This window comes from Anas platyrhynchos, chromosome 26 (genome assembly GCF_047663525.1).
Source record: "Anas platyrhynchos isolate ZD024472 breed Pekin duck chromosome 26, IASCAAS_PekinDuck_T2T, whole genome shotgun sequence".
Taxonomy (NCBI): Eukaryota; Metazoa; Chordata; class Aves; order Anseriformes; family Anatidae; genus Anas; species Anas platyrhynchos.
In genome coordinates, this window is record NC_092612.1 from 1,441,259 (window position 1) to 1,685,447 (window position 244,189).

The window sequence follows — 244,189 nt, forward strand, 5'->3', positions numbered from 1 at the left end:
GGGAGCCCGGGCTGGGGCGAGTGCCCTCCGCGGTCAGCCTGCAGCGGCAGGAGCTTAGCAGGATTCGGCGAGGATCAGACACTTATCTGGATAATGAGGATGTCTAGACTGATAAGAAGAAGGGTTAAATTGGCTCAGGGCCTGATTCTGCCTCACCGTGCAGCCTGCGGGGTGCCTGAGAGTCAACTGGGGGGCGAAACGTGGACGGGTCCTGCGTGCCCTGTCCTGTTCCTTGGCACCTGGGCTGGACTCAGCCCTTTTTCCTCCCCTTTTTTAAGCCCAGGAGGCAGGGGCAATGCCAGGAGCCTGAACCCTGGCAGGCAGAGGCAGGACAAAGACTCTGACACCTTGAACGTGCTCTAAATTGCTTTTCTGCACTCTCATTTTTCTGTCTCAGGCATCCCCTCACTCTCCGTGGAGCAAACCCACGGGCACGGACTTGCATGAAACTCAACAGATTTGGTATCTCCAGCCCTCTGCCAAACTTGGCTAAGGCCAGTCCGGAGGTTCAGAGGGGGAGGACAGACGGACAAAGCAGGGATCTGGTGGCCTCCCCAGGAGACCACCCCAAAACCCGCTGTGAGGTGCTGCGGGAAGGACCTGGGGCTGCTGAGAGCAAATAAAAGCAAAGAATGGATGGGGTCACCTCTTGGTTAGCGCCAGGAACACCAAACCAAAGCTGCAGCCCCGAGGGCAGTGGACCTGCCTGGCTCATCCCCACAACAGCGTGCGGTGAATCTCACCGCGAGACTAAAATTAATAGTGAGGGGCAGAGCTCCCTAGCACAGCATCCCTGGCAAGGAGGCATCATGAGGCGACACCCGCCTTGTCTCTGGCATGACGTGGAGAACAGTTTGGGTAAAGATTGGAGGGGAGAAAGAGAACGGTGCCCCTAGATGAAACCGGAGTGACACCGCTTGGCTAGGGGAGTCCGGAAAATCTGGGAGCGTGGGCTCGATTGCTCAAAGAACTCCAGGATCAGGCACGCTGCTGCCCGAGGTTCATAAACTGCTTCGGTTACAGGTAAGGAACAAGATTAAAGGGATTTTTTTTTTTTTTACATCTCTTTAACTTTGTGTGTTTGAGAGTTTTGTGAATAATTAGTGTCGTTGCTTTCGAGCACAGGCAGTGGGGATGAGACACCGATCTCTTGCTGCGTGCCAGGATATCCAAATCCAACCTTCTGAGCTCTCTGTTGGCCTTGTTTAGGCCAAAAAAGTGACTGCAGCCAGCCCCATCACCCTCACGCATGCTCCTGAAGGGCAAAGGGACTTCACTGCACCTTACCCTTTAGCAAAAACCTTCCCCATTTCCATTGTCCTCGAGGCTGGAACCACGGCACGTTGCCCCCCCGTGGGCACACTCGCCGCAGAGTGTCACATTTGCCACGGTGACGGGAGACGGGTGAACCCCCTCGGCCAGGGCTGATGTCCTTCTGCAGCAGATTTCCTGGCCAGAAATCCCTCTGCATGCACCACGCAGCTTGACGAGCCAGATTTGCTGGGCACACGCAGACCATCTGTCCGGCACGCGGTTTTTGGGACCAACACGGCCAGGACGCATCCGACCACGGCGGCACCGGGTGCCTGGTAGGAGCGCCCGCGTTGGACCTGCCCCACTACCCCTTCTTGCAGAAGGTGGGGGTCCAACGGGAAGAAAAACTACTCCTTGACAAACACAAACCACATTTCTAAGCAGCAGGAATATGACAGAACGTGACCCTGACACTGAAAGACCCCCTAGGTCCCAAATCTAAGAGCACCGAGATCTCCACTTGAAAGCGTTGCAACAAACTTAGGGCGTTTTTTTCCAAAAACCTCGTGTCCAGAAGTCCAAAACCTCAACTCTTACAAGCACAAGCAGTCCTGCAAATCACTCAGCACCAGCAGTGCCACCACCAGATTGTGCCCCTAGCTTAGCGCTCCATCTGCAGCCAATATGCTGAGCTCTTAACCAAATTGAGGGTTTTTTTTCAATCCGGTCTCCCGAGCCTGATCCCATGGCCGTGGACTCAACAAAACCAATGGACTTCAAGGAGCTTTGGAGCAGAGCTTTACAGTAATTTACTTATCTCACAGAAGAGCTTAATTAACAAATGTTTGCAAAGCACTTTAGGATCCCTGCACGGAGGGAGAAGAGAGCTTTTGCTATGGGGCCGGTCTAGAAAGCAAAAGGGTTTGCGATGGGTACGCGGCGCCCCGCAACCACCGCAGCTCCGGCACACGGGGAGGTCTCGCGGTGAAGGTTACCAGCGCCAAATCTTTTCCAGCAGCTGCCATCCCACAAACACCTCTTTCCCCCAAAACGCGGGTATATTTGAGGAGAAAAGGGATGCAGGGCTGGGAAGGGGAAAAACTTGGTTTCTTTGCCGCGCTTGCTCTTGGCGATGAACGTCAGTCGCCGTTTTGCCTGTTTGCAGCCAACGGCAGCTTTATTCCTGCCTGCCACGAGGCTTTCTGTGACACGCTGTAATGCCCACACTCCCCCCTGGCATTTCTGGCATCAGCAGCAGCTGCACTTTGCAGTTTCTGCCTTTTTTTTGGGTATTGTTTTGCAACCCATCGCTTAGGAAAGGCGCGAGGCGCACGACACCGCCGCCGATCCCCACCCCTCCGCGCGGCACAGCCTTCCTGGTTGTGGCTCATCCTCTCTTCCCTGCCAGTCATTGAGGGATGAGGAGTTTAAACCGCTCGGACGTACCCACTTTTGAACTAGAAACACCGTGCGGCTGCCAAGGGGAAGTTTGCAGAGTGCCGTAACCGTGCACGGTCCACACCCGCAGCAAAACGCCCCAAGTGTGCAACCCGGAGCAGGAAAATTCCTTCTTACGACGACGCCAACATCCCCGTCCTGGGATAGGAGCTCTTCCAGCTCATCGAGGCAGCTCTAGAGCCCAAACTTGAACCCGAATCGCTATCAAAACCCAGCCGCCCCAGAGGGCAGCAGCGCCAGACGGGAGGTAAGATCATTCCTAAGCAGCTGATATCACCGGGAGGAGGATCAAAGCCTTGGTCGGAGCCCAGCTACGCCCCCAAAATATTGTACGAACCCAGCAGCGCGGCTATCAGGGACCCATCAGAATTAGTCATGGCCCACGGTGCCAATTCTCGCAATTTTGCTGCGAGCGTTCGTGTTTGTCTGAAATTCCCAGCTCCGTGAGTCATGTGGATATGTGCGAGTCGGAATTTTTCATTTTTTAAAGCAAGTTTCTAGACCCTGTGGCTGTGCAGAGAAGCGAGGTGATGTAATTCAAGTGAAATCTGGAAGCCCTGGGAGAAGGTGAGCGAAAAGCGGCCCATATTCTCCATTTTTACGCAGTCACACAACTTTTGAGCTAGTTTTATTATTTCTGGGCCTGTCGGCGAGCTCGGAGCTGGAGCTCTGCAGTTCTACCTTTGTGTTTGTTTTTCTTTTTTTTTTCTCTTTTCACTTTCTGACTTCACTTTCTGACCTCAAAGCTACAGGACAGAACCTAAAATGGAGGTTGGAAGCACACCGGTGTCCCTCAAACGATGCGGCGCCCCCAGGCCAGGCACCGCCACCGCCTTCATGAACGGGACCAAACTTTGACGAAAATCCAGACAAAATGTAAATTACAGGACAAAATACACATTCCCAACCAGGCAATGCAACGTACGGGTGTTTGTGCATGTGGACGCACGCGTGAACCCACACCTGTGTGCGCACAAAGCACTTTGTATCAAATCCCATTCCCACTTTATGGACTTTTTTGGGGTAAATGCTCACCCCTCGCACACTCGCTTCCCATATCTGCACCTTGCACGCACGTGTGCTTAGGCAGTCTCACGCCCAACCTCACCGTGGGTTGTTAGGTGTGTGAGTGAGCCATACCTGGGGGCGGGTACGGGGACACCCACGGCCACCAAACGCCCACCTCGACCCTCTCCAGGCCACGCGACGTGCACGGGGCTGAGCCAAACGCTGCCGTGCGTGCGCAGGATGAGCCCCCCGTCCAGCACCCATGTGGGACATTGCCCACCAGCAAACGCTGCCTCTCGGACGAAGGAACCCCTCCCCGAGCTGCCAGACCTCAACAAATCCCAGCACCGTGCAAAGGTTAAAATAAAACACGAGCGACTCAGGACGCTGCTCCACACTCGTGACTGAAAGGAGACGCGCGAAATGCAGCAGCACGAGGTGGGGTTTTTCTCTTCTTAGCTCTACTTTTTTGCTCTTTTTTTTTTTCTTTTTTTCAGAAGCTCGCAGCACGGATGCCAACACCTCCAGCCCCAAAGCTGCTTTGTCGCATGTCCTGCAACGAAGGGAACCTGCCCCAGCCCCTCCTGCGCTGTCCCAGCATCTGCCCGACTTCGCGCTGCGGTTTTTGGGGTTGAAAAGGGAACAAAAGCAAATCACCCATTCCCAAAGTGCCTGGGCAAAGTTGCCGGGAGAGCTCTAGCAACACCTTACCGTCTGAGTCACTGGATGAGACATTTCCTTGTGCTGTGTGCCCCATCTGCTTAGTTCATCTGCAAGCTGAGCTCTTCTGCTGGAGACCCAGAAAGAGAGACGGGGAGGGGGGGGGGGGGAAGAGAGAAACCTCGCGGCGAGGATCGGAGAGCCGGGGAGAGGAAAGCAATGCAGAGTGGGATACGGGGAGAGGGAAGGGGGAAGAAAATTCCTGCCTCGGTGACAAGGCACCAGTGCCACCATCCATATCCATCCATCCATCCATCCATCCATCCATCCATCCATCCATCCATCCGTCGCGCCGCAGCCGTCGTCGCCTCTCGCCAGGGCTGCGGAGCGCGGTGTTGGCGGGGCTTGGGGTGGGGGGGGGGTTGAGCATTGTCTCTCCCCAGCGTAAGCTCGTGGCAATCCCATTTCATGGGAGAGAGACATCTGGTTTGATTCAAGAAGAAAAGGGGAAGAGGGGAGAAAGGCGCACACACAACACACACAGAGACGCAGGGCCCAGCCCCAGCCTGGCTGGCGGGGAGCTGAAAAGCTATTTTCAATGCTTCCCGGCGCTGAACCGCTCCTCATTTCAATGAGAAAAGGGAGAGGAGGAAGAAGGGCTGGCCCCTGGCTCGCCCCCAGCAGCCCCACTTGCCGGGGGGGGGCTTTGCTGGGGCTGGGGAGGGGGATTTGCTGGGGGTTGGGGGGCTTTGTTGGGGTCTAGGCAGGTTTTTGGGGGCTGGGGGGCTTTGTTGGGGTCTAGGGGGCTTTGCTGGGGTCTATGGGGAGGGGGGTTGCTGGGGTCGGAGGGGGCTTTATTGGGGTCTGGGGGTTGGAGGCTAAGAGTGGAGGCTCCGGAGGCTGAGCCCCAGCGCTCCCCGATGTGCTCGTGCGGCACCAAAGCCTCGGGGGTCCGGAACCCCGCGCCCCCCCACCCCCCACCCCCGCCCCCTTTTTCCGTGCCCCGTCCCCCCCCAAAAAAAAAAAAAAAAAATTAAAAAATCCCTCCAGGCTCCCAGCCCCACGCCGTGCCCCCCAGCACCCCCGTGGGTTCCGCTGGGTCGCCAAATCCCCCCCAAAAATTCCCCCCCATAAGGATGCGGCTCCCCACGCCCCCCCCATGAATTCCCACGCCCCCCCCTTTCCCCTCGGGACCCCCCCCCCGCCCCTTCCACGCGTGCCCGGGGGACTCCCCACGCCGTGTGCGCGTCCCCCGGGGGGGGCCAGCGAGAAACACCCCCCTCCTTTAACCCCCCCACCTTATCCCTTTCCCACCCCTGCTATCCCCACGCACCCCCCCCGTGCTTTTTCCCACCCGCTCCCCATCCACGGAGCTCCTTTGGGGGGGGGCGTGCGAGCAGGGCTCGGGGACTACATCCCCCAGCAGGCCGTGGGCCGGGGCAGGCTCCCGCTGCGCCCAGCCGCCTTCAAACAAAAGAGTTTTTCCCCCCCCCATCCCTCCATCCCCCCCCCAACTCCCCCCCTCCGGCGGGGCTCGGCGCCCCCCGGCCCCTCCGAGCACCGGCGGCGGCTGCGAGCCGGGGGCGGAGGCGGCGGCGGGGGGACCCCGGCGGGCTTGGAAGTGCCTGGGCTCGGGTTACAGAGAGAAAAGGGGCTTGGCCAGGCGGAGGGGAGGTGGGCGGAGGGTCCTTTTCTCTCTCTCTGCCTTTTTTTTTTTTTTTTTCCTTTTTTTTTTTTTTTTTTTTTTTTCCCCTCCCGAGCTCTTTGTGTGTCCCCCCCCCCCCCACTCCCCTCCTCTCTCTCTCTCTCTCTCCCTCTCCCTCCTCTCCCTCTCTCTCTCTCTCTCTCTCACACCCCCCCCCACCCTCCCCAACCAACCACCACCACCCAACCCCCCTCTCAAGTCTTTGTTAGCCATGCCTAGCCTGGTAGTACCAGGGATAATGGAAAGGAACGGGGGTTTCGGCGATTTAGGCTGTTTCGGTGGGAGCGGCAAAGACAGAGCGCTGCTGGAGGATGACCGGGCGCTGCAGCTCGCTTTGGACCAGCTCTGCCTGCTGGGGCTAGGCGAGCCTTCCTCCTCCTCCTCCTCGGCCGCCGTGGTGCTGGTGGAGGACAGCAACAACAACAACAATAACCCGCAGCAGCAGCAGCAGCAGCAGCAGCAGCAGCCCCCGCCGCCGCCACCGCCGCCGCCGCCGCAGCAGCCGCCGCCGCCGCCTCCTCCTCCGCCGCCCCCGGCCCCGAAGGGTCCCCCGGTTCCCAGCGCCGGGGCGGCGGAGCCCAAGTTGTGCGCCCTCTACAAGGAGGCCGAGCTGAGGCTCAAAAGCAGCTCCAACACCACCGAGTGCGTGCCGGTGCCCAGCTCCGAACACGTGGCTGAGATCGTGGGGAGGCAAGGTGAGAGGAGCCGGGGGGGGGGGGGGAGCCGGGACAGGACCCCCCCCCGGATGGCCACGATCCCCCCTTGGTGGCCAGGACGACCCCCACTGATAGCCAGGATCCCCCCCTTGATAGCCAGGATCCCCCCTTTATGGCTAGGACCCCCCCTTTATAACCAGGACCCCCACCCCTTTATAGCTAGGATCCCCCCCTTTATGGCTAGGATCCCCCCTTTATAGCTAGGATCCCCCCCTTTATGGCTAGGATCCCCCCTTTATAACCAGGACCCCCACCCCTTTATGACCAGGACCCCCCTTTTAGCCAAGGCCCACCCCCCTTTACAGCCGGGACTCCCCGACTTTTCGGCCAGGACCCCCCCACTTTTTGGCCAAGCCCCCCTTTTCTAGCCAGGACCCCCCTTTATCACCAGCACCCCACTTTATGGCCAGGACCCCCCTTTAGGACCAGCACCCCCGTTTCTGGCCAGGACCCCCCCTTTTCGGCCAGCACCCCCCTTTTCGGCCAGCACCCCCCTTTTTATCCAGGACTCCCCTTTTGTCGGGAGGCACCGTGCAGCACCCCCCCCACCCCCTTTTCCCCCTTTTTAGCACCGGGACCGCCCCGCTTAAAAAGGGGGGGGGGGACCGCGAACTTCCCCCCCACCCCCCCACAAAGCTTTTCCCCCTGCCATTGTCCGAGCCGAGCCGGGCCAGCCCCGAAGGGGGGGGGGGACAAAGGGGAAGGGGCGACCCGGGAGCACCCGGGCACGGCGGGGAGCCGGGGCTGAGCCCCCCCCCCAAGTCGGTGGAGGGGTGATGGGGATGCCCACGCGTGTCCGTGTCCCTGCGCCCCTGAACCCCAAAAAGGAAAAAGCGGGGCTAAAAGCAGCCGGGGGGGAGGCAGGGGGTCGTGGCTGGAGCGGGGAGAAAAAAATCCCCTTTGTTGGGCTCGGCGTGGAAGCGAGGGGGTGTGGTTGGGGAGGGTTTTGCCGGGCCGGGCGGCAGCCCCCGGGCCTAACGAGGCCCCCAGGAGAGGATTAAGGAAAGTTGAAGTCGTCCTGGCACCGGGGGGGGACAAGCGGGGACCCCGCCATGGGACGCGACCCCCCGTCCCGAGTGGGGTGTCCCCGTCCCCCCCTTGGCATCAGCCGCCGAGCGCCCGGCCCCGCTCGGTGACAGTGATGCTTTTGTTCTCCTCGCGGCTCTGTTCGGAGCGAGGTGGAATGGAGGAGGGCTTTAAAAATTATATATATATTTATTTTTATATATATATATATATACACACACACCACACCACACCCACTCTTAAGTCACCCCTCGCCCACCGCTCCGGCTCCGCGAGTGGGGGGCGCAGGGGGCTCGGCGTGGGGCTGGCGAGAGAAGTTTGTGTTGCTTGCAGAAAGGGGGGGGGGGAAAGAAATAATAATAGTGTGGCTAAGTGGGATTTTTTTTTTTCTCTCTCTCTCTCTAAGCAAGTAACTTGACGCTCTGGAAGTGTGACGGGCAGAGACTGCGGCTCCACATCCAGATGCTTCCTCTTGGGTTGGGGATTGAAATTGCTTGAGCTGGGAGGTTTTTTTTTTTTTTGTTTGGTTTTTGGAGCCCTGCTGCTGCTGGGGTGGCAGAGGGGAGCTTGTGGGGGGGTGGGGGGACACCCGTATGGGTGAGGCCGCTGCCACCAGCCGGGGACCCGAGGGGCGCGAACGGGCTGATGGCCGCGCGTCGCTGGGCTGGAACGCGAGCCGGGAACAATGGGGCCTCCGGTGGCTCGGCTCGCCCGGGGACGAAGCCGGGGACGGAGGGGGCGTGGGGGCCACCGTGCGCTCCCCGAGCCCCCTGAGTTGGTGGCGAGGTGTCCTGCTTTGGTTTCCGTCCCCCCCCACCTCGTGCCAAGGGCTGGGGTAGGGGCGAGGGCACGGCCGCCCACCCGGGCAGGGGGTTTGGCAGCAGCCCCGCGCGGCGGGGGCACGGCCGTGGAGAATCAGGCCCCCTTTGTTCCCTAAAGTTGGGAGACAGACGGGCGGCGTGGGGGGGGGGGAGACGCTGGGCGATGCAGGAGGTGCCCCTGCTGTACCCCCCCCTCGGCCTCGCTGCTGCCCTGACTTCAGGTGCGAGGGTATTTTTTTGGGGGGGGGGTTTGCTTGGCGGGCAGCGGTGTGCGCGGACATGGAAAACCTGGGTTTCTTCCACCATTTTTCGTGTGCGTGAGGCTTTTCCCACATCTGGGAAGCGTTAGCGGCCGGAGCCCTGGCTGGGTCAGGCTGCGCCCCCCCAACAGGGCTCAACGGGGCCGGATCCCGTGCGTGCTGGGACCCAAGGGTGCTTCGGCACAGCCCGGGCATCCACAGCTCTGCGCCCCAGCAGCCATCCTGAACCCCGCCGGTTATTTTCGGAGGCCTTCAGCCGTGTCTCCCGGGTCTGGTTTTGTCGGGAGGCTGGGCTGTGCCGGCCGCCTCGCCGACGTAGCTGGGTGCGGACGCTGCAGGGACCTGGCGCCATCCCTGGGGGCCAAATCCTGGCCCACGCTGGGGGGCTCAGCACCCCCCCTGGGGGATGCTGCAGATGGGGAGGGGGGAGCTGGCTCTCGAGGGAAGTGAGTGGTGTGAGGGTACTGGTGAATGGGGCGAGGAACGTCTCGGAAAAGAGGAGGGTAACAAAAAAAAAGTGTTATTAAAATAAAAATCGTATCGGGGCTTTGATGGGTAACAGGGTTGAGCGTTTTCTTTAACTTGGTCTTTTTTGATCCGACGAGCCGCGCCATTCGTGTTATCGCAAAATGTTTTCCACCTCTGGAAGTGTAACTTGCTGGCATGAGCGCACGCGAGCGGCCTGGACCTGGGCACGGGGGGGCCCTTGGTGTGCCTCTGGCCTTGAGATTTCCACCTGCTCCAAAACCGCCCTGTGCGTTGCTGGAGCTGTGTGCAGGCACCTGGGTGTAAATGGGGCTCAGCCCCGGGTGTTTTACTTGGGATGGACGCAGGTGTGACTGGCGAAGAGGTTTTGGTTTGGGGGGGACCCTGCTTTGGCTGGGGGATGCTGCAGGAGTTTGGGCCGAGCTTGCCAGCTCCGGCTTGCCCCAGGAGCGGAGCCAATCACCGGCTGGAGACCTCGTCTGGGTCCGTGACAGCTCTGGGTTTGGCACCAAATTCAAGCAGCGCTTCCTCGGTGGCACGAGAGCCTGCCGGGAAGCGTGGGGGCTCTCATCGGGACAGCGTGGAGCCCCACAATTGGCACTTTGGGTGAATTGGCCCACCGGGAGCCACTCCTCCCGGGGAGGCCGGTGCCAGGGAGCAGGAGCAAAGGGGAGGACACCAGAAAGGGAAAGATGAGGGGACAGGGATAAAAAAGGTCCCTTGAGTAGTGTGGGACCACGCTGCCCTGCCCGTGGTTGGCAGTAGGTCCCCTTCCCTGGCTGGTGGCGGAGCCGTGGCCTCCAGGTGTGCCCACATTTTATTCACTAGGGTGAGGAGCGGGGACACATCGTGCACGTGTGATGCAGGTTCTGGAGCCGTCGGGGTCTGCAGGGTGCTCCGGGGTGCTTGGTGGCACCCACGTTTCACTTGTCACCTCCTGCTGTGGGCACCTTCCCTACAACCCCCTCCCCGGGACCCCGCCTGTGATGGGAGCTGTGCAGGTCGATTTGTCAGGGTGTAAGGACAAAGCACCACCGTGCCTCGGAGGTGATGGGGCAGGGGGGTTGCAAGAACCTCGTCCTTTGCAACCCGAGGGTGTGGTTGTAGCGGAGAGGGGAGCGATGCTGGGAAGGGCGGAGGATGTGCAGAGGTGTCATGCTTTGGCCGTTCAGACCGAGAACTTCAAAAGAGGCAGAAATCCCCAGCCCCCAAGACATCCAGGTTCTTCCTAGAAATCAGCGGAGGTGTGGATGAGCGAAGGCACAGCTCTCGCTTCGCTGCCAGGGTAAAAAATCTGCTCCCTCTGGCAAACTGGACCGCTGTCAACAGAGCCAGGGAGGAGGCTGCAGGACTCGGAGGGAAGCGCGTTTGAGGTTTTGTCCCATTTCTTTGTGCGCTTGGGGTGTGCAGGCGTGGGGAGAGGAGGTGCTGGGTCGGTTTGGCTTTCCGCTGCTCGGAGCACAGCGGGGCAAAGCTCCTGGTGGATACGTTCCCTCGGAGAACGGTGCTCTTGGTGTTGGTGGCAGCACCCATTGTCACCTGCACCCAGAGCCACCCTTCGGTGAAGCATCTCCCAGCCTGCTCTAACCGGCCCCGCTGTCAACAGGAATGAGATTACGCGAGAGAGGAGCTTAGCATAAATTGCTCTTTCTTGGCAAGGTGAAGTCAAATAACAAGAGGCCCCACTAACCCCAGGTGATTGGGCTCTTTGTGTAGCTCCAAACATGCTCCAACGCTTCCAGCATTTAAAAATAGTCCAAGGAAGCCTTTCCCATTGAGGAAGTCTGATGACTGCAGCTCCCCCACCCACCATGTGGAGGTGGATGTACAGCATCCGCGAGGCAGCGAGGGGGTCAGATCCTGGCGGCTGCTGGCTGCGTAAAGCTGGGAGCCAACGCCATCCACCCGGCCTGGGGGGGCCCCCGGCAGCCCCCCGTTAACGCCGCTCCAGCAACCGGAGCCGGGCCTCGCCGGGAGAGCGGGACCGCAGGCGGTGGCAGCCCCGTTTCGCCGAGTGTTAACGAGAATCCGTCCGAATTTACACCATTTGGGGGGGGAAAAAAGTGCCGAGCGGGATCGACTTGGCGCGGTTTGAACTGGAGGTGGGAGGAGAAAATGGGTCTGGGAGAGAGACAAAGGGAATTTTCCAGGGAGACGTGCGCGCTCCGCGCCCGAGATCCGGCTGCTGGATGCCCGCGCGAGCCCGGCCGCGGCACAGCCGGCCCCGAATCTAGGGCAGTGGGAGCACGCTACCCCCCCCCCATACTGCCCCCACCATGCTGCCCCCCCCTTGCCCTGCCTTTGTCTGGCAGCCCCCGACCCGCCGTGCCCCCCAGGAGCCGTCCGGCGCCACGCGTGCCGCGGTGGGATCGGGATCGTGGCGTGCGGGGGCCACGGACACACCCACCCCGGTGCGGCGAGGCGATGCCGAGACCTGGGGGGGCTTCGGCACCGTTCCCCCCCCCCTCCACCACCACCACACAACAAGGCGGTGATTGTCTGCGGCGGGCGGGCTGGTGGGGTCTGCCGCTGCGGGGTCGCGTTGTTTTTTCCATGGTGTGTTTCACGTTTTGCTTTTTTTTTTTCTTTTTAACACAACTTTCATCGCGATGTAAAATCACCGCACCAAAATGAGGCGGTTGCTTTTTTTCCTGCCGTATTGGTTTCTCTCTTTCTCTTTTTTTTCTCCCCCCCCCTCCTTGTAAACACAACTTGCATCATCAGTGCAATAAAACCTCGATGCGAAGGGATTTAGTTGTTTGTTTGTGGTCCTTTTGTGCGCGCCTGTGTTTTTTGACACCACTTTCATCAGATTTCCAATGCAGCAAAATCTTACCCCACAGATATTCAGGAGGGTGTATTTGTGATGTTCTTTGTGTGCTTGTCTTTTAACGTGGCTTTCATCTTAAATGGGAAAGGAATGCCCCACCTTACCAGAGATATTGGATGGTTGCTGATTTTATGGTCCTTTAATTTGATGATGGTGATAACAGGAAAAAAAGACAAAGTCCTAATTTGCCCTTAGGCTCTTTAATACCACACCATGTCAAAATGTGCGAAGTGGGGTATTTACAGGTGTAACTTACACCCGAGCAGCGTGACGGAGCCTCGGTGTAAATGAGAAGAGGACTAAAAATCTTTTGTCTGGAGAGCTGGTCTCGTGTCTGACAAAACCACGAAATTCAGGGACCCGGAGTGATTTTTGTGGTGTGTTTAAGAGCTGTGAGGATGACCTCGGGGCTGTCTGCTGTAGGTGAAGCCCGTGCAGGGGCTGCAGGAGGTGTGCCAGCTGATGCCAGGTCAGATCCTTCCAGGCTGCATCAGTGGCACCGTGCACCCCTTCAGGATCCGGCCTTCCAGCAGCGGCAATGGGAAGGGTGTCTGTGGGTTTCACCCTGAATTTACACTGGGGTAAAATTCCCGATGGTGGCCACGCCTGGGTTTTTTGTCACGCCATCCTCCTGCTGGCATTTGCCCCGTGCAGGGGGCACGTGCAAGGTTTGGAGCTGTTTTAAGGCCTTTTGGCACCGCCAGAGCAGCGCACGGGAGCCTCGGTGTAAACCAGGAGGTCCCACAGAACCACACTGGTTTCAGGCCTCTCCGAGTGAGGAAAGGTTTGGGATGAGCCCCTGCAAAGTAGACGGCAGTCAGGTTGGACATATCCTACACCCTCGTCGCCTTGGCAAGGTGGCTCAAGCTCCTTAAGCCTTCCCCGTTAGTTTTGATGGATTTGCTTACCCCTAATTCAGAGGAGAATTTGGCTCTGCGTCTGAATCACCCCCTGACTTGCCCCCGTCTCCAGTTTGGCAACGTCTAGGCCAGATTTATTTATTTATTTGTAGCCAGAGCTCGTGCTCTGTGGGCTCCTTCCAGTTAGGTGACTGGTCTGGGTGCCGGAGGCTCGGCAGCCCTCAAGGGTTCGCTCCTGGTTTGTGGCTTACTGGGGTAATTTGCAAACACATTTACTTGGAGTCAATTGGCAATCAGTTAACCGAAGTTAGAAAGGAAAAAGGGGTGGGGGGAGGAAATGATCCTACGAGCCTCCTTCGCAAAATGCTTTGGGATCTGTGTTACTGGCAAAAAAAAAAGAAAATCAGAATAATAGAAGCTAGGTAGTGGAAACACAACAAGAAAGAGCTTAATTCTCTAATATAAAAATCCAACTGGCAGGAGTCTGCCAGGGATCAATTAGCTGATGTCTGCACACTGCCTTAAAGAGTAGAATGCTACCGCAAAGTTACACATTATTATAGTTCCTACAGGTCCTTTTCTCTTAGTTTTACATTTTTAACACCACCTACTAAGCAGTTCTCTCCCCTTTTTTAACAATCTACCAAGCAAAGCAGTTTGTTGCATGTTGTTTCCAAATTTCGGTTACGCACAAAGAAAGCCTCTCACTAAAAAAAACACACAGGGCAAATTTCATATTTTTTTTTTAAAAAAAGCACTCCAGACTGTGCTGCTAATCTGGCCAGGACATGAAGGGCCATATTCTGATCTTGGCATGCTCTGTCAGAAGCAGAGCGGTGTCAGGGAGCTCGGCCCCTATTTTGTGGTGTGCGGCAAGGTCGAGGTTGGGGCTGGGGTAGGCAGGGAGCTGCGGCTACATCAGGGTGCAGCGCAGCCTGGTTTTAGCCGATGTAAATCAGTGCAGCCCTCCTGGAAGTTGGTGGAGTTATCTGGATTTGCGCTGCTTACGGCTTGGCCCGTTGTCTGCACCGATTTAGGGCTGCAGGAGATCTGGGCCACTGAACCTGCTGGTCCTGATGGAGTTGGTCTCATTTCCTGTGGGGTTATTTTCTCCAGTTTTTAAGCGCAGGATCCCCCATCTGTCTGCCTCCGCAAAGCTGGCTTTCCTGTCTGCAGGCCTGCACAGAGACCCTCCCTCCCTCCTCCCCCTGCTTCTCACACCATCGACTGCACCATGCGTCCTTTTGTCCGTTTCTCCATCTTCCCTCCCCTTCCCTTGCCGTTCTCTCTCCTCGCCCGTCTCCCGTTTGCGTCTTTGGGGTGTCTTCCCTTGGCCTCCACACCCCTCATTCTCCTCCTCGCCCTGCGGGATCACAGCCTGCCTCTCCCCTCCATTTCCATCACCTTTCCTCCATCCCTGGCTCCCTCCCACCCTCTCCAGCTCATGTAACTCGCTGACGCTTGCCCTCATTCATGTGTATTCCTTGCCACTGCTCCCTTCCATCTGGCCCCAGCGTGGAGCCCCTGTCCTTTGTCACTGCTCTGCTTGCCTGACCCTCCGTGTCACCTCCTCGATTGTTCCCTGTGATGCGGGGCTCGGATCCCTCTCCCCCCACACACGGGCATTGTCCCGTGCCTTAAAAAACGCCGACCCCGCGCCCAGCCCTAATGAATCCCTACCTACGGACCCTGTTCAAGGTCCTAGGAGGCAGGACGTGGGGCGTGGGGGAAATTCAGCAAACCCTGCCTCAGTCCCCAGCAGTGCACGGGACTCATCTCCAGCGTGGATGCTTGTTGCTAACACCCCCGTTTCTTGCCGTGTGACGCTTTGGTGATATCCCTGGGGAAATGGTGGCATCTTGGTTAATCTTCCTAAGATGGAATCTCCATCTTCGGAGCCAGAGTCACAGATGTGGAGCAGGCGTACGTCTGCCCAGGACAGGCCAGGAGCAGCCTCGGGGTTGTGGAGGGTGCAGGTAACCCCATACAATTTTATCCTGCCCTCCGTAGGCACCCTGGGGGAGCCTTTATTCTCTTACTTTGTGTGCATGTTTTTATTCTGCTTTTATTCTACAGTTGTCCTGTTCTTTGACCGAGTTTCCCAAGTACTAATAATACACCGCTGTAGGTTGCCATTGGTCCACATCAACTGTTTAAAAACTTTGCTAAGCAAAGCATTGCAGATATAATTCAGGGTGCAAGCTCCGTGGGGAGCAACGTGTTGGCTGCACAGGACTGGTAGGGGCTGGATTTGCTTTGGACTTTCAGGATTTGCCTGGCTCTTTCTGTGTCAGATCTTGCGTTTCCATTCCCCGGGAGCGTGAAATCAGTGGCTGAGAGATGCGTTTAATGCAGCAGCATCACCACACTAATTGTTACAGGAAGTTTTGTGGTAACGCAGAGCCAGAGACAGCAATTCTCACCATTTTACAAACCGGGGACCGAGGCTCGGCGAGCCGAAGTAACTCTGAGGAGTTAAAAGTTGCAGTGGGAGTCTGCAGCAAAGTCAGGATTTGCCTGCACACGCCCTGCGTTTCTACACCCATGGCAAAACCCTCTGACAAATGAGGGGAAGGGGGGTTCAAAGCTGTGCCGGGAGGTTTCCTTGGTGGATGAGGCTGCACTCCAGTGCCCGCGTGGTGTTGCGAGAGGGAGTGCGACCCGTCGGGCTGGCTGCCTCTGCTTCGTGCAGCTGGAGCTATTGCTTGAGCCGCGCGTGGCGCATGGCACTGCTGCGAGCTTGGAGAAACATTCCTGCCATCTGCAGCGGCACCAGGTTCTGCTTTTATCGCTGAAGGTGCAGGGTTCAATTCTCCCTAATGATAAGGGGTGGTGGGATCGTTACGTTCCTGCAAGTACCCCAATGTCACAAGTCCGCGTCTCGTGAGACGAGCTGCAGAGAAGTGGCGGCGCTAAGCGAGTGGCAGCCCCCAACTCCCAGCTGGGAGAGATGTTGTTATTTATTAGGGTGTGTATAAATAATAATGTTCCAGCCTACCAGCTGCGGAATCTTAATTTCCTGGTCACAGAAGCATCGTTGGCGGGTCATTTTGTGTTAGAAGTGTGATGTTGGCATAGTGTGCTGTGGAAAGCTAGGGTGGTGTCAAACAGTCGCAGGAGAGAAGAGGTGGGCTCATTTTGGGGAGAGGAGGTTGCAGGGACAGGTGATTTTATGCAGTATCCTGATCTTTTTGCTCCATGAGCACTGAGCCTGATGTGTCCAGACACCTGCATGCCTGGGAAGCCAGGGCAGAATGCTCCCCTAACTCCATTTTCACTAGGAGGAATGCAGTACCCTGGAGAAGCACATTTTTTAGTTTTTCTTAGAGACCCAAGCTTGGAGCAAACCTCCTCCCACAGAGGAAGCCCCAGTCTGAATGGGAACTCGGTGCCAAGGCTTTGAAAATGCCTTCAGGCACTGAGCGAGGCTTTTGGAGAGCAGGGTCAGAGGGGCAGCCGCGGGGAGGGCTTCCAGAAGTAGTTTAGAAAACTGTGCCACATCTGTAAAAATATTTAGTGGCTCGATGGCATCCTAGTGTCATCGAGGAACCTGGAGTCGCATTGCTGCCTCTAAACCCTTCTGAAAAAAAAAGACTTGGAAGCCAAAGCACAGTGAAAAGTCTCTTGCCTTTTTTGGAAAAGCAGAAAGACATTTTCTGAGCTGTCGGGAGCAGAGGGAATAGGCTTGGTGGGCTCCAGGGGGTGGGTGTTGGCATCACAAGTGGGTGGCATGGGAAGTGATCTTGGGAAAGGGTCCGAGTGCCTGGGCCGCTGTGGTGGGGAGCCATGTGGCACCGGTGTTCGATGCCCCAAAGCAGGGGCCAAGAGCAGAAGGCAGCCCTGGGTGGGGAGCAGGGCTGCACACACCGTGGCAGGGCTCTGCCTCAGTGCAGGAGGTCAGCCCTGCCCTGTTCTGTGCTTTTTTAGCCCCAAAGTAAATGGTAGCATCCCGCCAGCCCCCAGCAGTGCTGACAGCGGGGGTCCCACAATGTCTGAGGTGGGAGCCTGAAGTGCTGCATCTCTACCGCTTTCCCCAGGCTTGTCCTGCAAGAACAGAGTCTGGCTCGCACCACAGATTCACACCAAAAGCCCCATACTAGGACAAAAGTCTCCATGCAGAGAGGAATCCTGCCGCTGTACCGAGAAACACGCTGACTAGTGGCAAGGGGCAACTGGGGCGGCCATCTTCGCTGAGGGGCAACATGGCAGGGCCCAGGTCTTGGCCAGGATGGGCTTCCCCACAGAGCCCGCTGGCCCATTGGGAGGGCTCAAGCTCTCCCTGGTTCCTGGGGGTGGGAAATTTCTGAGGGGTGGTTTCTGAAGGATGGCTGCTTTCTGAGGGGAAGCATCCGAGGGGGATTGCGTAGTGAGGGGCAGCGCACAAAATGGCGGCGCCCTCCTGGGCATGGCAGAAGAGGGGGCTCCTGGAGGGGGCGACGCTCCTGCTATGCTATGAGTGAGGGGGAACCTTTGGCATTTTGTCTGTCCCCGTTAAGGGAGTAAAGGTCTTTCCCTCGTGTTTTGCCCCTGGGCAGTGGCACGGTGCACACAGCCTGCTGGAAACGAGGTGGCTTGTCCTGGTTTCCTGAGAAGAAGGGAGGGTGGTGAGAGAGGCGTCCTTTCTAACCTCCCTGCCTTGTTTTCCTTCTCTTCCCCAAGGCTGCAAGATCAAAGCCCTGCGGGCAAAGACCAACACCTACATCAAGACGCCGGTGAGAGGCGAGGAACCGGTCTTCATGGTGACAGGGCGGCGGGAGGATGTGGCCATGGCTCGGCGGGAGATCATCTCCGCAGCCGAGCACTTCTCCATGATCAGGGCCTCCCGCAACAAAGCCGGGACCACCTTCGGCAGCGCTCCCACCTTGCCGGGGCAAGTCACCATCCGGGTACGCGTGCCCTACCGCGTGGTGGGCTTGGTGGTGGGCCCCAAGGGCGCCACCATTAAGCGGATCCAGCAGCAGACCAACACCTACATCATCACGCCCAGTCGGGACCGGGACCCCGTCTTCGAAATCACAGGTGCACCGGGCAACGTGGAGCGTGCTCGGGAGGAGATCGAGACCCACATCGCGGTGAGGACGGGCAAGATCCTGGAGTACAACAATGAGAATGACTTCCTCTCCAGCAGCCCCGATTCCGGCATGGAGAACCGCTACTCGGAGGCCTGGCGGGTCCATACGCCGGCGCCGGGCTGCAAACCCCTCTCCACCTTTCGGCAGAACAGCCTGGGTTGCATTGGCGACTGCTCCGTTGACCCCGTCTACGAGACACCCCGGCTGAATGACCAAAACGACTTCAATTATGGTTACCTCTTCCCCAACTACGGCGTGAACAAGCAAGATCTGTATTACGGGGTGCCGGAATCGGGCGCCCCGATGTGGGCTGGGCAGGAGAACACCAACCCTGTCTCGGTGCTCTTCTCGAAACAGCAGCGTTCCAGCAGCACTGGTGCCATCCACCCGAATTCACATCGCTCCCCATCCTCCTCCATCCAAGAGCCCAATCTCTCTGGTCTCCCCAGGCGGTCCCAAGGAGAGCCGCTCCAAGGGTTTTCCAAGCTGGGGACGACTGCCGCTGCCCGGACGTCTGTCTCCAGCAGCCGCGAGTGCATGGTGTGTTTCGAAAGCGAAGTTACGGCAGCGCTGGTGCCGTGCGGCCACAACCTCTTCTGCATGGAGTGTGCCGTGAGGATCTGCGAGAGGACTGATCCGGAGTGCCCGGTTTGCCACGCTGCAGCCACTCAGGCCATTAGAATATTTTCCTAAAGAGACAGAGCAGGGCATTGGGGTGGGGTGGGGGGTAGGAAGGGAGCATGGGGGGGTCCAGGAAAGAAAAGTGATGATAATAATAATAATAATAATAATAATGACATCTGAAGAACAAACGAATGAAAGAATAAATTAATTTAAAGAAGAAGAAGAAGAAAAAAAAAAGAAATTATTTTACAAGCAATGTATGTTATTTTTTAAAAAAAAGTGAATAATAAAATTAAAATGAATAGCAAAGCCAGAAATTTTGAAGGGCGAACGATGCTCCAGCCTGCGATGTCTTTTTTAAAACAAGTACTCTGAACGCACACTCGGATCTCGCAAGCAAAGCGGTTTAGTTCAGTTTTTTTTGGTGGTGAGATTGGGACTTCTCTGCATTGACCAAGCCAGGCCATCTCGATCGGACGGGGAAGGGAGCAGGGATGCGGGGAGGGCCCTGCCAGCCTTTCTTCTCCAGCCATGTTCAATCTTCATCTTGGTCTGAAGCCCCTACTCTCCTCCCCCCCAGGGATGTCAGCCCAACTGGGAGCTCAGAAAGAAACAAATAGAAAGAAAGGAAAACGGATGTCGGGGATTTAAAAAAAAATAAAAAAAAGAAACCATCAACCTCTGGGAACCTGTTAGAACGAGGGCACAACTGTATTACCTCAAAGATTTAAACAAAAAAACCACAGCAGCTAAAGAACTTTTATTGTTTTCCTTTTTTTCTAAAAAAAAAACAAAAACAAAAAAGCCACAAAAAAAAAAAAGAAAAGAAAAAAAAAAAGACGAAGAAGAAATAAAACTGACGCCGGTGAAGCTGAAGAAGGTTTGGAAGAACCTATTGGAATCACACTGGGCGATTAGCATTTATTTTATTATTCTGAGCCACCATGGAGTTTGGAACTTTGTTCTTTTTTCCTTATCCGAGCAGGGATTTGTTCATCAGACGAATCAGGAGTCACTAACAGGGTATTTCAAAAGCAGTCCTGAGTTCCCATCCGTGGGGGGAGTGTATCAACTTCCGCGTTTCTGTAGTTCACTCTTCATCCTTTTTTCCAAGTGATGCCAGCTGCAGCTACATGCAACACGCAAGCGCACGTGCACACACACACACACACACACACTTGTAACATTGTGCTTTTCTTTTCTTAAAAAGTATATATATCACACCAAAACCTAAGAAAGACGATCATGCAATACAGGCAATGAGCCCATATGAAACCAACATGCATCCCAACAGAAAGCAAAAAAGAACCCCGAGTTTATATATATAATTTTGTTGTCGTCGTTTTTAAACTGGACCAAAACTTTTGTTACCCAAAACCGAGTGGGGGGAAAAAAAAAAAAAAGAAGAAAAAGTATTTCTTTATGGACCAAAACCTCTTCAGCTGTCCTTTACCTGGATCTTCCTGAGGTTGGCCGCTTTTATATATTATATTTTTTTCAGAACGATACAAAAAAAAAAAAAAAAGAATTGCCTTGTTGAACATCCTTTAATCATTTCAAGACTCCTGGTTTTGTTAAATCAGATACTTTCTAAACCATTGGGAACTGGGAGAGGACGGGCTTCGAATCTGGCTTCTGTGCCAATGCACACAAGATGCAAGCCAGCATCTTAACATCATCAGGTTTGTTCAACCAGTCTGTGGATGCCAAAATGCCGTGATGGTAAAGATGTGTGTTGGATTAACCTATCAAGTACCAGTATACCTATCTATAAATATATGTGTGTATATATATATATATATATAGGCACTTAACTCATCGAGCACCTATATATATATATGTATATAGAAATTATATATAGAGTTTTTCTCCCACCACCACCGCTTCCCCATTTCCTGCCCCTCGACTTCTGCTCACAGATCCTGGACCCTGATTTAGAACTGAACCAGCAAGTTTCACAACTTGGCAGAGACAGTTCTACAGCAAAAAAGAAAAATAATAATAATAATAATGATAATACCAATAAAAATCGCCTGAGATTTTTTTTCCCTTCAGTTACAGGAGACTTTATTTTCATCGTAATAATGTTCCTGGGAACATCCCCTCTTCTGCTCGGTTTGCTGCCGCTTGCTGCCGGTGCCGGGGCAGGCTGCTCCGGTGCTCTGCATCGATAAAGGTCTGCTTTCAATCTCCAGATGCTGGGTGGAGGAGGGGGCGTGAAATGATGTACCTCCACCGTTCGTGCATCGACGGTAAAATATGACGTAGGGGGCGAGATGGAGGGGTGGACGCTGTTCCTAGGTTCTGTAATGGATGCTGATGTTTCGGAAAAAAGAGATAAAAAAAAAAGAAAAAAAAAAGAAAAAAATATTAATGCTGTGCTAAAGGGACACTGTCAGGTCGAATGTGTACTCGCCTCCTCCCCAAAGCTTTAAGAAACCTTCGGCTGCCTGGTTCTCCGTGCCCTGCGGCGCGCGTAGCCGCTGGCGCCCGGAGAGGGTCGGGACGCGAGCGTGTGCCCGGGGGAGGCTCAGCCTCGGCCCTGTGGCCAGCCACGTCCTTCCTAAACCAGCCTGGTTCTTGTTCAAAGTCTGGCTTTGGTCTGGTCCCAGTAGAAGAAGGGTAAGGGAGAGAGGGGGGGGAGCATTTCTGCGCGCCGGGCAGTAACCTCTCCGCGCCCCGCGCGCCACCGCCTCCGCTCGTCCGTGCCCCGGGGTTGCGTCGGAGCCGTTCTCCCCCCCAAAAAATCCTCCCGATGGTGGCAAGAGAGTGGTTGGGGGAAAAAGGGGGGGGGGGCTCCAACCGCCATTCTGGGAGGTAGGGGGGGGGGCGTTCGGAGATGTTCGTGTCGGTACCGGAGGGGCTTGAGCTGGAAACGCAATGGCAAAAGTGCTTCCCCGGCTGAGCCCCCCCCCCCGGGGCCGATGTGTTAGTTGAGTGACTTTAGTCGTTCTTGGCTGAGTGAAGTCTGTTCGTGGTAATGTGAGCAAGTTTTTGGTCAATGTCTTTCTTTGATGCCAGGTTGTGAAGAGGTTGGGGGGGAGCGGGGAGGGGGGAAGGAGACACCCGTGTGGGGGCCTGGGGCGGGGGGGACCTGTGCTAGCACTGACCCTAAGGGATTTGGAGGGGGTTAAGGGGTAAAGGGATAAAGGGGGGCCCCTCGTCGGCTCCTTTTATCCCTTTCCCCTTCCCCTGGCAAGCGAAAAGCGATGTAAAAGCCTCCTGCATGCTGAAAAATGTTAGAGAAAAAAAAAAAAAAAAAAAAAAACTTTCTTTTTAGAAAACAAAAAAACAAAAAACGGAAAAAAAAAAAGTTGAAAAAAAAAATACAAACAAACAAAAAAAAAAGGAATGAATTAATGACCCAAACAAACATCCATGCTTGCTGATCGGAACCGGGGGCCGGCTGCTGTCCGTCTGTCCAGGCAGTCTGCCCCTCTCTGCAGACGAGGTTCCTACTCAAGTCTCCAAGTTGGCCTTTAATAAAATCTTCAGTTCCAATAACCTTTATATATATATATATATATACATATATATATACATATACATATATATTAAAAGAAAGCTTGATGTAGCAGTTCTAGTTTAAAATGAATAGAAGTATTTCGGCCCCCCCCTTTTATTTTGATTTCGCCTTTTCCCCTGCTTTTCCACCCTATCCCCCCCTATACCCCCCCCCCCCCCAAACCAACTCCGTATTTTGATGTAGCAACTTTGGAAGAAAAAAACCAGGCGCTGTAAACGCACCGAGAGCTACCTCTGGCCCACCAGGGGCTGCAGGGGGCTCGGGTGGGGGGGGAACCACGGCCCCGCCGCCCCCCCAGCCCCTCGGGGGCACCCGGAGAGGCTCAGACCCGGGCCCTTTCCTAGGGGGAAGCCCGGTTGTGCGGGGCTTAAAACAACAAATTTGCGTAACTTTTTTTTTTTTTTTTTTTTCTCTCTTTTTAAATATATGTATATATATAAAAAAAAATCTTTAAAAAAAAAAAAATAAAAACAAAAAACGAGAAAAATGCCCATGACCTTAACTATTTGCTCTGACTTGTATCTTCCTTGATAGGTGACTAAAAATAATAATAATAATAATAATAATTAAAAAAAAAAAAAAGGCTTGTTGGTCCAATTCACCAGCAATAACATCCGCTAAAAGCAGAGCCCTCCAGATGGGGGGGGTCACGGTCCTGGCTTTGGGGGGCTCCCTCGTCCCCGCCGTGTCCCATCCCGCCAGGGGGGGCCCAGCCACCCCCGGCTGTGTTTTTGGGGTGCAGGGCAGGGGGACGGAGAGCAGGGCGCCGAGCACCTGGGGGGCTCAGCAGGATCAGGCCCGGGGGAGGCTGGTGGGCGCTTGCTGAAATTAGGGGCTGTGCTGAATACAGGGTTCGTCCGGCTTAAATTTTCGGGCTTCCCGGGGTTGGGGACGCAGCCAGGGAGGGGACGGAGGCGTCCCAGCCGGGCTCTGCGAGGGGACGCCCCGAGGAGAGGCGATGAGGCGGAGCTGGGGGGGGGTTGGAAGGTGAGAAAGGGAAGCGGAGGGATGAGATAATAACCGTGCCGTGATGTCATCCTCATCGACGTAAATTATGTAGAGAATAGTGTGTATTATAATGCATAACAGAAAACGAAACAAAAAAATAAAAATAAAAAAAAAAAAAGAGAGAGAGAGAGAACCAAAATTGGATTTATATTTAATGAGGAGATACTATAAAAATATCTTGTCCTAGCTCCCATTTGCAAAAGTATTTTTCAGCTGGAGGGATATCTATTATTTTTTTCTCTTTTCTTTCTTTCTTAAAAAAAAAAAAAAATCTCCATACATACAAAGGCTCAGACTGTTACTATTGTGAACCTCTTAAATCAAAATGCTCCAACCTGTTTATTTGGTATTTGAAGGGTTTATTTTGATGCATTTACTGGTGTTTTTTAAAGAGAGAGAGAGGAGGGAAAAAAAGATTAAGATTTTAAAATTAGAACATTTCTTTATAATTTAATATTCTATTTTAATAAATGCATTTATTACATGTAAATGTAGCAAGGAACTGGGCTAATAAAAATACTTTTTATTAGGTAATTTATTATAAGAAAAAAGGATATTTTATTTTATGATAAAGTGATCCTTAAAAGTTTAGAAGGTTTAGAATATATGTAGGTTAAAAAATACATTTGTATCCAGAGTATTGCTTAAAAAGTGTTTTTAATATATGTTTCCTTTTTCGTGTGTGCGTGTGTGTATGTAAAAGGTGATAGTTATGGTGCAGATAGCCCTTTCCAGGAATAAGAAAATTAACACAGTTGGATGTATTTAAAAACGAAAAAAAAAATGAAAAAAAATGAAAAAAAAAAATGAAAAGAAATTACAAACCGGAGAAGTGAAATAGACAAAACCACTACGACTCGGAGCCGCGTGGTCGGTTCCCAGGCCCTGTCCTGAGGTCGCTCGGTGCCGTCCGTCCCCGCGCCCGCCGCCGGGTGACCTCGCTTTGCTCTGCCGGTGGCAGCTTTGGGGAGAAAAAGGGCTTTTTTTGGCGCAGGCTGGGCACGCTCAGAAAGCCAAACTCACCTTTCTCGCCCCTTCCGCCCTCCTTTCTCGCTCGTTTTCCTGCAGACCCCGGCCTGCCCCGGATTGCCAACGGGGAAATGTTGCCGTTGAGGCGTTTGGAAGCAGGATTTGGGGCGATCCCGGCGGAAAAAACGCTTCTCCCCCAGCACCGGGAGGCTCCGCGGGGCCCTTTGGGTGCTCGGGGCCGCTCGGTGCTGGGGCAGCTCCGGCCCCTGCCTCCCCTGGGCCAAATTTGGCTCCGTCTCCGCAGCCCTGGGTGCACCAAACTCGAACCCGTCCCCAAACCAGGAGGGCACCGGGACACGTAGCGAGCTGTGCCCGTCCCCACCGGGCTGGCAGGGCCCAGGCCCCGTGGCCACCCCATGGATGGGAACCCACCGGGGGTCTCGTCCCGCATCCCACAGTCGCGAGGCGGCGGGGGGGGGGGGGATGCTTCTGCTCTGTTGCCTTTCAAAGAAGCATGTTAAAAATAAGATTTTTTTTTTTTTTCTGTTTGTTTGTTTTTAACCAAAAAGGAGAAGAAGAAAAAAATAAAATAAAAAGTTTGCGTTGATGGGTATTAAAAAAAAAAAAAAAGTTAAAATAATAATAATAAACGCTCAAATTTATTTCATATAATCCTAGAGTAAAGATTAAAATAAAATTAACTAGTTCAAATAGTAGATGCTATCCATATTGTTTAATCTATAGTAGATCCAAGTGATCCCAGACAGAGCAGAATGTAAAGTAAACTTGTAAACAAGATCAGTTATCATTTTTAACTTCCCCAGAAATTCCATCTTTTTTTGGTACTATTTTTCTGAAGCAAACACATCGACGAACGAAAAGCCTAACAAAATAACAGACCACCGACTGGTACCTTCTGTCAAAGTCCTGAAGTTATTTTTATAGAGGGGAAAAAAAAAAAAATGGGATCTAATAATATGTATTTTTTTAAAAAGATGCGTTTGGGTTTTTATGTTGCTTTTTTAATAAAAAGTATAAGGATTTGGCTAGTCACTGAGCAAAATAAGAAAGTTTTAGGCCATTATTTTTGCCTTATTCTGACCTCCAGCCTCGGGCCTGGAGCACGGAAATGGAAATTCCAGAAAAAAAACAAACGCTAAAAGTCAGAATCTCGTTGCTGTTAACGTTTCTCGCGCCGGTTGTGCTTTTGGAGCTCCTCCAGGCACTCGAGGTGTCGGGGGGGGGTCCCTGTGACGGCGGCGGGACCGTCCCTGGGTTGGGTGGAAAGGAAAATTGGGCGCGGGTGAAGTCCCCTCTGTAAGGTGACGGCCGGAGCTGGCGGCAGCGAGGTGCCGGTGCCGAGCGCGGAGCCGTGCCGAGCGCGCCCTGCTCCGCGTTCGGAGCACGGGCCGTTAGGGTTTGGTTCGTTCCCTTTGGTTTTCGGGCTTTTTTTGCTTGCTTTCTTGGTTCTATCTCAACCCAGCAAGGGGAAGGGGTTGTGCCGGGAGCGGGCGGCGTACGGCTTTGGGTCGAGGGTGCTTCGTGAGCGGCAGCTGGCAGCTTGCAGGATGCCAGCTCCGGCTCGGTGGCTTTTTTTTCGGTGCTGGAGGCTGCGGTGAGGGAGCCAAGGCTCAGCCCTTGAACGCTGGGACTGCGGCGAGATATTCGCCCTCTCCTTAGCTTGTGCCAGGAAAGACGAGCCCTGGCTGGTTGGCCCCTGCTCCGTGCGCGCCCAGCCAAGCGCTCGGGCCCCTCGGAGGCTGCTTTGCGCTGCACTGACCCCCTGTTTACACGCGATGATGCTAAAATAAAAGACCTAGTGCAAGCTCCGTTGTTCGCGGAGGGAGCGGAGCATTGCCAAGCAAACACCCTCGCAAGGTGGCCGGTTACCTCCGGGTTTAGCTCTTGCTCCTCTCCTCGGTGTCGTGGCTCAGCCGGAGCGAGCCCTGGCTGTGCCGCGGTTCGGGAGCATCCGCCAGGATCCCAAAGCCTTCGACAACCACAGCGGCCACCCCGGCACCCGCACCCGGGGCGGGACGAGGCGGTCGCTTACCAGCATTCAAGCAAAGCCATGCAATAGGTTAGGACAGGAAGCGAAGACAGTTCTCATTCGGTTTCTGCGTATAGCACTGTGAATCCGAGATCGCTCGCTGCGCCCGCCCCGTCAGCCCAGCGCCGGTTCGGGAACGCGGAGGCGCGACCCCTCCACCCGGTCCTTCCCCGCGGGGCAGCGAGCGGCCTGTTTGCTCTTTCATTTTCATTTTACCTCATTTATTTTTATTTTTATTTTTTTTTGGTTTTGATACTTGAAGAAGAGTCAGTGCTTGACATTGCGCAGCGGCGCCCTGGAGCGGAGAGCGGATGCACTTTATGGTCGCTTGTCCACGGCTCGGGGGGTCCCATCCTGCCTCTGCCGCGTCCCCGCAAAGGTTTCCCTCGGTGTCAGCACCGCGGAGCCAGGATGGGCAGGTTCTTCCAAAAAAAAACCTTTTTAGGATGTTCATGAGCAGTCTGTGGTGCGTTGCGGGTCGAAACTCGGAGCCGTGTTCTGCTGTCAGTCAGCCTGGCCAAGGTTGGGCAGCCTCAGCCTTGGTCCCTGCGCCGCTCGCCCGCTTCGGTGGGGTTCCTCCCCAGGAAACCAAAATCCCTTCGGCCCTGGCAGGCTGCGGTGTCCCTGCTGGACCCCAGCCAGCATCGTTCCAGGGCCGCTAATGGAGCAAATTGAAAGTCACCCCCGGTAAAGTGACACTAATGTGAAATCTGGAGTTGTTCCACCGCTGTCTGCGCAGCTACGCAGGGATAAAAAAAATAAAAATAAAAAAGGAAATCATGTCCCCACCCTGCCTGGCGGTGGCGGTGCCAGTTCGCTGGGTGGCTGATGGCAGAACACGTCCTGGTCTCGTGGCGATGCTTGGGGACAGCTCGCTGAGGACCGGGGACGGGGCAGAGCAGCGCCGCGTGGCCGCGGGGTCTTCCCTCGCCTCCCAGCAGCTGCTTTGCTCAGCTGTGAGACCATCGGCCCTTTTGGGTTTATTTATTTTTTTCCTTGTTCTTTATGAATTCCCTTCAAGAGAATTGTAAAGAAAAGGGAAAAAATAAAAAAGCCAGGGCCAGATCCTGTCTTGCAATTGAGGGTTTGCTCCTGGGTGAAGCAGGCGTGAAAGGCAGTGGGATTTGACGGCCGGGCGCGTGGTGCTGGCTGATCCCGGCATCGGCTGCGATTTCCTCCAGCTCTTCCCAGTATTGGAGGTCCCAGCTCCAGCTTTCTGCCACTGGGGCTCCAGCAAAGCATTTTTTGGGGCCATTTCCCCATTTCTCGAGCAAAGCCTCAAGCCCCAGGGAGCTTCCAGGGGAGCTCAGCCCCGCGCAGCCCTCGCTCGCCAAGTGCCACTGAACTTTCTCTCGCCCGAAATGCCCAACGAGCCCACGTGCATCCGCTTTTATCCACGGAGCTGCCGGTGTCGGCCTCGGCATCCCGACCGTGGCCCCTCCGCTTAAAGTCCATTCCCTGTTACGTTGTGTTTTCCCTTTTTTTTTTTTTTTTTTTTTTTTTCCTTTTCTTTTAACGTCATAGGAAACCTGTAGTCGGGATTGTTACTATTGGAAACCGATCACATGTTCCATCCAGGTATTTTCATCTCTCCGGCATTACGCAAAAATAAAGGCCTGAGAGAGAGATATAACCGAACATAGAAGTAGAGTTAGGCTCGTTGTCTGAGTTTTGAGGCATATAGTATAAGGGGAGAAGGAAAAAAAAAATTAAAATAAAAAAATTAAAATAATGATGTTGCACAACTTGTAGAAAAAAACAAAGAAGGGAAAGGGTTAATGTATTAAATGTGCTAAATTACATTAAGAACTTAATTTTATTAAAGTATTATTACTTAAGAAACTTGGTATCTGCTCTTGTTTTCTGTCTGTTCACGCTCTGGGAAGGGCTCCAGCAGTGGGGGGGGTGGGAGCGGGGCCCTGCTCAGAGCAAAGGGATTTCACTTCCACGGCGATCCCATGCCCTGAACCCGCAGCCACCCTCAGCCCCGTCTCCGTGAGCTTTGGGGTCACCCCCTCTGCCACATTCTAGCAGGAATTGTGTAAAAACGGGGGAATCGGAGCAAAATGGAGCTAAAAGCTGTGACACTTTGGGGACGTGGCGGTGCCCGGGGGCACGCTGCGCCAGGGGGGTCCAGCCAAGGGTCAGGTGCTGCTACGGTGGCTGCTCAAAAAGGGGTAAAATCAAGCCAAAATGGGGCTGGCCCCACATTTCCTTTGTACCCTGCTCCTCTTTGTGCCCTTCCTCGCCTGGGGATGCCACCGAGCTGCCGTGTGCCAAGGTGGGGGGAAAAATGGGCCCGGAGCTGGCGCGGGTCCTGGGCTCAAGCAACGACCCCAACAGGCAGAAAAATCCTCCAGCAGCAACTTTATTTTAGGATCCTGTCCAAATTCCCGTTTTGTCAATAAACCGTGCCCCGAGGCAAAATCCTGCCAAGTGGGACGGGGTGACCGTGGGCAGATGTGGAAAGAGAGAACCCCCCCCATACACCAGGGGATGCGCTCCTGGGGCGAAGGGATGGGATGGGATGGGATGGGATGGGATGGGATGGGATGGGATGGGATGGGATGGGATGGGATGGGATGGGATGACCCCTGCATTGCCCCCTGCCCATCACGCCAGTGGCACCGGCTCTGTCCCAGCCCTGGGGGGCCCGGCTCTGTCCCCTGGGCAGTGGGATCGGGGCTGGCAGCCCCCCATGAGCGCAGCACACGCTCCATCTAGCGGCAGCCTCGTCCCCAGGCTGCGCCCTGCTGTCACCAAATCCCTCGTCCTCATCCCACAGCCCCAAAAGTGGCAAAATCTTCCCAAATCCCCCCACCCTGGGAGCCCCCTTTCCCCTCCTCGTGCGTCCCAGCACCCGGCTGAAGGACAGGGCAGATTTTTCCTCTGTGCTGGCTGCGCTGCAGGGGCTCAGGGCACAAAAATGGGGTCCAAGGTGGGAATCGCCCCCTGCACCCCCCCAGCAGGGCGCCCCATCCGCACCCAGAGCCGTGCCCAGGGCTGGGTGCACCCAGTCTCTCGCCTGGCAGAAAGAAGGGCGCACCCTGGCCCCTCACCATCCCAAAAAACCTTCCCCAAAGGGCTGCACCCACGGGTGCCACAAAAACCTGGGTACCAGGCAAGGGGTGGGCTGCCTTAGGGTGTCACCCTAAGGTGACTTCGGGGCCGGAGAAAGCAAGGAGGTGAAGGGTGGCACGTCCCGAGCCCTGGGGAAGAGAGGCACTGGTGGGGACACGCGGCTCAGGGAGAGCTTTTCCTCTCCATTCCTGTAGGTCCTACATAAACACGGGGAGAGCAGCACAAGGCGGCACGGAGCGGCCATGCAGGAGAAGAGACCCCCAGCCCCATCCCGTTCCCGGGGGGCTGCAGCGAGCAGAGGTAGAGGGTGAGAAAGGCGACGGCTCCGTGCGCGGGGCAGGGGGGGGGCTCAGATATTTTGGCAGCAGGGAGCCTGGCGGCCCTCCTGCTGCGTGGGCAGCACCCGAACGGGCTCGATGGTGGTGCTGGGGCCGAACTCGGACTCGGGCTGCCCGGCGATCTGCCGCTGAGACACGAGGCGGTAGATCTCTGCCGAGAAAAGGGGAGAAGGAGGGAAAGCTTTTTAAAAAAAATGTGGATTTCAGCGGTTTTCAGATTTTCCCAAAAGCTCAAGAGGCTGGGAGCACCCAGGGGAGAAGGATCCCACCCCCAGAGCTTAAAGAGGTCCCAAAGCCCCTCCTGGCCACCCCTTACCCGTCAGGATGCTGTGGAAAGCCGTCTCCACGTTGGTGGAGTCCAGAGCCGACGTCTCAAGGAAGGAGAGCCCGTTCTTCTCTGCGAGGACAGCCTGAGCTCAGGCAGGAGTCATAGGGGATGGGATGGGGTGGGATGGGGTGGGATGGGGTTTAGGGGATACCTGCAAAGCTCCTGGCCTCGTCGGTGGGCACGGCCCGCAGGTGCCGCAGGTCGCTCTTGTTGCCCACCAGCATGATGACGATGTTGGCATCGGCGTGGTCCTGCAGCTCCTTCAGCCAGCGCTCGGCGTTTTCGTACGTCAGGTACTTGGCGATGTCGTAGACCAGCAGAGCTCCCACGGCCCCCCGGTAATACCTGGGGGACAGCGAGGGGACGGGCTCACGGCGGATTCCCAGGGAAGAGACGTGGGATTTGGGGGGGCACGGGGGGGACACTCACGCCGAGGTGATGGCCCGGTACCGCTCCTGCCCGGCCGTGTCCCAAATCTGAGCTTTCACGGTCTTGTTGTCCACCTGGATGCTCCTCGTGGCGAACTCCACCCCGATGGTGCTCTTGCTCTCCAGGTTGAACTCATTGCGGGTGAAGCGGGACAGGAGGTTGCTCTTCCCCACGCCGGAGTCCCCGATGAGCACAACTGGATTGGGGAGGGGGGGGGACGACAAGCACAGCATCAGCCCCCGGCCCCCCAGCACCACGCAGCACCAATTATCCCCAAATTATCCCCAGCCCTGCATGGACTTGGACGTCCCCATCAGCCCCCATCTCCTTTTCATCCCGAGGGAATCGGGGCATAACCAGGGATTTAAAGAGCTGGTCCCAAAGCGAGCACCAGCCGAGGAGGAGGAGAAGGAGGAGGAGGTGAGGAGGAAGAGGAGGAGGAGGAGGAAAGTCCCTGGGTGTGGGCCAGGTGATGCATTTTCTACCTATTTCCTGCCAAACCTGGCGCAACAACAGGCTGCGGGGAGGCTCCGTCACGGCTCCCCTGTCGAGTTTGTTGGGTTTGTGACTCAACAGCTTTGGATTTCTTTCATTTTTCATGGCTGCTGGCTCGGTCCGTTCCCCGGGGCAATGAGGACTCCGGGGGGGGCTTCTCCTTGCCCTCCCCAGCTGGGACAAAACCCTTCGAGGGACCAGCAGCAGAGGGAGGGAGGCTCCCGATGCTGCGTGGATGCCTGGGGAGACCACGCTGGGCTGGGCTGCCCTCAATGAACAGAGGAGACGCAGCGGCCAGCAATGTGCCAGGTTCGTTAACGAGCCTCAGCGCTTTGATCCAGGCTCGGTGTTTAATTAACGGCAGGTTGCCACTTCCCTTGGCTCCAGCACAAGGTCTCCGATGCCGGCAGTGCTGCTGCAATTTGGCTTCCACTGGTCCCGTGCACGCCCCCGGCAGCGCCGAATCCGGATGGGGAAACTGAGGCACGCGTGTGCCGTGTCCCTGGAAGCCTTAGGAGCAGGACGCTCCCTTATAAAGAAAGTCAAAGAATGCTGCTTCAAACCGAAACCAGCACCCGTTTGGGGGAAAAAAAGCCCCAGCAAAGCCCTGGGGACCCAGCGAGCGCTGTCCCAGCTCCGCGCCCCGAAACACCGCGTCTCCCTTGGACTTTGCCCCTGGTTTGGGTGGAACCACCGGGTTCTGGACTCAAAGCCAGGTTCTCTTATTTTTAAGAAGAAAAGAACGGGGAAGGAAAAGCAGAGCCCGACCTCCAGCTGCCCTCAGCCCCAGCTCCTTTAGGAACCCGGCACCGCAGGGGGACACCACTGGGGCCCCCCCAGAGCCGTGCCTCCGGTGTAGCAGGGGGCGAGACGCCGGGGACGCCCCTCGCTGGGTCCTGGGAGAGCTCCGGGGAGGATTTTGGAGCCACCTGCTCGGCAGGAGGGGTCCCTGCCCATGGCAGGGGGTCGGAGCGAGGAGATTTTTAAGGTCCCTTCCGACCCAAAGCAACTCCGAGATTGATTTCCTGGGCGGGGGCCGGGGGAGGTGCTGGCGGCTGACTCACAGCAAGGACATCCCTGGCTCCTATCACGATTTTTGGCCGTCCTGTCGCGACTTGGCAACGTCCTGTCGCGACTGGGACCCCATGCTGGTGGCTGGGGAGAAGATCCCGGGGTTCCCGGCTCCCTTCCCGGGGGGGGCAGGGGGGCTTTTCCCCGCTCCTCCCGCTGCCCACGACTCCCCCCCAGCCTCCTGGGGCTGCCCAGGGGCCAAGCACCCCCCACCCATGGGTGCGGGGGCACCCAGCACCTGCCCAGCACCGGGAGCTGGGCCCAGGCCCCAGTTCAGGTCCTGGGCCCCAGTCCTGGGTTCAGGTCCCACATCCCAGGTCCCGACCCCGGTCTCTGTCCCCGGTCCCGGTTCCTGGTTCGGGTCCCAGTCTCCATCCCTGGTCCCCGGTCCCGGTCCTTGGTTTCCAGCCCGGTTCCCAGTTCAGGTCCCGGGTCCTGGTTCCCAGTCTCTGTCCCCTGTCCCAGTTCAGACTCAGGTCCCGGTCCCCAGTCCCGGGCCTGGGTTCAGGTCCCCAGTTCAGGTCCCAATCCCGATCCCTGGTTCCCGACCCCTGTCCCAGTCCCGATTCCTGGTTCCCGGTCCTGGGTTCAGGACCCCGATCCTGACCCCGATACCGATCCCGGGTTCAGGTCCCGGTTCCCGGTTCCCGGCCCTGGTCCCCGATTCCCAGTTCCGATCCCAATCCCGATTCCGGGTTCAAATCTCGGTCCCCGGTTCCCGGTCCCCGGTTCCTGGTCCCGATCCCGATCCCAGTCCCGGTCCCAATCCGGGTTCAGGTCCCGGTTCCCGATCCCAATCCCGGTCCCGATCCAATCCCGATCCAATCCCGGTCCCAATCCGGGTTCAGGTCCCGGTTCCCGTTCCCAATCCCGATCCCATTCCCGTTCCCGGTGCCGTACCCTTGAAGAGGCAGTCGTACTCCTCGTCCCGGCCCCGCATCGTGCCCCTGCCCCTGCCCCTGCCCCTGCCCCGAGTTCCGGACCGGGGCGTGGGGGGGTGGGGGGGGGGGGAGGCGGGACGGGGCCACCCCCCGCGATCCCATTGGTCCCCCCCCCGCCCTCCCCCGCTGCCATTGGCGGGCGGGGCTGTCCGTCACCGCCCGGCGGCTCACCTGGGCCAGGTGCATGGGGGCGGCGGGGCCCCGGGACCCCAAACCCCGTCCCCAGCCCCCTTCTTCCCACCTTCCCCTTCCCCCCCTTCCCCTATTTCCCTTTTTCCCCTTCCCCCCCTTTTCCCCATTCCCCTTTTTCCCCTATTTCCCATTTCCCCTATTCCCCCTTCCCCCTTTTCATCCCTCCTTCCCCTATTCCCCTTCTCCCATTCCCCTGTTCCCCTTTACCCCCTTCCCCTATTCCCCTTTTCCCATATTTCCCTTCTTCCTCCCCTTCCCTATTCCCCTTTTCCCCCTATTTCCCCTTTCCCCCACTCCTCCTTTCCCTCTAACTCCCCCTTTTCCCCTATGCCCCCTTTCCCTCTCTCCCCCCTTTTTCCCTATTCCCCCTTTTCCCCTATTTTCCCTTTCCCCCTTCCCCCCACCTTCCTCTATTTCCCTTCTCCCACCCCTTCCCCCCTTCCCCTATTCCCCTTTTTCCCTATTCCCCCCTTCCCCTATTTCCCTTTTCCCTTATTCCCCTTTTCCCCCTTCCCCTGGCACAGCACAACCCCACTCCCCATGCGGAGCCTCCAGCCCTGGTCCCACACCCAGGAGAAGACCCTGGGAACCCAGAAACATCCCCCCATTTCCCAGGGGGGTCGGGAAAGACCCCTTTTTGGGGCCGATCAGCTGCCGGGCATCCCCCTGGGGGCCATCGGGGCAACGGGACAAGGGAAGGGGCGCAGGGACCCCCATGGGGACGCACCCCATGGGTATGGGGTGGGGGGCGCAGGGCTGAGGCCAGGAGGGTTGAGGGATTCCAGCAGAGCGGAGCCGCCTTTCGCAAGTCCTTTAATGGTGGCAGCACCACATTTTGGGATGCGGTGACCCCGAAGCTGTCCCCACTGGGGACGCGGAGCTGTGGGGACAGGCAGGTCCCCAGCGCGCGGTGCAGACCCCACAGCAGGATCGCGGCAGCTCCCGTGGGTGGCACGGCCCCGGCGAGAAGCAGCAGCAGCACCCTTGGGTGTCTCAGTCCTCTGCACGGCGGGGCTGGAGGGATTGGGATCGGGATCGGGATCCGGGGCAGCTCGGGTGCTGGTGTGAATTGCTCAGGACCCCATAAAAACGAGGCGGATGGCGCGGAGCTGCCGGCACTGAGGCTTTTCACCATTTCTGGCAGAATTTACCCGCTTTCCAGGCTCCCCACCACGCCGCAGCAGGGGGTTGGTGGCCCAAAGGGACCAGCCCCAGCCCCAGCCCCTTGGCACGTCCCGGACCCCCCCGAGCTGCCCGGGGGGGGGGGGCTCAGATGGCCACGCAGCACGGGCGCTTCTCCCCCTGCGCCGGGGCCGAGCTCTCCGGGTTCTCGCTGCCGAGCGACACCGTGCTGCTTTGGCTGCTCCTCTGCTTCTGCTTCTGCACCTTCTGGAAGATCTCTGCAAAACACAAAAGGGTCCGGGGAGGGGGGGGGAAAAAAGGGGGCAGATTGGTGTCCTGGAGGGGGGGGGGGCGCAGACACCTCTGAAGGATCCCCTCAAAGGGAGGATGCTTTGAGGGGTAGGGGAGCAGCGCGCTGCGGTTGCGTCCCCGTGGGTGGTGGGGAACACCTTGTGGTTTCCTCTTGCCCAATTTGGGTTAGGGCTTTGAGTGTCGGGGGTGGCACGGCACAAAGGGCACCACGGCACAAAGGACATGGCACAAATGGCACCACGGCACCCATGGCACCGTGGCACCCATGGCACCAATGACACCAATGGCACCACGGCACCCATGGCACCATGGCACCCATGGCACACCTCGCTCTCCTTCCTGGAGAGCTGCTCCAGGTCCCGCATCGCCCCTCTCCGTCCCCCCAGGCCCCTGCGGGTGGTTCAGCAGGATGCCGGAGACGTTGAGTCAGGAGCCCCCGAGGGGTTTTTGCCCCCCAGGGGACCGCAGATTACAAGGGGAGAAGGAGCCCCCGGGGCCCTGAGAACAAAGCCGGCGGGTGGCAGGGAGCGAAACGCCCAGCGCAAAAGGGCCGGAAACCAAACCAGCCAGAAAGACGGCACCGAAACCAGCCCCAAAAACTGCTGGGGTGGAGCAGGGCGGAGGAGAGACGCGCTGGGAATCCTCCGCCCAGCCCCGGGTCCCCACGAGGGACAGGACCCCATGAGGGACAGGACCCCACGAGGGACCCCGTGAGGGACCCCGCGCCCCCTCCTTCCCCATCACCCCGCGGTGCCGGAGCGCGCACCCTTCAGGATGGTCTCGAAAGCCTGCTCGACGTTGGTGGAGTCCAGCGCCGAGGTCTCCAAGAAGAGCAGCCCGTTGTTCTCTGCAAGGACAGCGGGACCCCCGTGACGATGGGGACCCCAGCGAGGGCACGGCTCATTTTGGGGCCCCTACTGGGATTTTTGGGATCCCTTTTTGGTGCGAGCTTGGAGGTTCCCCGCTCGTTTTTGGGGTGTCAGGAGCAGCGAGCGGCCATACCTGCGAACATTTTCGCCTCCTCCGTGGGCACCTCCCGAGCCTGCGCCAGGTCGGTTTTGTTCCCCACCAGCATCACCACGATGCTGGGCTCGGCGTGGTCGTACAGCTCCTTCAGCCAGCGGTCCACCACGTCGTACGTCTGGTGCTTGGTGATGTCGAAGACCACCAGGGCCCCCACGGCGCCCCGATAATACCTGGGGAAGAGCCCCCACCGTCACCCCAAGCTGTGATACCCCACAACAGCATCGTTTATGGGGTTAGGGGGGGCGCGGGGTGATGTCCTTACGCGGAGGTGATGGCTCGGTACCGCTCCAGCCCGGCCGTGTCCCAAATCTGCGCCTTGACCGTGGCGTCGCCCACCACGATGGTGCGGGTGGAGAACTCCACGCCGATGGTGGTGCGGCTGTCGTGGTTGAACTCGTTGCGGGTGAAGCGGGACAGGAGGTTGGTTTTGCCCACCCCGGATTCCCCGATCAGGACCACTGGGGAGGGAAGCGAAAAGATCCCCGCTGGGGCCCGGCGAGGAGGGTGGCGAGGCCGCAGCGGGCACCCGAAAGGCTTCGGGAGGGTTCGGAGAACCTTTCCTGGCCTTATTCAGCCCCGTCAGTGGTCTGTTGCCTTGCTGGACTGTCCCAGAGGGTGGCACAGGGGTGACCCTGACACGGCGTGAGCCCAGGAGGGTGAAGACGAAAAGGAAAAAGGAAAAAGAGAAAAAGGAAAAAGAGAAAAAGAGAAAAAGGAAAAAGAGAAAAAGGAAAAAGAGAAAAAGGAAAGAGAAAAAGGAAAGAGAAAAAGGAAAGAGAAAAAGGAAAGAGAAAAAGGAAAGAGAAAAAGGAAAAGAAAGGAGAAAAAGAGAAAAAGAGAAAAAGAGAAAAAGAAAAGAGAAAAAGAAATATAAAAGGGAGAAAGGAAGAAAAAAGAAGAAAGCAGCCCCTGGACCATCCTGGCCCTATTTACAACGGCCCCAAACATGGGTCGAGAATGGGTTTAACCCCCCGGCACAGCAAACGGAGCCCCAACCCCACTGTGGGAGCTCGCAGCCCCTCTCCAAAGCCACTCAGGGGCTCGTAGAGCCCCCCCTGCACCCCCTTATCACCGCTGAGGCCCCAGCACCGCTCAGGGAGGGGGAATCCAGGCAGCAGGAGCAGGACGAGGACGCTGCCGAGCCCAGGGGACGTCCCCGGTGGGTACGTGGGGGCTGGTGGCACCCGTCCTACCCGGTGACACCGTGGGGGGGACACCAGCACCCGCGTCCTCTGCGCGTGCCACCGCCGGGCACCGCGGCAGGATGACTTTGAAGCGCCCGCCGCCCTCGGCTGGCACCTTTACACCTCGTGGGGACGGCCCCAACCGCGTCACCCCCTCCATTTACCCCGTGCCCCGGGGTGGCAGAGGGTCCCCAGGACCTCCACGGGCAGCGAGGCAGCCCCCCGACCCCACCGCCAGCCCCCCAGTCCCAAAACCCCTCTGCAGCTCGCTCGAGGGGCACAGGGGTAGCCCCCAGCCCCATCCCAATTTGGGAAACACCAAACTGGGGGCGCACCCCCGGCCTCCTCCCACCCCGTCCTCCGGGTGAAGGCAAGGGGGCGAAGTTTCCTCCTCACCCTTGAAGACGAAGTTGTAATCCTCCTCGGCGCTGCTCATGTCGCCCGCCCCAGCTGGGTTTTTGTTTTTTTTTTTCCTCCTTCCCACTGCAAAGCCTCGAGCGGGGGAGGCCTCCAAGGGAGGGGGATGAGGAGGGCAAAGTCTCCTCGGTGCCGGGGAGCCCGAGAGCAGGGGGGCTCGGGAACGGGGCCGGGGGAGCGGAGGGCGCCGCGGGTGGCGTTGGCGGAGCAGCGGGGCCCGGGCCGGGTTGACTCAAGGGGTGGGACGGGTGGTGGCAGCGCAGGTTGGGCAGGTAAAGTCACCCTTGGGACCGTCACGGGGCAGCCGGAGGAGGAGCTGGGCCCGATCCCGAGGCCGGCGCAGCGCGGGGCAGGCTGGGGCAGCGGGGCCAGGAGCAGGGCCCTGGGTTCAGCCGGGATCTGGCCGGACACCGGCGCTTTTCCTCCCCTCTGCTGCCATCATGTGAAATCCAAGAGCAGCAGGGAGGGGAAAAGAACCCCCCCAGACCCTCCCCGCAGGAAGGCAGAAGGGTTTTGGGCACCTTTTTGTGCTTGGCGCAGCCCCCAGGACCCCAAGCTGAGGGGTAGCTGCCCTCGTTTCACCTTTTCGCCCTCCTTTTATCCGAGCAGCACAGAAGGACACGAGCACCAGACACGTTTTTATTCCTCTTTCCTTGGTCCCCCCCCTGCAGCAAGCGGACGTCCAGGCTCCGGGGCTCCCCTCCACGGTGTCGGAGCTCTCGGCCGTGTCCCGGTGTCCCCCGTGAGCCCCTCAGCTCCCTGCTCCCGGGGTCAGGATGCGGCCACCTGTGTCAGAGGCTCCTCCAGGTACTGGACCAGTGCCTGCGCCTGCAGGTGGGGACTGGTGTGAGGGGTGCTGAGCGCGCCGGGACCGCAGCCCCCAGGGGACCCGGTCACCGCGGGCAAACCCACATCCTGCCCCAGCACCCGGGGGGGATTTGGGATCGGCACAGACGCTGTTTGTGCTCTTATTTTGGCTTAAATTTCCCCCCGGAGCCTTAAGAACGGGTGGTTTCCTGCCTGAGCTGTCAAAACTCTGCCTGGGGGAAAGAAGCAGCAGCCCTGGCGTGGCTGCTTCCTCCACCCCTGCCATCCTCTTCCTCCTGGAATCACCCCAACGCCCCCTTTTCGCCCCTCCCCGCCGCGTTACCTTGGCTTTCAGCATCCCAAACCCGACCGTCTCCTTGGCGTACATGCACAGCAGGAGGTTGGCCACGCGCGTGATGGCCACTCGGCCCTCCTGCCCGGAGAAAAACGGGACCTGTCGGACCCCCGGCTGGGCAGGGACCCCTGGGGGGGGTGCGGTGGGGTGTCTGTGGGGTGTCTGTGGGGTTGGGGGGCAGCCCCCACGTACCATGCAGTCCATCAGGATGAACTTGAGGTTGTCCTCGTTGAAGGCCTGGTGCCCGTTCTTGTCGTAGGCCACCCAGATGTTGCTGGCGATGGCGGCGGTCACCCTGGCGTCGGTGTCGCCGTAGCCCGAGTAGGCCAGCAGGGACCCCTCATTGTTCAGCAACCTGAAAAAGAGGCAAAACGAAGAAAATTTTGGCAATTTGGCATAGGGGGAAGGGGGGGTCACCAGCACCCAAGGGTGGGGCTGCCACCCCCACACCCCCCCCTCCAAACCCCCCAAGACGATGAGGGAGCTGGGGGCGACCCCAACAACCCCCAAACAAGCTTTAGGGTCAGGAAGGGGGGGGGATTCCACCCCCCCTCCCCCCAAGCAGCCCCCTCACGACCCCCCAACCCCACTGCTCGCCCCGGGGGGGGGCTGAGGGACGCCCCCAGCCCGGTTTCGCCCCGCTCACAGCGTGCTCTGGACGCCGCCGGTGTTGGCCTGGCTCAGCACCTGCGTCAGGGCCTTGGGCCGCAGCATGGCGGCGCCCACCCCCCCCCCTCTCCTTCCTCCCCCTTCCTCCTCCTCCTCCTCAGCCGCTGCCAGGCGCGGGGCACGCTGGGACTTGTAGTCCTTCCCCCCCCTCCGCGCGGGGCATGCTGGGAGTTGTAGTCCACCCCCCCATAGACACACACACAGACCCGGCCCGCTCAGCGCGGGGCACGCTGGGAGTTGTAGTTCCCCCCTCATTGAGGCCTACTCGATCCCAAACAAAAAATCCCAAAACCTTTCCCCGGCTCCCAGCCCTTCCCCTCCCGGCAGCTTTGCAGAGGCTCCGCCGGGCCGGCAGGGGGCGGAGGAGGCAGCTGGGAAGCGGGGAGGGTTCGGGAGGGGAGCGCCGCCTTTCTCTGTCGGCGGCGGCCCGGGCGGGCGGCGAAGATGGCGGAGCCGAGCGGCGGCGGCGGCGGTGGCGGAGGAGGAGGAGGAGGAGGAGGAGGAGGAGGAGGAGGGGGTGGAGGAGGGCCGGGCCCCGGCGGGGTGGAGCTGGGGGGGCCCGGGGGGGCCCTGATCCGAGTGACGGTGAAGACCCCCAAGGATAAGGAGGAGATCGTCATCGCGGACGGGGCCTCCGTGAGAGAGGTGGGGGGCTGGGAATGGGGGGGGTGGGGGGGTGTAAGGGGGTTTTGGGGGGTGTGGGGGGGGTTTGGGGGATGGGGAGGGTTGGGGGGTGTAGGGGGGGTTGAGGGGATTTGGGGGTGTGGGGGGATTTGGAAGGGTTGGGGGGGTTTGGAGGTGTGGGGGGGATATGGGGGATTTGGGGAGTGTAGGGAGGTGTAAGGGGATTTGGGGGGTGTAGGGGGATTTAGGGAGTTCGGGGGATTTAGGGGGTGTGGGGATGTAGGGGGATTTGGGGGTGTGGAGGGGTTTGGGGGATTCAGGGGGATTTGGGGGTATGGGGGGGATATAGGGGATTTAGGGGGTATGGGGGGGTTTGGGGGATTTGGGGGGTGTAGGGGGATTTAGGGGGTGTGGAGGGGTTTGGGGGATTTGGGAGGTGTAGGGGGATTTAGGGGGATTTGGGGGGTCGGGGGGTGTTGGCTTGAGGTGAGGATTCGGGGAGGGGGAAGTTTGAGAGGGGATTAAATGGTTTTTAGGGGGCGGGGGGGGTGCTGTAAGGCCCCCTTGGGTTATATGGGGGGAGTAGGGGGAGGTGGGGGGGGTTGAGAGGGGGTCGGAGGTGGGGGGTGGGGGAGAATGGTTTTGGGGGGGAGAATGTTTGTGGAGAGAGAGGATGGTTTGGGGAGGGGGAGAACGGTCTTAGGGGGGCAGAATGGTGTCAGGGGGGGACGTGGCATCGTTGGGGCTGTGGGGAGGGCTTGGTTTTGGGGAGGGGGCTGCGAGGGCTCGGGGAACCCCCCCGGGTAAGGGGGAACGGGGGGCACGGCGCTGGGGCTGGGCTGGGAAGGGCAGCGGGGAGCGGTGCTTTGGGGTGGGGGGTGCCCAGCCTGCGGGGTGCTGGGTTTGGGGCCAGATCCTTTCCCTAGGGGGGGGCAGAACGGGGGCTGTGAACGTTTTTGGGGCAGAGCTCGGGGCCCGCCTGGCACCCATGGGTGCGAGGGCTGCTCCTGCCAGGGAGCCCAGCGGGAGGGGATGACAAAAACGGCTCCGGTGCTGGCAAAGCGGTGTCACCACCATGGCTCTCGGCCCCACAGCATGGTTTGGGGCTTTTAGGGTCCTTCTGCTCCTTCCCAAGAAGCTCCCCAAAACCCCACGGCGCTCGGGGGCGGAGGCAGGGGGCGAGGAGAGCCTCAGGTTTAGGGCTTTGCCCTCCTGGGTGCTGGGTTTGTGGGGTTTTGGTGCAAAGGCTGCGAGCTGAGCTCCTGTGCTTCTCCTCTCAGCCTTTCCCTGTGAATTTCCTCTGGTCTGGGGCTTCTAAATGCAAAGGTTTTGTGTTTTTTGGTTTTTTTTCCTTTTTTTTTTTTTTCCCCTCTCCAATCAACATGGGAATGCCCCAGCTGAGCTTATTGGCAGGTGTTAATCCCTCCCCATCGCACAGAGGAGATGCCAGCGGTGAAAGGACGGTGCCCTTTTCCCCTGTGCAGTCAGAGCAGGGCTTTCCTTCCAAAAAAATAAACCAAAATAAAATAAAATAAATCTCAGTCGCTGAGGATGAGCGGCGTGTTGGATTAGCCCTAAGAGGCACTCTTGATTTTAACTTTGGAAGCCTCCAGCTCGCCTCGAGGTAATTGTTCGACGCCTTCTGAGCTTTGCTCCTCGTCCTGCAAGCGGTGCAGGGCTCGTCTTTACCTTTTTTGTTGTTTTTTTTTGTTTTCCTGAACGCCTCAGCCCTCCTCAGCAGCTGGCGACTGAACTGCTGCCTGCACGGGCTCCTTTTTTTGGTGAGGTGCTGCAGGGCTCTCGGTTCCTTACCCCATTTGCGTGGCCCACTGATGATACCCGGAGCGTTATCTTCCCATTCCTGGCCCCCGCCGTTTGCCTGACGAGTGCTCTGTTTGTTTTTTTTTATTTTTATTTTTTTCAGTTCAAAGAAGAGATTTCCAGGCGGTTTAAAGCCAAACAGGATCAGCTGGTTCTGATCTTTGCCGGGAAGATCCTGAAGGATGGAGACACTTTGAATCAACACGGGATCAAGGATGGGCTGACGGTGCACTTGGTCATTAAGACTCCACAGAAGTAAGAAACTGCTCCACGTGGGGAGGGGGGGGGCGCTGGGATTACGCTGTGGTGGAGCAGCTCTGCTGCACCAGTGACCGAAGCAGAGCACTTTTCCCTGGGTTATGGGGCTGTGTGAGCTCGTGGCGGGTTCCTGAAGGGGCCAAGCTGCCCCCCAGCACCATTCTCAGGCGAGGCTTTGCGTAGTTTGAGCCTCTCTTAACGTGGTCGTTGTGCGAGATCCCATCTGAGCTCGACGCTGTCCCAGTTCTAACCCAGAGGACTCGCTGCTAACAGAAATCACCTTCCCGGTGAGTTTGGGTTAGAGCTGAAAGCGATGCCCTGCTTTGTGCTTTTCCCTTCCTGCTCCGTGCTCAGCCTTTCTCGGGTGCCCTGGAGGACCCGCAGCGCGCACCGAGGGCTCCCTGTGGGGCAAAAGGGCTTCCAAGTGGCACCTGCAGGCAGTTCTGCGTGGCCACGTGTGGACAGCTGGCAATTTGGGGAGTCTTGGGCCTTTTTTCTGCTTGCAGTGAGGTCAGCAGCTCGAGAACACGCTGTGGGCACACCCCTTGGTGGCTTCCAGCCCGAGCCCGGCTCCCTCGCATCCGCGGGGTGAGCGCGAGGTCCTGCGGGGCTGGGCCTCTCCCAGCGCTGCCCAGTGAAGCAGAAGGCACACGAGAGGCTCCTGGGAGCTGTTTTTGTGCCTCAGCCGCGTCTTGTTGATCTCGAAATGCCCTCTGCGACAGTTTCTTGGGCTCCCTGCTGCAGGCTGATCGGCCGCCCGGGGAGCAAACGGGGCCGCGGCTCTTTGTGCAGTTCTGCTGTCCCCCGGGAGAGCTGCTGGAGTGGAGATTAGTACTTTTTTTTTTTTATTATTTACAAAGAATGAGAGTGTGCATTGTCAGCTTCTGCAGGAGGTCTCGCTCTGAATCCCGCATTTCCAGGTAGCTGAGGCTGTTTACGGCTGTCCCCGCAGCAAGCTGCGCTAGTTGGGAACCTTTTCAAAGGGTAAATGAGAGAGCTGTCCTGGGCTGCTCGTTTTATTCTCTACGAGTCCCAGATAAGCGCTTACTGAAGTCATTACAGCCTCTTCCTGTGCTGAGAGAAACCAAGTGACCTTTCTCCAGCTTCCTTCTTCCTTTTTTGTTAAGCTTCCTATTTGCTTTGTTCCCCACACGCTCTGCCTCCCCATCAGCGGCTGGTGGTTTTCAGCGCCGGTCGGATGGGGCTGGAAAACAGGGTGAGACCTTCAGGGCAGGTTCTGAAGGTCCCAGAGGACACGTGGAGAAGGAAAGGGGCTTAGAGAAGGGATTTGGGACAGGAGAGAGAAGAGAAAAGGGTGGGAAAAACAAAAAAACAAGAGATTGCCGTTCGTTATACGTTAGTGACATAAATGGCATTTCTTTTTTTTTTTTTTTGAGGGGAGTAAAGTGAATTTTGCTATCTAATTTCATTTGAAAGCTCTTCAGCGCCAGTCCAGGGCTCTTGCTGTCACGGCTGCAGATGCCTCAGAGAATCTTTGCAATGTTCTTTTTTTTTAAAGGCCAATAAAAATCCCAAGGAAAGACCCTTTGAGTACGAGGTACTGGTTTGGGTCAGTTTAGTCAGGAAAGCTGGCGCCCCGTATCTGCTGCTGCGCTGTGGCTTGTGGTCCTGTGGGTGTTAAAAGAAGCCACGGAAAGCTTGTGTTGGAAGGAGAAACCTCACGTGGAAGGTAAAACCAAGAGCAGAGGTGTGAATTCATAACCCTGCTGGCCAGAAGTGTTGTCTGGGGCGGATGCTCGCTGCTCCATGCCTCGTTTCTCCATCTGTAGGGTAAGGCAGACACTTACTGTGTCCCCAGGAGCACCAACAGAAATGCTCAGAGCAGGAGAGGAGTTGCAGCAAAGCCAACTCTTGTTTACCCCATCCACTAGCCCTGCTGTAACCTCCTGTGGTTTCTGCGGGAGCAGCAGGAGGATTTTCCTGTTTGGAGCAAACTCATTGCTCAAGGATATGGCTGAGGGAAATAGTTCAGCGCGATTCAGGCGAGAGCTAGATGCAGCTCGGAGGAAGACCAGTCGAGCCACTTGGTGTGGGCCAGGATGAAATGTCAGAGGCTGTTATGCATCAGGAGGGTGGGAGGCAGATTCCAACAGATGGAAGGCATCTGGGAGCCACAGCTGTGCAGCCGGGAATGAAAGCAGAAGGGGCTGGCTGCTGCTGGGCCAGCAGGCTTGAAGGGAGGCTGCCTTGCTCCCGTGTCCCAGGCAGAGGATTCTGCTCCCATCTCCCTCTTTTCAAGAGTTCAACGCCTCGTTTTGTTTCTTTGCAGGGTCCAGGATCCAACAGCTGCTGCTTCTGCCCCCAACGCTGCTTCTGCCCCCACCTCCACCTCCCCTTCTCCTGCTGCCCCGTCTCAGCCTTCCACATCCAGCAGCGCCGCTTCGGACGCCGGCAGCAGGCGGAGCAGTGGGTCAGGGACTGGGGGAGGTCCTGGAGATGGAGGCCCCAACAGTGCCACGTCCATCCTTTGTAAGTGCTGGCCGGGAGAAAGCCGAACGGGAAGGAGCCGGGAGCCCCTGTAATTGTCTCTGCTGTTTGCATGAGTCGTTTCCCTCAGCACAGCTCGGTTTGCCTGCTCAGGAGAACAGCAAAAACCCTTTTGTGAAGCATGTGCAGGGGGTGTCCTCCCTCAGAGCTGGCTGCTGTAGGAATAGGATACCCCCAGATGAGTGTGGGTGCAGTTCAGCTGCTGCACTTGTCCTCTTCTTGCAGCTGCCGGCAGTTTCTGACTCCCTCCTCTCTCCCCGTGTGTTGTTCCCTCTCCAGCTGGCTTCGGCGGCATCACCGGGCTGGGCAACCTTGGGATGGGCTCGGCCAACTTCATGGAGCTCCAGCAGCAGATGCAGAGGCAGCTGATGTCCAACCCCGAGATGCTCTCGCAGATCATGGAGAACCCCTTGGTGCAGAACATGATGTCGAACCCGGACCTCATGAGGCAGATGATCATGGCCAACCCCCAAATGCAGCAGCTCATGGAGCGAAACCCGGAGATTAGCCACATGCTGAACAACCCAGAGCTCATGAGGCAGGTGGGTCAGCACACCGGGGGCTGCTCCGAGCAGGGCCAGCTTTGTTTGTGGACCAGCTTCGGTGTCTGCTCACGAAAGGGGGCGTGTGAATGCCAGCCTGATGAATTTAGAGATCTCCTCCCTTTCCTTCCCTCTGTAAGCTCCTCACAAACAGATGGTGGTCCCGAGTTAAGTGAATAGCGATTACACAACCCACATGCCTGCAACTCTTATCTCCCTTGCAGGGCTGTTGTATCTATTCTGTGGTGGGCAAAAAAAAATAAAAAAAAAAAACGATGCTTGGATCGTTCTGGTGTGCCACACACAAGGCTGCTGTGTTCCGTGTAATGGGAGCAAAAGCAGTCAGGGAGAAATGAAGCTGCTGTGAATGGGTTTTGTTCTTCTCTTTTTCTGGCGCTGGATTAAGTACAGACCACAGAACTGTAGGGTTGATGTTTTACTAATAAAATACTACGCTAGGCATAGGCTGGGATCCTAGAGGTCTCTTTTTTTCTGTACTGTCCCAAAACAGAGAGGGCCCCTGCCCCGGAGAGCTAGCTGTCTGTCTGAAGGTTTGTCAGAAGGGAAGCTTGAGGGGAAAAGTGAGAGTGTGAGTGTTAAATAGTTGGCAGGGCGCTGCTGTTTCTCCAGGAAGACTTTTCAGGGGGTGTTTCCCAGTATGAGCATAGTTTTCCTGCGCTTCCAGTTGTCTTTCCTTTCAACTGTGTTGGGCCTACATGAAATATTCCAGCGTTGCAGGACTAAATGGTGAAGGATCCATATTTAAGCATCTCCTCAAAGGACGTCCGGGTGTTCCTTGAGCAGGGCAGACCCACGAGAAGTCTGGAGATGGTGAATTACTCGGTTTTCCTGCAACAGGAAGGATCCAGCCTCTTCCACCTTCTCAGTTTTTGAACGTGGTCCACCTGCTTTGAGTGGGAACATCTGGGTGTTAAATGTTTGGATGTCCTGATAGTGCTTAGAAACGAAACAAGGCGGAATCGAGGTTATGAAGGAAGAGAGCTGAGCAAGGGTGGGAGGAGCCAGGATCCCTGGGCTCTCTTTGCTTGGATAAATGATCTCTCTGCTCTCCGGCTGTGAAACGGGTTTAATTATACTCTTTCTTCTGGGAGCTGAGCTTTAACTCTTGCAGTGCTTGGTTGGTAAATCAGTAGAATACCGCCGGGCTGCTCCCCAGGCTCTCAGTCTGCTCCAGTCTTTGGTGGTGCACGTGGACCTGAACTTCCCACCTTTCTCTCCTTCTCGCAGACAATGGAGCTGGCTCGTAACCCTGCCATGATGCAGGAGATGATGCGGAACCAGGACCGTGCTTTGAGCAACCTCGAGAGCATTCCAGGAGGCTACAACGCCCTGCGCCGCATGTACACGGACATCCAGGAGCCCATGTTCAGCGCAGCCAGGGAGCAGGTACAGGCTGCACGCGGGGCACAGCGTGCCAAGCAGGGGGATCTGGCCTCTCCCTAACCCTCGTGGTGACGGGCAGCCTCCTCAAACCACAGCTGTCCACCCCCTCCCCTTCCAATTACGAGCGCAGCCGTTAGCAGAACGTCGTGCGGTGCCAGTCAGCTGCCTTTTACTGCATGGTTCGGGTGTAGCTGAGCAGAGACCTGCCCTTGCTCCTCTGGTCTCCTCGCAGGCTGGGTGCCAGCCGGTGCTGATCCGAAAGCCCCACAGCTTCGTTAGCACGGCCCTCGGCTCCCAGCAGGGCTTAGTGTATTAGCTCAAGCCTGACGCCTTCGGATTGGAGCTGGCTGGGATCCAGCTGGCTCGGAGCACGGGAGGAGCGAGCGCAGGTCTGGCTGCAGAAGGCTGCGCAGACATACTCCAGTCTAGCATTACCTACTGGTATGTCCGGGTGCTGGTTTTACATGGATGTTTGGAAGGCCTGCGCTGGGGAGCCAAACCTAGGGCTGCGGCCGTTTCTCGAGCCTGGAGTTTTTTGGAACGTGGCGTGTTGTGGATTACAAAGTTCTCGGGAGGTGAATGATGGTGTGTGTTTAGCAAATCCTGGACCCAGATGGATACGACGGGCTGTTCCCTAGCCACGCAGCGGTGGGGTTAGTCCAACGTTCCCTGTTAGGGCTGACTGATTAAGGCTCTTTCTTCGTTCTCCCCTTCTTCCCTAGTTTGGCAACAATCCTTTCTCTTCCTTGACGGGGAACTCTGATAGCTCAAGCTCTCAGCCTTTGCGGACGGAGAACAGAGAGCCGTTACCGAACCCCTGGAGCCCCACGCCCCCTGCTTCCCAGAGCCAGGCGCCCAACAGCGAAGGCAGCACTGGCCCAGCAACCACCCAAAGCACACCGACCGTATCCAACCCCTTCGGGCTGAATGCTGCTAGCATTGGGGCTGGTACGTAAGCGAGAGAGGGACCAGAAAGAGGGTGGCAAGCAGCTGTGGCTGTTCACAGCCATATTCCCTGTTGCCTAGTGGCTAGGCGGTGTTGTACTTCAGGTGCTGCAGCAGTGCTCAGGCTTGTAACGGGTTTTCCTTTGTCTTCTCTTCCTTTTACCCTTATAGGTATGTTTAACAGCCCAGAGATGCAAGGCCTCCTGCAGCAGATTTCTGAAAACCCTCAGCTGATGCAGAACATGATCTCTGCCCCTTATATGCGGAGCATGATGCAAACTCTTGCCCAGAACCCGGACTTCGCAGCACAGGTAAAAACATTGCGTTTGTAGTTGCTATGATCAGGGCATGACACATAGGAGACCAGTCTGCTTCTGTAGTTGGAGAGGTTTTTTTCTTGCTGAGAACTGAATGAATGTGTACAACTTTTGTTTTATTTCTCAGTAGCTTGAAGGTAGTCACAGTAAGCAGTGAACTCTGTGTCTTTGGTGAGCCCCTAACGAAAGAAAGTGGCTTTCAGAGGCACGTGGCGTTGGCCCTTCTCTTTGCCCTTGGGTTCTGCGTTCAACACTGCTGCCAGCAATTGAGCTGCCTTATTTCAGTTCCCGCTAGCAGGGGAACGTGCTGAAAGCCCAGGGAGGAAGTCAGGGACACGACTGACTTGTTCTTCGTGGCTTAGTTAACGTAGGGTCTAACAGCCAGCGGCAGCAAGCCTCTGACCCTACCTACGTGTGCTGTCTCTTGCTAGATCATGGTAAATGTCCCCCTCTTTGCTGGGAATCCACAGCTTCAAGAACAGCTCCGCCTTCAGCTCCCTGTCTTCCTGCAGCAGGTAAAGGCCCCTGTCTGGCCCTGTGCTGCTCTCAGCCCCCGGGCTCCAGAGCTTTTGCATCCTCTGTAGGCAAGGGAGCATCTCGGCTGTGTCAAGTGGAGTAGGAAGCATGTGGGCGTGGGTGGTTTGGGCTGTGAAAGAAAGGGGTTTGCGCAAAGGAGAGGGGAAAGTGAGAGCGTGTTTGGCCACCTAAATTAGGTAATCTAAGCTGCCTAAAGCTGGCCTTGAAATTGGACTAGTTACCATGCATGCAACCCCTTTGTGGACAGTCTCTCGCAGTAATGAGCTTACAAAACGGAAAACAGCTAACTGTGCTAGAGCAGCTGGGTCACTCAGGTAAATCAAATAGAATCACTTTAATTCCGAAGGCATAAGTCCCCCTTTCTAAGCTGATTCACCGAGCCTCTTTAGGAAATTTGATCTGAACCCTCCCAGCGTCTCTGTGTAGATGAGCCCTGCAGTCTAGAGACTCGAAGGAGAAACCAGACTCGCAGGTCGGCCCTGGCTGCAGGGCTCAAGGCGCAGCTCTGTGCAGAGGCTGGTTCAGATTTAAAGCTGGTGGCTCTCTGGCTGCAGAAGCTCTCTCTGTTTGGTACTGCTGAGCGTTGTTTTTTTTTTTTCCCCCTTTGTTCCCAGATGCAGAACCCAGACTCCCTCTCCATTCTCACCAACCCCCGCGCCATGCAGGCGCTCCTCCAGATCCAGCAGGGACTCCAGACGCTGCAAACGGAGGCCCCAGGACTAGTGCCAAGGTAATGAGTGCTGGGTTTCTGCAGGCAGAGCTGACGTGCTCGATACCAGCAGGCAGACGAGCGGTCGATTCATCAAGGAGAGGCATGGGGACCTGTGTGTGTGTGCGCCTGCAGGCTGTAGTGAGCTCCAGCTAATTAGCACGTTCTGCTTATTTGCACTCAGTGCGGGGGAAGTCCTTGACCCTTTCTTTTCTCCAAAAAGATTTGGGAGCTGCTGGGTCCCTCCCCTGTCTTTTGGTAGCGGTTGGACTCGAGGATTTTGTCTCTGAGGAGGAACGAGATGCGCAGCCAGGAGGTTGGGTGGGGAAGTGAGGTCAGACTGATCTGCCAGCAGCCCTCGGGCCCTCTGCTCTCTGACAGCGTGGGTCTCCTTCAGCTTTTGCAGTTCCTTTCAGCCTGCACCTCTTTTGGGATTGCCTGTGCCCCGTGGTGTGCATGACCGGGGTACAAACGAGGCTAATTAGGTTAACGAAGCTGTCCCGAAGCACGGGTTGTGGCGGGGGCTTCCCCCCTGCTGCCCAACTCCCACGAGATGGGCAGGGGACGCCCAGAAGCGCCAGCTTGCCTCTGAGCACACCCTGCCTTTTTCTGCAGCCTCGGCTCCTTTGGCATGCCTCGAATGCCCCCGTCCTCCACAGGAGGAAGCACAATCCCGGAGAACCCCGTTCCCTCTGCTTCGACGCCGGCCAGTGCCTCTCCAGCTGGGGGTGGTAACCCCCAACAGCAGCTCATGCAGCAGATGATCCAGCTGCTGGCCGGAGGAAGCTCTCAAGTATGTAACTCTCAGCTCCACGCTGCTGGGCTTTTGGGGGACACCTGCAGGGTTGAGCTAGAGCTTGTCCTGATCCCACCCCACTCCAGGGACGCAGCAGGTTTCTCTTGGGTGCGGTGCTTGCTGCTAAATTTGCGGGATTTGGTGTCCCAGAGTGGTAACTTTGGGACACCAAAAAGTGGTAAATGCTTTGAAACTAAGAGCACTGTGCACAGTGCTGCTGTCACTGTAGGTACAGGACTGGGACCAACTGGGTGCTGACTGGGGGCTCTGCCAGAGCCCGAGGGAGGTTGGGGGAGGCTGGTAACGTCGCCAAATGAGCCTGGAGAGTTTCAGTGCTTGGCACAGGGTCTCCGCACAGCCTTTTCTGTCCACGTTGGATGTCATCTCCTCTCCCTTCCTCTAAGGTCTTTGTCCTCTTCCTCTGTAGGCGCAGAGTCCTGAAGTGCGATTCCAACAGCAGCTGGAGCAGCTGAATGCCATGGGCTTCATTAATCGTGAGGCCAACCTCCAGGCACTCATTGCCACTGGTGGAGACATCAATGCAGCTATTGAGAGACTGCTGGGCTCCCAGCCTTCCTAAACTCTTGTCATGCTGCCCCACAGATGTCAGCACACGCATCCATACACATGCGCAGGGGGATCTTTCAGGAAAGCCCACCATCATTTTCATATCTGACAGCTGTCCATGTATTTAAAACAAAAAGATACAGCTTAACCCCTGACCTTCCTACTAAGTTAAGATTTCATGTTGAAATGCTCTTTAACTGGCTTGTATGTGGATTCCAGTTCTCATCGTGGCCACAAAGACTTCAGATGTGTATTTTTTCCTAAATATGCCCTCTGTCTCAGACACTCTTCTCTCTTTCTCTAGATGGTAGAGGCGATACTTCTAGTTATTTACCTGAATGATTGTGTTTTGAGTAGCTTGATTTTAACTGTACATGATTCCCTCCCTTAGCCTTCCTTTCAGGCAAATATTTAAAACTTGAGCCAAGTTTGGTTTCTGGTTCTTTCTCCCAGCATCTTATTGGGGATGGATCAAAAGAAAAAAAATTGAAGTGACTTGGAAATTCCTGATGTCATTTGTCTTAATGCTTCATGGGATGAACCGAGCTTGTGTCCCTCGCACGCAGGTGTCACAAATCTCCTGGTAAAGGGTTGATGTGCATGAAAACGACGTCTGCACTATGGTTCCTGAGGCTGTTGGGATAGTGTAGAGTAGCCTGGATGCCTTCAGGGATCAGGCTTGGAGTTGAAGCGGCGTGCAGAAGGTGTTTGAAAGGTGGGTTTCTGCCCAAACAGTTCTTGTGCAGCGATGCCGGGGGTTTGTTGGCTCAGCAGGTTCATTTCTGAAAGCGTAAAAACAAGAAGAGGTTGAAAAATGAGTTAAAGACCTCTTCTTTCCACTGGAAAATGTTGACATTCATGTTCTTCCCAGTTTAGACCACCCTCCCCTCCCCATTTTGGTGTGTTTGAATGTTACCGACTCTCCAAGAAAACTCTCCCCCAGGACCAGCAGGGTGATATTTTCCCAAGAGCCTCCATGGCTGTGTAATTTGCATACCATTTTTATCAAAGAAAAAAAAAAAAAAACAAAATAAATGCGCACAACCATCCGTCTCCCTGCGCTCCATGTATCTTCCTTGATTGCCACACCGCAGCTGATTGAGTTCCCCTAATTATTGGTGATTAATCCGTCTCATCCCCCTCGCAGCTAGGGCGGGGTGCCGGGCTTCCTTCGCTCCTGTGGCAGGAAACCTTTTGGCCGCTTCGGTGCTTAAGAAGTGCTGCTGAAAGCTTGCCCCAAACCTGGCCCTAAACGTGCCCGTGGAGATGCTGCCTTTTTATCAGGGCCTTTTGCATTTAGGGCAATCCAGATGTCCTGATGCAAAGCGTATCAGACCAGCAGGTTCTTCGCTGACCCCATAAATGTTGACAATGCTGATGCCCTGGGGAATCTGGGCAGCTCTGTGCCTGGTGGATTTTACCCCTGCTTTTCAACACCAAGCAGGGCACTCACTTTTAGCTCAGCACTCGTGTTCTGCATTTCTTTAATTTTATTTTTATTTATTTTTTTTTTTTTTGGTAGGGGAAGATTGGGCAGTGAGAGGGAAGGGGATTGCAGGAGGCGTGGGATTGCTCCTCCCTTTGTGCGATGTGCATCACAACAAGGCTGGGATTTTAGGGATTCCAATCACCTAGGTTGAATCTCTTGAAGGCTCTGCCTGTATACGTGGATTTTTTTTTCCTGCAGCCTCTCCTCAAATGTAAAAAACCAAAACCCCACAAACATTTGCAACAAGCGCATACGGACGGGCGCTGAAGTTCTTGAAGCACTGGTGGAGGCAGAGCAATTCCTTGAGCTGCTGCTCAGCCCCTTTGCAGCTGAAAGTTGCTTTCTGGAAAGGCCTGCGTGATCCTAAATGATTTCTTAGGTTTGGACACCCCGTGCCTGCGCTTAGGATGGGGTAAGCAGGTGAGTGCAAGGGGGAGGAGACGGCAGCTGGCAACGGCGTCACTTCGAGGTCATTCCTCACCTGCTGCCAGCCAAGGTGCCAAAAACCAAATTGGGCAGCCTCTTCCCACCCAATGCTCACCCACCAGCTCGCCAGTTCCCCCTGGGGAATTTGGCAAAGCTGCTGCCCCCCTCTCCCCTTGCTGCTCAGAGGGCTTTGCTGAGCACCCCACGGATTTGGGGCTCTGATTCCGTATCTGGAGCCACGTGGAGGGGCTTGGGGCTGGTGGGATCCTGGGGAGGGGGCTTTGGCTGCAGCCACTTGGCCCCGGGGACCCCCCCAGTGGGGTTGGGACCCGCTGGTGCTCACCAGCAGCCCCTTGGCTCAGCCCAGGCTTGGGAGGAGAAGGCGGCTTTGAACGCTGGTGGAGGGGGAGGATTTTAGTGAAACCTTAATCCCCTCCGGAGAGCTCTCCCTAATCCTCAGAGCTGCTCAGGAGCCCCCTTTTAGGGGAACAATTTCGCTCGCTCGCTGTTGTCTCTCTCCTTCCCCAAGGAATTGCCCCGCGGTGTTTCTCGCCGACTGTTTCCTCTCATTTTTTTTCTGATAAATAAAAGTCATTCATTTAAAATGTAATAGAAGGAGCAATTTCCTTAGCAGGTAGCGGCAAATCTGGCTGATTGACTGGGGGACGTTGCTGCTGCAAAGGGCTTAATTTCGCTTCGTTCCTCCCCTCTCCCTGGAGGGGAAAGGCAGCGTTTTCCCCCAGTAACTGAAGGTAACACTTTCAACTTTGAAGTCAAACCTCTTAAATGTGGAGGAGGGAGATATTGCAGGAAATGAACAACTAAATTCCCTTCAATAAGTCTTTTTTTTCCTTTTTTTTCCTTTTTTTTTTCCTTTTTTTTCCTTTTTTTCCTTTTTTTTCCTTTTTTTTTTCCTTTTTTTTCCTTTTTTTTTCCTTTTTTTTTTTTTCCTTTTTTTTTTTCCTTTTTTTTTCCTTTTTTTTTTTTTTCCTTTTTTTTTTTTTTTTCATTTTTTTTCCTTTTAATTTTTTTTTTTCTTTTTCTATTTTTTTTCCCTTTTTATTACTAAACCTCCCTGGCTGTGCCCTGCTCAGCACCCAGCATCTGTGGCCCTGATTCAGAGGGTGGGGACATGGAGGAGCTGTGGGGACCTCGGACACCCACAGGGACCCTTGGAAACCTTGGGGACCCTTGGGACCCTCCTGGACCCCCAGAAGCCGTGGGGACCCCCGTGCCCCCCCCAGCAGCTATGGGGACCCTGTGGACCCCCAGGACCCAAGGGGATCCCCAGAAGCCTTGGGGACCCTCAGGATGCAGGGGGACCCCTACAAGCCTTGGGGACCCTCATGACCCCCCTGGACCCCCTGCAGTTGTGGGGACCCCCAAGACCCCCAGCACCCGGGGGGACCCCCAGAAGCTTTGGGGACCCTCGGGACCCCCAGAAGCCTTGGGGACCCCCGTGGACCCCCAGCAGCTGTGGGGACCCCCAGACCCCATAGGGACCCCCAGAAGCCTTGGGGACCTCCGGAACCCCCGTGGCCCCCCCCGGGACCCCCGTTTGCGTCTCCTTCCTTCCACAGCGGTCATTTTTTGGGGGGGGTCTTTGCGCCCTCCCCCCCACACCGCGCACGCGCGGGGCCCGCCCCGGGGGTGGTGCCTTTGCCCCCCCCCGCCCCCCCCCCCAGCCCCATCCCGTCCCGTGCCCGTCGCCATGAGCGTCCCGGGGCCGGGGGGCCGGGGGCTGAGCTTCGCCGAGGGGCTCCTGCGGCGGCACGGCTGGAGCCAGGGTGCGGCCGGGGGCTGCTGGGGGGTCCCGGGGGGGTCCCGGAGTTGTTGGGGGTCCCCGAAACCCCCCCGGGTATCTGGGGTCTGCGGGGATGCTGAGGGTCCCCGCTTGGGGTTCTCACCGGTTCTGGGGGTCCCCGTGGGTGCTGGGGGGGCACGGGGGTCCTGAGGGTCCCCACGGGTCTTGGGGGGCCCTGGAGGACCTGAGGGGGCTCGTGGATGCTGGGGGGCCACAGGGGTGCCAAGGGTCCTCGGGGGTCCCCACTCCTGGTGGGGGTCCGGAGGGTCCCCACGGCTCCCGGGGGTCCCCAGGGGTCCCCAAAGGTTCTGGGGGTCCCCATGGCTCCCGAGAATCCCCACGGCTCCTGGGGGTCCCCAGGGCTCCTGGGGGTCTCTGTGGCTGCTCAGGGCTCTCAGGGGTCCCCATGTGTCTCAAGGGTCCCCTTGGGTGCCAGCGGTCCCCACAGCTTCTGGGGGTCCCCATGGGTGTCAGGGTCCCCACGGGTCTCAGGGGTCCCCATGGGTGCCAGGGGTCCCCATGGCTTCTGGGGGTCCCCATGGGTGTCAGGGGTCCCCACGGGTCTCGGGGGGTCCCCTTGGGTGCCAGGGGTCCCCGTGGCTCCTGGATGCCCCTGTGGGTGCTGGGGCACACCACCACCCTCCACGCACAAGCTGTGCCCCTCATCCTTCGTGCAGTGGCACAGCTGGGGGCACGCTGCAGCCAGGCCTGGGGCTCCCTTTGGGTCATTTCCCTTGAGCCCCCCCCCCGGGACATCCCCCAATTCGGGGTGTGGAGCCCCCGTGAGCGCCGCTCCCTCTGTTCACAGGCAAGGGGCTGGGCAAGAAGGAGGACGGCATCAGCCAGGCCCTCAGGGTGAAGGTGAAATGCGACAGCGCGGGGGTGAGTAGGGTGACGGGAGGGGGCCAGACCCCAAAACGCACCGCGGGGGTGTGCCGGGGGTCCTGGTGGCTGTCCCCTTTTTGAGGGGTCCCCCTGCCTGTCCCCTTTTTTGCCCCGCAGGTGGGTCACAACGCGGCCGAGCAGTTCTCCTTCCACTGGTGGGATCACGTCTTCAACGAGTCCGCCGCCAACATCGCTGTGGAGGACGGGCAGGTAGGGGGGGGCAGCGGGGAATTCCACCGGGATTTGGGGTCACCTTGGGGTTTTTTTTGCACCCCCTGAGGCTCGCAGTGCCCGGCGCTGCTGCGGGGGGGGGGGACGGAGGCACACACACAGATGAAAAGTGCCCGATTGTGGTCTGCTCCCGCAGGACGGCGTCTGCCTGAAGACCCTCGGTGAGCAGCGCTCTGGGATCAGCACCAAGAAGCCCCGCAAGGCCGTCGGTGCTGGCAGCAAACTGTACGGCCGCTTCGTGAAGGTGCCACCTCGGGACACGGCTCTGTGAAATCTGCTGGCTCTGTGCACCCCCTCCCTGGCAGCTTTTTGCTCTTGTGGCCCCTTTTCAGCCCCTTTTTTTTCCACGTCCCCCATTCCCTCGGCAGGCAGCCACGCTCACGGCACGCGGCGAGGAACCGGCCAAGCTGCCCGCAGGCTCGGAGAGCAGCGAGGAGGAGGAGGAGGAGGAGAAATTGGACCGCTCTTCGGCCCGGAGGCAAGGAGGGAGGGATGGGGGTGGCAGGGGAACCCTGCTGTGGCTCACACCGGTGTCACCGTGCTGGGGGTGACACCTCCTGTTTGTGTCCCCAGGCTGACGGATGAGGAGCTGGTGAGAGCATGCGGGGGCCGCACCGCACACAAGTGAGTGGCTGGGGGGGTTGGGGCTGCGTTTTTGGGATCCCTGTTCCTGGCAGGCTGGGCTAAGGGGGGTGTGGGACCCTGCTGCGAGCACCCTAAACCTGGGGTTGTTGCAGGGGGGCCCGTCACGGCCTGACCATGAGCGCCAAGCTGGCGCGCCTGGAGGAGCAGGAGCGAGCCTTCCTCGCCACGTACCAGCAAAAGAGGGAGCAGCCCCAGCCCGCAGAGCTGCAGGAGAAGAAGAAGAAGAAAAAGAAGAAAAAGAAACGGGCTGGAGATGGAGCAGAGGCTGAGGCGCCGCAGAGCTGTGAGCCAAGTGGAGAAGAGGAGGTGGAAGGAGAGGAAGAGAAGGTTGCGAAGAGAAAGAAGAAGAAAAAGAAGGAGAAAGAAGAACTGGCTGAGGCAGAATTCCCTCTAGAAGAGGCAGAAGGGGCAGAGCAGGCTGCGCACAGCCCCAAGAAGAAGAAGAAGAGGAAGAAGAAGCGGAGGGAGGAGGAGTGAATGGTGCCGGTACCGCCTGGCTGGGAGGGCACCGATCCTGCCTGCGGCACCGGTGGGCACCCAGAGCTGTGGCTGAGCCCCGCATGAGCTGGGCTTGTTGGGCTGGGGCTGGCTGGAGTTTTGTTTCACCCACGGAGCCTTCCTCCAGCCTGGGGTGCGCCCAGATCCCCCCAGGCCCTACGGCTGGGACGTGTTTGTTACAGGTCCAACATCAAGGGATGCAAGGGCAGAGCCCACCGCGCACTGGTTCGTTTCCCAAGGGCATCAATAAAACTTTATTGCAGTGAAATGCTCCTGAAGTGCATCGTGTGACAGATCCTGGGTTGTGTCTACACCTAGAAACACCCAAATTAGCTTCTAACCCCAAACCCCAGCCCTGGCAACCTGCAGCAAACCTCCATCCCGCTGCCGGAGCTGGGTAGCACTGACCCAACACGCGGTGCCGAGCCTCCTCTGGGCGCAGAGCTGCATCTTTGGCAAAATTGGGCCCTGCGTGGCCGTGCCAATCCCCAACCCTAGGAGAGCTGCAGGACGCAGTCCGTCCCCGGGTACGGGGGCAGATTCAGGGAATATTTCTTCTGCAGCGCCACGGGCACGAAGCGGCCGCCCAGGAAGTGGTAGCGGCCGGTGAAATGCTGCGCCGCCTTCTTGGGCGCCGTCAGCGAGATGAGCATGTCGGGCTGCAGCCCGTCCGCCTTCCCCTTCTCCACGTCCCAGCCTGCAACGAACCCCAAAACCTGGCTGGAGCAGGGGAAAACCCCCCCCAACCAGGTGCTTTCTGCCCCAAAGGGTCCGGCCGCTACTCACCCGAGGGGATGTCGATGCTGGCCACCGGCACCGTGACGCGCTCGAGGGTGTTGAGGATGCTCCCGAAGGGCTCCCGCACCGCCCCCGTGAAGCTGAACCCAAAAATCGCGTCCACCACCAGCCCGTAGAGCTCGTCGATGAGCGCAGCCTGCGGTGGAAGGGGGGGAACCAGCCTCAGGGTGGGGGTACGGCCCCGAGGAGGGGGGGCGCGTGCAATTTTGGGGTGCTGTTTGCTCACCTCTGCCGGGAATTCGGAGAGGAAGGGGATGTCCATCTTCTGGCACTGGGTGGTCAGCCCTTCAAACAGCGGCTTGTTGGGGCGCTTGGGGTAATACACGGTGGGCTCGTAGCCCTGCGAGGACAAGGATGGAGCCGTTTGGGGGGGCAGAAACCCCAAATTTTGCGGGTCCTGGGACCCTGGGGGCAGGGGGCGAGGCTCGGCCCCGTGCAGGACACTCACAAACATTTTCAGGTGGCGGGCGCACACCAAGCCGTCGCCCCCGTTGTTCCCCGGCCCGCACACGACCAGCACGGCGGGGAGGCTCTTGGTGAAGGAGCCGGGGGGGTACGCCTGGGGTAAGAGGGAGGGCAGGGTTACAGCGGGCTGGGTGGGCACCCAAGGGTGGCCGCTCGCCGCTTCCGCGCCCACCTTGGCGATGGCGGTGGCGCAGCTCAGCCCCGCCAGCTCCATCAGCTGGTCCACGCTGAACTTGTACTCGGTGAAGAGCTCCTGGTCGATGGCCTGGGCTTCCTCCTGCCTGGGGGAGCAGCGGGCACCCGTGGGACCCCTGCAGGGCACCCCTGGGACCTCTACGGGCACCCTTGGGGCCCCAGCGGGCACCCCTGGGACCCCAGTGCTATGGGACCAGGGCCAGCACAGGGGTGCCGCTGCACGAACCCACCCCCACCCCCCTTTGGCATTGCAAAACACCCAGGGACAGGGGGGCAGCCCCCCCCTTGTACTTCTACCACCCTCTCCACCCCCCCTGCACACTCTCCAACCCCCCATACACCCTCTCCATGCCCCCCCTACACCCTCTCTAACCCCCTTGCACCCTCTCCAAACCCCCCTGCACCCTCTCCACGACCCCCTGCAACCTCTCCACCCCCTTGCACCCTCTCCAATCCCCCTGCACCCTCTCCACCTTCCTTGCACCCTCTCCAGGCCCCCTGCACCCTCTCCAACCCCCTTGCACCCTCTCCAATCCTCCCTGCAACCCCCCTCACCCTCTCCAACCCCCCCTGCACCCTCTCCACCCCCCTCCCAAAAAACCCAGGACCCCTTACCCAAGGAAGCGCAGCCCCCCCGTGCTGGAGCCGTGCATGGCGCAGCGGGGGCGGCTCCAATTCCAACTCCGGCTCGGGCAGCGCCCCCCCCCCGCCGCCACCAGCAGCCCCAACCCCAACCCCAGCAGCCCCCGAGGACCCCGCATGCAGCGCCCCGGCCCCGCACGGCTCGGATCGGCCCGGAGCAACACGGAGCAAGCGCAAGGGGCGGCCCCGGCCCCGGCTCCTCCCCGGGTTTGGGGTGCTTGGGGCGAGGGGGGAGCCGCTGGGGGGCGCTGGGGTGGGAGCAGAGAAGGGCGAGAGGTTTTGGGGTCGCTCAGCTTTATTTTGGGGGGGTTTCCAGCAAAATGGGAGAGGGGAGAGAGGCCGGTGCTGTGCGCGCTGGTGCGCAGCCGGGGCCGGATCCTGCTGCGGTGGTGCCGGTGGAAGGGGACCGCTGGTGGCCCCGGTGGCTCCGTGCCACCCTCCTGCTGTCTGTGGGTGTCACAGGAGGCTGCAGATGCGGGACAGCATCCCGCTGCCCCGGCTGGGTCCCCAAATCCTGCGAGGCACAGGATGGGGGCCGCCGGGGAGTTTTATAGGACCACCGGCACCCACCGTGGCCCCACCACCATGCCCAAGGGCTTGGGGTGGGATCCCTGGTGCCAGTCCTCAGCGCTTGAGCACCGCACGTGGTTTTGGGGAGGGGGATGTGGGGGTTGCAAGGAGCTGCGGTGCCCAAATCCTGCCCGAAAACCCCAGCCCGTGGCCCTGCACGGCACCTACCGCTGCGGGGAGCGTGGCCCCAGGGGTTTGTGCTTGCTGTGCCCGGTGAAACGTGGTGTGAAGACAGTGGCTGGGGGCGCGGGGGCTCGGGTTTTGCTTCGGCACACACCTCCCGGCCGCAGACAGGTGCTGTTCAGATGCCTGGGAGCAAAGCAGAGAGCAAAACGGGGAGCGCTGTGGGATGAACGCTGCCTGATCCCATTGCCACCAACCCATCCCCATGTCCCAGCCTGAATTACCCCCTTAAAACCCAACGCGTGATGCCAGCCAGGAGCGTTTTGGCCAGCTGAGACAGTGGTGACGTTGCTGCAGTCGCTACGTCCTGTCCCCATGCAAACCTTCTGCTGAAATCCAGCCTGGCCGTGGCTTTTTGCCTTCATCCAGGAGCCTGCAGCAGACCCTGGAGCGATGCCGCTCGCTGTGTTGCTGCTGCTGCCAGGGCCAAAAGGCAGCAATTCGGTGCAGGGAGCCCTGCCTCTCACCCACCCGTTAACATGGGGCTGGCTGCGACGCCCCGGAGATGTGCTGGGACCATCCTCATCCTCCTCGGAGCTGGCTGGGTGCCGGCGAGGGGCCTGGGGCTCTGCTGCGGGGTCGGGGGCCGGGGCTGCTGCTCCTGTGCCACCGGGGAGGAAACAGGCAGGAGGCTGGCACGAGCTGTGCTGAAGCCTTGCCTCTGGCTGAAAGCCACCGTGTGGCTCAGATGTCACCTGGGTCGTAGTTGGCAAGAGGATGGGGTTCGGTTCCCCCCTTGCTGCTTGGATAATTGTTCCGGGAAGGTTTTTTTTTGCTTTGCTCCTCTCCCCACTGCTGCCTCCCCACGCCTCTGTCCAGCACCAGGCGATGTGCCCCTCTGTTTTTTTATTGCAAATCAGGGAAAAAATGCCAGTCCTGATTTCTGGAAGTCTGATTTTCTGAAAATCTCTCTTCCCAGGACTGTGGCCAGCGCGGGAGCCAACCCAGTGTTTCCCTCTGCAGCACCCAGGACACGTGGGCACCACCCCAGGCACACTCTGCACCCTCTTACCTGGCATCCCAGGCTGTGCTCCCAGCGCAGGCTGGTGCAGCTCATCCCCAGCTTTCTCCCTGAAGGACCTGGGGTCAAGGGGAGGAAGATTTATCCCATGGATGCTGCTGGGAACTCAGCCATGGAGGAGCGAGGGGCAGGACACCGGCCTCTGCCGGCACAGCTGGAGCTTTCCTACTCACACCTCGCTTCCCCGGAGCCGTGTCCCACTGGCACGGGGCAGCACGGAGCAAAACTGCGGTGGGTTGAGGTCCTGCGGGGCACCAGCGGGGAGGACGGGTGGCCTGGGGGCCACACAGAGGTGTCCCTGTCCCCCAAACCCCAAAGCAGGGCTCGGTCAGGAGAGGCGAGCAGCTGCACAGCTCGGGGAGGTGGCAGAAAACGCACACCTCGGTGCAGGGCTTTGCTGGCATCTCCACCCCTGAGCACCATCCCCGGCCCTATTTCGGGCCCCATCTGGCTCCCAGCACCCCAAACGGCCCCGGGGTGCTGCTCACCGGCTCCGGGGCACCCCAATATGAGGGGTGGCGGTGGAGGCAGAGCTGGTGCTGGAGGGCATGGCTGAGCTGGCTGACGATCCGCTCGCCGGCGGCCCTGGGGGTGCCCTGCAGAAGAGAAATCCCCCCCCAGGTGAGTCTGTCCCTGTGATGGGGCTGGTGCTCACCACGTACAGGAGGGTCTGGCCCTGAGGTTTCCCTTACCCGGCAGCGGGACAGCAGAGTCAGGGCCTCCTGGTAGTGCCCGATGGCTTTTTGGGGGTTCCCCAGGTGGAAGCAAGCGGCTCCCAGCCCCTCGCATGCTTGCCACTGCCCTTGCACATCCCCTGCAAGGCAAAGATCCCCTTCAGACACTTGGCTGGGAGCTGTGGAGACCCTAAAAGGGCAGACGGGGCCGTCGTGACCGGGATTTGCGTCCCCTTACCCGAATCTCTGAAGGCTTGCAGGGCATGGAGGTAATTCTCTGCGGCAGCCTCGTGGTTCCCGAGCTGGCTGAAGGCGTACGCCAGGTTTCCGAAGCACTGCCCTTGGGCTCTCCGGTTCCCCACGGCGCCTGCGAAGCGAGCGAGGGGGTCACGTTTTGGAGCCAGAAGAGGGGACCACGAGGGACACCGTGCGAGCTACCGTGCAGCTCCGCCGCTCGCCGGTGCAAGCCCAGGGCCGTGCCGAAGCTGCGCAGGGCGTTGCGGGCAGCGCCCAGGTTCTGCAGCAGTGCAGCCTCCCCTCGCCGCCCCAGCGAGCCCTGGCACAGAGCGAGGGCTCGCTCGAAGCTCTCGCTGGCCAGGGAGAAGACGTGGAGCTGGGAGAAGCCGAGGCCGACCTCGTTGTAGAGCTTCCCTGCGGGATGTAGAGGAGAAACCGGGTGGGGATTGGCGCTTCCCAAGCACCGGGAGCGAAGGAGCCGGCGCGGCGTTACCTCGCAGGGTCGGGTCGGCGATGCTGTCGCAGAGCGAGCGGCACCAGGTGAGGATCCGGGCGATTTCTGCCACCCCAAACCTCCGGCTCTGCAGCATGGAGCCACTTGCCCTGCTCAGAGCCACCGCGGCGGCCTCGGGGCTCTCGGCCACCGCGTAGCTGTGCGCAGCCTCCAAGAAGCACCGGGCGGCTCGTGCCGGCTCCTGCATCCCCAGGTAGCAGCAGCCCATCTCCACGGCCTGGCTGCCGGCACGGCACGGCCCAGCCGCTTGGCCAAAACACTCCAGAGCCTTTGGGAAGTCCCTGAGCCCCTCGCCGGCCGCCCCGATGTTGAAATAAAGCCCCCCAAAGGGTTCACCCTCCGCCGGCTGGGACTCGAGGAGGAATTTTAGGCCCTTTCTGGGCTTGCCAGCCTCCACGTAGGCAGCCCCCAGGTTGAAGGAGCAAACCCTGCGGAGCCGGGGGCTCGTGGTGCCCAGTGAGAGCAGGAACGCCTTCCTGAAGCACGCCAGGGCCCCCCGCACGTCTTGCAGCCCCAGTGCCTGCTGCCCGGCTTGTGTCAGCCCCTCGATCTCGGCCGCTTGCCCCTTGATCTTGGCCGCTTGCCCCTTGGCACCGTTCCCCCCTTCCTTGGCTTCCTCCACCACCGCGAGCTTCTCCTTCCTTTTCTTCTGACTCTTCCTCCTCCTGGCCATGGGGTCCGTGGGGGCTGCAGGGTCTGTGGGGGCCGCGGGGTCTGTGGGGGCTGTGGGGTCCTTGGGGGCTGGAGGGTTCATGGGGTCTGTGGGGTCTGTGGGGGCTGCAGGGTCCATGGGGGCTGTGGGGTTTATGGGGTCTGTGGGGTCTGTGGGGTCTGTGGGGACCGTGGGGTCTGCGGGCTGTGCTCTCAGTTCTGCAGCCATGGGCAGTGACACACCTGCAAGAAAGAAGCACCGAGCAGCCTGGTGTGGCACAGCCAGAGTCCTGGCACCCCTCAAACAAGCAGATTTTATTATTATTATTACTATTGCTATTATTATTATTATCATTATCATTATTATTATTATTATTACTATTATTATTACTATTATTACTATTATTATTATCATCATCATCACTATTACTATTATTTTTATTACTACTACTATTACTGCTATTATTACCACCACCCTCCTCCTCCTCACCATTATTATTCCCATTATTATTCTCATTATCACTCGTTATTACTATCACTAAAATTTGGAGCCCGTTTGCTGCACAAACAGGAGGAAAAACCTTCCCACGGACGACCCCAAGCCCAACCTCTCTGCTCATCACGTACCCGAGCAGAGGGGCGGCGTGACGGGGAAGGCTTTAATTCGGGGTTTTCTTTTAGGACTGTGCCCGGCTGCACTTACTGTTGTCCTTTTAGGTTCTGAGCGGGCAGGGGGCGAAGCACAGAGCCCTGGGTGGGGGATGAGGCTTCCTAAAATGTCCCCGAGTGCCTCCTGGACTCGCAGCCGACTGGTGACGGCTGCCGGTGGCTCCCGGGTGTCCGGGGAGCTGCAGGAGCGGCGATGGCCCCGCAGGCTCCGGTTTCAGCTCCGCCACCATCGGGCCGTGCAGTGCCATGGTAACGGGGCCTGCGGGCGTGTGGTGGCTGTGGCGGGTGGCACAAGCGGTTGCTTGTGGTGGGTGGCGCGACCTGTGATGGGTGGCACAAGTGGCCATAACGGGTGGCACAGCCGGCTGCTTGTTGAGGGTGACACAAGTGGCCATCTGTGGTGGGTGGCACGATGGGACACTTGTGAGGGGTGACACAATCGTCTCCTTGTGACAAGGGGGCACAACTGGCTGCATGGTGGCACAACCGTCCAGCCGTGACAGGTGACACAACCGGACACTTGTAACAGGCGGCATAACCGGATGCTTGTGACAGGTGATGATAGTGGCCACCTGCAACAGGTGACACAACCAACTGCTTGTGATGGGTGACACAATTGTCTGCTTGTGACAGGGGGCACAACCGGCTGCCTGGTGGCACAACCGGCCACCCGTGACAGGCGACACAACCGGACACTTGTGATGGGTGGCACAACCAGACGCCAGTGACAGGTGACAGAGCCAGCCACTTGTGACAGGGGGCACAACTGGACACCTACAAAAGATGGCGTAACCATCCACTTGTGACGGGTGACACAACCAGGTGCTTGTTGTGGGTGGCACGACTGGACACCTGCGATGGGTGACACAAGTGGCCATAACGGGTGGCACAACCGGCTGTTTGTGACGGGTGACACAAGTGGCAATCTGTGGTGGGTGGCACGACGGGACACTTGTGAGGGGTGACACAATCGTCTGCTTGTGACAGGGGGCACAACTGGCCGCCTGGTGGCACAACCATCCAGCCGTGACAGGTGACACAACCGGACACCTGTGACGGGTGACAGAGCCATCTACTTGTGACAGGGAGCACAACTGAACACCTACAAAAGATGGTATAACCATCCACTTGTGATGGGTGACACAACCAGCCACCTGTGATGGGTGACAATAGTGGCCACTTGTGATGGGTGACACAACCAGCTGCTTGTGGTGGGTGGCACGACCTGTGATGGGTGACAATAGTGGCCATAACAGGTGGCACTGCCGGCTGTTTGTGACGGGTGACACAAGTGGCAATCTGTGGTGGGTGGCACGACGGGACACTTGTGAGGGGTGACACAATCGTCTGCTTGTGACAGGGGGCACAACTGGCCGCCTGGTGGCACAACTGGACACTTGTGACAGGTGACACAACCGGACACTTGTGATGGTGGCACAACCGGACACTTGTGACGGGTGACAGAGCCGTCTACTTGTGACAGGGGGCACAACTGGACACATATAACAGAAGGCATCACCACTTGTGACTGGTGACACAACCAGCCACCCCTGACGGGTGACAACAGCGGCCATTTGGGGTGGGTGGCACAACAGGCCTCAACCCCTAGCCGAGAACTACAAGTCCCGTCAGCCCCCGCGCGACCTCCCCCCACGTGACCGCCTGCAGGCGGGAGATTCGAATCGCGGGCGGGGCCGCGGCTGCACCATGGAGGGAGCGGGGCCGGAGCCGATCCGGAGTGAGGGGGGGGGGGGGGGATTTGGGGTCGGGGGTTTTGGGGTCGGGGGGCGGTTGGTTGTGTCTGGGAGGGGGAGTATTTGGGGCTGAAGGGGTTGATTTTGGGGCTGGGGGGGTGTTATTGGGGTTAGGGGGATTATTTGGGGGTGGGGGGTGTGGTTTTGGGGCTAGGGGGGGATTTTTGGGGGACCAGGGGGGTGTTTTTGGGACCAGGAGGGGTTATTTGGGGGTAGGCGGTGTGGTTTTGGGGCAAGGGGGTTGATTTTGGGGGCATGGAGGGGGTGTTTTTGGAGTCGGGGGGTGTTTTTGGGACCGGGAGTTGTTTTTGGGGCTGTGAGGGGGTGTTTTTGGGGTCAGGAGGGCATTTTTGGGTCTGTTTGGGGTTGTTTTTGGGACCAGGGGGTGTTTTTGGGGCTGTTTGGGGTCGTTTTTGGGACCAGGGGGGTGTTTTTGGGGCTGTGTGTGTATTTGACGTTTGGGTCTGGGCGTGGTGGGGGTGTGTTTTTGGGGCTGGGCCGTGCTGCTGTTGCCCCCCCAGCACTTTTGGGGTCCCCTGGCTATTTCCAGCCCCCCCCCCAAAACCCCTCCCAGCTGTGGGACCCCCCCACACTCATTTAGGAAAGGGGAGAGCTGGAATCCTCCCTCCCCACCCCAAAAACTGCCAAAAGCCCGGCTTTCCTTTAACAACCGTCCTCCGAGGGGGCTACGGGCACCCCAAACCCCCCCCCCCCGAGCCTGGGGGGGTGACGGGGGTCCCTGTGCCCCCCCAGATGAGCGCCTCACGGCGGATGAGATGGATGAGCGGCGGCGGCAGAACGTGGCCTACCAGTACCTGTGCCGCCTGGAGGAAGCCAAGCGGTGAGGCTGGACCCCCCCCGCTTCAAAACAGACCCCAAATTTATTTTTTTTGGGGGGGGGGGGGAATGGGAACAAGCCCCATGGGGTGGGCATCCCCCTTCCCCTGTTACGGGGTGACCCCGTAAGCACAGAGGGAGGGGGATGAGTCCCCTTTGGGCGCACTCTTCCCTTTTGGGGTGGTGTTTTTGGGGTCTGTGACCCCCCCCCCCTCCCAATTTCCCCCCCCAGCTGGATGGAGGCCTGCCTGGGCGAGGAGCTGCCCCCCCCCACGGAGCTGGAGGAGAGCCTGCGCAACGGGGTCCTGCTGGCCAAGCTGGGCCACTGCTTCGCCCCCGACGTGGTCCCTGCCAAGAAGATTTATGACCGAGACCAAACGCGGTACAAGGCAAGTCCGTGGCACGTTGGGGGGGGATGTTCCTCAGGGCCTCCCCCCCAAAAAAAAAATCCACAGGTTTTGAGGCATCTGGGCAAAGTTTGCATGCAAAAAAGGGCTTCTCACGCAGTGTAAAAGGAAAAAAAATCAGCAAAAAGCAAATTTGTTGCTCTGGTAGCTGGGGGGGGTGGGTTTTCTCCTGGCTTTGGTGGCTGTGGGGCTTCCTCGGGGGGGGGGTGATCCAAAAATTGGGGGAAGGGGCTGATGGCAGCGCCTTGGGGTGGTTTGGTGATGCAGGGCCTTGTCCCAGGGGTGCATTTTGCCTTTTTTTTGCCCCTAACTTTGGGGTTTTGGGGTTTGGGGGAGACTGGGGGGGGTCCCAGGAGCTTCAGCCTGGCTTGATTTTTTTTTTTTTTTTTCATTCCCCCCCCCAGGCGAGCGGCCTCCACTTTCGGCACACGGACAACATCAACCACTGGCGCGATGCCATGAGCCGCGTGGGCCTGCCCTCGGTAAGGTGTCCCCGGTGCTGCCCCCCTCCAAAAACCCCCACTACGGGTGGGGGGGGGGCTTCGTCTCTCTCCCACCCACCTTTGGGACCGTTTTCTTTGGGGGTTGGCTGCTTTTTGGAGGGGTTTGGTGGTGGCATTTGGTGGCACTCACAGCCGCCTTGTCACTCTGGCAGCTCTTCCACCCGGAGACCACCGACATCTACGACAAGAAGAACATGCCGCGGGTGGTCTACTGCATCCACGCGCTCAGGTGGGTCCAAAATTGCAGCGTTTCTCCCTAAAACGGGGCTCATCGTGGTGGCACCGGGGCTGCCGCGCTCCCCTTTTCCCAGCCTGGTACCCGAAGGACTTGGGGCAGGGAGGGAGAAGCGAGGCTGAGTGCTCACGGCGTGGATCTGCTTCGTCTTCCAGCTTGTACCTCTTCAAACTGGGGCTGGCCCCGCAGATCCAGGACTTGTACGGGAAGGTGAACTTCACAGGTGAAATTCATGAAGCTCTCAGGTCCCTCTGTGGGATGGGGGGAGGGAATAAAGAGGTTTTGGGAGCTTCCCCAAAGCTTTCCCAAAGCTCTTTGGTGCTGCTGGGGGTTTGCTGCGCCCCTCGGGCTCACCAGGGGGGCTCTGCTGTGGTGTGGGGCCGGGCGGTGACCCCTCTGCTCTGCTCCAGAGGAGGAGATCAACAACATGCAGCGGGAGCTGGACAAGTATGGCCTGCAGCTGCCTGCCTTCAGCAAAATCGGGGGCATTTTGGCCAACGAGCTCTCGGTGGACGAAGCAGCAGGTGAGGAGGTCCCGGGGGAGCGGTGCTGCGCGTTGTCCTGCTGCCAAATCCGCCAGCTGGTGCAAAAAAAAACCCAAACCTGGTGCCCTAAGAGACACCACGGCCTCACGCTTCTCCATCCCACCCCGTCCCCAGTCCACGCCGCCGTGCTGGCCATCAACGAGGCGGTGGAGCAGGGGGTGGCGGCGCAGACGATGGAGGCGCTCCTCAACCCCAATGCCATGCTGCTCGACCTGCGCCCGGTGCTTTCGGGTGCCTACCAGGAGGTGCTGCACCGGGCCAAGAGGGAGAAGGGCAGCAACGCCAGGAACAGGGTGAGGATGGCACCAAAAAAACCTGCAAGGGGGGTGGGAGCCCACCCCGTTGGAATTTTGGGGGTAAAAAGTGACGGGGAAGGGTTTCTCTTTTGGGGCTGGGGGAGGCAGGTTGGGAAATGGGCCCAGAGCTCAGCAGGGTGGAAAGCTCATGGGGGGCACCCTGTTTGCAGCACCTGCGGGCGATTCCGGACGGCGAGGACATCTACGACCGCTGCCTGACGCAGGCTGAGATACAGGGGAACATCAACAAGGCGAACGGTGAGCACGGTGTTCCTGCTGGGGGGGCCCCAGGGGGCTGTCCCGGTGCTCCAGGAGAGCCTGGGTGGGGTGGTGGGCGCCCAGACAGGAGCTGGGTGCTCACAGCTGGCTGGGTGCGCGTTCCCGAGGAGAAATCAGTGGGATTTGGGCAGGCTGGTGGTCTCAGCCGCAGCTTGCTTCGATCTTGGAGGTGTGACCTGGCCTCTCTCCTAGTGCAAGGAGCTCTGGAGGACGTGGACGATGCCCTGGAGAGCCAGGACGCGCTGGCGCTGTACCGTGCCCTGCAGGACCCCGTCCTGGCCCTGCGCCACCTCCGCCGGGACAACCTCGACCGCTACCTGGAGCAGCTCGGCGCGGACCGGCAGCAGAAGACCCTGGTAGGAGGGGCTGGCACCCCATAGCTGTGGGTTCCCAGGGCCAAGCAGGACCTGGGGCACTTGTAGATTCCCCCCCCACCTTTTTTTTTTGGCAGGAGCTGGGCTACGTGGAGCTGCTGGAGCAGGAGGAGGTGGCCGCGGGCATCGCGGCGGCGAACGAGAAGGGCGAGGAGGAGCGAGCCAGTGAGTGGCCGCGGCGCACGGCGCGATCAATTCCTCCCTGGCCGAGCTCCGCGGGGAGAAAATGGGGGCACGGCCACGTCCTGCAGCCCCTGGTGTCCCCTGGTGTCCCCCGCAGTGCTGCAGGCCGTGAGCCGAATCAACGCCGCCATCCGCCGCGGGGCGCCGGACAAAACGCTGGAGGCGCTGATGGAGCCGGCGGCGCAGCTGCCCACCGTGCACCCCCTCGCTGCCCCCCTGTACCAGCACCAGCTGGCCCTGCTGCAGCGCCAGCACCCAAGGGTGAGGGTTCCTCTTCCCAGCGCTTCCCGCACGATTTTGGGGGCTCTGGGATGGGGTGAAAGGGAGCGGTGGGGTTGTGCAGGGGCTCAGCGTCTCCGCTTGCCCTGCGCAGGGCGAGCTGGTGCAGGAGGAGCTGTTTGTGGCCGTGGAGATGCTGTCGGCCGTGGCGTTGGTGAACCGAGCCCTGGATGCCGGGGACCCCGACGGGCTCTGGAGCAGCCTGGTCAGCCCTGCCCTGGGGCTGTCGGATGTGGAGGATGGAAATGCGCAGAGGTAAGGAGGTGGCGGTGGAGTGATGATCTGGGGAGATCCGCTGGGAGGGGACAGCCAGGGATCCTGGTGGTGCTGGGGTTTGTTCCACCAGCTGCCTCGCTCTGTGCCTCCTTTATCCCACCAGGGAAACGAGGCAGCTGCTTCTGGCAGAAGTCCTCCCTGCTTAAAACGCTTTAAGCCATCACCCCATGTCCCTCCTGCAGGTATTTTGACGACTTACTGCAGCTGAAGGGCCAATTTAGGGAAGCAGGAGCAGAATTCCTGACCTGGAATGACGTTCAGGACTGCGTGAACGCCACCAATTCAGCGGTGCAGGACGAGAACGACAGTGAGTGCCCGCGCGGCGCGTGCCTGAGCAGATCCTTCTGCAAATCCCCGAGAGATCTGGTGTGGGGAAAGACACCAAAAAACCCTGTGTGGTGCTGGGGGGCTGAGCCGTGTGTCCTCCCCTCCTTGCAGGAGTCCTCGCCGTCCGGCTGATCAACGAGGCTCTGCTGCAGGCGGACCCCCAGAAGACGCTGGCGGCGTTGCTGCTGCCCGCGGCCGCCCTGCCCGGTGTCACCGCGGCCGCCGCTCGGCGCTACCACCATGTCCTCACCCGGGCACGGGTGCTGAAAGCCCAGGTGGGGTTGGGAGCCTCAGGGCACCGAGGAAGAGGCACCCGGAGGGCGATGTGGCGTAAAAACCACTCGGGTGGGGGCTCCCCAGCTTGTTAAACCCCCGTCTCTCCACCCCGCAGGCCACCAAGGACGACAGAGCTGTCCTCTGGTGGGAGGAGATCCAGAGTGGGGTCTGCAGGGCCAACGAGGACGGGGTGGCAGCGAGGCGCAGTGAGTGCTGCCCATGCTGTGGGAGTGGGGAGCTGCTGGGTGGGAAGGGGTCACCGTCAGCCCCCCCTCTGCTCCCGCAGTGGCTCTGGGCACCGCTGCCATCAACCAGGCCATCAAGGAAGGGAAGGCAGCGCAGACGCTGCGGGTGCTGCGCAACCCCGACGTGGCGCTGCGTGGAGTGGTGGATGCCTGTGCCGCGGCGTACCAGGAGCAGCTGGCGGCGTTGGCAGCCACCAAGAGGCAAGCAGGTAAAGCTCGGGGGAGCCAAAACCCTCCTGGGGGGGATGGGGTCCTGGGGTGCTTCCCTGTTCCCAAGGGAATGGGGTCCTGGGGTGCTTCCCTGCCCCAGCAGCCCCATGGGGGTCCCCAGCAGCTCTCCATCGGTGCGCAGGGAACACGAAGCCCCTCTGGGTGCAGCACAGGCTGCAGGATGGTGCCGAGTACTTCCTGAGCCTGCAGACCTTCGAGGGCAGCTGGGAAAAGCCACGCGATGGCGAGCTCTGCACCACGCACCTGAGCCGGGAGGAGATCCAGGTCCGGGGGGCAGGGGGACGGGCGGATACTGGAGGTGCCATCAGGTTGTGACCCAGTGCGTTGTGTCCCCGCAGTCGGTCATCACCCAAGTGACCTCAGCGCACGACCGTGAGCGCCTGTGGGCGTCCCACGTCCCCTTCGTGGTGAGGCTGCAGGCTCGGCTGCGAGGTTTCCTCGTCCGCCAGCAGCTCGCGGCGCGCTGGCGCGTCCTGCGGGAGGAGCAGCCGGCCGCCCTCCGGATCCAGGTGAGGCAGGCGGGATCCGTCCCACTGCTGCGTTTTCCTTGGGGTTTGGGGTGCCTGGAGCAGTGAGCCCGTGGTGCGTGGAGCACCGGGTGCCGGCTGCTGCGTGCGTTCAGCAGCCAAGGCTTACCTCGGGCGCTGTGAAGCGCTGACAAGGGGAGCGCAGGGCTTGTTTTTCTCCCCGCAGTCACTCAGGGCTCTGGTTTTGTCTCTTCCGTGCTGGGTGTTGTGGTTGTGTTGTCTCGTGCGCTCTCCAGGGCACCAGCTGGATGTCGCAGTGGCCTCATGCGGGTTGGTAACAGTTCTCTTCTCTCTCCAGGCTTGGTGGAGGGGGCAGAAGCAGCGCAGAGCTTACCTGGAGCGCCTGCGCTACCTGCGAGCCCACGCGGATGCTGCGGTCAAGGTCAGCCGCCCCTCTTTGCCCTCTGCTCCCACTTCCACATCCCTACCCACCGGCGTTTCCCTCTCTGCCTGGTAAAAAAGGGCACTGAATCGACGTCTCTCTCAGATCCAGGCGGGTGTGAGGATGTGGCAGGCTCGGAGAAGGTACCAGGAGAGGCTGCGCTACTTCAGGAGGAACGTGAGTGGTGGCTGGGGGCTGAGAGCGATGCCCACCGCCGTGGTGAGGTCCTGGGGGCCCCTGAACGCGTGGCCAAGACCCCAGTGTTCGTGGGGTGGCTGGAGAGGAGAGAGAAGCTGCTGCATCCTTCTGCAGGGCTTGGGGGAAAGAAAAAGTGCCCGGTGTGTCTGCGTGCCAGGCTGGTGGGCTCTGGGGAGGGTGAAGAGAGAAAAATCTCTCTGATTTGTTCAAAAGCCAGCAGGGTCTTCGAGATCCCCATCAGGGGGGAGAGAAGGGTGAGGGGAAGGTGCCTGCTGCCCGTGGGCATGTAAAATGCAGCACTTGCTGGTGTGCAGCACCTGAAGAGGCTGAGGGCAGCGTCCTGAGATCCCTGTGGGGTTTGGGGTGCCCCCACCACTGGCACCAGTGGGTCCCCGGTCCTGGCACTGCCCGGCTTGCTGCAGGGCTGCATCCCCCTCCCCTCGTTTGTCTCGGCAGGTTAAAGCCGTGATTAAAATCCAGGCTTTTGTGAGAGCCAACAAGGCCCGCGGGGATTACAGGATGCTAGGTACGTGCCTGCTTGTCTCCCCCCTCCGAAATGACCCCGGTTAATTGGGGAGGGGACCCTGCCCCTCTCCGCTGGGGGCCGTGGTGCTCACGGGGCGCCGTGCCCGGCCGCAGTCCACGCCAGGAGCCCGCCGCTGAGCATCGTCCGGCGCTTCATCCACCTGCTGGAGCAGAGCCAGCAGGACTTTTGGGAGGAGGCCGAGGTGCTGCGGCTGCGGGAGGAGGTGGTGAAGAGGATCCGGGCCAGCCAGCAGCTGGAGAGCGACCTGGACCTCATGGACATCAAAATCGGGCTGCTGGTCAAGAACCGGATCACGCTGCAGGTCGGGAGCGCGGCGCCAGCTCCGTGGCTTCCCCGTAGAGGCTGGGCTGAAATCAGAGCTTGCCACGGCCGCCCTGTCCTTGTTCCAGGAGGTGGTTTCCCACTGCAAGAAGCTGACCAAGAAGAACAAGGAGCAGCTCTCGGAGATGATGTCCCTGGACAAGCAGAAGGGGCTCAAGGCGCTCAGCAAGGAGAAGCGGCAGAAGCTGGAGGCGTACCAGCACCTCTTCTACCTGCTGCAGGTGAGGCTGGCGATGCTCAGACGTGCCCAGCACGACGGGAGGACCCCAATCCCACACTTCTGGGGCTAATTGGGGTGCTCCCCGTCCCTCCCCGCAGACCCAGCCCGGGTACCTGGCCAGGCTGATCTTCCAGATGCCCCAGAACAAGTCGACCAAGTTCATGGAGTCGGTGATCTTCACCCTTTACAACTACGCCTCCAACCCCCGCGAGGCTTACCTGCTGCTCCAGCTCTTCAAGGCGGCGCTGCAGGAGGAGATCAGGTGGGTGGCCGGGGGGGTGCCCCAATTTGGGGACAAACTCAGAAAAAGCCTGGAGACGTCAGCAGGGACATGGTGCTTCCCTCCAGCTGCTGGTTCCTTGCCTCTTCTCTGTGCTGGAGGACAACTGAGGTGGTTTCTCCTCTCTTTCCCACCTCCCCCCCCCAGGTCCAAGGTGGATCACATCCATGACATCTTGATGGGGAACGCCACGGTGATCCGCCTGGTGGTCAGCTTCTACCGTAACGCCCGCGGGCAGAACGCCCTGCGGCAGATCCTGGGCGGCCCGGTGCAGGAGGTGCTGCAGGACAAGACCCTGAGCATCCGCACCGACCCCGTGGACATCTACAAGGCGTGGGTCAACCAGATGGAGTCGCAGAGCGGGCAGAAAAGGTCAGGAGCAGGGGAAGGGAGCTCAGCCCAGCCACAGGGGGGACGGGACGGTGACGGGGACCTTGTCTTCTGCTTGCAGCAAGCTCCCGTACGAGGTCAGCCCCGAGCAAGCCCTCAGCCACCCCGAGGTCCAAAGACGGCTCGATATTTCCGTCCGTAACCTTCTTGTGACGACAGACAAGTTCGTCTCTGCCATCACCTCTTCTGTAGACAAAATCCCGTATGTATCCGAGGGGAGGGCTGCTGGGCACGGCCCCGCAGGGCTCTCAGCTGGAAGGCGGCTTCAGCAAGGCCCTAGAAAGGGAGCTTGGGCCATGGGGGGGCTGCTCATCCCATTATTGAGCTACCAGCAAGGAGAAATCCCAAAAGAATCGGTTCCTGCTCTTCCACTAACGCCCTGTTGGGTTGGTGCTCTTTGCCTCTGAGTTTGAGCGCTTTGCTGTTGGTGTTGGGTGCCTGCGAGGAAGAAGCTGAGCGTTGAGGGAGTCCCAGGATGAAGGCTTTTAGGGAGATTTGGGCTGGCAGCAGGGCAGGAGAAGGAGCTGAGGGGCGATGCGTGCTGACAGACCTCTCCCTGCCCTCTTTCCAGCTACGGCATGCGCTATGTGGCCAAAATCCTGAGGACATCCTTGGCTGAGAAGTTCCCCAGAGCCTCGGAGGAGGAGGTCGACAAGGTGGGGACCTGTGCTCCCACCCCGCGGTGCGAGGACGAAGCAGCCTTCCCTGCTGAGCTCCTGCTGTCCTGTGCCCTAGGTCGTGGGGAACCTGCTCTACTACCGCTTCATGAACCCGGCCGTGGTGGCCCCCGACGGCTTCGACATCGTGGACATCTCGGCGGGGGCCACGCTGCACCCCGAGCAGCGCCGCAGCCTGGGCTCCGTGGCCAAAGTCCTGCAGCACGCGGCCGCCCGCAAGGTCTTCGAGGGGGAAAACTCCCACCTCTGCGGGGTCAACCGCTACCTGGAGGACACCCACGCCAAGTTCAGGTGGGTTTTGGGCACGGCACCGGGTTGTGAGGAGTGGCAGTGGTGTCCCTGGTGCTCAGCGCTGCCGTCGCCGGTCCCGCAGGAGGTTCATCGCCGCTGCCTGCCGCGTCCCCGAGCCCGAGGAGAGGTTCAACGTGGACGAGTACTCGGAGCTGGTGGCGGTGGCCAAGCCGGTCATCTACATCACCGTCGGGGAGCTCATCGACACGCACAAGGTGAGGGCCTGAGGCCACCTGCGAGTGAATCGGTTTGGTGTAAAACGGCCTCAGGAGGTCCACGCGGTGCCAAACTGATGCAAGCTCCTGGTTCCCTGGTGATTTCTGTTGTCTCCCTGTTGTCCCCAACTGCTAAATCAGGGCATTGGTGTCCCAGATCCCACCCGTGCAACTTCGTAATACCCAGCAGAGACCATATTTTGTGGATTCTTTGCTGTTTGTCTTCCCCTGAACCTCCTAACTTTGCGCACAAGAGGGGATTGCCAAAGGACTTCCACATTCGCATCATTCCCTGGGGGCTTTTGATCGCAGCCCTGCTCCTTCACGCACCCCTTTGACTCTACTCCCTTGCACCCCCCAGCTCCTGCTCGAGCACCAGGACTCCATCGCCCCGCACCACGGGGATCCCCTGCACGAGCTCCTGGAAGACCTCGATGAGCTTCCCACCGTCCAGTCCCTCATCGGTGCGTAGCTCCCTCACAGGACGGAGGGGAGGGATGCGTGCTCTTGGTTTTTGGCTTTGTGGTGGTTTTTTTCTCCCCGTGGTGGCTCTGGGCATGACCCTGAGCTGGGCAGGGGATGCCGGCTCCGTTCCCCGACCCCGCTCTGCTCTGTGCCCCCCAGGGGAGAGCGCTCCCAGCCCAGTGGAGAGCAGCGCTGAGGCCGTGCTCGCCCAGCTCAGCAAGATGGAAATCTCCCTCACCCTCACCGGCAAGCCGCTGCTGGAGGCTGACAGCGAGGAGAGCGACGCCAGGAGCTTGCTGCTGAGGTGAGCACGGGCTCCTTGGGGACAGACGGACCCCACAGCCCAGCCTGGTCAGGATCTTGGGCATCTCTGGGGGCAGGAGGCTTAAGGAGAGCAAAAAAATCCCTTGGAAGGCACCTGAATAACCTGCAGCGGTGTGCAGCAGGCACCCAACCTCTCTCTTGTCCCCAGCACCAAGCAGATGCTGGTGGACGTGATCCAGTCCCAGCCAGGAGAGTCCCTGCCAGAGATCCTGCGGACACCGGCATCAGATCTGGAGGTAGGATGGGCATGAGATGATAAAATCACCCAGGAACGAGGCGAGCAGGCTGTGAGCACTGCGCTGTCCTGCCTTGCTCCACGGCTTGGCTCCTGCTCGTGTGCTCCAGCAGCATCCAGCTCAGTTTTTTGGAGAGCCTCGGGTCAAAGCTGGGGCTGGAGCTGGTCTGCTCCATCTGCTGGTGTCCCAATCCAGTCCCTTTTGTCAAACGTCCCCCTCCTGGTCCCCAGGAAGCCTCCCACGAGCACCTGATGCGCAGGCGAGCGCTGCGGGACGCCCAGACCCCTGAGAAGCTGAAACGCAACCGCTCGCTGGCCGCCAACAGCCAGCTCTCCGTGGAGGAGAAGAAACGCAAGATCATCCGCAACCTGCGGCGCCTGGAGAGCCTGGGGCTCGTGGATTCTGCTCATCAGTACCAGGGGCTCGTTAACGAGCTGGCCAAGGTGGGTTGGGGCTGGGGTGGCCGTTCAGGTGCGCTCGGGGGAAACGGGAGCTCCCCGTGAGCTCCGTCAGCTTCAGAGGCTTCGTTTTCCTCCAGGACATCCGCAACCAGCGGCGCTACCGGCAGCACCGCAAGGGCGAGCTGCTGAAGCTGAGGCAGACCCTGCAGGGCCTCGACTCCAAGACCCTGTTTTATGAGGAGCAAATCGATTACTACAACCAGTACATCAGGACCTGCCTCGACAACCTGGCGGCCAGCAACAGGTGCGTGTACAGCTGTTTTGCAAGGAAAAACTCCAATAATTAAAATACACGTGTGATTTTATGTTCCCAGCTGGATTTTGTGATGAGAAATGGGGATTTTCCCCGTGGCTGGAGCTGAGCGCGTGCTCCCTTCTCTTTCCAGGGCCAGCGGGAAGAGCAAGAAGCTGCAGCCGCTGCGCTACACGGCAGCACGGCTCTTGGAGAAGGGCGTGCTGCTGGAGATCGAGGAGCTGCCCGTCAGCCAGTGCGTACCCCTGCCCCCAGGGAGAGCCGTGGCAGCGCAGAGCTCGGGCACAGGGAGGGAGGTGGCAGCTTTAGCCGTGTTTTTGGGGCTGCAGTGGATGCGTGACCCCCCCTCTGTGGTCGCCTCCCTTCCCTCCAGGTTCAAGAACGTCATCTTCGACATCGTGCCCTGCGAGGAGGCCGGGAGGTTCCAGGTGAAAGCCAAATTCATGGGGATCGACATGGAGAGGTTCCAGCTGCACTACCAGGTGGGGAGCTGGGGGCTGAGAGGGGGGTCCTGCCCCAGGAACGGGGCAGTTGTGCTGTGGGGAAGCCTCCCCCTGCCCCGTTTTCCCCCCCGTGGTGATGTCTACCCCTCCTGCAGGACCTGCTGCAGCTGCAGTACGAGGGCGTAGCCGTCATGAAGATGTTCGACAAAGCCAAAGTCAACGTCAACCTGCTCATCTTCCTCCTCAACAAGAAGTTCTTCAAGAAGTAACAGGAGAGGGGGGGGACAGGGGGCACTGGGGGCGATGCAAACCTGCCAGGGCCCCTCTTTTCTGCGTGCATGCAGCGTGCTTCTGCTCCTGCAGCAAACGGCCTCGAACTGGGGGAACGGAGGGTTTGGGCACCCCAAAATCCCACCTGTGTGCGCCCAGGAGCCCTGCAAGAGCAGAGGCTGCAGCTGCTGTGGCTTTGCAGCGTAGCTTTTTAAAAAAAATTAACCTAGATTTGGGAGATGCTGAACGGTGTCGTGGCCGTTCGGTGCCCGTGTCGCTAACGGCTGGCTGCTTGAGGACACTACGGAGCTCTGGACACTAGGCACGATTTTTAGTGATGCAATCAAGGTTTTCTAATTTTTTTCTTTCACTATTTAAAGATGGGGAAGGTCAGAGCGAGGCTCGCCTCCCTCTCTGCACACTCCCTATAATATAGAGGCAATAACGGCTCCTGCGGACGCCCCTGCGCTGTTCGCTAGTAAATCAAGTGCAATAGGTGATCTCCTTTTGATTTTTTTCCTCCTTTTTAGCTGAATTTCAGTGCCTGCTCTCTAACTGAGGGGGGTGGAGTGGGATCGCTCCTTCTAAGACTGCCACGGCTGCTCTTAAAGCACTTTCTCCAGGAGCTCCTGCCCCATTTCAGGGATCTGGAAGGAGCTGGTACTGGTCCCAGGCAACCTTGGGAGCATTTTTTAGGACCTGAGGCAGTCCCTGTTGCTACTTCAGCTCCTGAAATGAGGATGAGCCCTTGCCTGGGCTCAGCGGTACCCCAACGTGATCTGTCTGTCTTGTCTTGAGAAGGTTTTTACGTTTTGTCTTGTCTGTGAGGTTTTCATGGATTTCCTTTCTCCGGTAAAAGCTGTAACCGTTTTACCCCTCCTCTGCCTTTGCTCATTTACTTTAAATAAAGATGTATAATAAAAAAAAAAAAACTGCTCTGGCTCCTTCCTCCTCTTCCTCCCCGGCCCCCCACCCTGAGCATCCTCCCCTGGGAGCTGGGTCCTGGCTCCCTCGGCGCGGTGCTGAGTCAGCTGCAGAGGCACCGACTCAGCTCTTGCAGGGGGAATTTAGGCCACTTTCAGACAAGCTTAATTCTTAAATAAATACTATGATTACATCTCATAAAGACTATGATTATATCTCTGAAGGAATGAATCGGGATCAAGCTGCAGCGCTCTTCCAGTTTTAAAATAGGACCGGGCTGCGTTAACCCCTTGGGTGCTGCTCCCCTGGGGGGAAGGGCTGGGGACAAGATTTTATTTTTTATTTTTTATTTTTTTTTCCCCTTTTTCTTCCTCTGATGGAGGAGCTGCTGCCTTTGCTCCTGCCGCAGCGCTTGCCGTGGATGGAGCGCTTTTGGGGATGGAGCGTGACGTGGAAACCTGTGCCTAAAAATTCCCGCAGTGCCCACCTCGGGGCGGGCTGGGGGGGGGTTTGTTGGGGTCGGGGGGGGTCTCGCTCGATGTCCCCGTTCTTGTTGAGGGTCGCCAGGCGCTTCCCTGGCCGCGGCTTCCCACGGTGGCTCCGCCAGGTGGCAGCGCGGCTGCGGGGAAGCGGCTGCAGGCGCTGCGCAGCACCAAGGGGCTCGGGCACAGCTCGGGCTGGGGGCGCTGGGACCCCCCCCCGGGTCCTCTCCTCCTGGATTCGGGTCCCCCAAAGGCTGGGGAGCGCTCCCGGCTCGGTTTGTGGCCGGAGGGGTTGAGACACGCGTGGGTTTGGACACGCGTGGGGCGCGAGGTGGTGGGTGCCGCACGGTGCCTGCATGCGCTGGGGGTGGCCAACGCAGGGGGAAATCATCTCCTGCACCCCCCCCGCTGCCAAAATTCCTCCTGGAGGGTGCAAATTTGGGGATGGGGACGGAGGGAAACGCTGGGGCTCTGCAGGGCCCCGTTTCATGCAGCCCCCCTCAGTCCCCTCCCCACCCTCCCAGCCTTCGGGTGCCAGGTTTGTGCTCTTGCGCCTTGCCTTGCTCGTTAATTGCCTCTGTAATTACCTCTGTAAATGATCTGAGAGCAGGGTGGGCTTCAGAAAAAGAGGCGAAAGAGCTCCTGGGAGTATGCACGTGTCCATACATTTGTATATGGGCATCTGAGAGCAAGAATGGGACGTGTATTTGCCATCTCAGCCCTAACGGCCGCCTCTCTGGGCACCGGGGCTCAGCCCTGCAGCCCCTGGCACGCGTTTGCAGGAGCTTGGTGGCAGCTGCTGCGCGCAATCAGTGGGCACAGGTGACACCAAACCCTCCGTGGGGCTGCCAGGGGCAGGGCTTCCCCAGCTGAGCCTGGATTTGGGGAGGTTAAAAAGCAGGGAGGCGCAGGGGCCGGCTTCTTGCTGAGGGTTTACAAGCTTAAAAAGCTGAGAAGTTGTTGAACGAGGATTGGAAAGGTGCTGCTGAAAGCCCCGACCCCATCAGAGCAGGGGTTGGGTGTTGGGCAGGTTGGTTTGGGGGCAGCACGGGGGGAGCGTGGGCTCGCACCCACATCACGTGCCAGCAGCACTAATCCTGCTCGGAGAGCCCACGCTGCGCCCGCTAATCCCCCTAACGCGGCCACGGGGCTCGGGCTGTGGCTCTGCCCTGCTGAGCCCGGGCTCTTGGCGCACCTGAGGCCCCTCCGTGGGTTTGTCCTGCCGCGTCCCCGTCCTTCAGCTCCAGCCTCGAGGATGCTCGCACGCTCCCCGTCCTATCCAAAAAGGGGCTGAGCCCTGGGTCCCCAAAAACCCCGCTGCTGGCTCGAGGTTTGGACATCCCAGGAGAACGCCGCGACTGCCCCTGAGCTCCGGACATCCCCAAAAAATTCTGCAGCCGCCCCGGAGGTGGGATTCAGCCTGGCACAGCCCCAATTGCTCGGCACCTGGGAGGGAGGTGAGCAGCTCCTCGGGTTCGGGGCTTGGCCGGGCTCCTCTCCAGGAGGCGCTGGGGTTTTGCAGCGCGGCTCCCGCTGGGATGGCGCGGGCTTCGTGCGCCGCAGAATCATCTTGTTGTTCCCTTCCGATGGCAGCAGCAGCTTCCTCGTGGGAGAGGGGGAAAAAGCACAAACCGAACCGGGGAGAAAATAAGAGGGGAATGTTTGCCGACTGTCTGCTGCGCGTTGTTGCTGTTTGTTGTGTTTCTGCCGTTGCTTTGGCAACCCCGGGGAAACGTGCCAGGCTGGAGCATCGCGGGTACCAGCGCCCTGCCGCAGGGAGCCGGGCTTTCGTAGGGTGAAGCAGCCCTGGTGGGGATGGGGGCTTTGGGATTGGGTTTTTTGGGGGCTATCCCATGTATCCAGCTCTGCTGGTGCCCTTCTGAGATGGGTTCTTGCTCTTGGCCCCGGTTTTCTCCGAGAGGGAGCCAGCTCTGGCACAAACCAGGGGAAAGCAGCTCCTGGGCCTGCCTGGCTGTCCTCATCCCTGAGGAGAGGATGCTCCCCGGGCTGTATTTGGGCTCATCCCCCTAAAAAAAAAAACATGGAGCAAAGGTGCTGCATTGCAGGGGTGGATGGGTTGGGGCGCAGCGCTGCGCCCAGCAGGCCGGGGCTTGGGGCAGTGCCATGTGCGGGTGCGCCTGGACCCGCTCAGCTCCTAAACCAGCCCCCTGGGGCCAAACGCAGCCTGGTTGTGCCGTTTCCTACCTCCAGGCACCTTCCTCTCCCTCCGCCTTGTGGGTGAAGGTGGCGGCCACCCCCGAGGGCTGCGGTGACCCAGGGATGGGCGCAGGAGGGTGGTGGCACTCCCGGCTGCCTCCGGAGCTGTGCCAGCGCTGACATCTGTCAGAGGCTGAGCAGCGGAGCCCTGCGGCATCCCCCGGGCAGAGCAGTCAGGGGGTGGGTGAAGGCTTTGCCCCTGGGGGCCAGGAGCAGCTCCTGGAGAGGCTCCAGAGCCTGGAGGTGCGCGGCGTTAACTCTTTTGGGGATGTGGGCGCAGTCCCCGAGCCGGGCGCTTTGCTGGGTGCTCCTGCAGGTGCTGGGCTGGGGGCAGGTTCGGGGGCTTTTTCCCTTTCAATTTGAGCTTTGCGCGGGAAGCGTGAGCGTGGAAAAGCTGCAGCCTGTCTCTGGCGAGGGGTGCCAATTTAATTATCTGATTTAATTGCCGCCTCGCCAAACGGTGCCGGTCTGAACTGAAAGCAGAGCAGCAGCTCCGGCCCGAGGAGGAATCCTGCTCTGTGCTGGAAGCTGACTCATTCTCCTCCCGGCCTCGGGGTCAGCGCTGGATTGCAAATAAAGGCATAAAATTCCCACTGCTCCACTCTGGGAACGTGATCCCAGCCCTGCAGAGGGCAGGGACCCAGGACGGGCTGGTACCCGAGTGCCTCCCGCTGCACCACAGGGGCACGGGGCTTTGGTGGTACCTGGGGGGGATAACACAGCACCGGGATGGAGGGCTTGTGCTCTGCACCCCAAAACCTCCCTGCATGGGGCTGAGCAGGGACAGGAGCGTGGGGCAGGAGCCACTTGGTGCCCCTGAGCCAGGGCAGCCTTGGGGCCGTCCCCACCAGCTGCGGGCAGGGGAGGTTTTGAGGTGCAGGGGTAAAGGACGAGCCCTGGGGCTGGGAATGCTGCGGGGTGGGGATGGGGAGAGGTGGGCACAAGGCTGGGGGAGCGAGGGGAGGGTTGGTGGGAGCGGGGGCAGGATCTGGGCATCACTCCTGGCTGGCGCACAGGGTGGGCTCGCTCCCTGGTTGTGAAACTCCTTGGGGGGGGGGAATCTCCCCTGCAGCCCCAGCCCCGAGCTCCTTCCAGGCTGGTGCTCGTGGATGTTTTTTTGGGGATGTCAACTTCTCCGGCCTGAGTCAGCGGACGTGACTCACCGGGAGGGAAGCGAGGGCCGTGGCGAGCTGTGCCGGGTCCGAGGGTGGCACCGCCTGGCAAAAAAATCAAAAATCAACGGGTTTGTGCCCAGATCTGGTGCCACAAGGTGGGGAGGGAGGCTGAGCCCTGCCGGCACTGGGTTAGGGGAGCAGCCGAGCGCGGGTGCCAAATCTTGGCCGGATTAGTTAAAGAGATCAAGCAGCCCGGGGATTAGGGAGTCAAGAGAGCCAAGCCACCTGCGGGGGTAAAAAACCGATCCGAGAGGATATGCTGGAGCTCCGGAGAGGTGTACAAGGCCCGGGCTTTGGAGCGATTAGATAAGTGAATCAGGGCCTCAGAGCGATTAGGGAAAGAAATCAGGTTTTACACCAATTAGGTAAAGTCCCCCGGCGATTAGATACGGTGGTGTCTGCAGAGAAAGGTCTCCGGTGGCTCTTGGGCCAGATAGGGCTGAGAATTGATTAGAGGAGCATCCGAGGCTGAGAGCGATTTGATAAGAAAACAAAACAGGGGATCAATTAACCTGGGGGAGAGGACGAGGCTGGGTGATAACGGAGCTGCTGGGCCTGGCCGAGAGGGGAGAAGGGGAAAAAAGGGGAATGGCCCCGGCTGCGCCCTCGGGGGGCTGCAGGGACCTCGGACACAGGGCATCGGGGGGGCTGCTGCCCTTGATGGGCTCTTGCAGGCTGATGCTGGGGTGGGAAAATCACAGCCTGGCCCCAAAAGGAGCTTGGGGATGGTTGTGTGAGCCCCAGGGATGGTCCCGTGGGGTTCAGCGAAACCTCTTGGGGCTCTGCTCCTCTCGCCGTGTCCTGCAGTCGCCCTTCGGAGGGGTTTTTTCAGCCAGGCTCTGCTCTGGGTTCGCCACACCTGGAGCAGGTTCGGTCTCTGGGAACGGCCCCAAGTCCCGTCCCAGCTGCTCTGGGAGCCTTCAGATACGGGCGCCAGAAGAGCAAGCAATTAAATAACTCAGCAGAGCCTTGAAATAATTAGACCAAGGAGCGCAGCTTCGGCAGATGAGTTTAGTGAAGAAATGGGAGTGTTGGAGAGATGGAGATGAGAAGGGTGATCAGGTCTCGGCACAATTATCTAGAGAAAGTCTGCTCCAGACTGATTAGAGGAAGGGAGAAGAGCTTTCCAGGCAATTAGGTGAGGGAAATCAACGCTGGGCAGGAAGAAAATAGATGCTGGAGGAGATTGGGGTTGGGAGAGAGCAAGTTCTGTGCCCTGGCTTTAGAGGGGGGAGCTTGGGGGGGGCTTTTGGATGGGGATGAGCTGTGCCTGGGGGGACCCGAGGAGCTGGGAGGGCCAGGTCCTTGCGCTTTTTGTCCTTCCTCACCTTTTTGTTCTCTCAGGCAAGGAAAGGAAAAGCGGGGAAGGGGGCACAGCATCACCCGGGCGCACGATGCTGCTGCTGAACGGGAAGCTGCGGCTTGGCTGCTGGGTTAAATTTGTCAAATTTTGGGCCCAGAGCCTGCTGCCTGCATCTCCCCACCAGGAGCCACCCCGTCGTGGTGGAAAACACCCCCAGCGCCCTTGCAATCCCCAAAAGGCTTTTATTCTTGGTGGTTTCCCCCTGATTTGCACTTGTGAGGCTCTGCCCGAGCTCCCAGCGAGTGATGGAGAGCAGAGCAAGGCCGGGGACGGCTGGGGACCGCTCGTGTCCCCCCCCCAGGCGCCACAGCCCTGCTTTTAGCAGCGGGAGGGGAGCCGTGCCGTATCTCCTTCACCCTTTGGCCTCGCCGCTGAGATTGCCGGGGCGAGCCTGCTTTCTGCGGGGTGACAGCGTTATCTGGGACGCGAGATGAGCCAGGCTCCGCTCCGGCCCCGGGTTCAGCAGCGAGCCCAGCAGGTGGCCGGGCAAATCTCTCCCCCGGGGCCCGATGTGCTTCTCCTCCCATCAGCAGGATGGGAACGGGGCGGCACAGCGCGCTGCAAGCCGGCAAACCCCAGGGAAAGCGCACGGCTCACTCCCTTGGGGGTCCCATGGGGGTCCCGTCCTCCTTCCCATTACAAAACGCTTCTTTTGTTCAAGCCCGAATGTGGATTTTGGTCTTCTCCCCTCCTGATTCTGATGAAAAATGTATTTTTGGGGGGGAAGTAGAAATATTTAGACGCTTCCCTGACAGGCGGCGTTGCTGGAAGGGTTCTGAGAGCTCAGCCGCGCTCCGGCACCCGCGCACGTGTGCGCTTACGAAACCTCAGCACAAAGAGTTGGGCTCGGGGACGCGCCGTGTCCTCGGCCGCCTCGCTGCGGTGCGGGCAGGGCAGGGGGGGCCCCTCGGTGCCCCCCAACACGAGAGCCCTTCCCGCAGCGCAGGGAGATAATAAAATTTGTTGAGCTGCTTTTGGAGAAGCTCCTGGCATCTATTTTTTTTTTTGGAGGGGATGCGCTTTGCATTGTGCCTCGCCAGGGCTGGGAAGGGAGTGGGTGTTCACAGCTCATCCCCGCCACCCGTTTTCCCTTCTGCAGGGCTCGCAGCGGTGCCTGGACAAGGATGAGTGGGGTCGGATCCCCCCTGAAAGAAATAGGGGGGAAAAACCCCATCTGTGGCCCCGCACCGCTGCAGGGAGCTTGGGGACAGTGCCGTGCTCCTGCCCGGGGGTAAACCCACACCCCCCTGCAGGCCGAGGAATCCCCAGCCCCGAAACTCGCCTCCCCACCCCATTTTTCTCCCGCTCACACCCTCGGGTTTTGGTCTCGGGGAGACGTCAGCCCCAAGGCTGTCGCCGCACCCTGCACCGGGGAGGGGACGCTGGGGGACGTCCTGGGCCCCAGCAGCTCAAGATTTACCCCACTGCTTGGCCTTGAGATCTTGCAAAAAGACTTTTCCTGCTCCCAATTTCAGTGATTTTGGTCCGTGCTCGGTCCCTGGTTGCCCCATTTGGGTCCCCGGCTGCCCTTGGTCCTGCTCGCCCCCGCTCTGCTCCCCAGCTGGTGATGCCTGGAACCCTATAAGCCCCACGGGGGGCACAAAAAGGATGAGCTGGGGCAGCAAAATGCCTGGCTCCTTGGCTGATCCTCCCCGTTGGCAGGATCAGGCTCACGGGGAGCGTGCGCATCCTCGGGGCGCACAGGCAGCGAGGGCACCGGGGCAGATTTTGCTCCCTGGGGCTGGGGGGAGCGGGGCGATGCTGGGTTTTTTCCACTTGTTGGTGTTGGTTTTTGGGGCCGGGGGCTCTCTGCCCCTTGCTGCACCCCCCCCCCCCAGCATCCCGGCTCCCTCGTTAGCCTGACCCCTGATTATACTCGGCAGGCTCTGCATCGCTGCCGTTGCTCCGGCAACGTGTCGTCGCCACGGCAACCGTGACAACCTTATGTTCATTAATTTAAAAAGGTTCACGGTGTAACAAATGAAAGAGTTAGAAGCTTGTCAGGGTGTTAAGGAGCAGGGGCTGACAACCCGAGGTGCCACCGAGCCCCCCCCCCGCCTCCGTCCCCAAAGGTGCCCGTGGGGTTTGGAGCATCCCGCTGGTGGCACCCGCTGGTGGCACCCGGTGGCCCCGTGGTGAGGTCGGGTTTGGTGCTCGATCGGAGGGCACGGAGCTGGGGTCACCCCAGTGTCCTTCCCCGGGGGGATTAGCAGCATTTCTCATCCCCTGGAGGCATTTGCACGCCACCTGTAGCACCTCGCTGTCCGTGGCGCTGACACCGCTGTCATCGCACCCGGCACGGCTGAGGGCGAGCAGCCCGAATACGGGGTGATTTCTTGGGATTTATTTCCCCTTTCCTTAGGGTCAAAACCACGGGCAGCATCACCAAACCCACCATGGCACCCCGTGCCCTCGGCTGGTGGGGTTCCTGCCAGCAGCTGGGGTAAATCGGGGCTTTCCTTGAAGCCCCGGGTTCGTGGCCAGGTCTGCGGAGGTGCTGCTGAGCCGGGGCTACCAACCCGTGCCGGTGGTTGCCCGTCGTGTGCCTGCCTCTTATTTCATTACGGGTTATTTTGGCTGAAGTCTCCGCAGCCTTCCAGTTGACCACAGCGCTTTCATCTCCAAGAAAGGCCGGCCTCTCTTTGGCTTTTTGTAAGTGGAAACATGAAAGGAAATGCTTTTTTTTAAAAAAAAAATAATAATAATCTCCTGCCGTTGAGATTGCACGGGGTGAGCTGAGAATAAGGTCGCTTTTCAGCAAGGAAAGCGCCGTTTTGGTTAAAAATAAAAAGGGGGAGTTGCAGGGCTGCATCTGTAGCTGGTGGACGCCAGCAGTGGGGTTGTGCTGGTGTGGCCCCAGGGCTTCCCAGTGCTGAAACGGGGAGTGAGAGGGTTTGGAGGGTTCGTGTTGTGCCCGGGGAGCCTTGCGAGGGTCCCTGAGCAGGTGGGGATGCTGTGGGACAACGCAGGGGGTGCGTGGTGTGTGCCGGGCTCTGCTCTGGAGGGCAGCACCCGGTGCCCATCGCGGGCATCGGGGCTGAGCAAACCCCGCCGGCAGCAGTGGGAAGAGGAAATTTGGTGAGCACCCGCGGGTGCTCGTCTCATCTTCGAGAGCTCCTTCAAACCCTTTCTCAATAATTAAACAAGCAAAGCCTAAAAATAGTGCTGAGCTCTACTATATGTGGCAGGATAATTTAAGGGGAGAGCAGGGAACGAAATGTCCTCGCTGTCCTAACCTCCCCCCCGGCGCCGGCCCCTCGTGGGGACTCGATGGGAGCGGGGACCGTGCCGGTGGGGAGCCGGGTACCCCACGGGGCACCGGGGCTTTGGGGAGACTTCTGCAGAAGATGCCCCGGCAGCACTTCTTGTGTCGTGCTGGAGCTGGGAAGGGCACGGCTGGGGGTCCCCACGTTGCATCGAGGAAGGGGCGCGCATTTGGGCACCCATCCCAGCTCCAAGGCTTCTCCACCTGGGCACCCGCAGGTGGTCCCCAAAAGAGGCTGGTGGCCCGGCCACCCGGCCCACGGTCACGTCTGGCTGGGAATAGCAGCCCCCGGCGTGGCAGCCTGAGCCTTCAATCCCCGCTCTCCCGAGCCCTTGCTTATCTTCAAAGCTCCCCAGCAGGCGAGCAGGTCTGCGGCAGAGCAGATAAGCGCGTGGCGGGGAGGTGATGCTCTGCTCCAGCCTCTGCTCGCAGGGAGAGGGCTGGGGGGGAGGCACGGGGCCGGGGGCTCGGCTCCTTGGGGTGCCACACTGTCCCTCCAGGGAGGGCTTGCGTTCATCCGTCCCCTTGCAAGGAGCAAACTGGGATGGAAGGAGCAAACTGGGGCTTGGTTTCAGCCACCGGGTGGCTGAATCGGGGGTCCCTGCAGCCAGGGACGTGGCTGGGTCCCAAAAAATGGGGGTGAAGGATGAGAGGGAGCACCCAGGCAGGGCAGGGTGAGCAGTGGGCGATGTGACACGGCTGTTCAGAGAGCAAAATTAATTCCTTGGGCAGAAGGAGCTGGGGGGGAGCATCTCTGTGCCGGGCACCCTGCGAGGCCTTTGGGAACGGGGCGCTGGGACGCCTGGCGAGAGCGAGCAGGGAAAGGGAGAAGAAAGGGATGCAGCACCGGGGCAGGATGAGGGCTCCCCAGGGCCATGGCCTCGAGGATCTCCCTGGCATCCTGTGGCCGTGAGCAGCTCGGTGCCGCGTTGTGTAACCGGGAGAGGCGCCGGGTGGCCGCCGGCCAGCCCTCGGCATTAGCGCGGAGCCCAGGGCACCGGGAGGCGAGCGGGGATTACGCGGGGAGGAGGCGAGGGGATCAAGTGAGCAGCGGCGAGGGCAGCCGGGCAGGGGGGGGCTCGTGCTGATTCTGGCCTCTTGCCTCCATCTTTTTGTGCGAAATGGGGGCAAAGCGGGGCGATGGGGGGCTCCTGGGTCCTTCTGTGCCCCCCAATGCGGTGCCGGAGCGGGGCCGGGAGGCTGCTTCGAGCTGTGGGTGATAAGGACCTCGCCCAGGAGAGCTTGTGCTGGTTGGACTGGCTGGGTGATGGGAAGGAGCCGGGCCCTGTCATTAGGGCCAGGCGTGCAGGCAGGAATTGCAGGCTCCGGGGAGGGTCTGGGTCTCGTTGCAGGGGGGTGTGGAGACCGCTGCGTGCACCCAGGGTGTCCTGGGTGCGGAAAGCCAAGGGCCTGACTCTGAGCCCGGCTTTCTGCAGGCTGCGGAGCCGCTCTGCGTCTCGAGCTCTGATTCAGCAAGACACGAAGGCATGCAACTTCGGGGAGTTCCTTGAAATTGGGCTGCTCCCGATCAGCAGCTACTCCCACACACCAAGGCTGCGCTCTTGCTCGGGGAGCCTGCTGGGGCCGTCCTCTGCCGGCTGCTTCCCTCGCTCCGCGCGCCAGAAAAGGGGGAGCAGAGCTGCGATTTCGTGCCTGGGAAGGGACAAGGAGAGAAGAGATCCAGCTAACGTGAATTTGCAAAGGCGCCCCGTGGTTTTGGTTCCGAGATAGCCGTTTTCGCAGCCCTGTTTAGCTGATAAGCTGCGTGCTGGGCTTAACCCTCGGGGGTGCTAAAAGAGGCCTCGTGCCAAGAAATCCCACGGCAGCGGGCGCCGGATCTCGCTGTGCCTGCAGGATCTGCCCCCAGCACCGCTCTAATCCGGGGTTGAAACCTCTGGAGCAGCCCCTCCGGGGCTGAGCTCGCCCCAGGGGGGTTTGGTGCCTGCAGCAGCCCTTGGATGCTGCAAACAGGGGGCTGGCACAGGGTGCACCCCACATGTACCCTCTGTGTGTCCTGGAAAGGGGCCTGGGGACGTGGTTGGGGCCAGCCCTGGGCTGGGGGTGGCCTCACTTCTGTCCCCCTTGGCGGTGTCCCCTGGGGGCCACTTGTGGGCAGAGCGCTGGGGGCCCTGACTCAGCTCCTCTGGCGGCCGCAGACGGTCTGCGGGAGCGGGCAGGACGCTGAGGGTGGCTGCCTTCAGCAGCTCGCTGGTTTTGTCGCTTTTTCTCTGTTGGTGGCTCCCGTTTGAGGGCTCGCCGCGGTGGTTCCCACTCCCCCATCCGTCTGCGCCTGAAACCAAAGCACCGAGCAGCTCTGGCTGCAAGCAGGGGCTCGGGTCCTCATGGGGGGGTGATGCATTGGGGGGAATTTGTGCCTTGGGGAGCCAAAAGCAGCCGGAGGTGCAGGGAGGGCAGCGCACGGGGGCGGCTTTGCACCAAAAACTGGGGCTGAGCCAAGGATCTGTGTCCCAACGCAGGTGGCACGCGGCCGCCGTGCCGGGAGAGGGCAGCTGGGCACGCAGCGCCCGCTCCAGCTCCCGTGGGCTGAGGAGCCGGGCGAATCCCGTTTGAAGGCAAAAGGTTACGGCTGGGAAGGAAGCAATCATAAAGCAAACACCGCGGCGTTCTCCAACCGCACGCGGATTTGGTGCAATAAATAGAAGGGAAGAGCCAAAAATAGACCCAGGGTTGTAGGGCTGACACGGAGAGGAAGCGGGGCTGGGGCGGGCTGGGGGGCTGCGCTCCCACCCAGCCCGAAGCCCTGAGTCACGGGTGAGCCGACGTCCTTCGGTGTAAGACAATATCCCAGGGCAAAAACGGTGAGTGGGCCTTGGGGCGAGCACACGAGACCTCAAAAAGCTTCTTGCAACCCAGGGCTGAGTCCCCGCGCGGCACCCTGCGTCCCACCCCTCGCAAAGCTCCCCGCTCGTGACCCCCCCACCCCGATCGCTGGGGGTGTGCAGCCCTTGGGACCGCAGCCGAGCCACACCTTGGGTTCAGCACATGCGAAGCGCAGATGTATAAAGGCAAAAGGACTGGCCCGGGGCCAAGCGGGGAGGGGAAAAAAAAATTAAAAAAAAAATCAAAACCACCAAGAGTCTGGCTCCGGGTTTTGGAGCCAGGGCTGCGAGCTTGCACTTGGAGCACAAACCGGCCTCCTGCGCTCCTGGCCCCCGCTCGGGGCTCGGTTTGGAGAGCGGCGGGGAGGGGATGCGGGCGCAGACCTGGAAGCAAAATATTTACACGCTCCCGTGCGAGCCTTGCTGCAGGGGACAGCAGCCTCCTCGCGCCCCGTGCCATGCGCTTTGCCATGGGGAACCCCCTCCCAGCAGGGCTGCGGGGTACCAGGGGGGTTGGGAGGGAGATGTGGGGCGCAGAGGGGTTTTGGGGGGTGACCCCCCTTGCGGGGCACCCCGCTGCCGGGGCGCGCAGCTGGAGCCGTGGCGTGGCCCTGCCGCTTTAAACCTGCCTCTCCCACGTGCTGTCTGGTTGTGCTGGAGACGGTGACGCAGGCAGGACGTCAATGGAGGCTGTGGGAGAATTTAGCCTGGGAGAGGAAAGGGGGGGCAGGGAGGGAGGGAGCGGGGCGGGCTGGGGGCCTGGGCAGGAGGCCCCCAGCACCAGCCAAGCAGGGCCCCCCAGCTCCCTAGAGCATCCCTTTGTGCGCTGTGTCCCCCCCCCCCCCTTTCCATGGACCCCTCTCCGGCAAACGTGGCCGCCCTTGGCTGCGGGGGCAAATAATCCGCTTGGGCGCACCCCTGCTGGGGGGGGGCACGTGAAGGTGACGCTTCCTCCCTGCCTGTGTGTCCCCGACCCGTTGTCACCGCACGTGTGCCACCCTCACCCTGCCAAGCTGCGGGGTGGGCACTGGGGGAGAGGGCGCTGCAGGGAGCGGGGCTGGATGTGCCCCCCCCGGGGATGGTGTTGGTGTCTCCAAAATGCCACCTGCACCCCTCCGTCCTGAGTTATGGGGTTGGTGGGATGCCAGCATCCCACTTTTTTTTAGGATCTTCCCTTCTTTTAGGATCTGTAGCATCCTGAGGGCTCTGGTGTTAATGGGGTCGAGCTGGCGGTGGCACATCTGTGCAGCCGCAGATTTGGGTTTCCCACCGCGTCCACCCGCATAACCACCACGTTTTGCAACCACCCAAGCAGTGTCTCCAAAACCAGCATGGGAACTCTTGGCCCACTGGGTGGGTGCTGGATTTGCCCTGGGCTGGCGCGGTCCTAGTGCAAGTGAACGTCCCCTATGCACTGCGTCCCGGTGCCAGCGGGGTTTTGCCGGCCCCAAAACAGCACCGGTCCCACAGGGAATGAGAAGGATCCTGGTTTCCTCGTCTCCATCCTGGTTGCAACCTCTGGAGTGAGAATGGGATGAGTGAGCGGGGTGCTGGGGGCAAGGACATGGGGACGGGTCCCCCATGCAGCCCTGGCGGAGCCACCCATGGGTGCCAGTGCTGGGAAGCCGTGCGTCCCACTGGTCCCGCTGCCTTTCCGTGCCACGCAGCCACCAGCAGAAGCTGCGTGCGGTGCGTGAAAGGAGCGAACGTTTTTCACGCTTCAGGATTTTGGGGTGTTTTTTCTTTTTTTTTTAATAGCCTGACTTGCAGAGGGTGTAGGTGGCTGCGTATCTTTGCAGACCCAGGAGTCCTCCTCCCTCCTACCCGCTGGCATAGGGCAAGGGAAAGCAATTTCCACTGTCAAGAGGCTGCGTACCAGCTGTACGAAACCATCAGCCTGGTGTGGGAAGGGAGTTACTCAGCATTCGGTTCCCAAGAGAAAAAAAAACGCAGCCCGAACCGACTTTCCAAAATACTTTGAGGTTCATAGGACTGTTCTTGTCTTCGTCTCATAAATATCCTGGGCTGGATGCTTCCCGCGTTTCCACCAGTATCTCATGGAGCGGCACCGGAGCTCGGCTGGTGCACATTATTATGACTATTTTTATTTTTTATTTCTTTGGATACGCGCTCTCGGTTGATTGGAAAACAAACCCCAGAGAATCCTTGAGGAAAGGCTGCAAACAGCTCTTGGTGGGATGACTAATCCCATCTCTATCTAATCCAACAGGGCGCTAAAAATAGCGCTATTTCTAACAATAAATATAATAAAATAACTCACTGACAACAAACAGCCCCAAAAAGCCAAACACAGAGAAAAGTCCACTGGAAATGTGTGTGGTGATGTGGGAAGGAGCCAGCAGGGAACTGTGTCACTGAGCCAGAGGGGTGGGGACGGCACGGGTGCTCGTACCCGTCACCTTGGCGGAGATTTTTGAGTCTTTGATTAGTTAGTCCCAAATTAAGGCAGCGTAAAGCTTCTTGTCGGCCATGGGGATGGCACGGAGCAAGGCCCTGATGTGCTGCTCGGTGCCTGAGCAAAGATTAGAGGTCGGCAGCTTCCTCGGGTTATTAACTCGCTAATTAATGGCCGGGTTTGCCCGGTGCAGGGCCACGCGTTGGCACAGGGGGCACGCACCGGTGCCGGTCCCGTCTCCGCAAAATGTCCCCACACCGCTCGCTCGTCCCCCTTTTCTGAGTCACCGGGGGCATTTTCCTGCCTGGAACGGGATGGTGGAAGTGGGGCTGGCAGGTGCTGGTCAGTGGGTGCAGCTGGGAGGCCACGTGCACCCATTTTTTGTGGTGTTCCAGCTGGGTGCACCCAATGGGGCTGGGATGTCCCCGTCACTGCTCCCTCGTGCGGGGACAGCGGCCTTGGGGACCCTTCCTGGTGTGGGTGACGGGGACAAAGCCACCACTGCTTCAGCATCCCCATCCTCGGGGGCTTTGGGCTCCCATGGGACCCGTGCCAGCTGGTGGGGGGACCATAAAACATTTCCCGAGGAGCTGCTGACCCCCAGCACAAGCCTGCTTCCTCCGGGATGAGCAGAGAAAAGTCCCATGGCAGCTCCGTTAATATTTCCACAGAATCCCAGCGTCATTAGGGTTGGAGAAGCCCTCCAAGCCCAGCTGGACCAACCACCCCCTACCACCAATGTCACCCCTGAGCCATGTCCCCAAGCACCACGTCCAACACCGCCAGGGACGGTGACCCCACCATGTCCAATGCCTCCTCATTTCCAGCCTGAACCAATTGGGACCAATTCTGACGGCATAGGCTTCAGAAATTTAAAAATGTGCTCAAAAACGCTCCTTGGCCTTTAGGGTTGAGATATTACGATGGGGCTGGGGGCTGAAGGAAGCCCCTCCGAGTGCCCACCCCAGCACCCACGGAGGTGCCGGACCCCAAACCGACCCCCTCCAAGTGCCCACTCCCCCCCTCACCTCCCATTTTTAATCAAATTCAACATTTATTAGCAATTTATTCCTTTATTACCCCCACACAACACCCCTCCCTCTCCCCACAACCCCAAACCCCCCCACTGGCAACCGAGCCGCGGGGCAACAGCACCCCCCGGGAAGGGCCCAGAACCACCCCCCTCTCCCTAAATTCCCCCCCCCATGAAGGGGTCGGGGCTGCGGGGGGGAGACCCCCGCGAGGCGAGAAGCGGGGCCAGGCCCAGGCCGGGGCCTGCGGCTCCTTCCCCGGCCGCGGCCATTTGCTCCCGCCCCGCCCCGCCGCCGGGGCTGGGCCGGGCCCCGGCCATGGTCGCTCCCCGCCGGCAGCGCCGCAGCCCCGGGAGGCGGCTCCGCCAGGCCCCCGCTCCGCTCCGGCGACTCGAGGTAGGGTCCCGCGGCCGCTCCGTTTTACTTTTCTGACCTTTTTTTTTTTTTTTTTTTTTTTTTAAAAAAAAATAGGCGTTTTTTTTTTTTTTTTCGCTTTTTTTTTTTTTTTTTTTTTTTTTTTTTTTTTTTTTTTTTCGAAACGGCTCCGCCGGGGGGGTTTTTTTGGCGTTACTTCCGAGAAAGGCGGCCCCGTGCCGAGCAGCTGGAGGCTGGGGGGGGAGTTGGCAGCACCATCCCAGTCCCCCTAAACCCCCCCTACCCCCTTGAAGCCCCCCTATCCCCCTAAACCCCCCCCAATACCCCTAAACTCCCCCCATCCCCCTACCCCCCCAGTTCCCCAACCCCCCCCAGTTCCCCTAACCCCCCTCCAGTCTCCCTAAACCCTCCCTAACCCCCCCCAATTCTCCTGAGCCCCCCCAATCCCCTAACACCCCCTCAACCCCCATTAACCCCCCCAGTCCCCCCATAACTCCCCCAGTCCCCCTAAAACCCCCCAAAGCCCCCCTAAAACCCCCCAAAGTCCCCCTATCCCCCCCCACCCCGATAAAACCCCTCCAATCCCCTAGACCCCCAATTCCCCCTAACCCCCCCATCCCCCTAAACCCTCCCAATCTCCTTAACCCCCCCCCCAATCCCCTAGACCTCCCCAGTCCCCTGGACCCCCCCCCAATTCCCCCTAACCCCCCCAGTCCCCCTAACCCTCCAATCCCCCTAACCCCCTCCATCCCCTTAACCCCCCATCCCCCTAAACCCCCCCCCAATCCCCAAGATCCCCCCAATCCCTTAGACCCCCCTCAGTTCCCCCAACCCCCCCAAATCCCCTAACCACCCCCCAACCCCCCCCAAATCTCCCTACCCCCCTCCCCTAACTCCTCCCTCCCCCCCCACTCCCCTTTCCCCCCAACCCCATTTAAGCCCCCCAAAACTCCCTAACCCCCCCCCAAAAAAAACTAAACCCCCCCAAAACCCCTTAAACCCCCCCAAAAAAATCCTCCCCCTTCCCCCCCAAGCCCCGAGGCGGCGGGGATGGGCGGCGGAGCCGAGCCGAGAGCCGAGCCGTGGCGGCGGGGGCGGAGAAGCAGCACATCCTTCCCCCCCCACCCCCCCCACCCCATAACCACCCTCCCCATCCTCCTCCTCCTCCTCTTCCTCCCCCCCCCTCTTCCCCGTTCACCCCCCCCCCTCCTCCCCTCCGCCGCTTCAAAACAAACCAAAATGGTGCAGAGGTGAAGGAGGGAGCGAGAAGGGAGGAAGGGGAAGAGGTGGCGCTGAGCAGCGGGGGGCCAGGTGAGAGGCGCCGGGGGGGGCTCGCCCCGTTATTTAAAGGGGGGGGGACACGAGCTGGCAGCCCCCTAAAACCCTATTTCCACCCTAACCCCCCCCCCTCCATCCCCTTGATGCGGGGCCGCGATGTTTGGGCTTGGGGGGAGCGGGGAGATGGGGGCGATGCTGGGGGGGGGATGCGGTGTTTTTTTTGTGTTTTTTTTTTTTTGGGGGGGGCCATGGGGGGGTCCCCGCTGCAGGGATTTGAGTGGCAAGGGCAGCTTTTCGGAGGAGCCGGCGGTAAATGGAGTCGAGGAGCTCCCGTGCCTTGGCCGCTTGCCGGCCCGGAGCTGACAGCTGGGATTGTTTGTTCCTTAGGGGGGGGGACACACATTTTGGGGGGGGGCCCAGCGCCGCCGCTGCCGTTTGTGGGGCTCGGGGTTTGGGGCACGAAGCCCCCCGCTTGCTGCTGGCACCGTGGGTCCGGGGGGGCCTCCATCCGCCGTTCGGCCTCCTCGCCCTCCGCCGTTTCCCCCCCCCTCCCCAAGCTTTGTCGTCGCCTTTTTTTATTTTCATTTTTATATTTTTTTAATATTCCTCTCCCCCCCCCCCAACGCACGCACCCACAGCTTCCTTCCCCATCCTGGCCACAAATCGGGGTGTCCCCTCCTGTGTCCCCCCCCACCCCATGATGACACCCCCGCAGCCCCCCGGCCGGGCTGCTACAAATCCCCCTGGGCGAGCCGCCTGCCCCCTTCTCCCCCCCCCCAATTTTTCCCGGGGAGGGCCTGATCCTGCCCCTCCGAAACCTCTGAGGTTTTAGGGCACCCACGTGGGCTTTTAGGGCCGAGCTGGACCTGGGCTCACCAGCCCCAAACCTCGCTGGGGACGGGGCCGTGCCCGCAGGCTGGGACCCCCCCATGTCCCCTGCCCCCCCCCCCCAGGCGAGGAGCAGCGCTTTTTGGGTGCAGGTAAGCTCGATTCTGGCTCTTTTCTCCCCATCCCCGCACCAGTTCGGTGCCGATAGCCCCAAACTTGGGGGACGGGCACGAGCTCCGGCGGCCCCCGGTTGCCGCTCCGGTTGCGGTGGGGAGCGCCGGCGGCGGGCTCCTGAAGGTCACGGCCCTCTGGAAGGGCCTCGCGGCTTTTTCCTTTTTCCCTCCCTCCTCCCCGTGCCCTTCAAATTCTGCAGTTGTCATGGCTTTGCCAGGCTGAGGCATCCGCACTTGTGCCGGCTCGGGAGCAGGTGGTTGGCGGCCCCGCCGCGGGGGACGGCGCCGCCGGGGCGAAAACGGGGCAGGGGGCTCGGGGTTTTGGTGGCACGGGGGTCGGGGGTCCTGCCGGGGAGGGAGAAGAGGGGATTTAATGGGGTCGAGGTGAAAGGCCTGGCTGCGAAAGGCTCGGCACGGCCGGGTGCTGCCTTTTGGCACCAGCCACCCCGGGGCCACCCGCGTGTCCCCCTCCCTGCCCACCCGCTCGGTCCGGCGGGGGGCTTGGGGGGGACCTTGGGGACCTCACGAAGCGCCGGCTTTGTCACGGGGTCACCTTGGGCAAGTCCCTCGGCTTCCCCGCGGGGCCGTGCTGGGCCAGGCCGGGGGGGGGGGGGGGGGCCGGTGCCCCCTCCCTGCTCGCACGGCGCTGGCCGCGGCGGGCGCTCGGTGCCGGGGTGGGGACACGGCCGGTGCCGGGGTGGATTTATTTTTTTTTCCCCGGTTGCTCCAAGCTGAAAGGAGCGGGGCCCGAATCTCAAATCCCCCCCGGCCCTTTAGCGCGACTCTGGCGACGTCAAGGAGCCTAAATATGGTCATAAAGCGCATCCACTCCGAGGTCCCTCCGTGCTTCCAGGGCCGTGTAAAAGCCTCTTTGTGCACGGGAGAACAAAGCCCAAAGTGTCCAACGCGCGACCCGGTGGCCCCGGCCGCCCGGGAGGCCAGGTAGAGGCTGCGGCTCCTCGGCACAACGAGGCCGACGCTCCCGGCCCCCGTTTGGGGCCCGCTGGGGTTTTTTGGCCGAAGGGGACAGCTCGGTGCCAGCTCCGCCGCAGGCATCCCAGCCTGGCCCTTTGAGTTTTGACCCCAAAATGTGTCAGGGCCTCGGCAAGGAGAAGTGATTTTTGGGGTGTTTTTCTCCAAGCAGCCTCCGCCGGCTCGCCGTGGCTGCCCCCTGTTTCAGGAGAGGAGGGACGCGCGTCGCCGGCATCACCCCTGTCCCCCAAATCCCCGTCCCCCAAAATCCCACCGTTGGTGCCGTGTGGCATGGCCGTGGCGCTCGGGGTTTGGGAACGGAGCTGGCAGCGCCCCATTAAATCCCGGGGGGAGCCCCGGGGGGGTGCGCACCCAGCTCAGCCCACCAGGGCAGGGGCAGCGGCGTGGGCTGCCGCGTGGATGCTGGCTGAGCCTCGCCGTGCCGGACTTCCCCATCTGCAACCAGAGCTAAAAATATCCCCGTGCCTCGCCCCGTAGCCGTCCCATCTGTTCGGAGGGCGAGCTCCTCGGGCCAGGGACTCTTTTCTTCTTTTTTTTTTTTTTTTATTTTTTTTTCTGGCTATTTTAGCGCTTCCTAGAGGCTGAGCTGCCCCCGGAGTTCGGAGGTGAGCGGATTGCAGATGACAGTCCTTCCCCCCAGGAAGGCCGTGCGGCCGTAGCGAGGAGCCGGGGTGAGTCAGAGCAGGGGCAGGGAGGAACGGGGAGGATGAGGCAGAGCCACGATCCCGCGCCCCGAGCCACTCGTCCCTCCCGCAGCAGCAGGGACGAGGAGCAGGATCGGTCCCTGGCGCCGCCGCTTTTCCATCCGACGCTCCTCAAAAGGGTTTTTTATTTATTTATCCCCCCCCTTTCCTCCTCCATTTTTTTTTCTTCTTCTAATTAGAGAAGCTTTCAATAAAGAGCCGAAATTTGTTAATCATTTTGTTTGATCAGAGCTTAGGCAGTGCCGGCAGACCTCTAGCTTTTCCCTCTGCCTTGTTTGAGCAGCAGTTTGCTTTTGCTTTCAAGATGGATCTAGCCGTCTGCCTGCCAGCAGCTCTACCTTCGCCGAGCTGTCGCTTTTCATCTCGCACTCCACTTCTGTTTGCCTGTGGTGTTTTTTTTTTTTCTTTAATTTCTCCTTTCTCCTGCCCTCGCTCCTGGTGTCTCCCTGCTGTAGCTCCCCAGCGCTTGGAAAAAAAAAAAAAGGACGAGGGCTTGCATCACTTAACCCAAAAAAGTGCCTGCGTGGAGCGAGGGCTTGTTAAGCGCAGGGGAAATAGGTTCGGAGGGATTTATTCTGGGGGAGGGCCGTGGCTTTGCTTTCTCTTGGCAAAGGGGGGAGTGTCGGGAGAGTTTTCTGGGAAGCCCCGTCCCGTTTTTGCGCCCTTCCCGATGGGGATGCGTGGCGGGGAGAGGCGTGCGTGGTGCCGGCCGTGGCGCAGAGGCAGCGACGAGGCTGCTCCTTAATGCAGGAGTGACCCCGGAGCAGGTGAGTGCCTGAGCCCTTCGCCTCCTGGGATGATTTTTTGCAGGGGGGCCGCGTGCTGACCCCCAGGAAAACGTGACCCTCTCCAAAAATGGGTGTCCCCCGGCACCTCCAGCTCTGCTCCAACAAAAACGCCGCGGGCGCATCCTGCCCCGGCGTGCCCCAACCTCATCCCCTGGGTACCAGCGGGGATCCAAACCCTGCGGCGTGATCCTGGGGGTGCGAGAGGAGGGGTCCCGTCCCCAAAACGCCCTTCAGCATGAGAGGAGCCTCGGTGGGAGCCGGTCGGGCCGGCCGGTGCTGCGTGGGGATGTGTCAGGCGGCGGCCACCACCCTGCAGGCACCCGGGCGCTGCGCGGTGAACTCGTGGCGGCGTGACGAGGACAAGCAGGGCACGGAGCCGTTTGCGCAACGCCCGCTGAAACGCTGCTTCCCCTCCTTTTTCCTCCAGCTCCTCCGTGCCTGCGCTCGGAGCATCGCTGCTCCGCGGGCTCGGCCGGCACCGTGCGCCGGGCACCTGCGTTCCCAACCCTCCTCGGTTTAATTAAACGGGGCTAATTGAAAGCCGGAGGTCCTCGCCGTCTGTGCCCCTGTGCCAGGGGGGGTCTGTGGGGGACTCGGGGGGACCCCCAACGTCGAGGAAAGCCCGGCACCGTGCCTCTGGGCTGCTCTTGGGCATTGTGTGGCGTGGAATTGCAGCGCTCCCACCTCGCGCCTTGAGTCAGCGTTGTTTTGGGTTTGGGAAGGTGGTAATTAAATGACCTATTTAGGAGCAGGGAGGAAGAGAAGAGTCGGTTCCCTTTCCAGAACTTGAGGCAGCTCCCAGCCAGCATCCTGGGCAAGGATCCTTTCCAGCAGGAGCAGCTGCCCGGGTGCCCCCTTCCAACGGGGCTGCTCGGGGAGCAGGGTGAGGGACAGCGTCCCACGCGGTGCCGGTGCCACGTCGGCACTTTTTGGAGGCACACGTGGCAAAGCCACAGCTCCCGAACCTCCCCGCGTGCCAGCAGCAGTTGGTTTTGACACGGGCTTGAACCCGAGGGCAGGGGGCTGCCTCGTTCCCTGCTGGATATAACAGGGGCAAGCAATGGCAATAAATAGGGTGAGGGTGTAACAAGCTCCCCATCTCCTTATGGGATTTTTTATTTTATTTTATTTTTTTTTTCAGCAGTTTTTGATGTATCTGCTGCCCCTTCCCAAGCAGCACAGGGTCCCGTGGCACGTTTTGGCACGGCACGGTGCCGGGACTGTCATAGGATCGTGGGGCATTACCTGCCCCGGGGCACTCGGTACGGCTGAAAGGTGCCGCCGCTGGGGATGAGCAGGGGTTATAAATAGCCCTGGCTGAAACTTTTCATCTTCCTTTTTGAACGCGAGTGCCTTTTGGAACAGCGTGCCTCTTCTCCATCCTTTTGGAAGGTGTCCATTTTTATTTATTTATTTATTTATTTTTGATTTTTAAGATGAAACGTTTTCGAAAGCGAAGTTTTTCCCTTTCCAATTATCGGAAGATTTCAGGGGAAAAACTGCCAGGCCCCAGGAACTCACCTCGTGTTGTGCAGGTGGGGAAAGGATCAGGGCTTAAATTTGTTTTGAGTGGTTTTCCTCCAGGCAGGAGCTGATAATGCCAAGCGTTCCCCGGTCACTGAGGGTATCCTACCAAAACCATCAAAATCTGGGAGGGTGGAAAAGCAGGGTTTGCCGAAAACCTGCTGCACCGAACTTGAGATCAACGATAAAAAATGGGATGAATGGCTGCCGTTTGGTTAAAAAAAAAAAAGAAAGAAAAAGAAACATTTCTGTGTTTCTGTCTGGAATTTTTCAGTTGTAAAACCTGAAATCCTCCCCCACCCTGAGCAGTAACCTTGAGACACGGGGCCGCGGCAGAAGTTTCCACTGACAGGGAGGGGAAAAAAAAAAAAAAAAAGAAGAAAAAGAAAAATGTGGACGAGTTATTTTGACCAGCTTGACTTTTTTTTTTTTTTTTTTACATGCTGCAGTCACCGAGAACATCCTGTCCTGTAACCGTGCGGATCCGGTGGTCTGCACCAAACGCAGCGTCTCGGGTCGGGGGACGAAACAAAACCATTTGGGGTTGTTTCGGGGGGCTGCAACGATAAATAACGAGGATCAGAGTCTGGGGTTTGGTGGCCTGGAGCTGCCGTGCGCCGTGCCTGTCCTGCCTGCTGGTGGCTGTGAATGTTTTGACACCCAGGGCACCCTTGGGTCCACGTCGCTGCGTGAGCCGTGATCCCGGTGCCGGGCAGCGGGTTCGAGCGGCTGAAATGGGGCAGGTTGTTAAAAATCCAGCACTTTCACCTTCTTCCTTCCCAGGAGCGCGCCGAGGGCTCCCCGGGGACCGGTCCCTGCCCTTGAGAAAAGTCTGGGCTGGAGGCGAGCGTGCGCAGGTAGCGAGGAGACAAAGGCGAGGGGGCCGAGCCGCGTGCCCAGGCACCTCACGCTCTGCTCTGGTGTGCCACCGAGGGGCTCCGGTCCCCTCCAACTCCTGGGGTGCTCCTCGCCGGCCCCAACCTCATCTTTTGGGCACCAACTCAGCTAGCAGCGAGCTGGAGGAGCCCCAGCTCTTGGGTTCGAGGCACCGATCAATCACGGAGCAGTCCCCAACCTCGGCGCGGCCGCCCTTCCCACGCGCCCGCGACACGCCGCGGGGAAAACTAGCACCTCTCCGCTCGCTGGCTCCAAAATATCCCCGGCCCCGCGCGGAGCCGCTGCCAAGATCGCTCGCGGAGCCGTCGCTGCCTCTTGGCTTTGCAAGAAATCCGCCGCCTCCCTCGGCGGTGGGGAGGCTGGGAGACGCGGAGCGCCGAGCCCCTGCGCTTTTTAAAATAGAAGCAGAACAAATGGTTGGAGCAGGATGCTGGTGGCGAAGGCAGCCAAGCCTCTTCCCGCGGCAGCTGGTGGCTGGTATGCTGCTTCTTGCTCCCTTCATCAATCCTCTCGATATAGCTGGCATTTTACTGCAGGGGGAGAGAGGCATCTGTCTTCTGGGGCGGTGCCGGTGCCTCGGGGGGTTGGCGCGCTCCCCGCACGCTCGCGTTGCGCCCGGGTTTTGAGAGCGGATCGTGGGGACAGCGAGGTCCCCGTGCCGTGAGGGAGAAGGGCGTTGGGAGCAGCACGTTTGGTGCAGGCTCGCCGAGGGACTTGGTCCCAAAATAGTGATGAGCTGGGGCACGGCTGCGAGCCCGTGTGGCCGCGGGTGAGCGCTGGGATGCGTGGCACCATCCTCATCCTCCTGAAGGGTTGATTTCACCTCCACCAGCTCGCCCTCATGCCTTGGAGAGGTGCTCGGGGCGAGCAGCCCCACATTGTGCCCTACGGGGATGGGATTTGCTGCTTCAGGGATGAGGCTGGGAGCAAGGAGGAGAGGCTGAAGGAGCGAGGAGCGTTGGCAGCCCCTCTGGTCCTGGCGGTCTCCAAGGCCAGAAGGCGGCCGTGTGTTTTCTCCAGCAGCATTTCGTGCGCTGCTGGGCGGCGAAGAGCGCTGCTCCAGCTGCACTTGTGCCTGGGAAGGTCGGGAGAGGCTCCCCGCGAGGGAGGACGTTCTTGCCTCGTCCTTTTCCAGCAGCGAGGAGCAGGCACGGCGAGCTCGGCATCCGCTCGCGTGACCTTCAGCGCCTTCTGCTTGGCAAGGGAGGAAGGCTGCTTTGCATGCGTTCTCGGGGCGATGCTACACATGTACAGAGCAAACAGGGGGTCTTTTTGTGATGCAAATGCCGATTTGTTTTTAGCCTGGCGGAGATGAATGCCTCCGGGGCTAAATACGGAGCTCGGGTCACTGCTCAAAGCAACCCTGGTGGCTCAAGGGCTTCGGGGTCAGCCCCGGGGGCTGGCGGCTTTGGGGTTTGTTTCCCGTTTGGGGACTGGAACAAAACGGTTCCTCCCGGAGGCCGTACGCCCCTTTTGGGGGCTCTGCCCCCCTGTTCTGAAGCTGTGCACCAAGAGCAGGATTTTTGCAGAGTCCTGTCACTGCCGTGCGCCACCAGCTGCCCTGCGCCATGGCCACATTTCGGCCCCAACACACCGTGATTTTTTATCCAAGTGTGATTTTTTATTGTGTGGCTCCATGCCCAGGACCTTGAGCCCCTCTGAGCTGCACCCGGGCTCTGACACGGGACCAGGGCCGGTTCCTGGGTGCCAACACGGTGCTGGGGGCCATGCACCAGAGCAGGGCACCTCGTCCTCGCCTCCCCGCGTGGGCGAGCGCGGCGTGGGGCGCACGGGGCGCGGCGTCCCCGGGGCTTTTGGGCTTCCTCTGGGACCCGCGAGCCCTCGCAGCGCCGGCAGCCCGCGGGTCATGGGCCGTTGGGCGGCGTTCGCGCGGAGCTGTGTTGTGTGTCACCTTATTTTTATTTGCGAGCCTTTTCGGAAAGTTTGCATCACCGCCGGCGCCGCTTCAGTGCCCGGCGGTGGGGTTGGAAGGGGTGCGGGAGGGGAGATGGAAACGTGGGTTAAATCGGTTTGATTTTCCCATCCCTGCGTGGCAGCGGGGGCTTCAGGCTCCTGGCATTTGGGTGCTGAAGCCCCCCCGGCACCGGCTCGGTTCTTGGTTGGTCACAGGTCACCTCTCACCCTACAGCTCGCCGGCACCTGCCCAAGGGTTGTTTGGGGCCAAAATCCCCAAGCTTGGAGCTGAGAGCACCCAGGGGTGTCTCCTGGCCCTGCAGAAGTGGGGAGCAGCTGCTGGGTTTGCTCTTGGGCGAGCTGGTGGCTCGAGTCCTGATGGGAATGGGATGAGATGAGATGGTTTGGGATGGGAATGGGGAAGGGATGCCACCCGTGACCCTGCTGCAGGGAGGAGAGGCGGTGGCAAACGGAATCAGAAAGGCCTCTCTTCCTGCCAAAACCCAGCTGCTTTTGGCACCCACCGGGTGCTGCAGCGCTGGGTGGACCTGGGGCTGCCCCAAAACTGGGCGCTGGGGCCTCGGGACCCCACACCCTGCCCTGCTTTGGGGAGCTTCTGCCGCCCTCTTGAGCCCTATGGGGTCGGCAGCTCCCCTGCTGCTGTCCCAACAGCACCCAAGGGTCCCGTGCCAGGACCTTTCCACCTGCCCCTGCTTGCTTTTTTCCCCTAAAAGCAATCCCCGGCGCAGCTCGTCCATATTTCAGCCTTCTTCTCCCTCCTGTTCTCGCGCTGAAGTCTATAATGCTGAAATTATAGCATCACCGCCGTTTCCGTGGCAACTCTCAGGGATGTATTAAAAAAAAAAAAAAAAAAAGGACCAGAAGCCCTCCGAGGATTATGACTTCACCGAGGGATCAGGCTGGAGGGGAATCTGGGTCAGGCTTTTCTGCCAGCCTGTCCCCGGTAATTCCCGCTGCCGCCGCGGGGCAGAGCCGCCCTCGGCACCTTTGGGTGCCCCCGAGCACCCCGGGGTGGCCGTGACCCGGTCGGGGTACCCTTGGCTGAGCTCCGTGGCCGGGCTGGAGCTGGAAAAAGGGGGACGTGGTGGAGACCCCATGGGGGGGACCCTCACAGGGGGGGCACAAAGCTCGCCGCGGCTGCAGGAACGCCGGAGCCGCGCTCCCCGCCTCCCCACGGCTTGCGCATTGCAAGTTTTCTCTCTCATCCCCCAAAATAAACAGGACTTTTTTTTTTTTTTTCCCCGTTTTCTTTTCTTTTTTTTTTTTTTTTCCTCCCTTTTTCCACACCCCCAGAGCCGCTGTTGCTGGTGGCAGGAAGCCCAGACTCCGTAGGAACTCAGCAATGCTGCAGATCCAAGCCCCGGCTGCCCTCTCGGTTTCGCAATCCTGGGGAAGGGAGCGGGGTGGGGGGAGGAATAAAATGGGAGGGGATTTTTTTTTTTTTCTTTCTTTCTTTTTTTTTTTTTTTTTTCTTTATTAGAGATTTATAGACTTTCCCACCAGTAGGGACAAGCAGCCTGGTGGAGCTGGGCGGCCAATTTCCTCAGTAAGTTTCCAACACCGGCTTGGGTTCTCCGGCCGCGCGGCGGGCGGTGGCTTCGGGGCATCCTCGGGGGACCGAGGTGGGGGCATCGGGGCAGGGGGCTGTTGGTTTCTCCCCTCCCCTTGAACCCCGCTGAGATCGGAGGGGATCGGCTCAGGTCATCCCGAGCTGTCAAAATCACCCAAATCGGATTGCCGGGTGCGGGTGCCGTCGCCGTGTGGTGCCGAAGCTGCGGCGGGTGGGTTATTTTTGGGGACCGGCAGCATCCGAGCGCTTCCTTGCTCTCCGCGGTGGCTGGACACAGGAGGGTGGTGCTGGCGAGGGCGTTTTGAGCCCTGTCACCGTCCCCAGGCCCTGTTTTGCCCGAGCGGGGCTGGCACAGGCAGGGCACGAGGGCTGCGGGGCCGGATCCGGCCCGCGGGCAGGGCTCCTGCTGGGGAAAAATCCCCCCTCTTACCCAAAGGGTGGGATTGGAGACCCGGGTGCTCGGGGCCGAGTGTCCAGCGTGCAGTGGGATTGCTGGTTTTAACTGGTGGTCTCCGTGCTGGTTTTTTAATCCCGTTTCGCATCTGGTTTTCTGGAGACGTTTCGGGCAGGGAGGGGACGGGGCCGCGTCGCCGCGAGATGCGATTAGATAAGGGCGAGGAGCCTGCGAGCAGAATCCCGGCCGGCTAATTATTTATACCTCCGCCTGCGTCACCAGTAAACAGCTGGAGCCACTCCAAACATCTTCCTTTGATTTGTTTTGGTAGGGCCCTGGCGGGGCTGGTGGTCAGATCCCCTCCTGGCCCTCCCCAGATCCCTCCTGGTCGCCTCGCTTCACCCACAAATTTTGGGCTGGGTTTTTGAGGTGGCCCCGGCTGGTGGGATGCATTCATGGGGCGCTGCCCCCCTTTTTTTATTTCCACCTTTTTTCATTTCGGGGCATCGCCGCCGTTGGGGCGCGTGCCCCGGAGCCCCGGCTCCTCGTGCAGGCGCGCACGAGGCCGTGGGGCGGCCGCTTCTTGGGAGCTGAAAGTTTCTGGTGTTTGTGGCCGGAGGAGAAAAGCGCCGGGCAAAACAAACAAAGAGCAACCCCCAACGCGCCGCCGCTTTCTATTTTGGAAGCTCGGTGCCTTGCCTTCGGCCGAGCCAGGCTCCTTCCTGACCTTTGCGAGCGCGCGGGGCTGGCAGTCGCGCCGAGCTCTTTGGAGGCGAGGGCTGACTCCTCGCTCCGGTTTGTGCAGAGCCAAGAAATGAATATTAAATCCCTTTCCCTGAAGGAGAGCTGAGTACCTGCTTCCCTGGGGCTCCTCGCGAGGCTCGGGGCTGGGGTGGATAACATCAGCAGTCATTAGGGCCGGCCGGGGCCGGAGCATCGAGGCGCTCGCAGCTGGGATGCAGATGGAAGGGTTGGGTGTGGGAGGGGAGAGATCAAGGGAGCCACCGGCTCCGTTTTTGGGTGCCTTGGGCAGGGCTTTGCGACGCCACTCGCGATTTTGGTGCGCCGCCGTCCTTCCGCAGCCCCCGTCCCCCTGGCGTGAGCCTCAGCCCCTAAAAGCCACCCCGAATCCGCAGCCCCCGGTGGAGGCCGCCTTTTGCAGGGGCTGAAATTTGGGGCTCGGATAAACCCTCACCCGGAAAACCCCCCAGCCGGCTCGGTGCTGCGCCCTGCCTTAATCTCTTTAAACTGCCTTTTGCTAATCCTTCATTAGGCTCTCGTTGGGAGCTCGTTATCCAGTTAGGACCTCGAGCCACGTGGGGCGTTATTTGGTGGAGCCGAAGTGGCACGGCCAGGGCCGAAAGCGCCCCTCTGGTGTTTGGTGGGGGGCGAGGAGGGGCACGAGCAGCACGGGGGCACCCCCTGTCCCCGTGTCCTCGCTGTGGGGCGTCATCGTGGCCGTCTCAATTCTTTGGCTCCCCATCCATCGCTCCCCGTGCTGTTGCGGTGCCGTGATGTTAAACACTCCTGGAGTTCGTTTTGGGTGCTCTTGGGTATTTTTGGGGGGCTGCAGCGGACCTGGGCTCAAAGGGAGAGGCATGAGCAAGCTCGCCAGCAGTGCCACGGATGGCTCGCTGCTTCGGGTGCGCCCCCAAATCCTTCCCCTTGCTCCGAGCTTTAAAGAGGGCATCGGGCAGGGGCGCACCGCGGGGCGGATTCCTTCCCTGGGGGAGCAGTAGCCTTCCTGCAGGGAATCTGGGGCTGGTGTCCGCTGCTCCATCCCTCCTCCCCATGTCCTGTCCCCAAAATGCTCCGAGCTGGGATCCGGGAGCTGCGCTCTGGGGGGAGAAGAGCAGAAGGAGAAGAGCAGAGGGGCGGAAAGCGCGCCCGGCCGGATGATGGAGAGGGGCTGAGGAAGCTGCGAGCTGCAAGGCACCGGGAGATGGTCTGCAGAGCGATTGCAGAAAGCAAAACAAAAACCACACACCCACACATTCCCACATGCGCATGCAAACAAGGAAGCGAGCATAAAAGGGATAAGCGAGCAGTCAGAGTTTAGGCTCAGTTTTATCTGGTTGAAAATGAAAAACCATTGCGGCGAGGGAGAGGGCTCCTGGCTTTATTTATTTATTTTTATTATTCCTCCCACCCCTGAAAAAAAAAACCACACATTTGGTGGGATTTCTTTCTCTCCCTGCTTCTCATTTTGTCCTGGAGGTTGAGGAACGTGGCCCTGAAGAGGAGCTTTGGTGGCGAAAACGTCGCCGCCTCTGCCACCGCCTTCCTGCCCGACCTCTGCTGCTGGTGGATCCCAAGGGCGCCGTGTCCGCGCGTCCTTGTCCCCACCAGCCGAGCCGAGGGCCCTCGTCTCACCTCGATGGAAAGCAAAAAGCCCTAAAAATCACAAGAATAAGCTGGTAATTTGGGTGCAACCCCCGCCGTGGCGTTTCTTCGCCCGTTTTGCAGCTCGTGCTTTCGGCGCGCCGCGGGCATGGCGAGAGGGGTCCGGCACCGCCTGGCGTAACGGGGTCTCCACGGGGAACCCCAAATTCTGAAATTCCCGGCGTGTGGATGATCAGCTGGGCTTCGTGTGCCCGTGTGCCCCACTCCAGGCGATTTCTGCGGGGTCCCGCGAGCGCCTCGCTCCCCTTTTCCTGCGCTTTGCTCAGCGCTGGCTCCCTGCCACCGCCTGCTGCACGATCCTGGAAAGAGGTCGCGGCTTTTCGGTGGTTCTTGGGAACGGAGCTGCCTCTGCAGCTGGGAAAGCAGCGCAGTTTCCAGGCTGATAAAGAAATAGGGCAAATGCAACCCGGTTGGAATTCCTGGGCAGCTTCACCCCACCGCGGTGCTGGGGGCAGCGGACGGATGGCTCGGGGCGTCCAGGGCGAGATGCTGCTGGGTCCAGGCTGGAAAAAGAAGGCAAACCCCATTCCTGGGGGTTTCTGATCCTTTGCACTCCTCAAACTTTCCATTTTCGTGCAGTCCCTGGGTGTTTCTGGGCCTTTGCACTCCTAAAACTTTCCATTTTGGTGCAGTTCCTGGGAGCTGCCTTTTTTGCAGCCGGGTTAGGAGCGGGATCACGTTTTTCTCCCACGAAGGAGGGAGCGGAGAGGGCCGGGGCCGGGTTCCTCCTCCCTCTGAGCCTTCCCGTGCCGAGCAGGGAAAACTCAAAGCGAGAGGAGTATTTTTAAAGCACAAAACTCCCTTCTTCATAAAACAGAGAGGCGGCAAGAGAGCAAAATCCCCTGTTGTAAAGTTTCCAGCCGCCCTGATGTTGTGTCTCTGGCCTCGCAGAGTAATTCTGAGAAAAAACTCGGGATAAATGCGAGCAGAGAGGGCAGGAGGGGAGAGCGAGGGCTCGAGCTGCCGGCCTGGACAGGGCGGCACGGCGCGTGCTGAAGCGGACGACCCTGCCTGGAGATTAGCTCCAAAAAAAAAAAAAGTAAAAAATCCCGAGATTACAAAGCAAACCGACCGCTTTCCACTTGTTTTAATTGGCTCCCGGGCCGGGGAGATTTTTCTCTCCCTCCCTTTCAAATCGGAAAGCTGTGATTTGCGCTGTAAATTACAGGACTTCGAAGCTGGGGCTTTAAGGGGAGGAAAAAAAGCACCGAGGGTGCCGCGCTGTGAAGCCGAGCTTTGTGCCAGAGACCTCCCGGCTACAACCAGAGGACGATTTTTGGGTGCCTGGTGCTGGCGTGGCCGAGCTCCCGCAGCTCCGGGGGCTGCGTTTGGGTGCTTGGAAGGGGCCGAGGGGGGCGGCCGAGCCCCGTTTGCTACGGATCCGTGCTGCTGGTTAACCAAATCACCCGGCGAGATCTTCTGCTTGCTCCGTAGGTGCCCACAAAATCCCCCCTTCTGCTTTCCCCTCGCGGCGACGCGTGGCGGGGGCGGTGTGGGAGTCGGTGACGACGGCACCGAATGCGCCAGCGCCGCGCCTCGACGGCGAGCACCCTCGGAATCCTTCCTGCAGAAATTCCTTCAGATTTCCAGCCCGGGGAAGAAGCAGGTGGAGGCCAGGAGCTGCATTTGGGGTGGCTGTGGGGTGGAGGTGGTGAAAACCCTGTAGGAATTCGTCCTCACCCCATAGAGTGGATGTGGACGCTCGCCAGCCCCGCTGTGCCGTGGGGATCCCCAGAGCCATGTGGGGGCTTGGACCTGCGGTGTGGGTACCCCTGGGGCTGGTTTCCTTCTCCGTGTGGGGGCTGCTGCTTGGCCCCCAGCTTTTCCTGGGGGTCCCGGCTGGTTTTTGGAGGTTCCTGCTATATTTTGGGGGACGAGCAGGGTCCGGAGTGCGAGCCAGCCTTAGGTGCGCCCCTCTGAGGCATCTGGTGAGGATTTTTCCCTGGAGAAGCAGGTTTAAAAACCCCTCTCGGCTCCCAGCGTGGAGCTGAGCTGCGATTTTCCAACCTTTTGGAGCGCACAGGGGTCCCCACACCCGTCTCGTGCCCACCCTGCCTCCATCCTCCTCGTGGTTTGCGAGGTGTCGGGGGACCACCGCAGACGTTGGCCCCCTCCCAGCTCCCCCGCTGCGGCCGGAGGGTGCCGGACACCCTGCCGTGTTTGTCAGGGCTCGGGCCAGCGTGTTTGTTTGGTTTCCATAGGGAGAGCAGGGCTGAGCTGCCCGGGGAGGCTGCGGCCCTACAAAACCTCCCGGGGGGGGGCCGGCGGCTGCTGCTGCTGACTCAGGCGACAGCCGAGTGCGGACGGCGAGGGGTCCGGGCTCCTAATTATCCTCTTTTTTTTTTTTCCCCAACCTCCCTCCCGTTGTCTCCGGTACGTGCCTCTTGCCTCGCCTCACCCGGTGGCCCTGGAGTTTGGACCCGATGAGCTGAGCGGTGCTGGCGGGCACGGGGTCACCCGGAGCTCGTCTCGTGCGTGGGTCCGTGCCCCGTGGGTGCATCCCCTGGTGCGTGGATGGTGCCCAGGGTGTGGATCTGTGCCCCGTGGATGGTGCCTGGTGCATGGATCTGTGCCCTGGTGCATGGATTTGTGCCCCATGGATGGTGCCCGGTGCGTGGATGGTGCCCGGTGCATGGATCCGTGCCCCGTGGATGTGCACCCTGGCTCATTTGGGGGCATTTTGGATGGATCCTTTGCGCTGCCACCCTCCCATCCCCACGGTGCGGTGGCTCAGAGCCACGCGGCAGCTCCAGCACCACCACGGCTCGTGGTGCAGCGAGCCCCTGGCCGGCTGGAACCATGAGAGCAGTCCCAGAGCCTCTTCCCTTTCCCTCCCTCCTTCTCCCCGGAGATAAAAGCTCGGAGGTGATTTTCTCGTGGCCACAAACACACTGGGCTCGTGTCCCCTGCATCAGCTGTGGGGTTTTAGGCTCGAGCTGGAAATTCGGAGGGAGCAGAGTGGTGCCGGGACTTTGCTCAACCCCCTGGGCTCCTCAGCCACCCCGGGCTGCTGGTACCTGGGTGAAAAAATCAGTTTGGTAAAAAAAAAATCAGTAAAAAATCAAAAAATGAAGCTGTGGCTGCTGCGATGGGACCTGGGCACCTGGCGCCCTTTTGCTCGCACCGGTGGAGCAGATGCTGAGCTGTTTTTTTTTTTTTTTTGGGGGGGGGCAGCTGCTTTTGGGGGTGTAGCATGCTTTCAGCTGCCGAAATCTGGAGGCTCTGATTTGTGGGGAGCCTTTCTGAGGCTTTTTGCCGGTCTCGTGGGTTAAACCCTGCGGGGGGAACCCACCTTTTCCCACATCCCTCCCTCGGGCAGCCGAAGTCCTGGCGTGGGAGATGGGAAAACCCCGATCCCGACCCCCGAAACCTCTGCGGGGCGGCCTTCCCGGGGAGCTGCTCGGTGCTTTGGGTGCAGGAAGGGGAAGGTGCCACCCGTGACGGGGCGCGTGGGTGCTGGGGGCCCCCCAGGATGGTGCCAGCAGGTGGCAATGTGGCCCGAGGCAGCGCGGGGCGAGGGCAGATGCTGAGCGTGTGGGGTACGGGGCGCCCCCGTTTGGGTTTGTGGCCAGGAGCCCCCTCTCCCCTCCTCACCCAGGATGTCCTGATGTGTTTTGGGGCTGTTTCGGGCACCGTGGTGGTGCTGCAGAGGGGGAATTTGCGTTTCCAGCTCCGCTGTTCGCTTGTGGCCCTCCCCGTGCCTCAGTTTCCCTGCTCGGAGAGGGCCGAGACCCCAGGACCACCCCATGCAGGCCCCTGCCTGCAGCCTCAGCGGGTGCCTGGGGATTTCTTGGGGCGGTGTCGCCACCAGGAGGGCTTTTGGGGACGGCTGAGCTCACGGGGCCACCCCAGGTGCAGCCCCCCCAGGGTTACGAGGGGCGTTCCTGCCCCAGCTGTGCCGGGGATGGGGCAGGAGCAGGGCGAGCGCACCGAGCCGCCCACCTCTCATCCCACCCATGTGTCCCCCCCCTCAGGCATCCCTATCCCAACCACAGCACCCCGGGGTGCTCCGGGACCCCCACCGGTGCCTCTCACCCCGCTGCCCCCCCCCCCGCCCGCGTCCATCCAGCTGCAGGTTTCGCTTCTGCATCTCCGCCGCCCAAGGGGGAACTCAGCTGGCGAGAGCGAAACTCGGCGGCTGCAACGGTCGCACGGGCGCACCGCCCCCCTGTCCCCGTCCCTGTCCCCCCCCCCACGTCCCCAAGCTCCTGGCGGGGCCGTGCCGTGCGCTCGGTGACCTCCCCAAGAGCCCGAAGATGGTTTTGGGGTTCGGCGAGCGCTGCCCGGAGCTGGGAGCTGCCCCGCTCCATCCCTCAGCTGGGGGAGCACCGGGGGCACCTCGGGCACCGCGTGGAGGTGTCCTGGGTGCACCTGGGCCGTGGTTTGTCCCCGTGTTGTCCCCGTTCCTGTCCCATCCAGCGTCCCTCACGCCTTCCCCCCGCTGTTCTCCCATCTCCGTTTCCGCGGGCTCCTCGGGTTTAATTTCTTTTCCAGCGGCTGCTGTGGGCTGGAGGCACTGGAGAAAAACAGCAGAAGGTTTGGGGACAGCAGAAGGTTTGGGGGATGAAGCCCCCGAGCGGGATCAGCCAGCGGCGCAGGGGGAAGTTTGGGTTTGGAGCCCAAATGTTTGCGGCCCCGGCCCGTTGCTAGAGGAAACGTGAAAAAAGGGAAGGAGAGATTGCGGTCGGGCCGCTCTTCCCCTCCGCAATCTGCGCCTCCGTCTTGGCCCCTTGGCATGGAGAAGCCCCAAGGAGGGGGCAAAAATGCCCCATGCCCCCCCGCCCCCTTCCCACTGCCCCCCAGTTCTCGGCCATCCCCGTGGTGGCACCGGGTGGTGGTGGCCCTGGGGACGTGGGCACCCCACGAGGATCTGGCTATGGCAGGGCTTTCCTGTGGAGGCGGCGGCTTAATTAGCTCGGGATTGATCTAATGAGGGGGGCTGGGGCCTCGTTTGTGGGATTTAGGGCCTTCCAGCCCCCTGCGCCAGGCGAGGAAGGTTGTCCTGGCCACCTTCCTCCAGCAGGCCATCGGGGATAGGAGCTGCGGCGCGAGGCTGGTGGGGCAGCAAGGCTCATTTTGCCCAATTTTGCTTCGTTTTGCCTGATTTCGCCTCGTTTTGCCCGATTTTGCCTCGTTTTGCCTCAGGCTGGCTTCCAGCAGTGACATGGGACTGATCCTGCTGGGAGGTCGGGGTGTCAGTGCCATGCCTCAGCCCCGTGCTCCTGCCGCCCTCGCCACGCGGGGCGAAACCGAAGCTCGGGCTTCCGAACAGGAACAGTTTTTTTTTATTATTTTTTTTTATTTTTTTTGCCTGGTCAGCACTTCTGCGCGGCCGGACACAAAGATCTCCTTCCCTTTCCCCCTTTTCCTCCCCTCATTTCACTCCGAAAAGGGATTTCGCTGCCCTGTGCCACCTCCATCGCTCCTGTATGTTTGTTTTTTTTTTTTCCAGCTTAACGCACGGTTTGCAACACCCGATACTTTTTTGCCCTGGGGGGGGGAAATAAAACCCTTTTTGCCACCGTTTGGGGAAAGTGGCCAAGCACTGGTGCTGCCACCTCCGTTAGCAGAGGTGTTTCCAAACTGATGGGCATGGCACAGGCACTGGCACACGGGCACGGCTCCAGGCTCCGGTGGGCGCACTTGGGGTCCCCGCGGGGGCTCCACGTGCCCCCCTCCTTGGTTCTTTTTGCATTCAGGGGATCAGCGGGCAGCCAAAAGCAGCAGCTCGTAGCACAATCCCCGTGTCAGCACATCCTCCACCCAGCTCTCTGCTTGGAGCACGGGGCTCTGCCAAGCAGCAGCACCCCGAGCCTCACCGAGGGGCTGAGGAAAGGAGAAACCCCCTGGGAGAGGGGCTTGGTGCGCACACCCGGGGCAGGATGGGGACGGGGACACCTCGCAGCCTGGTGTCGGGGTTTGGGCGCAGCCCCCAGGGTGAGGGTGGTGCCGTGGGCCCGCTGGTGCTCCCCACCCACCCCCTCCAGGGCTGTGGGTGACGCCTGGCTCTCCTGCGGTGACACCAGGCTGGGTAGAAAGGGCAGAAAGGGCAGGGCGAAGCTCCCGCTGGTTGTCTGTCTGTCCTGCTGCCCGGCGTGGCAGGACGTGGCTCTTTTTGGTACCAAGAGACCGAGGGGTGGCCCTCGAGGGTCGTGCTTGGCCAACAGGTTGGTTGGGCAAGGAATTCCTTAATGCAGCAGGTGCAGCAGGGGGAGAGGCTGAACGCGGCATCCTCATCCCCAGTTCTCTCCCGTTGCGGAGGTGAAGGAGCCAGACCCGTCCGTCTGTCCTGCAGCTGGGAATCCTGCGGCTGATCTGCCCGCCGGGCCCCATCCTGCGTGGCGTGGGGACAAAAATGTGGCCGGGAGCTGCTGCGGGGTCACCCCGTGCACAGCTCCCCCTTTATTTTTGGGGGGCAGGCGCAGCCCCGGTGCGAGCCGCGCGCTCCTGGGTCCCTTTTTGTTGGGGCTGAATTTTGTAATGCCAGGAAATGAGCTGGCCGTGGGAGGGGGGAGGCGGCCGGGGAGAGGAAGGCTGGTTTTGTGGTCGAAGCGGAGGACGCGGACGCCGGAAAGCCGAGCACAATTCCTTGCTTTGCTTCGCAGGCGCCGGGGGGGGAGGCTGCAGCTCGGCTCGGGAGCGCAGGCGCGCGCTGCGCCACCGCCGCCCCGCGTGCGTGCTTCTCCGTGCCTCAGTTTCCCCTCCAAACCTTCCCCTCGCCCGTGGAGCAGAGCTGCCGGCACCTGGAGGACGGCGGTGGCCGCACCGGGAAGCCAGCTGGTAAATGAGTGACCAGCACCGGGCTGCGAGCCCGTTTCTGCCCCGCGTGGGTCGTCTCCGCGGCCGGCCTCTGAGTCACGAGTGGGATGAGCTTCGCCGCCGCGCTTCCTCCCGGGCTGCTTCGTTGGGTTCCCCTCGAGGGCCGCCGTCGGCCCAGCTCGTGCGTTTTGTTCCCCGGGGGGACGCGTCCCGAGCCTGCAGGTCGGTGCCGTTCCTCGGTGGGCACGTGCAAGGCTTTGCAGGGAAACGGGGAAGTCGGTGCCGGAGCCCCGGTGCCGTGCCGCAGCGCCCTGCTCGCGCGGAGCGGCCGCTTGCCCCTGCCCTGGGTTAATGATCACTTGGATTTTATGGTTGCTTTCATTCCCAGGCTCTTCTCGGTTTCTTTTTCTCCCCACTCTCCTTGCGCTCATCTCTCACCTTGCTCTTGTCACCCTTTTCCCTCACTCGTGCCCTGTCACACCTCCTGGCACCGACGCCTCCTAGGGTCAGGGCTTTCAGCTGCTTCCCCGGGGCTCCGTGCAGGCTGTCCCCGCTCCGGCTGCGGGGTCACCATGGGAGGGGACCCCCCGGCCGTGCCGTGCCCTGCTCGCTGCCTCCCTCCCCTCAGCCTCACGGCCGTTCCCTTTTTCCTCTTGCAGCTTGACTGACGAGCGGTGGCCGCAGCTCCTCGGCTGGCAGGATCCGAAGATGCAGGAGTCCGCGTAGCAGGTAGGGAGCACAAAAAAACCCTTTTCCTCCCAGATTTGCTTTCCACGGGACGAGCATCTCCCCCTGGCCCTGTGTTCACCAGGAGCTCACCTCCCATTTTTTTGCAGCGGGCACCTGAGGGGCTGAGCGCCGCGGCCACGCTCCTTGGAGCAGCCTCTTGGGCGCACGGCGGCGTGGATCGGGGCTGGCAGCGCTTCCAGCCCCCGTGGCAGGGAATTTTGTGGGCAAGGCTGTCCCAGGGCAGTCGGCTGGACGAGCCCTGCGGGCAGAAGCCGCTGTTATTTTGTCCCCTCGCCTTCCCCAGAAACGAGGAGGGAGGGAGGGCGTTGCGGTGCGGCTCAGAAAGGGCTCGGTGTCTGCGCGCTCCCCCTTCCTGACCTTCTTTGCCTCTTTATTGCTCTTACGGTAAATGTTTGCATCTCCGCCGGCTGTAACGAGCTTGTGGGAGAGCCGAAGCCGCGTCCCTCGCTTGTGCGGAATCTTTGGTTTCGTGTAATGCATGTTCCCTCTCTGCTCTTCGGATCAATAAAAGGAAAGGTCTTAAAAATAATCCGAGCCCAGCTCCCGAAAGGAGGGGACTCTCTTCCCTCCGCTTAGCAAGCACTTTGGCTGGCTTGAGATGGCTTTTTAGTGCCGGAGAGGGGGCAGGTGAGCTGTTTGGAGGCTTGGGGCTGGGAGATGGGAAGAGCTTTGCCCATTTCCCTGCAAGGTCGGGGCCAAGGACTTCTCCTGCTGCCATAAATCCGCGGGGCGAAGTGGTGGATGGTCCTGCTGTATGGGGGCAGGCGAAGCGCCGGGCGATGTTGTCCTGCCGCGTGTGACAGCGACGTGGCGAGCCTGGGGACACGGCACAGGGCTGGGTGAGGACAGGGCTGGCTCCCGAGCACCGTGGTCCTGAGGCACCCCCGGCCCTGCTCAGGATGCCGGGGGGCAGCAGCGGGATCTCTAAAAGCCTTCATTTGTCCCCAAATGCTGCTGGAGGCCGGTGTCTCTGCGTGTTTTACGTCGGCACAAAGCGCTCGGGTTTGGGGCTGGAGGTGCCGCTGGAGGTGCAGGCGTTGAGTTTGGATCCAAGGAGGAGCAGCTCAGCAATCCCTGCACCTCCACGGCCGGCACGTGGAGCTGGTGGCTTCCAAAAACACCTCCAGGGGCTGCTTTGAAGCTCGTCCCCCCCCCGGCTCACCGAGTGACAGGAGCAGAGGGATCGGCCCAGCCTCGGAGGCGTGCGGCGACCGGCGCCGGGCGCTTTTGTCCCCTCCAAGCCACATCCTCGCGTCCCGTGGCGCTCGGTGCCCGCGGTCGATGGGCATTTTGTGCCCCATTTGCTCTGCCCGAGCAGGGCTGATGCAGGAGCTCTTCTTGGGACCGTGACCTTAACGGCATCGACTCCTCCGTGTCCTGAAGACGGTCGCATCGCCGCTCAGGAAATCACGTGCCCGGCACCGCGTGCGCCAGCTGCAGGGGCTGTGCCAGCCTGCTTCTCTCTCTCTTTATGGGATTTTGCAGCAAAAGGCTGATTTCCCTCTCGTGGAGAAGAGACCTGAGGTTGCCGGGCCCGGCTCGGGCGTTGCGAGATGTTCTTTTTATGAATTTTGGAGGTTTAGTTCTGGTGGACACCTGGGCTTGCGGCCACTGGGATCACGCCGTGCCGTAGCCATGAGCAGCCCCTCACCCGGTGGGTTTGGCACGGGGCAGGGGGGTGCTGGAGGAGCTGTAGGGTCTCTCCACAACCCCCCTGGGTTCCCTTCTCATCCCAAAAGAGAGGAGGAATTGGCAGGGCGATGCCTCCAGCCCTGCACCCTGAGGTCTCCTTTCAGCTCCGGGGGGCGCCGATCAGGTGCCAGAACCCGCGGGCGTCCCGACGCCGGCGTGGAAAGGGGCGAAAACCATTTTTGGGGCTGAAATCCTCAACTTTGGGGGCAAAGCCAGCCCCGCCACACCAAACCACTGCCCTGGCTGCGTGGCTCTGACCGGGGGCTGCATCCCCTGCCCCGTCCCCCCCCCTGCCCTGCGCCCCGTCCCGCGTTTCCTCCCGGCCGCCAGCGCCCCGCGGACGTGGAAGGGCCGCAGCCAGGCTGGCTCCTGGAAGCCCCGCTCACTCTTTCCACTGGAGAGTTAAAATTAGCAGCTGCTTTTTTTAAAACAGGCGTCGCTTTAAAAGCCCTGCCAGCCCAACTGGGTTTCCTTTTATTGCCCCCCCCCTCCTGCCGCCACCTCCTCCCCGAGCTCCTTTTTCTCTGGAGTTTTGTTGTTGTTGTTGTGGGGCGGGTGCTGCGCTTTTCTCCCCCTTCTTCTTTTTTTTTAATTTCCCTCCTCGCTTTTTTAGTTATTTTTTTTTTTTTCCCCCCTTTTCGTCCCTCTCTGGTAAGCGCGGGGGCAGGGTTTGGAGCCAAACAAACAGCACGGGGCCCCCCCACCCCGATCACCTTATGGGATTTACAGCCCTTATCTCTTATCAGCCTCCCCGCTGTGCCTCCCCTTTCCCCCCCGTTTGCTCTGGCACAAAGCTCCAGCATCCCGTTAGCCCCACGTACCCACAACTTGGGGTTTTTGGGGTGTGGGGGGGGTCCCATATTGGAGAGATCAGCTGCATGGGGATGGGGAAACTGAGGCACGGGGGGAGGATGCTCCTCGCTTATGGGATTGGGATGGGAGAGTTGGGATTTCCCCCAAAACAGTCGGAAAACTCGCTCCGAGCCCAGCTGCTTGGTTAACACGGGTAAAACCCATCCGGGTGGGGGCCACTTTTGCCCCCCACCCATCACCACAGCCCCCCAGGGGGACGCTGAGCGATGGCACGGGACGGATCCGTCCTTGTCCCCTCTCCACGTGGCTCGGGGGAGGATGCCCCGGGGGGGGGGGACCCCGCTCGCCCCGGGGGCTCGCAGGCGCCGAGGGGACCCCGGGACCGGTGCTCGGCGGTGGCCGTGGCAGCCCGGATCTGCGAAAGCAAACAGGAAACCGAGCGGGGAGCAGCCCACCCTATTTACTCGCCCGCGGCTCGCTTGTTTACCGGGGGTTCCCCCTGAGGTCGGTGCTGGGGTTTTTTAACACCTTCCTGCTCAGCCCTGCCCCGGTTCGGGGCCCCCCCAGGGTGGGAAGGGGGCGTTTTTTTTGTGGGGGACCCAAAATTTGCTTTCCTTCCAGCGCATGTGGAGGAACTCCGGGTAGGGGTTTGGCCCTGCGGGATGCAGGGATGCTTGAGGTTGACCGGCGTGGCTTTTCTAGGGTTTTTTTGGGGGGAGAAGGGAGGGGAATTGGGGTCCAAAAGGGGTCGGTGCGCGCGGTGCTGTGCCCAAATTTCCCCAGCTGCTGGGTGTGCAGGAGGAATGGGCTCACCAGTTTTGGGGTGGGCTCGCCAGTTTTGACTAATGGTGCCATCCGAGGGGGCTGAGGGTGACCAACGGAGGTGGAGGGGTCTCAGATATGGGCTTGCCCCCCAAAAATAAGAAGTCTCGGAGGTGTCCGAGCCTGGGGATTTCCCGTCACCATCTCCTGGTGTGGGGACACAGGGACCCCAATGGTTTGGGGACGGACGCCTCTGCCCCTGCGCTTTTTTGGGGTTCCTCACGGCTTTGGGGCCGGTTCTGCTCTGATCCTGGGTGGGCCTGGGTTAGGGCAAATCACCCCGGTAATAATTCTGCTAACTCCAGTAAGGATTTTAAGATGCATTCTGTGAAAACTTAGGTGCAAAGCCTGTAGGAGGGAGGGTTTTTTAGGACGAGTTTTAGGTTTTTATCTCTTTTAGTTCTTTAGCGTGCCGCCCTTGGAAGAGGATCTGGGGAAGGACCAAACCCAGCTCAGAGGCTTCTCCGTGGCCACTGAGATCTTGGTGGCAACAGCTGTGGGGTGGGTGAGAAACGCCACAATTTGGGCTAAAAAACAACGTTTAGCCAGTGCTGGGGGGGCTCGGCGGGGTCTTCGCTCTGGTTTTGGCACTGTTTGGGGACGGGTTTGTGGCCGCGGGTCCCATCCCTGATCTTTGGAAACCAAACCTGGGTCCCGCTACCTGCTCCAGGCCTGCTGGGAGACTGCTTCCCTCCTCCTGCTCTACCTCTTTTTTTTTTTTTTAATTTTATTTTTAAATCCCCTTTCTTAAGCCAAAATTTTGGCTGAAACGCTTTAACTTCTACCCGCCAACTTGCTCCTCCTGAAAACCACGCGTTTTCTCCCCCCCCCCACCCCAATTTGGAAGCCTGCAGAGAAAAAAAAAAAAAAACGCCTTGTGGCCACATTTTTTTTCTCTTTTTTTTCCCTATTTTCCCTTTTCCAAGAGGACTTTCCCCCACTGGGACTCGCCTTCACCCACAACACTTGGATAACCCCGATGGCTCCCGGCTGCCTTCGGGTCCCATGGGTGCCCCCGGCACCGGGTGCGGGAGCATCTCCGCAGCTTCCCCGCGCTCGGGGGGCTTCGGGGGCGAGCTGGGCACGGGCACGGGGCCGGGCGGTGACTCAGGCTCCTGCTTTCTATTCCTGGCAGGGCCAGGAAACGCGTCGGGAGTGCGGGCGGCGTCGGGCTCACGGGGCCGTGACTGCAGCCCGCGTCCCCAGCGCCGCCGGGCCGGGCATCTCCTTGCGCTCGCCCCCACAGCTCGCTGGGGTGGCCAAAATTGCAGGCCCCGCGGCGTGCCGAGGCTTTTCGTAGCCTGGCCGCCCATCCCTCGCGGAGTTTTGGGGTGATTTGCATTGTTTTGGGGTGATTTGCATTTCCCGAACGCCCTCGGGGAGAGGCGTGATGTGACGTGGGCGTGCGCGTGAGCAAGTCACGGGGACACCGCGGCGAGGGACGGGGCCGGGCGTTTTCGGGGTGCAAGCAGCCATGTAAACGTGTCAAAAACAAACCCCAAAGCTTCTCAAAACCCAAGGATTAGCTCCAGGGCCGTGGGACACGGATGGGGTTAAAGCAGCTCCACTTTTGCCTTCCCCACTAATAGGAAACACACCGCAGCGGGGCCGGCTGGCGCAGCCAGCGGCGGCCCTCGGCACGGGGACCCTGCACGGCTCGGTTTGGTTTTGGCTTTCCAGTTTGGCCCGGCTCGGCCCCAGTCATCGCCTGCAGCGGGGCCAGCTGCACGGGGCGGGGAGGACAGGTTCTGTGCCGGGAATGGGAACAGGAATGGGAACGGGGCACTTGAGAGTGAGCGGCAGCAGCTGACGGCCAGCTGTCTCCGCGAGCCGGGGCCGGATCCTCACCCCCCAGGCCAGCCTTTGCCGCCGTCTTCACCCCGAGGAGCGAGGGCTGCACGTGGATGTTTGTTCCCTCTTCTCCCCAAATAGCTCTGTCTGGTGGAAAGCTTCCACCGAGGGGCTGGGGAGCAGAGTTTGGGGCTGGAACTGGGCAGGGAGGTGAGCGGACGTGCCGCGGGCTGACTTGTGCCGTGAGAATGGGGTCTGGTGGCTGGGATGGAGGCGCAAACCCGGCCCTGGATGTTCCCAGTGCTGCTGCCCGATTTCCCTCATCCTTTTTGGGGATGCTTTGGTGTGCTGAGCCCCACGGGCATCCAGCACAGCAGCAGGCTCTGCGTTCCCATCGCGTTCCTGGATGGCACGGCGCAGCAGCAGCCACCGTTGGGTCTCGTGGAGTTTCCCCTGGGTAAAACCCACCCTGGGGAGAGATTTGTCCTCGTTGTCACGGGGGGAAAACCCGGCCCCGCTCCTGGAGAGCCCCAGACTTTCCTTCTGGGCAGGTTTCGCCCTCCTCCCCCTGCAGAATCTCAGTGCGGAGCCACGCTCCCATGTCCTGGTCGAGGCAGGGGTCTGGAGGCAGGGGTGGTGCCCATCAGGCCTGTTGTATTTTGGGATTTTCGAGCCATCAGCATCCTTCTGGTGGCCCAGGGGTGCACCCTCATGCTCAGGAGCAGAGGTTTGGGTCCCTGCTGCACCCTTCTCGTGGCTGATGCCTGGCGCTTACCGTAACAGGCGCTGGTGCCGCGCGGCACCGCTCCGCCTCGGCTCCCCCACCCCTCCTTGGTGTGGTGCTGCACGGTTTCCCATTCGAGAGAGAAAACCTCAAAGCGAAACACCGAAGCGTCACCACCGCCGGGTGCAGGAGCTGAGCTGCCCTGGGGGGAGCAGGGCTGGGTGACCCCAAAACTGCAGCTACTTCGTCCCCATCCATCCCCTTTCCTCCCCATCCATCCCCTTTCCTCTCCATCCATTCCCCTTTCCTCCCCATCAATCCCTCCCCATCCATTCCTCCCCTTTCCTCCCCATTCCTCCCCTTTCCTTCCCCTTCCTCCCCTTTCCTCCCCAAGTCCTCAACCCAAACTCCCCCGTCTTGCTCTGCTTTGGGATCCAGCCCTGCTTTTGCTCCCCCCCCGGCACGGGTTCGATTTGACAGCCTCCTGCTTTCCATCCGGGCTCGGAGCGCAGGATCCATCCCCCTAACTCAGCTCCCTCTCCTTCTCTCCCTTTTTTTAATGAGTCAACCTCTCATCTGTCATATTAAACCTCCTCATTACCAGGTATCTAAATTTTGCTCTGACAATAGTGACAGGGGAAGCTGCGATATCATTGCCGCGGCGCATGGCTACGGGGAGCTGGCAGGTGGTTATTTCGTGCCCTGCAGGGAGCCGTGGGGGTGGGCGACGGAGCCGGATAATGGGCTCTGGCTTCCCTTCATTTAGAAAACTGTACTTAGTGCCGAGGGAAAATTACCCCGCTCCCCAGCGCCGGAGCTGGTGACGGATGGAGGACAGGAGGGAGGCGAAGCGGCCTCGCCATGGGACTCCGGCATCGCAGGTGACGGTGGGCACGCGGGGTGGGCGCGGGACCCTCCCCGGCACCATCCACAGCCCCAACAGCGCCTGGGAGGGTTGGGTGCTACCTCCGGGGGTGCCATCGTGTGGGTGTCACCTCCAGGGGTGCCACCGTGTGGGTGCCACCGCGGGGATGCCACCGCCAAGGTCGTGCCGCTCAAGGTGGTGGCTGTGGTGGCGGCGAAACCCGTCCTGTGCCCAAGGGCGCTTCGGAGGTCGCTTGGCAAAGCTCTGCCGGGCCTGACGCCTCCGACCCGTGCTCCCCTGCCCTGTCCTCATGGAGTGGCTCCTCGGGGGGCATCACAGACCCGTGGGTGCTTCCTCCCAGTAGCCGCCTTCTCGCCTTTGCAGAGCGCGAGCGTCCCTGGGTGGCTTCTGGCTTTTGGCCAGCGCCGAGCAGGGCCGCGGGCGCGCCGCTGACCTTGTCCGGGGGGCCCCCTCCCCGCTTCCTTCCCCCGTGTCCTTTCCATTTAAGTGGTGTGGGCAGCCACGAGCCTCCGTCGGCTCCGGCCGTGCTGGTGGCACGGGGAGGGTGAGAAAGGGACCTCAGGGATGTGGTCGGCCACGGGCTGTGAGGGCACCCCTGGCTCATCACGGCCCCTTCACCTCACGCCTGGTGTGACGCTGGCGCAGACGAGCGCAGGAGCTGCAGGGGAAGAGACAGCGTGCCCCTGGTTAATGCTCTCCCCAAATCCTCTAAAGCCCCCCCTGTGAACGCTGCTTCTCCAGCCTCGTTTAAGGGCTGTGCTTTTTTTTTTCCCCGGGCTCGGCCGCTGTTGGCACGGCCCGCGGTTTTGTTACAGCTCGGCGGAGCCGGCGGCGCGGTTGGCATCTGCTTTTCTCCAGAGAACGCCTGAATCTGGGTCAGGAATATATGTATCTTTTCAAATTCCTCGGGGGCCTGATTGAATCCAGCCTTGATTCTGCTCTCTGGAGCCTCCCGAGGTCTGTACCTGCAGCTGGTGGGACGGATCCTGAGCCGGCAGCGGGGCCGTTTTTGCAGAGCCCCCTCCCCAGGAACCCGCCCGAGCTGGGCGCTCGCTGCTCCGGCTGCGCTCACCGGGCGTCGGGTGCGCGGGAGGGACCTGCCCGCCCGCTCGCTGCCAGGCTCCTCTCCGCATCGTGCCGGCTCTGCACCTGCTCCAAGAGCAGGATTCGGCCCCTGGGAGGGCTCGGGCGAGCCCTGCAGCTGTGCTTCCGAGCCAGGTTTGCTCCGGAGCCGCGTTTCGGCCGCCTTCCTCTCCCCTCCCCCTGCCTGCATCTGGAGGCTCGGCACAGGAACCCAGATAGCATCATCCTGAAACCAGAATAGAAGCTTTGGAGGAGACTCGAGCGTGTTTGTGCGGTTTTGATCTCGGTTTAGAGATAAAGAGGTGCTAAACAATGCTGAGCTGGTGAGTTAGCCCTTCGCACGGCGCGCAGCGGGGCCGGGGGCGCGCGGACACGCGGTGCCCGACGGAGCTGTGACCGTGTCCTGCCCGGTGCCACCGTCCTGGGCAAACCCACGCGGGGCGATGGCTCGCTGGGGAGGTGATGGCGAGCACGAAGCGGCGACGTTGCAGGAGGAGGAGAAGGAGGAGGAGGAGGAGGAGCGGTGCCAGCTGAGCGCCAGCACCGTGCGTTAGCGCCGGGGGCTTCTCGTTCCCCCCTTCCCCACGGGAGAAGGAAGCGGGGTCCCTCGGATCCCGAAGCCGGCGAGGAGGAAACGAAAAGTCCTTGGTGTCAGCGTAGAGGATATGTAAAAAACAACAATTAAGGCACAAAAGGCCGGCCCAGCCGCCAGCGAGAAAAGGAAACAGGAAGGCAAGAACTGCAGCTAAACAGTCAGGTTCAAGAGGTGACCCGAGCTCAATCCGTAGCCTTGGGAGGTGGAAGTGCAGCCCTGCGCCGCTGCCGGTTCGTGCCGTGGTGAGAGCGAGACGCACGATGCTGGGGGCTTGGACACCTCGGCTGCGCTTTGCTGCTTCGTTTGCAGGTGCTTTTAGGGCTCTTTTGCCACAGGAGAGAGGCCGGGGGTGCTGCCAGGCTGCTCTCAGGGCACTGCGTGGTGTCTCCCGGGCTCGGCTGCTTTTCCCGGGGGATGCTGCGGGTTTGGCACCGGGGGGGCCCCGTGCTGGTGCCCGCACAGCGCCGGCGCCTCCCTGCCCTGACCGGAGAAGGATGCCCCGGCTCGAAGGATGCCAAGCAGGGATAAGCCCATCTTTGGGATAATTCCTCCAAATCCTCATTAAAGGGTGGTTTTGTGCTGCGGGAGCGGGTGGTGCTGGGGGGGGGGGGAAGGCGCTGGCTTTTGGCTGTTGTGGTTTTATTTTGGGGTGTGCTTCCCCGTGCCTGGTCCTGGCCGCTGGTGCCTCCACGTTGCTGCTTGCAGCGAATCTCCTTTCCTCGTGCCTTGCAGGAGGTGGGAAACAGCCTTTCTCCCTTTAATTTGGGATTCAATTTTGGATTTAATTTGGGGATTTTCTGCGCCGCTGGCAGGCCTTCTCCCTCCCGTTCACCTCCTCCACCAGCTGAGCAGTGCAGGGCCCTCCAGCCTCTTCCCGGGGGAGCACTTTTCTTCTTTTCCTTCCTCTCCAAATTTCCTTCCAGATTTTGCTGTCCCTTTTCACCCTGCTTCCACCACGGGTTTGTGCCCTGGTGCCCCGGGGAGCGTGGATCCGGGAGCGCACCGGGAAGGGCAAGGCCACGCAGAAGTGCAGAGCGGGCAGCACTTGAAAGGAAAAAAGTTGTTGTGTGTTTTTTTTTTTTTTGGAAAGGATACAATTATTTGCCTTTGCCTTCCTATTCCGAGGGCTTTGGGGTTCGCCGTTTTGATCTCGCCTTTACAGCTGCGCGGCGGCCGCTTGGTTTATTGGAGCTGACATTGTGCTGAGCTCACAATGCGGCTGACTTCAGCGAGGAGGCAAGGAAAAGGGGACGCGATAAAAGTGCGTTAAAAATAGCAAAAAAAGGCCCCAAAAAGTGGGTGTGAGACCCTGAGCGCCCCCGCTTGCTCCTAGGGAAATGCAGGGATCTTTGGGGGGATGGAAAAAGGACGGTGCGGAGGACCCCACTGCTCGTGCAGTGCTAAGGGAAAATATTTAAAAATTGGTAAAATAGGCTGTAAATATGTATAAAGGGTCAGGAATGCAGGAAAAAAGTCTCGGGGGAGATGGCAGCTCTCGTGCCTCCCCAGCTCCTGGGCTCAGCACCCCCCAAATTCCTGGTTTTGTGCAAACACCTCCCAGCTGAGAGGCTGCTGCTCCTCTCCTTTCTTCCCCCATTTGCAAAATGCTAACTCTGCTCCCTCGCCCGTCTCTCCAATTTGAAGCAATTTGCTTGGAGCCGGGTATGAATTACTCAGCACAGAGTTAACCAGCACCTGCTCGCAGTTAATTGGCATGTGTGTTAATTGCCGTGACAGTCACGCTGGTGCGAGCGCGCGAGGGGGTGCCGGGTGGGAGGGATGCGGCCCCGTCCCAGCGCAGCTCGTGGGGGCAACGCCAAATTTCCCCTGGGGTTTTGGGTCCCTCTGATCCTCGCAGCAATTCCCAGGTGCCTGTGGTTTGCCAGGCTGAATTTTAGGGCTGTGGGGATTCTCTGGTGTCTTATTAAAGGCTGGGCTTTCCCCCCTGTGTGCAACTCGTTGGAGTGCCGTGGTTTGGGGACGGCGACGTCCCCTGGGCTTGGTGGGCACACGGGGTCGGTGCCTCCTTGTCCTGTGATGGAGCGAGCCTCGTTTCCTTAGAAAACCAGGCTGAGGAGCGAGGAGCTGCTGTCTAGAAGGGCAAAAAGATGGTTGGGTCATCGGGGATATTACTCGGAATTAAAACACCCAAGGCCCCGTGCGTTACAAGTTATTGAGGAGTTTGAACTCTCTTTAAAAGTCCCAAGTCCTGGGTGCTTGGGAACGTGTGTCCCGGTGCTTGAGTCCCCCCTGAGCGTGCCGGAGGGTGATGGGAGACCCCAGTGCTTTGGGGTGGGTGATTGGGGGCTGAAATGATTTGCAGAGAAGGAAGGGGAGCCGCTGGTGAGGTGCGTGGTGGGACCCGGTGCTTGCTCTGCGTTCCTCGTGCCTGCAGATGCTGCTCAGAAAGTGGAGCCTGTGGTCGGGCTTTCTGAAACAGCCACCTGGCCAGGAAGCTTGAAAGAATACCTGGGTTTAAAAATACCTCGGGGGAAAAAAGAAACCCCGCAACGCCCTAAAACCCCACCAGGAACATGGAGAGAAAAGGGGTGAGTTTAAAAACCTCTCCGTGGGTGAGCTTGGAGAGCAGCAAGCGCCGCAGTGCTGCTCCCAATCCCTTCCCTTCTCCCATCGGAGCCCCGAATTTGGTGTTTTCCTCCCCGGTGCCAGCTCTGGATCCTCTCCCCTGGGGACGAGCAGGAGGAGCAGCATCCTCTGGGCAGCGTGGGCGAGCACCGGGCCGGGACGCGCTGTCCCCATCCAGCCAGGGCAGGCTCCAAGGAACGCGGTGTGGTGGTTGAGAAAGGTGATTTGTGTGGGGACACCTGGGTTTTATTTGCAGCTCGGGGAGGGGAGCGTGGTTTTGGTGAGAGAAGCACGAGCAAGGCTCGGGGCAGGGCTGGGCTTTGCTCCTCTCGGCCCCGGCTTTGTGAGCTCTTGGCTGCGACAGCATCCTGTGAAGGAGTCCCACAGCCGAGTAACGTTCAAATATGTTTCCTTTCACTCGCTTTAAATTTACGGCCCGTTGTTCTGCAGTGTTTATTGTTGCTGCTGGAGAGTTCCTCTCTGGTTTGGATAGCAAACCCGCCGTCGTTTCGGAGGGTTGCTCCGTCCAAGCGCTGCGGCAGAAGGAAAGAATTAGCGTCCTGCCCCGGGTCCGGATGCGGAGCTGTTGCTGCTTCGTCCTGCCGCTGGCGGTGCCGAGGCTGGGGAAGGTGCGTGTTCTCAGCCAGCTGAAGGAAACGGCTCCGAAGGGAGAAGCTGCAAAGAAAACTTTGCAGAAAGCTCCTCCTGCTTTTCTCCCAGTCCTCGCGCCGGCTCCTCGCCTCCCCGCGGTGCTGGGAGCGCGGTGCGCAGCCCGGGTACCGCGTGCGCATTGGAGAGGTGCTGGCACCCCTGGCACTGGGCCTTTCTCAGCCTCTGGTGTCCAGAGAAGACAGTGCCCGAAGTGGAAAAGATTCAAGCAGCCAACGGGCCATTTGTCCTTGTCCCGTTGGGGTTTGGAGGAAAAAGGGCTTTGGTTGTCCTCTGCCTCCCCGAGCAGTCGGGGTCCTGAGCGCTCGCCTGCTCCAGGCAGCAAACGGTGGGGAAATTTGTCTCCCTCCCCTGCCTGGTGCTCAGATCCGTGCCGAAACTGCTCAGCGCGAGGCACGATGAATAATTGCACCAAAAAAAAACACGGGAGAGTGACTCACAAGCCTCCACGAACCCCGAAAAACAAGCGCGGGAGCGTCGGGGCTGCTTTGGGGTCGCAGTGCCCAGTGAGGAGGCAAAGGATGGGGTGAAAATCCCCGTGGGGCCCAGGCTGGGGGCTGCGGGGTGGGACAGGGGCAGGGAGGAGGCTTTGGGATCGTGCCTCCCGGAGCCAAACCCGGAGCGTTTGGGGCTGCCAAGCGGAGGCAGATACGGGGCTATTTTGGGATTGGCTTTTCCCTCTGTCCGGGCCTTGGCACGGGGCACCGTGGCGTCAAAGCGCGACGTGAGCGCTGCCCCTCAGCTTTGCCAAGTCCACCCGTGCCGCCCCTCTGCATCCCGGCGTTTCACCAAAGGGGTCGGGCTCGGGCTCCCCCCTCCACCTTCCTTCCCCCTGCCCCGTGTCCTGGTTATACGTTATTTTTTTAAAGTAATTGAATAAAAACGGCTGAAAATGCCAAATCGAAGCTTAACGCAGCAATCGGAGCCGTATGGAAATGGCCCGAGCTGATCACCCGCCGCTCCACTGCTTACGACTTTATCAAGAGGAAAAAAAAAGATCCCAGGGGATCGCAGAGGGACGGCGCTGTGCCCCCCCAGTGCCTCCGTGCCCCCCCGGTTCCCTACCTCCCCTCGGTCCCCCGGCTCCAACCCTGGGGGTTTCCAAAACCAGATGGGAGCAACGCGACGTCCCCGACCCCGTGCGATGGATCGGAGACCTGCCGAGGTCCCTCGTCCCCAAACTGGGCTCCGGTGCTTGGGGGGGGGGGGGAATCCTGGGGGGGCACAGCCTGGGCACGGATGGGTTTGGGTCTCACTCCTTTCTCTCTCCCTCCCCGCAGGTTTCTGACGGCTCAGCCCTGCCGGACCCGGCCGTGCAGGAGGGTGCCATGAACTGAGAGCGCAGCGCCCCGCGGCTCGTCGCTCTTTGATTTTTTTTTTTTTTCCGTTCATTTTTCATCGTCTCCACCCCCCCCCCCAACGCTTTTTCATGAAAGCCTTTTAAAAAGGGGGCTCCTCTTCGCCTCCCCTGAGCCGAGTCGCCCCACTGCGGTGAGGATTTCCCGAGAAGATGGGGAGAAAAAAGATCCAGATCCAGCGGATCACGGACGAGCGCAACCGGCAGGTGGGTGCCCCCCTCCCCAAAACCCTTTTTTCACATATTTCCAGGGTCCCGTTTCTAGAATCCCCATTTCCACCCCCTTGGGGCCAACCTGTGCTTTTCTCTCCTAACTCATAAGGTAAAGAGACGGACAAAACTCAGCACCTGGGGCTGGATTCAGGCTGCTTGCGACAGTTGCCCAAAAACGGGGCAAATAGCCCCATTTTCTTGGGCCTGCCGCAGCCGCGTCCTGGAGCCGCTCGTGCCATTTCCATCTAAGTGCTTTTCCAGAAAAGCGTCTTCTCCACTTAGCTGCTGCTTTTCTATTTTTTTTTGTTCTTGCAGAAAATATATTTCGTTTGACATTTTCCGTGAGGTTTTTCCAACAAAAAACAGCCGCAACAAGTCTCCATTTTTCTGAACGCAAACAACCCAAACAATTTTTATTTTTTTATTTTTTTTTTTCGCTTGAAAACTTCTAACTGCCCGGGGATCTTTGTTTTTTTTTTTCTTGTGCCAGACTTGTGCTGGGCTGAAGCCAAGCCGCTGCCACGCGTGCCTGTGTGTGCATGCGTGAAAAACACAGCATGTATCTCAGAGTTAAAAAAAACACAAGTTTTTCCCTCGTTTTGTCTCTTTGCTGAGCCTGATGGGTGGAGTGGCAGCGCTTTGCTACAGCAGGTTTGCCCTGGGATGAATCCATCAATGTTTTTCCCGTAGCTGTGAGACCTCCAACTGCAGGTGCTGCAGTGTGCCCCACTCTGCTTCTTTCCTGCTGCTTTTTTTCTAAGGAAAACCCCAAAATCGTGGGCACGGTGCATGTTCCTGGTGCATAAAAGGTGGCAAGCGGCAAAATCCGCGGAGCTGTTTTATGGCTCCGCACCTAAAGAAGAGAAAACCGCGGGTTCGCTTCCTCAGGGCTTTATTTGGTGGTGCTGGGGGGACAGGATGGGCATGAAATGGTTTCGGTAAGGTCCCAAACGCTCACGGCACCGCTCGGTTCCACACCACGCAGGGCCACGAGGGGCTGCAGGGATGCGCCGGCGCTGCCTGGCCTTGGGTCACCACCTCCCCATGGGAGGCTGAAACGAAGGGCGAACGTTTGGTCACCCTGGGGCTTGGTGGCACAGCCCGGTGCTGCTCTAAAAGCCATCGGGAAGGGGAAGAGGCGGCTCTGTGCCAGCAGCCAAGGCGGTGGCAGGCGTTTGTGGGGTGTTGTGGAGCGTCTGGTGGTGCCGCGGTGTTGACCCAGTGGGGAAGCAGCTTCGCAGGCACAGGTCACCAGGCTCATGAACATCCCCGTTTTGCCTCATTTTGTTCGTTCCCCTCCTTCACCTGCTGCTGCTGCAGGTGAGGGATGTCTGTGCCGGCACCTTGTGTGCAGCTGCTCAGCGAAGCCGGCTTAAAACCAGGGTGAGGGCAGGCACGGGGAAGGGCTCGCTCTCCGTGCTGCGCTCTGGGGTTCGGGGAGCCCGAGGTTCCTGGATTACGCAGGGGTTTCGTGCTGCTGCCCTGCAGCCAGCTCAGATGGAGGTCCCGTGCTCACAGCCCGGCTGGATCCTGCAGCTGGCAAGGAGAGGGCTGCAGAGGGGGAATATTGTGGCAGCACCCACGTCCCCACCGGGGCTGCTGCTCCCTCGGGTCCATCAGCAGCCATCCACGAGCCCGTGCGGAGGAGACCGGGATTACAGCAGAAGCCAAAGCCCGGGGAGGAAAGCGAGTAAGAGTCACTAATGTCATTAGGGGAATTACTGGAGAGGATTTGCCACGACAGATCAGACCATCAGCCCTTCAGGGCCAGGCTGCTGACTCTGGCAGCGGCCAATATGGTTTGCATCAGGGGAAAGGCAAAAAGCCACTGGTGGTGTGGGGCTGTGCGGGGCAGTAATTCCTTCCTGACCCCTTCGGTGATCGGCTTACGCCCCGAAGCATGAGATTTGATTACCCTCTTAGCCTTAGCAGGTTAATTCTTGGAGATGAGGCTCGCACCCGTGTGCACCCCGGCCCCTGGGCTCGGCTCGGCCAGGTTTGGGGTTTCTCTCCCCTGTCCCCAGTGGATGTGTGGGGCGGTGGTGTCGGGGACAGTGGCACAATGGGGCTGGTTAAAGGGCAAATTTATGCTTCCCTCTGCGGGGCACCGAGACAGGGGGGTGCTCCTGAGCCCTGTCCGCACCTTGTAGGGGAAACATCCCCTCGTCTGCAGAGCCACGGGGGTTTATTCGGTGCTTTGGGTCCTGCTGGTGGCTGCTCATTTTTGGGGTTTTTGTGACCCCCAGAGCAGGAGGGGGGGTCCCCACGGGTGTTCGGAACCCCTTGGCCCTCGAGCATCTCGCCGCGCGGATCCCGGCCACGTGAGCGCACGCTCGGAGCCGCTGGAGCACCGGGGCGAGCAGGCGCACGTGGCGGGGAGCAGCGGGCGAGGCGATTAGAGCTGAATCTCGTTAATGCTTAATCATCCCCGGGAGATGGCTGGGGGGTGGGGAGCGGGCAGCTCCCAGTCCCCGGGCTGTGCCGTGGCCGGCTCAGTGAGATGCGCTCCATCCATCGGCGCCGGGGTGGACGGGGAAGCTTGGGCAGCCTTGGGCTCAGCTCTTTTACTCCTCCAACCAGAGGCTGGTGGAAGCAAAATCCTCATCCACGCTCGTCCCGCCGTGCTTCGAGCTGAAGCTGTTGGGCTCTGAGGCCGTAATGGGGTCGAGCCCTCCCGTGCCCGTGGGCGGCGATCCCCCGGCTGCTGCCTCACCCCCAAGGGCAGCGCTCAAAGTGCTGTGGGAGCCTCCCTGCCTCTTTGTTCCTTTTTATTCCTGTTTTTTCGTCTTGATCTCGGAGCTTTGGCCAAGCATCGTGCCTTTCTCCAGCAGTAGGAGAACGCTGGAGGGTTCAGGGGGGGTTCAACATTTGCTTGAGGGTCCCCGGAGCATCTGGGTGTGAACCGACCCCAACCCAACCAGCGGGATCCTGCTGGGGCTGGGTTCAGGCTGTGAATTGCTTGGGTTTGGAGCTTGTGCCCAGCTCCCCGCAGCTGTGGCCACCTCATTCCCAGCCCCCCACCTTCTCCTGACCCCTGCACGAGGTGCTGGGGGGGGCTGTCGAGGTGCTAAGGGGGCACCTTGTTGGAAGCTGGGGCGGGATAGGTGCAGGAGATGCCCCAGCAATGTCACCAGCAGGGCAGGGAGGTGGCAGCAGGAGCCAAATCGCAGAGTGGGATGCACAAAGGGGCCAAACCAAGGCCAAAGGCTTTGTTCCCAGCACCCCTTTTCTGTGCTGGGGGGGGCTTGGCCCCAGCTCCCCTGCTCCTGGGGTCCGGTGCCATCCGAGTGGCCGTGGTGAGCGAGGAATTGCTCCGTGCTGCATGAATGTTGGGCTGGGAAAGAGAAAAAGAAAAAAAAACCAACAACCCTCAGCCCCCGGACAGATGGTAGCTCTGCTGGGGATTTTGCTGAAATTTCTTTTCTCTTGATTTGGCAATATGCGATTTCCAATGCTGATAATCATCTCTGTGCTTGTGAAGTGTCTGCCTCGCGCCCAGCCCAAAAATAGGCAGCGGCACGAATCCGCTGGGCCGCGTGAGCCTGCGGAAGAGGGAGGTGAGAGGGGAGAGCTTGGGGTCGTGGTCCCCGTGGGGGACCGAGGCCAGGAGACGTCCCTCTGCCCTTCCCTTTGGTTTCTCCCCCGGTGCTCATCCCGAATCCTCTCCTCTTGCTTCCAGGTGACCTTCACCAAGCGCAAGTTCGGCTTGATGAAGAAAGCTTACGAGCTGAGCGTCCTGTGCGACTGCGAGATCGCCTTGATCATCTTCAACCACTCCAACAAACTGTTCCAGTACGCCAGCACCGACATGGACAAGGTGCTGCTCAAGTACACCGAGTACAACGAGCCCCACGAGAGCCGGACCAACGCGGACATCATCGAGGTGAGGCCGGGGCCGGGGCCGGGACCGGGAGGGGGACGCGCAGATGCCTGGTGCCGGGCTGATTTTGCCTCTTTTTTTGGTTGAGCGTGCAAAAATCCTCGCTTCTGGGTGGTGGAGTTGGAAGCCACCTGGAGCTGGGTGCTGTTTTAGGGCTGCAAAAGCGAGGTGCGCTTTTGGGATTTGCTTTGTGGGATCTGCGCATGGTGCAGGCAAACCCAGGGTGGTTTTGGAGGCACCTCCTGGAGCTGCGGCGCTGGGCACGTGGCTGCAGCCGGTGCTGTTCCCCTGAAGCTGCTCCAGGTGCTCACGGTGGGGTTGCAGGATACCAGGACCTGCCTCACCGACTAATTCGGGCTGGGAGGGACCTTTGGGTGCCTCTGTGCCCACATCCCCTCAGGGGTGTTCACCGGGCGCCCCGCAGAGCGGCGATGGCACGAGGGCACCGCGCGCTCCTCACTGCGCGTGTGGGCAGCTCCCGTTTACGCCTGGGCAAATTCAGACAAACACAAGGGGCCGGACGGGTAATTATGGGCATTAATTAACACCGGGCAGGAATTAACACCCGCCGAGCCGTCAGGCGCTCGGGCAGCAGCAGATCAGAGCGGTGCCGCGGGGGGCTCGGGCGCTCCCCGGCACGGAGCCGCTCGGACCTCGCGCGGCGCGGCCCCGAAGCGCTGCAGGGATCGTCCTCCCCCGCCGCTCGGACCTGTCACTGCTGCCTTTGAATCCCTCCGGTGCAATTCAGCAGCCTCAGGCTTTGATTTCGTGAAGGGAAAAAAAAAAAAAAAAAAAGCCCACAGCCTAGCTCACGAATCAGATTTTTTATTGTTTTTTTTTTTTCTCGCACCTCCCCAAAACGTCTCATTTCTGAGCTGTCCTCTGCGCCGGCAGCAGCACCTGCCCGCCCCATGGACCTTTGGAGACCTCCCTGCCTGCGCATGCTTGTCTGAAATTGTTCAAAATGCCTTTTCTGGACCCTTTTTGAGGCGCAGCAGCCCCGTCCCCGGGCAGGGAAGCGCCCTGAGCACCACGCGGTGGTTTTCCAGCCGCGGTTCCTCGCCCAGCCTCTCCAGGATGCTCATACTGGAGCTTGCGGCGTCGAACAGATTTGTCTTGGCCTAAAAATACCGTAAACATTTTGGGCAGCATTCTCTGTTCCCTTATGGTCCAAGATGCAAACACTCCCAAGCCGACAAGTTACACGCAGTCCTTGGCACCCAAAGAAATTCTGTGTTTGCACCACATGAAACGATGAATCTGCATCCAAAGCTGGAGAGAGGAGCGTCGGGAGGGGAAGGATCCGGGTGGATGGCGGGGAGGAGAGCCCGAGCTCGGCACGCAGAGCCGCTGTCACCCGCTCCCAAGCACGGGGAGATCCTGCTCGGGCAGGATTGAAGCTGCTCGAGCATCCGTCCTCGTCCCTTGGAGCAGGGCTGGGGCCGCTCCAGGGTTTTCCTGCTCCAAAGCTGACTGCAAGGGGCTGAGCAGCGGAGATTTGGCGGGGTGGAGGTGGCTGCGACACCCGTGTCCTGTCCCCCCAGGAGCATTGCAGCCCCCAACTCGGATGTTTGGGGGTGGCCGTGGGGCTGTTGGCAGCCCGGGGAGAAGCCCCTCGAGTTGGTTTTCCTGGTGCAAGGGGAGCGAGCGCGGGCTTATGGCAACGGGGATTTGGGCTTTTCTTTCACACCCGTGGTTTGAACGAGGATTTCACCTTTCTCCCCTTGAAAGAGAAAGAAGAGCGAGCAGCTGAGCACCCTCGGAACAAAAAACCACTGGATGGGAAGGTCCCGAAATTAAAAACCCCGGCGAGGGGCCGCGTTTACCCAAGCGCATCGGGAGGGGTTTCAGCCCCTCCGCTCTGCGCCCGGCCAAGTCCTGGCTGCGGCAAGCTTTTAAGTCCGAGAAAATCTCCCTGCCTGCACGGAGGGGGGGCTCCTTAATCGGCCGGGGGACAGCTGAGGCCCCCAGGCAGGCACGCTGGGTGCCACGTGCGCGCCCGGCCGGGGATCACGCCGGCTTTGCTCTCGCTGTCGCTCCTCGTTTCCCGCAGCCCCGCTGACGTGCCAGCTCCCGATGGATGGGGCAGAGCTGCGGGGGACCGGGGTGCTCCTGCTCTTAAAGTCAGGCTGCAAATCCCCTGCTTTCCCTGAGCGTCCCAGGGGAGCTGCATCTTGCTTAATTCTCCTTCCCAGGGCTGTGCTTGCATGGGTTCAGAGCCTCAGCCCCATCCTGGACCCCCCCAAAGCCAGAGGTGGTTTGGATCCCGGTCGCCCTCTTTTAGGGGAAGGATCCTGCATCCTGGTTGAGCATCATTTCCTCTCCATGCTCTGGGTTTCCTGCTCCTCTCGCACCCTCCTGAGGTTTAAACCCACTCCTGGATGAGGCAGGAAAGCCAGGAAAGGGCTTTTTTTTTTTTTTTTGGGGTGGGGGATGTGACCTTCTCGCCCTGGTTTCATCCTTGGAAAAATTCCTGATGTGAAGGTGTTCGTCTTCAACGGGCTTGGAATGAGAAGTGGGCGTTTTCCACTGGATGCAGCCCGGTGAAATAAAGGTTTCCTTTCTCTTCACGCCTTCTGCTTTTCCCCCTAGCAGCGGACCGACCCCGGTGGGGCTCGCAGGTTAATTACTGCAGGACTAATTGCATGAAGTGGCCGGGGAGAGGCCGTGGCACCGCTCCGGCGAGGCGACAGCAGCCGTAATTCTGCACTCGCTGCTCCGCTTGGGCAATAAATCCTGGGAATTTGGGGCAGATTCGGTGCATCTGGGCACTGCCTAAAGCCTCCTGCCCCAATTCTGGGCTTTGGGGCTTAGAAAGGAGGAGAGGGGGGGGTCCCACTCGGCTGCGACCTCCTTCAGGGAGGCAGGAGCTGACCCCAATGGGGGCTTCGACCGCGGTTGGAGGGGATTTCCAGGGGTGTGAGGGGTTTCTGTGCTGTTTTGTGCAAAAAGAGAGAATTGGGGAGCCGTGAGGGGGGCACAGCCCTTATTAGACACCGGAGAATCTCCCCAGCACGGCTCCTGCCGCACGCATCTGGAGGAAACCCGGCTTCATCGCTTCCACGGCTCACGGAACGGCGTTTTCCACTTTGCCCCTGGAAGGGAGAGAGGGAGAGAGGGAGGAAAAACTCTTTGCGGAGCAAGGAGAGAGGCTCAACTTTCCGTCTCCCAGCCCCGGCAGCGAAACAAAAGGTTTTGGAAAAGAAATACGCAAAAAAAAAAAGCACTTTCCAAAAAAAAAAATGGTGAAGCCGTCCCTTCCCCGCTGCGGGAGCGCGGGGCTGTTTCTGGCCCGTTCTAAAAACAAACAAGGGCACGCACAAAAATAGCAAAATAATTGGGAAAAATCCTCGGGAACCTTGAAAAAAAAACACCAAAAAAACCGCCCAGCCTCGGGAACCTCCCCTTCGGTGCTGCCCTCGGGGTCAAGCCCCAGCTCCGATGAAATTTGCTCGCAGCCGTGCCAGGAAAGGGGCATTCCCAGCACGTCTGCCCCTCCCTGCCCTTCCCTGGGGAAAAGGCAACAAATGGCACGATTTTGTAGGATTTTGGGGTACAACAATTCCAAAAGGGGCTTCGGATGGCGCCGTGGTGCTTGGGCGAGGACGCAGCCAAGTCCTGGGGTGAAAAGGCTGGGCACGAGGGAGGCACCAAGAAATTGGGCTGCTTTTTTGGGGATATCGTGTCCAAATCCTCTCGTTTTCCTTCCTTTTGGGGCTGAATTCCCCGCGCCATCGGGCGAGAAAAAGGTCGGGGAAGTGCCTCGGGTGGGTGATGGAGAAAGCGTCGAGGCACGGCTGCAACGCGGGGGGTTTGGCTGGAGATTTGTCAAGTTTTCAGGGGCTGCAGCGAAAAAAAAAAAGCTATTTTGGGGCAAACCACACCACCCGTACGGCCCCCAGGTAGATGGAGAGCCGCTCCAGGATGTTTTGGCCCCAAAACAGAGCTGTTTATTGCTGTTTCGGAAGACAAGAGGAGAATTGTCAAGGCCTTTTTTTTTCTTTTTCTTTTTTTTTTTTTTTCCCCTGCTGGATTTGGCATGAAAAGGGACCAAGACTTCCAGGAAATTCTGTAGCTTTGACTTTCAAAAAAAAAAAAAAAAAAGAAAAAAATTGGCACACGGCGGTTCCATAATAACGCCTAATTGCCTTTGGTATTTTGAAAATAAAATGATTAAATGTGCCTGCGTAAAGCAATCTGCAGCTCGGCTCCTGAGCACCACAGAGGGGCTTTTTGCTCCAAAACCTGCCCGGGGTCTTTGTGCCCACCCCATGTGCAATGGACGGACCCCAAAGCTGCTGCACGGTGCTGGGTGATGGGGGCCCGGGTCTGCTTTTTGCGTTTTTTTTTAGGTTTTGGTTTTGGTTTCCTACCTGGAATAACGCTTTTTGTGTTTCTAGCAGGAGAGCGCGCCCCGGATTTAGGGTTTATTTCCCCTCCTTGTCTCTGCGGTGACCCTGGGTGACAAAAACCTCTCCGAGCTGGTGCGGGGCCGAACTCAGCACCGGCACAGTCAGGAAAAATAGGAAAAAAAAAACAAAAATACCCATGAAATCCAGGAAGTTTCTCTCCATCCATCCACCAAAACCCCTTTAGGACCCACGCGGCGCTGACCCTTTTTAATGCCACCGTGCGCCCCAAATCGGGGGGCGTTTTGGGGGGTCACCACCCGTCCCCGAGGGCTGCCCGTTGTCCCCAGATCTCAAAGTGTCCCGGTTGTGTTTTCAGACGTTAAGAAAGAAAGGTTTTAACGGCTGTGACAGCCCGGAGCCCGACGGAGATGACTCGATAGACCAGAGCCCCTTGATGGAGGATAAATACCGTAAAGGCAGCGAGGATCTGGATATCCTATTCAAGCGATACGGTGTAAGTACCTGCCCCGTGGCCGGAAAACCTTCATTATTTGTTCTTTTTGTTTTGTTTTTCTTCTGTTCGATTTCCTCCCCCCCCTCCCCGACCTCGTCCCCGACACCCCCGTGTCCCCCCCATCCCCACCCCGCACGTCACAGGCGCTGAACAAGAAGCACAGGGAGTGCGAGAGCCCGGAAGGGGACGAAGTGTTTGCGTTGACCCCGCAGACGGAGGAGAAATATAAAAAGATTGATGAGGAGTTTGATAAAATGATGCAGAGTTACCGGCTCGCAGTGAGTAGCTGGTGGTCTGCAGCCCCCCCCGCCCCCCCCCAATTCCCCGGCCGCCTCCGGGTGACGGGGGTCTTTGCATGGCTTTGCTTCGGAGCCGTGCTGTGCCGTGGGAGCCGATGCACCAGGGCCCCGAATGCACCCGAAAGGGCAGGAAATTGGGGAGAAAAAGGGGAAAAAGTGGCTCCTAGGGGTGGCGGCACCGGGGACCCTCGGGGTCCCTCCGGTTTCCCAGCTGGAGGAGTGGGAACAGCCCCAGGGTGGGCAGCTGGGGGTGCCTCCGCTCCCTGGCCCCCAAATACCAGCATCATTTTTCCCCCTAAAAGGGGCTTTCCCTGGCTCCTGCCACCCGAAATCCCCACGAGCCGGCAGGGAGCAGACGGGGTCAGCCCGGTTTGGGCGATTCCGCCTTAATTCCCCCCAAATCCATCAAGCTCTCGGGGCAGCTGGCGGCCGTGGCAGGAATCCAGGCAGGTTTTAGCCCCGTGATCCCAGGCCCGTCAGCGGGGTGGCATCGGGACAGCGCTGGAAGGGATTTGTGTCAGGAGGAGGAGGTAGGGGGGGGGACACGAGCGTGTCAAATTAGTCATTAGGGCAAGGCAGCGAGGGCTTGGAGCAGGGGGGATTAGCCCCGAGTTGCTGCCGAGCGCACGAGGGAGGCGAATTTTCAGGGCTGGCTGCGGCGTTAGAAAATTTCACGCCCCCTCCCCAGGAAAAAAAAAAAAAAAAGAAACACAAAAACCCCAGATCTGCCCTTCTGCGCTTCTCGCAAGCCCACGCGAGTGAAAATCGGGGCTTTTCTCGAGATTTGGGGCTGGTGAAATCCACCTCCCTTGCTTTTGCTGACTCAGCTGCCGAAGCACGAGGCGTTTTCGCCCCGGTGCCGCTCGCCCGGCGGCGACGACGACGATGACAAGGACGAGGTTCCAACCCCTTGATGGGGCTTGTATGGGGTGGGGGGCACGGCCCCGGCCCCCCAACTCCCCGCAGACCCCAGGGGGGCTCCCCGTGCCCACCACGGTTCGGCAGGTGGCATTCGGGCGCCGGGGATTGAGGCCAGGGCATCGGGCTCCCCGACTAAACCCAGGGCCGGAGCGGTGCCGGCGCTCGAAGCCGCCGCTTCTCCTTTTTAACCGGCTGCGGTGTTTTTTTGTTTTTTTTTGTGTGTGTGTGTGTGTGTGTGACCAGAACTAACCGGGGGCGCTAACAGCAGCCTTGCTCGCTCCAGAAGCCTCTGCGTTTCGCAGCCTGTTTGCCAAGGCTTTGGGTGAAAGCAGAACCGGGCGAAGCCTGGCTCACGTCTGCGTCTTCTCCCCCAGATTTCGGCCGGAGACGCGCGCCGTGCGCCCCCGGGTCCCGCTCGTGCCCCCCACCCCGGGGTGCTGGCACCGGGGGCACCTGGCACCGGGTGCGGAGGTGCTGGGGGCTGGAGGCGGGTTAAGTCCAGGCTCTGCTCTCCGGCCCCAGCCCTCCTGGCTTTGCCACGGCATCGCCGAGGCCGCGCCGCGTTCGCTCGTCCTCCCCCTTCCCAGGGACACGCGGAGATTTCTTACACAACGCCGCCGCTTCGTTGTTCACACGCCCAACAAAACCTGCTCCCCCTGCCTCTCTCCCCTCCCTCCCTTCCCCCTTTTTTTTTTTTTTTTTCTCCTTTTTCTCATTGTTCTGAGCTCGGGGAGGGCTCGGCATCAGGGCCAGGAGGGGATGAGCCCGGTGCCCTGGAGCCTCCCGGCGCCGTGGGGCAGCGCGGGCTGGCAGCAGCCGCAGGATCTGTGAAGGGCAGGATGCCCTTGAGCGGGTGGGAGGGTTTCCAGCAGCCAGCTGGGCGAGCACCTTCCCTTCTCCCCTCCTCTCCTCTCCCCCTAAAGGAATTCGAGGCGTTGGGGGATGCTCTGCTCCCCTTGCCCTTCGGGGCTGGCCCCGCGGCGATGCCCAGCGGCACCGGGGCGCCGTGCCGTGCCAGCCCCCGGCAAATTAAAGTGGGACTTTAGCAAAGCCTCTGCTAAAGCCTCTAAGCAGGTGCCTGCTCCTGTTAATGAAGAGCAAATCAGTGACATAAGAGAGGCTGATGGGATAAGCACGGCGAGCCTGGCTCCCGCGGGGACGCCGGTAGGTGAAACTGGGCCTCGACCCGCGGCCGAGGATAGGGCTTGAGCCACGCTCCTGCTGCCCCAGCTCGCCTCCTCCTCCTGCCCTGCAGCTCCTGGTGGTGGCAGGACAGACCCTGGTGTCACCAGGAGGGGATGAGGTGACACCAGCCTGCACCGGGGGCTTGGCACCAAGCGGAGCCTGCCCGAGCTGCGGGGTGTCCGTGGGGCAGCGGTGCTGGGTTAGGGGGCTTGTCCCAAACTGGGAATGGCCTCGTGAGGTCCCCCTGGCCTCTGCCGTGGGACAAAAGGAGGTGTCAGCTCCCCTCGGGGCACCCCAGGGCGCTGCACCCCCCTGTGATGCTTTGAGTCACGTCCTGCTGGGGCTGCTCTGGAAACACGTGGCCGGACACCAGGGGTAAATAAATAATTTTGGCCTCAAAGAGAGGCGAAGCGCCTGGTGGCGAAGCGTGGCTGTGTCCGAGCGAACCCCCGGCTGCTTTTCCTGGGGGGTCCAGGCTCCTGTGCCGGGGTCCTCAAGTCACCGGGATTTAGGGCAGCAGCGAGGGGGTTTGGGGTGACCAAAGTGGCCCCGCTTCAGCCGTAGGACATCGCCTGCCCGACGGCCCCCCTTTACCTCCCGCTCTCTCTTCAGTCCGCAGTGCCCGCGCCGAACTTCGCCATGCCGGTGACGGTTCCCGTGACCAACCAGAGCACGCTGCAGTTCAGCAACCCGGGGAGCTCGCTGGTCACCCAGTCCCTCGTCACCTCGTCGCTCACCGACCCCCGGCTCCTCTCCCCGCAGCAGCCGGCGCTGCAGAGGAACACCGTGTCCCCGGGGCTGCCGCAGCGGCCGGCCAGCGCAGGTGAGCGGCACCCCCACGATAAGGGACACCCTAAAATCCCCCTCCTGGGGGTCCCAGGGACCGTGTCCCCCCTCCTCGCCCGGGTGTGCTTCTCCAGAGCAGGATGTTTCAGAGCCAGGTGGAGCCAAGTCACCCGGTGCCAGTGCTGGCTTGGAGGTGGCAACCGGTGTCCCCTGTGCTGGTGGTGCTGGGGGACACCGGGGGACACGGGACCGCTGCGTAAAAAGGGTTTTTTTGGCTGCAGTTGGTCCCTGAGCTGTCACTGGTTGTAGGAGCGGCTGCTTCCAGCAGGGACTGGTGGCTGAGGGGAGGTTGGGGAGAGGCTCGTGTCACCCACGTCCCCTGCAGCACGGGGGGGGGGACACAGAGCTGGGGACGTGTGACCTCAGCCCGGCTCTCCCGCGATGCGGTCATAAATAATAATAGCGTGCAGAAAGCCCCCGCCTGCTATTTTGGATGTCGCAGATGGTCCGAGCCAGGCGCACAGGCTGCGAGCGGCAGAGGCGAGGACGTGGGAAGGGGGCCAGAGGGTGCCCCCAGCAACCTCTGGAGGGGCCAGGGGGTGGGATTTCAGCTGGACACGACAGGAGCCGTGGTTCGGAGGTGCCTCGTTCGCTTTCTGCTCCTTCTGCGCAGCCTCGGGGATGGCTGAAAGCTCTTGGAGCTGAGGAGCTGCCCCTGTTTTTTGGGGAAGGCTCTTCGTGCTCTGGGGCTGGTCCCAAAAGGCAGCAGCTCCCCCCAGGATGGGGCAGAGCCCGAGCCCTGTGTCGAGGCTACCTGCAGGCATCGCCCCTGCCCTGCTGCCGGCCTCTGCAGGAAAAAAAAAAAAAGAGGCTTCACCGCAAGGCAGAGCCCGCTCGACGCTCGCAGTTTCCATCCAGCTCACGAAGCGTTGGTTTCGGGGGGGGGATAATTTGGTGGTTGGGAGCTCAGAGGTGTTCCAAGTCCAACCATCTGCGTTTCATTCACTCGCTGCCTGGGACACGGAAGAAATCCTGTTTATAGGAGCCAGGCCTTCGCATGTTAGAAGAGCTATTTCTTTTCTCTCTCTTTTTTTTTTTTTTTAAGCAATGCGCTCGAGAGGGGCGCAGAGCGCTGCGTTATTGTTTCCAAAGCGAAGGCAGCGCTGGCTCCGTGTCCCTGCGCTCACTGCTGCCGCCTGCGTGGGGACATCACGGGCACGGGGCAATGGCCAGGGAGGGTTTTGGGGGCTGGGATGGGGTCAGCATCGCCCCCACAGCAGGCTGAGCCTGCTCTTGGCCCCCAGGCTTTGCTGTGCCGGTGAGGGTTGGGGGCGCACGGGGTCCTGCCTCTCCAAGCTGGGTTTTGGAGCTGTCGGGCACGGTTTGCGCTTCCATCCCCTAAGGCAGCGCCGTGTTTGCCATGCCTCTGGGGTCACCGTGCCCTTCACCACACCATAATTTATTTTGGGGACCACCCCAGCCCACGGTCCCACTTCCACGCAGAGGGCGAAGGCCCTTCCCGGCACGGCAGCCCCAAAGCACTTCTTCTTTCGGGGGCTCGCTGCAACCCTCAGCCCCCGCTCTGGCAGCAGGTTCCCGTCCCCTCTTCCCCCATTTGGGGCGAGGAGTGAGGTGGGTCTGTTTTTTGGGGAAAAAAAAGGGCCCCGGTGTGCTTTTCCCAGCCCTATCCAAGCGCTCGCCGTGGTGCAGCGGGGCCGTGGGGCCGTTTTCCGTGCGGGGCGAGCGTTGCAGGGCAGGTTGAGTTTCACAAGCGGGGGGGTTTCACAAGCTGGGGGCTCCCTTCCCCGCAGCACGGGCCCCGTGTCCCTCAGGAGGGTTTGGAACAAAACAGCCGCAGTGTTTTCCGAGCCGTGCGCTTCGGACCGGGCCCCCCGTGCCGCCTGGCTGCTGCCCAAAGGAAACGGATCTGCCTGGATATTGTTTCCAAACCCCATCACCAGGAATGCTGCTCGCTTTCGCCCGGGACTTTTCTCCCCGGGAATGCGACGCCGCTGATTTCCATCTGCCTTCCTCCCTCGCGTTCCCTCCTCCTCCTCCTCCCTGCTCCCCGTGTTCCCGAGCTGCCTCTGACCCCCCCCTTTTCCGATGGCTTTTCAGGGGCGATGCTCGGCGGAGACCTGAACACCACGAACGGAGCCTGCCCGAGCCCTGTGGGTAAGTGCGGGGCAGCTCCCTGGGCTCTGTTTGCAGCCCCGTGCCTCAGTTTCCCCATAAATCCTACAAGGACAGGGGTTTCCCTTCCCATTCAGAGCAGCCGGGGGAGGATGGAGAAGCGCCGGGGAGGATTTGGTGGCTCTCGGTCCCACTGGCAGAAGGGTTTTGCCCACGCTGCCCTGAGCCGACGCATTTCCTCGAGGCGTTTCGGCACAGATCCAGGGGTTTTGGGGTCTCTGTGGGGCTCCTTGGTTTTGGGATTGCCGCAAAGCACGGGGCTGGTGTTGGGCAGCCACATGGCGGGGATTTGGGCAGCTCGGCATTTCGCTCCCCGAGCCAAAACCCGCTCCTCCCCTGACCCCGGGTGAGTCACTTAACACCTGATTCCTCCTCGCGCCTGGGCCCTGTAAAGGAACTTTTACTGCGAGGAAAAAAAGCTCATTAAGGGCCCCTTTCCACTGCGAGAGCCCCGGCGCTAACGAGGCTCAGCCCTTGTGGCTTAGCTCCCCGGCTATAAAATGAGCTAATAATGCCTCCTGCCTCTGCTGGAAGGCTTCGGGGCCGGCACCGGGACCGGTGCGCACCCAGCAACAGCTCCTGGTGCCCCCCCGGAATGGGTGCTGCCCCCCCAGGATGGGTGCTGCCCCCCCAGGGAAGGTGACCCCACACCCAGCACCCCAACCACCCCATTTTGCCGTGGCTTTTCCAGCCACCACCACACTTGGGGTTCGCCGTTTCCCCAGTTAAAACCCAACTGGGACCCGGATCCCGCTGCTCCAGCGGCACCCCCGGCCCTACAACCGCCCTGGGCTTGGGATGAGGGGGATTGGGGGGGGGGGCTCTGCGGCCCCCCGAGGCCGCCCGCCGCCCCCACGTCAGCTGTCGCGAGCAGCCGCGGAGCTTGGCAGGGCCGGTGAATGTCAGCATTGACGTCAGCGCAGCATTCCCCGCGTGCCGATGGGCTCGGTGGCCCCGGGGGCTCCCCGAGCCGGCCGACGGAGCCCGGGTGGGTTTTGGGGGTACCCGGGGTATCTCCTCCCCCCTTCTTCCTCCTTCTCCTCTTCTTCCTCCTCCTCCTCCTCCTCCTCGGCTCTGCACCACCGTCACCTGCTGCCTCTGAGTCATCGGCCGCCGTGCCTCTGGCCCCGATCCCGCAGCGACGCGGGCGGCATCCCCGAATCCAGCGCCCCCGGTGCCGCGGGGAGGGGGGCGAGCACCCTGCCCACCCCCGGCCTCACCGCAACGGGGACGGGGGGGACGGGGGGGCAGCAGCAAGGGGCCTCGCTGCAATCCTGACTTTTTTTTTTTTTCTTTTCCATTTTTGACTTGCTCTTTCCCATTTTTGCTTTTTTTTTTTACTTCTTTTTCTTTGCCGTTTCTGAATGTTTGACTTTTTTTTCTGCTTTTTCCCCCCCCACGATGGCCGTGCCGGCGGGGCAGGGGGCTCTCTCTTGGGCAGCCCACCCCGAACACTGCACACAGGGGGGTGTCAGCATCCCTCCGAGCTGCAGTTGCCATGGGAGCCGCGCACGCAGCGGTGGCAGCACCACCTTAGCAAGAAAAATTTCACTTTTTAACACTTTTTTTTTTTGGGGGGGGGTGGCTCTGCCTCCACCTCCGAGCTTTGGCACGGCTCCGGGCTGCTGCCACCGGCGCTGAGGATGCGCCGCGGGTGGTGAAGGTCACCCAAAAAATGTCACGAGCATCGGAGCCGGGGGCTTTGCACGCTGCTGGGGAGCAGCTCCCGGTGCACGGGGGGCGATGCTCAGGACCCCGTGTGATGCTTTAGGGCCGGGGGGGGGTCGGCCCCCTCCCTTGGGGACGCTGCCGTGAGCGTTGCCAGCGTGCCGGGGCAGCGCCGCTGCCACCAGCCGCCTGCTGAAATGCAGATGTAGCAATGCCATGGTGGATGTGATTAATAATGCAATCAGCGACCTATTTTTCCCGGTCTAACGTGCAATGAATATGAGGGCTGAATCCTGGTGATTGCTAAACGCCTTTCTATCTTTGGGGCCTATTCATAAAAAAAAAAAAAAAAAAAAAAAACCCTCATCAGAACAGTAATCTGATCCAATTTATTCCTTTCCTGATGTTCATCAAATCTTTTCCTTTTTAAATTTTTTTCTTCCTTTCCTTTCTTCTTTTTTTTTTTCTTTTTTTTTTTTTTTTCTCTCTCTCCTCTTTGCACACAAAAATCCTTAAGTGGAGCAGCGGGAGGAGGAGGAGGAGGAGGAGGGATGCTCAGATCTTCAAAGGGGCAGCAGGATCAGTGAACCGGCTCCTCTGCTCCGCCACAGCCCCTTTTGGCTACTCCGGTCCCAAAAAAGGGGCCTAAAAAGTGAACGTAAGAGTAATTCCTCCCCCTCCCCAGGGCCCTGGTGCCCTGCTGGAGAAGCACAAGGAGTCATCACCCCGCGAGTTACCGCTGGTTATTGCGGCGATGCCCTGCAGGCGAGGAGCTGCCCGGCTACGGGGGGCTCCGTGCACACCGGGGGGGGACCTTGGGGCACGGCCGCAGCCCTTCTCACCTCCTCCTCGTGCCCTTTTTCCCCGCAGGCAATGGCTACGTGAGCGCCCGCGCCTCGCCGGGTCTCCTCCCCGTCTCCAACGGCAGCACCTTGGGCAAAATCATCCCGGCCAAGTCCCCGCCGCCGCCGCCACCCTCGCACGGCGCCCAGCTGGCCGCCAACAGCCGCAAGCCCGACCTGCGTGTGATCACCTCGCAGAGCGGCAAGGGGCTCATGCACCATTTGGTGAGCTGGTTGGGGGATTTTTGGGGACGGGTGAGGGGCTCACGGCCCCCGTGCCGGGTACCGGGGAGGGAGCTTTGCCGCGGGGGCGCGCGGCGGGCACGGGCAGCGGGGTTAACGGTGCCTCTCGGTTTTCTCCCCGTTCCTGCGCGGGCAGACGGAGGACCACTTGGCTCTGGTGAGTTGCCTGCTGAGTGCGCATCGTGGCGGGGCGGGACGTGGGCTGCTCGTCCCCGTTGGCCCCGCATCCTGCCCCGGCTCTCCGCCGGGAAAGCCACCGGCACGGGCACTGCTGCCCCAATCCTGAGAAAAAGCCCTTTTTTAGGGAAAGCAGAAGGAAGATCTCAATCGCAGGCTAGGACGTGAGCGCAAACCCTGCTGGCCTCCCCCAGGGGCTCAGCCAGGTCCCCGTGTGCCACCCCCAACCTTCACCGGGGTCACCACAGCTTGTGGCATGGGGAGACCTGGCCCGATGCCCCCTCCCCCTGAAGCAACGGGGGGCGAGGCAGCTTCTTCCCATGGGGAGGATGTTATTTAAAGCCCAAGCGAATCCTCCAACCCCGCTTTGTGCGCAGGGGCCGCTCTCCCTGTTATTTTTGTGGCAGTTTTCCCTTTTTTTTTTTTTTCCTGCCAGCAAAGTGAACGCCACCTTGCTGGTGGCCGTGATTCACTCGGCTCCGTTGCTATTCTGGTGCAGGGCAGATGGGCGGCAGGGCAGCGCAGCGAGGAGAGGGCGAGAGCCTCTGCGGGACGCAGCTCCCGCGGCCAGGGAAAAGCTCTCCAAAAGCCTCTGCAGCCTGCGAGGAGACGCTCCTGGCCAGGGCGAGGATGGAGCAGGGCTTTGATGAATCCCACCGGATGAATTCTCCTGCTCCCCGTGCCCTCCAGACGTCCTGCCTTCCCCTCCCTGGCAGCGCCGTGCCTCAGTTTCCCCAAAAAACATGTCCTAAACCTCCTGCCCCTGCATGGGATCTGCCCCGCTGTCCCCACCGGGGTGCTGCGGGTGACCTCTGGCTCCTCGGGGGGCTTTTTGGGGTGCATTGGAGGGGTGCCCCCCGTGTCCCTGCAGGATCTGCTCTCCACAAGCATGGTGATCGCACCTTTGGGGCATGCCTGCATGATTTGGGGGAAGCTTTGGGGGGCTCGCAGCGCTTTGCAACCTGCCTGGCACCGGGGGTGGAAAGCTTGCACCCCTTGGCACGTCTCCCCTGCATGCATCGGGATCAAAGCTTGGGGAGGGGGCTCCCCGCAGCACAGCCGGGGCTGGCACCCCTGGGCAAAGGGGCTGGGGGCTGCAGGGACGCATCCTGCTCGCTCTTGCCATGCACAGGACGGGGCCGAGCCCACCACCACCACGGCGTTTCCCTGCAGCATCCCTGCCCCAGGGGTCAGCGGGCGCCGGCGAGGGCGCGTGCCAGCGGGATGCACGCCAGGACAAACCTTCCCCGCCGGCCCCGGGGGCTTTAGCAATTAGCACCCTGCTAATCGCCTTCCCTGCCTGGCTGCAGCACCCAGCACCCTGCCAGGGCAGGGTTCAGCCCAGGAGGGCCCTGCGAGGCTGCAGATCATTTCCCAGCCCCAAAATGCCACGGGACCCCCGGGGACCCCACGCTGGTGCCCGCTGTGCCGCGGAGGATGCAGTGGCCTCGTGCCGGGCGCGGTGGGAGCTGGGCACTGCCTCCCTGTGCAGGGTGACGTGTGTCGGGGTGCTGCAGCTTAGAGGCAAGCCTCTTGAGTCCGGTTTAAATCAGATCAAGCAGAGGCAGCGCAGATTATCTGCCTTGTAAACAGGGCTGAAGCCGAGCCGCCGAGCCGCCCACGTAGCTGCCTCTCAAACCCCGAGGGGAGGCCAGCGCGCGCCCCTCCAAGGGCAGGATTTTTCCGCAGCGCACCCGCTGACACCCAAGCCCTCCCCAAACCCCACCAGAACACCAGCCCCACGAGGGCACCAGCCCCACGAGCTGCCGAGCACGGGGTTTTTTGGGTGCGAGGAGGCCGGATCGCCTTCCAAACCCGGTGCTGCAGCTCGCCTTGGAGGCTGGGGAGGAGGAGGAGGAGGCGTCAGCCCCGCGCGGCGTTAGCCAGCGCTGATTTTGTTCCGCGCCTTTCTCCCAGCACAGCAGTCACATGCATCCTCTGGAAAATAGTGCCTGTTCCTTTTCTTCTTCTTTTTTTTTTTTTTTTGTTTTTTTCACATCAGAAGGGAGCTGGGAGGATGGGTGCCTTATGGAAGCCGTTGAGGCTGCGCCCTCCCAGCCCTGAGCGGAGAAGTGCTCCGATGCCCACCCAAACACCCCCAAACCTCCCAAGTCTCCTAAAAACCTCTAACCGGTGGGCTTCGTGCTGCAAGGAGGAACACCCAGAGCGTTTGCTTAGCCCCAGGACCCGCTTGGGGAGGGGATTTTTTTTGGGGGGGGACATCAGGGCGCAGCGCAACCCCTTGTAACATCCTCTCCATTCGCTTCCCCAGCAGAACACGCAGCGGTTAGGTGTCTCCCAGGCGACCCACTCTTTAACCACGCCGGTGGTTTCGGTGGCCACCCCGAGCCTGCTGACGCAGGGGCTGCCTTTCTCGGCCATGCCCACCGCCTACAACACAGGTAAGGAGCTCTCAGCCCCGGGGGGGGCACGCTGCAACCGTGCCGTTCCAAGGGGGAAACGCGCCCGGGGCTCCCCGGGCAGCTCCGTGACCAGGCGTGGAGAGGTCCAGGAGCTTCACAGGATTAAAAACGAGATGAAGCTCGTTATATAAATATAGTGGGACCTGGCTGTTATAGCCAGAAGCGCTGTAAGGGCACGGTTCTGGTGCTGCAGCCCACTGCAGGGCGCTGGCAGCGCGGGGAGGTGCTGTTAAGCGGCTGCTAATTGCAGCTACGCCCAGCTCAAGGCGAGCCGGGGGCGATGTTGTAACAGGGGCTTAACGAAAATGAGCGTCGGGGACCCAAAAGTTGGGGAAGAATGCAAACCGTCCTGCTCCTGGGCAGAAACGGGGCTGGCGCGGGGCGCGAGCCCAAGCGGAGGGCTTGTCAAAGCTCCCGGAGGTTTCAGGGCTCTCCTGCCTGACTCCTTCTGGCGTTTGCGCCGAGAAAAGTTTGCAAAAAATGTCGAAAGCTGCTGGGCTGGAAGAACCCGGGTTAGGCGTGCTGGGAACTCCCTGCCGTTAATTAGTAGGTGTTGCCCAGGAGATGTTTGTGCGTGGCGGGGAGGCTCCTCTCCTCCCGTGGAAGTCGTCCTCGGCCACCGGCGAGCCTGCCTATTGCCAAAATCCCCAAAATAGGCTTTAATTGGGCCCCGTGCTGCTGCCTGCCCACGTGGCTTGGGGCTGAAGGTCAGCTTTTGGGGTTTCTTTTCCTGCTGAGATGAGCCATGGGGGGGAGAAGCGATGCCCACCCAGGCGCCTGGGGTGTCTGTGGCTGGGGTGTTCGGTGGAGGCGCTGCGGGGGCTTGGGGTCCTCACCAAAACCCCAACCCCATGCCCTGGCTGTTGGCCCTCATTTCTCCCAACCTGCCAACTCGCTGGGGAGTCTCTTTGGGGCCGTGGAGCTGACCTGGAGCTTCCCAGGGCCCTTCCTAGTGCCAAACCCGGTGGCTCGAGGCTGCTGGAGGAACCGGGGGGTGCCAGGAGCTCCCCAACCTGACGGGCTGGTGCTGGGGTGAGAAGAAAAACCCCGTGTGGGGCAGGAACGTGGTGTGGGGAGGGTGCACAGGGTGTGCCTCCTGCCAGCCCGCCGGCCCTGGCAGCGGTTCAGCGCCTTCGCAGCCACCTCTCCATGCGCCTGAAACCACAGGCGCCCGAAATGACAGAGGGGAGAGGGAGGAGCGGGGTCGGGGTCAGGCTCGCTCGGCCGTGGGGTGGCCGTATCAGATGCAGACGTGGCTCCGAGGACGGAGCCGGTCGCGGCTTTGGATGGCTCCTGGATAAAGCAGCTCCCTCCCCGGCCCTGCAGCAGCGGGAGAGTCATCACCGCTCCCTGCAGCCCCATTTTCTGCCCTTCATCCCAATGTCCTCCCTGCATCCCAATGTCCTCCCTGCATCCCAGTGTCCTCCCTGCATCCCAAGTTTCTTCCCTGAATCTTGATGGCCTCCCTGCATCCCAGTTTTCTTCCCTGCACCCCAGCAGCCTCCCTGCATCCCAATTTTGTTCCCTGAACCTCAATGGCCTCCCTGCACCCCAGTGTCCTCCCTGCATCCCAATTTTTTTCCCTGCACCCCAGTGTCCTCCCTGCATCCCAATTTTTTTCCCTGCATCCCAGCAGCCTCCCTGCATCCCAATTTTCTTCCTTGCATCGTGGTGGCCTCCCTTCATCCCAGTGGCCTCCTTCCATCCCAGCACCCTCCCTTCCATCCCAGCGCCCTCCCTCCCATCCCAGCACCCTCCCTGCATCCCAAATTTCCTCCCTGCATCCCAGTTTCCCTCCCCTTCCACCCCAGCAGCCTCCCTCCACCCACGCGGAGGCCCGGCCACAGCTCCCAGCGGCGGCCGGGCAGCGCCATCTGCTGATGCGCAGCGAGGGGCTGGGGGCGCACAGAGCCATGGGGTGCCCCCCCCTCACCCACCCCCTTTTTGGCTCCTGCTGCCCCTTCCTGGTGCTGCCTGGGCTGGGGGAGTGCAGGGGGGGTCCCCTCGAACCCACCAGCCCCCCGTGCCGGTGAAGGTGCCGATTCCTTCGCTGCGCTTTTGGGGAGCTGCAGCGGGCGGTGGGGGCTGCGTGGGGGGCTCCTGGGGAGGGGGCTCGTGCCTCGGAGCTGGGAGAGAGGTGCCCCGTGGCCAGCGCTGCCGTGGGACTCGGTGCCAGCCGTGCTGCTGCTCACGTTGACGTTGTGCTGCTCCTTCCCTTGCAGATTATCAGCTGACGAGCGCTGAGTTGTCCTCGCTGCCCGCATTCAGCTCTCCCGGGGGCTTGTCCCTCGGCAACATCTCTGCCTGGCAGCAGCAGCAGCAGCAGCAGCAGCAACAACAGCAGCAGCAGCAGCAGCAACAGCAGCAGCAGCAGCAGCAACAACAGCAGCAACAGCAGCAGCAGCAGCAGCAGCAGCAGCAGCAGCAGCACCTCGTTCCCGTCTCGCTAGGGAACTTAATGTAAGTGACACGGGTACCGTGGGCGGCTCAGTTCGTGCTGCAAAAGGGGAGAAAAAAAAACAAAAAGGGAAAGGGGAGCCTGTCCCCGCTGTCCTGGCAATGAGCAGGGGTCCCCAGGCGAGGTCGGAGACTCGGGGGGGATTTCGGAGAGCTGTGGCTGGAGATTTGGGGGTCCTGGCGCATCGCTCCCTGATGGGGGGAGCTGAGGTCCAAAAGGGGGCAGAGTCCCTGGGGTGAGCGGTGACGGGGTGACCGTGGAAGGATGAGGTGACTACAGAGAGCGGTCCTGCTAGTGCAGGGGGAGTAACTCCTAGTGCAGGCGGTGAATTGCTCGAATTAAAAAGTCCTGCACGGTTCCCTCGTGGAGCAGCTGTGCAGAAATGGACCTGCTCGCAGCCAGGAGCAAAGCAGCCACGTGCCCGGAGCTTTTTCAGGGAGTTTCGGTCAAAACCAAGGTCTAAGCAGCTCGCCCTCGGTCGCACAAAGGCTGTGAGGCAGGGATTTTGGAGAGAGGGGCTCAGCCACGGCCCCAAAGCCCTCTCAGGAGGAAGCAGCTGGCGCTTGGCTCTCCCCCGGGGGTGCCCAGGTCCCATATGGGCACGGCAGCACCAATCTCTGTGTGTCCAGGGGCTGGAGATGGGATCGGGGCTGGGACACGGGGTGCTGGTGGAGAGGGGCTTGGGCAGGGTCTAATCCTGGCTCAGCCCCTTGCTCCGTGATGGTAGGAGCTGGTAGGAGCTCAGTGGATTGGAGGGCGAAGGGCCACCGACGAGATGAGTAACGAAGCCTTCCCATTATCTCCTCACCTCTTTCTCCACCTCCTTCCTTCCCTTTCTTCCTCCTCCTCCTCCTCTTCCTCCTCCTCCTGGCACGCTCCCCACCCTCGGACGCCCAGACAAGGGAGCCACTTGTCCCACACCACCACTTTGACTGTCAACACCAACCCCAACATCAGCATCAAGTCGGAGCCCGTCTCGCCCAACCGGGAACGAAACACTGCCACCCCGCTCAGCACCTTCCCCCACCAGCCCCGGCACGAGCCCACCGGCCGCTCGCCCGTCGACAGCCTCAGCAGCAACACCAGCTCCTACGAGGGCAGCAGCGAGCGGGACGATCCCGCCCGCGCCGATTTCGGCTCCTCCCTGGGGCTCCTGCGCCCCGGCAGCGAGCCCGAGGGGGAGAGCCCCTCGGTGAAGCGCATGCGGTTGGATACCTGGGTCACATAACGGGGGTCCCCCGCCGTCCCTTTTCTTTTTTTTTTTTTTTTTTTTTTTTTTTTTGGGAGGGGGGGGGGATGGGGGAGGCTCCGCCGGCTCGCAGCGGGGAAAGGGGAGGGCGTGTGTGTGGGGTGGGGAGGGTTACAGGGGGGCGAAACGGGTTAGGGGTTGGGGTGGGGTTGGGGAGATTTATCATAAACTGCCTGAGAAATAGCTTTAGGATTTTGTAGGCATTCATTCTAGCACAGCGGGCGGCGCGCACGGCGAGGCTGGAGAGGATGGGGATGGACGGGGGGGGGGTGGCAAAAATCAGATGGCTGCGTCCGTGCTGGAAGGAGCGGTCCCTGGTGGGGCTCATCCCTGCAGGGACAGCGGGGACGAGGGGTCCCGGGGTTGGGACATCCCCGGAGCAGAGCGTCTGCGGGGGAAGAGGGGCGATGGGGCGCGTGCTGGCAGGCGCTGAGCATCCCCGGAACGCCTCGTGCTGCCCCGAGAGCCTGGGGCAGGGAGAGGAGGCTCGGCCGTGTGAAATCTGGCTGAAATCCTCCCAAAAAGAGGCCGCCCGAGGGCCACGTCCTCCGCCGGTCCCCAAAAAGCGGCGGGCAGGAGCGGGGTTCCTGCCGGGATGGAGCGCAGCGCGCGCGTCCTTCGCCACGGGAAGGTGTCGGGGGCACGAGAGGCAGATTTTGAAGGCTTAATCCTGACTTTTGGGTTGAAACTGAGCTACAGAGAGCATCTTTTCCTGCAGATAAGGGAACTGTGTCTGGCCGCGGTCGCGTTAAACCTGCCCTGACCTCTCCTGGCCGCGTCCTGCGGGGTGCAGGTGGAGCCCGGCTCGTGCCCGGCCTGGTAAAATCACGGTTTTTACCAAACGAAAGGCGCAAATGCATTTCAAATGCATTCCCATCCCACGTGGGTCAAAGCTTTAAATTAGAGGAATAGGAGCGAATAGCGTTCGGTTAGGGATGCAGCTGAAATAACGCCCTTGGGGTTTCACCCGAAGGCCTCGGGAAGCTGGGGATGAGCCACGCGGAAAATCTGCCGCAGCCTCAGCCGCGTGAGCCAGGGGCAGGAAAAAGGGCACGAGGGAGTCGGGGGAAGTTGTGGTGCTGCCGGCTGCTCCGGCGGGTCCCCTGGGTGCCGCAGCCTTTTGGGCTTTCCCCTGCAGGCGCTCTGCTCTGGGACGCCGTCCCCATCCCCATCCCTGTCCCCGTCCCCGTTCTCCATGCGCCTCCCGCTCGGTGACCTCGGGGACACCCCTTGCGCCAGCACCTCTCCCCTTCCACTGAAGGTCGCGGTTGCAAAATGGCACAAAACCTGCCCAAACGCCTCCCTGCCAGCTGCAGCTGGTGGCAGAGGCTGCCCTGGGGCCTGCGGTGTGGGGAGAGGAGCGAAAATTCCCCATGGGATTCACCCCCACCTCAGCTCGCTCCTCCCGGAGACCTCCGCAGAGCGTGGGGTTTCCAGCCCAGCCTGCTGAAACGGGGAGTGTTGCGTGAAAACGTGCTTGGGTGATGTCAAAGGAGAAGCCAATTGGTGTTTTTCTAAAGTTTTTCCACCCTTTATTATTTTTTTCTTCCCCCAATGTGATTTCCCCAAAGTGTCTTAATTGGAAAAACAGCAGAAAAAAAAGTAAACGATTGTGATGGAATGAACGTGGGCCACTTAAAGCGAGTAGTTTGAGGCGAGGAGACAGAAAGTCCTCCAGAAATCAGGTGGAAAAAAATGGCTAGGAGAAATAATGGCCAGGGAGGGAAGCACGGGGTGCTCCTCCTGTCCCTGCACGAGCCACTGGCTGGAAAAAGCATCGTGAAAATGTCCCTGACCCAGCCCTGCTGCTTCTCACCCCAAAATCCCCGCGCGGGGCAATGCCACATGCCACCAGCTCACCCAGGGACGTGCCGGGTGGAGATTTCCTAACAAAAAAGCTTTGAAATACCAAACCGTTTCCACTTCTTGAGGTCTCTTCCAACCTAGAAATTCTGTGATTCTGTGATTCTTTTTTTTTCTTTTTGATGAAAAATTCTCACTTTCCTCTCCCGACCCAGCACGGCGCTCCTGAGGGATTCGGGCGGGCGATGGGAGCCCCCGCAGGCTCCCGGCAGGTTTTGTGCGGTTCTGCTGCAGCACCCCTCTCCCCACTCCCCAAACCTTGCCCAGCGCTTACTGGGGCGTACTGGGAGGCTTCGTGTCGCGAGCGGGAAGGGGCAGCTGTGCCTCTGTCCCTCCGTCTGTCCGGGAGGCAGGAGCCCCCCGCGCGCTCCCCACCGCTTTCCGTCACCGTCCGGCTCTGCCCCGCGGAGCCGCAGCGCAGCTCTTTGCACGGCCTTGCTTTGGAAATTAGGCGGGATTGACGACGACGTCTCATCGGTTATCATTTTGTTTTCTTTTCCTTCTTCACCCGTCCTGCGAGGAAAACCAAACCGCAACCAAAGGTTTTCCGCCCCGCCGGGGGAGGCGAGGAGCGCCGGGCACCCCGCGGCACCGAGCGGCGGCACCGAGCGGCCGCGCGCGGGGGGCGAGGAAACATTTCTGCTCATGGACTTCACGCCCCGACTCTTCCCGCGCTCACACCTCTACCTTGAAGCTGAGAGCCTGGAAAAAAAAAGAGGGAAAAAAAAAAAAAAAACACAAAAACACACAAACGGAACAAAACAAACCCAGAAAAACACACTCGGACGCGGATCCACCTGGAGGGGCGAGCCGTGCCGAGCTGTGCCGTGCCGATTTGTGCCGTGCCGATTTGTGCCGAGCGGATCCGCAGCAGCACGGCCCCGGGACTCGACGACCCCCGGCTCGTGCCACGGGCAAGTACGGCTCGTGGGCGAAATGATTTTGGGGTTGGTTTGTCGGGGGTCTCTCCGTTGGTTTCATCGGGGGCTTGGGGTATTATTTTTTTTCGTCCGGGCCATTATCCTTCCTTTCCCCACAGACTGTAGAGTCCAGTAAACTCCTCCTAATTTTCAAAAGACACCAAGAAGAACGACAATCTAAGAAACCAACACCCTCCTTTGTGCTTCTATAAATATGTTTCTGATCTTATAATTTTATTTCTCGTGCTCATCTGTACTGTTGACAGTTACAATTGTGTATAATTTTTTTTTTTTTTTTTTAATTTGGAATTTTTGCGTTGTATAGGGTTTAGTTTTAAAATATATATATATATATTTTCCATTTTTTAAAAAGGGGTGTTGCAAAAAAAATTGCACGATTTAAATGACAATAGTTAAAATGCTGCAGTTTTTAGAGATGTGGAAGCAAAATGGAGCTTATTTATTCTCAAAGGCTATAAAGGTGTAAAATGCATGAAGAAAAAAAAAAAAAACATTTACAAAAAAAAAAAAGACAAAAAAAGTGTAACCTGAACAAAGTGTAGCGTTAAAAATTTTAAACGACGACAACGACGACAACAACAAAAAACAAAAAAAAAAAGAGAAAAAAACAGCTAATATATTGTGTTTGGGCTAGTTTGCTTTTGTTTTTAATTGTTCCTTTTTTGGAGAATGAAATACAATTGTGTATATTTTCATATAAGAAGTATGCACTGATATGTTTCAAAAATGATATATTACTTTCTAAAAGTGTGGTTACTTACCAAAGCCTGTTTCTGATCTTTACCTTCTCGAACCCTCCGTGGATCCCTCGAGCGCGCACCGCCGGGGGGCTCGACGCCGCGGGCCGGACCCAGAGGTAACCCGGTGCAAGACCCCGGTGCCGGCTTCCTCCTCCTCCTCTTCCTCCTCTTCCTCCTCTTTCTTTTTGGGGGCTCCGTGCAGGTGGGGCTGGGCTCGGGACCCCCCCGTGCTGGCTGATTTGGGGGACGCTGGCCTTTCCCCGATCGCACCGGGGTTTTCTGCAGGGCGATGCCGAAACCCACGGGGGGGTCCCCGGGTGCGCGGTTCCCCTCGGGGTGCCCGGGATGGGGGGGCAGCGGGTGATGTGACGAGCGGGGTTTGCCCTTGGATGGGGCGTCTTATGCAGGGAGGGGCTCATGAAAAATAACCCGGGTGCAGGGTATTTAGGGAAAAACCCGGGTGTAGGGTATGGAGGGGCACCCAAAATATGTGGGGGCTGCAGGGGGCTCGGCTGGCGGAGGAACGGGGTGGCCCCTGCTAATGGGGTGCTGGTGCTGGCTGCGGCTGAGCGAGGGGCACCCCAAACCTCCAGGCAGGGGTCTCCGTGTCCCCCCCATCGCCCCCGGTGCTCAGGGTGGGGATTTGAGGTCACCCCCGGTGGGTGGAGGCGTTGGAAGCGGAGCTGGTGGCAAAAAGGGTGCGCGTGGTCTGCAGGGGGGGGCGAGGCGGAGGGGGACGCTTTCTCCCCTTCCTCACTTTCCGCCCTTCAAATTCTCACCTAACCATGGAAAATGCAGAATTACAACAAAAAATCCTTAAAAACTCCACCTCCTGCCCTTTTTTTGCACCGGTTTGCCCAGTGGTGCCAGTGCTGTGGTGCCCGCAGCATCGCAGTGCCATGTGCTGCCCCCCCGCCTGTCCCCTCCAGCTGAGGGTGACACTCGGGGTCCTCAAGCACCCAAAAGTTTGCTCATTTCCCATCTTGGCATCACTTTTACTCTGTCCTTCCTTCACTTTTTTTTCCCCTTTTCACTTTTTTTCATTTTCACTTTTTTTTCCCCTTTCACTTCTTTCCTTTTCATTTTTTCTTTTTCACTTTTTTCTTTTTTTTTTCCTTTTCACTTTTTTCCTTTTCACTTTTTTCCTTTTCATTTTTTTCCTTTTCACTTTTTTTTCATTTTTTCCCTTTCACTTTTTTTTCCTTTTCACATTTTTCCTTTTTTTTTTTTTCATTTTTTTCCCTTTCACTTTTTTTTCTTTTCACTTTTTTCCTTTTTTTTTTTCTTTTCACTTTTTTCCTTTATTTTTTCCCTTTCCACTTTTTTTTTTTTTTTTTTCATTTTTAGCTCCCCCAAACCCCTCCAGGCCCCCAAACGAGCCTCGTGTGCTCTCTACCTCCATCCCCCTTCCCCTGCCCGAAGCCAGAAGCCATGCTCGGGATGCAGGAGGGCCGCTCCTCCCTTCGTGTTCCCCGTCCTTCTCCCCTCCTCTCTCTCTGCTCTCTCTCTCGTAGGATTTTACCTGGCTACTGTAACTGTAAATAGCGATTTCGATATGTTAGCAATGGTAACAGTACAGAAAACTGGTTTTTGTTGTATTGATATGAAATGAGATTATATTTTTGTCAGAGTATATTGTAATAATACTGACTTTGGACATGGCCGAACTGTACAGCTGTTTCTTGTTTTACCCCTGGCTCTTTCCCAGTCCCGCTTTGCCCAGCCCGGACCCCGCCAGGATGCGGCCAAATGGGGCTGATGTGGGAGGGGGGGGGACAAGCCCAGGACCCCCCCAATTTGGGTTCTACTGCTGGAACCTGGAGAGATCCCAGGCTTGGAGAGGCCGAGGGGACCCCGCCGCCAAACCCTTAGGGAATTTTTCAGCCCTGTTTTCTAAGAGCGATGCCTTTTGTGAAACCTCGAGCCAGAAGAGGTTGGCGTGGCAGGGGCAGCCGGGGGGGGGCTTTTTTTTGGGGGGGCGGCATCCTGGGATTGGGGATTCTGCAGCATCCGTGGCCAAGTGCCCAGGGTGCAGGGACAGCGGCGATGTCCTGCGGCTCTGCCCAAGCAATTTGCAGGCAAATAGGATGCTGAAATCGTGGGGGGCATCGCGGCTGTGCCGTGCCCCCCCCCGTGTCCCTCCGGTCACCTGCGGTGGCTTTAGTGGCGGGTCCTGCTTCTTACCCCATCCCCGTCCCCCCGTTCCCTGTAGCTCAAGTAGTGGTAGCATACCCTGGGGTGTCCGCAGCACCCTCTGTAAGATAGAAGAGACCCTTTAAATGATGCACTAAGAGAAAAAAAAATAAAAATCCCCCCCCAAAAAAGTGTAGATATGCAGTGGGCAGTCGGATCTCCTGCATGGCCCAGGCGGCTCCGCTCCTCGCCCCCCCCCCCCCCAGGATGCTGCACAGGTAGAAGCAAACCAGGACGTGCACTCCCCCCCCTCCTCGTAGTTTTATTTATTGTTCCGAGAAGCAATTTAAAAAAAAGAAAAAAAAAAGATAAACTGTGTATCTATAAATATATATATATATATTTTTAACCTTTTTTTCCCCCCCTGATGCTCCTCCAGCTGTGTGTGTGCGTGTGTGTGTGTGAGTCGAGGGGGTCTGCGGCAGCGGGGGGGGCAGATGCGCAACGTCGCTTTTGCCCTGGGGAAGGGGCACGGGGTGGGGGGACCGGGGGTCCCGCCACCACCCTCAGGCTTTTTGGGGGGCAAAGCAGGGAGAGGGGAGGGTTTACGCCAAGAACTTGCGAGCGTTGCACCGGGAGCTGTGACCAATTCCATCTTCCTTTGAGTGTTTGCACCCTTGGGTCCCGCCTGGCCGAGGGGCTCCCGAGCCCCGGGGGTGCCCCCCCCCTGTCCCCGCCTGCACCTCTGACAATCAGTGGCTCCTTCCCGGGGACCGCAGCACGTGGCTGAGACGTCCGTTTTGGTTTTTCAATATTCCTTTTTTTTTTTTTTTTTTTTTTGTGTTGTATGGTGATGCGTTATTGTATATTCCACAATAAAAAAAAAGGGAAAAAAGAAAAAAAAAAAAGGATAAAAAAAATGCTAATAATAATAATAATTATCATGAGAAATTCTTATGAGTTTTGTTTGGAAACTCTTTCACTATATTTGTTGTAAAGAGGTTTACTATTAAAAAGGAAAAAAACAAAAATACACGTTTCTGATAACTTTCTGTGCCTCTGGCTCTTCATTCCCCTCCCTCCTCACCCCCTCGTGCCGGGGGGGGCGGTTGTTGTGTCACCCAGCCCTGGTGGCTTGGGGCACCCTTGGGTGCTGGCACAGACACCAGGTTATTGGGACACATCTGGGGACACCAAGATGGGGACGGTGCCCCCCAGGACCGCCGATTCTGTCCCCCCTCGTAGCCCCGTCCCTCCCTGTGGGCTCCATTCCCCAGCCTCACCATGGCGTGGTGGTGGAGGCAGCGCAGGAGGCTGTAGGGACAGCTGTCCCCATGGCCACCCATGTTCTGGCACCCTCTAATATCACGTTTCCCACCCAAATTGCTTCCCCCATGGCTGATGAGACCTGCTGTGGTGGGTTTATGGGGCACGCTCAACCCACAACAGCTGCACAAGGTTAGAAAATGGCCTCCTGGCCTCCACCTGGAGGTGGGCTCTGGTGTGGGTGGGAGATGCAGGTAAGTGGATGAATTCCTTGGGGCTGAGCTGTGGGGTCCCACAAACACCCGTGGGGCTCGTGGTGTGGGCATCGGGACAAGCAGCACCGCACCTGGAGGCTATGGGGCGGGAGGAGGCACGGGCCTCCAATGTCCTCCTCCTCATCCCAAACATGGCTGGAAGGGTCCACAAGTCACAGGGACCCCATACCATGGGGAGGTGCGTCCATGTCGTGGGGGTCTTCATGTCATGGGGTCTTCAAGTCTTGGGGGGGTTTCATATTGTGGGGTCTTCATGTCATGGGGTCCTCACATTGTGGGGGTCATGGGGTCTTCATGTTATGGGGTCTTCATGTCTTCAGGGGTCTTTATGTCATGGGGTCCTCATATTGTGGGGGTCATGGGGTTTTCACATCTTAGGGGGCCTTCATGTCATGGGGTCTTAATGTCTTGGGGGCTCTTTATGTCATGGGGTCTTCACTTTGTGGGGGTCTTCACATCGTGTGGTCCTCACATTGTGGGAGTCTTGGGGTCTTCATGTCATGGGGTCTTCATGTCGTGGGGGTCTTGGGGTCTTCATGTTTTGGGGGTTCTTTATGTCGTGGGGTCTTCACGTTGTGGGGTTTTCATTTCATGGGGTCTTCACTTTGTGGGGTCTTCACATCGTGGGGTCCTCACGTAGTGGGGTCTTCACAACATGGGGGTCTTGGGGTCTTGATGTCACGGGGCCTTCATGTCTTGGGGGCTCTTTATGTCGTCGGGTTTTCACTTCATGGGGTTTTCACGTCTTGGGGGCCTTCACTTTGTGGGGTCTTCACCCCCTGGGCCCCCCCTTTGCCCAAAAGGCCCAGGTTTTGGGGTCGAGGCCGGGCCGGGCCGCCAGATGGCGGCAGAGCTCCGTCCTCGGCCTGGCCCCGCATGGCCGCGCGATGGCGCCGTGGTTGTGGGGCAGGCCCCGGGAGCCGGGGGGGGGGCGCTGGGGACGTTTGGGACCCCCCCAAAAAACGAGTTTGGGCCTCCTTGCTGGGGGAGGCCGGCGGGCTCCCGGCTTTGGGTACGAATTATGTGAAAATGTAATTAAAAAGGCGAATGCCCGGGCCCTGTGTTGGCTGCCGTCACACGCCAACCCGCGGCCGTCCTTTGGCCCAAATGGCCTCAAAGCGTGGTGGCAGCCCCCTGGAGGCTTTGGGGAGCACGAGGGCCGGTACAAGGCCCCCAAAGACTCCCAAAATGTCCAGCACAACTGTTTAGGTTGTGAACCACCACTTCATCAAAATTGCGTGCCTACAAGGCCCGGCTCCGTGCTGCGAGAGCTGGTTCCCCGCCGCAGCAAGCGCACGCTTGGGGTGTAAATAAGGAGGTTTCATCAAAAGAAACTTGCAAAAATGGAGTGATAAGTGTGTTGCTATTTTGGCTATTTGTGCTGGAGGGGCTTCAGCACCGCCAGGTCTTAGCTCGGGAGAGCCAAGGGGGTGAAAAGAAAAGCCCCACGGAAAGCTCCCGCGTGCCCCGAGAGCCGTCCGCAGGCTCCAGGCACTCCCTGCCTGTTTTACACCCCCCCCGTCCTCAAACTTTGAAGTCGATCTTTTAAACAACAGCAACAAGCTCATGTGCCCGGTATAAATCTTTAATCAGAACATGCTTTCCCCCTTGGAGCCCGCACCGCTGTGTACAATTGGAACGCAAATCAAAAGAAAGCGAAGTGAATTATTCATCGGGAAGCTTTCTGTGCCCGACACGGCGAGGCTCCGAGGCAGAGACCAGGGCTACACCACGGTCTCGGGGCTCTTCGTCCTCTCCCCTGCACCGGGAGCTGAATCCCCACAAAAAAGGGGTCATGGAAGTGGACCCCCACGTCCCTCCCCAGCTCCCCGCAGAGCCCTCGAGCCCCCCTGCTCGTTGTGAACCAACGCTTCCAGCGCCGGCGTCGCGGGGCTCCTCCTGTGTTTTGCTGCTAACATGACACAGAGGCGTCGAAGGATCTAAACATTTAGGCAGAGTTGCCAAAGCTGCGTGGAGAACGGCACCGAGCGAGCTTCTGGAGGGGGGAGGATTATTATCAGTATTGTCGTCGGCATTATGATTATTATTTGAGGGATGCTCGGGCCTATGTATTGATAAATCTCTGACACGGCGCATTGTTCTCATTCTTCAGTGGAAGGAAAAACCTTTTCTTGTTGTTTTTTTATTTTTTTATTTTTTTTAATTTTATTTCACAGTCACGCTCCATGGCACAAACTGTAAAAATACATTTTTAAATGGCAAAAACAGACAGGTCGAGACCTTTCTGTTAACAATCCTCCACCCCATCCTTGAAATCTAAAGTAGTGAAGGATTTTGCGGAAAATAATGGATCATTTTCCCATTTACCCATGATTCAAGGATTAATAACTAATCCCATCAAAGGACATCTGCTTAGATTGTTCCTTGTCAGTGAAAGTAAATAGAGCCTTTTAGTCTTTAGACCTAAACTCCTCTGAGGTTATTATGCCGAGGGAACCTCCTACAAGCGGTCGCTTTCTCTTTCACTCCTGCTGTGCCTAACCCTGGAGGGAGAAAGCAAACTTTGCTAGTCCTGGACATAAAGGTTACGTGCTGGAAGGGGGGAGACCTTTAGGAGAGGCCGGTAAGCCGAGACCCTGCCCTGGCCTCAGCAGGGCAATGGCAGGAGGCTGCAGCCTCCTTGTCCTGCCTCCGTGCACAATTCCCAGGTGCTGCTGCAGTGCCCTGGCTGAAAAAAATCTCCCTGGTCCAAGCTTTGCTATTTTAGTGACGCTTGGGATCAGATCTCTTGGGATCAGAGGAAGGGAAAATGGGAAACTGCTTGGGTCTGAGTCAAAAATCCCTTGGGGCGGTAGAAAAAGTGCACGGGAGTGGGGCCGGGGCAAAGCCCAGCTCCATCGGCACCCGGGGGCCACCGACCCCCTGGCTGGGCCCACCAGTGTCACCGCAGGGAGAAGCAGGGGGATGGTACGAGTCTTTTGCCCCAAAAAGCCAGGAAATAATGAATTTCTCGATAAATCACCAGCTGTGGTCGTGTGGTGTGGTCTGGCACCAGGCGGGCTCTGGATGCTTCATAGAAAGCAGATTTTGGGGGACAATCAGATAGAGCATTTCCCCAAAGAGCTCAGGACGAACCCTCCAAAGCAAAAATGTGACTAAATTACCCCAAATAATTTCCAAGGAGCTGCTTTTCACACGGAGGGGGCAGTGGGACCCCTGAGGATGATGCTGAGGGCACCTGGGGCCAGGGCCAAACACCGGGCAAGGGATGCACATGTGTCATTTGTTGCAGGCATTTCAGAACATCTAAAATTAGATATTAGGGTTTTTTTTTGTTGTTTTTTTTGTTTTTTTTTGTTTTTTTTTTTGTCCCTTGCCAGAACATGGCTGTGTCTCATCCATGAACACCAGCTGTGGGTTTTGCTTCCTCGGAGACTCAGACAAAAAGGAACGCTGCTCCACCCTCTCCCTCGCTCACAAAATCCGGGAGGAATCACAAGATCACAGCCCCAAAACCCCTCTCTGGGGGAACTTTTCACAACCCTGGTGGAAAACAGCCCCGTGGACCCCGCGCCCCCGTAATCCAGACCCTGCTCCAAGCCCTGGCTGAGTGAACAATTGCAGGCAAAGCCAGTGGGAGTTCAAAAGGAGCAATACTGAATTAAACGATGGCAATTTCCCTTATTTTCCGCCGCTTAAAGGTGCACGCTGGGAATGTTTAAATATCCTTGTTATCCCCTTCAATACCTAGAGAACATTTTTTTAACGAGCAGGGCTGTAATCAGGCCGCGTTCGTGCCAGGCATCTCTTACTAACAAACGCCATTCTCCAAAAGAGCTGTCCAGAGCCCATCCAGAGCCCTTTGAAGCAGAAGAAAAGGCACCTGCTGGACTGAGCGCTGCGGGCAGCTGTGCGAGCCGGGTAGGTGCCGGGGGACACTTCGCCCAATTTCACCGAGACAAAACAGAGCCCCCCCCCCCCCACATCTTCAGTGCAGAAAGGGAGATTTTATTTATTTAACTCTATATTTTTGGGGGTGTTACTGCGTGTTTGGGGATGAAGCAGTGAGGACAGCCTCACACCTCGGGTGAGGATTGCCCGGGGTAAATGGATTTGTTTCCAGGCTCCAGCTCCTTTCCCCTTCGGAGCTCCCCGGTGGCGTGGGCGCTTTGAAGGCATCTAGCCGTGGCTTGGCCTTTGGGAGAACAGTTAAACATCTCCATCTTGGGCAGGAAACCCGTGCTAGGGAGAGGCAGGAGTAAGGCAGGAGGCTTCCCAGCCTGGATCTGGCTGGGGGATGAGGATTTGCCCCGGTACCTGTGGGTGCCTGGGCAACGGTGGAGCCGGGCACGCGGTACCAGAGGCTGCCCATGTGCAGCGCAGCCCTGCAGGCCTGGGGATGGCTCTGGAGCATCTTTTGTTGCGCTTTTCTTTGTCTGGTGTGTGCTGAAACGGGGGCATCGCGTGGCCCAGGCGGAGCAAAAAAATGCCCGGTGAATGAAAATGCCAAGTGCAAAACGCCGGGAGGGTGCTTACAAGGAGACGAAGGCTTTTCCCTGGGCATCGCCCCAAAAAAGTCCCCAAAAATCAGTTTCGCCATTGATCTGCTCACACACCCGCACCCCAATTTTAGATGTGCTTGGGGCCATAAAGAGGATTTCGAACAAAACCTGGGCGTGCTGGGCTGGGTGAGAATCCGTGCATGCTGTCGGAGGCAGCGGTTGTTGCACGGCCGTGGTTTATAGGCAATAAACGCACGCGGCGTGTCTGGAGTCACATGTGTTGGTGCACATCTTGGTGCAAACACTTAAAAAGCCAAAAAAATCTTCTTTGGACCATCTGTGGCGTTTCTTCTGGAGCTCAAACATCTCCCAAATGGAGCCTCTCTGAGCTGGCAGGCGAAAACGAGGGAATTTCCCTCAAAAACCCCACCACGCGCTTCGCCCGTCTGCGTGCTCCCCGCGTGTGCCCGCGTTCCCCAGCTGGACGTGGCTGCTGGGTGCACGCCTGCAGCTCCGTGCAAACCCTCTCGTGCCTTGCACGCTCACCACCTGCGTGTGCTGCACGCCCGGCGTGCCCAGGGCTTCGCTGCGGGATTATTGTGGGATTCCCGCACCAGCTCCAGCGCCGCACGCATCCTGCATATAGGGCGCGTCCCTATGGGGTGTGAGCGCACCCCAAAGGTTTCGGGGCAGCTCTGGGTGTCGGTGCTGCTGGATTTGCACCCTGCTGGCATCGCAGCCCCCTGCTGAGCGTGGCCTGATGTGGGCTGGGGGGCTCGGCCCCTCGCAAGCCCCCCAAGCCCCCCTGGCACAACGCCTGCACCGTGCCACGCACACGAGCCTAGCGCCGGGCGCATTTTGGGGCAGAATCGAGGCATTGCGTTGCGGTGGTTTGTAATTATTATTCTTATTATTATTTATATTCCCTAAAAAATGATTTTTTTTAAGCCGGGGGCTCCTCTGCGGCCCCCGGTGCACACAAACACCGCGGGGATGGGGAGGGTGCAGGGGGGTCCCCCCGTCCCTCACCCCCTCGGGACACCAATTGCCCAAAACTGCGGCTTTCAGGGGTGAAACTCGCCTCGAGCACCTGCGATTATTGATCCCCCCTGCACGGCAGCCCGGAGGTTGCCTGGCTTCGAAATTTGCTTGGTTTGGGGATTTTTTCTTCCTTCGAAATTTGCCTTCCTGCGAAATTTGCCTGCCTTCGGGATTTGTCTGCCTTCGGGATTTCCCTTCCTCCTGAATTTGCCTTCCTCCTGAATTTGCCTTCCTTCACAAGCTTGCTAGAAAAAAAATAAAAATAATAAAGTTTAAAACGCCCGTTTTCCTTAAATAACGCCCCCCCTCCCTCCCCCCAAGTGCTCGGACTGTGAACCACCGACGCCTTAAAAAATAAACGCGAGCCTCGGTGGGCGCAAAACTCCTCGGCTCTGGGCTGTGCTGCTTCCCGAGGTGGTGCCGAGCAGGCTGGGGGGCGGCTTATTTCGGTGCCCCCCCGGCCCCTGCCCCTGCAAAGCACCGCGGAGCTTTGCAAATCCCCCCCCCCGGAGCTTGGGCGCCCGCCGGAGCGCAGCGCCCGCAGCCGAGCCTGGTGCGGAGGCGAAAAGTCGCCGATTTCTTTAATTTCCACTTAAATTTCCACCTTGGGGCGAAAGAGCGAATTTTTCAGGAGGAGGGGAACCGAAAGGATTTGTGGTGGTTTGGGTTTTTTTTGGTTTATTTTCTCCTTTTCAGACGGTGTTTGGGAACTCGCCGGCGCTTTGCAGAAACTAGCGGGAATTAACCCCAAACAGAAACGCGAAACAAATCAAAATAGGAGATAAGGCGAAAGGGGGGAGGAAAGTCCCTCCGCCTGTCGCCTCCCGAGCTATTTTCCAATTTGGGGCCATTCACGGTAAATAAATGAATGGGGAAAAAAAGGGAAAAAAAAGAAAAAAAAAAATCCTGGTGGCTGAGGAATTAATGAGGGATGGGGCAGAGGAATGCGGAGAGCAGCGACCCGCACGGGGCTGGGAAAAGCGGCTCAGCTGCCGAGCTGCAAATTCAGGAGCTTGAAAGGGCTTTTCCCAATTAAAAAAATAGAAGTGCCCCCCCCGGGTCCACCCCCAGGACCCCCTGCAATTACCTCGTTCCCCGCGGGGCCGAGCCGGGCTGTGGGGCTGTTGCTCGCCGGAACAAAAATTTGGGGTTGTTTTAAGGGAAAGCCGTTAAAAATCGCGCCCGGAGGGGAAGGGATCGGTTGCGGGTTTGGTCTCGTTGTCGGGGTTTTGGGGGTGTCGCAAAAAAAATTAAAAAATTCTGTGGGTGAAACGGAAGGGGAAAAAAAATCCCAAACAGGGAGGAAAATTGGAGTCCGGCTTGGAAGGGGGATTTTTTTTCTGCGGAATAAGCGAAGTTTGGGGTTTGTTGAAAGGGGGGGGACAGAAGGCGTTTGGGAAAGAGAGGGGGGAGAGCGTGGGGCTGGGGAAATTTGGGGAAATGCCTCGGTGCAGGTGCCCCCTGCCCTGGGTGGGCACCGAGGAGGAAATCCTCCGGCTTTGGTCAGGAAATGCCGGGGGGATTTTGCTCCTAATCTGTGCTTATCGAGCAAAAAAAAAATAATAATCATGATAATAATAATAATAAAGAAATAATAAAGAAATAGGAAACCCAGCCGGCGATGCTTCTAAAATCGCAGGTAACTCTGTATCGCGATAGGGAACCCGCGGTCGATCGTGTGCGCCGGGAAATCCCAGGTTTGGTTGATTTGCTTTTATTTTGCAGGAAGAAATCCGGATTTTTCGAGGTTGGTCGTGCCCGGGCCGGAGCCGCCCGGGTCCCCCAGCATCCTGGCACCCGGCGTTTCGCTAATTACCAGGCGCCTTCCCCAATTAGCGGCCGTTTTCCCCGGGCTGCCGCTGCCGGGAGCGAGCCGGGGCCGTGCCGCCCGTCCTGCGTTTTGCTTTTTTGGGGGCTTCAGGGAGCTCTTTGTGCCCTGGAAGCCCCCCCAAAAAAGTCCCCTGAGCTCCCCGCTCCCTGTTCAGCCCCGAACCGGGGGGCTCATTCCCTGGGAAACGCTCCCCGCATCTCAGCCCCGCCGCTGCGCCTATAGCTTACCACATTTGCATATATGCTAATGAGCCCCTAATTGCCAGGCTGCGGCGCTTCGCCGATCGATTTCCAGAAATCCAGAGGTGAAGGGAGCTCGGAAATAGCGCAGCTCCCTTCCCCCTCGCAGCAACCCCATCGGCGGACCCCCCCTCTCCAATCCCCCCCCCCCTGGACGGAGCCGTCCCCGCGTTTTGCAGCGCAACTTTTGCACATGGAGCCACGGCTGCGCCGCGGGGAGGCTGCGGGGAGGCTGCGGGGAGGCTGCGGGGAGGCTGCGGGGAGGCTGCGGGGAAGCTGCGGGGAAAGCTGCGGGGAAGGCTCCGCTCCTCCGGATCCCCGCGCCCGGCTCCGGCCCCGCTCCTCCACCGACGGATCCGGCCCCGGCCCCGGAGCGGGGGCTGCGGAGGTGGGGGGGGAGCCTGCGGCGGGTAGGGAGGGGGGGGATGTGGGGCAGGGATAGGGGGATATGGGGCAGGGTGTGGGGCAGGGGGAGAGGGATTTGGGGCAGGGGTGTGGGGCAGGGGTGTGGGGCAGGGTGTGGGGCAGGGGGAGAGGGATTTGGGGCAGGGATAGAGGGCTGTGGGGTCGGGATGCTAGGCAGGGCTGTGGGGCAGGGATAGAGGGATGGGTGGCAGAAATGTGGGGCAGGGATGTGGGGGAGGGATGCAGGGATGTGGGGCAGGCTTATGGGGCAGGGAGGGTGGGATATAGGGCAGGGGTGCGTGGATATCGGGTAGGGATAACAGCAGGGGTGTGGAGTGAGGATACAGGGATAGAGGGCAGGGATATGGGTCAAGGAGGCAGGGACAGAGGGAAGGGATGCAGGGATATAGGGTAGGGATATAGGGCAGGGATACAGGGATATAGGGTAGGGATATAGGGCGGGGATGGATGCAAGGATACAGGGCAGGGATACAGGGATAGAGAGAAGGGATAGCGGGCAGGGATAGAAGGATATAGGGCAGGGAGGCAGGGCAAGGATGCAGGGATATAGGGCACAGATGGGTGCAGGGATGTAGTGCAGGGATAGAGGGATATAGGGCAGGAATATGGGGTGGGGATAGAGGGATATGGGGCAGGGATAGAGGGCAGGGATGGATGCAGAGAGACAGGGCAGGGATGCGGGGATATAGGAAAGGGATACAGGGATATAGGGCAGAGATACAGGGATATAGGGCAGGGAGGGATGCAGGGCAGGGATCCAGGGCTATGGGACAGGGTTGCGGGGATAGAGGGCAGGGATATGGGGTTATAGGGCAGGGATCCGGGGATATAGGGCAGGGATCCGGGATACCGGGCAGGGAGGGATGCAGGTGAGCAGGGCGGCACAGGCAGCCCCAGCCCCAGCAGCCCTCGGCCCCACGTCCCGCCCCACGCGGGGACAAACCTCGGGGACAGCCCCGGGGGAAGGGGGCGGCCGAGCCACCCCCCTCAACCCCCCCAGTCCCCCAAACCCCCCCTCCAGCAGCGCGCCCCCCCCGGGAGCGTGTGCGCGCTGCGCTCGCCCGGCCCGGAGCCGGCCAAACAATGTGAGAGCCTCGGCGGAACAAAAGCCCGGGGGCTTGGGTTGCTGAACACGTCTGAGGCCAGACGAGCCGCTCAATTTATCGGACTTGGTGAGAAAATCATAATAAAAAAAAAGAAAGAAAGAAAAAGGAAAAAAAAAAAAAAAAAAAAAGAGAGAGAGGAAAAAAAAATCGGGGGGAAGCCGGCGGAGGCGCTGGAGGAATTTGGCTCTCGAAGCGGCTTTATTAGGAGCTGGGGGCGGGGGCCTGGGGGTGTCCTGGTAGCGAGAGGGGGGTCCGGATCCCAAAATATTCACGGTTGAGGTCACGGGGATGGACCCCCCCTCCCCGGGGCCGGGGTGACCTCGGCGCTCCCCCCAGCCCCGCTCCGGGGTTTTCTCCCCCCTTACCCTCCCCATAACCCCTCTGATCCCAAGAGCCCGCTGTCGGCACGCTCCGATCCCCCAAATATTTGGGGGCGGGGGGGGGGGCTGAAGTCGGGCCCAGGATACCCGGGGGGGGGGACACATCTGGCCAGAGGTGAGGGCAGCAAAGCTGCCCAGATGTGAGCCCTCCCCGGAGCCGGCGGGGCCAGCAGAACCCCCGCCCGGCTTTTTCACCCCAGCACAGGGAAGGGCCCTTTAATTTTAAATTTAATTTAATTTTATTTATTTTTTTTCCTATTCCCCCCCCCCAAAAGACCCGCGCCCCGCAGCCCGTCCTTAATTCTCCTCCAAGGAAGGAGCCGGGCAAAGAGGGGAAGGCGCGGAGCTCCTCCAGCCCCCAAATTTGGGCTTTTTCTGCCGTTTTCTGCAATTCTCGGTGCGATTTTTAAAGCTGGACCCCCCCCCCCCCCTTTCCCCCCCTCCCCGCAGCCGCTCATTGTATTTGGGTTTTGTTCTGCCTTCGGGGCGCGGAAAGCGACTTTTTGTAGGGAGGCAGCAAAGCATGGAGCGGGGTTTGCATTTAGCTACGGCAAAACCCAAGCCGGGAGGGCATCCCCTGCAAATCCCGACACCCCCCCCGCGAAGGGAGGGCTAAGAAAATAATTTCAAATCAAACCCAAATCCAAATTAAATCGCAAGGTCATGGGGAAAACCCCTCCGAGCGGCCAAGTTTGGTGGCGGTGCGGCTCGGGGTAAAGAGCAGAAATATCGTTGGTTTCATTTTATTTTATTTTATTTTTCTCGACGGTTTTTTAAAAAATTCTACAATTCCGGGAGGGTGTTGATTTACCAATTTAGCTGGATTTGCAATTAAAAAATCGAAAGAAAATCGCGGTCGTGTGCGGGAAACCGAGCGGGGATGCGCGGAGCCGCGCGGTGGTTGCGCCCTTTCCACGGTCCCCGCAGGATCCGGGAAGTGAAAGTAGGGGGGGAAAAAAAGCTGTAAAATGATCAAATAAAAAGGAAATGCCCCAAATCAAAGCTGTCCTTGGCCCCCAGGGTCATCCCTGGTCCCCGTCGCTGGGGGCCGGCCCAGTGGGCTCCGGGTTTCCCAGTTTGGGGAACTGGGAGAGGGCCCCGGTGGGGAGGATGCGGCCCGGGGAAGGAGGGAAAATTGATGGAAACAGCCCCAAATTTGGCTGCTTTTAGGCTGGGATTAAAAAAGTAATAATAATAAAAAATTAAAAAAAATCCAAGGCCAAGGGGAATTTTAAGGAAAAAATGGGGACAAAAAATCGCAGCCGCCCCAGTCCTGTTTGAGGGATCCTGGGGTGGTTTTGGTGCTAACGGGGAATAAAAGGGCGGCGGGGGGGGAAAAAAGAGGGTGGGGGGTTAAAAGTGGGGAAAAAATGCAGGTTTTGGTGCCCCCCCCGGGGGAGCTGGGACCCTTGGGGGACGATGGGGGCTGCTGGGGCTGGGGGGGGACTCAGGGTTGGGGGGTTTGGGCTTGGGGGTTTTGGGGTTGGAGGTTTTGGGGTTGGGTTTGGGGGGTTCGGGGGGGTGGGGTTGGGGGTTTGGGGGTTGGGGGTTTTGGGGTTGGGGGTTTTGGGGTTGAGGGTTTTGGGGTTGGGGGGGGGGTCGTGATGGGGGGGGGGGGAGGGCAATGGGGGGTGATGTGGGGGCTATGGGGGATGTGGAGTGGGTGCCGGGGGTGGGGGCTGCGATCCCGGCGTGAGCTGAGCGCTCCAACCCTCTCCCCCCCCCCTCCCCGTAATCCCCCCCCCCCAACCCCCCTCGCCCCGTAGTGCGCCCCCCCCCCACACCCCCCCCGTTCATTGATAGGCGCTGCAGAGGGGTGGGAACCGGGAGCGGTGACGTCAGGGGGGGCTCAGCCAATGGGGGGCGGCGGCGAGGGCCGGGAGTGGGGAAAGCATGAATGAAAAGTGCCGCGCGCCGCTCCCCCCGGCGCACAACCTGCGGGCGGCCGCCGGCACCGGGCCGAGCCGTGCCAGAGCCGTGCCAGAGCCGGGCCAAACCCTTCGCAGCTTTTCCGAGCCGGGCCAAAGCGTTTTGGGTTTTTCCGAGCCTGGCCGAGCTGCGTGGAGCCGTTCCGAGCCGTGCCAACCCGTGCCAAGGCGTTCCGAGCCGGGTCGGGTCTGGCCAAGCCGAGCCGAGCCGAGCCGGGTTTGGCTGAGGTCGGGGGATGCTGCCCTGGTCCCTAGGATGAGGTCCCGGCCGTGCCGAGCCGTGCCGAGCCCGTAGGACGTGGCCGTGCCATGCGAATTGGCCTCCCGCGGAGCAAGGAAGGGCTGCAGGTGAAATAAGCGGGGCCGGGTGGGGCCTCTGGGGGGGGGGGGAAAGGATGGAGAGGTGGAAGGGAGGATGGAGAGAGGGGTGGAAGGGAGGAGAGGTGGAGGGGAGGATGGAAGGATGGGGAGAGGGATGGAGGGAAGGATGGGGGGGGAGGATGGAAGGAAGGATGGTTGCGGTGAGGGGTGGAGAGGAGGCTGGAAGGAGATGGAGGGGAGGGTGGGGGGGGGATGGATGGATGGATGGATGGAGGGGGGGGGGGAGACCCGTCCGCAGGTGGGGGCAGGAGGGAGGCTGCCGTGCCCCCCCCCGGAGGACGGAGGCTGCCCGGGGGAGGCAGGGTGGAGGCGCGGAGCTGGGCCGGGAAGGAGCTGCCTGCGGGTGCCCCCCCCAAAAAAAAACCACCCCCGGGAGGCAGCAGAGCCCCCGAGGAGGGAGGAGGAAGAGGGATGAAGGCTCGGGGGGCTGCGGGGAGCGGCGCGGAGCCGGGCGAGCAGGGCTCGCTGCCCCCCCCCCCGTCCTCCCTTCCCAGCCTTCCATCATTTCCTCCGCCTTTTCCGCCCCTCTCCATCCCTCCCGGCCCCCCCCCCGCCCCCCCACACCTTGGCTGAACCCGAGGCATCGCAAGTTAGCGTTTATTTGGAACCTGCGGGTTTTTGATTGATTTACGATGATTATTTTGGGCAGGCGTTTTGTTCCGCGAGGGTTCAACGCGTTCCCGGGGATGTTTTTTTTTTTTTTTTTTTGGGGGGGGGGGGGGAGGAGGAAATGTCCTTCTGGTCCCCTGCGTGAAGTTGGGGGCACAAATTTTGTTCGCTTGGCTCGTTGCTGCTCCGAGCCCTTCAATCCGAGGGGGCTCGGGGTTGGTAAAAGCACCGTGGGCTCGATTTTCAGCACCTGCAGAGCACCACTGGGCTTGCAAATGCACCAGGTTTTAAGCTGGCGACGGGAAAGGGGCAGCTCCTGGGTGCTGATTCCCCAAATTCTGCCCCAAAATCGCGTTTCCCAGGGCCTGATCTTGCTCGTCCCACTGGTGCTGAGGGGAGCTTGGCGCTGGGTCGAGGACCCTGACGTGTCTGTGCTGTTCCAGATCGCACTGCTAATATTTGCCTCTCTTTTTATTCGTTTCCTCCCTCGTTCCTTCCTCCCAAGCCCCTGGAGAAGAGGAGGCTGGCTTTTTTTTTTTTTTTCCTGCTGATGCTGTAGACTTCAGGGGTTGGTTGTTATCTTTGGTTATCTAGCTGTATGAGTGGTGTCAATTCTTCATAAAGCTAGATAACCGAAAGTAAAAATAACCCCAGTACACGCCTGAGGAGGATGTGGAGAAGAAAGGAAATTCATCAGAAGGAAGAGGAGGAAAAGGAGAGGAAAAAAAAAAAAAAAAAAGAAATGGAAAAGAAAGAAGAGAAAGGAAACGAGAGGCGGAAAAAAAAAAAAAAGCACAGGGGAAAAAAAAAAAGGCAACTTTTTGGGACTGGAATTAAAACCTGAGGTAGGATTTTTTATTTTTTAATTTTTTAATTTTTAAGCACCTAATTTCCTCCTTATGGTTTCAAGGAAGAGTTCGGTGATGCCGTGCATGCGAGGGGGGAAAAAAAAAACCTGCCTTGAGCCAGCCGAGGCTGCGGCCGCTCTCCCCTCGGCCGCTGCCCGGGATTGAATTAACGAAGTAAAACTTCCCCAGGCCAGGAATTGGCGAAGTGCAGGACCCAGGCTGCACACCGAGGATCAACTTTCCTCGTGTGAGCAGCCCCACGGCAGCCCAGAGCCCAAAAAATCGAGGCAGGTTACTGCCGTGGATTATCTGGGCAATAACGCAGCGCCGGAGCACGCTTTATTAATGCTTATTTTGCAAACACAAATACTGGATTCATCCCCCCCCTTTTTTTATATATTTTTTTTTCCCTCCCCCCTCTATTTTCTCTCTGTTAAATGTGTAATTTCGTTCCCTGGCAGATACAACTTGGTCTCGGGGCTAGAAAGACCGAGGTGGTGATTTGGAAAATGGGATCTTGCAGTTTTCTTTGTTTTTCTTTCCCAGTACCTCTCGATCCAAGCGCCGGCTTTCTCCTTTTAACCCTTTGTCTATGAGCGTTTCCCTGAATGGATTTAAGGTTCCAAGATCAGGGATTTACAAAATATATATTTATAACTTGGGGATGAAACCATACGAGGCTAATCAGGGAACCTGATTTTATTTAATTTATCCTCTCTGACTGCAAATTCACGCTGGCCGTCACCCCCTGCACTGGATTTTCTGCCATTCTTTTCCTTATGGAATCAGATTTTTTTTTAAATTTTATTTTTATTTTTTTACTTGCTCTCTTCTAGAAGGGGATTTTGGGTCAAAGATGTGGGCTGGGTGCTTCTTGCCTGCTTTTAATGGTCAGGCTGGTTGGCTTAGAGGCTGCCGTGAAATACAGCAGCCTGTTTGGAGAGGTGTCGCGGTGGTGCTGAGAACACAAAGGTCTTGTGGTGGATTCAGTTATTTGTTCCATATCACCTTGGAATGGTGATTCCAAGGGAAAAAAATTGTAATAAAAACCCATATGGGTGGCAGCACCTGAAGTGAGGTGGGGAAGGGGTATTTATGGCATTGCAACCTCACAAAAAATCATTGTGGGGGATGGAGAAAAAGAGCTGGCCTCTGACTTGTGCTGGACCCGCTCTTGTGCAGGATCTTTTATTTATTTAAAAAAAAAAAAAAAAAGGCAAAAGGGACAGGGAAAGGCTGGAGTTCTGGGTGCAGTGTGAAGGACTTGTCATGCTCCTGGGGTTACTTTTAAATTTAATAAATGAGTTCATTTCCCTTGGCCGTGGAACTTGGAATGGGGGAATTCTCCGGGGGTCTGGCGGGGTCTTGGGCACCATGAATTAGGCTCGAGCATCTTTTGGGGGACAGAGCCCTGGCCCTGGTGGCAGGGGGACATCACCATGCCTTGGTCCTTCCAAGTCTTGTGTCCACTTGTGCCACTGCTCCTCACGATGCTCGGACACCAGCACCGAGCGTGGCCGTGTCTCTCGCCCCCAAATCCTCGTGGGGCGGCTCCTGGTGCAGGGACGAGGCGCTTTTATGGCTGGGCGAGCGGCGGCGAGCTGCCACGTGCCACCCACCATTGGCTGGAGCCTTCATCCCGGGGGGGGGACAGCGTTTTTTGGCCAATCCGGGGCTGGAAGCGGTGCCGTGCGCTCGCCTTTTGGGTTTCGGCCGTGGCCAATTGCGCACGGGGGGAACGCCGGAGGCTGCAGCCTGGTGGTGTCACTTGCTTGGGGATAACAAAAGGCATGGGCAGAAATGGGGGCTGGTGGCCTGGGACGAGGGCAGAGCTGGGTGGGGAATGGGGCACCCCGCAGCCTGGGTGCTGTCCGGGAGCAGGATGGATCTGGGGGCGCACGGGGCAGGAGGTGCTTTGTGGTGGCAGGGGGCACCCAAGGTCCTGAACCCCTCTTGGAGAGCTCCCAGCCAATGTCCCCATCCCTCCCGGGGTGCAAAGCCCCCAAAAATAGGGTCCTTTCCCCTCCACTCCTGGCTCTTTAGAGGGTGAGAGACCCTGAGAGAGGCACAGGAACGTCCCCCAGCTCTGTAACCACGCTGCTCTCCATCTTGGCGAAGATTTTTTTACATTTTGGCTGAATTATGGCAGGCGAGCGCTTCCAGCCCAGAACTGGAAGTCCTGGAGGCCTTCAGGAGCTGGGGCTGGCTGCAAGCAGCCGTTTGGGGCATTTATTTTATTTTATTTTATTTTTTTCCCCCTTTTCTCCCCAGTTTTCTCCCAGGGCGCAGCAGTGCTAGGAAAGCCCCGCGCGTTGGCGTGACGTTGATCTAAATTGCAGCCTACGTGTGGCCGTTTAAGCTTGCTTGGACACTCTGATGTGACTGGGTAACACTCAGCACTGTCTGCTCTCCTCTCCCTCGTGTCTGCCTAACTGCTGGGGACGTTAAGAGGAGATGCTCGTGCAGGTTCTGTGCTCCTGCATGGCGCGATGCGCTCTCTGCGTCCTCACGTCCTTTTTCCTGCTTGAAGCAGCGTGGTTGGAGCAAAAAAAAAAAAAAAAAAAAAAAGGAAAGAAAAGGGGAAAAAAAAAAAAAAGGAAATGCAATCCTAACTTTTTGATGGGCGAGTCATTGAGAAGAACTGAGTTGGACAAATAGAGCTGCTGGAAATTCAGAATTCCACTCAGTGCATCGGTTTTACCTTGAAATAGCCGGGGAGAGCTGCTCCCCTGCCCGCGGTGTGAGGACGTGGGGAAGGGGTGATTTCAGGGGGCATCAGGAGGAGGGGGAAGGATGGTTCAGGCTGGGTGTCCTTGTCCTGGCCTTCCTCTGCCTCTTCCTCCTCCTCCCCAGCCCATTTGCCGCAGGGATCCCTCTGAACCCTCAGCCCCACCGGTGCCATGGGGGTCGCGGTGATCTGCTGGCACCGACCCCTCCTTTGGGAGGGTTAAAATGAATAGATGGGAAAGGTAACGGCAACTTCTCAGCCCCAAACTGTTAAATCTTCCCCCAAAAAATGGGATTTCTGTGCTGGAGGACAGCAGGCATTCCCCGACTGAAGGAATTTTCTGCTGGCCTCGTTGGGGACTCGAAGGTGGGAACAAAGGGAGGCCCCGGTGGCTGGAGGCTTTTGGGTCTCCGGCCTCTTCCTTGCACTCGTGCTATGGGATGTCGAAAGGGGCAATCACAAAGAAGTTGTGCATGTAGAGGTGTAAAAACATAGGTATGAAGAGATTTTTTTATTATTATTATTATTTTTTTTCCCAGCCCTGAGCAGTTGAAGCTTGGCATCGGATGCAGGATGGGCTTTGGCTTTTGCGTCCCTGCCTTGGCTCGTTCCCAGTGTGGCACCCCCAAAATGCTGGGGATTTGGGGGCATTTTGGGGCCACCTGAGGCTGCACCTCACTGCTCTGGGTCTGTGCTGGGGGCAGGAGCGAGGTTCCCTGCTGCTGGTACCCGGGGAGGTCAGGAAGGATCTCTGAAACCTCTGGACTGAGGCTGGGAGACGAGAGCGCCTTTGTGCCACCAGCAGCCGCCCCTCTCCAAACAATCCAGGCTTCAAAACCCCCGAGTGGTTTCGAGGGAGTGTTTTTTTTTTTAAAAAAAAAAAAATTTCTGCTGGGATTATGGTAAACCAGGCACTCTAAGCTACCGGGGGAATCGGATCAGGCCCCACTTTCATTTTGGGGTTGTGTGGGAATGGCCGGGGCCCTGCTCCGGACTCGCTGCACCTCGGGGGGTCCCCATCCCATTCCCAGGTTTGGGTCTTTCCCCCGATACCCCTGTAACGGGGCTTGCTTTGGGATGCTCGCTGCTGATTTTTGCACCACGGAGCAAAAAACTCAAGGGCGAGGGGCTTTCTCTGAGCCCCCCTTTCAGGGTGCAAATGTGGCACAGGGCATCCAACAAATGGGACCGGACGGGTCCCCTGCATCCAGCCCCGGGGGGGACAGCTGGTGGCATTTTCCCCCGGGGGTAACGGGGAGGAAAATGCTGAGCTGGGCGCTTTTGGGGCTGCTGGGTGCAGCTGGGAAGGTGGCTGGGATGCGCTGAGGGTGATCGGATGTGAAAGCGGAGCCGTGGCGCTCGCAGCCTCGCTGCAGGAGGGCTGTGACAGCACTGCCGCCGACAGCGTGGCCCTAAAAATATTCCCAGGGCAGCCTTCTGGCTCGTCCTGTAGGGTTTTTAGGGACGGAGATAGGAAAGGACGTGTGCGTGTGAGTCCCTGCTCGCTGCCTTCATCCACTGCTGGGGGATGTGAGGGGAGTGGGGATGGCAGTGAGGGCTTTGGGGCAGGCAGGATCCGTCCATCTGCAGGGCTGTGCTGGCTGTGGTTGGTTTTGCAGGAAAAGCTGGGAAAATCCTGAATTATAGGGCAGGAGGTCCCTGGGTGCTGGAGCCGCTCCTGGCCAGCGATGGTCTCGTGCTGGTGTCACTGGGGGATTTCCCCCGCTGCAGCCCAGGCTGGGCTCAGAGCTGCCATCTGAAACCCTACAGCTAAACCCTGTAATCCAAAATGCTGTGGCCTGAGCTCTGGCCAGGTGTAAAACCCCTTTTAATTCCACTTTTAGGGGTTCCTGTCCTGCAGGGACAGAGGGGCAGTGGTAGGGCGCTGCGGTGCGGAGCCACTGCCTCGGGTGTGTTTTAACCACTCGTCATCACGCCATCGGTTTTTTGGGGCTAAAACAGGTGGAGCTGCAAAATGTGGGGTTTGGGGAAAAAAATCCTACACTGGGGTGATGGGAAGGGGGTGAGGGGGTGGCCTGGGGCTCGTGCAGGGTGCGCAGTGTCTTCCCTGGAGGGACGTCACTGGTTTTGGCACAGCCGTGCCAGGCTCAATGTGACCTCCGTGGCGGGCGTCTGCTGAGGTGGCCAACCCAAAACATCTCTTTTTGGGGAGAAAAATAGAATATCTGCCCTAGGATCTGTTTTGTCCCTTTTGAAAGGCAATATGTGAGCAGCGGGGAGGGGGTGAGGGACCCTGGCTCTGTGTCTCTTGTCGCTGTCTGCCCCTTGGGGAGGAGGGAGAGCTGTCCTTGAGGTGCTTGTTCCTTCTGGCTGTAAATACGTGATATTTTGGGCAAGATTGAAATATTCAGCTTTTATGGTGTTTTGCAGGAGTGACTCCTTGTAGGGTTTCCTGGGCTGAGCTGGGCAGGAGCACGTCGGGGCCAAGCCGCCTTCCCCTGGCTCCAGCAGGCACCAGCTGCTGGGGAGGAAAGTGCTCGAAACCCCACAATTACGGGATAATTAATTCCAAGTGAGCTTCTCGGCTCGCCAGCCCGAGCTGGAGAGTTTGTGTCCCCTCCCCGAGCCTCCCCCAAAAGTGCCTGGGTTGGGTTTGGCTGTCCTCGCACCCCACAAGGCTTGGGGCTGAGCAGGAGGGGTGGAGAGCCCCAAATTTATTATTGCTTTTGGGTTTCCCCTGCTCCCTGGAAAGGGAATCCAGCCTCTGGATGGAGCTGGGTGTGTGGGGTTACTGGGAAAGGTTCAGGGAGCTGTTAAAGGGTTTGGGGCACCTGATTCCTACAGGACCTGGGGTGGGTGCTGCGGGTGGGTGCCGCAGCAGGCGGGTGGCCCCGGGCCACCGATTTTTGTGGACAGAATCCGTTCTCCGCAGGATTTGCTCCTTTCCTCCCGTTTGCTTTGTTTTGAGCAACAAAAGGCCTTCCAAAAACTTGTTCTATCTTTTTAGGAAAAAAAATAAAAATAAAAATCAAGTTCTTTTTATCTTGAAGCCACCCGTTCCTGGAGCTGCTTTGCGCACGGCCTCGGCGCCCCGCTCCAAAACCAGCGACGATTTTTCGGGAGGCACCCGGGGCACGAGGCTCTCTGCTGGGGTCGAGGCTCTCCCAGGCTTCTCCGTGCCCCGGTGCCGGGCTGGTGGTGAGCGGGTTGCCATGGAAAACCGGGATTATTCCTCCCGTGCCCATGCAGAAGGGGGCCTGGCCGTGGGTTTTTAGCGTGCGCGGTGCCGCTCTCCGCCGGCGCGGGAGCCGCAGCCTCGGCGGCCTCCTTCCCCTGCAGCCTCCTTCCCCTCCTCCTGCAGCCCCAGCCCCTCGGCCGGGCTCTTATCTCCAATAATCCCCCCGGTAAGAGGGCTTTCTGCTTGTTATGACACCCAGTGAAAGCGTGGGAGAAAGATCCTTTCTTCGCCCTTGTCCTCCGCAGCCAGCCTCTAGCCTGAATGGGAGGCTTTTTTGTGCCTCTGTGTGCCTGACTAATTGAGCTGAAGGACTTGCGTCTGGAAGGGCTTGAAAGGGACTTTTGTTGCCGCTGCGGAGTTTGTGGAAGGCGAATGAGCCCTGCTTTCTTAGGGGACGCGGGTCCTGGGCAAATTTGACTCTCGAGTGCTCACGCCTCCGAGGGCTTTGGGAAAAATTAGAAAAAGGGTGGTGGTGGGCCTGCTTGCTTTTTTTTTTTTTTTTTCTCTTGACGACTGTGCCCCAGCCGCTGAAAAAAAAATGGAGTCTGGCCCCAGAACGCTTCGTGAGCCGGCTTTAAAAAAGGGTCTGGGTGAGATGAGAAAATCTGGATTAAAAAACAAAAAAAAAAAAAAGGAAAAGAAAACTGCGTTGGCTGCCTCTGCCTCCTGCTTTTTTAAGGCCCAGCGCTCGAAACACAAATCCCCCCGATCCACGGAGAAATCGTGGTGTGGTTCCCGTTTTGCCCCACAAACTGCAAATTCCTCTTTTCTTCTCGCTCTTGATGGGAGCAGTGACAAAGCAGGGTTTTTGCTGAAAACCCTTTATTTAAGGCACGGGGTTGTCCCGGGAGCCTGGTCCAAGCACAGGATGCTCGTGGCCGCTGAGGGCTCAGCGTTCACACCTCTTTCTCTCCATGCCCGATGCTTTCTGCTGGTCCCTGCTCATTTTTCAGGGCCATCTCATTTGGGAGGGGTTTTCCTTCCCAAAATGGTTGGGGGCTGAGGGCTACGGGGCTGGCTCTGAATGGGGCCGTTGGTGGAATCAGGAATGGATGCTCAGCCAGGTTGGCAAGGTGGATTCAGCACATGGCCTGTCTTGCCCTGTGAATATTTCCCCGGACCTTTTTGAGGACTTGCTGGGAATGACCAGAAATAAACATTTTGGCCCCAAACTGGCAGGCAAAGGACGAGGCCCGGTGCCCTATCCAAAAACCACCTCTGCACCTCGTGCCCGCAGCCTTTCCTCTCCCCCTCCTTGCTAACTTCCGCAAGGAAAGATTTCTTCCGACTTCTCAACATTAAAAAATCCCCCTCCTTTTTTTTTTTTTTTTCCCTTCCCTCCTTCCCTTTGTCATTTTTCCTTTTCTCCTCCTCCTCCTTCCCAGCGTGGAGTCTCCGAGGAAGGGATCGCTGTCGGAGCTGCTGGGCTCCATCCCACCCCCTGCACGGATAAACGCTCGGTGCCTGTGCTTCCCCAACGGGGTTCGGAGGCAAAGTGGCTGAAAACATTTGGGAAGTGGGATTTTGGGCACGGTGGGGCTTTGGCAGCTCCTCTGTCCCCAAAATGCTTCCTCATGGCCTCTGGGCTGCAGAAATGCCACCTCCTCCCAATGCCAACAATGCTCGAGGTGTGCACGGGGTCAGAGCAGGCTCCTACGTAGAGCTGGCAAGGGATGGAAAGGGAAAAAGAAACCCATTTTAATATTTTTAATTTAAAAATAATAATTTTGATGAATTTGGTGCCTAACGTTTTTCCACAAGGGAGGTTTTCCGTGTCGAACCATTTTTGGTTTGAAACCCAGGGGCTCGCCTTCCTGTCCCGCAGCGGCACCAGGTGACACCAGGAATTTGCCAAGTGACCCCCCCCCGTTACCGCCCTGCCCAAAAACCAAATTCTGTGCTGTTTGTGTGCTCGTAAGGAAGAATCAGAGAAGTTTGCACTGCGAGATGAGATTGATGCTGCATTTTGGTCATTAGCAAGAAGCAGCTGTCGGCGCCAGCCTTGCTGGGCACGGGGCGCACGCTGGCGCACCCACCGACCTTCACTTGGCCCTCCCTGCTTTCATCTAATTTAAAAATATATATATAAATGAATCTGATAATTACTGTAAAATCAAACCAGAAAAATCCCCCAGCTTCAGGAATCGGGTGTGCTTGGAAATTTGGGGCTTGGAGGGTGCCCTCCCAGCAAGGCTGGTGGGTGTCAAGTCAGGGAACAAAAAGAAATGCACGTTGCTGATTTATTTATTTTAATTCCCCTCTCATCCTTTTTCTTTCTTTTTTTTTTTTTTTTTGGTAGGGAGGGGGCTGACTCACTATTTTTATTTATTTTATTATTTATTTTTTTTAGACACTTGAGGCTGGCAGAAGTGCTGGATATTTTTAGGTTGTGGAGAGGCCTTAGCTGAACAGGCTGGGATCAGGTGGAAAAAATGAAACGTTTCTTTTTTTTTTTTTGTTCCTACCTGGCCAGTAATTTGGGGTATTCTGCATTTTGGAACATACTAGATTGTAAAAACAACTGATTTATGGCCATATTTTTAGCCATTTAGCTAAAATTTTGAGAATTCCTTGCCCTAACATAGCTAATTGCTCCTTCCAGCAGCAGCAACTAGCTTAAATAACGAGTCTTTGAGCAGATGGGGAGGAAACAGCACAAATTTGGCCATCGGAAGGAGATGTAGAAAATAAACAAGGTGGTTTTAGCTCAGATGAGGCAGAACGTAATTATTACTAATCGATAACAGCATAGCCATGAAACATCCAGAATTACGCCGTGTGTAGGGCTCAGGGCTCGGGTTCTTGCGTTGGAGCATCCCAGGGCGGATCGTGGCCATGGGTGCCTGGGAGCTCATCCAGCACAGCGGGAAAGGGTGTAAATTTTTTTTCCCTTAATGAAAGGAGGGGAAAAAAATAAATAAAAAGGAAAAGGTGGGGTTTTGGTGGTTATTTTCCTGCCAGGAGGGGCTGGGACAGTGGCTCCGCGCCGTCCTGGTGCGCAGGTCGCCAAACCTTGGTGGCTGCCATTGCCGACGCATCACTGGGATTTTATGTTCGGTCCATAGCGGCCTGTTTTTTCCTCCTTTTTTCATTTTTTTTTTTGATTCCTTCCCCCCATCCAATTCTGCGTTTCAGCCTGCTTTGTCTCATCTCCTGCTGGTGTTGTTTAACGAAGGGGCAGCCGCTCCCACGCCAATGGGGTTGGGGCTGTTGTTGTTGTTTTCCTGGTGCTTTGTTCCCCCCCCGACGCCCTCCCCGTGCCCCTCGTCCCTCGCCCCCATGCTCGGGGGGGACCGGGGGGGACCCCAGCGAGGGTGCGGGGCCGGGGTGCCTGGGGAGGGATGGAGCAAACACAAAGCCCAAGCACCAGGACGCGGGGCTCTTGTTGTGGTGGTTGTGTGCGAAAGAGTTAAGCCATTAGAAATTCCGAGCCCTTCTTCCGATAGTTAAACCTGATTTGCATGCATTTGCATAATGAATGTCATTTGCATTCTTGGAGGTTGGCTACTTCTGTGGGAAAAGTCAAAGCGGGATTGCGGGGAGGGCGAAGGGGGGTCGGCGAAGAAAGACGGGAAGATTTCCCCGCGCCCCACGCGCATCCCTGCCCCCTCCGTGTTTTCCCCCATCCTCACCCAAATGCCACGTTCCCCCTCATTTTTTTTTTATTTTTTTTTTTTTAATTTTCCCCCCATTTTTCCCCCCTCCATGCCTTCCTGCCTCTCCCTTCGACGCACAAAAGCCAAGGGCGGATGGGCCGTGGCGAGGCGAGCGCATCCTTCCCTCTCCCCCCCTCCTTTAATTTCCCCCCCCTCTAATTCCAGCTTGGCTCCCGTTCCCGGCGCCCTCGCCTGCGCTTGGGGGGGGGGTTGGGGGGGGGGCACGGCCCCTCTCCCTCCCCTTCCCCGCGGGTGCATGCGTGCTGGAAACGGTAGCAGAAAGGGAAAAAGGTGCGAGCCACCATTTTAGGCAGCCGACACGTAAAATGGCCGATGCTCTCTCCCCGCTCAGCGCCACGCGGCACCGCGGGCACGGGGGGGGACCCATCCTGCCCTCGGCCCCCCGTGCTCGCCATGGGGGCACGGGGCTCAGCACGTCTCCATCTCGGCCTCAAACGCCCAAATTTTTCCTTTTCCCACCGGCAATGGGCTTGGCATTGCGGCCACCGAGCGCCACCGGCATCACCCGCGCCCTAAAATGCCCCGATTTTATTTTAGCCTCGGTCTCTGCGCTGGGGATGGTGCCCAGTCCTTTCTACGAGGGTTTTATTTTTTGTAATTATCAGTAAAAAGTGCTCCATGCCACGCGGGGGTGTTGGGGGCTTGGTTCGACCACCGAATTTTCGTGTAGTGGCTCCAGCCGAGGTTGGATTTTCAACGCGTCGCGATAATATTAGGGAGGCAGCTGCCCGATCGTTATTTTTATTTTTTCTCCCCCATTTTTTTGGATTAGAAAAATCCAACAGTCTTAATTATCGCTGAGAACGTTTTGTGTCTGTTTAGGGGAAGAAAAAAATCGATGCCAAACACAAGCGGGGTCATCCCTGCCCTAGCCTAGGGCTGGTTTGTGGCACCGAAATCGGGACAGGAGAGGGGAAAATCACCGGGTCCGGCACAACCCGGCCACGTGTGAACTGATCGGTTTTTCACTCTGGCACTTGAGGTATTTTGGGGTGTTTTCTCTACAGACCCCACGTGAGAGCCTTGTGATTTTTAGGTGACGAAATTTGTCCTCCCTGAGCTTGGGTTTGCTTTGCTTTTTTCGCTTCTCCCCATCCCTCTGTTGCCATGAGAAACTCGGAGGTCTAAATCCATGGAGCGAGCTTAACCCTGGCGCGAGGGGAATTTTCACGGCAACCCGAAACAACTGGAAATTTATGGTTTCAAGAAAAATAAATCACTTTTTTTTTTTTTTCTTTCTCCCCCCTCCCCAGTGGAAAAACCACCGATGGCTCGGCGTGCCCGGCCCAGCGTGTGCAGGAATGGGAGCCCCGTCCCTAACGCCCGCAAAAATGCGCTAAGGCTCTTAGCTGCTCAGCTGATTTCCCCCTGCTTTCGTTTATTTGTCCGTGCTGGGGGAGGTTTTTTGTTCCTTTTCCTCATTTTTTCTCATTCCTGGGACCTGGGCTTGGGTTGGAGCTGAGGCTGGGCATCGTCTGTGCCTCGTCCTTTCCACCGCTTGGCTTCTCCCTGGTTGCCCCAAACGCCTTTCTCTATTAAATGTGCCCCATAAAATCTGCTCAGGATGTTTAAATCCATGCGTAGCCCGTGAAAAGCCACGGATAAAGCAGAGTTTTCACAAAAATATACAAAGAAATTTAATATCTAAAGCCAAAATAAATCCGTAAGGGTGATGGGGGGCAGCACGAGGGCTGTGGCCACCCTGGTTTTGGGGGCATCATTTTTGGAGCTGCCCGGTGTTCCCGTGTCCGGATGAACCCCTTGGCTTTGGGTTTTTCAGCATCCCTGGGCACGGAGGGGCTCGCAGCTCCCCAGAAAGCTGATGGAAAAACGTGTTTTGTTTTTTTTTTTGTTTTTTTCCACTGGGATTTACAGCCGTAGGTCCAGCCTCATAATTCCCATGCCCCTGAGGCTGGTGGGGACAGGGGGTGCTGAACGATCCTGCACAAAACTTGGGGCAGAAGCACCGGGGTTGGGGCTGATGCTCATCCCGTTCCCATCCCCTTTTCCCCCTCTCTCCCTGCCAGGGAGCGGCGTGGCTTCCCCCGGCGCGATGCTCTGCGTGCGTTGCGGCCAGCACTTCACGGCGCGTGGCTCCTGGTGAGAGTTCGTGGGGAATTTCCTGGTAAGTGAATTTATTTCTCAAGGTTTTCTCCGCACCCTGAGGGCCGAGCAGGCTCTGGCACGGGCTGGAGCTCGGGGACGGGTGGGGGAGACACCGGCTGCAGGGAGCACGGGGGCCGCATCTTGCTCTCCATCCACATCCCCGGCTCCTTGCACGCCCTCGGGTTTGGCTCCTAAAACCTCTCGGAGCTGTTTTGTTAACTCGCAATCCTCCAAGCCTGCCAGCGGCGTCCTTCCCACCTGAAGGAACAAAGGGCTCCTGCAAGGATATTTTCTTTTATTTTTGTGTTTTAGATGTGAAACCCGTGGAGGTGATCAAGGTGCTTCTGTTGCTTTTTGTTTCCATCCCAGGTCCTCTCGCTACCACATGAACCCAGGAGTGGGAACAACCCACCCTGCAAACCCAGGAGAGCCCGGCCCTGAGAGCCACCAGCCCCGTCTGGGGGCCACCAGAAGCCCTCACCGTGGCTGATCCCACGTGAACCTTCCTCCTCCTCCTCCTCCTCCTCCTGCCTCCGGCTGGAGCAGCGCAGAGCACGCCTGGTGCCAGCACCGCGGCCATGGGGACACCGGGGACTGCCCTGGGGACAGGCAAGGACACCACCGAGCATCCCCGTGCTGGGCAGCACCAAACCTCGTGGGTGAGCCTGGGGGGGATGCGGGGGGCACCTCAGGGTGCGCAGGTGGAGGTGACGGGCAGGGGACCGGGCTGGGGAGGGGCCCAATGGCCAGGGCCAGCGCGGTGGTGACCGAGGCGCAGCTGAAGCGGGTGCTTTGCCCGTGGTCAAGGCTGAATCACAAACTGCGCATTGTTTCCGAGGGGGTTCGGCACATTTCGCCGCGCCCCCCCCCCCCCCCCTCCATCCTCCCTCCCCTTCTCCTTTCCTCTCCTCTCGCCCTCGCACAAAGATGTCATTGTGCCGGGGGCTGGGTGATGGCAGCGTTGTTATTTGGTCCAAAAAAAAAAAAAAAAAAGCAAAAAGAAAAGAAAGAAGTGGGGAGGGGGGGACCCAACAAGGTGAAGAGGTTTAAATCAGCTTAGCCCAAATGCCAATTAAAAACCAAAGAGGATTAGGCTTGTGATCAGCAGAATAGACAGTCATTGTGCCCGGGCGAGGGTCCCCCCTCCAGGTCCCGCGGCGGTGGGATGCGGCGGTGCAGGGGCCGGCCTGCAAGCCGCTGGGTTCCTGGGGTGAAGGCCACCTTTTTGCCTTTTTTTGAACATATTTGAGCACTCTTGGCTTGAGTTTGGCCGAGCAAGGAGAGCTTTTGGTCTCCTTGCCAAGGGAAGGTCTCCCATAGAACTGGTGCTGGGCTGGCTCCGGTCTCAGCGCGCTCTGCCCCGGCCGTGGGACCACGAGGGCAGCATCCAGACCTCTGGGTGCTGGATCCATCACCCTCGGTCCTGGGGAGAGGTGTAGGAGACACCAGGAGCATCGTGTGGGCTGTCCTACAGCTCGTGGGCAGCCAAAGAGTCACAGAATCACCGGGGCTGGAAGTGAACTTGAAAATCAGCAAGCGCGACCGCCAACCTCCCACGTCCCAGCGCTGCGCCACGGCCCCTGGTGCCACCAGAAGACCTCGTGCATCTGCCTGGAGAAGACACCTCGGTGCTTTCCACGTGGCTCAGGCTTCCTTTGCTGTCCTCCTTTGCCATCCTCCAGCTCGCTGCAGTGAGGTTCGAGCTCCTGGGAGGTGCCCACGGGGGACCCATGGTGCTTGTGGCGTCCTGGGCTGGGGCGAGGAGGTTTGGGGTGCTGAGTCCCGCGGCCCTCCCGGCTCCGAGCAGCTCTCCCGTACCACTGGAAGCCCAGGAACTGGAAGTGCTTCGTACCCAGTCCTGCTGACCCCATCCTGTAAGGCAAATTTGGGCACCCAGGGCAATCCTAGAGCGGCACTGGGCGCATCAGGGCTGAGGTGCCGCCGTGCCAGCGATTCAAAGTGGGTCAGAAAGTGCCCTTGAGCACAGGATTTGAGGCTCCTTTGCTCTTTTAGGGAGGAAAGGAGCCAAGCAGGGAGCCCTCTGATGCTGGTGGGAGCAGCCTGAGCCCCTTCTCCTTTGGCCTGATGCTGCTGGCAGCTTGGGGGGCTTGGGGAGCACCCCGTGTCCCATGGGGAGCTGTGTGCGTCCGCCCCCAGCCCTCACCAGGCAGAAGCGGGTGGGAGAAGCCGTGCAGAGGCACCGAGCCATTGGTAATAAATGCAAAATGCTCTGGCCCTGGAGCTGCAGGGAGGAAATGGGAGGGAAAAAAAAGGCCTTTTTTCCAAAGGGAGAGAGCCTTCTGCAGCAGGAGCTGGTCCTGGTGCTGTGGGCAAGCCTGGAACCGGGGCAGCGGGCGCTCAGGGAGATTTTTGGGGCAGGAAGCGGGGCTGCTGCGGGGCGAAGCATCCGTGCTGCAGGTGGGGACGGGGATGGGGCTTTCTCCCCAAACACAGCGCCCATGGGTGCCGCAGCATCCCTCCTCCACCTCCCTCCCCACGGCGCCCAGCGAGCGCGGGGACTTTGGGAACGGGGAGCGTTGGGAGCGCCAGCATCCCCGTCCCCCCTTTTGTGGCCGCCGTGTAATTTATGATATGAGAGGGGGGGCCATTGTCTGGAACCCATCCTGTATTTTTTCCGAGGGCTTTGCCTCTCTTCCCAGCCCCCCGCTGTGCCGCTGCTACTGTACCGTTGCCATGGGACGTGCTCCCCGCGCCGCGGCAATGCGGGGCAGCGCTGGGGAGGGCAGAGCGCCACGGCCGGACCCATCTGGAGCCCCCCAGCCCCGCTGCCGGCAGCACCCGCGGGCGGCCCCGCTGACGTGCCGAGGGCCTGGGAATGGGGCTTTCGGCCCTTCCAAGTTCACGGCCACCGGAGGCATTCAGCTGCCAGGGGGGCAGCGGGATCCGGGGCGTTTGGCTCCATTCTCCCTTCCCCTCCGCCTTTCAGCGGCGGCGGTGTCCTCGGCGCATACAGATCCCCCCGTCCCTTTCTCCTCCTGACAAGTGCGCACATAAATAAATTACCCCCACCGGGCGAGTGTGGAACAATCTGTCCCCTAAATTCTATTCATCGCCAGACAGGACCCATTATTCCCCCGATTAAAGCCGCTGGAGTAGCTTGCAAGGGTTACAGTTACTCTGTCAAACTGTAAATAAGACACTAAAAATAAAGGGCGCTGCTGAGAGAGGGAGAGAGAGGGGGAAAGGGAAGCCAGACTAATGCCTGCTGCTAGGGAAACCGAATGAATCCCTAATGACGCCTGTGTACAAACTGCAAATAATGAAGGAAAAGTGACAAACGGACCTCGGCCGGGCTGCGGCGAGCCGCCGGCTGCGGGGGGCTCCGCGCCCCCCTCGCTGTCCCCAGCGCCCCGAAAGGGGTGCAGGACCTTTGGGTGCCCAGCCCTCGCGGGGCGTTAAAGCCTTTGCTTCGCTTGTGGCGAGGTTTTCTTGCTGATGAGTTTATTTTCCAGGTGCGTTGAGCGCAGTGGATCCCATGAACCAAGGGACGGGGCCACTGCTTGAGCCCGTTTTGGGGTGGCGCAGGGGAATGTCCATCGGTCCTGGCCTTGGGGTGGCACATGGAGAAGCAGCCCTGGGGTTGGGTTTGGGTTTGGGTTTGGGTTTGGGTTTGGGAGCCCTGCACGGCGCTGGCTGTGCTCGTGCCAGCGATGGGTTGTGGTGAAGGAGGCCCCCAGCCCCAGGAAGCCTCTTTGGATAAAACCCAATTCCCTTCCCACTTCCCAGCCATGACGCAGGGATGTTCCCCTCGCGGCGCATCCTTCCTCGCCTCCTCACGTACCTTGGAGCTGAAGAGGGGAGGAAAAACCTGCCCGTGGTGTGCTCACCTGGGGATTTTCTGGGTTCTGCTTGGGCAGGGGGTGAGGGTTTTATTTGGGGATCGTCTCGGCCCCTTCCCTTCCCTGCCATGGCTCCTGCCTCGCCAGCCTCCGCTGGCTCTCCGGGTGGAGACCCTGCCCCAAACGGGGAACCTGGAGCACAGAAAGTGCTGGGGGGGACTGGAGGAAATGCCTCTGGGTCAGAAATGTGGCTCTCATCCTGGATTCATGGGAATCCAGCCTTCTGCACAGTGCTGGGGCATCTGGGCAGGGTTTTTCTGCAAAAAGCACCAGGAATGCGTGCAAAGAGCAGCAGGGAAATGCTGACCTTGCGCTCCCACCAGCAGCAGGACAGCGAGATGAGTGGTGGTGAGGGCACCCAAGGGTGATGCTGGTGGGTGTCCTGCCCCAGTGTGAGCCCCCACAGCACCCAGAGCCCCCCGGAGTTTGCATCTCGGGGCTCCCAGCCTGGTTTGCACAAAAGCTCGGCCCCCTCAGGAGGGATGGCTCCGACCAGCACAGTTTCCCACCTAGGCCAAGCCTGGGTTTAGCAGCTTGCCCTCCTCTCTCTTAGGAAAATCTAAACCACCCTTTTCTCCCCCAATTCCTGGCTGTGGAGCCTCATGACTCCGCAGCAGCATTCCTGGGACATTCCCGAGGCGAGCTGGTATGTGCAGAATTTCAGAGCGCGGCAGCGCCACGTCCCCCAGTGCTCAATGGACACCGGGATGGAGCCACAAAAACCCCAAAAATCTTGGGTATCGTAGCTGCTGCTCCTGACAGAGACCTCGAGCTGCTGCCCATCCCCAAATTTACCCATTTAGTTGGAGAAGGTGGTGAGGAATTTGGAAAGCCAACGCCAACCGGAGCAAAACCAACGCTGCGTCCTCCAGGCACTGCCACCACAGAAGCTGCCCGAAAACTTTAGGAGGATGAGGGGCAGGCGCCGAGGGACGCAGAGACCCCAGTGCCAGCCTCGGGGTGGGTTTGACTCCGTGGGGTTTGCTCCCTGGCCAGGGACGGGTTCTCCTGGGGCTTCGGTCGAGGTGTGCTCGGTATTCGGCTCCCCTTGAGATTGCACCGACAGGGACAAGACTTAATAAAAATGAACTTATTCAGATTTCCCCATCTCAATCTCTTGGGTCTCAGTTTTTGAGCTTTCCTCCCAGTCCGTTACGATGTGATCGCTGCTATTTTATTTCATGTTTTTCCTCCCCCATCTGGGTGCTGGAGCTTTCCCGTGGTGATTTAGGTGAAGCCCATCCCGGCCACGTGCCAAACGCGTTTCCCTGCACGTGGCACCTCTCCAGGTCCTTTACATTACCTTACCCTGTGCCATTTCCAAGCCCCCGTGCCTCTCTGCCACTCTCTTTTCCCACGTGCTCTCCCCAGAATATCCAAGGGCATTATTTTCAGTCCATGGCCATCATATTGCCCAGGGAGAGCTGGTGGGGGCCGGACCCTTCCCTGCCCAAGGATTTGGATGCAGTGAACGCCTTCCCTTGGGTTTCATTCCAAATTCCTGATCCCGCAGGTGTTTGCTAGCACAAAGCCCACACACCTGCACTAATACCCAGGTAGCTTGCATGGCTAACACTCTGTTGTGTTGGTTGCTTTTTTTTATGATTATTTTTAATTTTCATTATATTCCCCTCTTAAAATGTGTAAATGCTTCCCTGCAGGCTCATGCGAGGGCTGTTAAGGGCTTCGTCTGAATAAATCAGTGCAGGGGGACAGGAGGAACATCCCCAACACCCCCTGCAAGCCCCAGCCATGGCACCGGCGAGTGGGCGAGGGGGCTCGCCGCTCCCTAGCCCATAAAGTCGAGTAATTAAGTCTTACTAGTTTCTGATGACTTCAAACAGAGTGACTCCAGGAAATAAGCCCCTTCTTTATAATTAGCGGGATTTCCTCTGCATCAAACGGGGAGATTGATTCTTTAATCTGCTCACATGCTTTTGATTTGGTCGTTCAGCCGCTTGTACCAACTGCTTCCACTCCCTGCTCTTGCCGATAAAACCTCGCAAAGGAGATTTCGGGGAGGCATGACCCGAGCTGAGGTCTCGGATTTTCTTTGTGTGGGGCTGGTTTTGGGTAGTCTCAAGCTTGCCGGTGATGCTGATAAAAACTGGATGTGGGTTTTTGACATCCATCCGTGTTTGGGTCAAGGGATGGGTTTGGGTCAAGGGATGGATTTGGGTCAAGGGATGGGTTTGGGTCAAGGGATGGGTTTGGGTCAAGGTGGTTTTGGCCAAGGGACGCTTGGTGGGGTTGGGGTTTGGTCCCTTGGCTCTGGGGGATGTCCGAGCCCCGTGCGCTCAATGGGATGGGGTCTGCGATGCTCAGCCAGGTGCAGGATCAGGCCCCGGTGCTGCCTTACCCCTCGCCAGCCTCCCCTCGCCTGCAGCGGTGCCGAACACAGATCACATAATTAGGGAGCCGGCGAACTGTACAATTATGCAAATAATGCTCAAAATCACCGTTTTCAGCAGAAACGCCTGAAAATCGAGCCAGGAGCTTGGTGACACCTCGGGTGAAGCGGGTGCTGCGGGGCCGGTGCCTGGCCCCACGGTGCTCAGCGGGGCTGGGGAGGGAACCGAGCCGGGGGGGGGGGGGCAAAAAAAAAAAAAAATAAAATGGCATAACCAGCAATGCCCATGTTTATGGTGGTTTTCTTTTTTCTTTTGATTTCAGGTGAAGAACACAAGGCTGGAAGGAAAAAAAAATAAAAATAAAAAAAAGAAGAAAAGAAAGGAAAAAAAAAGTCTCCAAACCCGGGAAATCTGTGTTAATTGCTTATGAATGTCTCTGTCTAAAAAATTACCGAATTGATGTTGTCGTGCTTTTTTTTGACAGCCTGTCTGTTACATTTTTTTTTAAAATATTCATGCACTGAAATCTAATTACTAGGCAAATTTAATGATAATGAAATGAAGGCACTTTAGCAGAAAGCACAGGGCCTTGTTAATGTTTTCTCAGCCTCTGTCTTTTTCATATTTTTAAATTTTTATTATTTTTTTTTTTTTACAACTGCCTTTCTTGCATTAAAAAAAAAAAAAAGAGATTGCCGAAAATAAAACTTGGATTGCAGCAAATGTTTGTGGTGGCTCTGTTTGCGATGGCGGGGAATTTGCGAGGTGGTTAAAGGTGTTTTTGGAAAAAAAACCAACAAAATACACACAAATGAGCCCAACCTAATCAGATAAGGTAGATGAAATATTATTATTGGGGGGGGGAGGCAAGATCGTGCCTGGGGGGCTTAACAAAGGTGAGGACCTCGGCACCCTGCCTCCTCCTGGCCCTCTCTGGGTGTCTCGCTCATGGGGACCCCCGCACCCCAGGGTGCCCCCAGCTGGGTGAGGGGTCTGAGGGGACCCCACGAGGACCCAGGAGAAACCGGGGGGCTGCTCGGTGTCAGACTGGGCTAAGGGGGGGCTCTGCTTTCCCCCTGCCTCCCCCCGAGCCCTGCAGGATGTGGCCGTGGTGCTCAGGTGGGTCTCGGGGTTTTTTTGGGGGTGTGCTTTGGAGAAGGGCTGGGATCTTGGTGGTGGTCTTAAAGGGTTTTTTTCTGGGGCTGTGGGTGAGCCCGGTCACCTCTGTGGGGTCTGCTCCTCCGGAGGACCCTCGGGAATTGGCTTTTTAGAGGTTGGGGCCCCCCCGGATTGAAGGTGGGAAGGGGCACACAGGGTGGCGGAGGCGAGGGGCTGGGGCAAAGCCTCTGGAGCAGCTCCCGGCCCCCCCATGAACCCCTCTGTGGCCATTCCCTGCTGCTGGGGAGCCCCCGAGAGCCCTCTTGGCCCCACTTTGGGATGGGATCAACATTTCCCTGGAGGTGCCCGATCCTTTTGGGGGCCGCGGGTGCTCTGTTTGCCCCCGCTCTGCTCGCCTCCCGCAGTAGGGATGAGCAGAAGACTGGGAGAGCCTCCAGCCTGCTCCTAAACCTGCTGCTCACAGCTGTGGGGTTTGGATTTCCAGCCCCCGCTTGCACCCGAGGGCTTTCCAAAGCCATCCCCAAGCTGCGCCCATCCCCACGGCGCTGCTCCTGCATCCCACAAGGAACGGTGCCAGGAGGGGTCGTGGGCTCTGCCCGGGGGTCTCCACCTCGAGGACCCCCCGGATGCACCCAGCAGAGGTTTTTCCATCCCTTTTTGGTGCTCCTCCACCTGGTTGATGCCTCTACGTGGTTATTCCTTGCCCTTTGGCTCGTCTCTCTCCACCCCAAACCTTTCTGCACTCAGCCCTGCGCCCAGGAGCCCTTTCCGAAGGGTCTCGGGTGCGTTTCCCCAGCTCGCACGTTTGCCCGCGCCCGTGTTTGCTTCCCTGAGCTCTTGGAGCTGCATTTATCCTGCCAAAATGACAGTTTTCTATTAGAGAGCCGCAGCCTGGCATGATGATTATAATTGGCGCTAATTTCTTTCTTTTGCAATCAGGTTTGCACCTTGACACACTGGCATAAAATGAGGCAGGTTCCCCCCTCCCCGCCCCCCTCCCCGGGGCAGGGCTGGCTCTCCAAGTGCTGGCGGAGCCCAGATTTCCTTGGGGGGTGCCCAGACGATGCCCAATTTGTGCTCGGGGTTTTCCCAGTGCAGCAGGAAAAGGGGCAGGAAGGGGAGCAGCGGGAGGGCTGCGAGAGGCAGCGGGGCTCGCCAGGGCTGCTGCGCTGCCGCCGGGGTCATGAGAGGAGAATTTGGCCCTCCTATTTATTTATTTTTTAGCTTAAGCCTCCAAAGAGCGTGCCGCAGAGGTTCCCAGGGGGGTATCGGTTGGCACAAGTCCCGTGATGGCCTCAAAAATATCCCCCCCCCCCCCCCCCCCTCCACCCCACACCCCGAAACAGAAATAACTCGGCAAAACAAAGCGGCGGGTTGTTCAGCCAACTAAAATTACCGGCACGTCAAATAAAATATGTACAGCATTAAAATAAAATTTGCATCGCAATAATGCTTTATTAAGCACATTAGGAGATTAAAAGAATCAACCCATTTGTTCCCATTCACGTTGCGTCGGGATTTGCATTTCTTTTCGCCCCCCCCCCCTCTCTCCCCAACCTCTACCGAGCCCCTCTCCATGCTCAGGTTTGGCTCCCCGGGTGCATTTTGCTCCCTGGGTGCGTTTGGCGAGGTTTTTTTTCTCCAGGGACCTCGCGGAGCCCTCCCCAAAGAAGGGGGCTCTGTGTGTGTGTGTGTGTGCGCGCGCGGGGACGCGGAGGGGTTTGGAAATCAAAGCACTTGACTCGGCCGTGTGTTTGTCTGCATGAGTGTGCGGCAGAGGAGGGGTGGAGCGCAGAAGAAAAGATTTGTCTGCTCCCATTTCAGCTAAAATGGTTAATTAAGACAATAGAGGCTATATAACAATCGGGGCCGGGCGGTGAATGGTTGTCTAGACTCTATAGTTCAGCCGCAACTTCTCCGTCGGAATTTTAACTTGGCCGGGCTCGTTTCCCCTCCCCTCTTTCCCCGCCTCTCAGCTCACGTCCATAAGTTCCCTTTTCTCCTTTGTTTGTTTTTTTTTTTTGTCCTTAAACAATCCGTCTTTTGAGGGCTCTGGGGGCCGGATTGACAGCTCTGCCTGGCTGAGGTCTTGTGCTCGCCGCGCCGCTGCCTTCCCAGCGCCCAAGCGGGAGCCGCTTTGTTGGCCGCGCCGCGCCGCTCCCCGCCGGGGCTGGGACCAGCCCTGGGGGCTCAGGGAGAGGGGCAAAAATGGGAATTTGGTTGGGTTTAGTGCTGGAAGGGGTTTAGGGGATGCTGACGCTCTGCGTTTTGGGGAGGAGAGGCGCACCCAGGGTTACCCAAGGGCTCCTGGGCTCCGGGTTGCTCTGAGCCGGGGCTGATCCTGCTCTCGGTGCCCCCACGGGTGAGGTTGGGTGGTGCAGAGCCCGGTGCTGCCCGTGCAGCTGCCTCGGTGCTGCAGGGACCTCCTGATCCTCAGGAAGAGGGTTCGGGGATGATGCAGAGAGCGGCGTTGGCCCCGCACCCACCGCGTGCCCGCAGGGGTCACAGCTCCTTCCAGGCTGCTGGAGGCCCAAAACCTCCCGGCATGGAGCGAAGCACGGGGAGGTGGGCAGGTGGTGGTGGAGGCATCGAGCAGCACCCAAAATTTACCCTCCCACTATCTTCAGCCTGCCCTTTGGGAAGCGCTTTGGCAAAAAGCATGAAGCACCAAAGCAAAGCTGGGGCTCGGTAAATCAACCTGAAATCCAGCCTCTGGAGGAGGCCGGGGGGTGATGCTGGAGCCATTCCCCCGAAGCCCAGGGCTGTTCCCCACACCCGGGGGTCCTGCAGCCCCCAGGGATCCCCCAGCTCGGGGTGTCAGCCCTCTCCTCCCCTCCGGCGGGGGTCCGGGTGGCTTTGGAGGCCGCCCCGTAACGGCAGGCACAGCGGGAGGGAACCTCTCGGAGGAGGACGCGGGGATGGAGCCACACGCTCGAAATCTGGGCGAGATTATTCCGAGTGCATACATGCAAATGAGGCCCGTCTGTAGACAGGAGAGACAAAAGGTCATTAGCTTCCCATGTAGAGCCCTTCGTGCGGGGCCTAATTTACTGTCTTCCTCACCCCTTCCTACAGATCTCGCATTCTGAGGCGCGGAACGGGGAGATTTTGGCAGGTTTGAGAGGTGTTGGGCAGCTTGGGCTGTATTGGGTGGCGTGGGACACGCAGCGAGAGGCAGGGGTGTGCAACAGCTCAGCTCCCCCAGGGCAAATGGAAACGGGAAAAGGACCCCAGCCCGGCCAGGGAACTGGAACACACCTCAGAGCCTCCTGGGATGCAAAATCCGACAGGATTTCCCCCAAAAGTCGTGTCTAGAAGCAGTCTGCCCACCCCAAAGCGCTCACAAACGTCCTCCATCCCCCAAACATCGCTGTTTTTTTTTAGGTGGAGCAAGGAGTGATGGCAAGTCCCATACAGCAGGATGTGGCCACTGGTCCCAAGGGACCTGGGAGCACCCCTGGGGCTGGGGGCAGCCCCACCAGCCCCCAGCCCCATCCCTTTGGGCACGTCCCTGTTGTCACGGAAACACGGGGCTGAGCCTCATGTGCATCCAGACACGAGGGCGAGCTCCAAAACCCCACGTTTTGGGAAGGCTCGGGCATTTCGGGGTCTCCTGAAGCCCCTTACTGTCAGCGATTGCCGGATCCGTCCCACTTTGGGGGTCCTTTTGGGGCAGTCCTTTTGGGGCTGCTTCTTGAGATTTGGGCACTGAAGGAGTGAGAGCGGGTGGCATTTCCCTACAAGTCCTAATTTTGGCTCTCTCCCCACCAAGTTACAGGGATGGGAAGGGAGCGGGGCCACCCCGTGCACCGAGCCGGGTGCCCGGATGGAAAAGGGGCGAGGGTGCCCAAAATGGGGGGGGGTCCCTGGGCGGCATCCCCTGGGTACGGGGCCGTGGGTGCTGTCCCCGGCACGGCTCGTCCATCCCTGCTGCCTCCCCCAGCCCGGGATTGAGAGTTTATTCACGCACTAATCAAAGTGACATGATGGTCGTGGCAGACTAAAGCCATTCACTCCCCGAGCCGGCGGGGTCGGGAGGTCGCCCAAGTTCGCAAGAATGGGGCTTTTGTCATGCAGATCGGCCCCGAGCGGCCAGATGAGCGTGGCAGGGTCCCCACCACCGCCGTGGCATCGCGTGGGACCGCTGGGACCGGGGGGCACGGGTGGGGGCACCGCCGGCTGCTCGCGGGGTGGTTTTGGAGGCTCCGGGTGCCAGAAGGGCTGCGATGTGGGGACGGGGTTTGTTCGGGTTATGGGGTGCAGGATGCTCGGCTCTGGTGTAGGATTGGCACGCAGCCTGCCCCGTGTCCCCCCCTTCCCATGCATGGGTTGGGAATGGGATGGTTTTGGGCCCCTCTTCCCAGTGCCGGTTCAGCCTGGCCTTACTGCAGGGCTCAGGGGGATTGTATGGGGCTGTGCGGACCCCAAATCCCCCCAGTGAGACCCCCAGGGTGTCTGCTCCAGGGAAATTCAACCCAAATCTGCCTCGTGCAAGGTGTGGGGATCGTTTGGTGGCTTTACGGACGCGCTGACCCTCGTGCACCCCTAAAAGCGCCTGGCTTTTTTTTTTACACCAGGCTTTTGACCAAAGGGAGAGTTTCCACGAGGGTATTTCTGAGCAAAGGGAGCTGGTGGCACACCACGGACGAGCTCGGTTTTGTTTCTTTTACTGTTGGTAAAGGTAAAATTAAAGGTGTCAAAATTATGTTGGAAAAAGGGTTCTTAAAAATGAGGAAATATTTCCAGGTGGCTGTGCTCTGTCACCTCTGTGGATGCCAGAGAAGGACGAGTTCAGTTTGGGTTTGAGGACTCTGCTGTGGGAGGAACTGGATAAAAATCATGGTCAATAATTCCGGGCAGAAGCGGTCCCTTTTTGTTAAACCGGGGAGGAAATTTCCAACAAATTGAAATCTTCCAGGGGATTAAAACTTCGGAAAAACGTATGGCCGACCATGAGCAAATTCCGAAAGAAACAAGGTGAAAATAGAGCTTTAATCCCCAAATCCTGTGTTTTTGGTTGTTTTTTTTTGTCAAACCCAACTGGGCTTTTGACCTGGAGAGGGGTGCGCGTGCCCCGAGCATCGCTCGGCCCTGGGCTCCTGATAGAGACGCAGGGCTGGTGGCAGGGCATGAAATCTGCCTGAAGGCGCCTCCCAGCCCGCAACCTCCCCTGCGCCCCCCGACACCGATTTGCCCCCCGGCGCCCTCCGGGGCTGCCCGGGGTGGGCGACACCGTGGGGAGGTTTTGGGGCCGCATCCCTGCTCCGGCTGCTCAGCGGTTTGGGGGTGAAGCAGGGTTTTTGCCTCTTCGAACCGTGCCTTGGGGGTCTTTTATTTGGGTGTGGGTGTATTCTGTGGTATTTTTGCTGCTGGGAATTTCTGGGAATTTAAGCAGGAAAAAAAATCTGTAAAAAGCTGGGAATTTCCCATTCAACCCAGCCCTGAGAGGAAAAGGAGATGTGTGACCAGACGTGCCTTCGCCATGGGAAAACCCAGCTCGGGGTGCTCGATGCGCTCGGGTCGGAGCGACGGGCAGGAGCAGGGTGGGTGCGGGGAAGGTTTTACCCCCACTTTTCCCATATCCACATTTCCTCGCTCTGAGAAACCTTTCCTTAGGTGATGGGGAAGGTGGCGAAGGGCTGGTGGGACGCAGGCGGGTTTCCTTTGGGGCTGCAAAATGAACCCAGCGACCACCACCCCCGGACAGAGAAAGCAGCGGCGGAGGCACAAAGGGGTGGGCTTTGGGCTTTCTCCCTTTTTTTTTTTTTTTCCTTTTTTTTCTTTTTTTTTTTTTCTGGGGGAATACAATGTGATGAATTCAGTCCGAGGGCCAGCGCCACCCTTTAATATACTTTCAGCTAAACGGGGGTTTCTATGGCAGCCGGGAGAACCAGGCGAGCCCTGAAAAGATGTTTGTGCAGCGCTTTGCCAATGGCATCCGTGGCGAGGGGCACCGGTGCCAGACGGGCAGCGCCGCGCAGCCGCTCATCAGGCACCGACATCCACCCCATGTCCCCCCTCCCCCGATGGCTTTTTTTTGGGGTTTAATGCCCTCAGACAAAGGGGGATGCGGCTGGCATCGCCCCCGTCCCCATGCCCGCACAATCGCGGTGGATGCGGCTTTGCCGGGGGCAGGTGCTGGGGGTGGCTGGAGGAGGAGCAGGGCATGGGGTCCCTCTGTCCCCGTCCCATTTTTTGTTTCCCATGGTTTGTCCAAAAAAAAAATAGAAAAGATTGGGGATTTTTTTTTTCCCTGGTTGTGCTGCTTTGGGTACCGATGGCGTGCGGAGTGGGGTCTCCTCCCTCTCCTTCCCCACTGTGGGAAGGGGATGGTGGCACCGTGCACGGGGGGATCTTGGAGGCAGGGAGGGGCTGTGGGGGTCCCTATTGCCCCTACTGCTGCATTTCATGGCACCCCCTTCCTCCAGCATCGTGGCTCACTGCTCTGCCTCATCCACGAGCTCTTTGAAGCATTTCCCCTTCATTTTTATTTTATGGAGAGGCTTCAAATCTGCTTTTTCCCCCAGCAAAACCACCCGATCCCCGGATCATGGGTCTGTGTTGTCCCCAGAGACCCCAAAGTTGGGGTTCCCCTGGGCAGGGGCTGCAGGGAGGGAAGGGTCAGCGCCCCCTTGGCACCCTCACCCCGTGCTGCCCCCGGTGCTGGTCCCATCTGGCCCCTTCCCCTCCCCATGGGACCTCCTTGCACGTGGCTTCTCCAAAATCTCCCCCAAAATTCTCCAATTCCTTCCCCATGAGCGTTTCCATCCCTCATCTTTTTTTTCCTTGCAGAGAAAACCTCTCAAATGAGGATTTTCCCGAGCAGGGTTCCTACAGATTCAAGGCTGATCTCATTAAGGCAGCCGGAAGGGGAACTGCATGTTTTAAATTCATGGGCAATACTTGAGCTTTTTCTTTCCTTCTCCTTCCCCCCTTTCTTCCACTTCTAAGAAAGAATAAGAGCAGAAACTTCAATGTTTTTCTCGGAGTGAAATTGCAAAGTAAATCACTTCAGACTCTATAATGTGGAATATTGAAATGAAAAGTGATTTTTTCTTAAAACAGGCTCAGCGTTCCTCGAAAAGCCCAGAGCGAAATGTGTTGATCTCATTTCAGTGCTTCTCCCTCCCTACCCCCCCAATTTCTCATTCAAAACAAACTCTTGGTAGGCACGGGCCATGCTTCTGCGTGGCACCCTGAATGACGCTTTGGATGAATTGTCATTTCCCACCAGAAAATCCTCCGGCCAGCTCCACGCACTAAGCCGGCTGCCCTAATTTGTGCGCAGATATTGATGAGAGCTTTCCTTGCACCCCTCGGCCAGCCCAGCCAAACCCCAGAGACACCAAAACACCACCGGGGCAGCTCCAGGGCTTGGCCAGGTTTGGGATTCCCCCCAATTTCCACTCCTGTCCCCCCCCACCTCCTCCCCATCCACCCAAATCAACCGGGGGTGCTTGGCGTGCCCAGGGCTGCAGGGTGCGGGGGTTTTGAAGGGAATGGGACTTGGGCATCCCCCCCCCTCTGCACCCAGATTGGTTTTGGGAAGGCGAAGCAGCTCCAGGCTCAGGGAAGGCGGTTCCTGGAGGTTTTGCTCCATTCCTGGCGGGCAAAAGGGGCCTTGTGCTGCTTGTGGGGTTGTTGCCAAACGCTTGGCTCAGCACAGGGAAGGGAAAGGGTTTTTTTCTTTACAAGCAGAATTGTTTGGTTTTGTGCTTTTTTTTTTTTATTCCCCAGAAAAATCAGATGGGGAGCAGCTCCATCTCCCCCTGCCCTAATATTTTGGAGCCCTTTGGCTGAGGTCAACCACCTCAACGTGGGTTTTAGTGGAAAGAAGGGGAAAGAAAAGCAGTGGCGGTGGTTTTGCCCTGCCAAGTCAGAGGGTGGTGGGCACTCACCCTGCCCTAGACACCATCGAATCCCCCATCCCCGTGGAGACCCCAGGAGCTGAAACCACTCAGGGAGCTGTGCTGGGTGCTCTGGGTGTGTTTTTGGGACCGGGAGGTGATGGAGCATTTGGGATCATCGTGGAGGAAAGCAGCTCCAGGAGCCTCCGATGCTGCTGGAACCGCAGTGTGGATCCAACCTTGTGTGGGGGGGAGCTGCAAAAAGGTGGAAAATGGTGAAAAATGAACGCCAGCTCTGCAGGGTGCTGGGGCAGGCTGGTGGGGACGAGCGAGCCCAGCTCGGATGCGAGGCCATGGGGCAGGGATGCTCAGAGCAGAGTCAGGGGTGTGCGATGGGCAGGGGCAGGATCCTGCCTTTCATTTTTTAATGGAGCGTGGACACTTCTTAAACTTCCATCAAATAAAAATCAACAGCTCCTTGTATTTGAACAGAAATAACCCTCGATCAGTAAGCCAGATTTTCTTGTCATGAAATATCCGTACAGCCAGTGAGCATTCAACAAAAACACCGAAAAAAAAAAAAAAAAAAGCATGCAAGAATATGCTAAAAATATTTTGACCACATCTGAATTTGGCCAATTGCTTTGCAGTTCCCCGTGCTCTATAGGTAGGATAATAAAAATGTCGTATTTTTAGATAACACGTGAGATGAAACAGTAATAAATGAAGTTGAGCAGCGTGGAGTTCAGCCAGTCTCGAGGCTTAAAATTGTGGCACGGAGCAGCGATGCCTTGTCGTGAGAATCCCGACACCCGGATCCGCGGCTGTCTGCACGGCTGCAATATCAAACGAGCCCCTCGTCAATACACCACCGCGGTGGAAATGAGGAAAAACATTTATTAGGGCAAAAATGACCCATCTCCCTAAATGAAAACAAATCCCTTCTCGGCTCTGCTGGCATTTTTAAAAGGGAATATTTGTCAGAGCCGCTCGGCGCTGTATTAATGCGGGGAGTGGGGAGGGGGGGGGGACACTGTGGCGGTTCAGCTGTGAAGAGCCAGTTTATTTTCCATTTATTTTCTGGACGTTAATGGCAATAAAACGCGGGGCACCCCCGCTAATGGGCTGGGAGACAAAGGGCCATTGTGCAGCAGCAGGTACGGCAAGTTGGGGTGGGAAGGGCAGCCGGGGCCGCGCACCTCCGCTGCTCTGGCCCCTGGTTCTTGTGCTCTTCGCGGGGTTTTGGGGGGCATTTTCGGGATGCTGCAGCCCCCGGGATTGCGAGCAGTGAGCAGGCGGTGGGAAGAAGCCCCATGACAAATCCCAAAGGGGTTTCTGTATTTTTACTCTTTTTTTTTGTGTGCGTGTACGTGGCTGTGCCACGCATCCCGCGCCCGCTCCTTTTCTCTCCCAAACCTGTTCTGGGCGAGCGCTTTGTTAATTGGAACAATCTTATTTAAAGGAAGATGAATTAAAAAAAAATATAATCATCATCATCAGCAGCCGCAGCCAGCTGCCCCCACCGGCCCCCCCCCATAAATGTCATTGCTGGCGCTGCCTGGCAGCTGCTGCCCTCCTTTCCCCGCGGCGCGTGCCAGGGCGGCAGCTTTCTGCTGGCACCGGGAAGCACCCCGGTGGGTTTTAGGGGAAGAAAACAGCTCAGCGGGGGTCCCGGGGGGGTTGCTGCGCCCCTTTTAGGGTTTTCCTGTGGCTTGTAGTAAAGGCTGCCCTGCTGCAGGGATGGGGTGTGGGGAAAGGGTGGCAGAGCCAGGCTGGTGGCAACGAGGGAAGGGGGATGCCCCGGAGATCCCACTGGTCCCCAGTAGTGATGCCTGGCTCTGAGGTTAATTTGGGGGCTGGCAGAGCATCCTGGGGGGGCACCGGGTCCCCTCTCTTTGGGAGCAACCCCATGCTCCTGCCTGGAGGTGGAGGAGCAGAAGGAGGGTGGATATGGGCTGACCTTGGGTTTTGGGGTCTCCAAAACCCTGCGGGGCGAGCGCAGGAACCTTCGTGCCCATTTTTCCCCAACCCAGCCCCGGGGCAGGGGGTGCTCAGTAGGTCCCATCCAGGGCAGATCACCAGGAACAGGTGAGGTTCATGCCTTTCTCGAGGATTTGGGGTCACTGTCGTGGTGCCTGTCCCCTTCTCCTCGGCCCTGGGCAGCTCCCACCCGGCCTGTTTGCAGGAGTTTTAATAGGATTAGCGATCTTAGAAGCCCTTGTGTGCTAAATCCCATAACCGGAGCGCTAAGGGGGGAAAAGCCCACGCGGAGAAGGCTGAACTGAGCCCAACTGCAGCGAAATTTCAGGTTAGGCACCACGCTGCTCGGGGCTGCGTTTGGTGGGAATCGTCTCAGGAGGGCAATGCCTTCGATAAAGGTTTCGTGAAAGTTATCGGGATCGGGAAGGAAGGAAAAGCCCAGAGAATGTTATCAGGAATTGTTTGTGCATCATTAAAGGATGCGTACGGGCGACTTTATCATCTTCCAAACAATAATGTGCTTTATTTTCTTTAAGAAAAAAAGTTCAGAGTGAGCCATGCAGTGTGTGAGCCTGAGTCTGCTTTTGGTGGCGTTTTATTTTATTTTATTGTATTTTTTTTTTCTAGGGAAAAATGTGGTTCCTGCTTTGGGGCACCAAAAGCACATCATTTCCCCCCCAAACACAGCCCCAGACTTCAGCTCGGTTTGAAAGCCAATTGTGCTTTATTAGGTTCAAGTTTCAAGCTCTCGGAGAAAATATTAAAAGGCATATTTAAATTGCTAGAGATGTTGAAGATCTGTCCTCTCTGGTGCTGCCCTGACCCTCAAAGGATTCTCAGTTCTGGTGCCACCTTATTCTGAGAACACAAATCACCGCACAAAATGTATCTGGGATCTAAGAGTTTTCCACTGCAAAATCACCCTGCCACAACCCCCTTCCCAGAGCTGGGAAGCCCCCAGCATTGCAGGCACCTTGAATTTTATTTTATTTTTTCCCCTGAAGCCTGTAGTGGTGATGATAGAAGCTGGTTTAAGACTGGAGCGAGCAAGAATGCCTTTTTGGGTACGGGAGCGTTGTGTCAAACACCACTTTTATTTATATGAATGCTCCTTTCTGATGCTGGGGTGGAAGGATGGGATTTGGGGGATGGTTTGGGGGGTTCTGCATCACCACTGGGGTGCAAGGAGGGTTTAAGGGGGAAGAATTGGGGATTTTGCGGGCATGCTGGCTCCTTCCCAAGCTTGAAGGGCCCAAAAATTGGGTGTCATTGTCCCATGGCCCAGCCCAGCTCCTCGTCCCTTTGCCAGGGCCTGATGCTCGGGTTGGGGACATGATCCCGGGGTCCGTGCCCCCCCGGGACCCTTCCTCAAGGGGCTGCTCTGTGGGATCAGCGTCCACCCAGGCGGTGACCGAGGGGCCTCGTGTGCCACTGATGTCCCTGCCCAAGTAGCCGTGAGTGAGATCGATGGCACGAAGCAACTCAGCCCCGGCTTGTGATGGAGCTTTTTGGGGTGCCGGGACCCAAAAGGAGAGGATTCTGCCCCGATTTTTGCATGAATTTATGCAAACGGCCCTCTGCCTTCATAGGATGCGCCCGCTGGCAGCATAAGCGAGCCTCCCTGCACGAGGCCACCTCTTCTCGCTTCTCCTGGGGTGAGGTTTCTGGGGAGAAATCACCTTGTTCTGCTATTTGTACCAAAAAAAATGCAAAAAGGAGGGTCCTGGCTCCTGCCCGTGGCACCTGGGGAAACAGCAGTAATAATTACCAGCAATTAATATATTTATGAAGATATTTTCCATACTGGAACACCTTGATTTTTTTTGCTTAAACCTGAATTAAAGTGTCTATACGTGACAAAAGGCAGGAGACAGGGGCAGATGCTGCCCCAATATTTAAACTTTAGGGTGCCAAAGGCTGTCAGGCCACGAGTGAGCTTTTAGGAGCACACCCAGGAGGCAAAACAATTGCACTAGCTCCAGCGATGGATTTCTGCTGCGCAGGAATAACTTCCCATCAAATTCAAAAATATATTTGGGTGACATCAAACGTGTTAATTTGGGGGCTGTTTTATGTTAAATGGAATCAAGTAGTGACCGAGTTTGCCAGTGGGGAGGAAAAGGCAAAATTCAAGTTGAAAAAAATAAAATAAAATAAATCACTAACAGAACTGTGCTGTAAATTAGAAAAGAAAGAAAGAAAGAAAAAAAACCTACAATATTTCATGTGCTATAAATGTAGGGATCGTGTTTAGGTATGAACAAAAAAATATCTAAAATTAAACCCAGTGATGTTAGTGATGGAGCATCAGGTGGAAAGCTTCCAACTGCCCAACTCCTGCCCTGTTTTTTAGGCTTTGCAGGGTTTCTGTGCCGCTGTCGGTGTTTTCATGGGGTTTTGTGCATTTCTTCGGCTCCGGGTATTCCTGGGGGCTGCGGGACCCCCCCCCCTCAGCAGCGCCGTGGGTGCTTTGGGTGCTTTGGGTGCTTCCCGAGCAGCTGGTGCTCCTTGTGCTGATGCCCCTTGGCCGTGGGGCGGTGTAACCGGCTAAAATCCGCATGTTTGACTTTTTTTTAAATTAAAAAAAAAATAGAAATGTTCTCGTTTGTCATCCCCCCGGCCATTCAAGCCTTCCTTTTGTTCCGCGGTGTGCTTCTTCTCGCTGTCCCCCTTCCACACTCACACTTTTCTCTGCCCACAAGTGCTGGGGAGGACGGAGGGGCTGGGGAGGGGGTTTTGGGGTGAGCCAGCCCTGGCCGGGGGGACCCAGCGGGACCCTCCACGCTGGGATTTTTTCCTCTCCTCGCCAGGGGTTGCCCCAAACCAGCCCCTTCCCAGGCGCGGCACAATGCGAAGCAAACAAAAAACCCTCGCGCTCGCTTTGGCTATTTGCAATTTATTTACGATTAGCCCCAAATTTAACAAAGATGACAGATTGGAAGGGGGGGGGGGGGGGGGGGGGGGGAAGCAATTCAATTAATTTGTAATCTTACGTTTCATTAGAAAATGCAAGAATAATGATCGCATCCAGCAGGCAGGGGAAAAAAAAAAAAAAAAAGAGAAAAATCATAAACGGAGATTTCCCCCTCCCAAATCAGATTATAAAATAAGCTTTTTTTAATTAAATTAGTTGATGCGCAGTTGATCAGAGTAACCCCAGATTACGAGCGAAGTAAACAGAACTAACAACCAACTGGAAATGACAAAGGACACGAAGTTAACTCTTTTCCCCCTTTTTTCCGTGCAGTCTCCGGGGCTGCCATGGGTGGGGGGGTCCCGGCTGGGGGCAGAGCCGGGGGGGGGTCTCTGTGGGGTGCGGGGGGGCCCCGGCTGGCACCAAGCGACCCCGGAGCAAAAATTCGTTTGCAAACAGCGCTCTGCCGGCAGCAGAAAGGTCCGTGCTTAAATCGCAGCCACTGAATCGCTTTAACCCGGCTTTAAGCAAAAAAAAAATAATAATGCAGAAAAGGGGCACTTGTGCGTGTGCACGGGGGGAGCCCCGAAATGCCTCTCCCCCCATCCCGAGCACCTCGGGTTAAAAAGAAAGGAATAAATAAAAAAATCAGAGCCCGGCTCTTCTCGCTCCGTCCCGGCTGGGCTCTGCTGTCCCTTGTTTTTGCAGTTAAAAAATAATAATTAATAATAATAAAAATTAAAAGCAGTTAGATTTCTGTTCTGCCTAATTATTTTTTTTTCTAGGAAAAAACGTTCCCGTTTGGTCCCGCGCGGGTTTGCGCCCCCCTCCAGCCGCCCCCTCCGGGCGAGCGAGGGCGTGGGAATGTTCCCCAAATCCCCCGAATTTCCCCCATTCCCTCCCCGCCAAACTTCAGCTTCGTTTTCTGCCGTTTCTCCCCTTATTTCTCCCGCCTATCAAGTCGGCAAAAACTCTTCGCGTGAACTCAGTTTGTCTTTCTTTCCTCTCAAACTCGTTGAAGTCGAATTATTGCCCCCTCGAAACCCGACAGGGGAAGTTTGGGGCAATATCGCGCGTTTTTGGGTCTGGTATCAGCTCCGTGCGGGAGAAAGTGTGAAATTTCGCCTGCCGCACGCTCAGACAAAGCCGTCTTGTTCCCCGGGATTTGTCGGGTCGAGCAAGATCCCGTGTAAGCCCGTTCCTAAATGTAATTCTCCCACCTTGTCCCTGAAATTAGCAAACGAAAAAATATTTTTTTTGCTCGGGGCAGAAATCGCAGCGAGCATTTGCCCCCAGAAGTTTAAAAAGGAGATTTTGGTTACGTTATTATTACTGCCACAAGAAGAACCGTTTGCTAATTTGTAGAATGAGCAGTATTCAAGAAATGTTTGAGCATGCTAAAATGCCAACATTTTATTATAAATTATTGTGATAAAAGTGTATTTTTAATTACAATTTAAAATGCCCAGATGGAAAAAAAAAATCTTAATAAGGCTTTTACAGGGTCCTGAGCTGGTGGGAACCAATTTAGCCCCATTGTGTAGCATCATCCTAGGGTATTTCCTATTATTCTTAGGAATTTGGATAGACTCTTTATTGTGAACTAAATATTTTCCTAGTGTTCTTGTTTTTCTCTTAAAAAAAAAAAAAAAGTGTCAAAATAAGAGAGTGTTTTCAGACACTTTCAGTGCATAGACAGGAAGATAAAATCCCAGGTGTGCGGCTGATGGAGAGTTTCTAAACTTGGGTCAATCACACTCAAAACTAGTTTTGATTGAAAAACAATCCTCAAGCCTGTCAGGTACAAAAGCTTAATCAGTTCCGAAGCTGGTGAAAATTTTCAGGATGCGATTAAAGCAAAAGGAGGGCGAACGCGGCGAGTTTTCACTTTTTAAAGATAAAACAGTTTCTTTTCATCCCCCCCTGCTCGGAGGCATTCAGAGCCCGTGCAGCAAAGCCATTGCTGCTCCAGGAGTTCCCTGGCGCAGCGAAGCCGTTTACATTGCAAACATTTTTGTTTCTCGTTATGGCAAGGAGGAGGGGTGGGGGGGAAATAAATGGGTTTTGAGAAAGATCCTTAGAAAAAAAAAATGTAAGCTGTTCTTGGGATTTGGGAAACCACAGGTCCTTGCCTGTGGTTTCAGGACCCTCCAGGTGGAAATAGCTGCCTCTAAGAAAAGGCATGTTTTAGTGAAGCCCCCCCCCCGATCACCGTGGTTGATTTTGGAAGGGGCAAGCGCCTGCTTTTGTAGGCAGGACAAGGTGAAGGTCTCCTCTGCTGCAGGTGGAGCTCTCTGCCCTCTCCTCTGCAGGCATTTTAGCCAAATTTCAGGCCACGCTGAGGGTCTTTTGCAGAGAGTTGGTTTTCACCATTGCAATGGGTATAAAAAAAAAAAAGCTCCTGCAGGCTTTGGGCAGGTTTGGGGCTGAAAAAGTATTTTGTGTGGCACAAAGGGGCCCCGGTGCCAGCTGCGGCCAGGGGTCCACAGCAACCTTGCTATTGCCACTGCTTGCTGAAATCTCCCTGGCTAGGTGCAAGAGCCCCCACTTTGCACAAAAGCGAGGCTGAAGGATTGCTAATGTATCATTATAATAATAATTATTTATTGTTATTAAATCTGGAAGGCAGAGGTGTCCTTAAAAGCCACCCTGCTACCTCAGTCCCCCACCCTTGCGCGTGGTACCAGCGACCAGCATTGTGCACCGCTCTCCAGCTCTGCTCGGCCTTTTGTCAGCCCCCTTTTCTGTGTCAATCAGATGGCTTTTGTCAGGTCCCAGACATGTTGTGTCCACACGCACACAAATATCCCCGCGCAGAGCGTGGGGAGCATGGTGCACATTCAGATCATGCACTGCACCCTCCCGTGCACGAACACACACACACGCGGGCGCACACGCATGCTAAAGAGCCGCCACCATCGCTCCCTCCCTGTTCTTGGGGGGATTTGGGGTTTGGGGACAATGGGAAGCAGTGAGGGTGCTGCTCGAGGCGATGTGGCAGGTGTCCGTGCATCCTTGGGGGCTGTCTGTCCCCCTGGATGGAGCCAGGGGCTGCTGGCACCTCTCTCCCTCACTTGACTTTCCCCCCTCGTTGTTTTTTTCTGTTGTGTTTTTTTTTTTTTTCATTTTTTCCCCATGTTTCTTGAGCACGGGTTAATGTTCAATCAAGTCCGGGTGGGTGTGTCAAGGTGTTCCTAGAAAATATATATTTTGCAGTGCTGTTTTTGTCAGTCTGTGTGTAATTTGTGGCTCCAGGTGATAGCAGCAAGCTCGGAGAAAACAGAATTTGTGTTCAGGGCAACACCCCACATCTCTTCCCACCCAGACCCCTGGGCTCCACTCCCTCAGCTGCCCCAAACCCCCCAGTTTCACAGGCACTTTTGGGACCTTAGCTTGCTGAAACTCAAGGAAATCCGGGGCTAAATCCCATCACTTTTGGATGCTCTGTGGTGTGGGGCAAGGCTGGAAACCTTCCTGGGGTTGCCAGCTCCGTTCCTTGGCTGCTAAAATGGATCAGTTTTGCAGCTGGCCCCTCATAGCACGGTCCCGACCAGCTGGAATTGAGCTTTTTACCCCAATCCCCATGGTGCGGCCATAACCCCAAGCCACCCTAGACCTGGGGCGGCCATAACAACCACCCACGCCTTGACGGTGCCCGCAGGTCCCGATGGCACCCGCAGGCCCCCATGGCCTCCGGGGCCTGGCAGAGGACACGAGGGACGAGGAGGAGGCAGGAGGGCGACATGGCAGCGGGCTCTGAAAACCCACAGCAGCCGCCTCCCTCCCGGGGCATCCACAAAATGGCGGCAGGGGCTCCCAAATGGCGGCGGGGCCCCGGCGGGGAAGATGCCGGCGCGGTGCCAGGGCCGCTGCGGAGGGCACAATGACTGGCACATAACGGCCCCTCGCCGCGGCCGCCCCTCAGCCGCGGCGGTGCCAGCTGTAGCCCCCCTCCCCTCCGCCTTGGCAAGGGCAGGCGGCCCCGCCATGGCCGCCTCTGAGGAGGATTAAGGCCGCAGTTGTGTCTCCCTCTTTCTTTCCCCCTCAGTGGCTGAGAACAGGAAACGTGAACCTATCTGAGACTAATTGACTTGCAAATTAATCGTTTGTCCCTGTGCCTGATAATTAGTGCTAACGATTTTTACACCCCCCCCCCACCCCCACCCCCCCTTTTTGCCTCTCCTCCTCTTTATTTTCCGTGGGGCCGTTTTCCCTTTCTTCTTCTTCTTCCCCCTCTCCTTTTCCATCCCCAGCTGCCCCCCGCCGTGGGGTGGGGATGGCAGGGGGTTCGGGGGGCCATGGGGCCCGGTGGGGCGGCCGCGCCAGCACCCACAGCTGCTGCTTCGCTTCCCACGACTCGGTGCCAGCCCCGCGTCTGCCCGCCAAGGACAATGAGCGGGGGGCCGGAGAGGGGGGCTTGGGGCTTTTGGGGGGGCTGCAAACGAGCTGGGAGACGGGCGGTGGGGATGTGGCGCCGCTTTGGATGTGGCTGCAGGGCAGCACATGCTTCCCACCTTCCCAAATCAATGGGGAAGGGGCATCAGAAAATATAAAGGATTGCATCAGTTCGTGAGGAAGATGCTGGAGGATGGGGGGGTGGGGGGGTGTTGTTCCCCAGCCTTCCCTCTTCCTTTATTTGGGGGGGATACATCTCTTTTTGCACGTCGGGAGGTGTTGATCCTCAAGGAGCCCAGTGATGCTCTGGTTCCTTGGATCCACGAGCAGCGGCTGGTGGGGCTTTGTCCAAAAACCTCACCTGGACCAGGGGTCCTGCAGGGCATGGGCGATGCTGCTGCTGGAGCCTGCTTTTAGTAGAGGATAGAGGGGAAAAAAGCATTTTTTGGGGTCATTTCCATGGTCCACAGTGCAATGACTCCTCTTGGCGCTGTCTCTCGTGCCTGAGCCTGGGAGCAGCATCTGCTTAGGGCTGCAGGGAGAGACATGCTCCAGTTCGCTGGTGATATTTCAATGGAAAAAGCAGTTTTGCTGGAATCGACACATTTTACAGGAGCGTTTTTTCCTGTCAGCAACAAAACAACCCCGCTAATATATTGTTCTAATTCTTTTATTGAGGACTGGTAATGTGAAATGCCAGAAAGTACCTTTATTTTGATTGTTTCATTCCGATAAACTTTTGCTGGGTACTGTATCTCTAATCAGACCGCACTATCTAAATCACCGGGAATTCTGTACGTCGTCTTCTGATACAATTCAAACCAAAATGCCCCGCTGCCTCTACATGGGAATTCTTGAGAAATCCCACATGCCAAATTTCATTTTATTTTCCCCGTCATTGGGAAGAAAGAGATATCATTTTGGGGGAGTGCAGGGGGCTCCCCTTTCCCCGCTGCTGGATGGGGTCTGTGCCCTCCCCGCCGCTGGCTGCGGGTGGGAGCCCCGTGCCCACCTTCCCCCCGCTCTCCTCCAGCCACATCCTCCTCTGCTGCCCCACCGTAGATAATTAAAGGGATCCTTTTCCTTGCAGCTTGCCTCCCCAAGTGCTTCTGGTGCCTGACACGATTTGTCAGCTCTACCCCTGCTGTAATCCTATTTTTGCCACCCCCTCCCTGCCCTGCTTTGTGTCCGGGGCTCTCTTCCCCTCTCGTCTTGCAGCTCCCGCTGCTCAGCCGGTCCCTTCCTTGGGAGCCTGCAGTCCATCAACCCCAGTGCAGCTCTTCAACTCGGCGCTTATCAACTCGGCGTGTTTGGTTTGACCAGAGTTAATTGCACACAAGCCCCGGCCGTCAGCACACAGGGGCTCTTTGTTCCTGCAAGGATCGCCTGCCCTGTAGGGTCGTGGTGGCCACGACCTGCCATCCCCGAGGGTCGCTCCACCGACGTGCACTGTCGATTCAATCGGGCCCCGTGGCGGAGGGTGGGATGGTGCGGGTTGCTGCGGTGAGACAGCCGAAATAGGGAGAGGGACAGCCAGGAGCGGGCATTGGAGCCTTTGGGGTCAGGTTCATTGAAGTAATGCAATGATTAGCAAAGGCCATCGAGCTTTATGGCTGAGGAGAGAGGGTGACAAAGAAGTTCAGGGTGGATTAACCCCCGGCAGACCTGTACAAGAGGTCTCCCAGATTAAGTTGAAGTTCAGTGGTCTGTGAAGGCTCCCTTTTCACCGGGGTGCTCTGCTGGAGCAGCTGTGGGGCTGGGGATTGCTCTGCAGCCCGTGGCTGTGGACCAGGCTGTTGTGGCATCTCAGTTCCCCACACACCAGGTTCAATTCCCCTTAACTAACACCCTGTGTCTTTAGGGACCTGAGTCCCCACGTGGCTTTCCTGGGGGGCTTTTCAAGCTGCTCGGAAGCATCCAGTGAACTCTTATCGGTCTTGTGGTTTTCCTCCAACAGGCTCGCGTTGTGTTCTCATCAGTACGGTGCTAACAACACGAGGACCATCGCTGTAAAGCACCTGGCAAGCCATGGCAGCCAGGGCCTAGGGCTCCTGGGTGGCACTTGGTGCTGCTCAGAGCCAAGGGAGCTGGTCAGGGATGAGCCAATTTGCTCTCCTGCCATCCCTTGGGGCTGGGGTGCCTGGTGGTGGCTGCTAGGAGGTACCAGTGCAACCAGCGCTGATACTGGTGGCACTAGCCCTGAGGTTTTGGTGCCCCTGGACCAGCAGAGCTCTCCATGGGGACCCTTCCTGACCTTCCTCATCCAGCCAGGTCCTCCTCTGCTGCTGCTGGGGAAGAAAACCTCATCAACAGCCCCTGGGCTCCACCTGAGCGAGCTCCAGAGAAGGGTCAGGCTCATTTCGGAGGGCGCAGGGGATGGTGGCTGGCAGCAGCAGTGGGGATGAGCCCCTTGTGAGCATTTCCTTGGTCCTTCTGAGCATTTTCTTAGCCCTTGTGAGCATTTCCTCGGCCCGAGCCATGGCTCAGGCAGGTGGGAACGGCCCCGGAGCGGCGCGGGCTGGCGAGACGCAGCCTCGAGGCGGTTTCCCAATCCCGCGCACCTGGTACTCCGTCAATGCAGCCACTTGGCTAAATGTGGGTCATTGTAGGAGGGTGCAGCCACTCGAGCAAACAAGCCTCAATTGCCCACTGATTGGGGTGGCTGAGAGCACCATCGCTGAAATTTCTGAGGGGGGAGGCATTAATAATCCCCATTCTGTCTCTGCAGCCCTTGCCCCCTTGTTATTTCTCTCTTTGTGTCTTAATTTGGCCCATTATTATTATTTTATAAAAGGGCCCTTTCTCCACCCCCTCCCTCTTGAAGACACTCCTTAGACCGATGGGAAAATGGCAAGGAATAATTATGAAAAACATCAGTGGAGAGAGGGCCATCTGAGAGGGATTAAAGGATTACAATTAAAACTCATTTTAGGGAGGTGATGTGACATTAGCGTTTTCATTCTTCCCCCCCACCCCCCTTCCCCAAACACCCTCCGGGCTATCTGGGTCTAAGTTGATTAAATGACAAACTCCAGCTCAGAGGGAAACAACAACAAATTAAAAAGAGAGTAAAATGAAAAACAACAACCCCCCAAAAAATGATTTGTGAAATTAAAGCGAAATTGAGGTCACCGAGAATTACGGAAAGTCCTGGCAGCAGCTGGAAACGGGGTGGACAAAGCACCTGCTGCTGATACCGGGTTCCTGGCGGTGGGAGCATCTCCCCTCTGCCTGGTCCAGCGGGCAGGGGGAGGTCTGCGAGGGGTCTCCCCCAGGAGCTGGGCTGCAGAAACGCCTCGCAGGCTTGCGTCGTGGTTTCGTGCCCACCCTCTGCTCCACGAGGTCTCGTCCCCAGGAAGGGGACGTGGGGTTTGGCTGTGGGACCCTGCGCTTGTGGTGCTCTTCTTCCATCGGCTGCAGCTTTGCAGCAGGGAGCACGGCCCGGGAGAGGCGAGCGTGCAAAATGCTGCCGGGGGCCGTGGAGCCCTGGTTTCTGCCTGGGTGCTTTCCCTCCTGCCATCGCTGCCTGGCACGTTGTTCTCTGCTCTGGCTGCTCGGATTCGCACTTTGCAGCTCCTACTAGTGGCTGGAGCCAGCCAGACCCTGCCTCGCTCGGGTGGGCTTCGTGCCGGCCGCGGCACGGTTCCGACCCCCGGAAAAAAAAGCAGAAAGAGTGGAGGGCGATGAGACCTTCCCTCTCCTCCTCGCCCATGGGTTTCCTGCCCTTTCCTCCTCCTGATGGTGTTCCTGAGAGCAGGAGCTGCTCCTCGTGTGTTGGCTCAGTGCTGTCGTAAATCAGGGGTGGTGGGAACGCTCTGGGGAGCTGGCGTTTCCCCGTGCCGGGACTTTATTTCAGCAAGGAAAAGGAATTATAGGCCGATCGCTGGCCGTTTGGGCTAATGGTGATGAAGCTCGGGATGGGGGATTCCCCTCCATAAATCAGAAATGTCTACGAATCAAATGATTCTGATGACGGGGGCACCTAAACCCGTGCTGGCAGCCCCGTTGGAAGGGGAGACGATGGGAAGACGCGAGGCAGAGCTGCGCAGCTCGGATTCACGATGCTTTTTGGGCTGCAGGGCCCCAAGCCCCCATCCTCTGCCCTGAAAACACAGATCCCACTGCACAAATTAAGGCAAGGAGGCCTGCGAGCACCCGAGCTGAGGTCGCTTCTCCCCAACCCGTGCGTTTCAGCGGTGGGAGCAGGGGTCTGGCACGGGGAGGCTGCGTCCCACGGCCTGGCACGGCGGGCGCCCCATCACGTGGAGGCACACGTGGGCACGAGCGTTTGTCATGTGGGGTGCCACATCGTGTCTCGTACGGGGAGGCAGGGAGAGCTGCAAAAAGCTTAACGGAAGGGAAACTCCCCCTCCTCCTCCTCCTCCTCCTCCTCCTCCTCCTCCTCCTCCTCTCTCCCCCCCACTAGATCCAGCCTATTTTCTTTCCTCTCCTTTTGTTTCTGGTTTCCGGAACTATGCGGAAAAGCAAAGCGTGGGGAGAAGAAAGAGGCTGAAGAGAGCTGGCATCTGGCAGGGAAAAGAACAAAATAGCGGAGCAGGGCTCTGGGCGGAGGTGCAAAGGGCCCCGGACCTTGCCAAGCAGCGGCTGCCCAGGACCTGGGCGAGCCCCAGGAAAAATCAGGGTCTGAACAGGGGACAGGCTCCCGGGGAGGTGCAGAGCAGCACGGGGTCAAGATCTTGATGGGTGACGGTGGCAGAAAGCCAATCCTTGAATTTAGGGGCCATGTGGGCACCTCTCTGGGTGCCCCCCTGCATCCATCCCCCTGTGCCACACGCCTCCCCCAGCCCTGCACCCTTAGGTGCGCCCCAGCAGCTCATTTCTGGGTGCTCCCAGCACCAAGGGGCCGGTCTTTAGGTGGTCTCATCCTGCACCCGTGGCGGAGCAGAGGAGGAGGAGGCGGAGGCGATGCTGCCATGGTCGCTGCCTCGGCTGCGATTTTCGGAGAGGCGTGCGTGCCTCCGCGATGTCCCTTTTACAGTCGGGGTGAGAAATGCCTGAATATGTTTGATTCCTGTTTTTTTTTTTTTTTTTTTTTTTTTTTCTCTGTCCTGGCCAGCACAGAGAGGTCTTTGCATACAGCCCCAGTGAAGATAATGTTAATTGGGTAAATTAATTAGAACCAAGATGCAGTGTTTTCCCCCTGAGGAGGAAATACAGTAAACTCCATTTTTTTTTGTGAGCTGTTTTATTCAGCCAGGGGGGTCGCGGCAGAATAGCGGTGTCAAAGGAGCTGCCACTTCCAAGGTCCTTGTGTCCCCCCCGTGCCGCCCCAGAAAGGGAACAAAACTCTGTTGACAGCAAAGTCCCAGCAGGAGCCCTGGGCTGAGGGGCACGGGGCGGCGAAGCGGAAAGGGTGCCAGGTTTCCGAGCGCCGTGAGGGAACAGGCTTTGGTCTCCGGCATTTCAATGGGCCGGGGGAAGCAAAATCAGCCCTTTCAGGGCCGATCGCGTTGTTCTCTGTCCCTACGGGGACAACGTGCTGCTGGCAGCAGGATGGGGTGCAACGGACAAAGGGGGAACGGGGAGCGGGCACGGTCCCACCTCGGGATGCTCCCGGAGGCACCCAGACCCCGGTGGCTGGGCACGGGGAGCAGCCCCAGGAGTGGTTTTGGAGCACCCAGGGGTGTTTCTGTCCTTACATCTTTGTTGTGCTGTCCTTCGAGGTGCACAAAACGCCTCCAGTGCATGGGCACGGCTGCACCACGCTCGCTCGCTGACCCTCTCCTGCTGCAGCCCTCGGATTTGCAGCTTTTTAGGCATCGGACCCCAAAATCCCTCGACCAGGAGAGCCCAGCCTGGACGTGGGGTGTTTCTGAGTGCCTCCACCACCCGTGCTGTGGGACGGGAAGGTTTGGGGCTGAGCAGCGGCGGGTTTGGGGATTTTCACACCGGGCACTGCTGCACCCTGGGGATGCTCAGGGCTGGTCCCAGCACCACCGCAGCACCACCTCCCGTCAGCATCCCCCGGCTCGCAGGGAAGTGCATCCTGGGAATTTCCTTCCCCAAATACCTTCACCCCAAGCCCGGTCGGGCAGACAACCTTCCATCGTCATATTTAACTCCCCCTCCCGCTGCTGACCGAAGCCAGGATGAAAGCAGCTTTTTTTTTTTTTTTTTTCCCTCTTTCTTTCTTTCCTTTTTTTTTTTTTTTTTTTTTTTTTTTTTTTTAATGGCGTTTCATTAGCCTCCAAATCAGACAGGCTAAACAATGGCGTTCTGTCAGCGATGGGCTTTCGTGCTGATTTCATCTCCTCTCTCATCCGTATGCAAACCAGGCTCCAGCAGGCTTTGGCCATGCCATGGAAACCGAGGTGCAGGCCCGGAATGGGGGTTCTCGGAGTGAGAAATCTCCCGGTCGCTTTTTCCCATTTGCATAATGCAACTTTTCTTCCTGCAGACACTGAGGCGCTTTTGTTTATAGAGAGCCCAGGGAAAGGGGGGTGCCGGGGCCGGAGGGGGGCCTTGGGGGGAGCGGGGAAGAGGAGGACAGCGCTCGCCAAAGGAGAAAGGCGCGGGGAGACTGGAAGGGAATAAATATGAGGATGGGAACTGGGAGATGGGGCAGGGACGGGGCCCCCCCGGGTGCTCCTTTGGCCTCTCGGTGGTGGCTGAAGGTTTTGGGGTCCTTGGGGTGCCGGGAAGCGGGGTGTGCACTGGATGAAAGCCTCTGGTCGTGAGAACCCCCCAGAGGGAGCAGGAGCCCCCCGTGAAACACCTCGAGGGGTTCGTGCAAGGAGCCTCCAAACCTCAGCTGGGGGAAACCGGAGGAAGCTCGGGGAGCGGCGACCCCGGGGGTGAAACCACCCCAGGTTTACGCCCAGGGATGTGTGGGGACAGAGGTTAAGGGCACAAAACCGCAGCCCTTTCCTCTCCCTTGAAGCGCAGCGAGCTCCAAAGTCTCAAGGGGAGGTGGAGGAGGCAAGGATCCAGCCCGAAGTCTGCTTCCCAGCGGTGTCCCTCGTTTTTTGGGGGGGATACTTGGAGCAGTTTGCGTCCTGTCGTGCTCCTCTCCCTCTGCAAAGCAGCAATCCAGACCTCCTGAGATCGAACGGGGGAGCAGGGGGTTGCTCTGACCGCTCTCATCACCCCCAATAGCTGCGTCCCCTAAAAACAAGCCCAGGCTCCATCCCAACCATCAGGGCATCTGATTTTTGGGTGGGATGGGTGCGTGTCCCACAGCAATAATGCCAGCAATAATCGCAGAGAAATGTATTCATCAGCGACACACGGCAGATGTGGAACCTGCAGTTAGGAGTGTTTGGAGAGGCGTAAAAATCCCTGGGAATAATTCCGAAACGGGGTGTGGGAGCTGAAGCTGGGGAGGTGGGGATATTTGGGGGTTTAGCCTCAAAGTGGGGCCGCGCTGTTTTTAAGGTGATTTGGTGTGAGTTGGGCGGAGATCAGGGGAAAGTCCATGATAAAAATGGAGTTGGTGCTCCGAGGACAGGCATGGGACACGTCACCAGAGCCAGCGAAGCTGCCGGCAGAGCCTCGGCAGCACGTGGGCACCGCACGGCTTTGATCTGGAATCGGCTCCAGCCCCACTTCCAGGGCTGTTTGCGCTTTGGGGTCTGGTTGCACACACGAGTGGGGACCCGGTGCTCCTCCATCCCCTACAGAGAGCAGCCGGGATCCATCCGAGGTGACCCACCTGATGTAAAACACCAAATCTCAGGCAGGCAGCACCTTCGTTAGCGCAGCCCTGCATCACCGGCGCGGCTGCGATGCTGCTAACGCGCTGTAAAAGGGATGGGGATCTTGAGGAGGCTGCTCTGGGGCTTTTTTTTTTGTTGTTTTCGGTCTGATTCCTGCAGAAAGTGAGATCTCTGCGATCGCAAGGGCGCATCTGTCATTTCTCACCTCTCTCCCAGGAGCTTCTGAAATGGGGCGACTTCAGCCCCGTTTGGCTCGGTGCCGTTTCCCGATCCCCAGCCTGCAGGGACTGCTTTGGGGCTCCGTTTATGTTTATTTTTCGGAAGCTGGTGTCTGGTGTTAGCTCCGAAAAGCAGCTTTGGCTTCCACACACAGGACCGGTGAAGGTCTCAGCCCAAGGAGGCTCCTGGGGATCTCACCCCAAAGGATCCCTGCTTTTCTGGGCACACTGCCTGCCTGCTCCTGCCCGCTCCGAGTGCCCTCCTCGTGGAGCAGGGAGGTTGCCCGAGCACATCAGGGGCAGTGCCATGAGGGGAAAGGAGCCTGCTGGAGTCAAACACTCGGCTTGGGTGCAGGGGGAGCTGCTTCGCACGTGGCTGTGCCAGCAGGGGAAGGGGCAGCTCGCTGCGGCGCACCGGGCTGCACCGGAGCAGGGAGAGGGCTCCCCGGCATCGCTTCCACCCTCCGGCCCACTGGTCATGCCAATTTGTCACCAAGCTGGGATTTCAATTAAACCCCCAAAGGAGGGGTCAGGGGTTACGCAAACACGGTGGCAAAGGCCACTCGCCTGGAGGGCTTCCCCCGAGGCCGCCGCTGCCGGCCCCTCGCTTTACACAGCCCCAATTGACCCGGGCTGAGGGCCGGCATTGTTCCCCCCGCGCGCCATTCAAGAGGCCGTTTGTCAATAAAATTGACCTCTGGGCTCCCAGGGATGCAGCCTCCTCCTCTTCCTCCCTCTCCCAGCGGCTCGGAGTGGAGCCGGCAGCACCTCGGCCGTCCCCGTGCCCCGGGGGGGGAGCAGAGAGGGGCGAGCTGGGGGGCACGGCAAGGCCCCCAGTGTTTTGCCGGGCTCTGCCCTTTGCTCCCTGGCGTTTGACCAAAACCATTTGGTGATTTCCAGACAGAGCAATTGGGGAATTCATCTTAAGCACTGGCATCATCCATCCCCAGCACCGGCATCGTTCCCCCTCTCCGGTTCTCCTCTCACAGCCATTCCTGCGCCCCTTCCCCACGAGCACCCCGTGATGGTTTCCGACTCCTCTCCTCCCTTTTACGCAGGGACCCAGCTTTTTTTTTTCTTCCTCCAGCAGAACCAGGTCCTGTTTCACCCCCAGCAGCATCTCTCCGTACCTGCCTCCCTCCCCTTTGTTTTTTTGGGGTACCACGGGGCTCCCTTTGGGTTTGCGCCCCGCTTGTGCCAGGCAGCGTGGCGAACCTGCAGCCGCTTGGACGGGCGGGTATCGTGGAGCAAGTGGCAATTAGCGTGGGTAAAGAGCCCCTTAGTGCCTGTCCCTTACATAACACCTTTGTTTCCTCGTAAATAGACTTGACTCCCATTTTTTTTTTGCCGGGGGCCTTTATTCCCTCTTGATTTTATTTTATCGTTCTCGGGACCTGGCGGAAGAAGGAGCCGATTGTTCGCCCGGTGGCACCAGCGATTTTAATTGCTCTGCCCCCGGTGCTGGCACCCGGGGGCTCGTTACGCCGCTGGCACCGAGCAAACGGAGCAAACCGTAATTGCAAGGGGTCAAAGGGGTGCTCCTGCTGGGGGGGGCTTGGCAGCAGGGCCGGGCTTTGCCCCCCCCCCCGGGGTTGGGGTCAGGGAGGGATCCTGGGTGGCTCTGGGTTGGGATCGGTTCACGCCGTGCCCTCCTGTCGCCAGATAACGCAGGGATCCAGGGGGATTTGCACCCATGGGTGGTGCCGGGGTGCCATGGGGCGCTTTGGGGTGCTGGTGTCAAGCACCGGGGGTGCTGTTGGGGCTCCCCTTTTGTCACGGCACCGCTGGTGTTCCCGAGGCCCCGATGCCAGCACCGGCGGTGCCGTGTGGCCACAAGGAGCCCTCGGGCGCTGCTCTTTGTTCGGAGCGGGGATGTTCGGGCCCCTGCTCCTCTCCGGAGCCTCCCCTCTCCCATCTGGCACCCATTATCGGGCGCGTGCCCCAGCCCCGTCTGACACGGAGCTTTACAGGTGTCGCTCGGATAACGATTCACACTCCCAGGAAGGTGGGAAAGATGATTAGCTGGCTTTCCATCAACCCGCACACGGCATCAGCTGGGCCTGGGGGGGGGGAGGCGGCGGGGGCCGCCGATGTGTAAGGACACGTCGGGAGCCCGGGCTTTGTCCTGCCCCTAATTCCAATGCACTCGTGGGCACCCCTTTTGTGTGCCTTAGTTTCCCCAGCTGTAGCAGAGAGATGTTGTTATTGCCTCGCCGTGTGAAACACCCTCGGAGCAGCTGATTGAGCTCAAAAAAAAAAAGAAAAAAAAGGGGGAAAAAAGAAAAAAAAAAAAGAGGTGATTCAGGCAGGGCTCTCGGCAGCTGGCGCAGTCGGGGCTCCCGGGGGACAGGGCTGGGAGCAGGGGGGGTGACGTGAGTTAGATGAGCCCGTGGCTATGGCAAACAGCAAAATCAGCTTTTTTTGCCCCGTTCTTTGTGTGCCCAGGCCGCGGGGCATCCCCCTGGGCTGGGCTGCGGGTTGCGAGGGGTCGCGGAGCACAGCGTGCCCTGCCAGGCGGGGAAACTGAGGCACGAGGGGTCTCAGGGCTGGAGAGGCATCTGGGTGAGGAGCCGAGGCTGCTCCCCACGGGGCTGTCACCGTCACCCCAACATCACCGCCCGTCCCGGGCCCCCGGTGCCGCGGGCAGAGCCGGCGTTGCCTCTCCCCGCAGAAGCGGGGCTCCGGGATTATCCGCTCAGCCGCGCCATCTGTTCGCCAAACTGCCATCATTATGTTCGACTTGGGAAGAAAACGGCCCCTACAGAGAAGCAATTTGTTCGCTGACGAAACCTTTCAGGCTCTCGCCGTCCCACCCGACCCTCGCCGCCGCGCGGGCGAGCTCTCGGCGCGCTCGCCGGGGCTTAAACAATCCTGCGGGGAGCGCGGCGGCGCGCGAGCCGGCCGTGGGGAGGGTGCGGGGCTCCCTAATCCGATTACCAAACATAACAGCCCTCGGAGGGGCCGGGGTGGGCGAGGGGAGGAGGAGGAGGAGGGAGGTGGGCTTCGCGCCCGACCCTTGCGTCGGAGGGTCTCGCAATGATCTCACTGGAGGGGCTTTTCTTCCCCTCGCGGTGGGTTGCTTTTGAAACGTGCCGGGAGGGGATGAAAAAGGGGCAAGGGGCTGCCTGGGAAAGAGAGGGGGGGTGGGAAGGTGGGGTGGGAAGGGGCTGGGGGCTGCCAGCCGGAGCCCTGCCCCGTTGCTGCTTCTCCATCCCATGTCCCCGTGTGTGCTGGGGGGGTCCTGGCCATGGGACGCGTCCCCCCTGGTGAGCAGAGTGGGGTCGGGGTCTCTGCGTGGAGCGGGGGCAGCAGAAGCCCCCCAGTGGCCGTGGTGGCAGCGGGGATGGAGCCGTGTGCCCCATTGCCGTGCGCTTTTTTGTGGGATTTCGGTGGCACCAAAGCACCGAACTGCCGAGGGGTTTCACCGGGTTCTCTGTAAGGAACGACCCCAAGCCCACAGGAAGTTTGGGGCAGGGTTTGATGTGCATCAGAACCCAAAATTGGGAATTTGTGCTCTGAAACGATTCCTTTCCTTCCACCTTTGATGCAACCTTTTCGGGTGCCCCGAGAGCAGCAGGAGTTAACAGACAGCGGGGCCGCGCGGGGCCGTGCCGGGTGGGCAGCAGGGCGCAGAGCCCTGTCTCCCACCGGTGTCACCCCCCCCCCTTCCCGCTGCCCCCCACCCGGGTGCCATCCCTGGGTGGGATGGAGCTGCCCCCCCAGCACCTGGCGAGCGCCAGATTCTGGCACCAGAGGTGTGAAAGCGCCTGGAAGCTGCCGGCAGGACGAGGCCCCCCCAGGCACCCTCCTGCGGGGGACCCCGGCACGGCCACCACGGCCCCCCCAGGAACCCCCGGATGGCCATGGGAGCATCCCTCTCTCCAAGGGGGGGCATTTGCCTGGTTTGGGGGGCTTCTGCTCGGCCACAGTCCCTGTGAGAGGTGTGGGGTGGGAAGGGGGACTCAGGGGCCACCTCGGCGCTGGGGACCCTGGTGCCACCCTGGGCTCTCCGGGCCCGTCGCACCCTCTGGTGGCGAAGCTCTGGAGGATTCCCCCTGTGGGTGAGGATCAGAGCGAGGCACAAAACCCACAGGGCCCGACTGGGGCCTCACAGCATTGCTGTATAGGGTGTGTGGGGGGGTGTTTGGGGGCCTTGCTTTCCTCCCAGGAAAGAAACCCGAAGGCAAATCCGCCAGCAAAACCGATGCGTGAATTTATGGGGAACCCCTGAAGTTACGAAAGGAAAAGTATTTTAATTGTGGCGTTCCAAAGCGTCCATAAAAAAAGTCTCTGCTGCTTGCCTTTCCCCTAGGCACACCCCTTCCCCTAAAAAAAAGCCCCCCCTGTGGCTCTCCTCTCTCCCCCACGTCTCAGAGAGCAGCGGGTGGGGAAACTGAGGCACGGGAGCAACACCTCTCACGCTGAGCAAGGTCTGGCTCCGTGTTGCATCCCCAGAGCGAGCTGAGCCGTGCCTTCACCCCCAAAAATGCTGCAGCATCTCCTCGCCACGCACCCCGCTGCTCCCCAGCCGTAGGGACCGGGTGCTGGTCCCATAGGGACGGATTTGGGGCCGCCCGGTGCCGGTGTTGCTGCTGGAGGTGTCGAGCCCGGTGCTGCAGGACCTCAGCGTGGCCTCGGGGCCGTCAGGCGAGGGTGCTGCCACCCAGCTCCTCGTCGCTCGCCTCAGGGTTGAGTCCGTCCTCGGGCACCTGCAGTGATGTGGAGACGTGGAGAGGGATGTGGATTTTGGGGTGGGGGGGCTTTAACAGAGCTGACTCCCACCATGGGAACAGGGAGGGTCCCCACCCCAATAAACCCACAGGGTCCCTACCCCAATAAACCCACACAGAGGGTCCCCACGCCAATAAACCCCCAGAATTCCCCCAATAAACCCCCAGGGAGGGTCCCCACCCCAATAAACTCCCGGGGTCCCTCCTAATAACCCCCCAGGGAGGGTCCCATCCCAATAAGCCCATAGGGTCCACCCCAATAAAACCCCAGGGGGGGTCCCCACCCCAATAAATCCCCAGGATCCCTCCTAATAAGCCCCCAGGGAGGGTCCCCATCCCAATAAACCCCCAGGGTCCCCTCCAATAAACCCCTAGGGAGGGTCCCCACCCCAGTAAACCCCTAGCATCCCCCCAGGAAACCCCCAGGAAGGGTCCCCATCCCAATAAACCAACAGGGTCCCCCCCAGTAAACCCCCAGAGAGGGTCCCCACCCCAATAAACCCCCAAGATGCCCCCAGTATATCCCCAGGACGGGTCCCCCACGCCCCCAAACCCACTATTACCCCCCTCTTTACCTCCCTCAGGACCTTGTTTTCCATCTCCGGGCTCTTTGGGGTCGATCTCAGCGCCCTGATTCTCAAGAGGGCTCCTGGGGACGGCCGGAGCCGGGCGGGGGCGCACTGAGCGCGGGGGTCTCCTTGCGCTCCCCGGGCTTCCCCTGCCACCTAGCGGCTACCGGGGGTGCGCACGGCCGCGGACACGCGTGGGGGGGGTCCCGGGGAAGGGGTTCCAGGAGGAGAAACTCACCCGTGAGGCTGCCCCCGAGGGAGGCCAGGATTAGGGTGAGGGGCAGGGCGCAGAGCTGCCACCACGCCTGGCCGCTGGCCGTGCGGCTGCCCTGGGCCACCAGCGGGAACACGCTCTCCATCCTGAGGGTGGAGAAGGTGCAGGGGGGGCTCTGCTCGTGGCCGGAGAAGCCCCCAGCTCGGGGGTCGTGGGGCAGTTCCCTCCCCACCCACCCCAAATTTAGGGTCTTCTCACCTGCCGCCGTAAGCGTCGGCGGTGGCCAGCCCCGCCAGCAGCGTCCCCACCAAGGTGCCCAGGACCCCCGGCAGCCCGTGGACGTTGTGGACCCCGCACGTGTCCTGGATTTTCAGCCTGGAGCTCAGGATGGGCTGAGGGGGGAGCACGGAGAAGGGGTGAGGGGGGATGCTCGCCCAGGGAGGCTGCGCTCCCGCTCGTTTCGGAGACGATGCAGCCCCCCCAGCGCACCCAGAGGGGGTCCCCCACATCCCCATGTCCTTGGTGTCACGGTGGGGACTCACCGAGAGGAACCTGGAGCCCAGCAGGGAGAGGTGGCTGGCCAAAAACCCCGCCACCAGGGCCCCGAAGGGGGTGAGCAGCATCTCCCCGGCCATCCCCATCACCGCCGCGCCGACCAGGGCGGCGTCCTGGAGCTGGGCCTGGTGGAGGACACGGTCAGGGCACTGCTCCCGTGGAGAACGTCACCTTTGGGCCGGGATTTGGGCTGCTTCAGGGCTCAAGCTGGGTCTTCACGAAGCCGAGGGAGCCAACAGCATCCCCTTGCCCCTTTATGTGCCCCGTGGGACGGGACAGGACCTACCGCCTGCAGCGTGCCCTCCTCGTAGAGGATGGGCGAGAGGACGAAGGCGGCCAGGGTGCTCGCTGCCATCGAGAAGTAAATGTTCAGCACTGCCCAGGGCTCGGCGCCGTCCTGCGCCGTGGTGGCTGAAGCAAAACTGGGCCAGAAGATCCAGAGGTAGAGGGTCCCTGCGGGGAAGGGGGCCAGGAAGGTTTTGGCACCGAGGCCGCTCCCTCGGGACGCAAAACGGGACCGAGGTCCCCATTTGGAAGCGCAGGAGGGTCACTTTGGGCAGGAGAAAAAGCTTTTTCCCCCGTCCCCAGGGAGGTGGAGGCTCCCTATCCTCGGAGATTTGGTGGCCTCAGGCTGCCCCATCCTCCCAGCACCGTCCCCGTGCCCCCGGTGCCATCGGGCTGGAGCTCCGTACCGAGCACGGTGAAGGCATCGGGCTGGCGCCCCGCGTCCTGCTGCTCCCCCCCCTCATCCACACGGGGCTGGCGCAGGGCTCGCGAAACCATCAGGCCGAAATACGCTCCGAAGGCGTGGACGGTCAGGGAGCCCCCGCTGTCGCTGATCTGGTGGGTGCAGGAGACACGGGTGGGGATGGGTCCCGACGGGGGAGGCAGGAGGCCCGCGGCCAGCCTGATTTTGGGGGGGCCACTCACCCCCAGGAGGCTGAGCAGGATGAATTCGTTGCAGGCGAAGAGGGGAACCTCCAGCAGGGTCATCAGCAGCAGCTGGATGGGGTTTACCCTGCCCAGAACGGCTCCGGATGAGATGAGGACGGCGGCGGTGCAGAAGTCGGCGCTGACCATGCTGGGAAGGAGAGGGAAAGGTGTGGGGATGGATTTGGGGCTGCTGGCTGCGAGTGTGGGCACCACAGGAAGGGCTGGAGGTGAGCCCAAATCCTGCATCCCAAACCCTACATCCCAAATCCTGCATCCTGACCCCTGCATCCCAAATCCTGCGTCCCAAACCCTATATCCCAAACCCTGCATCCTGACCCCTACATCCCAAACCCTGCATCCTGACCTCTACATCCCAAATCCTGCATCCCAACCCCTACCCTACCCCATCCCAATCCCACACCCTGCATCCCGCTGCTCCTGCAGGCTGAGCCAAGGCTGTTGGTGCCAAGGGGACGGGGTGGCTCGAGGCAGGCAGGGCCCCCCCGGTGCCCCCTAAAACCCAACTGACAGCTCCCAAACCCGGTCCCTCTTGGCCTCCCCATCCTCCGGAGCACAGCGGTGAGTTTTACAGAGGAGGGAGCCAGCGTGCAAGGGATGGAGCCAGCATCGGCACCGTCCCGGTGGCGGCACCCATCCCCGCCTTACCTCTGTGCGCCCACGTAAATCTTGCCCTTTGAGGAGAAGTAGAAAAGCCCCTGGGCCAGGAGAGCCCACTGCAGGGCGAAGGCCACCATCAGGAGGCTGGTGGCCACGCTGCCCGGCCCGTAGCGGCCGAGGAAGGCCAGCAGGAACCCGAAACCGAGGAGAGCCTGGAGGTGGGCATCGCGGAAACCTGGCGGGGAGAGGCACGAGGGGGGATTTGGGGCGCGTGGGGGCAGGCGTGGGGTCCTCTCCGTGGGTGGTAGCGGTGCTCGCCCAGCCTGCTCGGCCACCTTTTGGGGTTCAAACAGGTTTTGGGGTGCTGGAGCCTTCAGCCTTCCCCACCCATGTGTCCCAGCGCCCACGGTGGATGTGTCACCGCCCTTGGAGGTTTCCGGAGGGGACCGTGGGTGAACGCCTGTCCCTGCCCGACGTGTCCCTTCCAGCTCACCCCACGTGCATCAGCCCCATGCAGACAGCAGCCTAAAACCCACGTGGGGTGCCCCACAACCTGGACGCTTCCTGGGGCGGGTGACATGGGCGCAAAGGTGACCAGAGGAGAGGTCACCAGCCACAGCTGGGGACCCCTCTGCTGCCCCTGGAGACATCAGGGGGGACGAGGGGACCCAAAACGCAAACACCCAGGGATGTCACCCCACAGCTGGCAGCAAAACCCAGCAGGGGGGACCCGGGTCTCCCTTGGGGGATGCGTCCTTTTGGGGCTCGGTGCCCTGCCTGCCCCGCAGGGACCGGTGACTCAGCGCCGGGTGCGGTTACGCGGTGGAACTGGGCAAACCGGCCAGCTGCCATGGGGCCGGGGCAAAGGGCTTGGCCCGGGTGAGTTTGAATCACCTGCCTGGCCCTGCTGCTGCCCCAAAGGGGCTGTGCAGGGTGCTGAGCCCCCCCTCAGGATGGTTGAGGGGTACGGTCAGGATCAGCCCCTGGAAAGATGAAAACCCCATGGCGGGGGCTTGGCACGGTTCCCTCGGTGCTACGAGCCCTGCGGGTGGTTTTGCAGCCCCCCAAGTGCTGGGAGCAGCTCCTGGGCTTCCCATCAGGGGGTTGGGGGCACGATTGGGGCCACCAAGATGTGGGTCCCCCACCAGCCATCCCTGCTGAGGGCTTCCCCACCTGGGGACTTGTGCCGGGGTCAGCACGCGCGCCTCCCAGCCACCAGCCCCCCTTGGGGAGCACACAGCACCCCGGGGAGCCCCACGTGCCCCCTGCTCCCTTTTAGGGTGCGGTTCGGAGCATCCAGCAGCACCAAGAGGTTCTGCACCCCTCGGGGACGGCGTACTCACGGGGGTACCCCGACCCGGGCTCGGGGTCTCTCCGGCTGCAGTTGGACTGCGGGGAGCAGAGGCCGGGGTCGCTCTCGGGGCCGTACCGGACAAAGGCAGCGAAGAGGATGATGTTGAGGAGCTGGAGGAAGAAGCACAGCCCGGCCAGACGGAGCCTCGAAGGGGCAGCAGCACCCTCAGCCATACCGGGGGGGGGGGGCAACAAACCCCAAATTGGGCGGGCGGCTCCCTGCAAACCCCTCCTGTGGGGCCGCCGGCTCCTGCCCACACCCCGGAAGGATCGAGGCAAACAAGGGCGAGGAGAGGGGCCGGAGGCTGCTGTTGGCAAAGGAAAATGGGTGGGGGGGTCCCCTCCCGGGGGGGGGTCCCCTCCCTGCCGGGCCAGCTGGAAGGCGAGGGGTTTGTTTGCTTTGCTCTCCTCCGCTCGGCTTTCCGTTGGCTGCTGCCGCCGGGACGTGTTTGTTGTGCGCCCGGAGCGCAAACCCCGAAAAGGAAGAGGAAGAGAAAGAAAGGAGCCGAAGGAGCGCGCCTCGCCTTTGGGAAACGGCTACGGTGGCTCCCGGCCCTGCCAGGCTGGGACTTTGGGGACCCGGAGCCGGGTTGGGGACCCCACACGGGGAACGATTCAGGGCTGGGGTTGTGGTCGTGGTGGGACCGCTGGGCACTGCTGCTGGGACACTGCGAGCACCGGCACAGCCCCTTCGTGGTGCCGCGGCTCCGGGAAGCAGCAGCCGGCCCCAAACCTCAGCCAGGCGCTTTTAGGGGGGGATTTAGGGTCTGTTTTGGCAGCCACGCACACAGCACAGAGCCCACAGCAGCCCGGAGAGGAGCGTGGGGCTGACCCCCACTGATTTTTCCTTTCTTTGCGCTTTTCCGTCCCCCTCTGGCTCGTAAAAATCACCGAATGGTTTGAGCTGCAGGGGGGGGACATGGGGGGCTGCTCATGCAGGCAGCTCCGAGGGGGTTACAGCGAGCCAGGGAGGGGGCACACGGTGCTGACCCCCCCCCAGGAGGGTTGTTTTTTGTGCCATATGAGGCCGGGAGCGCTGTGTCCTCCGGGGACAGACGGCCACTTGTCTCGCCCTTCGTTTGCCACGAGCTTCGTCCCCCCCTGGAGCTGGACCCAGGGCTGGGGGTGCTGATAAAGGGGGGGCCCAGCACACAGCCCCTTTGTGCCCCCCTGCTTTGTTCCCAACCCCAAGGTGACAGCAGGGGAGCCTCTCGGGTGGCTTTTGGGGTGGCAGGGGGGACCCCACTGCGGGAGCCCCGCAGGATGGCATCGGAGAGCTGGGAACTCGCTGTGGGGGGGGCAAGAATTTAATCCGTGAGGCAGGGAGCAGCGTCCCCAAGGGGGACTGGTGCCCAGGGGGGGTCTCTGCCCGCAGCAGGGGCTGCGGAGCCCTGCGTGGAGCTGACATTTTCCCCTGAATTCCCCGGCTCTGTGGCCTGCGAATAAAAGCACGCTTGTTAGCCGGGAGCGCTGTGTTTTTGCCCAGCAGAACAATAAAGAGAAAGATGCTCACAATGGGAAATTGTGCTTCCTCCTCCCCGTGCGTTCCTCGGGGAGGTGTTTTGGGGGAAAAAAAAGAGAAAAAAATAAGAGAGGAGAAAGCAGGAAGAGACGGGGACGGGGCAGGGAGCGAGGGCACGGCCATGGGAGCAGGCACCGAGGGGCCGCGGCGCCGCGGGGCTGCCGGGACACTGCCAGCACAAGGACGGTGACGGTGACAGGGACACCACGGGGAGGGCAGGGGCCAGCTGGGAGCACCCCAAGCCACCCCTTGCACCCCTGGGTCCCCTCGTCCCAGCAGCACGGCGCAGGTTTGAGCTTCCCGGAGCCCTCGGTGCCACCGGTGCCACATCGGGGCAGCGGTGACGGAGCCGGGACGCGGGCGCTGGGTGCTGGAGGGGGTGGATGGGCACGGCGGCTCCCCTGGGGACGGTAAGAAGTGGGGTGGCACTGGGGGGGTCCGATCCTGCCCGGCTCAGTGCTGGGCTCATCCCACGTGGAGTTGTCCCCTTGGCAGGGCAAGCGTTGAGCCGATGGCTGCGGATGTCCCCACCGCGTCCCCTGGTCCCCAGCGAGGCCGGGGGCCGTCCCGCTGCACGTCCCTGAGCCCAACGCTCCTCCCGGGCACCCTCCTGCCCCCAGCTCCAAAGATGCTCCGGCTTCTCCTGCTCAGCTCCCTCTGGCTCCTGGCAGCGTCCCCGACCTCCAGCACCTTCCAGCGACCCACGGGGAGCCCGGGTACGGAGCGGGGACGGGAACGGGGGGCGCAGGGCGCTGCTGCTTGGGGACGGCACCGAGGGGCTGAGCTACGCTGAGCCAGGCTGGAAAGCAGCTGGAGGTGCTGATGAGGGCGGTGGGGAGATTTTGGGGGGGCTGTGGAGGTGCCCTGAGCTGGTGCCCGGCCCCCCGCAGCCGCCCCACGCCTACAGTACCTGCTGGAGCCCCTGCACGGCGCGGTGCACACGCAGCGCGGTGCCACCGCCACCCTGCCCTGCGTCCTGCGCGCCCTGCCCCGCAACTACCGGGTGAAGTGGAGCAAGGTGGAGCCGGCCAACTACGGGGAGAGCGTCATCATCATCACCAACGGGCTGTCCCACAAGAACTACGGGCCCCTCAGCCCCCGGGTGCGCCTGCGGCACAGCCACCGCTACGACGCCTCGCTCACCATCACCGACGTGGCCTTGGAGGACGAGGGGCGCTACCGCTGCCAGCTGGTCAACGGGCTGGAGGACGAGAGCGTCTCGCTCACGCTGCACCTCGAGGGTGAGCCGAGGCTGCCTTCCTGGGGAGTGGAGAGGGTCCCGGGGGGGAGAGGAGGCTGTGAGTCCCCGCTATGCCCTGTTGTGCGCCCCTTTGCAACGCCCCTTGCTCCTCAGCACCAGGTTCTCGGGGGCAATGAGCCAAAACCCTCTTGGAGAGAACATCTCCGTCCCTCTCCATCCCTGTCCCCCCTCCCCAGGCGTCGTCTTCCCCTACCAGCCCAGCAACGGGCGCTACAAGTTCAACTACCACGAGGCCAAGCGCGCGTGCGAGCAGCAGGACGCCCGCCTGGCCACCTACCAGCAGCTCTACAAAGGTACCACCCCGCTGCTGCGGGAGGGGGGGACCCCAAAAAAAAACCCCTTCCTGCCCTGCTGGGCCGTGGAGAAGGGGAGAGCTGCACGGTGATGCTGAGGTCCTTGGGTGCAGCGCGGCCCCGTCCCTCAATTATTTGTCAATTTGTCAATTTGCCCTGCAGCCTGGACGGAGGGCTTGGACTGGTGCAACGCGGGCTGGGTCCTCGACGGCACGGTGCACTACCCCATCATCAACTCCCGCGAGCCGTGCGGGGGCCGCCTCCTCCTGCCCGGCGTCCGCACCTACGGGGCCAGGGACAAGCAGCGGGATCGCTTCGACGCCTTCTGCTTCACCTCGGCGCTGCAAGGTTGCCTCCGACATCCCCCGTCCCCAACCCCGGAGCCCACCGGGGGGACCCTCGTGGGGCTCCGCTCACCCTCCGTGTCCCCACGTGTCCCCCCCCAGGTGAGGTCTACTTCATCCGGGGCCACCTGAGCTTCAAGGAGGCCGGGCAGGCGTGCCGAAACCACGGGGCCACCGTGGCCAAAGTGGGGCAGCTCTACGCCGCTTGGAAATTTTCGGGGCTGGATCGCTGTGACGGGGGGTGGCTGGCGGACGGCAGCGTCAGGTACCCCATCACCGCCCCCCGGCAGCGCTGCGGGGGGGTTCCCGAGCCCGGCGTGAGGAGTTTCGGCTTCCCCAGCAAGGAGCAGAGGACCTACGGCACCTACTGCTTCGCGGGGGCGTAGGAGAGGTGGGCTGAGAACCAGGGGGGACGGCACCCAGGTGGGGAGCTCCAGGTGGGGGTCGGGGGTCTCCGGGTGGGGGTGGGTGGTTTGTGCGTCCTCCGGGGGAGCGGTGGGGGTGATTTGGGGGGGCTCCTGCATCCTCTGGTGGAGCTGCTCCCCCCATCCCAGCTGCTCCGGGGCTCGCTGGGTGCTGGGGGCTCGCCAAAAAAGCCGGTCCCATTGCCAGCCCAGGATGGGGGGGCTCCAATACCCCCCGATCCCCCCACCCCCGGTGTGTCTCTCCCCATTTTTGCTCCCCGCAGCCGCGAGGACTGTGGCTGGTGCAGGCGCGCCGGAGAGCTGGGCATTAACGAGCGTGACTAATGGAGTTTCGCTTTCTTAATTAATAAAGCGACGGTAAAGCTGCACGCCGAAGCCGTGCCCTCACCTGCCCTCTGCCCCCGGCACCTCCCGGGCTCTCCGCGATGGGGATCTGCCAAGGACTTCTTGTTTCCAGCAGTCCCAGCTTATAGGGACCCCCCCCCTATAAGCAGTCCCCAGCTTATAGGGACCCCCCCCCCGCCTAATGCCTGGCGTCCTGGCATTATCGGTGTCCCTGGCACCGCACTGGGGGGGTTTTGGGGTTGGTGACGCCGCCGGGGACAGCTCTAAAAAGCACCGGTGCTGGAGATAGCGGCGTGGGGAGACCCGGGGGGGCCCAGCCCTGCGAGGTGCCCCCTTCCTCCTGGGAAACTGCCAGCAGCAGCTTCCCAACCCAAATCCTGCCGGCTCCCCACAGCCACCGGGATTTGGGGACGTTTTGGGCTGCGCCTCCCTGTTTCCGTGGCCGTGGGGACACCGCGGTGCCAGCAGCACTGTTGTGCACCCCGCGTTCCCAATTTTAGGTCTGGGTACCCCTGCCTCTGCCTCTGGGCTGCCTCGTTTGTCAGCTTTAATCCCACAGCAGCACCCAGGGGGGCTTGGGCGATGCGCACCCCCCCCCCCCAGCAGCGTGGCTGTGTCCCGGGCACCGCCTCGGTGTCTCCGTCCCGCTGCTATAGGGTGAGGACCCCCGGGGCAAAGGTGCTCCAAGAGGCTGGAGATGACTCTGCCACCCCCAAGCTGTGACCCCCACCCTAGGATTTCCCCCCCCAAACCCGATTTTGGCTCTGTGGTCCCTCCAAGACCCCACCAGCCCTCGTGCGAGGTGAGACGCCAGGCGGGTGGCTGCCGGCTCCTTTTTGGGGGATCTTTAGTTATGGGGGTTTCTTTGTACAGATATAAAACAAGCAGAGGGCGGGCACCCACAGGGCAGGCTCCTCGCCCCACCGGTGCCCCCGCTGCCATCCCGGTGCCGTCCCCATCCCCCGGGGAGCCTCCTGCTTCGGGGACCCCCTCAGTCTCCGGGGTGCTGCGCCAACCCTGGATGAAGGAGAAAAAACAAAAAAAACCAAAAAAAAACAGATGAAGGGCGAGATGCTGGGGTGTGATGCAGGGGGAGGGGGTCGGGGACCCCCCCCCGGTGCTCACCAGGGCGGCAGGAGAGCTGGGGCTGCTCCCAGGTCCCGTCCTCGCGGCAGCGGATGAGGGGCGAGCGGCGCGGGGCGAAGCCGCGGCGGCACTGGTAGCGGGCGGTGGAGCCGACCTCGTAGCGTGGCTTGGCTTTGCCAAAGGCGTGGGCATTGCCCACGGCGGGGGGGGGCCCGCACTGCACTGCGGGCGAGGTGGGGGGCAATTGTGGGCACCCCTGTGCCAGGCAGACCCCCCCCACCTCCCCACACCACCCCCAAGGTTTCCAGCGTAAACCCCGAGCAAGGGGAGGGTGCCCCCAGCCCCTCTCCTCTCCCCGTTTTGGGGTCGGGGATGGGGGAGAGGGGGGTAAGGGGGGGGGCAGGGCTTACCCAGCCCCATTTTGCAGGTGTAGGAGAGGTGATAGTTGCAGGGGACGTCGCTCCACTGCCCCCCGTCGTGCCACACGATGACCACGCAGTTCTCCCCGGAGAGAAAGTAGCTGTCGGGCTGCCCGGGGTGCCAGTTCTCGTAGAGCTGAAACGGGGGGGGGGACAGGAAGGGGCTGGGGGCTGGGGACAGCTTTTTTTTGGGGTGACACGGGGCCCCATCCTCTTGCTGCCAGCCCCGGGTCCCAGACACCCGGGGGCTGCTGTGCCCCAGGCGTCGCGCGACGCTCGGCGCCGCCGCGGTTTTGGCAGCGGCTTCAAAGCCCGGCGCTGACTCACCCCAAAGGATCGGTCCCAAGGGATGGAGAAGGACGAGGAGTTGCCCCCGGGGGGGGGCTCCTCATTTTTTGGGGGGGGTGCAGGGAAGGCTGGCAGCCCGACTTACCAAGGGGCTCCCGTCGGACCACTGGAAATCCCCCTCGATGGTGCGGTCGTTCAAGCCGATCCATTGGTACTCCCGGTACTGGTCTGGGGGCACGGGGGGGGGCTTGGGGGGCACAGCCGGCCCCCAGCACCCCCAAACAGGGCTCAAGGGCTGGAGGCTGTTTTTGGGGGGGGGCTTGGGCGAGGCTGGGAAGTGGGGAGGGGTCGCCGGGAGAGGGCAGCAGAGCCCTGGTGTCCCCTCCGGTCCCTGGTGGCTTTGGTGTCCCCAGCAGTGAGCCTTGGTTCCCTCTGTCCCTGCTGTCCCCTGTCCCTCTGTCCTTCTGTCCTTCCGTCCCTCTGTCCCTCCTGTCCCTCTGTCCCAGCTGTCCCCTGCCCCCATAACCCAGCGGAGCGAGAGGCCCCTTTTTGGCTTAGCTTCCCGACCCTAAACCCATTGGGCGAGGGTCCCGGTGTGCCCCCCCCTTGGCTCCCGGGGTCTGTAGGGTCTGGGCCGTCCCCACGTACCGTTGATGAAGTCCTGCTCCTCGGGGGTCAGGATGGTGGCCAGGTGCCCCCCGTAGTGCCTGCACTGCGTCTCCGCGTCCTCCCAGCTCCTCCGGGTGGAGAAGTGCTTGTAGCAGGCTCCCTGGAAGCTGTCCCAGCCGGGGCTGCACCTCCTCAGCGCTGAACCACGGCGGGGAACAAGCGGGGAGAGAGGACAGGGTCAGCACCACGGAGCCCAGCCCGCGCGCAACCCCAAAAAATACCCCAAATCCCTCAATTTACGCCTCCGGGGCTGCTTTTAGGGTCGGCACCGAGGTGCTGGCCCCATGGGACTCACGTCTCTCGCAGCTGCTCCCTCCGTAGCCGGGCAGGCAGAGGCAGGCGAGGTGGGCGCCGTCCTCGGTGCAGGTCCCTCCGTTGAGGCAGGGGTTGGGGACGCAGCCACCTGCAAGGCACGGGCGGCCCCGCTCAGCGTCAGCATTTTGGGAGGGCAGCACCTCCAGCAAGGGGGTGCGGGATTTGGCCACCCCGTGCACAAAGTCCGGGGCACGGTGGCGTGCCCGGAGGACTTGTATCTGGCTGGGTTTTGGGGATTTGGTGTCCCCCGGGTGCACAAAGCTGGGAGCTGGGCGCACCCCTCGCGCCGGGGGCTCGCCGCCGTGCCAAGCCCTGGGCTGGGGACAGCTCGTGGTGTTGGAGCGGTGCCGCGATGGCTCTTTTGGAGGGGACATTAAAAGGACAAGCCCTTGAGCCTGTCCTGGCCGCACGTCCTCAGCCTGGGGGTGAGGCGAGCCTCGTGCCTGCCCCCCAGCCCTGCTGCTCTCACCTTCAGCCTGGCCGGGGCTGAGAACTCGCCCGGTGCCGGCGCCAGCCCCCAAAGCCCTTCCCTGGCTGGCACCAGCTCGTTCCGGTCATTAAGGCACGCGGTCATTAACCCGTCCCCGGTTCAAGAACATGATTAAGGGCTCCAGCGGAGCGGGGAGCGAAAGTCCTTGACACCCCCCCAACGCCTCGGCGGCCGCCACCGTCCCCTCCGTGCCAGCCCCGCGGCGCCGGAGACGCGCGGATCAGCTCCAGTGGAGCGCAGTGGGGCGAGGGACGAGCTATTTAGGGCTCGGGCACGTCCGGATCTCTCTGAGGGCATCTCTCCTTGCCAGGACAAACGCAGCCGTCCTGCAAGGTGCGGGGGTCCAGCAGGACCCGGGCACCCTGTGCAGAGCATCGTCCGGGGGGGGGCACAAAAAGGGACCCCGCTTGGGATGCGGGGCTGCGCCTGATCGCGGAGCTGGGAGCATCCCGGGGTTGGGGGCTGGAGGGATTTGGGTTGAGGTCACAGCTCATGCATCCAGCGGCTTCCCGCAGCGTGGGGGTCCCACCTCAGCCCCCAGGGGGCTCGGGACTGCCCCCGTGCACCCCACAACCCCCTAAAACCCTGCAGCGCTTTGGGGCGCTTGGCCGCGTGCACTTTGGGGGTGCTCCCTGGCACGAGGACGTGGGTGTCGTCCCCCCCCCCCAGGGCATAGGGGACGGGAAGCCCCCGGCTCACATCATGCTCAGCCCCAAAAAGCCCTCGTCCAGGGCGGGGGGCACAGGGCCGGGGGGATTAGTTCGTCAGTGGGGGACGCGAGCGAGGCAGCAGGCGCGAGGACGAAGGGAAGAGCTAGCCGAGGTGCGTGTTCTAGAAAGCTTTTAATTAATTCCCTTTATTAGTACCACTGTTAGTCAGAGGAGGGTTCGGGGCCTTCTTTTGATATATATATATCTTTTTTTTTTTTCATGGAAACAGTCATTAAAACACTTCACAGAAGTAGAAGAGAATTAAGTGCATGCGTAGCTCAGACCAATTTGTTTGACAAATATGCGCTTCTCCGGACCTTTAACCTTCCCTTACCCAGCCGAAGAGAGGAGGAGAGAGAGAGAAAGAGAGAGGAAAGAGACAGACGGACGGACGGACGGACGGACAGAGGGAAGCACAGCGTGAAGGAAAGGCGTTGCTGTTGCCTAGTGCCAGCGCGCAGCCAGCAGCGCTGCCCCCAGCGCGAGGGCGGCGCGGTGCCGGGGGTCCCCGGCCGAGCTCGCCCCCGCCCCGAGGCTGGCACGCTCGGTGGGGAGGGCGGGCAGGGGGGCGGCCGTGCTGGGGGCCGGGTCCCCCAAGGGGGTCCCTGTTGGAGACACCCCGGGGACACCAGCACGGGGAGAGGTGAGGCCATCCCCGAGGGTCCCACCTGGTTCTCCGGGAACGGCTGGAAGGAAACCCTCCACGGTTGCAACAGAGGGCACGGGTCGCTCTTCCTCCTCCTCCTCCTCTTCCTCCTCCTCTTCCTTTTCCTTCTCCTCCTCTTCTTCTTCTGAAGACGCAGCAGGGATCCCATGGGCAGTGCCCGGGGTTTGCGGCACAGCCTCGTGTCCCGTGGCTGGTGCGTCGCTGCCACCGGGCACCTCGGTGTGCCACGGGGTGACCACCGTCGCCTCCACCGCGGGGACCGTGCCCCCGTCCCCTGGGGCCACGGGCGAGGGGAGCCACAGGGCCCCCGACTGCTCCTCGCCATCCTCCTGCAGCTGCGAGGGGGGCAGCGGGGACGCCCCCCGGGGGCTTTCGGCCACGTCTCCGGACAGCTCGGCGTCCTCGGCACCCCCCGTGGCAGGGCCGGACCCGCGGCCGTGCGTCCCGGGGGCTGGCTCTTGGCTGTCTGTCGAGGTGGCAGAAGTGGCACGGGTCGGAGGTGTCACCCCGCTGTCCCCGTGCCCAGGTGGCCCGGGGCTCCTGGTGTGGGCCGGGCGCCCCACAGCTTCCCGCGGGCGGCTGGGGAGGCTCGAGGGGGCCGCGGGGGGCTGGGGCTGTTCATCGGGTGGCTCTGTGTCACCTGCTGAGGCCACCGCTGGGGACAGGGCATCGGAGGGTCCCTCAGCTCCTGCCGTGTCCGGCTCCGTGGGCTGGCCGGGGTCTCGCCGTCCCTCCAGGCTCTCTGCTGCGGTGTTCCTGGGGTCCCCACCCAGTGCGGAGCCCACAGCTGCTCCCTCTTCCCCTGCAAAGCGCAAAGAAGAATTGGGGTGAGACGCCTGCGCCCTCACCGGGTGCTTCAGGGATCTGGGAGGGAGACGCGGCACAAAGCTGCTCAGGGAGGCAGAAACAGCCCCAGGGTAACGGGATGCTTCCCCCTGCGAACCGGTGCCATGCTCCGGCTCGGCCACCTCGTGCTGCAGCACAGCAGGGTCGTGCTCAGCCCCTCGCCACCTCCTTTCCCTCCTCGGGCTCTTGGCGTGGCAAAAGCACCGGCCGGTGCCGACCCTGCCCAACGCACGGCGCTGCCTCGGCCACGACATCCCCGAGCCGGCAACGTGCGCACCGGAGACGTCGCCTGGCACCACTGCGCCGAGCCAGCCCAGCCCTGGGCGCACCCTGAGGGGGCAGAGGCGGCTCGGCCACCCCCGGGCACCTCGGGCGAGCTCCACGCCTGCATCCCTGCGGCTCCTATCGGCTCCCAAACCCTGAGCGCCGCGGCGGCCGCTCCACCTACCCGTGCGGGACGGCTCTCGCCCGGCCTCTGCGCACTTTCCACCCGTCCCTGTCGCCCCTTCCTCGTCTGCGGGGGACGGGCTCCCCGCTTTTGCACCGCAGCTAAGCGGGACGCCTGCCTCGGGGACGGCCGGGGCCGTGGGGAAAGGGGCGGCGGAGGCTGGGTGACGTCCTCGAGCCGAGGACACGGAGGTAGCTAGCGGGGGGTGCCGGGCCCCCGGCCCTGGAGCATCTTCGGGGGCCAGGCTCGGCTTTTCCAGCTCAGCGTCAGCCGCGTCCTTAAAGAAAGGGACGGCGTAAATAGCCCCTCGCGACTCAATCTCCACTTGCGCTTTGGGCAGCTGCAGCTCCTCCAGCTTTTCTGCCACTGTAACAATCTCCTGGAGGCCCTCGGGCTCTCCGGCTCCGTATTTTCCTGCGGCCTCAGGGATAGAGTTTGTCCCTTCTGTGGGCAGAAAGAAAGCGGGGTATTACTGCCTTGTCCTGGCCCCGCGGCGGCTGGGGACAACCTGGCACCCGCTCGGGGGGACCCGCTGCTCCTCGAGCCCCTCCGCAAAGGGCAGGATCAGGCCCCCCGTGATCAGCCCTGACCGAGCTGGCAGCTCCCGGGAGTTAGTGGGTTACGGGGACGGCGGCACAGCGCTGTGGGACGGCTCCATCCTGCCTAACCCTGCCCTCGGAGGCAACGGGATTCCCGCTGGGAGAGGGGGAAACTGAGGCACAGAGGCACGCGGCGGCCGCTTGATCCAGGAGAAGTCCCCATCCTGTGAGCCCCCACGGCCCTGAGGGGACCCTCGGGGAGGTGGGATGGGGAAGGTTCGGCAGGAGGGTGGCTTCGTCCCTCTGCCTGCTGTCCCTGTCCTCGCTCGTCCCCTCCTGGGGCACCGCAGGTGTCCCCCGGTGCGCAGGGTGCCCTCGGCACCCCAGCTGAGCCCACGGCTGCTACCCATGGGTTTCATTCCCTACCCACAGCCATGACGTGTGAGCCCAGGCAGGCTGCACCCTACAGCCCGCAGGGAGCCCCAAAATGCCCCCAGCAGCCACACGGGGCCAAACCGTGCCCACGCAGCCCCCTCAGCCCCAAGGCTGGGGCTGGTGGCACCGATCTGGGAGAGCCTCTGTCCCCCAGAGCTGACCCTGAGCTCGCGCAGAAGGACGGCACCACGGGGACGTCCCTGCCCTATCGCGATATAGCAGCATGCAGCGTTCAGACCAGCCCCACCGTGTCCCGATAGACTATTAGGATCATGCAGAGCGCCCGTCCTCCGTCACGATGCATGCAGCGCTGAGACCATGCGGGTTATCCCTCCCTAACCGAGCTCATGCAGGGCACCCCTGTCCCGGCTCCTCATGCACCACCGAGGCGGCACCGACAGCCCTGCTCCATCGCGACCCGGCGGCACGGAGAGCGCACGGGGGGACCCCCCTGCGAGGCTGCACCCCACAGCCCTGTCCGAACCCCTGCCCTGCGCCCCGGGGGTGCCCCGGTTACCTCGGAAGCAGTACGCATCGTATCTGCTCTGGGCATCGGGGAACCCCGTCTGGTTGCGGAAGAGGAAGATGGTTTTGACGCCGGGCAGCGCCCCGCCGCAGCGCTCCCGGGGGGTGACGATGGGGTAGCGGACGCTGCCGTCGGCCAGCCAGCCGGGGCTGCAGGCGTCCAGCCCCGCGCTCCAGGCGGCGTAGAGCTGCCCCGGGCTCGCCAACGCCGCGCCCCGCGCCTGGCAGAGCTCCTCCGCCTCCTCCAGCGTGAACTTGTCTGGGGCCGTCTCCAAAAAGATCTCCCCTGCCAAGAGAGGAAGGAGGCGGGCGTCAGGAGAGGGGCTCGGGAACGCGGCTGGGGCTGCCACGCCGCTCAGGGCTGGGTGCGGGGGGCACGGTCTGTCCTTGCTGAGCATCCTGCTCTGCTTTCCCGAGCTGCCTGCGCTTTTCTGAAGCCCGCTGCAGACCCAAAGATTCCCAAAACCAAAATGTGACCGACGCGGGGGCTGCTGCTTCCACCTGGCACGCACGAGCAGCTCCGCAGCGGGGACGCAGCCCTAGGTCACCAGCGGTCCCCTGGCCACAAGAAGCATCAAAGCTTTGCTACAGTCACCTCTAAAAAGGACCACAGAGGAGCAAATCCTTGCCCTGCACGGAGCAAGACGCACGTGGCACATTTCTCAGAGGACCTGCAAGCCACCAGGGAGAGCCCAGGGAGCTGAGTGAGGCAAAACCACCCCAGAAATGCTCCCACATGGGGAGCGGCACGGCAGCACCCAGCTCCCGCGCACACCGGAGCGCCCAAAGTCTCGGAGAGGCTTCAGAGACACGAGCAGTGCCTACAGCTTGGGGAAATTTCTGCCAGTCCTTGGCCCCGTGCGCTGGTGCCCGTCGGGTTGTGGGATGGGGGGGTTACGGGGCCGGGTTAGTGCGGGGCCGCAGGGAGGGGAAGGGCGCAGGGTTGGTGGGCACCTGGCAGGTCCTCGGCGTAGCAGTAGACGTCGTACATGTCCTCCGGGTCCACCACCCCGTAGTTCCTCACCCCGGGGAAGCCGTTCATGTCCCCGTAGCAAGCCTCGCGGGGCGTGTGGATGGGGTACCTGGGGCACGAGAGGAGAAAGGGGGCTGGCGATGGAAGGAGAGGCACAGGGGGGCCCCAGGAGGTGCCAAACGTGTGCTGGGGGTGCCAAACGTGTGCCGGGGGTGCCAAATGTGTGCCGGGGGTGCCAAATGTGTGCCGGGGGTGCCCACCTGACGGTCTGGTCGGCGATCCAGCCGGCATCGCACTGCTCGTAGCCGCCCAGGTAGGCAGCGTACAGCTGCTCGGGGGTGGCGATGCGGGCGCCGATCCTGGCACAAGCCTCCTGCGCCTGGGCGAAGGTGTAGGCGTAGCGCATGGAGCCCTCGCGGTAGTGAAACACAACCCCTGGGGGCAGGAGGGAGGCATGGGGTGGGTGAGGGGCTTTGCAGCAGCCCCCCACCCGCCTGGGCGCACCCACGCACGAAATGGGAGCCAAGGTGTGGATATCTGTGCCCCCAGCCCCCCAAAAAAACACCGCCTCTCCTCTGGGTACCTTTGACTCTGAGGTCGAGGATGTCGTGGCCGTCCTCGATGCCGTGCTGCACGTCGCAGCGGTAAATCCCCGAGTCGTTGGGGCGCAGCTCGGTGAGCAGCAGCGAGGCGTTGGTGTACCGCTGGTGGAAGATGGGCAGGGAGGCGCGGAGCCGATAGTCCTCGCTCACCTTCACCCTGTCCCCCCGGGCTACCAAGATCTCCACCTCCCTGCCCTCGGAGATGAAGGTCCACTTGACCCGGGGGGCGCCCAGCACCGCCCTGCGCCCGGCCGTGCCGGTGGTGGGCAGGGGCCCGAGGTAGGTGATGAGGCAGGGGATGGTGACGTCCCCCGCCAGCACGGCGTCCAGGGCAGGGTGCCGCGGGATGGAGACCTGCAGCGCCTTGAGGTCATCTGGGAGGGGAGAGGAGAGGAGATGTGAGAGGGGTCGGTGCGTGGAGACCCCCCCCCGGAGCCTGGTTATGGGGTAGGGGTAAGCGCAAGGCGCGGTGACGCCGTTACCTGTGCCATCTCCGGGGCCAAGCACCTCCGGGACCACCGCGGGGGTAAAGGCGCAGAGCAGCAGCAGCAGCAGCGGGAGGGCTGAGGCCATCCTGTGCCCTGCGAGGGGGAGGCAAAACCCAACAGAGGTGCTTAAAGTGGGGAGGAGAATTAAAACAGCCCTTCCCTGCGCGAGGGGGGCAACAAGGGCGAGGGCGAGACCTCGGCCCGCAGACCCCCGGGTCCTCTGGGGATGGCAGAGCCCAGCCTGGCCTTGGTGGCACGGAAAATCTGAGCGCAGCCAGGCAGGAGGCGATGCCAGAGCCGGAGGCACCACTGTTAGAAACCTCAGGCAGGGTTTTAAGAACTGGTGTCGAGCAGGGATGAAGGAACGAGCCGCTGAGCCCCGGCGTGGGCAGCGAGTGCGCGTGCACACATGTGCCAGGGGGGATTTTCGGCGTGCCCACACGTCTGCGTGCCTCGCTGCACGTGTGCGTGCCCGTCCATGGGTGCACACGCGTGTTTGCATGTGCGCTTGTGCACGTGTGGGAGCGGGCTTTGGCCGGAGAGCTGCTGGGGGGGGATGCTGAGGGCGCACAAAAGCGCGGGGCAGAGGGGGAGGGACGGAGCAGGAGGGCTTCTCGTTGCCATTCAGCTCACGGCGGAGGTTCCCCGCGCTCAGGCTGGGAAAAGCGGGGCCGAGCAAAGCAGTCATTATGTCCCGGGCCTCTCTCAAGGCTGCCTGGCACAAAGGGCTCTCCCCCGCCGGCTGGGGAGAGGCTCTGAAAGGAGAGCCCCGCCGCCGTCGCCAGCCCCGAGAAGCAGCCCCGGGGACGTTGGGGACGTCCCCGAGGGGCTCCGGCCACCCCGTGGCACCTCACAGCTGTGCGGAGAGGATGCGGAGAGGCCCCTGCGTGGCGCCTGGTGCTGTAGGGGGGCACGGCCCCGTTATCCTCACACCCTGCTGCAGAGCCACCTCGGGGCTCGGGGGGTTCCCCGGCTCCCCGTAACGGTGCCGCACCGGGACGGGAGCGCAGCGGCCCTGAGCCTCGGAGTGGTTTTGTAATTTACGAGCTCTTTGTGCCGAATCGATTTTGGCAGCCGCCGAAGGGGATTTTGGCACCGCCGCGGGGAGCTCTGGCCCAGGTCGCCGGCTGCCAGAGCCAGGCTGCCGGGAGGATGGCCTCGCTGCCCACAAACCGGGCTGCCGGGGTTCCCATGGGGCCGACGCGTCGGGAATTGGGTGTGAATACAGCGCGGGGACCAAGGACAGAGAGCCCAGCACCATGCCCCGAGCATAAATAACCCCTAGCACCATGCCCCATGCACATCCAGCCCCTAGCACCCCCCCCTCCCCATCACGACCTCCCCCAGAACCTGGCCGGCACTGCCAGAGCCAAGCCAGGGGCTTTTTTCGGCTGGGGCCGGATCATTTTGAATTCAGCCCCACGGCTCCGGAGCGAGGGACGATCCCCCCTGCCCGGGGACGGTGGCCGGGCTCCAGGACGGGGGCTGGCCGCCGTCCCCCAGGGTGGCGGAGCGAGGCAGGCTTTTGTCACCGGCTCCTTTTCTCCCCGTTCCCAAGGCGCCGCGGTGGCGTGAGCGGCGGCCGGAGCAGCCCACAAAGCCCCAGGGAAGAAATTCAAGGGATAAAAAAGTCGGCGGGGAGGCAGCGAGCCGGGGACACCGGGCGTCTGCTCCCCTCCTACGGCCGGGACGCTGCGGGTCCGAGGGGCTGGGGGATTAAACCTGGCCTCATCCTGCCCGCGGGGTCCCGTGGTGGCAGGAGACTCTCAGGCGTCACCGTCTGAGGTTTGGGGTTTGAATCTTTTTTTTTTTTTTGCCACAAACGGAAAAATTTTTTAGCCCACACGTCAGGAAGGGGAAAGGCTGGGAGCAGCACCAGGGGCCGGTGGCCAAAAGGCTCGGCGGGCAGCGAGGGGGACTCGGGCACCCTCCAGGATCCCGGCCCCGCGGTGACAGCCGGGGGACGGGGACGGCGACGAGATGCCCGCGTGCGCACGGCCGCCCTCCAATTCCATGGGAAACCGGGTGGAAAATGGAGCTGCAGCCTCCTTCGGGACGGGAGCGACCTTTCCATCCCTCTCCCCCCCGAGCCCAGCCCCGTTTTCGGATGCGGCGAAGCGCCGGAGACGCCGTGAGCGGGCACCCCGCGGCCGAGCCCCTTCCCCTCCCCGCCACCACCCTTTTTGGGGGGCTTTGTCCCCAGCTCTGTCCCCGCACGTGCTGGCTCCCAAGGTGCCCTGGCAGCCCGCAGCGAGGCAGCGCGGCGGAGCAGCGGCTTTCCAGGGATGCTCAGCTGCAGAATGAGTCAGCAGCCGCGGACGGAGCCTGGCCCCGCTCCAGCCTGGCCCCACGGCCCCACCGGCACCGGGCTGCGGGCACCCCGATGGCCCCAGGCACGTGCCCAGTTTCCCCCATCCCCGTCCCATTCCCTTGCTGCAAAGCACTCCCGCACCCTGCACCGTCCTCTGCGCCCTGCTCGGCTGCTCGGGGGTCTCCAAGCGCCGAGCCCCCCCATTTGGGGTGGGCACTAGGGTCGCTTTCGGCGCAGGGGGTGCTGCGGGAAGCGCCCGGCAGCATCTTGGCAGCGGCCGCTGGCAGAGCCCAAAAGGCAGGAAGCAGGTGGGGAGGAAAAGGGGGGGTCCCTCCGGCTGCCGGAGATGCTCCCCCCCCCCCAAAAAAAAGTCTGTGTGGGCAAAAAGGGGTCCTTGTTGTAGGGTCAGGACGTGCCACTGAGGCTTGGGGAGGTTCCCGAGGTGGAGCCGAGGAGGGCAGCCCCCCCCTAGGGACCCCCCCAGGCACGCACGTGGAGGTTTTGTGCGCCCCCCCCTCTCCGCTGCAGGGCTCCGGTGGGGAAACTGAGGCACAAAACGGGGCAGGAGCAGCGGGGGGGGGGGTGCCCCAGATTTTGGCGGTGCCGCCCGGCCCCTCAGCACCCTCCCTGGAGATGCTCCCTCGAAGATCGCGGCACGCCGAGGAAGGAGCCAGGCTCCCAGTTTGCCCAGTTCAACCCAGTCCCTGCAGAACAGCCCCAAAATCTCCTGAACACCCTCGTGCCATGGTGCAGGGGGTGGGCGAGGACCTGCCCGGAGGGGGCAGAAGCCCCCCCAGGGGGACCAGCAACAGGTTCTGGGTTTTGCCAGGGCTTTTTTTGGCTGGGGAGCAACAAAAATTTGGTGGGATGGGGGCAAGGGGAGCTCTGCCCCCCCCCCTCAACTGGGGGATGCTCAAGGGCAGCGCCCTCACCCCGGGGTTTGCTCCGCCTGGGGAGGGGGCTTGCAGGAACCCCCCCCCATAGCCCTGGGTGCTCTGCGCGCACGCCCTGGGGCTGCCCGGTGGGGAAAATCCTTAAAAATGCTGCAAAATGTTCCCCTTCTCCCCCCAGCCCCTCCCGTCCCCTTCGGGACACTGGCAGAGCCTGGAAAAAAAAAAAAAAGGAAAAAAAAGGAAAAAAAAAGAAAAAAAAAAGAAAAAAAAAAAGGAAATCCCTGCGGTGCTGCAGCCACCCCCGGGGGGGCAACTTTGTCCCCCTGAGCCCCCGGGGAGACGCAGCCGGGCCCCTGCCCAGCTCCGTGCCTCAGTTTCCCCCCCTGGCACTGCCCTGACCGCAGCCTCCTTGGCACGAGGACCCGTGCGGAGGCTCTGCCACGGGGAGGGGACCCCAAAATGGGGCGCTCGGGGGGCTGCGAGACCCCTGCCCCCCCCCCCTCCCCAAAGCCTCTTCTCCATCTCTGCTCGCAGGACCCCTCCCCGAGCCCTGCAGAGCCGCGCGGAGAAACTTGCAGAGCGCACACACGGTGCCAAGGACAAAGCAGGGACCGGAGCATCCCCACTTGGAGAGGGGGGGTTCACCCCCAAAACCTGCACCCCCCCGGAGAAAGGAGCGAGCCCAGCCCCCCCAAACCCCCCTCGCTCTCCTCCGGCGCAGAGGTGAAGGGAGCTCTCCAAACCCCCCTCGCTCTCCGTAGCGCAATACGGCAGGCGCACCGCCCGGCTCCCCAGCGCCTTTGCCCGGCTCCCACCTTGCTCGCTGCTTTCGGGGGGGGGTCCGGGGGTCCGGCACGGGGCTGAGCTGCGGCTTCTCGGGGGCAGAGCTGGGCAGCAGGTTGGCAGCGGGGCTGGGAGCGAGCTGCACCGGGCATAAGTGCAGGGGGGGGAGAAGAGAGGAGCCCTCTGTGTGCGCGTGTGGCCGTGGCCGCGGCTCCTTTTTTTTTTTTTTTTTTCCTTCTTTTCCCTCCTCTTTCCCTCCTCCTTTTATATTTTATTCCTTCCCCTAATTAAAAAAAAAAAATAAATATATGTTACCGTGCTGGCAGGCGCCTCGTCCCTCCCCTTCCCTCCCTCCTGGCAATGCCAGCGCGGGACCCATGCGGCGGATGCGCCAGGCGGGCACGAGGTTTAACCCTGTGGATGCAAGGGGCCCCCCCAAACTGACCCCCCCCCAACCTCCCCACCACAGCCCCTCGTTTTTTGGGGTGTTTATCCCAATATTTGGGATTTTCAGCTGGATAGGGGAAGGGGCTGTGGGCAGGGGTCCCGGTGGCTGTGGTTTTGTCGTGCGCCCCCCACCCCGTGCCAACTCCATGTGTGGAGCAGGGGGGGGGTCCGGGGGGGGTCCTGGCACACGCCGTGCCTCAGTTTCCCCACCTGCAGCCCATGGCTCGCAGATTGCTCCCGGGGGGGTGCTTTAAGCTCGCCAAGCCCCAAATCCTCCCCACGGAGCAGGATGGGGGTGGGCTGCATTCGGGACCCTGGGTGCAGCCAGGATCGGGGTCCCCCCCCCCCATTAGGGAGCCGAGCTCCAAACCGGAGCTTTTTTTAACCAGATCTCGCTCAAAACTTTCTCCGGCGTGCGGCATCCTCCACCCCGGGGGGGCTGGCGCGGCGCCTGCCGGATAATTGCTCGGGTGAGTTTGCAGAAAGCCGCAGCTCCTGAGCAGAATTAATCACCCGTCGCCCTGGGAAATAATTAGCAGCGGCGGGGAAGGGCTCGGCAGCGAGGCGCACGGCGTGGTGGCACAGGGCTGGGATGGATACGGGACGGACACGGGGACAGACACAGGGACGGGGACAGGGACAGACACGGGGACAGATGTCTCAAGGGGTAGGGGTGACGCTGGGCCCCCCCACTGGATCCTTGTGGATCCTCGTGGCCATGAGCTCACATCCTGCGCCCGGGATTTTGTGGCCGAAATCTCGGGAATGGGGGAAAGGCGAAGTGCCTGCTCAGCAAGGAGCCTTACCAGCCCTAATTGGGAACAAATGTTCCCCTCCAGCTCGCCAAAGAGGCTCCTCCACGCTGCGCCACGGGGCCACCGCGGTGTCCCCGGGGTGTCCTGGGGAGAGGGGACATCCCTGGGGACAGCCGGTGCCTGGGGGGGAGAGCGGTCAGCACAGGGTGGCAGCGGGGCACAACCCCTATCAGCCAGCAGAGAATCCCCATCCCCTGCCCTACAGGAGGTGGTGGGGCCCTTCCAGCCCTCCCCATCCCAAAAGTGACCCCGGACACCGGTGGTCCCCAGCTGCGTCCCCTTCGTGGTGAGGCTGGAAGCGTCCCCGTGCCCAGCTGTGCTTCCTCCTCCTCCTCCTCCTCCTCCTCCTCCTCTTTTTTGGGTGGTGGCCCCCCCAAAACCTCCTGCCCCCCGCTGCCACCCCCAAGCACCCCGCAGAGGGAGGGACATCCCCGTCCCGGGGGGGGTGGGCAGACCCAGGGTACCCCACAGGGACAGGGATGTCCCCATTTAGGGCCAAATCCCAACCCCAAGCATCGCCCAGGGATGTGGATGTTCCCTTCCTGGGGGCGTCACGACCCCAAGAACCCCCCAGGGACACCGATGTCCCCACCCCAAGCAGCTCCAGGCCCTGAGCACCCCTGGGGGGCACGCAGACCCCCCCCCAACCTGGGGCACCCTGCACACCACAGGGGTTTTGGGGTTTTGGGTTGTCCCACTGAGCCCTGCCAGATTGCCACGGGGACCAGGGGACGGGGGGCACAGCAGGGAAACCCACAGGAGAGCCTCGGGGAGGAAGAGGAGAGCGAGGGCAGGGAGGAAGGCCACGCTCCGACCCCACGTCCCATGGGACCGACACCGGGGAGGCCCCGGAGGAGGAAAAATCTCAGCACGTCTGGCTGCAAATTAGGTGGAAAAACGACACTTTTGGGGACCCCTGCGCCCCCCAGGCCATGGCACGGGGGCTGTGGGGTCCCAGCCAGCCCCTGGGTGGCTCCGGGTGGCTCCGGGTGGCTCCGGGTGGCTCCGGGTGGTGTTGCCAGCAGAGGGGACTGTTGCTCGCCTCAAATTGGAGCAGGGTGGGAGCTGGCTGGGAGCCGGCCGGGAGCCAGCTGGGGAGGGGACGTTGCCTTTTTTTTTTCTTTTTTTCCTTTTTTGCCCTTTTCCTCCTTGGAAAGGGGCCGGCGGGGACCCTCCCCACCGCCTCTCCGGGAGAGGAAGGGCTGGGAGAGAAAGAGCTGGCAACAAAAAGTCTCTCCCCGGATGATTTTATGATTTTATTTTATTTTATTTTTCGTTCCTTTCTTTTGTTCACAGCAAGCTCGCGCCCTCAACTCCCTCCCCCCGAATAAATCAGCTGGGGGGAAATAAAAAGAAAGAAAAAGAAAAAAAAAAAAAAAAAGGAAAACGATCCCCACGACGCAATTCCTCGCCCCGAGGATCGGAGCAGCCCGGGGGGGGGTGGACGGCCGCGGGGCACAGCCCCAAACTTTGGGCTGCTCCAGGGGAACCTGTGGCCATCGGCAGCCCCCGTGGGGCTCCCAGCTCCACATCTGGAACCCGAAACGGGCACAGCTGGAAGTGTGGGGGGGCTGCTGGGGGGGCTGCTCTGCTCGCCTCCTTCCCCCCCCAGCAGTTTGCCCTATGTCTGTTGGGGTGGATCCGGGGTGCTGGAGCCCTGAGCTGCGCTGGGGCAGGATCGGTGCCGAAATGGTGCCGAGAGGCAACCCCAAGAGGCACTGGGGTTGCTCAGAGCATCCCCACGGGGTCATTTTCTCCTCCCCGGGGTGCCAAAATCCCCCCCAGCCCCACAGTGCTTCGCTCACCCCGTTTTTTGGAGCATCCCCATGGGGTCTTCTCCTACCCGGGGCACTAAAACCCTCCACGGCCCCATAGGGGTTTGCTCACCCCGGTTTTTGGAGCAGCACAAAAGGGTCCCTGCGGCCAAGCCCTGGGGGACAGGTGTCTGCCAGCCTCCCTTG

General features: G+C 59.7%; 13 protein-coding genes and 1 long non-coding RNA gene across 40 annotated transcripts; 7 read left to right on the plus strand and 7 right to left on the minus strand.

The window, feature by feature from the left end:
* Positions 1-6,225: 6,225 nt before the first annotated feature.
* On the plus strand, positions 6,226-28,175 carry MEX3A (mex-3 RNA binding family member A). Of its 2 annotated transcripts, XR_005260994.2 has the most exons (3): positions 6,226-6,780; positions 17,744-20,462; positions 20,836-28,175. XR_005260994.2 is itself a non-coding variant. In XM_027444518.3 (2 exons), exons 1-2 carry the CDS (start codon positions 6,297-6,299, stop codon positions 18,847-18,849), a joined length of 1,590 nt encoding a protein of 529 aa, XP_027300319.2. In that variant the 5' UTR covers positions 6,226-6,296; the 3' UTR covers positions 18,850-28,175. The 2 variants fall into 2 exon arrangements, 1 of the variants encoding a protein (XP_027300319.2); XM_027444518.3 differs by having other exon boundaries at positions 17,744-28,175.
* A 510-nt stretch (positions 28,176-28,685) lies between these two features.
* Positions 28,686-33,101, minus strand: LOC101800252 (ras-related protein Rab-11A). Its single transcript, XM_027444517.3, has 5 exons — positions 32,976-33,101; positions 30,510-30,705; positions 30,232-30,425; positions 30,069-30,149; positions 28,686-29,903 (listed from the first exon to the last, which is right to left on the minus strand). Exons 1-5 carry the CDS (start codon positions 33,013-33,015, stop codon positions 29,764-29,766), a joined length of 651 nt encoding a protein of 216 aa, XP_027300318.1. The 5' UTR covers positions 33,016-33,101; the 3' UTR covers positions 28,686-29,763.
* A 903-nt stretch (positions 33,102-34,004) lies between these two features.
* Positions 34,005-37,682, minus strand: RAB25 (RAB25, member RAS oncogene family). Its single transcript, XM_027444489.3, has 5 exons — positions 37,249-37,682; positions 35,931-36,126; positions 35,645-35,838; positions 35,409-35,489; positions 34,005-34,608 (listed from the first exon to the last, which is right to left on the minus strand). Exons 1-5 carry the CDS (start codon positions 37,286-37,288, stop codon positions 34,478-34,480), a joined length of 642 nt encoding a protein of 213 aa, XP_027300290.2. The 5' UTR covers positions 37,289-37,682; the 3' UTR covers positions 34,005-34,477.
* Positions 37,683-37,894: 212 nt separating this feature from the next.
* Positions 37,895-39,236, minus strand: LAMTOR2 (late endosomal/lysosomal adaptor, MAPK and MTOR activator 2). The gene is made up of 4 exons (XM_027444434.3): positions 39,078-39,236; positions 38,624-38,786; positions 38,420-38,509; positions 37,895-38,097 (listed from the first exon to the last, which is right to left on the minus strand). Exons 1-4 carry the CDS (start codon positions 39,143-39,145, stop codon positions 38,041-38,043), a joined length of 378 nt encoding a protein of 125 aa, XP_027300235.2. The 5' UTR covers positions 39,146-39,236; the 3' UTR covers positions 37,895-38,040.
* A 284-nt stretch (positions 39,237-39,520) lies between these two features.
* On the plus strand, positions 39,521-51,181 carry UBQLN4 (ubiquilin 4). 2 transcript variants are annotated; one of them, XM_027444488.3, is made up of 11 exons: positions 39,522-39,745; positions 41,649-41,800; positions 44,094-44,293; positions 44,591-44,853; positions 46,102-46,260; positions 46,980-47,205; positions 47,374-47,513; positions 47,951-48,034; positions 48,671-48,786; positions 49,381-49,558; positions 49,989-51,181. In XM_027444488.3, the coding sequence occupies exons 1-11, from the start codon at positions 39,545-39,547 to the stop codon at positions 50,139-50,141; spliced, it is 1,872 nt and encodes a 623-aa protein (XP_027300289.3). In that variant the 5' UTR covers positions 39,522-39,544; the 3' UTR covers positions 50,142-51,181. The 2 variants fall into 2 exon arrangements, with proteins under 2 accessions (XP_038023817.2, XP_027300289.3); XM_038167889.2 differs by lacking the exon at positions 47,951-48,034 and having other exon boundaries at positions 39,521-39,745.
* Positions 51,182-53,706: 2,525 nt separating this feature from the next.
* On the plus strand, positions 53,707-56,374 carry LOC101797790 (G patch domain-containing protein 4). Its single transcript, XM_027444513.3, has 7 exons — positions 53,707-53,830; positions 54,656-54,729; positions 54,850-54,942; positions 55,100-55,207; positions 55,332-55,441; positions 55,537-55,587; positions 55,701-56,374. Exons 1-7 carry the CDS (start codon positions 53,755-53,757, stop codon positions 56,083-56,085), a joined length of 897 nt encoding a protein of 298 aa, XP_027300314.2. The 5' UTR covers positions 53,707-53,754; the 3' UTR covers positions 56,086-56,374.
* Positions 56,333-58,355, minus strand: NAXE (NAD(P)HX epimerase). Its single transcript, XM_027444514.3, has 6 exons — positions 58,180-58,355; positions 57,542-57,650; positions 57,353-57,463; positions 57,131-57,244; positions 56,893-57,040; positions 56,333-56,803 (listed from the first exon to the last, which is right to left on the minus strand). Exons 1-6 carry the CDS (start codon positions 58,323-58,325, stop codon positions 56,601-56,603), a joined length of 831 nt encoding a protein of 276 aa, XP_027300315.3. The 5' UTR covers positions 58,326-58,355; the 3' UTR covers positions 56,333-56,600.
* A 143-nt stretch (positions 58,356-58,498) lies between these two features.
* Positions 58,499-63,552, minus strand: TTC24 (tetratricopeptide repeat domain 24). Its single transcript, XM_072027917.1, has 11 exons — positions 62,760-63,552; positions 61,385-62,299; positions 61,093-61,305; positions 60,893-61,021; positions 60,673-60,794; positions 60,469-60,576; positions 60,154-60,278; positions 59,972-60,039; positions 59,431-59,797; positions 58,945-59,085; positions 58,499-58,720 (listed from the first exon to the last, which is right to left on the minus strand). Exons 2-11 carry the CDS (start codon positions 62,283-62,285, stop codon positions 58,663-58,665), a joined length of 2,232 nt encoding a protein of 743 aa, XP_071884018.1. The 5' UTR covers positions 62,286-62,299; positions 62,760-63,552; the 3' UTR covers positions 58,499-58,662.
* Positions 63,553-63,996: 444 nt separating this feature from the next.
* On the plus strand, positions 63,997-77,197 carry IQGAP3 (IQ motif containing GTPase activating protein 3). 2 transcript variants are annotated; one of them, XM_072027916.1, is made up of 38 exons: positions 63,997-64,304; positions 65,233-65,320; positions 65,549-65,705; positions 66,128-66,205; positions 66,379-66,455; positions 66,617-66,684; positions 66,872-66,985; positions 67,121-67,299; positions 67,473-67,560; positions 67,774-67,937; positions 68,033-68,120; positions 68,236-68,399; positions 68,512-68,672; positions 68,876-69,000; positions 69,132-69,295; positions 69,412-69,502; positions 69,583-69,750; positions 69,894-70,036; positions 70,111-70,281; positions 70,598-70,681; positions 70,787-70,858; positions 71,336-71,405; positions 71,519-71,727; positions 71,816-71,968; positions 72,066-72,229; positions 72,395-72,619; positions 72,699-72,839; positions 73,209-73,293; positions 73,373-73,605; positions 73,688-73,820; positions 74,182-74,284; positions 74,445-74,589; positions 74,758-74,845; positions 75,076-75,288; positions 75,384-75,550; positions 75,693-75,794; positions 75,933-76,041; positions 76,158-77,197. In XM_072027916.1, the coding sequence occupies exons 2-38, from the start codon at positions 65,256-65,258 to the stop codon at positions 76,269-76,271; spliced, it is 4,875 nt and encodes a 1,624-aa protein (XP_071884017.1). In that variant the 5' UTR covers positions 63,997-64,304; positions 65,233-65,255; the 3' UTR covers positions 76,272-77,197. The 2 variants fall into 2 exon arrangements, with proteins under 2 accessions (XP_071884017.1, XP_038023957.2); XM_038168029.2 differs by lacking the exon at positions 63,997-64,304 and adding an exon at positions 64,354-64,463.
* Positions 77,198-88,390: 11,193 nt separating this feature from the next.
* MEF2D (myocyte enhancer factor 2D) lies at positions 88,391-154,983 on the plus strand. 15 transcript variants are annotated; one of them, XM_072028226.1, is made up of 12 exons: positions 88,391-88,517; positions 113,266-113,335; positions 126,298-126,581; positions 130,267-130,470; positions 135,196-135,333; positions 138,351-138,561; positions 140,643-140,699; positions 143,256-143,452; positions 143,607-143,627; positions 145,920-146,049; positions 148,293-148,530; positions 149,426-154,983. In XM_072028226.1, the coding sequence occupies exons 3-12, from the start codon at positions 126,528-126,530 to the stop codon at positions 149,754-149,756; spliced, it is 1,581 nt and encodes a 526-aa protein (XP_071884327.1). In that variant the 5' UTR covers positions 88,391-88,517; positions 113,266-113,335; positions 126,298-126,527; the 3' UTR covers positions 149,757-154,983. The 15 variants fall into 15 exon arrangements, with proteins under 15 accessions (XP_071884327.1, XP_071884322.1, XP_071884330.1 ...); XM_072028221.1 differs by lacking the exon at positions 88,391-88,517 and adding an exon at positions 92,150-92,381; XM_072028229.1 differs by lacking the exons at positions 88,391-88,517; positions 135,196-135,333 and adding exons at positions 93,524-93,671; positions 135,477-135,611.
* A 15,057-nt stretch (positions 154,984-170,040) lies between these two features.
* Positions 170,041-188,891, plus strand: LOC110353098 (uncharacterized). Of its 3 annotated transcripts, none has more exons than XR_005261003.2 (4): positions 170,041-170,244; positions 181,879-181,976; positions 182,327-182,616; positions 188,491-188,891. It is a non-coding gene; the product is annotated as an uncharacterized lncRNA (long non-coding RNA). The 3 variants fall into 3 exon arrangements; XR_011805041.1 differs by lacking the exon at positions 188,491-188,891 and adding an exon at positions 183,432-188,418; XR_011805040.1 differs by lacking the exon at positions 188,491-188,891 and having other exon boundaries at positions 182,327-188,418.
* Positions 188,892-218,556: 29,665 nt separating this feature from the next.
* RHBG (Rh family B glycoprotein) lies at positions 218,557-223,556 on the minus strand. The gene is made up of 10 exons (XM_027444508.3): positions 223,280-223,556; positions 221,985-222,171; positions 221,316-221,466; positions 221,078-221,225; positions 220,672-220,838; positions 220,373-220,510; positions 220,089-220,222; positions 219,855-219,976; positions 219,623-219,696; positions 218,557-219,026 (listed from the first exon to the last, which is right to left on the minus strand). The coding sequence occupies exons 1-10, from the start codon at positions 223,461-223,463 to the stop codon at positions 218,961-218,963; spliced, it is 1,371 nt and encodes a 456-aa protein (XP_027300309.3). The 5' UTR covers positions 223,464-223,556; the 3' UTR covers positions 218,557-218,960.
* HAPLN2 (hyaluronan and proteoglycan link protein 2) lies at positions 222,017-227,502 on the plus strand. 4 transcript variants are annotated; one of them, XM_072028043.1, is made up of 6 exons: positions 222,017-222,154; positions 225,307-225,527; positions 225,702-226,052; positions 226,249-226,365; positions 226,528-226,713; positions 226,812-227,502. In XM_072028043.1, exons 2-6 carry the CDS (start codon positions 225,323-225,325, stop codon positions 227,093-227,095), a joined length of 1,143 nt encoding a protein of 380 aa, XP_071884144.1. In that variant the 5' UTR covers positions 222,017-222,154; positions 225,307-225,322; the 3' UTR covers positions 227,096-227,502. The 4 variants fall into 4 exon arrangements, with proteins under 4 accessions (XP_071884144.1, XP_038023970.2, XP_027300310.2 ...); XM_038168042.2 differs by lacking the exon at positions 222,017-222,154 and adding an exon at positions 223,556-223,678; XM_027444509.3 differs by lacking the exon at positions 222,017-222,154 and adding an exon at positions 223,760-225,221.
* An 800-nt stretch (positions 227,503-228,302) lies between these two features.
* BCAN (brevican) lies at positions 228,303-241,353 on the minus strand. Of its 5 annotated transcripts, XM_072028110.1 has the most exons (15): positions 241,282-241,353; positions 236,974-237,072; positions 236,473-236,865; positions 236,150-236,324; positions 235,871-235,998; positions 234,909-235,202; positions 233,418-233,861; positions 232,764-232,925; positions 232,125-232,589; positions 230,237-230,344; positions 229,921-230,079; positions 229,418-229,500; positions 228,976-229,120; positions 228,605-228,787; positions 228,303-228,496 (listed from the first exon to the last, which is right to left on the minus strand). In XM_072028110.1, the coding sequence occupies exons 1-15, from the start codon at positions 241,343-241,345 to the stop codon at positions 228,471-228,473; spliced, it is 2,928 nt and encodes a 975-aa protein (XP_071884211.1). In that variant the 5' UTR covers positions 241,346-241,353; the 3' UTR covers positions 228,303-228,470. The 5 variants fall into 5 exon arrangements, with proteins under 5 accessions (XP_071884211.1, XP_071884210.1, XP_038024008.2 ...); XM_072028109.1 differs by having other exon boundaries at positions 232,125-232,925; XM_038168080.2 differs by lacking the exon at positions 241,282-241,353 and adding an exon at positions 240,999-241,158 and having other exon boundaries at positions 232,125-232,925.
* Between the last annotated feature and the right edge of the window lie 2,836 nt (positions 241,354-244,189).

Bases quoted from the DNA above. Each gene is read 5' to 3' on its own strand.
- TTC24 (XM_072027917.1), bottom strand. From the start codon at position 62,285: ATGGCTGCAGAACTGAGAGCACAGCCCGCAGACCCCACGGTCCCCACA. The intron at 60,795-60,892 runs GTAAGGGGACGC...TTTGCCTTGCAG, and splicing joins GCAAGCCTTCAGAGATTCGG to GGGATGTGCAAGGGCAGTGG. The intron at 59,086-59,430 runs GTGGGTGAGAGG...CTTTGCTCCCAG, and splicing joins AGCCAGCCCCATGTTAACGG to GCATCTGAACAGCACCTGTC.
- UBQLN4 (XM_027444488.3), top strand. From the start codon at position 39,545: ATGGCGGAGCCGAGCGGCGGCGGCGGCGGTGGCGGAGGAGGAGGAGGA. The intron at 48,787-49,380 runs GTAATGAGTGCT...CTTTTTCTGCAG, and splicing joins GCCCCAGGACTAGTGCCAAG to CCTCGGCTCCTTTGGCATGC. The intron at 49,559-49,988 runs GTATGTAACTCT...CTTCCTCTGTAG, and splicing joins TGGCCGGAGGAAGCTCTCAA to GCGCAGAGTCCTGAAGTGCG.
- LAMTOR2 (XM_027444434.3), bottom strand. From the start codon at position 39,145: ATGCTGCGGCCCAAGGCCCTGACGCAGGTGCTGAGCCAGGCCAACACC. The intron at 38,510-38,623 runs GTACGTGGGGGC...TTCTCCGGGCAG, and splicing joins TCATCCTGATGGACTGCATG to GAGGGCCGAGTGGCCATCAC. The intron at 38,098-38,419 runs GTAACGCGGCGG...CCCCACCTGCAG, and splicing joins TTGGGATGCTGAAAGCCAAG to GCGCAGGCACTGGTCCAGTA.
- RHBG (XM_027444508.3), bottom strand. From the start codon at position 223,463: ATGGCTGAGGGTGCTGCTGCCCCTTCGAGGCTCCGTCTGGCCGGGCTG. The intron at 222,172-223,279 runs GTGAGTACGCCG...TCTCCCCGCCAG, and splicing joins GCCCGGGTCGGGGTACCCCC to GTTTCCGCGATGCCCACCTC. The intron at 219,697-219,854 runs GTGAGTTTCTCC...GGCCGTCCCCAG, and splicing joins CCTCGGGGGCAGCCTCACGG to GAGCCCTCTTGAGAATCAGG.
- NAXE (XM_027444514.3), bottom strand. From the start codon at position 58,325: ATGCGGGGTCCTCGGGGGCTGCTGGGGTTGGGGTTGGGGCTGCTGGTG. The intron at 57,464-57,541 runs GTGGGCGCGGAA...CTCTTACCCCAG, and splicing joins GCGCCACCGCCATCGCCAAG to GCGTACCCCCCCGGCTCCTT. The intron at 56,804-56,892 runs GTGAGTAGCGGC...GGTTCGTTGCAG, and splicing joins CAGCATCGACATCCCCTCGG to GCTGGGACGTGGAGAAGGGG.
- MEX3A (XM_027444518.3), top strand. From the start codon at position 6,297: ATGCCTAGCCTGGTAGTACCAGGGATAATGGAAAGGAACGGGGGTTTC. The intron at 6,781-17,743 runs GTGAGAGGAGCC...CTCTTCCCCAAG, and splicing joins TGAGATCGTGGGGAGGCAAG to GCTGCAAGATCAAAGCCCTG.
- LOC101800252 (XM_027444517.3), bottom strand. From the start codon at position 33,015: ATGCGGGGCCGGGACGAGGAGTACGACTGCCTCTTCAAGG. The intron at 30,426-30,509 runs GTGAGTGTCCCC...GCTGTCCCCCAG, and splicing joins TACCGGGCCATCACCTCGGC to GTATTACCGGGGGGCCGTGG. The intron at 30,150-30,231 runs GTATCCCCTAAA...CTGTCCTCGCAG, and splicing joins CGAGGCCAGGAGCTTTGCAG to AGAAGAACGGGCTCTCCTTC.
- IQGAP3 (XM_038168029.2), top strand. From the start codon at position 64,433: ATGGAGGGAGCGGGGCCGGAGCCGATCCGGA. The intron at 69,503-69,582 runs GTGAGTGCTGCC...CTGCTCCCGCAG, and splicing joins CGGGGTGGCAGCGAGGCGCA to TGGCTCTGGGCACCGCTGCC. The intron at 71,728-71,815 runs GTCGGGAGCGCG...TCCTTGTTCCAG, and splicing joins AGAACCGGATCACGCTGCAG to GAGGTGGTTTCCCACTGCAA.
- MEF2D (XM_072028226.1), top strand. From the start codon at position 126,528: ATGGGGAGAAAAAAGATCCAGATCCAGCGGATCACGGACGAGCGCAAC. The intron at 138,562-140,642 runs GTGAGCGGCACC...ATGGCTTTTCAG, and splicing joins GCAGCGGCCGGCCAGCGCAG to GGGCGATGCTCGGCGGAGAC. The intron at 148,531-149,425 runs GTAAGTGACACG...TCGGACGCCCAG, and splicing joins GTCTCGCTAGGGAACTTAAT to ACAAGGGAGCCACTTGTCCC.
- RAB25 (XM_027444489.3), bottom strand. From the start codon at position 37,288: ATGAGCAGCGCCGAGGAGGATTACAACTTCGTCTTCAAGG. The intron at 36,127-37,248 runs GTGAGGAGGAAA...TTCCCTCCCCAG, and splicing joins TTACAACTTCGTCTTCAAGG to TGGTCCTGATCGGGGAATCC. The intron at 34,609-35,408 runs GTGCGCGCTCCG...TGTGTTTTGCAG, and splicing joins TTTCGAGACCATCCTGAAGG to AGATCTTCCAGAAGGTGCAG.
- HAPLN2 (XM_038168042.2), top strand. From the start codon at position 223,614: ATGGGTGGGGGGGTCCCCTCCCGGGGGGGGGTCCCCTCCCTGCCGGGC. The intron at 223,679-225,306 runs GTTTGTTTGCTT...TCCCCTTGGCAG, and splicing joins GGCCAGCTGGAAGGCGAGGG to GGCAAGCGTTGAGCCGATGG. The intron at 226,714-226,811 runs GTTGCCTCCGAC...GTCCCCCCCCAG, and splicing joins CTTCACCTCGGCGCTGCAAG to GTGAGGTCTACTTCATCCGG.
- LOC101797790 (XM_027444513.3), top strand. From the start codon at position 53,755: ATGAGCGTCCCGGGGCCGGGGGGCCGGGGGCTGAGCTTCGCCGAGGGG. The intron at 54,730-54,849 runs GTGAGTAGGGTG...TTTGCCCCGCAG, and splicing joins TGAAATGCGACAGCGCGGGG to GTGGGTCACAACGCGGCCGA. The intron at 55,442-55,536 runs GCAAGGAGGGAG...TTGTGTCCCCAG, and splicing joins GACCGCTCTTCGGCCCGGAG to GCTGACGGATGAGGAGCTGG.
- BCAN (XM_072028109.1), bottom strand. From the start codon at position 241,345: ATGGGTCCCGCGCTGGCATTGCCAGGAGGGAGGGAAGGGGAGGGACGA. The intron at 236,866-236,973 runs GTAACGGCGTCA...CTCCCCTCCCAG, and splicing joins TGGCCCCGGAGATGGCACAG to ATGACCTCAAGGCGCTGCAG. The intron at 229,121-229,417 runs GTAAGTCGGGCT...CCCCCGTTTCAG, and splicing joins GGTCCGACGGGAGCCCCTTG to CTCTACGAGAACTGGCACCC.